The 237,223-nt window shown below is 45.9% G+C and overlaps 7 protein-coding genes and 1 non-coding gene across 19 annotated transcripts; 2 read left to right on the forward strand and 6 right to left on the reverse strand.

The window, feature by feature from the left end:
• Positions 1-20,102: 20,102 nt before the first annotated feature.
• On the reverse strand, positions 20,103-53,058 carry OTOA (otoancorin). Its single transcript, XM_029577221.1, has 26 exons — positions 52,977-53,058; positions 52,389-52,558; positions 51,849-51,879; positions 51,625-51,652; positions 49,674-49,761; positions 46,904-47,035; positions 45,901-46,136; positions 45,341-45,444; positions 43,871-43,977; positions 41,220-41,359; positions 39,969-40,092; positions 38,215-38,430; positions 37,262-37,429; positions 36,843-36,983; positions 36,190-36,245; positions 35,084-35,201; positions 33,878-33,951; positions 33,231-33,366; positions 31,806-31,996; positions 30,759-30,852; positions 30,388-30,520; positions 27,561-27,748; positions 26,898-27,053; positions 23,077-23,219; positions 21,436-21,572; positions 20,103-20,771 (listed from the first exon to the last, which is right to left on the reverse strand). The coding sequence occupies exons 1-26, from the start codon at positions 53,056-53,058 to the stop codon at positions 20,671-20,673; spliced, it is 3,294 nt and encodes a 1,097-aa protein (XP_029433081.1). The 3' UTR covers positions 20,103-20,670.
• A 9,979-nt stretch (positions 53,059-63,037) lies between these two features.
• METTL9 (methyltransferase like 9) lies at positions 63,038-106,698 on the reverse strand. The gene is made up of 5 exons (XM_029577698.1): positions 106,315-106,698; positions 95,399-95,589; positions 88,298-88,507; positions 86,768-86,952; positions 63,038-63,741 (listed from the first exon to the last, which is right to left on the reverse strand). The coding sequence occupies exons 1-5, from the start codon at positions 106,474-106,476 to the stop codon at positions 63,539-63,541; spliced, it is 951 nt and encodes a 316-aa protein (XP_029433558.1). The 5' UTR covers positions 106,477-106,698; the 3' UTR covers positions 63,038-63,538.
• IGSF6 (immunoglobulin superfamily member 6) lies at positions 68,892-86,378 on the forward strand. Its single transcript, XM_029577699.1, has 6 exons — positions 68,892-69,125; positions 72,505-72,852; positions 78,996-79,102; positions 80,783-80,839; positions 81,829-81,912; positions 85,746-86,378. The coding sequence occupies exons 1-6, from the start codon at positions 69,059-69,061 to the stop codon at positions 85,785-85,787; spliced, it is 705 nt and encodes a 234-aa protein (XP_029433559.1). The 5' UTR covers positions 68,892-69,058; the 3' UTR covers positions 85,788-86,378.
• Positions 106,699-111,029: 4,331 nt separating the features above from the next.
• On the reverse strand, positions 111,030-130,912 carry LOC115076353 (transmembrane protein 180-like). 3 transcript variants are annotated; one of them, XM_029577692.1, is made up of 7 exons: positions 130,782-130,912; positions 127,754-127,934; positions 125,813-126,544; positions 122,680-122,834; positions 120,483-120,566; positions 117,903-118,046; positions 111,030-116,236 (listed from the first exon to the last, which is right to left on the reverse strand). In XM_029577692.1, exons 2-7 carry the CDS (start codon positions 127,901-127,903, stop codon positions 116,107-116,109), a joined length of 1,395 nt encoding a protein of 464 aa, XP_029433552.1. In that variant the 5' UTR covers positions 127,904-127,934; positions 130,782-130,912; the 3' UTR covers positions 111,030-116,106. The 3 variants fall into 3 exon arrangements, with proteins under 3 accessions (XP_029433552.1, XP_029433553.1, XP_029433554.1); XM_029577693.1 differs by having other exon boundaries at positions 130,769-130,869; XM_029577694.1 differs by lacking the exon at positions 130,782-130,912 and adding an exon at positions 130,672-130,767.
• A 134-nt stretch (positions 130,913-131,046) lies between these two features.
• CDR2 (cerebellar degeneration related protein 2) lies at positions 131,047-151,957 on the forward strand. The gene is made up of 5 exons (XM_029577695.1): positions 131,047-131,338; positions 139,962-140,074; positions 147,729-147,877; positions 148,830-148,994; positions 150,522-151,957. Exons 1-5 carry the CDS (start codon positions 131,260-131,262, stop codon positions 151,396-151,398), a joined length of 1,383 nt encoding a protein of 460 aa, XP_029433555.1. The 5' UTR covers positions 131,047-131,259; the 3' UTR covers positions 151,399-151,957.
• Positions 151,958-157,582: 5,625 nt separating this feature from the next.
• Positions 157,583-191,121, reverse strand: POLR3E (RNA polymerase III subunit E). 3 transcript variants are annotated; one of them, XM_029577688.1, is made up of 22 exons: positions 190,995-191,070; positions 190,081-190,674; positions 188,818-188,909; positions 187,486-187,536; positions 186,244-186,321; positions 185,644-185,759; positions 184,990-185,072; positions 183,814-183,921; positions 182,889-182,938; positions 181,913-182,032; positions 175,426-175,511; positions 174,903-174,947; positions 174,651-174,742; positions 173,723-173,843; positions 172,034-172,115; positions 171,573-171,632; positions 170,528-170,685; positions 169,831-169,895; positions 168,105-168,604; positions 162,844-162,921; positions 161,025-161,150; positions 157,583-160,142 (listed from the first exon to the last, which is right to left on the reverse strand). In XM_029577688.1, exons 3-22 carry the CDS (start codon positions 188,851-188,853, stop codon positions 160,086-160,088), a joined length of 2,112 nt encoding a protein of 703 aa, XP_029433548.1. In that variant the 5' UTR covers positions 188,854-188,909; positions 190,081-190,674; positions 190,995-191,070; the 3' UTR covers positions 157,583-160,085. The 3 variants fall into 3 exon arrangements, with proteins under 3 accessions (XP_029433548.1, XP_029433547.1, XP_029433549.1); XM_029577687.1 differs by lacking the exon at positions 190,081-190,674 and having other exon boundaries at positions 190,995-191,121; XM_029577689.1 differs by lacking the exon at positions 190,081-190,674 and having other exon boundaries at positions 188,818-188,905; positions 190,995-191,069.
• Positions 191,122-191,208: 87 nt separating this feature from the next.
• Positions 191,209-191,290, reverse strand: TRNAL-AAG. Its single transcript has one exon. It is a non-coding gene; the product is annotated as a tRNA-Leu (tRNA).
• A 5,368-nt stretch (positions 191,291-196,658) lies between these two features.
• EEF2K (eukaryotic elongation factor 2 kinase) lies at positions 196,659-232,228 on the reverse strand. 8 transcript variants are annotated; one of them, XM_029577680.1, is made up of 20 exons: positions 232,032-232,228; positions 226,212-226,542; positions 224,147-224,194; positions 222,997-223,097; positions 222,299-222,359; positions 220,440-220,477; positions 218,983-219,154; positions 214,990-215,139; positions 213,058-213,190; positions 212,080-212,207; positions 211,193-211,394; positions 210,712-210,779; positions 207,928-208,005; positions 206,422-206,478; positions 206,190-206,249; positions 204,606-204,740; positions 203,810-203,998; positions 202,747-202,871; positions 201,701-201,879; positions 196,659-199,952 (listed from the first exon to the last, which is right to left on the reverse strand). In XM_029577680.1, exons 2-20 carry the CDS (start codon positions 226,464-226,466, stop codon positions 199,843-199,845), a joined length of 2,289 nt encoding a protein of 762 aa, XP_029433540.1. In that variant the 5' UTR covers positions 226,467-226,542; positions 232,032-232,228; the 3' UTR covers positions 196,659-199,842. The 8 variants fall into 8 exon arrangements, with proteins under 8 accessions (XP_029433540.1, XP_029433539.1, XP_029433541.1 ...); XM_029577679.1 differs by having other exon boundaries at positions 210,703-210,779; XM_029577681.1 differs by lacking the exon at positions 224,147-224,194 and having other exon boundaries at positions 210,703-210,779.
• Positions 232,229-237,223: the final 4,995 nt, after the last annotated feature.

Raw genomic sequence — 237,223 nt, forward strand, 5'->3', positions numbered from 1 at the left:
GTTATAAATATTTGAGTCAGCAAGCACGCAAATGTCTAGTAAATATTAACCCAGGGAGTAACCTTGGTCCAATCTGAAAGGAAATGCTCTCATGGTCTCTCTCATTTTCACTCTGCAGAGTCCTCCTTTGTCATTTTTTACAAATGTTATTATCACCTATGTCACTAGAAGCCATTATCAACACTTTCTAATAATGAATAGTGTAACACGACTAACAATACTAATATGCTGATAATTATACATTGTGCAATATTTTGAGAGATACCAGAAACAGGTCATGGCTCAGATGTTTTATAGAGGAGAAGCTAGTTGCAAAACCTGCATGAAGTGACCATGGTTAAAACTCAAATATAAATGAGGAGGTGGAGGTGCAATGGTTTGGACAAATAAAGTTGGTGGCTGTGAGGATTTTTACAAAACAAACAGGAAAATGACAAGGCCTAACGTGGCTGGGGCCACCACTGGCTGTTTTTGGACATGCTTAGGATATACAGTTGGCATTGGTGGGAGGTGGGAATTGGTGTTGGTTTGCATATGGTAATAAGCAGAGTGCTAGAAATTTTAATTTAATTTATATTCCACCTTTTATGACTGGGAGTTAATTCCCTATCCCCAGAGGGCTTACAATTTAAGGACTTAATTTACTAATATATTTTTTTCCCATAGACACAGAATTGAACAAAAGCCTTAGTAAATCAGGCCCTGAGTTTGCCCCTGAGGCAATGAAGGGAGGATTGACAGTAGGTTTGGATCCCTGACTCCCCTGGTTGTAGCCTGCTGCTCTAAGGAAGAACTGCAGCTGAGCAGCCTGGATGGGTGATTTACTATTCATAGTAACACATTGGGGCTAATGCAATAAAGTGTGCATAGCCTAGCACGCAGGTTTACACACAGTTGGATGCACATTTTGGATGCGTTAGACTAGCACCAATGCAATAAGGAGGATTAGCATGTCCAAAACATAATGTGTAGCCGATAGCGCCCATCACATGTAAATTCCATGAAAATCACTGGGCGCCCAATGTACACTTTATAACCGGGCAAATTTAACTCGAGCCCCAGAGATGATGTAAAGTCAGTGTGTGAGTCAAGGGTGCATGAGAAATTAAAAAATAAGGTCCTCTGTGGTTCCTCCTACTTAGTATGGTTGTGACACTTACATTTACTGCTTGTGGTGTTGAAAAATAATATATATTGACTCGATTAAAAAAAAAAAATCTTCACTTGTACAGTTTAGATGCCCATAGCAAGGGGAACTTAGCCATGGGCGTCTTCAGCAACCTTAGCAAAATCGACCAGAAGCAGCAGGATAAAAACGGCCGCTCGTATTGAGTGTCCATTGCAGTTGTGGGCATCTGATGCATTTGAGTGCTAGGGATACACAATTCCCCCCTAGCGCGTCCTTTTTTTTATGGAGCCCCTCATCTAAATGCTGCATCGGGCGCCCAGGGGATGTGGCTGCGAGCGCATTAGGAAAATGGGCGTTCAATATGAGCGCCGTTTTTAACGCGCATCTTATTTCATCGGCCCCAGTAAATGGAAGAGATGGAAGGAACAGAAGATAAAGGGACTTTGCTGGACTAGGGGTATGTGTATGATGCAGTGGCACAAGGCACGCCTTTGAGAGGGGTATAAATTGAGACTGTATTTAAGGATAGTCTTTTCAATTACAAATTAGGTCAGTCTTTTTAGACTTCAAGCTGACCTCCTTATGCGTGCATAAGTAAAGAATAAAAAGGCTTTATTCAAGAGAAATATACTGTCTGTCTTGCCTGTTGCCTTGTGTTAAACTTTTTTATCGCAAGGGGTATAAATTGAGCTCTCAGAAATGGTACACTGTGGCAAAATGGCTATTGCCACCCAGTTACTGAAAGGATTGCAGGGGTCAGGGTGTTTTGTGCTATTTCACCACAGGGTGCCACATTTTCTAAGTATGGCACTGAGAGGACAGAATTAAGTGTTGACTCTGTCTCATGCTGGGGCAGATTGGGGATCAGGCCGGTGATGGGCAAACCGGTGCCCTGGGCAGTCCCGGGAGAGTTCCAATTTGCAAGCAATAGGGGTGGAGAAGTCCCCCTCTGATGATGCAGCAGGCAGGCACAGATCCATACGCTAGCAGCTGTGTATGTGGTCCTGCTACTGCTGTAATGGCGGCATGGGCAGTGGCGCATCAGCACAACTGATCCTGCTGGGAAGCACTGACCCTCTTTCTTTTCATAAAGATATCATGTCACCAAAAAAGAAATAAATAATTGGCTTTCTACCAGAGAAGCAAAAACACCATATTAATAACAAGAGACAGAAATCCTCACAAACATGGCTCTTGGATAAACTTTATTGTAAGATGATTGGGTAAAACGTTGTTAAAAAAAAAAAAAAAGACCATCGACGGTGCGTCAGTGCCTGGAAAGAAGTCACTTGAACAAAATAAGCTGTGATCTTTGTAAGGTGCACAGAGAAGGGTCTGCAGTCAGTGACAGGACTAGAGGGGACGTGGCCAGGGCCTAAGCCTAGAGGGGACCTATACGAGGTCAAGAGTACCACCCTTAAATCCATTCCTGCCATTGCAGATAAACTTACTGCGTTCCCCCTCCCCCCAGAGAAAGCTGAAGGATTTCACAGGACAAAAAAAAAAAGTGTATCCAACAGAATAGCACAGCAAGGAGTTGGGGGAAGGGCCTGCTGTAAGCCAACCTTCAACAGGTGCGGAGTCCACAAGTTTGAGAACCCCTGACCTGGGCAGAAAGGACCTGTTTCCTGAAACGTCAAGACTCCCCATCCTTAAACATTATGGGGGCCGATGCAACACCATGCGCTGCCTCTAGCAGACGGCTTGACACGCGATTGGGCGTGCGTGTATAACCCCCCCAATGCAATACAGGGATTAGTGCATCAAAATGCGCGTCCAAACCACCGCCTAGCTAATAGTGCTCATCGCGTGTAAATTCCATGTAGATGAGGTTATTGGCTAATACCTGCGATGCAAAACATTTCCCGCACGGCCAATGCGCCCATCGCAATGCAGAAAATTTTACGCTAGCCCAGGGCTGGTATATAGGTATGCTGTGCTCAAGAGCTCGTTGATAAAAACAAAAAAATCCTGCTTTCCGTGGTTCCTCCTATTAATATCGTAGCAATACTAAGTAGGAGGAACCAGGGAAAACAGATTCCAGTGGGGAAAAAAATAGTTACAGATAAAAAATAAAAAAATTCTGGGTGCCCAATATAAACGCACAAGATACACGGACCAGGCCATGTATCTTGTGCGTGTATATTGTGCCAGTAGCGGGAGAAAACGGATTCTCATATTGAGTATCCGTTTTTCAAACTTGCACTGTGACAGCCGCCTCTCCTGTGCTCCTGATGCCAAGTAGGGGCTAGGGACGCACAATTTTCCCTAGCGCCTCCTTTTTAGCACAACCCCTCGTTTAAATATTGCATTGTGCGCCCAGGAGAGGTGGCTGGACGCGCATTCGAACGGGCGCTCAACATTGAGCACCTATTTTCTATGCACAAATATTGCATCAGCTGGGTTTAAAAAAGGATTGGATAAGTTCTTGGAGGAGAAGTCCATTACCTGCTATTAATTGAGTTGACTTAGAAAATAGCCACTGCTATTACTAGCAACAGTAACATGGGATAGACTTGGATTTTGGGTACTTGCCAGGTTCTTATGGCCTGGATTGGCCACTGTTGGAAACAGGATGCTGGGCTTGATGGACCCTTGGTCTGATCCAGTATGGAAACTTCTTATCTTCTTATGTCCCCCATGTTGATGTTTACAGTGTCAGGACATTAATGGACAGTTTAAACAGAGACCATTACAAACCAAATACATTGAGTTATTCATTTTATTTACAAAATCTTAATATTCTGCGCTCTTAGCAAAGAAGTTGTTCGAGGTGGATTACAACATTAGAAACATACAATATAAACTAAAACAATAATAAAAACATTTCCTTACATCAAAAGCATAATATTAAAAAAAAAAAAGCATTGCTAAAATACAATTCATCACTTAAAAGCTTCCCTAAACAAATACATTTTTAATACTTTTCTAAAATTTTTATAATCATTTAAATGCATTTCCTACAAGATATTATTCCATTGTGTTGGCGCTATACAAGAGAAGGCTTGTTTCAAGCTTTGGGGCAAGTGTACCTCATTAACATTTAGAGTCGTCAACAACTGTTGAGATTCAGAACACAGAGACCTTCAAGCTGATATATGCCTCTAATTGCTTGAAATAAACAAGACTCTTACCATAAATCACCTGACGAGATCTTAAAACGCTCCAGAAACTCAACTGGAAGCCAGCATAAATCCTGCAAGATTGATGAATTATGAGCAGAACGAAGACAACCCGAGACCACTCGAGCTGCAGCATTTCTTAACATTTGCAATGCCTCCACGTGGCATTTAGGCAACCCTAAATCCAGGGCATGGCAGCACCACCAACCTGACCAAGGAGAGGGGAAACTAACTCCATTTTTCGAGTAATCGGTAATATCTGAGTGTTTCTTTACATTCACCAATAAACCATTCCATTTCATCCATGAAATTATCCCTTCTGTACTCTGATTTACAAGAGAGATTGTCTCCTGTATATATATTATTAATCACTGGTTATAACAACTGAAAAGCATCAGCATATAAAGACGAAAATCCACGTTCCTCTCATCTAACAAGTTAAACAAAGGCAATGAAAAAAAATATTAAACAACGTGGCAGACAGAGTTACACTTCACTTACCAAGAAAAGGTTAACCTGGCCGCAGAACTCCCCACCACACCCTTGAAACAAACAATAGTAAAAGATTTTTATCTATAGACGTGTAGAAAATCTACTGGCCACATTTAGTTAACCTTTTCTTTTCCATCTCAAAGAATGAGCAAGCTTGCTAGTCCTATGAAAAGCAGGTAAGACGAGACTGATTTTGTCTATGAGTAATCAAAATAAAAAAAAGGTAGATTAAGCCTGAGGGCAGAAAACAGAATTCTGGGTATCTGGCATAATCTAGACTCTTCCAAAATGCATTTTATTTATTTATTATTTTGTTATACCGACTTTCATGATAAGAATCACATCAATTTTACTTAAAGATTCTCTTCCACTTGTTGCAGTATTTTTACGCCTCGCCTCTGCATCACTGGATTTGAATCCTTTGAGGCCTGATACTTTCTTTCTATATCTAATGCAGATGGGGAAATTCCTAATCCGGCATTAGGAAGCAGCATGGCCAGGCCTGCATTTCCCAATAGGCACATTAGGCCTGTGCCTAAGGGGAGAGGACAGCAGGCTGGCTGGCTGATGGTTGGTGCTGAATCTGGCTCAGCAGAGGACAGCCTTCTGCCTTCTGCTCCAGTCCCTCCCCTCCTGGTGCTGAGAACAGGAGGAGAGGGTGAGGTTGGAAGGCACAGAACAAAGACAAAACTTCTATTCCGGCCCCTCCCCTGCTGTCCTGGTGTTTTCTGTGGGCTGCAGACAGGTTTATTTCATTTTAAAACCATCATAGTATTTCCTAAATGCAGCGAGTCTTTTTTTTAAATCTGCACACATTAGGATGATGTTATGTGCTTTTTTTTATGAGCATATAACACGATTTGTGCACAAAGCATGTTCTCCGAGCATGCACGCTAAGTATATTTTTGTACAGGACACCAACACCACAAACGCCAAGTTCAAGCCCATAGACTTACACCAGCCCCAGAAACTTTCCCCCACCTCTGAGCAAGAGTTACATTTCTGGCATTAAGAAAAGCTGAGTTAATGCCCGACACCCCTCTGCACTGGGAGTGATAGGTAATGCCTGGATTCGTTTGGGATTTGCATTAGACCGTCCCGTATTCTCTTCTTCAGCATTCCATAGCCAGCTCAGCAAAGGATCTGAGCATCTGTCATACAAATTCTAGAAAGGCCGGATTTCCATTCACAGTAATCAGAGATGAAATGGGACCAGAGAGTATGAGAGCTGCTGAGCAGTATTAAGGAACGACGAGCTATAGCAAGCTCTACATCTACAGGTTACCCGCCTACACAGAAATCTGTTGCTCAAAGTACTTTTGTTCTTGTATAATCCATGGCATACTTCAAAAGGGTTGGGGTTTTTTTGGTTTATTTTTTTTTAGCAATTTTGTTACTGAAAAAACTATTGGACATAGTCTAACAGCTGAAAATTCTGACTTTCCTCAGCTTTCTCTCTACCCCCCCTCCCCGCCAACCATGCACACACGACCACGCACACACACTCTCTCCCCTCCACATCCCTTCCCCTCTACTACACAACAGGTCCCAGCTTAGAAAACAAACTCCGCTGGAGCAGTCCAACCTACAAGAGCCTTAAATATTGGCCCATTCTGCGCTGATCTGCTGAGGGCGAGCAGGTCACGGGTGGGCAATAATGTCTCGCCTACAGCTCATTCATTGAGCCTCGTTTCTTTATATCTAGGCAGACTAACGTGGCAAAAACTATTGTGACTCATAAATAAAGCACACTGCAAACAGAAATGTTAGGGAGAAGAAAGGGTTTCTTTCTGTATATTATCTTTTGAAATTATAGGATTTCCTAAGTGCTGCAGTCTTTTTTTTTATTGTAATCTCTGCACACATTAGGGTGATTTTATGTGCGTTAAACCACTCCGTTTCTGATGAGGCATGTCCTTGCATTAATACCTGCTTTAGGCTTTACTTTCTTGCCTGAACTTGTGTACGGACTCTGCGATCAAGGCTGGCATCTCAGGCTCTCTGTCAGGACGCCATCCTCACCCTCATGTCCAGGATCATCGCTGAGGGGAGAAGGGTGGGAATCGGGGGTGACTGCCCGGTGACCCACACGGCCCCCCCTATGATGCTAGTTTCCATGCCCCTCTCGACAGGCGGTTGATAGGCCCTGGCACTTGGATCTGTGTTTAACCCCTTACTGCAGGACAGCAACCTTGCTGGACTTAAGGCTGATGAAACTGGAAGGATGCATTGTTAAAACAGCTCCTCGTACCCAATTTTACTCTCATCACCTCCAGCTTAGATTACTGCAGTCCCTCACAGGTCTGTCACTGAACCATCTCTTCATTGCAGTCTATTCAAAATTCAGCTGCATAACTTTTCTTCCTCCAATGTCGTTCCAACCTTTTAATCTCTCTTCTGAAATCACTACATTGGCTTCCCTTCAACTTCTGGCTACAGTTCAAGCTTTTCTACTCATCTACAGGAACATTCACTCCAGAGCTCCTCAAAACTTCTCTTTTCTTATGACTCCTGCACCCCACCTCATGATATCAGGCAAGCTGCTCTTACCTCTGCCCTTTCCCCAGGCCTCAGGGAAGTGGACTAGACAGCCACCGAGAGCAACGGAGTTACGGGGGTGGCTGGAAGAGGACTGGACCAGGCCAGCATGGACTGGTCCCTAGGCTTTGTCATAGCAGGAGGAGCTTGCCCATACGTTCCCTTCCCTCTGCTGGGGGGTCTCCTGTGGTGGCAACTTCCCCTCCAGGTTCGCTGAAAATGCGGGCTGTGCTCCCAGGACCTCATCTGTAGCAACGGGCGCTGGCAAAAACGCTTTCCGTTGCTTTCTCACCCCAGATTCTGCAGCAGAAGAGGAATGCTCCTGAGGCTAAGAGAGGGCACGTGGTTGGATGTCTAATACCTTTGCACCAGCCCTGCCCTTCTCTGACTCTGCATTCTCCATCTTGCTGCACTGCATTCCTGGAAGTCTTTATAAGTTAGTGCATCATGCTCCCCTCGCTGGCCTTACTTACTTATTTTTTTATTTCCAACATTTAATATTCCGCTTTTATCCAGATCGGTCTCAAAGTGGATTGCAATAAATTAAAATGGCTTAAGGAGTCAGTAGCAGAGCAAATTGTGACAGACAGTACCAATTTAACTTAACACACACAGTATAGAGGTCAAACTTTGGCAAGCAGTACCGGAACTAATTTAATTTAACATACTGTTCTTATACGGTCAGTGCCAGAACCAGAATCATAAACAATAGCTCTATTGTCCTCCAAGGCAAGTGCCCCAGGGTGGTGGAACTTAGTTAATTTATTCAGCTAAAAGCCCACCTTTTGGAGGTTGCTTTTAAATCTGGCCCTTCCACGGCTGACCTCCTGCACACGGCCTGGGATCAATTCTCAGGTCAGGTCATCCATTCCCTGCATCAACCAAAGCTGGGGATGCCGCAAAAGGTGACATTCAGAGCCCTGGGGGAAGGGAGTCATCGTCAAACACTGTCACCTAGTGGCCAAACTTGGGATCCAGGCTTGCAAGGTTCCAGAGGCAGCCCTGAGGCATGGCCTCCAGCCGAGGATGAGAAGGGAGCTGGGGAGAGGGGGAGAATTCCTGGAAGTCAGTTCTAACTGAGTTGGAAATCCAAAGCCACAAAAAAAGGAAGAATCCTGCTGTTTCCTTGGCAGTGATCTTCCTGGCCATAGCCTTGTTTGATTTTACTGCCATGTGCACTTTTCCTGAAACTTGCTAACTACCTGTGTGTCCGGAGCGGACTGTAAGCACCACAGAGCAGGGACTATGGCTTATGTGATTCTGTGTACATCTAGCAGTGCTATAGCATTGATAACCAATCGTAGGAATATTTTTGTACGTTGGCCAAGAGAAGAAGTTCAATTCCTAAAATAAACCTACCAGTGTTTGATTCTCATCAAGAAGATATGGAAAAGAGAACTTGTGATTAACCTCAGATACTGGGAATTTGAGGGTGGGGGTAGCAGATGAAAACACCCCTGACATGTAGAATAATCATTGTTTTTATTTGGCTATAACTTTTGTTTTTAATTTGGTAACTTCACTGACTTTCTATGATATTTAAATATGACAAATTAAAAGCATTATAAACATTAATGCTGCTTAATGCTAAAAAAAAAAAAAATTCACTTAGGAGAACTGTAAGGGCTACAAAGCTTTGGTGAAATTGTGTTAATATGCGATAACAGTCAGAAAACACCGAGTTTCACGCCCAGGGTTAAACCTGGTGTTTTGCAGCATGGAATGCCAATGCATTACCGTTATCCTGCCAGTAATGAAAGGCCCCATTTGGGCTCATTGTCCCCCTAACTCCAAAGCAGAATGAAGGCCCCCATCTAGCCAATGTACCCCACCAACTACAAAAGCAGCAGAACATCCAGGCTGATCCTCCCCACCCTTACCTGACTGCAGCAGTGGCCACCATGGAGAAGAGCAGGCTGAGGGGAGATAAGACAGAGGACTATAAAATGAGTCCAGCGGAAGGAGTAAACTTGAATCGATTATTCACTCTTTCAAAAATACATAGACTAGGCGACATTGAATAAACTTACTAAGTGATACATTTTAAGACAAGGTAATTATTATTATTATTTTTTTAATCAACACATAATTAAACTCTGGAATTCGTTGCCAGAGGATGTGGTGAAAGCTGTTAGTGTAACTGGATTTAAAAAAAAAAAAGGGTTGGACAAGCTCCTGGAAGAAAAGTCCATAAATCATTATTGTTAAGGTGGACTTGGGGAGATCCACTGCTTGTCCTTGGTTTATGCAGCATGGAATCTGTCAATGTTTTGGGATCCTGTCAGGACCTTGTGACCTACATTGGCTACAGTTGGAGACAGGATACTGGGCTTGATGGACTTTTGGTCTGACCCAGCATGGCTGTTCTTATGTTTCTCCAGCTTATCCCCTTGGAGGTACAGTGGAAAAAGGAGAGAGAGAACTGCTCTGTCCTGCCCTGCTGGCGCTGGCTGCCAAAATGTCGTCTGATGACCTCATGCATGTTATTTATTTCCTGAGATTTATATGTCGCTACACTCATATGAAACACTCAAAGTGGTTTTCAGCCAGCAAGAAAAAGACGAGGTCACTGGATATCATTGCATCAGCCAGTGGCAGTGGGGATCCTGGACCATCCAGGGAGTGGAATCAACCCTACAGAGGCCACCGCTGCTGAAGTTTCATAGAGATGGGGGTGGGGGGGGGGGATCTGTTGTACAGACTGGGGGTGAGCACTGCTGCTGTCAGGGAATCAGCCTGCAGAGGCCACTGCTGCATTTGCTGTGAGGGATTGTTCTGGGCAGGGGGCCTTCATTTGCCTTGGGGGAAGGAGGGCAGGGCTGTCCACTCTGAGCTTTGGGTTAGCCCCATGCCCCTCTCCCCCCCCCCCCCCACCACCATGGCTAATGCAAAAAGTTAACTAGACTTCAAGGAGGTGTCGTTACATTTTTGCATTTCTGGATGCTTAATGCAAATTGCATTCTTTAATACAATTTTGTGTAAACCAGTTTGAATATTAATTGACTGCTTTGCATGTATTTGCATACAACACAACAGCTTATGCAGTGAGAATGTAAACATATGGTTAACGTGTTAATGCTGTTAGCTTTAACACGCTTGTGTGTTAATCTGCATTAATGATACACAGTTTATTAGTCCATATTAACTGTGTGTTAGTCTGAATTAATGACACACAGTTTATTAGTCCATATTAACTGTGTGTTAGTCTGAATTAATGACACACAGTTTATTAGTCCATATTAACTGTGTGTTAGTCTGCATTAAGACAGAATTAAAACCGTAACCACGTGTCTAACATCCATTCACTCTGCTTTAGTATATTGGCTCCTAAATGTTTATATACACAGATATAGGCACTTACTTAGGACCAAATGTACTAAAGCAGTGTTGTTTAAGGCAAGGCTTGTAGGCTAGTGGCAACTCCTGCGGATTCCTAGTGCAGCCCCGATGTAGCTCCCACGTCTCATTTTTTCCCCTTTCATCCTGGGGCAAAAATAAGAGACTTCTGGTGCAAGGCAATAATGCGAAGTAGGCAAGTCAGTGGGCCCACAGCGGGGAGGGACGGAAGAAGGCTGCAGTGGCCAACAGGGGAGAAGAGGCAGCCAAGGAAGGAGCATCGGTCTTGCGAGCCTCCCCTGCCCCCGATCCTTTGCCATGGCCTGGCCTCCTCTACTCTCTCCTGCAGAAGACCACATGTGCTCCAGGCTGCCTCTTAAAGGGGCAAGTCCTCGGGATCCAGCCCACAGCAGGAGAGCCCGCTATAGTGTGGGAAGGTGCGTGGATGTCGTGGGCGAGGGGCGGTGGCTGAAAGGCTAAGGCTGCTGCTGCTGCTACTCTTGTGAGTGGAGTGGGGGGGGGGGGGGGTTAGAGAGGAGGGTTGATAGATTGCTGCTGTGGGGGTTTGGAAGGTTAGGAGGGTCAGGGTTTGGGCAGCAGCTGCTGCTGCTGCTGTGGAGAGTCTGAGGGCTTGGCTGTGTATGGGATGAAAGCTGAGAGAAAGGGAGGCTCCTGGGGCAGGGGCAGTGCAAGAATATTTGGTGCCCCGGGCAATCCTTCAGTGGTGCACCCACCCCCCCTCCTACGGGTGGCGGGCTCCAGCACAGCGCTCCCTTTGGGGCTCTCCCCATCTGGGCCTCCTGCTGGTGGCATTTTGCCCCCCCCCCCCCCCCCAAATTTTGGTACGCTAGGCAACCACCTCGTTTGCCTAATGGAAGTATTTGGCCCTGGCTGAGGGGATCGAGAGAGAGAGAGGGAAAGTGGTAGGGACGCGGCCCTGGTACGTGCTGTAGTGTTGCTAGCTGGCAGCTCTGCGCATGAATGTGTCAGCCCTTCCCCTCTTGGATCCAAAGTGGCCCCCACTTAAAAATTAGTGAAGGTCACGGTCCATTGTGTGCCTATGGGAAGAATGTTTACCATATAGGCCCCGAGTGGCCCCCACAATTCTACTGTTTTCAATCTATCTAGATTTGTAAGGCATTCCCCCCAGCATTCAGACAACATCCCCAAACCTTCGAGTGCCCAGTCCTTAAGCTCCCAGTAAGCCACAGTTGGTCTGATGTGTTTCACTCACAACCACCTTTGCTCAGCTCTGGAAAAATGCAAGTTCCTCAGGAGCGACTTTCTGCAGCTAGGACCCTCCACGCCACAGGCATGGTTTGCCCCCCTCGGGGTCCGGGCCTTCCCCCGACTGGCCTCACTCGTAGCCCTTACGTGTCATGATCTTGGCATTCACTTTTCTAAACAGCTGCTCATGAAATAATTGTCTAATTAAGCGGCAGACAGTACATGTTAACAGTGATTAAATTCCAGTAAAAATGTCAAAGTGAATAGGAGAAAAAAAACAACTTCCAACTAATTATAGGTTAGCACAACTGGTTGCTATGGTAACAAAGAGTTAGTTGAAAAAGTGACTAACTAGACTGTTCCAGTATCCCCGCTTTTTAACATGATTTTATGGTAAATATATAGCAAAAGAAAGTCTTGGTTTCGGCTAACATTGGGTAGCACAGGTCAGGCTGGAAGAAAGCTGCCGGAAATCCACTTTACGCAGTCACGGGATCAGCAGCATTGGCCACACCTGGAGGCAAGTTTCGGATAAAAGGGTCGCATCAGCAGCAAACCTGGGCTCAAACTATTTCCAGGGCAGACGTGAAGAGAAGACAGGTGAAGAAGGAGAGGTGAACAGAAAACGGAGCACCTGTAAAAGGTACAAGAAGAAAGGTGGAGGCCTGTTAGCCAGCGCCAGCAAGAAGGAAAGCCAGCCCAGCAACATGGCATCAAATATACAAGAAGTGCATAAAACATAGTTAAGAACATAAGAACATGCCAGGCTGGGTCAGACCAAGGGTTCATCAAGCCCAGCATCCTGTTTCCAACCGTGGCCAATCCAGGTCGTAAGAACCATAATTTTTAAAATATTTTATTTATATTGATCATTAAGTAGATTGTTTTTTTATTCTAACTTTGTTTTATTATTTTTATCTTATTTTAATTTTTATGTTACTACCCTTGTAAACTGCTTTGGTCAATCTTGTATTGGTAAAACGGTATATAAATATTTTAAATAAATAAATAAAATAAATAAACCTGGCAAGTACCCAAAAACTAAGTCTATCCCATGTTAGCACTTGCTTCCAAGCAGCCCATTGTGTTAGTAATATCTCTTTCATTGCTATTTATTGGTTCTTTTATAATCCCCCCTTTTTACCTTTTATTGTAATTTCCATTCTATAGTTGCACTGTAAACCGATATGTCACCACTATTATCGATATAGAAAAATTCTTAAATAAAATAAAATAATAGCAGTGGCTATTTTCTAAGTCAACTTAATTAATAGCAGGTAATGGACTTCTCCTCCAAGAACGTATCCAATCCTTTTTTAAACACAGCTATACTAACTGCACTAACCACATCCTCTGGCAACAAATTCCAGAGTTTAATAGTGCGTTGAGTAAAAAAGAATTTTCTCCGATTAGTTTTAAATGTGCCCCATGCTAACTTCATGGAGTGCCCCCTAGTCTTTCTATTATCTGAAAGAGTAAATAACCGATTCACATCTACCCGTTCTAGACCTCTCATGATTTTAAACACCTCTATCATATCCCCCCTCAGCCGTCTCTTCTCCAAGCTGAAAAGTCCTAACCTCTTTAGTCTTTCCTCATAGGGGAGCTGTTCCATCCCCCTTATCATTTTGGTAGCCCTTCTCTGTACCTTCTCCATCGCAATTATATCCTTTTTGAGATGCGGCGACCAGAAATGTACACAGTATTTAAGGTGTGGTCTCACCATGGAGCGATACAGAGGCATTATGACATTTTCCGTTTTATTCACCAATTCCTTCCTAATAATTCCCAACATTCTGTTTGCTTTTTTGACTGCCACAGCACACTGAGCCGACCATTTCAATGTGTTATCCACTATGATCCTAGATCTCTTTCTTGGGTTGTAGCTCCTAATATGGAACCCAACATTGTGTAACTATAGCATGGGTTATTTTTCCCTATATGCATCACCTTGCACTTATCCACATTAAATTTCATCTGCCATTTGGATGCCCAATTTTCCAGTCTCACAAGGTCTTCCTGCAATTTATCACAATCTGCTTGTGATTTAACTACTCTGAACAATTTTGTGTCATCTGCAAATTTGATTATCTCACTCGTCGTATTTCTTTCCAGATCATTTATAAATATATTGAAAAGTAAGGGTCCCAATACAGATCCCTGAGGCACTCCACTGCCCACTCCCTTCCACTGAGAAAATTGTCCATTTAATCCTACTCTCTGTTTCCTGTCTTAGCAGTTTGTAATCTACGAAAGGACATCACCACCTATCCCAAGACTTTTTACTTTTCCTAGAAGCCTCTCATGAGGAACTTTGTCAAACGCCTTCTGAAAATCCAAGTACACTACATCTACCGGTTCACCTTTATCCACATGTTTATTAACTCCTTCAAAAAAGTGAAGCAGATTTGTGAGGCAAGACTTGCCCTGGGTAAAGCCATGCTGACTTTGTTCCATTAAACCATGTCTTTCTATATGTTCTGTGATTTTGATGTTTAGAACACTTTCCACTATTTTTCCTGGCACTGAAGTCAGGCTAACCGGTCTGTAGTTTCCCAGATCACCCCTGGAGCCCTTTTTAAATATTGGGGTTACATTAGCTATCCTTCAGTCTTCAGGTACAATGGATGATTTTAATGATAGGTTACAAATTTTTACTAATAGGTCTGAAATGTAATTTTTGAATTCTTTCAGAACCCTGGGGTGTATACCATCCGGTCCAGGTGCTTTACTACTCTTCAGTTTGTCAATCAGGCCTATTCGCAGTAATAGCTGCTTGCTTTCAATCCAGCAAGAATAGGCTCTGCTATATTGGCTGGTGCAGAGTGGTGCTGGGCTGAGTGCGACCAGGCTATACACACACCTAGAAATGCTCTGATGCAAGTCAGGACATAGCTTAGCTACTTTTATCTCTCTTTTTTTTTTTTATAATTGGCTTGGGTTTTTTTTAGATGATCCCTAGCACATGGCGATACAATTCTTTCCTCATTGTCTTCCAGTCCCAGGAGGGCTGTCATCTACACCGAAGCAGGGGCCGCCAGTCAACCCTCCCTGATTTCACCATCTCAGCGTATAGGTAAAACACTTTCCTAAACAGTGCTCTCTGTACTTAGGAATATAAAAATGGAAAATATGCTGACATTTTAAAGTCATTTTATTTGTATTTCTATTTTATATATACCCATAACCTGCTTATTATCAGATGCTACATGCAGTTTTGAGTCACTTTTATCTGCCCACACCTGTGCGTTTTTTCAGCTTTTACAGCCACCTATTAGGACATTCTAATTTACTTGATTTGCCAGTATCCTTTGATGATACCTCCCTACGAACTATGAGCTCCTGATTGCTGGCTTCCCCATGTTCTAGTTTAAAAGCTGCTCTATCTCCTTTTTAAAAGTTAGTGCCAGCAGCCTGGTTCCACTCTGGTTAAGGTGGAATATATTCCCCCTTCCCCAGATCGTTCCCCAGATCATTCCTCAGTTTCGCACAAACCTAAAAGCCTCTTCCCTGAACCATCGTCTCATCCATGCTTTGAGATTCTGGAGCTCAGCCTGACTCTGGGCTCCAAAGAGCGGTGTTCATTTGTCTGCTGGTGCTCACAGTGTGCAAATGCATGAGCCCACCCATATTAGTCTGAGGGGCATGTGGGCTACAAGGAGGACCGGCATGGTGGAAGAAGAGTAGGCTGCAGGGGCTGACAGGAGGTCCGGCACAGTCAAGGAAATTTTCACTGGGCAACAGCTAGTTGAAAACCAAGTCCATTTAAGATTTTCAGGGGTAGTGGGCTCTCGTTCACTTGTCACTTTAGGCTGTCTTTTTCTCAGTCCAGCAGTTTCCTTCTGCTCCGCAGGGCTTCCAGCTCAATCAGGACCAGCCTTTGTTGGGGCTCTAGTGCCAAGAGCTGTCATTTGCCAGTATCTTGGTCTTATCTCTACCACTAGTGCAGTCATAACAAGAAGAACCTTTGCTCTCCAGAACACACTTTTTATTAGCAGGCACTTCCACACCAAAAGCATCAGAAACATTAGACTGCAAGACATTAGCAGCCCAGAGATAATAGATAAATTGCTGTAAGATCTCCGGCAGGACCTTTGGGAACTTACAGGTGGAGGTTGGGGCATCCGTCCAGTCACTTGTGCTTGGGTCAATTTCTGCGGCTTGGATGGAGGTTCTGGCGCCATCTAGTGCCCGCTGGAGGCTCTGCAACTGCCAGATGTTGAGCTGCAGCAGCTGCGAGTTGGTCACCATGGCAGAATTCTCCGGGCCCAGATTCTCTATCTGCTCGGGAGACAGCTCCTGCAATAATAAAAAGCAAGCGGTTTATTTCCATGTTTCCTTTTGCAGTGCACAAGCTCTGGAGGAATCCGAGGATGGCACTGCTTATTACAACCAGCTTTGGGTTCCTTGGCTGGTGGGCATCCACCAGGCGCCCACCTCGGAGAACTCTTTCTTGTGCTGGATCTGACCAGTTACTAGTATGTTTGGGCATGAGGCTCACCAAGCTCTCTGCTGCTTTTTCTCCTCTCCCCTCCCCCAATTGTGCATCGGCTTTCAAACGTGTACCATCGTTCCTGTCTTTTAATGCATCCTAATCCTTTGTGTTCAGAAGTGAATGACAGGGACCGTGCTGAGATCAGGCAGGATTGCCACCAACACGGCTTTCCTTCCAGGGCAGAACCCTTCCTGCAGGGCAGCAGTACAAGTATGAAACCCTGCGTGTTAATGCATTTTATTTACTTACATCTTACATTTATAAAACCTGCCCTTCCAGCCAGGGCTCTCAGTAAATACAGAACATGCAAATACAAAGCATACAAACATAACTGCACAAAAACACACAACATACACTAATATCCCACAGAGAGCCTAATAATTATTCAAGAGAAGGGCGGCAATTTATGAACATTAGCATATACTGAATCCTCATAAGGTTTTCCAGAAGCTTCCACGTATTGTGTTCAGGAGAGGAGAGAGCCGACTTGATTCTCGGCTCATGGATCAGCTTTTGTAGGACCCTGTTTTGTTGATGAGTTTGTGACTGTGGGTTGTTTTTTTTTTTCCCAGCTTCTGATTAGGATGCTATTAATTAAATTCTCTCATCTTCATTACCATCTCCCACTTATGCATTTTGGTTTTAGCAAGTCCTCTAATTAAAACTAAACAGGAATGCCTAGGGATTACCCTGGCTTCTCGTCAGTCTAAAGATTGATAAAGGTTTCTTTGAATTACAATATATTGAATTGTAGAATTCCACTGAATAAATCAGTTCTGTGAATGCAAAAAGCCTGATATGAAGTGAATTATTTTCCTGAGCGGGTTTTCATTTTGGTGCTAATCGTCAGCAGGCCCTCCCTATGCCAGTGACGTGCGAACTGGGAGTTAAGATTGGGAAAAACCTTCAATTCTTTTTAAGTAAAGACAAACTGCAGCCTGCACTTCCTTAGATAAGGCTCATTGTTTCATTTAATAAGAAAAGGGCTCATTTGTATCTACTGAAAGGAAGGCAGAAACAGAAGGCCCAGCTGGCTCAAGCTGCAGCACTACATGCTGTGCTACAGAGGATACAGGTTCAAGGTCGCTTGGGTCTGGGAGTGCCGCAGAGGTGATATGCTCCTACTGCTTAATGAGTGGCTCTGAAGGCAGTATTCCCTCCAGCCCTCCGATAGGAGAGGGTCCAGAGAACCGCCCGGGCGTACTGTCCAGGGTCTGGGGGGGCAGAGACTGCTTAAGCTAGAACCTGGGGGAAGACCGGTCTGTCTTGGAAAAATGGGTGGGGGAAAAGGTCCTTTCCTATCCACCACCTCAGTCTCCCACTACTAGCAAATGTAATTTAATTCTCTCCTTGGCCAGGGTCCGATCTCACAGGTGGCAAAGTTATAACCCTTTTTTTTTTTTTTATCTTTCATGTTCTTAATCTCAGCCAAGAAGGGATTGTTCTCAGCTCAGGGTTCAAATCTTACACTAAAAAAAAAAAAAAAAAAAAGGCCAAGAAGTGGTTAGTCAGCTGTATCTGATTTTCTCATTCCTTGACCAGAAGAGACTGCTGCTTTCCACGCAGCTGCATGAAAAAAAAACAACAACCCCCAATCAATAAATTCAGAGTGGGTCTAGGAACAGCTTCGCAACAAGGGACATTTTTGCTAAGCTATGTGTCCCAAGGGTGTCTTTCTTTACAGGGCCACTACAAGGTACCGGAGTGGATGAATGTTCCAGGCTGAACTAGAACAGTCCTGTCCAGGAACTATGAATCCTGCTGGATATGGAGGGGGGGGCCGGAATCCCTTCTGACAATGACAGTGGGGGTAAGAGCTTGACACACATGCACCTTCCTACTTCCTGCACAAGCTGAAAACAAAAAGTAACAAAAACACTGCAATTCTTATCAGGTGCTTTTTTTTTTTTTCCTTCACAACAGTGCGATTTCATGGGAACTCGTGTCACCCATGTGTGACTCGGACTGCAGCTCTCACAGCAGCCACAAAGCGTCAGTATCAGCCATAATAACAGGAGACTGCCACCTCTTGGCAAGAATTGGTACTGCAGGTGAAAAGTGATTTTTCTCCGCTCTCCCCCAGTTTTTTTGACCAGATCCCCAAGTTTTCTTGGTTTTATATTGTTCTACTCATCCTGAAAATGTGGTTGCTGTAGGTTGCATAGCTTGGGAGCTAATGAGCACATAGACAGATAGAAAAAGCTATATTTTTTTCAGAAATATAAATGCACATGTTCCTGATGCTGCCAATTTCCCTGTTACACTCCCGATCAGTTTGTTCTATCCAGCTGTGGTAATGGCCCCAGGGCTTTTCTTGGCACGCTAAGAATGTTCAGATTCTGTCTGTGGCTACTTTCTTTATCCTTATAACGCAGCACTGGAAACATTTCTAGTCAATGCACCACATGAACAGCCACCTTTGCTAACTGCCCAACTAGAGTCACAGAGGTAATGGGGGGGCAGTACAGAGGCAAACTTGGACCAGGCCTAAATCCCCACTGAAAAGCAGATGAAATCTGCCTGAGTGCCAGAACTGAAAGTGATCCATTTTTGTCATTCAGCCTTTCTCCATGCCTGTGAGAGAATAGCCTAGGCCAGCTATGGCAAAATATACTGATTGGGGAGGGTGGGGGGGGGGGTCACAAAGAAAACTGCAATATTAGAGGGAGGCCTCCCCTGAAGACCTCTGCTGTGAGTGACCCCAGCAATGTCCTCAACTCAAGAGGGAATGAGGTGACAACAAGGTAAAGATCTAGCACTGTTAGCCTGCTCTTGGACGCGCGTTTTCCCTTACCCCTTATTCAGTAAGGGGCGGAAAACGCGCGTCCAACCCGCGGCACCTAATAGCGCCCTCAACATGCAAATGCATGTTGATGGCCCTATTAGGTATGCGCACGGGATACAGAAAGTAAAATGTGCAGCCAAGCCGCACATTTTACTTTCAGAAATTAGCGCCGACCCAAAAGGTAGGCACTAATTTCTTCCAGCACCTGGAAAGTGCACAGAAAAGCAGTAAAAACTGCTTTTCTGTGCACCCTCCGACTTAATATCATGGCGATATTAAGTTGGAGGTCCCGAAGAGTAAAAAAAGTTAAAAAAAAAATTTTGAATTCGGCACGCAGCTGTCAGGTCGAAAACTGGACGATCAATTTTGCTGGCAACCGATTTCCGAGCCCGTGGCTGTCAGCGGGCTCGAGAACCAACGCCAACAAAATTGAGCGTCGGCTGTCAAACCCACTGACAGCCGCCGCTCCAGGGTAAAAGATGCTAGAGACGCACTAGTGTCCCTAGCGCCTCCTTTTGCCCGATTCTACCGCACCACCTTATTTGCATACTGTATTGCGCGCACCGGCGAGTGGCCGGTGTGTGTGCCGGGAGAGCGGGCATTCGTCCACTCTCCCGCGTTTTTACTGAATCGGCCTGTTTGTTTTAATACTTTTGGATGGATGATCTTGATGAAGTGACTGATTAACTTGAGGACGTGCCTTGGGGAGATCAGCGTCTCCCGACCCTGGCTTTCATTCACAAGGGTTCAAATGTTTCTTGGACCTGCCAAGTGCTGCTGTTTTCCCATTTGTGCACCAAGAATTAAATGCCACCCCCAAGTGATCACCATCCTTACTAAGGGCCCTAGAGGCACCGAAATAGAATATAAAAATACTCAGCAGAGATGTCTCTCCGAGTCCATCACCTCCAGAAACCGAGAAGCTGATACCTGTTGCCGTTCCCTAGCATCGGAATAGTTGAAGCTAGACAAGCCGCACCCAGCCCTGCTTGGTGTGTGATCTTTAGGAGAGAATGGGAGACCAATCAAGTAATGACTTCAATGCATTCCAGAGGTGCAACTAAGGTAGAAAAGACAGAGGCTCATGCACGCCTAAGATCTCTTTTGACATTTGAGTGCCAAATACATTAAAATATTCTCTGTTCCTGGCTCCTCTCATTAGTCTACGACATTGAGCTGTACTTGTGAGTCCTAAAAAACAGCACCTGGTGCAGAGGGACATGGAACCGACCACGCAACACCATTCTGGATTTTATACGCACCGATTAAGAAAGCTTGGATTTGAATTGAAAACCTGGCAGGTTGGCCTTTTGACTGGTGAGAAAACTGGAGAAGCAGAAAAGCCAAACTGAATGAATTCGCTACTATGCACGCCAGGAAGGCCATTCATACAAAACCAAGAGAACAGCCAAGGGAAGATCCTTCCCTTGTCAAACACTACAGGCAGAGGAAGGCAGGACTGAGTCAAAAGAAATGCTTTAAACTTTCCAGTGGGCAGAAAAGTCAACTCTTTTTTTTTTATTTTTTGTTTTAAGAAACTCAATACTTACTTAAAAATGTGAGCAGGAATGTGTGTTATGGCTGCCGGCTGGAAGTAGGGCAGGAGATCCTTGTTGAGAGCTTTTACGTCCTCTTTGGTTAAACCAGCTAGAGATACACAGTGAGCTACCGATTAAGATGATACTCGGAGGTTCAAGAGCAGCTGCACATTGTGCACTAAACACATTCTGCTCCTGATGGAAAAAATTAATGCATCCCACAAGCATCCTGGGAAACTTTAACAAGAATAAGAACATTAAAATTACAGCACTGGGCGCCTTCATCCTCATTTTATAACCTCTCCCAGCTCATCTAGAACGCTCAGTGCAGTGAGGAGCCTTAGTCAGGGGCTGTGCACCAGGACTCCCTCCAGAACCCCGAAATCAGGAGCACCTAAATCCAGCCACCAAAGGTCGTTGCTGTCTGAGCAGCATGCCCCATCCTCGGCCCTGAGCATAAGAACGGACCCAAGAATCAAACCCAGGCCGGGCACTGCCCCGGTTCTGAGGAGACGACACTTTTAACGCTGCTCTCCACCCTTCCCCTCTTCACAATACTACTATCGCCCCCTTCCAGAACGTTTGCTAATCGATACTAATTCACTCCCCATGTGAAGCTCTACCGTTCTCCTTCTTCCCTTCAATCTTGCAGTCGCATTTGAATTAGGGAACCCATGTGGTCCTGAAAGCTCTTGTACATCATCATCATCATCGGATGATTGTTATCTTGCTGTAAGACTTTTAAATATTAATTAAGTAAAGATACCACTTACCTGCAATAACCCCGACTTCCTGGAAGACAGAACGCGTCCACGTTTTAGATTTCCCAAACACGCTTTCTGCTTTCCTTTTAAACGCCTGCAGGACAGGGATGGGGCACAGAAGTGACCCAATCCTTGCAGCACCAGCGCTGAAAAACAAGGGGCCCTGACAGGGTCAAATCCTGCATCTTTCACTGGGCTTTCAATAACCTGCAAACCCACATTTTCTGAAATGGCTAGAAAAGAGCCTCGTGCGATCTCAGTCCCGCTCCTTACATTTGGATGTTCATTTTTTTTTTCCCCGTTCCTAATACATATCTAGGAATCCTGGGGTTTTATTTGACGTCGTTTTGTCTTTTAAACCCCCAACTTCATCAGCTTTTGTATGTGGGATATTACAAGTTACGCCTACTGAGATCCACCTGGTTTTTGGACAGTTTTACAGGCCTTTATCCTAACGTGTGGATTACTATAATTCACTCTGGTATGGACTACTTAAGTTGAGTTTCAAAGCTCTTCAGGTTTTACAGAATCCGAGCACATGACCCCAGTTTTGAAAGAATTACCTTCAAGGTTATAGTTATGTCATTTCAAATCGTGAAGCACACTGGGCCCGAATACCTTACATCCCAGAAGGAGAGTCACTCCCCAGAGTGAAGGCTCATCTGGTCAGCACCCGAAATCGTGCGTTTGTGATCTATGGACCGGCATGCTGGAATGTGTTACCTTACTAAATGAGGGTAATGATGACGTTATCGTATTTAGGAAGCAGCTTAAAGCCATCCTTTATAGCAGGGGTGGCCAACTCCAGGATATCCACAAGGAGTATGACTGAGAGGCATCTGCATATGATGGAGGCAGGGCATGCAAATCTATCTCATGCATATTCATGGTGGATATCCTAAAAACCTGGCTTGCCTGTGGCTACTCTCCTGCTTTATAGGGAAGCTTTTAAATCAACAATTGCATTCATACTGCAGCTAGGATTGATTTTCTGTCTTTGATTTTATTGCAATGTCCTATATCACGGTACTTTGTTTTAATTCACTGTTTTATCTTTGTACTTCGCCTAGCACGACTTAGATATAAGCGGATGATAAATGCTTACGTTAATAGATAATTATCAAACACAATTCGACCACGTTTCCACCCGTCCCTTTTTCTGGCTTTCGCCAGTGTTTGGCTGAAGCGGTCTTGGACGCCCCAGCAGATGTGGAATCGGTAGGCATTACTCTCAGTTTCGTCCCGGTGCACTGCTACGTTCAAGCAATTAGGCTCGAGGATGCAGAATCAGATGAAATTCATTGAAGAGCAAGCAAGAACCCCCCCGCACTCGCTGCAGCTTGAGCGAACAGAACTGAAATCAGCTCTCACTCAGCTGCGTTCGGAGCGCAGCTAGAGTTAGCTGGATAACCCCTTGTGACCTTGGGGACGTCGCTTTACCCTTCACTGCCTCAGCTACAATGAGAGTCCTCCGGGGACAGGGAAACACCTACAGTACTGGAATGCAATCCACTTTGAAGTGCTCGAAAAGTGGAATATATAAATAACCTGCTGGAAATATAGGAGGCACTGGGGGAAAATAAAAACAAATATAAGAATGATTAGATATTTCTAAAAATTAATTTTGGTACCAAAACTGATTTGCCGTACCTGAATTCTGTGGCTTTGATTTTAGGGATCTGCTTGGGGTCCATAGCACAGAGAATGGTCCCTAATCCCACTAAATCATAGCTCTTCAGTTCCTCGATGGACCGAGCAGAATCTTCTAGAAAGCCTTGCAGAATGGCTCTAGCCTGCAAACATGACACAACTTTAGGTTATGAATACATTAGGATCATGTAACATGGATTTTAGCCCGGCATAGCTGCCACCTCACCCAGGTCAGCCCAAAGGGGCTAATCCAGTCGTGGCTTTGCTCCATTACTGCAAGATTTGTGGACCTTTGTTGCTGTGGGGAGGTTGGCTCAACCTACAGGGAAGGTCCTGTAGGTCCTCCCCCCGACAGCTAGTGGGACTAAGCTGAAGACTGGTCTGGTGCTTCAACTATATCAGCCCCTTTTCCCCTTAGGTCGAGCCCTCATGTTCCGGGGGCCAGCAAGACTCAGGCATGAGTCTTACGAGAGTTGGTAAAGACGCAAGTCCAAGCCAGGGCTAGGGTCAGAGGCAGGTGGCAGGCGAGAGTGGTCGAGGTCCACGCTCAGGTCAGAGGCAGGTGTCAAACAAGAATAGTCAGAGTTCAGGCTATGGTTAAATCTGATAGTCAGTCCGAGGGCAGACGTGGCAGACACTGGAAGAATGAAGACAACAGGGCAGGGAGGACGAGGCAGGCAGTGATGGAACTCAGGATGCAGCAATTCACCACTGCTAGGACGCGGGTGATCCCTCGTTGAGGTAGGGAGTGAATATCAGGGAAAGCCCTTTATAGGGCTCGGCGGCTGATGTTATCATTAGACACTGCTGGCATTTTCCCGTTGCAGGCCCTTTAAATAAGGCTGAGTCTGGCGCGCATGGGCCTAGCGGGCGCGCGTCGAAAGGCACAGAGAGATGGAGGAGCAGCGGCATCCTGCCGCATGGCCTGGGTGAGTGCACTGGCTAGCGGGGATTGTCCTGTAAGCTGGCAAACATAACAGTTACATGTAAGGAAAATGCAGAACTACTATTCAATGCAAGCAATGGGGCAAAAACCAGGACAGGAGAAGTCTCCGTGGGTCGAATTAGGTGGGTTGGCAGCCCTGCACACCAGCGTGAAAATGCCCAACATGTTCTGAAGCCTGAGGTTTCAGAACTCTACGCGCAGAGCAAATTCCCTGCAAAAGAGACCGTGAAACGTCGAGTGCTGGAATCTCCTGCCCCAGGAGCCTGTTCAGCGTGCCACTGGAAGAGCCAGCATTTTCCAAGCAGGGCCAGATTTTGGGATGCGTGACTTGTGCGGCCGCACAGGGCGCCACGGTCAAGGGAGCGCTGCTGCCCGCTCCCACCCACCTCCTTCATGTGATGTCTGCAAGCAGGAACGCTGTGCAAGAGGAAAAGAGGCTTCTATCTGGGGTGGCAGGTGAGGGATCAGCCTGCAGGGAGGAGGGGAGAGCAAAAGAGGGGAATGCAAGTACTGAGAGAGCAGGAGGGATACTGGTGCTGGGCAGAGGACAGGAAAGTATATGTGGTGGGAGAGAGATGGGCCACTACCACTGCTGAAGAAGGGATTGTTGGGCCAGAGTTGCCACCAAGGGGTGGCGGAGTGCCAGTTTCAGTTTTTGCCCAGGGCACAAGTTAGCCTAGAGCCAGTCCTGTTACCAGCCCTATGCTCTGCCCATTGCTGGGAGCTCCACTGTTCTCTGGGCCTATCTTCGTGCTCAGCACTACAATCCCCAGCATTCTCTGGGCCTATGTTCTGCACATTAGCGTCACTGTCTCCTTGAAATGTTATAGAAAATCATGCGAGATCTGCCACTCTCATGTTATTCAACCCAGAGTCAGCGTCTATAGGAGCACCCTGCTGGCCAGCTGGGCTAGGGAGAGGGAGAAGGTGTGGTGAGACAGAGGAAGGGTGATAATTGCTGAGCTACATACAGGAAGCCAGAAGGGTGAGAGACAGGGGAAGAGGGCAGGAGACTGTAAATGACTGCAAAATGAGGGAGAGAAATTCTACTTTTTTTTTTTCCATCTCAGCCACTGTGGAACATGTGGAATTCTTGCAGTGTTTGCTGAAGCCCCACAGGCACATGGGCAGGGATGGGACAGGTCTTCCTCGGGCCAGGGATGGGGCAGGTCTTCCTCGGGCCAGGGATGGGGCAGGTCTTCCTCGGGCCGGGGATGGGGCAGGTCTTCCTCGGGCCAGGGATGGGGCAGGTCTTCCTTGGGCCGGGGATGGGGCAGGTCTTCCTTGGGCCGGGGATGGGGCAGGTCTTCCTTGGGCCAGGGAAGGGGCAGGTCTTCCTCGGGCAGGGATGGGGCAGGTCTTCCTTGGGCCGGGGATGGGGCAGGTCTTCCTCGGGCCAGGGATGGGACAGGTCTTCCTCGGGCCGGGGATGGGGCAGGTCTTCCTCGGGCCGGGGATGGGGCAGGTCTTCCTTGGGCCAGGGATGGGGCAGGTCTTCCTTGGGCCAGGGATGGGGCAGGTCTTCCTTGGGCAGGGATGGGACAGGTCTTCCTTGGGCAGGGATGGGACAGGTCTTCCTCGGGCCAGGGATGGGGCAGGTCTTCCTCGGGCCGGGGATGGGGCAGGTCTTCCTCGGGCCGGGGATGGGGCAGGTCTTCCTCGGGCCGGGGATGGGGCAGGTCTTCCTTGGCCAGGGATGGGGCAGGTCTTCCTTGGGCCAGGGATGGGGCAGGTCTTCCTCGGGCCAGGGATGGGGCAGGTCTTCCTCGGGCCAGGGATGGGGCAGGTCTTCCTCGGGCTGGGATGGGGCAGGTCTTCCTTGGGCCAGGGATGGGGCAGGTCTTCCTTGGGCCAGGGATGGGGCAGGTCTTCCTCGGGCAGGGATGGGACAGGTCTTCCTTGGGCCAGGGATGGGGCAGGTCTTCCTCGGGCCAGGGATGGGGCAGGTCTTCCTCGGGCCAGGGATGGGGCAGGTCTTCCTCGGGCAGGGATGGGGCAGGTCTTCCTTGGGCCAGGGATGGGACAGGTCTTCCTTGGGCCAGGGATGGGACAGGTCTTCCTCGGGCAGGGATGGGACAGGTCTTCCTTGGGCCAGGGATGGGGCAGGTCTTCCTTGGGCCAGGGATGGGGCAGGTCTTCCTTGGGCAGGGATGGGACAGGTCTTCCTCGGGCAGGGATGGGACAGGTCTTCCTTGGGCCAGGGATGGGACAGGTCTTCCTTGGGCCAGGGATGGGGCAGGTCTTCCTCGGGCAGGGATGGGACAGGTCTTCCTCGGGCAGGGATGGGACAGGTCTTCCTCGGGCAGAGATGGGGCAGGTCTTCCTCGGGCAGGGATGGGACAGGTCTTCCTTGGGCCAGGGATGGGACAGGTCTTCCTTGGGCCAGGGATGGGGCAGGTCTTCCTCGGGCAGGGATGGGGCAGGTCTTCCTCGGGCCGGGGATGGGGCAGGTCTTCCTCGGGGCAGGGATGGGACAGGTCTTCCTCGGGCCGGGGATGGGACAGGTCTTCCTCGGGCAGGGATGGGACAGGTCTTCCTCGGGCAGTTCTGCTAAGGAATGAGCTTCCACTTGATGTGAAGGGACAGCTCAATCATTCAAAGTTATGTGAAGGGGTCAAAGTTTGGTTTTTCAGACAGGCCTTCAGTTTCTTTCTTCGTTTTGTTTTCGTGGTGTAGTTTAAGTGACTGTTTTAGATTTTTCTAAAGTATTATGTTCTTCTTGGCTTGTTGATGTATGATATTTTGGTTTTAGATGTGAACTGCTTTTGATATTGGTTTGAAAGGGGATAAACCAAGTCAATAAACTAAAGCCTCAATGTAGTTTCTGCGTAATACGGGGTTTGTGAACCTCAGGAAGCTCCCAGTTTATAGTTACCTGGACATGTGTCCATTCTTCTTGCTGACTGAGGGCAGCCACGGTGTCTATGGAACTTAAATCCAGCTCCTCAATTTCGGTGTCGTTCAGAGCCACGGCAATACTCCCGAGAGCAACAATGTGGTACGTTTTCCAGGCCGGCAATGCACCCCAAACCTTTTTAAGTAATGAAGAGTCAGCAAACATTTTGCAGATTCTTTAAGCCACACGTTAAACGTCTAAACGCAGTTAGGTCTTAAAACTTAGGCATCGAAAAAAACGTGAGTAGCTTTGATAGGACAAACTTTCAGTGGTCAGCAGTACTGAAGCATCTACTTAGGTGCCCTACTTAGGCATCCAAAATGATATATAAGAATTGATTTTAGATGTCTAAGATTAATTCAAGCTCTGTCCTGTTTTTGTTTTTTTTTTCTTTTTTTATTTATAGCCTTCTGGGCATGCACATGATTAGACCCACAGGGCTAGTACTCTGAAAATGTATCCCAGGATGGAAAAGCGAGACGTTCACTACATTCTTATAGTGCAAGCCCACAGTTTGCATATACCCACTAAAGAACAATCACGATATGTTAGCATCGAGGCCTAATGATTTCATGCCGACCTCTTTCTAATGGTACAGGGGGGTGCAAGGCTCAGCTCCCTCATTAAACATTAAATCTGCACCTGTCTGGCTTTTTCTTTCAGGGCAATAAGCTGGGATGTGCCGAAACGCCTCACGGCTCCGAGCAGCTCCACCGTCTTGGTAAACGTCTCGGCGTCCAGGCACCGCAGCTCTTCGATGGACCAAAAGCAGTTTGCTTCTGCCAACTTCAGAATGTCGTCAGAGGAGGGAGCGCTGAGCCCCGGGCAGTCTGTGGAGGAGAAACAGAGTCACTTTACTGCAAGGGCCTTTAGTCCTGCGGTGGGTGCCGGGGCTGGGGGAGGAAGCAGTGACATCATCAGACAGAAAGGCGGGCGCCGAAACAGGACCCACCCCGTGGCCCAGCACCACAACGTGGCCCAGCGTCCCATAATCTGTTCCACTTCCCCTCTGCGCCTGGCGCATTGCAGACCGCCACCAAGCCGGCGTGCTTCAGCCCACAACCAGCATCCGTACTCAGACATTATCAGCCTCGGCTCGTTCTGAAGGGGGAAAGAGTTCTCCAAATCGCGTCTAAACCACTGAGAGAGTATCACCTACAACTTGTGCACTGATTTTTATTTCTAGGTATCGTCACCAAGTAAAACTTATAGAACTGGGGGATGGAAAACAAAGCAGCGTGAACCTGTTGATAAAGCCCCTAATGAGCCTCGTTGCCCTGGCAGACCTGTGCTCCCTTTGTTAGGACGGATTTCGCACGTTGCAGCCTTCCCCCTCTTTCCCTTGTGACAGCTCAGTTCATCTTAATTAAAATCCTATTCATGCAGATACCGACGCATCACTTATCCACCCAAGAGAGACGATCTTTGCCTCTGTCTGGATTCGTGCTGTGAACACTCCTGCACGCTTTGTGCCCTCACGGGGGCGACTGAAAAGCCTCTGTCCAAGCAGCCGCCATGAAATCTGACAGGAGGCTGCTTCAAAAGTCTTGCCCGCCACACACGAGCTCGGCAGCTTTTTGCTAGTACCATGGCTCGCTCACAGCACAGACAAGCCCTCATTTAAGTTTTTAGTCTGTGGGGGATGAGAGGGCTTTGGGCACATTAAAGAGAGGATATAACTGGTCATCGGGGAGGAGGATGACTACCACGGCTGGGGAAAACCCTGCTGGCTTCGGAGCCAGCGATAGCACAGACTGCAACGGAGCTGGCGGTGCGCCTTGGAGACGGGGGAGGGGATGGAAGAAAAACCATACAGCATCCCTTAACTTTACAGGGTGCACGGGTCTGCTGGTAGGTGTGGCTCCCCCCTCCCCCAAATACCGCTGTTAGGATCCTCTTGGTCCACACCCCTGACATCTCCTAAAACTTTGGGGTGAACAGGGCACCACACAGGCAGCGATCTCATAAGCCTCCTTCCCTGTGGCAAGCAGGTATGGGCAGGAATATGGGATTCAGGACTTTTCAGGAAGGATGTGCAGTGGGGTTTCTTTTACCACTTCTCCCGCTCTGCAAACCCTCAGGATTCTCTCTGTATATTTTATCTTGCAATGCAAAAAAAACAAAAATTAGCCACAATTTTTTTTTTTTTAATATCTTCTTCATTTAGCTGGTTGTATATGTTCTGGATGGTTTTGTACTGTGTTTATTTTTGTACTTTTAGCTCAAAGACGGCCAGATCTGGGATAATCCAGAACTGCTTGCTAATAACAGACAAAATCAAGCAAGGTGATAAGTGTCTCAATGCAGATTTAACAGTTGATTGCTTTTGTGAGAGATTCTATTTCTGATTTATTTTTGAAGTGTAACATTTAAGGAGTGAACTGGGAAGGGTGGTAAAAATGGTGCAGATTGTGCGGCTTGGCTGCTAGGTCCACATCTTCCCAACGCAAGGTCAACTTTCTTGTAAATTATATTTCAGAGAGAGAGAGGACACAGACATACAAACTGTCACACTCACACTCTCTTTAATGCTTTTATTACCATTTTTAGGATTAAACGTTATTTCTCCTCCTAGGAAGGCACAACGCTATATATTTAGTGCAGGGAGCAATGTGCGCCTGACTGATTTCTTTGGGCTACCCCTTGAAGAAGAGAAATGCAAAAAAAAGCTTTGCCATTCCTGCAAGCTTGCAGAATGCTTGGAATGGGAGAGGCGCTTTGCTTGCCGGGAGATTCTGGCACAACGTTCCTTTCGGGGTACAACTTCCAGGTATGAAGGTTCTAGTGCTGTACGCTGACAACTCCAGCGGCTGCAAACTGAGGAGCAGGCGCTGCCTGGGATGGGTCTGTAATGTGTAAACAATCCTGTCTTGGGTGGGCAGCAGTGCCCTCCGCCCACTCCTCTGAGCGCTCACACTGGTACGTGGAACCCGTCAGTACTGTGACAGGTTTAACTTTGACCACACAGGATAAGTCTCTCTGAAGAGCCTCTTTAAGGTTAAAACGTGACAAGGGCTCTGCTTTACCATGCAGAAGACTTGGGTTCAATTCCCAGGCCATCGGGAACGCCACAGAGGCAGCGTTCATATCCCCTTCAGGTTAGAGGGTGGTCAGCATACAGTGGCGGCACCTGGTGGCCAGACTTGGGGTTCTCGTTGCCCGGGACCTGGAAGGAGTCTCTTTGTGGCCACTGGCTTGAGGACTGTTGCTGTGATGGCGGGGCTGAGTTGGATGGGAAATATAAAAATGAGGGGAGAGGGAAATCCCCCTCCCCCAGATAGTTGTGAATGAAAACTCCTGCTTTTGTTACCCAGTAGGTTTTAATTGAGCTGGAAGCCAAAAGCAACAGGAGAAATCTGCTGCGTCAGGGCAGAACAAAGAAACCTTTCAGTGCGTACCTGAGCAACTGAGAGTGTGAAAATACGTTAGGACCGACCCTGTGCCAGCACCCAACAGAAAAGCCACTCACCAGCTGCCCGACCGGATGCTCCGACGCTGGCACTGGAGTTACGAACCGCATTAAATAAAGCAAATAAGATCTCGTCTGTAGGAGCAACAACGTCCATCGCCTTTGCTGCCATCTGTAGCACCGTATCCGGAAACTGTTTTGGTTTATGGGGAAAGAAAAGAGGAACATTAAGGGGGGGGGGGGGGCAATCTGAACACCGCCCACATTGGGATAAACACCACATGCACCTTTTACCCGGGGCCTCTCTGCCTGCGATCTCACTTTGAATCTTGACGTTAGACCTTTTGAAGCTGTGTTTGAAAGAAAGCTCCCTACGTCCAACGCCACCCTCATCCTCAGCAACGGCGTTCCCCGGAGAAGGAACAGCTCACCTTCTCGGCAACAGTCACGAATTCCTCTTTAGGCAGAAGGACAAGAAATGGACCGGCGTCCTGAGCAGCCTCCGCTGTCCAGTCCTCGGGGTTCCTGGGAGAAATGTGTTGGATGGAAGGAATTTGTCAGGCAAAGGCAAAAGCTGATGAGAGACGGTCAAGGAACATAACCACCTTTTCTGTCTCGCTTCACCCACCGTACAGAGATCCCCTCTTTATAACAACAATGCTGGGAGCCAAAGTGTTTCCTGCTATAGTCAAATGGGACAGCTCAAACGATTACCGTCCGAGATTTACGTGGGTTTCTTACACATCAGCTACTTTCTAAAGGGATTTCTAATAAGCCCCTCCGATAAGCGGGTGAACTCATGTGCACCTAAGTTTACCCGGCCTGGGCTGAGGTGGGCAGGGGCTTGCATTCGTGTGCACCCTTTGCATTTTGAAAAGCATGCAAGTGAATTTCCCTCCGACTCTTTTTCTGCACACAAATTAGCGGGCGGGGAGATAGATGCAGGCAGTTTCGGTGGGCTAATTTTCAAAGGGAAAATATGCACCTAATTTGCCTTTGAAAATTGGTGTAACAACCTCTGCACGTATTTGATGGAAAATGTATATGGGTAGTTACAAAATTACCCCCTAAAGTGTGGTGTCACAAAGTTCTTACCGCCTATGAATTTACATCAAAAAGAATTTTAAAATACCCTAAAACATGTAACTTGTGCAAAGGTGAAACAAAAGCAACAAGCTTTTCTCTTCTTTCTTTTTCTGTTTTAATTATCCTTTGCATTATACTGACCCTGACCCTTGAATGGATCCCAGAAGCAGATGCACTGAGACCTCTTCCATTTGTGCCTATGGGAAATAGGTTTAGTCCATCGAGTCCATAAATCCACAGATAACGTAGCAAGCAGGCCGCACCACACAATACCCTGCTATTTACAACAAAATAGTGTGCAACATGCAGTAGTTTTGCCAAGGTATGGGGTATGAACTGCCTCTGCTGTCTTTTTGCTGATTTCTTACATGGTTTTTTTTTTATATATATACCCATATAGCTCTAGGAGCTTTGCTTTAATTTCAGCCTTTTGCTCCTCGCTGAGCTTCTTGCAGGCCCTGAAGCTCTGGATCACAGCTTCCGCAGCTCGTCGGGTCACCACGCCCTGGACAAGCCTAGGAGGGAGGTGGCAGATCAGCTTCCCCAGCAGGTCGACGTCGTATTCGTCGGCGAGGGAACCATTCTGAAGACAAGAGGGTGACACTGTTAGGAACCTGGACCCACAACCAGCAGGATCGTCTCTAACCTCCATGTTCCAACAGGTGAAGAGAGCGCTTTAGTGTGTTTCAAACACTTGAAAAACCCTATTAATGTTGATGCGGCCATCTGTTCATCACAGGAGCTGCCCTGAAGATAAGTAAACCCCCAGCTTTACTGCTCATTCTTCATTTTTCTTGTTGGGAAGGAGGTTAGCCATAAGAAACTTCAGCAAAGATTCTTTGTTTTTTTTTCATGAGATTTTGTTCTCGGCTGTTTTTTTCCTCTTTCAAATATCAGTTTAAGCTTAGAAATACAGTCAAAGCTGATTTTAGACTGAGAAGAAAATAAACTTGAAAACTTAGATTTTGTTAAGATTTGTAATATTGTTTTGGCCCTCCTATGGTCTTCCACTTGTTGGAAGCCTTGGAGCCTTCATTCACAGGTACCCGGGGTGTGGTTAGCTTGTTTGCATCCCCTTCTAGCTTACTTGGCCGGGTCATTGCTGCTCTCTGCATTAATGGTGGGGGTGAAAGGGAAATAGAACCAAGGGTTGCTAAGAGCCAAGAGAAACAGATAAGTATGAAAGGAAAGAAGTGTGAAGCTTGCTGGGCAGACTGGATGGGCCGATTGGTCTTCTTCTGCCGTCATTTCTATGTTTCTATGAGTCCTTGGCTAGAGCAGGCCACAAACCACGGCTCCCTCCAAAGCATGACAACGTGATCCTGAGTCTGGCCACTAGATGTCACCGTTGTGCAATGACTGGGACTCCCTCCCCATCAGGACTGTGAACGCTGCCTCCGCAGCCCAGGGAGCAGAGTCCTGGCCCATGAATCAAACCCAAGTCCTCTACATAGCAGTGCACAGCACTTGTCACCCAGCCACATCAAAGGTTTGTAAAGTTTTACAAGGTGTTTTTTTTTTTTCTCAAGAAGCTCTCATAGGAGCCAGTGGTTCCACTCCACTGCCCCGCTCGGTGTAAAAATAGCAATACAAAATGCATTTCCCTTCACAAAGGCCAGTTCTGGGTGCCGTGCTCCTGCCCGTCAGATGTGCCGCAGGTCCTGGACTATTTATTACTCAGAACTGGATCTCTGCTTCCTGCAGGATGCACCTTCATCACTTGCAGGAGGCAGAGAAATACCACTGCTGTTTCTTAATGGAGACAAATCTCTTTAATTAGAATATAAACCTTATTTAAAAAGAAAGACTATGCTCACCAGACACTGCTGTACCTTCTCCATGACGGCCTTCTTTTTGTGGGAATTTAAAATCAGAGAGTCAAGCTCAGCCTTCCCAAGCTTTATCAGGAAAGGCACGCAGAGCTGGGTGGACAGTGACCCCAGATACTCTGTGCTGTGAAAATATTGTTAAAAATAAATAAATAAATACAATTTTTGCTTCATCTTTGAGACCCACGGGATCACTGCAGTGTTTTCAACGAGAAGATGAAAGCCAGATGTTTCTCAGCAACTGAAGTCTACAAGAAACCGAGGCCAAGACTTGCTGAGCTGTGACTGCTGGAGCCATCGCGCACCCCCTCCTGCATCCCTCCCTCGCGGATCCTGTCTCCTACAATCGCACTGAACCTGCACTGTGAGCCCTGTGAGGACCTGCAAGTCGGTTGCTTTTCGTGCTCTTAGTAAGTGGCCGCTTTGCCTCCCTTTCCCCACTAATGGGAAACAGGCTCCAGATAACGCAAAGTGCGAGAGCGCTGTAAAATAACCCCGGGCGCCCACTGTTGGATGTGTGCGAGACCCTGTAGACGTGATCTCTGCAATAAGAAAGCACAGGTAGTCCAGGGAGCCCTAAGCATATACAGTGCAAAACAGCGGGGCGGTGTGCGAGGGCGGGCCTGGTGACTTACGGAAGCACAGACAAGAGAAAGGGAGGAACGGATGTGTTGGCGACGTTCCAGAATTTCCAAGCCAAGCAATTCACCTGAAAATTTAAAAAAAAACCCCAAATTTATTTTATTACATTTTTGTTTTCATTGTACAAAAATTGAGAAAGCTCGAGGGATTCAGAGTTAGTCTTATGGCGGTCAGAAGTTGAAATCCAACCCCACCAGCAGGCACGTACTTGGATTAGAGGCGGGGCTCTGAATAGACCCCACCCATGGCTTAGAGGAGGGGTTTATGATAATGACCCAACAAACCCGGCCTTTGGCTGGACACCTCCTGTAGAGCATAAATTTATGATAACAACCCAACAAAGTGCACACCCATGGGAGGATGCCTGGTTTAGAGGAGGGGTTTATGTTAATGATTCAGGAAATCGTACTTTTGGGGGATTCCGATTATTTCGGCGTTACCCCCAGCTCCAAGGAGCAAGAGCTGGATAAGGAAATGAAACCTGTGCAGCGCAGGGCACTGCCTCTGGACTATGGGACTGACCCACGTGCCCGTTTACATTCTCAGTTTTACTTCATTCCCAAGGAGGCATTTCGCGGTTTTGAGCGCTCAGTCACGCTCACCATTCTGAATCCAAGCAAATCAGGTCACTGCCGTGCTGTTCCTTATCGGAGCCCCACGCAGCCGTCACCCTGATACGAGTAAAACGTGAATGCACCTACCGCTGACAGGCGGGTCACAGAGAAGCAGAGGATGCAACCAAACTAAAAGGTGCACGGTTTTTAATTCCATAAAAGCCAGAATGTGGGAGAAACATACGATATAAACATGGACACTGGAAATCAAATACAATGAGTGCAAGGAATAAGGCCAACAGAGGAGACAATAGAAATAAAAAATGAGCTATTAACATTTTGGAGAATCTGCTTAGTATTTGCTGCTCACTAATTGGTTGGCCAGGCCACTTACACCTGTCAAGAAAAAGCCCATCAGACCTGTTGAGAACTTACACCTGTTGAGAACTTACACCTGTCAAGAAAAAGCCCATCAGACCTGTTGAGAACAGGGCGGTAACGTGGTGACGTTACTGCCCTGTTCTCAACAGCGATAACTCAGCAAAGAATTGCGACAGCGCAGTCGCCAAGCATTGCCTGGCCAGCACAGCCCCAGGAGGAGGGCTGGAGACCCTCAGCTACCGAAGAAAAGTCAAGGAGTCACACCTGAAAGGGAGACAGCAGTGGCAAATTCTTTTCAAATGCTTTATAAGTGGTTACGAATGAGGGGAGCTTCATGGCCTGAATCTGCTCACACGTCATGCCTTTCACAAGCTGCCCTGTACTAATAGATAAGAAAAGGGAGGTCATGAAAAGAAAAACCATCTACAAAAAAAAAAAAAAAGAACAGACTTTTTTTGTATTCACAAGGAGATGCAGTCTGCCAGCTGCAGCGAGACGATGCCTCAGTTCTGCCCTACGAGAGCCTTCATAGCGTCCTCACCAGTTTAGCTCTGCGGAGCAGACATGACCTCATCAGCCAACATGCGGACAGTTTGTGAGGCTCTAGGGCGGCGTTTCCCCCCTCTTCTGGAGGCGTACCTAACCAATTGGGGTTTCAGGATATCCATAATGAATATGCATGAGATGGATTTGCATACATTGGAGAGCCGGGGTATGCAAAGTCCACCTCATGCACATTTTTCGTTGTGGCAATCCTGAAAAGCTGACTGGCAAGGAGAGGAAACACTGTTCTAGGGACTCACTTCAAACTCATTTCACTAGGAAAGGCGCATCCTCCCTGCTGATCAGGCATGGACCCCACTTAGCTTCCAAGATCAGAGGAGGTTGCACCTCACAGTCGGACTTTATGGATGCAGGCACAATGTCACTCACTTATATAATATTAATATTACATTAAATAATGCTCTAAGCCAGGGGTGACCAATTCTGGTCCTTGAAAGCTAGAAACGGGCCCGGTTTTTAGGATATCCAGAGTGAATATGTATGAGATAGATTTGGATGCCCTCCCTCCACTGTATGAACGTTCATCGTGGATATCTTGAAAAGCAGGTTTGTTTGTGGCTCTCAAGGATCAGAGCTGGCCACCCCCTATTCTGAGCTTTCACTGTATTGCAATCAAAGCTAACAACAGGCTGATATCCACATGCCCTACACCTTACGGGTCTTCACAGGATAATAAATCCAACAGCATCTTGAAGATGGCCGGAGGTAAATATAAAAAGTGCATGCAGTGGAGGTACCCAAAGCCTGTCCCCTGTGTACCCTCAAAACTACAGAGCATGTGTAAAAGTGGCAGTGTCTTACTGTACCTCAAGAGGTCAGCTGGAGATGTTTTCTTAGACAAGGACTCAAACAGAAATAAGGCCTGTGAATAAAACAGAAAACACTGCTTTTTGACAAAGTAGTTAATGCCGAAAGACAAGAACCTTTCTGACTAGCTGGGCAGACCAAGGGAGTCTTTTCCTGCCAACATTTGCTACGTTGCTCTGTTTCTTTGTCATTGTGGATTGTTTTAAACCATCGCACTTACGAATTAAAACTCCTAGAATTCCTTACCCTAATTTGTGTTCTCCTCGTTCTACCGAGGTTGAAACAGCACAACGGGGCTGAGATGAGCTTAGGCCTCAATCGTTTGACCAAATATTGCAGTCAGCAGTGAGAACAAAAAAACCCCCCGTATTAACACCAGGGCTGTCAACCAGCAGTATCCATATCTCAGCTGCCAGCCACAGAAGCCTGGCCCCCTGCCGGATTATTGCTGCCTATCCAAGCCAGATTGTGTTGCCTTCCTCTTTCAGCCTCCACCATTCCATGCGAAGGCGAGCAAGCACAGTCAACCCCAAGCCTTACCCCGATGATTACAAGAGCAGAAAAATGTCCCAAATCAAGTGAAAGCCCTGATCCCAACAGGGACCGCTTCCCGGGCACGGGAAAAGAAACCGAGGGAGGCGTCCTCCCTTACCTGACTCCTCCGCAGCTCTCTCTCTTTCAGCGTGGAAGCATCAAAGCCTTTTGACTTTAGCAGGTTGGCGAGAGAGACCTCTTTAAAGAAGGCTCCTTGCACGTCTGTGACTGCGGAGGTAAAATCACCGGCAGCAAGCATCTAACCAGGGGGGGAAAAAAAAGCCACAGGAAGCCAAACGTGCGGTAAAGAAAGAACACAATTTTTCCTCCAGACACTTCTGTGTAGTCGCGCGAGCCGAGGCCCGGAAACACGCCAGAGGTTGGTCTCCCGGAGGAAATTGAGGCCCGAGGGCCACTCCTCATCCTTCCTACGGTTTAAAGCTATAACCAGGCGTGCATCCCTCCTCCCCGGAAGAAAGGGAGAGGCTGTCTCCTCACTGAGCGGGCTCTCCGACATGAGAGAGGGTTCATGGTTACCTTACTAAGGATGCCTTCCTTCTGGGCGGGCGATAAATCCGCTGCTCCCTGGGCCAAGGCGCCTTTCACAACCTGGGACAGTTCTTTGGGGCTCATGCCGTGGAACGACGGAGTGCCGATTCCCGAGACGAGCTCACCCATTTGACTTATATTGTGAGATGAAACGACCTGTGGGGGGAAGCAGAGAAGGAGGCGGTGAAGTGAAGCCAGGAGTGCAATGTTTATCCCCACTGGAAGGAGCGATTTTCGCGTTTCCGGCGTGATGTTCCGGCCAGAGCTCTCTCAGACTTATTTAGTGCTTCTCCGCCAGTGCGAGCTGCATAAAGGCAAGGAGGAGATGATAACGGGAAACAGTAATAATGGAGGAAACACAAAAGAAAGGGTGGGAAAGGTGGCAGGGCAGAGAAGAAGAGACAATTGTTAAAGATAGAGGGCAGTGCTAAACAGAGCAGGAGAGTGGAGGGCGGTGAGAAAAGCATAAAGGAAAGGGAATTCTCTGCAGGCTGTGATACCTTTCCTAGGTCTCGCCATGAGGGTTCTCCAAAGAAGAACGTTACCTGGACCTTCAAGGTCACAAGGGTCCTTCGTATAGGGTATACGAAGAAGGCACTGACTTGGTGTCAAAAAACATGCACACAATAATCTATGGACAAACCGAATATGTCAGTCCAATAAAGTCAATGACAACCTGCACAGAATTCAGATTTCTCCGAGGCCAAGTCAGCTACTTGGACTCTTTAAAAGGATAAAAAGAAGTGACACAAAGAAAAGGTAAACAGGAAAGAAGGGAGATGATTGGTAACTGAAGGGTGAAAGTGTGAGGGCTAGGTAAGAGGAACTGGTTCCACAGTGACATTTCCTCTCTGCACAATGGTTTTCTCCCTTTTTCATCTGCCCAGGGCACCTCTGTCTTGAACAGACTTGAGACTTTAGATCAGAGCGCCTACGCTGACCTTTTCCGAGCTGAGGTATTTCCCTGCTAGGATCATTGCTTGGCTCTTTGTCCATCCTGAGACTTGCTGTAATGTGGCAATCGCGCTCTGCACTGCTTCCGGGGCCAGGGATTCCAGCTGGCAGGGGCTCAGCCCGACAACCGCATCCGAGAGGGAGCCCAGGGTCTCGTTCAGGGTCTGGTTTAACATGGCGATGGCCAGAAGTTGAGTCTTGAGCTGTATCGAGAAAGCACAAAAACTTAGAAAACCACTGCATTACAGAGGGCCTTCCTGGGTGCCACGCTTGTGAAAAGCTCTCTGTCATGGGAAATAAAGACCTGGATATCATTATGAATCCACATGGCTTTGGAGATGGATATTGTCCTGAACTTCCAGTGATGCTGAAACATCCTCTTACCAGCTCAGTCGCATTGGAGGATTCTCGAGGAAGAGAGCTGTCTGGGGGGGGGGGGGGGGGGGGAGGTCAGGGGTGTGATGAGAATTAAGTGCTCCAGTCCTGTTAGCCATTAAGACAATTTTCAAAGCCATTTGTACAGATAAGCAGAGATGGCTTTTCACCAGAGTCTACTCAGATGCTCTCAACCATCAACACCAACAGTCTCCCACCCAATACAACATCAAGGAAACAGAGATACCATCGTGTCCACCCATGGAGTCTCATCAGAACCGCTAAACCCACTGTACACCGCTCAAGAACCTTTTTCAATATGTAATAACCAACATTTCCTGATGCTTTTATTTTTTACCCAACTTTCTCACCTATTATACTCACGGTAGAAACCCTGATGTAACTCTGTCTGCCTATTATGATTACTGTTAACCGTTATGATGGCGAAACCGAATGACGGTATACAAAACATGTTAAATAAATAAATATAGAAAAATGTGTGCAGGTAAATTGGCTTGTCTGAAAATTGCCCTGCCTCAATAGGTCCGAAAAAATGCGCAGGTTATTCTACAACGCACGCTTAGCCATGTTAAAAGGTGGCGTTCCCGGGGGGGGGGGGGTGTTTAGGGCAGAGGAGGGACGTGACGCACGTGCATTTAGCCGCATCAGCAGGAGGTGTTCCCGGGGGCACATTTACTTTGCCGTAGGGATGTATTGCACATGCGTTTTGCATGGTCACACACCTTCTTTTCCTTGGAAAAATTACCCACGCAAGAAACAGGTGCGAGGCTACCGTGTCCCCATGGCAAGTTTCGAAGGGAAAACGTGCGCGGTTCTTTTGCTGTGAAACTTGGCACAAAGTGCACAGGTAAAAGGTATCGGCAGACTCTGACTCGATGCTGTTTTCATGGGACTGACCCACGGAGGATTTGTCCCATGAGCGCCGGCTAAAGACGAGGACCTGCGCGCAGGTCTGTTTCAAGGTGGTGTGGGGAGCAGAGGGCAAACCGGGCCCCAGCAGCGCAAACAGCCTCTCTGACGAAGCCCAGACAGAGCTCCAGGGCGCCTGGCACTGACGGCAGGACCCCTGCCTTACTTCCCGCCCTGGGCCCTAGCGAGTCTGACGCTGGCACTGCACGGGGGTCTCACTCCCTCAAAGACAGCGAGCAGCATCGCCCTGGACAGTTCGGATGCTGGTCTCATCAGGTGCAGCGTTCATCTCATTCCTTAGCCTGTTTTCCAGGCACTTTCTCTTTTAATTACATCTGACGAGCTCTTGCAAATATTGCTTCTCTCTCTCTCTCTTTTTTTTTTTTACTGCATTTGCCTCTTCCTCTCATTTAACAGACGAGTTGCAGGTACGCACCTTCCGAAACGCGGCATGGAAGCCTCGCAGCTGGTTGCATTTGATCATCTGGTGGAGTAAGGCTCGTGCTAGGCTTGCATCCATCTGCTCCAAGTCCTCGTAAAAGCAGACCAGCAGCCCCAACCTGTGCAGGACACCAAACCACAGGTCCTGTAAACCTTCTGCACCAAATATTCAACATAACCTGCAACGTGTCACTGTATCCGGGAAGCGTGCTCCCCTCGCTCACGTTCCCTATGCCGCGGAGTCTCACCGGCGCACACAGTGACAGCCCACACTGATGCATCAGGGCAAACTGATCTGGTTTCCCCATGATACTGGGGAGAAATTGCTTTCCAATGCCCCGAGATGGACGAACGCGGGGCGTCCTCAGCATCAGGCTGGCTCATTGGCAGTGCCGGTACTGCGATTCAGGAGACCTGGGCTCACTTCCTGGGCCAGGACTCTGCTTCCCGAGCCTGGCCAGAGATGGGGGATGCTGTAGAAGGCAGCATTCACAGCCCTTGGAATGAGGAAGCCTCAGCCACTGCACAACAGCGACATCTAGTGGCCGGATTCAGGGTCCATGCTAGATGTGGTTTGTGACACACCCCCCCCCCCCTGCCCGAGGACTGTCACAGCAATAGATGGGATGAGTTGGGAGGGGATGTAAAATGGGGGAGGGGCAGGGGGAATCCCCGGGTGGTTGTGATTGAACACTTGGGGCACTGCTTCCCAACAGAGGAAAGCCTAAAAATAAAGGAAACTCCTCAGCACTGCTGTATTATTCCGAGTAAAACCGATTATCAGAGAGGAGTCCATGTGGGGCAGGCTCCAGCAGAACCTTCTCTCAGTCATAGCATCTTTTGCATTACCCAGCTAACGGTCTCGTCAGCTAACTCTGCTGCAGGCCCGGGCTTTACTCCACTGCATGCGTGAAGCCATGGAACCGTGCTTCCCATTTCCCTAAGGGAACCAAGGCTACCGAGCCCATTCATCCAATGAGACAAAGCCAGGCCTGTCCTGAAAAAAACCCCCAAACTGGGGACCAATGGATAACCCCCCTCCCCCATTCAACCTCATTATGAAGACTCAAGGGTTTCAGAACGCTGCAGAGCCTGTGGCCTGGGAAAACCAGGAAACTCCACACTCTGCTGCTGATGAACAAAACTCCCCTTGTTCCAGGTGTTTAAGGCTCTCAGTTCCCATGGCCCCCAGGTATTTCCCCCGAGAACTAATGACCTCCCTCCTCCCCCGTCCGCTTGCCCTTGCCTGTGGATGGTTGAGATGTTTCTCATGTCAAATCCAGATGACTCGATCCTTTCGAGAAAGGCTTTTGCTAGCTGCGGTGTGATATCGTACACGGTATCCAGCTGCTTCGTCGCATTATCGTAGCTAATGAACAGTCGTATCTATTTAATGCAGACAGAAACTTGCATCAGGCCCCCTCAAACACAAGAAGAAAAAAAACCAAACTACAGTGCTAGATGTTTCCTGATATTTTCCTCTATTCAGTTCCTATCGAATAAGTCTTAGAAGTCCAGGGCACTATCTTGATATGTCACACCCTGCCCATTCAGGAGATCAAATGATCTAAGACATGTAAACTTAGAAAATGTAATAGAGAAGGCAGTGCAAGAGGATCTGGCTGGTGCTACCGTTTCAATAAGGCTCAAACAACTGTGAAGCCACAAAGCCCAAGCAGCACTGCAAGCAAGGAGCTGTCCAGACTGTCAAGCGTGCAGCATAAGAACATAAGAAAATGCCATACTGAGTCAGACCAAGTGTCCATCAAGCCCAGCATCCTGTTTCCAACAGTGGCCAATCCAGGCCATAAGAACCTGGCAAGTACCCAAAAACTAAGTCTATTCCATGTTACCATTGCTAATGGCAGTGGCTATTCTCTAAGTGAACTTAATAGCAGGTAAACTTAGCCAATCCTTTTTAAACACAGCTATACTAACTGCACTAACCACATCCTCTGGCAACAAATTCCAGAGTTTAATTGTGCGCTGAGTGAAAAAGAACTTTCTCCGATTAGTTTTAAATGTGCCCCATGCTAACTTCATGGAGTGCCCCCTAGTCTTTCTATTATCTGAAAGAGTAAATAACCGATTCACATCTACCCGTTCTAGACCTCTGCACCTGCAGAGAAAAAGGATAAAGAATCCCTTTGTAGATGCTTCTCTACTCAACAACTGTACCTAACTACAAGTGGAGAATTATAATTTCATATCGAAACCCCGTTGAATTTTTATATTTCAATAAAGTGAAAACCACCAGTTCATTAATTATTAATCAATAGCTGAGCCCATAACAAATTTCACAGGTAGAATCTGTGACTCTTTTCCCATTCCACCAGTTATGCTGACATCCTCTGACCTCTATTTGTATTGCAGCCTCTGATTAATATGTTATACTGCTGCCATCTGGCTGCTGCTGGTACTGCAACCTCTCACCAGACAGACTGACATCTCTCTTTTTCTAGAATTTACTACAATGGCAGGTTAGTCATTCTGTCAATCATACTCCAAAAACCATATTTGTGCTGACTTTTAGGAAGTTTTATGGACTGATTGCTTCCTTAGGGTCTACGCTCAGTATTCCACCAAATATTGTCCCTTTATTTTAATTTTTTTGGTTTCCGTTAAACACTGGCGTACCCCAAGGGTTGTCTCTGTCTGCAGCATTGTTCAATGTATCTCTCTCTCCGATATGTCAATTACTCTCCACTTTAGGAGTTTCTTATCGAATATACACAGTTGATATTCAGTTTTTCTTTCCTACATGGCAGGATTGGAACTCCACCTAAAATTAATTACGCTCTATTTATCCTCAGTTAAATCATGGTTATTGCACAATAAACTGAGTTTAAGTTTAACTTAAACTGAAATAATGATTTTGGGTAACCCTCCTTTTGACAGTATTCCAAATCATATCTCATTAGATAACATTAACATCTCTAATACTGTACATAATCTAGGAGTCTACTGTGATTCTAAATTAAACACGCTCTCTCACATTCAGTCTGTAGTTAAAACATTATTCTACAAACTATGTCTTTTAAAACATGTCAAGCCACTCTCATATCATACCACTTTCCGTACAGTTCTTTAGTCTTTAATATTAAACAGGTTTAGACGATTGCAATTCTCTTTATTCTGGTTTGTCTCAATCCGCACTCCGGCTGCATCAGCTGGCGCAAAATGCAGCTGCCCATTTACTTTCTGGGACCAGGCAGCATGAACGCATCTCTCCAGTTCTTTATAGTTTGCATCGGTTACCAATAAAATGGCGCATCCAATATAAAATGTTGATTATTATACATCATCTCATGTATAATAAAAATTCTTGGCTTTCCTCCACATTACGTTTATATAATCCTTCATGCAATCTCAGGTCACAAAATCAATTACTCCTTCAAATTTCATCTCCGAGATCCACCAGACGAGCAGTCACTGGAGAATGTGCAGGACCTACCATCTGGAATAATATTCCACACCCACTAAGACTTCTTTCCAATCCCAAAGAATTTAAGAAAGCTTTGAAACATCATGTCTTCAGACAAGCCTTTAGCGACTTATGCGAATCCCAGTCTTAGAATTTTATGTATTTTTCTTTTCTTTTAATTTTGTCTTTTATTTTATATTTATATTTTTATTATCTTAGTAAATATATTTTATGTACTTTATACTTTCTCTTATAGTATTCTTTTATTTTGCTGACATTTATGACATAGGCTAGTAGACTAATAATATAGAGAAAATACAGCATTTTTAACATTGCCTCTCCCTGTTGGAAGCTGGCATGCAATCCAAAAGCCAGCAATGCTAGGCAATCCACCCCAGAGGTAGCTGCCAGCAAATTTAAATTAAGAATAAAATACCATTGGTTAAATCTAGACGTATTTCCTGGTTTCTTACCTCACTGAGATTGATTGTTTGTATTTCTTCCAGTGGGAGATGAACCATATACCGTCCCAGAAGCCAGAGGTTCTCTGCAGTGACCCAAGAGGTGGACTCATTGAGCTCTGAGTCACAATGAAAATAAATGTTAATTCACGAGACTGATAGGTCCTGTAATATCAAAGGAGATATACTTAACATTGTTCAGATATATAGGTGGCCCATCAGGTCTTTGTGAGCACTTTAGAGACTAAAGCAGCAATATTTAGAAAAGCATTAAATAGCTGTCAGAGAAAACAAACTCAGTTACAAGATCCTTTGTTTGTTCTGATTTTCATTTCACTTCTGAGGTAATATCAGTGTTTAAAGTTTTTGAAACTTCCTTCAGGTTACTCAGTAAACTGGGGGTGCTATTGTGCTGACGGTCATCAGAGCCCATGCAGGAACTGCACTTTTACTAGTAAATCAGGAACACAGCACAGACAGCTGAAAAACAAATCATCTTCATCAGAGCTCCATGCAGGTATCACACTGACACATGTAAAGCAGGAACACAGCACAGACAGCTGAAAAACAAATCATCTTCATCAGAGCTCCATGCAGGTATCACACTGACACATGTAAAGCAGGAACACAGCACAGACAGCTGAAAAGCAGATCTTCATCAGAACTCCATTCAGTAGGAATTTCAGAGGTAGATCAGGGCATCACACTGATACTTGATAAATAAGTATGAACAGTCAGGCTGGCATCACACTGCTGAAGGTAAAAGCAGGCATACAGAACGGACAGCTGAACAGCAGATCATCATCACAGCCCCATAACAACTAGTTCACATCTTTTATTCCTCAAGAGTGACAAGATAAGAAATAAAGTATATTACAACAACAAAAAGAAAAGAGACCTAGGTATTACATGAAAGAAGGAAGCAAGGGAGCCAAGAAACAGCACAGCTGATGTTCTGCCGTGGCTTTCTGTGTCGAGCTTTTTGAACGCACTTCCACTGCTCCCCCTGTGCAGCATAAGCAAATCCCTGAGCGTTGTAACCTGACAGCAGTGGAAGTATAATATATATTCTACCCCGGATGCCGGGGGAGGGGAAGACCGTGTAACCCCCTCCCCCAATACAAACTTGATCCCTATATCAGTTCAGAAGTTGTACTGGGTCCCTCCCCCTTTCCTATGCTAAGAATTTTGGTCTGAATGACAACCCTAGTGTCGTGTAAACAGTCAAACAGATGCTACCAGATGTGAGGGCTCAGTGTTCATAAAAGAAATATGCTACTAGCTTCGAATATTTTAACCAGCATATACGGTGATAATTGTGCCTGGACAATCAAGGAGTGGCTTTCTTGCCTGCAGAGCTGCTTCTACGTGGGATGGGGGGAGGGGGGGGGGCAAGCAGGGCAATTGCAAAGATGAGTGATTTCACCGTGGCAGAGCTTCAGGATGCTTCAGTTCCTGTCTGCTTGCCTGTATTGTGCTTACCGCTGAAGTTGCAGGATCTTTGGAGGATCAGGGTCATCCAGTCATACACCGCTTTCTGAGTGCTAGCCGAGATCTTCTCATAGAGGTCTTTGAACACTACTGACCTGCGTGATAAGAACATAAGAGGAGGCCCAACTTCTTGTGCTCTCAATGATGCCTAAAAATGCTTTGTAATCCACAGTGCATGCAAAACAGACAGAAAACACCTTAGCCCTCGTTTCATAAAGCCAGGCACATAATGGGGCAGATTTTCAAAGGGGTGCGGGCGTACTTTTATAAAATCTACCCCTAAGGGTTTCATTTCCCTTGATCAAACCCTCTCATCAGATTTCTGTATTTTGCAGAAGAATCATGCTGGGAGGCTCATGGCCTTCTTCTGCTTTTTCACATTTTGTTATTAATCTAAAACCTCCCTTCCACGTCAGTTCCCGCCAGGCACCTTTTCGGCGTATTGATGAAAGATAAAATATATCTGCAGCTGACCCCCCTAAGCACGTGAGACGTACTCTAGGCCTGACTCTTAGTGGGCAGTGTTGAGAGAACGTGGAGCAGTGTCTTACAGGTTCCTGAAGGGCTCATCCTGCAGCTCTGTCGGCAGCTTGCTCACGGTGTCCGGCTGCAGGTAGCTCCCCGAGGACATGCGGAGGACCTGGCCCAGTAGCTGCACGCAGTCTGTGCAGTTCAGGGCTGGCAGGCACTTCTCCAGACTGACCTGGAACAGCGTTCGGTTCCCCACCGGGCTCTGCCAAATCCTCGCTCTCAGTGTTTCGAAGTCCAGCATAAACTCCTGTAAGTCCTGCAGAAGCCAAGGCATTTTAATCACAGCCATGGGTTTGCTTACATTGCTTATTTCATCCATTCCTCCTTCTGTCAGAGTGATACAGTAATAAAGATGCTCTGTTATTATCTGGAATAGCTGGGGCATAGCGATGGATGGTGTTTTCTAAAGCAATGCATGTGAAAGGTCCATCATAACATTGGTAACCGTGACTTGCACTCATGTGTTGTATGTTTTAAATCTGATACAGTCCTTCTCAATATTAGACCCAAAGCAGTTCACAGCACATAAAAGTACAATAAAATATGTGTAACATATAAAACATGACTGCTTGTTTCTTTGTCATGCTCCCCAATCTCCAAATTAAAGTGTAACGAAAAAAGATAGATGAGCACCCCCAGGGTGGGGACAAGGCACCCAGAAGCTATTTTTCAATGCGTGTCATTCTATAGATCAGAGGGTCTCAACCCAGTCCTCGGGACCCACCTAGCCAGGCAGGTTTTCATATTACCCACCATGAATGATGCAGGAGAGGCAGTGCATGCAAATCGGCCTCCCGCATATTCGTTGTGGATATCCATTTGCTAGAACCCTGCCCTGCGCAAAGTGAGGAAGCAATGACAAACGCTGATACTCCGGCACTGTCGTGTCACATCTGGAGACTACGTTCTGCATCACCGCAGACCCCCAACTCTCAGCTAGAGGACCACCGACAGCTGGAAGCAACGTCGGCAGGGTGGCGGAAGGCGTTCCCCAGCATGGGTTTAGAAAGCCAGGTTACTCACGAGCTTCTCCTTTCTGCCTCGGAAGAGATAGTTCATGGCAAGCAGGAACTGCTGGGTGTCCGTCTGTTGGAGCTCTGACAGCAGGAGTCGAGGTTGAGAAAAGAGACTCTCCAGGTAGTTCCTTATCAATGTCTAGCATAAAAAAAAGAAAAAAGCAAGGCAGCAGACGGTAAAGTATGGACTTGCAGTGCAATAGAAAACAAACCTTTTGTAAAAGGAGGGATCTCTCCAGCTTCTTCTCATTGCACCAATGAAGAAAGGAGGTGAGGGGTCTACCCCACTCCCATCATAAAGGAACTTGCAGAACTCATACAGCTCAGCCTGGAGGAAAGGACACGCCAGGCTTTGTTTCACCCCCAGCCTCTCGATGCTTTAACGTACGGAACAGACAACAATAACTCAGCACAAGATAGGCAGCTTTTGGCCCATTTTACTGCCGAGAGTTTTGACTCAGCTTTGCTCCATTTAAGCGAAATACTGCACTTATTCTCTTTCCTAGCAAACACATGGCAGAAGCTTGCTTCAGCTGCTGCTCTGTAAAGCAAACTGCGTCCTGACACTGTGCATGGTTTAATAAAGAGAATGAGAAATGACAACCAAACTGTACATCAGGAGGGGGCAACAGAGAGCCTGGACTTGCCTAAAGTCTTCCTACAGAAGCTAAGTCACCTGGCAGCAACGCAGACCACCCAGATCCATACCCTTGTGCAGCTGATGCACACCCTTCAGAGTCACCATCATGAGTGCCTGACGCACACCATGCAGTCACCATCATGTAAGCCTGAGGCTCACCCTTCAGAGTCACCATCATGAGTGCCCGACGCACACCCTTCAAAGTCACCATCATGAGTGCCCGACGCACACCATGCAGAGTCACCATCATGAGTGCCTGACGCACACCATGCAGAGTCACCATCATGAGTGCCTGACGCACACCATGCAGAGTCACCATCATGAGTGCCTGACGCACACCATTCAGTGTCACCATCAGGAGTGCCTGATGCACACCATGCAGAGTCACCATCATGAGTGCCTGACGCACACCATTCAGTGTCACCATCATGAGTGTCTGACGCACACCATGCAGAGTCACCATCATGAGTGCCTGACGCACACTATGCAGAGTCACCATCATGAGTGCCTGACGCACACCCTTCAGAGACACCATCATGAATGCTTGTCGCACACCCTTCAGAGTCACCTCCATGAGTGCCTGATGCACACCATGCACAGTCACCATCATGAGTGCCTGACGCACACCCTTCAGAGTCACCATCATGTACGCCTGATGCACACCCTTCAGAGTCACCATCATGAGTGCCTGACGCACACCATGCAGAGTCACCATCATGTACGCCTGACGCACACCCTTCAGAGTCACCATCATGAGTGCCTGACGCACCCTTCAGAGTCACCATCATGTGTGCCTGACGCACACCATTCAGTGTCACCATCATGAGTGCCTGACGCACACCATGCAGAGACACCATCATGTACGCCTGACGCACACCATGCAGAGTCACCATCATGTACGCCTGATGCACACCCTTCAGTCACCATCATGTACGCCTGACGCACACCCTTCAGTCACCATCATGTACGCCTGACGCACACCCTTCAGAGTCACCATCATGAGTGCATGACGCACACCCTTCAGAGTCACCATCATGTACGCCTGATGCACACTATTCAGAGTCACATTCACTTAACCCTTACACTCACCATTCAGAGTCACCCTCACATACACCTGATGGACATAATTTAGAATTGCTTTCACATGCTCTTGATGAACACCAGTCACTCTCACATGCACCTGAGTCGCCCTCACAAGCTTCTGAGGTGCACCATTCAGAATCACGCTCACATGTGTTTGATACACACAACTCACGTGCTACTAACACTCACCATTTAGATTCATCATCATATGCACCTGATGCACATGACTCAGAGTCACCCCCACATGTGCCTGGCGCATACCACTTAGTCATCATCACATGCGGCCTGATGGATGCTATTCAGAGCCCTCCCCTCATGTGCTCTGCACACACACGACTCAGAAATCACCATCACATGTGCCTGATGCACACCACTTGGAGCCTCTCTCACATGTGTCTGATGCACACCATTTACAACCACTATCATATGTGTCTGATGGAGGCTATTCAGAGCCACCCCATGTGCACTGATGGATATCACTTAGAATCCCTCTCACACAACATGTACACCCGACGCTCTCTGTTCATTCCGTCCTTCGCACATGCCTAACTTTCACTGGGTTTTAGGTTGCCTTTTGAATAACTTTTCCTGGGTACATAATGCCTGCACTGAGGCTTATTGTCCCGTTAGAAGAGAAGTTAAAGACAACACAAATAAAAAAAAAACAACTTAGGGAGGTGGGGTTTTTGGAAATGAATACAAAATACAGCCACCATCCACCTGCCTCTGTTATACAAACTTCCTTTTTGTCATTTTTGAAATGGAGATCTCCTTTAGATGCTCAAAGGCAGCAGTGGAGAGTAATCTCCTTTATTTTAGAATGGTCTCTGGTCTGTCCCTGTCACTCGATACCAGAGCCCCAGGTGTGAGCATGAGAAGAGTCAAACCCCTGAGAAACATGTGAGATGGAGGGCAGAATCTCCTCCTCCCCAAGTTAAAAAAAAAAAAATAGCTTTTCTGGGTAGCACAGACACCGAACATCAGTAATTATTAGGTTTGCCTTTTCTCTTTGATGGTCATGCGTGTAATGCATTGTAATGTTCAGGCCACTAACCTGTAAGCCACTGACAGCGATGGAAGAATCCTGAGTCGATAAGAAAGCCATGACTCTTACGAACAGCTCTGACGTCCATGAGTTCGTGCTGGGGCAGGAAACAATCACGAAGAGAAGCTGCCAATTATTAGTCAACTACCTCTCCGTGCCTAGATTCTAGACCCAGGAAGGAATCCCCACGCAGCACCCAGGGCCGGTGCAAGAGAGTTCGGCGTCCTAGGCGAATCTTCGGTCATGCACCCCGTACCCCCAGCTTACCTACTGGCAGTAGCTCCAGGGCAATGCGCTCTTTTTTGACAGTACAGGATCTCCCCCTTTGGGCTTCATGCTGGAGGGATTCTGGCGCTCTAGGTGACTGCTTAATTTATCTAATGGAAGCACCGGCCCTGGCAGCGCCGTGAGGGAACCTTTGTGTTCTTTCAGTAGCAAGGCTGCTTGCAGGCCATTGGATAAAGCATGGAGCTATAAACTTGGGACACCCTAGTCAAACGCTTCCAATTTCACCATCTATTGTGTGACCTTCAGCAGATCCCTTGGAAATAGTTGGGTTTGGCCAACTTGCACATCCACAAAAAGTCTATGAGCCTTCCTATACCCATCCAACAACTGAGAAGGTAAAATGTTATTCATCATGATCAACACGTTTTTCATTTTAATGCATCTCCATTTTCTGTCCTGCCCTTTTCTAAAAAAAGGACCCACAGCAGTTCACATCATTCTATAAAACCTAACAAAAATAGTGGCATCTTCCAGTAACCAGGGCCAGATTTAGGCATAGGCTGCACAGGCAAGTGCCTAGAGTGCCAAGTTCTGCAGGAAGCCAAAAACTGGGACTACCCTGTGGTTTTCATTTCTAGGGGCAAAATTCCCTCTCCCCAGTAACAGCCTCCAAGAAAGCCCGAGATCCTCAGTCATGGGAAGCCACAGATTTTCTCAAGGGCAATGCATTGGGCAGCCTCTCGATAGGTCCTTATGATCCACATCTGCCATCAGATTCTGCTTCTTGTAACTCCGATCCCACCTGTTCTCTCTGTGCTCGGCTGGCCATGTTTATAACTTTATTTCTTAAGAAAACAGACAGAGGAAATGGAAAGAGCAGATGTTGCATCACTACAGACTGAACTGTTTTCCTCCGTCTCTTTTGGTCTCCATCATGCCTTCCTGTACTTGATTAGCTAATTTGCCACCAGTTTAATTATACAACTGGTTGGGATTTAATGTAGCTCTTTCTACCTTTCTAACTTCTTCCTTCCCCATTGCTCCTCCTCAGGTAGCTGTAAAATTAAATTAGCAAACTGCAGCACCAAAAGCCACCTTCCTCTAAACAACAGAAGCTGAATCAGGCAAAGGCACTCACCGTTTCTCCCAGCCAGGAGAACCAGGCAATGATAGCAGGGGTTATGCCACAGTTGCCTCTTCTGACATTAAAATCATCATCCTGCTAACCATCCTACCCCCAGGAAAAGGCAAATGCGGGAAAGTGCAGAAACTGGTATGTTTCTCCCTGCTGCATTATTCAAAAAAAACCAAAACACTTTCCTTTGCATTAAGCCAATGATTTTTGCTTTAGTTTCTTATAGAAACTGCCTTGCTTTCATGGAAATCTTCCACTTTTGTAGCTTTTCACTTTAAATTCCACAGTGGATGTTTCTTGCAAAATTATTTGCAAAAATACAGAACTGTCCTCTTCATACAGCCTTACTCTAGAAAGCAGACTATGATACCATCATGCAGGGGGTTGAAGGTCCCACCATCCTACAAATATGGAACAGCTTGTCACACGGCTGGTTTTTTTCTGCCTTGATTTTCTTACATGCAGACTATTCTGGCATTTGTATGTATGTATTGTGTATACATCATTTGTCACATTTATGTCCTACTCTGCCAAACAAGTGCTCTAGCGGGGTATCTGCATAATTTAAGACATGGGCAATGTCACCTTGATAAGTACCTTTGAAACTGCAGGATATCCAGAAGAGCTGAAAGACCAAGACACAGACAAGTGATTACATAGTGGTATCATGTGTGAACCAGGAATAAATAAATGTTTTCTGTAAAGCCTGTTGCTGCATTACTTTTACTGTAAACCGATAAGATGTTCCAAACGATTGTCGGTATACATTTTTTTTTCAAATAAATAAATAAATAAGCATAGAAGTGTTCTTCTGATACTACCATTCAGGTATTTTCCAGCCACGACTTCTTCCTAAAGAGAAATAAATAAAAACCTATGTCAGTCCAATCACAAAAAGAACATAACACCGTGGACATCAGTGTTGATGGATGAAAAATGCAACGTGATTGGTTGAAGATATGTTGTGATGTCATTTTTTTTTTGATGTAATGACCAGCAAGATGGCAAAAGACATTTGTGACATCACAAATCTTTAACATGTTGTATTTTTTTTTTTATCTATTATAAACAGCTTGGGGGATCTAATTTTTTGGCAAAAAGTTAATATAGAAGTCTAAAATTAAATGAAAAAAAAAATGCACACACGATTCCTGTTAGAATAACGTTTTGCTACAAAATGGTGTGTTGTGACAACCAGATCCTATCATATATCAATGAAATAATTATTAATAAAATCAATGTCCTTTTACAGTATTTAATGCAGCTTCATTAGAGACTATTTAACAGTAAATTGCATAGGTCACACATGATTGTTTCAGACTAGTACAGAATACATCAATAGAAATAATGACAGTACTAACCAATCCTTTTTTTAATAAGGGAGGCAAATCTGTAAAAGAAATGAGGAAAATGATCAGAGACACAGAACAGTTTTCAGATCTTAGATTGTTCAATATTTGACCATGGGATAATGCTCTTTGACTGCCTTGAAATGCTACCAATCCCAACACACTCAAGTGGGCTCTCACTCCTGGGAAAGGAAGTTATTGGGCGTTCTGCACTCGTGGTTCCTGATGTCTCTCCCTGACCTGTTCTATCCCCTCTTCTTGTCCTGTCGTGTTCTCTTCTCCCCGCCCTGCACTTTTCTGCTAGTGGCTGGGCCTGGGTACAAACGCACACCCCCACCCTCAGCTTCTGGAGGGAGCCATGGTCTGTGGCCCCTGCTGATGACTGATGTAGACTGGAATGTGGAGGGAGGAAAGGGTTAAAATGGGTAGCTGCCAATGGAAACTCACGGTGCGCTGGACCATTTCCGATTGGAGCTGGTAAGCTGAAAGGAGGAGGAGGTGGTGGCAAACCGCCAGGCCAAGCCAAGCCCTGCCCCCCCCCCAACAAAAATAAAAGCAGAACCCCCCCCCCCTCATCAGCTAATTTAGATTTGTTCTCACCTTCATCTAAAAGCTGCTCGACAGTGATCTCTGCATAACTCAGTAAGAGCAGAAAGAGGCATGGTCGCAGTCCCTGGATCATTCTTCCTTGGGTTTATTTATTCTCGTGAAAGATGGCTGAATTATATAAAGAAAAAGCAACCTACAATGCAAAGAAAACATTTCTCTTAGGTTTCTCTTCCTTGTTAGGCTGCATGGGGAGGAAAAGGAAGGCTGATCCCATCTAGATCAACGACTCCATTCTTTGTAACCCAGTCTTCCTGGAGGAGTTTTAGCTTCAGTCTGGCATAGGCGCCTTGACAGGGTTTGGCAAGCTTGATCTAATTAATCGTATTTCTCCTGCTGGAATTTCCCATCTCTCTCTGCCCTGATACTTGTGTCCCTCCTAGGCTTGGGTTAGAAATTGTTGCAAATTCTGGAGAGATTCAGGCTTTGTTCAAAGTTGTCATAGACTCTTCTCCCTCTGGCTGGGAAAAATATTGCACAAATGGACTTTGCGGACATAAGATACAGTCTGAAGAACCTGCTGCATGTGTTGCTTCTGATCAGTCCAATCTCGGAAGATTATTGCGTTCACACTGGAGACCCCATGGATACCTACAAGGGCTGAGAACGTTCCTTGACTAGTAGGGTAGGCAATGTGAGGAACTGACAAGATTACAGACTTGGAAAGGCAGTGTAAAGCTTCTCAAAATTGTGAAATATCCTAAATTAAGGACAAAGAGGCAATAACATCAAAGAATAGAAATAGCTGAAAATTATTCTAGAGATTTAATTTCCGTATATTGAATTTTCACATCTTTACTGTTATTGCTATTAGAGATGTTGAAAGCATTCTATACTGATGTATTGAAGGTTCCTTTGGAATCAGTTTCTAAGGTTTTTTAGGTACCAGCTAGAGGGAATGGGAAACCTTCTAGTAGTGCACCTATTCAGTCAAACGTAGTAGCCGTTAATCCTGAATTCTCAGAACCACCTCATTACTTACTTTTGTTCTTGGACCTGATAAGAGTTGGATAATGAAAATGTTCTTCCAAGCTAAAAATAAACCATTTCTTGGTCACCAGTTGGACTGTTTTCTGATGTTCGAGCAACTCAAATGAGGCGAAAAGCTTTTTTTGTTTAAAAAGCTTCGTTTTTATTATAGTTTCCTTGTAAATTAGGTAACAATAAGTTTCTTTTCTCCGATCTAGATCAATTAGAAAGTTTTCTTCAGAAATACCAGCAGTTTTATCATCCTAGATCTTCCCAACAGCTTTCCAGATTATTGAGTATTTATTTTATTTTACTTGTAATTTATAACCTGCTGATCTGAAAAAAAATCAGCAGGCTATAATAAAAAGAAACGCTACAAATGATAAATGAACACCACAAATTATAAGCAAGCCAAACAGCCAGATTCAAAACAGCAGCATAAGCAACAGCAAAACTGTGACCAGTCTAGTGCCTACCTGGGGAGTTTGCAATCCTTGCCAAAGGCCCGTAGATGATCAGCTCTTAACCTCAAGTGGCAAGTCGAATGCCTTGGAGAACAAATGCGTCTCCGTAGACTTTCCTAAGCCCAAGAAATCCTCCTCTAGTTTTAGTGAATCTGAAAGCTCCTTCCAAAGGGTGGGCCCAGCAACCTGAAGCATCCGTTCTGGAGCATCTTCTAATCTAAGGGAACTGATTTCGTGAGGGGGAATGATAAGGAGGTGTCTAGAGGAGGATCTTAAGGGAGGAGAGGGACAATAACTTGGCAACTCAGGAAAACGATGCGGCAATAAGCCATGAACGGATTTGAGAAATCAGAGTGTGAGAACCTTGCATTTAATATGCCGGCAGATGGGGAGCTCTGGTATTACTTCCGCCTTTTCATCTGCACACAATCAAGCGCTGCCGCACTACCCCCCCTGCCTCATTCTGACCCTGAAAACCCTTTTGGCAGCGACAGTGGCCACTCTGTCTGAGGTTGGCTTCCCTGCTTCAGAAGTATCCTCTTTCCAAAACAAGGAAGCCCCTTGTAGTTTGCACTGGGCGTTTTGTACTTTCTTCTAGGACACAGCTCCGGGCCGAGGTCCCTGTGGGTCTTTGGCTGTAAATGGCTCTCACCGCACCACGGTTTGCTGTTCGTTTCTGGGCCACATTTGGAAATAAATACATTTGAAGATGGACGCTTGCCCAGGTTGAAATGGTGCTTGTTTTTTGCAGTAACCCTAAACTATCCTGCTACACATTCCCCCTCCCCTGCAAGGAAAATATAACTTTCTGCTGAACTGTGTAAAAGAAATATCGCTCTCTGGAGTTTGGGGCTCTCTTTTGGGAGTGGAATTAAAAGCCAGGGCTAGAACGCTGCCGGTTTATTCCAGGAGGGGGATTTCCTGTTCACGGCTCACGAGTCCCACCAGATTCTTCAAAATATCAACTTCCTTAGGTGTCTGTATCACTTTCAGTTTTCGTCTTATTCTGGAGTCTCATTTTTTTTTATTTTCAGATGTATCTTCTTGGGGGAGTCAACAAATAAGATTAATTTAAGCTGTTTTGATGCTAAACAAATTCACCCTATTTACTGATTCTCCCCCCCCCCCCCCCCCCGGGTGCCTTTTACATCCTCATTGTGATGCCTGCCAGGGGTCCTAAGGGCCAGCTCAGCAGCAGCACTGATTTACCAGCTTTCAAAGAATCTAAACACCAATCTCTCCTCAGGAACGAAACCTAAAACATGTAGCAAAAAGGGGGATGTGAAAAACTGGAATGACAATTGCATTTGCAGAGAGTAAGTACAAGACAATGAGTCTCCGTGTTTCAGCTTCTTCAAAATTAAGAGACGGGCCAAGAGCAGGGGAGCAAAACCGAGGTTGCGTCCTTTTATTAAACTTTAAATAATTTATTCCTGCAGGCAGATCCGAGAACGGCTGCATGGACGTGGGACAGCGGCAAATCTGCAACTCATGTTCCCTTCGGTTTGATATTAGCCCTGGTACCCCCCAAAGTCAGTGGTCCCCCAACTTTTTAAGCAATGGGTCGCATGCAGCATCAGAACAGCAAGGGCTGGGGTGGGAAGGGGAATTCTCCCCCCGGGGTTGTGCCCTTTCAGTGATTTGAAATGCTGGGGGGAAGGGGGAAGAGGGGAGGCAGGGGGCAGGATTCCCACAGAGGTAGGGCAGATAGGGCACCGGTACAAATATTTCTGCCCCTCTGCTGGGGGTGGTTGTGGCGCATTGTCTTCCACTCCGATCTCCATAACCTCTTGCTGTCTTGCCACTTCTCTCTCACCCCCTCCACCTTTCACTCCTTCCTTCTCTCCCACACTGCCTTCCCCTCACTCACACCCCTTCCCTCCCTTTTACTCCCTCCCATCATTGCACCTACCTCCCTACTCTTTCATCCCCTCCACTCTTGACCCACACTCCCCTTCTCTTCCCATCCTTTTCATCTCCTCTTTTTCTCCTCCTTTTATCTTTTATCACCCTCCTCCCCCACTCCCCTTTCACCTCCCACAGGACTTCCCCTTCTGCTGACAGGGGCTGGGAACCCCATCAGCACTGAAGCATTCACCACTGCCACCCTTAGGCATAGCAAATAAGTAAACCTTGTTTTGGAGGTTGGTTTGGCTGCTGGCAGGTAAAGTTTAACATAAGAACCTGCCATACTGGGTCAGACCAAGGGTCCATCAAGCCCAGCATCCTGTTTCCAACAGTGGCCAATCCAGGATACAAGTACCTGGCAAGTACCCAAAAACTAAGTCTATTTCATGTAACCATTGCTAGTAATAGCAGTGGCTATTTTCTAAGTCAACTTAAGTAATAGCTGTTAATGGACTTCTCCAAGAACTTAGCCAATCCTTTTTTAAACACAGCTACACTAACTGCACTAACCACATCCTCTGGCAACAAATTCCAGAGTTTAATTGTGCGTTGAGTGAAAAAGAACTTTTTCCAATTAGTTTTAAATGTGCCCCATGCTAACTTCATGGAGTGCCCCCTAGACCTTCTATTATCCAAAAGAGTAAATAACCGATTCACATTTACCCGTTCTAGACCTCTCATGATCTTAAAGACCTCTATCATATCCCCCCTCAGCCGTCTCTTCTCCAAGCTGAACAGCCCTAACCTCTTTAGCCTTTCCTCATAGGGGAGTTGTTCCATCCCCTTTATCATTTTGGTCGCCCTTTTCTGTACCTTCTCCATCGCAACTATATCTTTTTTGAGATGCGGCAACCAGAATTGTACGCAGTATTCAAAGTGGGTCAAAAAGTTGCTCTATGAGCCTAAAGCAGCCCATAGGCCATAGTCTGGGGACCCCCGCCCAAAGTGCTACCAAAAAGGCCCCAACGGACTTCACAGATGCGGTTACCTTACATAGTTTTAGCCCGAATATCATATTTGATGACAATCTATCAAAGTCCTCTACTGAACCACACTTCCTCTTGTTTTACATTTTGGGTCATGTTCATTTGCCTTCACTAGAGGAGTAGGCACTGTCCAGTATGTGTCTCTGTAAAGCGCTGCATGCATCTTGCATGCACTGTGCAAAGCACAGTAGTAATAATAATAATTATTTACCTGTAGGTGGATGCTGGTGGAGTTTGGCAGAGGCGTAGCAGACAGGTGCAGCCTCTCTCCTGCAGGGCACTGCTGAAGCAGCTCTGGCCGCAGGCACTGCTCAGCTTCTAACTAATCAGATCAGTGATGTCAGCAGCAGATCGGATGAAACAGTCCTTCCCACATAGGGAGAGAGATGGGGACTGGACTTCGGGCAAAGGAAGAGCTGCTTGTCTTGTGCATATATTACCCAGTGTCTAAAGGCCTTGTCTTGTGGCCAGCTGTCTCCCATGCAGAAGTGAAGTAGAGTTTAAGTGAATGCTGCCAGAGCTGAGAAAAATTAGGATGAAGCTGTAGCCAGCTCCAGGGATGGAGAGGAAGGACAAATCCACTTTTAGGAAATACAAGGTACAATGAAGAGGAGAGGCTTATGGATTTGGCATCAAATATACAAGATGTAGACGTGAGATATACCTGGTACTAAGCAATAACTTTTTCCATAAGGTTAATGTTAGTCAATCTAGTGTCAATTGGCTTAGCATCCCTACAAACTCTGCTTTCTGGAATTTTAAAGAAGTTTTAGGTCTGCATCAAAATTATCTCCCTTCTTTCTCCTTTTATTCACTTCCACCTTTAATTCCTTGGTTTACCAAGGAATTAGACGCCAACTCGACATCATAGATATGGAGGTTACTCACCCAGAATGGTAGATGGGCAGGTAACAAATATTTTAAATAATTATCCCACAATCTCCATCTAAGCCCCAGATGTGCACAAGAGTAGGGCAGCTCCTAGGAGCAGCACTGAAGCATTATTTACTGGGTGTGGGTTACTTACGCCTCAGGAGCTGGCTCAGTATCTGTAATTGTACCCTCACCTTAAGACCCTTTTTACTTAATTGGTATTTAATGTCAATATTTATAGAAAAAAAACAGACCAATAAATTAGGATCTTTTCTATCAGATAGCACACAATGAAACCTGAGCATGAGATTAGACATTTAGTATAGGCCAGACAATAAGGATACATGCCAGTAATTCACAAGATATAGGGAGCTAAGAACCCATCTAACTGTAAATAGAGCAGTACAGTGCTAGCATAAGGAACTCTTACAACCCTCACCCTCCATTTCTCAGCAGCCCGATAGGGCCATAGGGGGCAACCACTAGCTCCAGCGTCAGGAAAGAGCAAAATCTCACCTCCCACTCTTAAGAGATTTGGTTTAGTTGTCAATAGATAATGCTGAGTAGCAGTGACTTCAGGATCTGGCTTCTAGGCAAGGTTTCCCCCAGAGGGTTTGAGTTTTTCACAGCAAAGAAAAGTTCCATTAGAAAGAGCAAACCACGAGAGTTTGGAAACCTTTCATTGTGGCTGAGCTTCTAACAAGCGAGGTTTCTCTGACATTCTATGAAAATGAAGGGGCCATTCTGCTAATTAAAGGACATGGCTGGAGCTAAATTGATACAATCAAGGTGGACTATCTGCTGCTAAGGGTATTGCTTCCATATTACAGATGTGTTTATGAGTAGTGCCAAGGAAAAAAAAAAAAAAAAGAGGACTTTAATATGTACTTGTTTCTTATGTTAAATAAAATTACTGCTTGCTTCCCATCATAAGAATATGAGCCTATATGGAGAGGTTCTCTCCTACCTTGTAGTATTTGCATCCTCAAACACAGCTACAGATAAGCCAGAACAGAACTTTTCTGACTATAATTAGTACTGGATCTCAACTTTTTTTTTTTTTTTTTTACAGTTTAATGCATCGGAAACGTGTGATCCCCCTGCAGAGCATTCAAGGGCTTTCAGAGCTCTGCTGGAAATGCTTCATGATTGTTTTTTGTTTGTTTTTTTACTGGAGACTTTGTCTATTAAATAAAGTCTCAATCGTTTAAAAAGCTGGTAACTCGAGCCAAAAGCAGAGGCAACAATAGAGGAGTTTACAGCCAGAAGCTCAGTGATTTGGCAGTTTCTCATCAATGGGGCCTCTTGCCAGGTCTGTTCAGCTCGCTGAAGACAGTGTCAGTAAGTGATTGCTCCCGCTTACCCACCCAGGATGGCAGAGGGCGAGTGCCTAGAACAGGATGTCTGGCACAGAGCAGGCGATTCAGCTTTGCACTCTCTTGGAGCCTCAGGTGCCAGCCTGACTCATAGCTCACGGCGCCAACCCCCAACCAGACCAGGCCTCCCCACAAATCATTCCTTTCCCTTAATTCCCCTTCCTTAAACAGGGCTCATGGCCTTTTTAGCCTCGGTTGAAACCCAAGAAGCTTGGGCGATTGTAGCTAAAATTTGGGGGGGGGGGGGGGTTTAAGAGGGATTTAGACAGGGATGGACCCTTGTTGTAAAACCTAATGTAAACAGGGATGGAACCATTCTAGTTCAGATGGATGGGACAGTGGGTGGGGATCATCACATGGCCAGCTCGAGCAAGGCCTAGAACCGCATTTGAAATTAAATGGCAGAGGACAGTATATGGCCATTACACAGTATCCATAGGCCCAAGCCCTGCCTTTTCAAGGGTGGGGAGGAGGGAGAGAACTCCTCTTACTTGGTTAGAAATTTCACCATTTTCATCTCTTTTCAATTTTTTTGGATCCCTTAGTTTCCCACCTGCTCCTTTAAACTTCCAGCTCAGTCAGGAGCAGAGCTGGGATCCCACCCCGAGCCTGCATCTGCCATCGCCCAGGGTTATTTTTCCCTAGTTATAGCTATTCCTAACCAGTGCCTGCAGCTCTAAGTCCTTGCACAGGGGCCATGTACTGACACCTTGCACAACCCTTAATCCAGGCACTAGATGTCACCCTTGCACAAGGACTTGGACTTCCTCCACAGCTTCCCCAGCAGACGTGGGGAGCTGGAACTCAAATCCAGATTCCTTTACAAGACAAGGCCACTACAGCAGCCCTCACTGCTGCCTTTGTAAAAGGGCACTGATGCTAGTGAACGACAGTGTAAGACAACTCACCAACTTCTCTTGCTAAATCTCTACCTTTAAAGGTAGGGAAGAAGTAATGTTAGACGGCCAGAGGGCTTACAAAAAGGGTCAAGTGATGAGGGTTGCATTATTATAATCTGTTAACACACACAGGGTGCAATCTAACCAATTTACTTGTAGATACATTCAGGCATCTGTTCCTGCTGGTTGATGATATTTTAATATCCTGTTTAGGGTATGATTTTTTTTTTTATTTTTATGGATGTGGTTTGTAACCAACCTAGAATGACAGATAGGTGGGATACAAATATTTCTAAACAAACACGATGAAGGGGGTAATTGTAAAGCTAGACACAAAGGTTAGTCCAATCAAAAGATGGCACAGAAGTTGCAGGTCATCTATTTCCAGGTACCGAAGTGGACGAACAGGGTGAAGCTTCAACTCTTATCAAGCTTTAGTTCAGGAAATTCTGCAATCAAAGCTTCTGGCTTTGCAGAGCGTGGAAGAAGTGAAACTGTTCCTTAGCTGAGAAATATCGAATTTGGAAACCACGCTTCCCCTTTGTGATTTCTTGGAACTTACTTTTTTTGAGAGATAGGACTGAAGGCCGTTCCAGCTAGATAAAATACATAACCTTGGAAATGGATCCTGATAAAAGAGGTGGCAATGCCGCTGTTCAGATCACAGGCAGAAAGAGCTGGAGTATTGAGGCAACTAAGAGAACATTTAGTATAATGATGGAGAATGTACACCATAAGCCCAATAAGGTAAGATTTAAGCACACAAAATATGTACACGCTACAGCAGTGGTTCCCAAATGTGGGTCAGAAGACTCAACCAAAATAAATGTCCAAAATAAAGACTCAACCAAAATGAGTCCAAAATAAAGCACACCTGCTTCTTAAAAGCTCACCCTTCAAATCTCATGAAAATCAGTGGAGGGTTTCAAGGAAATTTTGAGAAATGCCCTTGTGGGTAGAATGCATGGCAAAGAGAGGCAGTGACGAAAGAGTCAAATACCTCAAAAGGTCAAACCATGCACAAGTCAAACACCATTCCAGCACAAAGGAAGTTCTGTAAGAAGGGGTCCTGCTTGGAACGGAGGACATTCGAGTCCCCCAAGGAAATATTCCTGCACGGAGTTGAAGAAAGCATTCCACCAGAATAGAGAGAGTCCTTCCCTTACCTGCAGCAAAGCGAGGGTCAGCTCGTAGGATCCGCGGTACTGGAGCAGGAAGAGGAAATGTTAAGGGTTCGCAGCCTAACATTTGGGTGCTCTCAATGGGCTTTTTATTATTCATCAGTGCAGTAATAGAGGGATTAAGAGCATCAGAGACATATTTACTCTACCATGTGTGCCAGGAAGTTTACTTGAAAAAAAAAAAAACAACCCACCACTGAACACATTGGCGCAAGGGTACAAACCGCAAGGCAAGACCGGGTTCCCTTGGAAAGATCCGTGGTAGAGCAGAATCCTCTTCTCCAGTACCAGCACTGCTACTGTGGATTCTGAAGCACGGCCTGCCCCGAGGAAGGGAGAAGCCTTCCTGAACATCACCTATGGAAAGCCACCAGGTACACTGAGCGTTTCCCTCCCCACTTTTCAACAGTCATGGATGGATTGGATGCTTACTGATGGTGTTCAGTTTGGCTACAGTCATTACAGCAACAAACACGAATTGACCTTGCCTAGACAATCCCTTGAAGACTGAAAAAATAAACAAACAAACAGGAAAAAATAAAGAAAAATCACTATGGAGGTAGTGCATGCAAATTTTATCTCATGCCTGTTGATTGTGGAGATCCTGAAAACCTGACTAGCTGGGGATCCTCCAGGACAGGTTTCAGAACCACTGCTCTAGGCCTATCGGCCCTTTTAAATCACTGCACCAGGAGCACGGGGACCCATGTTAGTGTCCCAGCGCTCCTGGGAAAAGTTAACTAACTCCTGAGCTGTAGCTAATTTTCATGGAAATTAAAGCAGCTTATGATTTTTCTGGCAAGACATTATTTGACTTACATAAAATTAGCTAGTAATAAGCTGCTTTGCGTGTATTAGTATGCAAAGCAGCTCATTATTTTAGCACTATGCACAGCATTTAGAATATTGCCAAATGCAGCTTAATAAATGAGGCCCTTGGGTTGTAAACCCTCTGGGGCAGGCATCTATCAATTGTACCCGAGGTTGCAACTCACCTTGAACAATTAAATCTAAAATAAAAACGGGGCATACGTTGCCATTATAATTGTGAGGTGCAACTGTAGAAGGTGACTTTTTTTCCCTCTTATTGCTTCAGCGTTTCAGGAAAGGGCAGGCCAGGGATTTATTAGGAATTGGCACACCTTCATCAGGCAATAAACCAGATTATTATTGGTCAACGTCCTGCCATTAATAGATCTGGGGGGAGTTAAAAAGAAAAAATGTTGTAGCACCGAAAGGATGAGCGTTCCACCGTTTCTCGGCACATAACTAGTCCCCAACATGCAAGTTTGTCTTTTCATGCCATCTATAATCTGCACGCAAAAGAATCCCAGGACATCTCTGGCTTTGTCTGTAAAACACAGCAAGGATTCTAAAATGAAGACAATAATGCTAGAAGTCCTCTTCTCCAAACCGTTTTATTGGCATGATTGAAACTCCTTTCCCAGCTTGTTTCCAAAAGGATAAAAGTCTAACATGGAAGAACATTTTTTGCTTAAACACTTTTCATTCAAGAATGTTTTGATGTGTTTGGAAATGACAGTCTTCACTTATTAAAAAAAAAAAAAAAATGTCCTGCCCCCTACTGTATCATTCACTCACTGTACCAGCTAGGTTCCGATTTGTAGTGTAGTCAAGTATAAAAAAATAGTTCCACAATTGTTGGACTGATGCCTGCCCTTGATGGGCTGCAAGCTAGTAAAATGTCTCCAGATGAATGTTCTGTATAGAAAAGACAAGGTCCACAAGCATTAACATTTAAAATCCACACGTGATATTTGCTTTGAAGAATCATTTAAGCTCCCTCCCCTTAAGCACCCATGAATCCGGCGTGTCGCTGTCAGACTGCGTCTTGGGTTCCATGCTTTGGGAAAAACAAAACAAAACAAAAAAAAAACATTTACACCGGCCTGAGAACAAAGACGGCATCATCTAATACGTAGTAGTCGTTGTACATGTCGCCTTCGCACAGATAGGGCAGCCTGGTGACCGCCTCGACGGCAAAGCCGGCTGCCTGGAACACTTCCGTCAGGCTGTTCACCTGCTCCTCCCAAACCTTCCCATTCACTTCCAGAACTTCAGAGGGGTTTTCCCACTTGCCACCTGTTGGGAAGCACAGGTTAGATGGTCATTTACACACGACGAACCTTTACTGTACGACGGAAGCCGAGCCAACGGGACCTTTCTTTTTTCCTGGGCCTGCGCAGGAGGAGAAGGTTAATATGAATTAACTGGCAGCTGAGGACATGAGCAAACGGTTCGCTTTTCCATGCTAGTGGCCATCAGAGAAGCGTTTTAAAGGAGCAGCTCTTCCTACTCAAAGGAAAGGAAAGGAAGCACTATGGCTCTTAGTTTCTAGATTTATTGCAAAAACTATGCACAAATGTGAAAGTTAGGAAGACAAAAACCTTATCCTCCACGGTTTAAAAAAGTAACGAAAACAGAAAAATGCCCCAAGTTTATACTGATCATTTAAGAAAATAAACCAATATTTATTTTTTGTTTAGTCCTGTGCACAATAAACTCAGATTTAAAAATAACTCTTCAGGTTCAGATTTAAAATAACCATAATTAATAGAGAATTCATAAGACAACGAAGTTTGCAATAGCTTGCACCTACCTGCGCACCCTGATCCACTTCAGAAACCGTGTAGCAATTGTAACAACTGCTTAAACGAATCCATGTTATTACATTCTGTTACAGCAAAAATTGAGAATTAAACCTCAGTGAGAGCGACCTCACTCCATGCGCCTGGTCTGCCAGCTGAGGTCAGAGCTAAGCAGTGGGATCACTGGTTTAAGGAGCAGTGGGATCACTGTGGTTTAAGGAGCAGTGGGATCACTGTGGTTTAAGGAGCACTTGTAATTGATGCCTTAGACAATTTGCAAGGCTGTCTTCTAGGAAGATGCACGCACAAACTCAGACACACCAGAAATTAATTTACTCTATAAAGTAACTCAAAGATGGACTTGATTCAAATGTCGTGCATCTCCACTAAGATGTTTATATAGTGTAGGAACCGAAATGATGGTTTATGAGTTAATCATTTGATTTGTGGTGTCCTGGACAATCATGCTTTACACACAGTACGGAGAAAGCAGGTTACCAGGTTCAATTTTGGCATGACCTATATACAATAACAAAATCACAGTTGTAACAGGTTAATAATTTTTCAATGTATCTGTGAAGTGCTTTGGATAAAAATTCTACATGGAAATAACATAGTTTAGTTCGAGAAGGCCAATTATGATATATCTGAAAATACACTGTGTTCTGTATGGCTGCAATTTTTCTTTAATTTAGAAAATAATACCCAATTCCAGCTCACGTCTTCCTTAAAAGCTACCCCCCGCCCCGGCTCATATACGGATAGTATCTCAGAACATACATTTTTTTTTTTTTATTTTATTTTTTTTTTTTTTTAGAGTGAAGATATTGTTCTACTAAGATCAGGCTCTGATTCGATCCTATATATACCAATAATTTTACTGGACAAGGAATGCAGGAAAAGTAAACTAGTCCAGGCCATCATCAGCTGTGCACCCTTCCAGAGACAGGTGTCTGTTCACCATCCTGCAGTAATTCAGACTGCGTTTCCTCTACACCTTCTACCAACAGCTATAAATCCAGGAGAAGAAAACTCTCGCCTGCTGTGACAGGTGCAGCAGTTCGCCAACATCCCATAGTCCTACAAAATGTTTTGAATTATTGAGCCAGGCTACCTCTAAGCAAGCCAACATAACTGATAGATAGATGTTCTCTCCCCTCTCCGCTAAGCAGGGTTATCAAACTGGCTACAAGTCCCAGCCTATTTCAGATGTGTTTTCTCCTACTTTCTCCAGGATGAGGGCTGCAATGGCTCCTTTGTGTAGCAAAAACCAAGAGCATAGCCTTACTGCAATAAGGCAGGAGAATGATGCCACCTACTTCTAAATAAACCAGCGTTTCTAGGTGTTAACGGTGCATACCTCATTAAGAAACTGAACAAAACAACTGCATCTCCTTTTGCAAACAGCACAGATTCCAGTTGGCCTCTGGTTTTCCCTTCACTTTTTCAAAAGTGAGAATCCTCTCTGCTCAGCTCATGCCTTTCTAATTGTTAATACTGGTTTTCCCCCTCCACCACGTTTCCCAGGGAGGCTGCTCGATGTATCCACCACCTGTTCCGTGAAGAAACAAACGCTCTCTAAATGTCACCGAGTCAGCTTCTCATCATAACCTCTTATTCTACATCTTCCCTGCCACTGAAAAATGCTTGCTTCTCGTACCGTCTTTATACTTTTAGGTATCTGAAAGCATGCTCTCCTCTTTGCTAGGGTAGTGTTTCCCCAACCCTCTCCTGGAGGCGAATTTGCAGGATTGCCACAATAAATAAGCATGAGACACATTTGCATACATTGGACACCCAGGATATGCAAATCTCTCTCAATCATTATGGATATCCTGAAAACCTGACCGTTAGGAGTGCCTCCAGGAGAGAACTGGGAAACACTGCTCTAGGGTACATATATCTAGGTCTTTAAGCCTCATCTCATCTTATTTATTTGTTGGTTTTCTATACTGTCAATCTGTAAATATATACATTCAGAGCCTTTGGTGCAGAACCTGAAGCATCGAGGTAGCCTTTAGCAGCAAAGGAGAAATTACTACTTACCTGACTATTTCCTTTCCTCTAGTAAGGGCAGGTCAATCCCAACAAGTGGGTTATGCACTTCTGCAGCAGATGAAGACGGAGCAAATTTAGATGTTGGGACAGGACTACAGAGCCGTGACATCAGCCCACCAGTATTCTCTGGAAAAAGCCAGACTGTGGGCAAAACTGATTATACTTGAACAGTATCATCAAGAGTCAACCATTCATGTTTCTCAACAGACGGGAACACTGAGTTCAGCCAAAAGAAAGAACGTACCTAGCAAACTAAGGGCTAGAGAAGCCACTTACCAATTTTCAACAAAGAGCTGGAATCATACTCTGCCTAGCTCACCCGAAGAAAGGCTAAACCACAGATTCAAACATCGGCAGCTGAGGGCAGGTCTGGCATGGACCTGTTCTTATTAGAGGAAAGGAAATAGTCAGGTAAGTAGTAATTTCTCCTTCCTCAGCGTTTGGGCAGGTCAATCCCAATGAGTGGGATGTACCAAAGCTAAGCTCGAAAAGGGCTGGAGGCTATCAGCAGTGCAGTCAATACTGACTGCGCGAATGCCATGTCCTCCCTAGCCCCAATATGCAAGCGGTAATGCTTGGAGAAGGCGTGCCAAGTTGACATTGCTGCTCGGCAAATTTCAGCAGGCGACAAACAAAGTTTCACCCATGACGCTGCCTGAGCCCTCTTGGAGTGCAGTCTAATCTGTTTTGGTAAGGCAACCTCAGCAGCCACATAGGCTACCGTAATGACCTCCTTGACCCAGTGGGCTATTGTTTCCCGTGTCGCTGGTGCTCCTGCTTACCTCCAACCATGGAGCACAAACAGGTGATCAGTCTTCTGAACAGCCTTATTCATCTTCAAGTACCACACTAAATGATGCTTGATGAAAAAGGAACACAAAAGGCAGTACTTAGCTTTACCTCTGTTCTTGTCCAAGCAGGCAGAGAAATGAACTGATTCAAATAAAACTCAGAAATCACTTTGGGCAAAAAGGAAGGCACAATCTGAAGTTCAACCGTACCCGGAGTCATATGGAGAAAAGGCTCACGGCATGAAGACTCTGCAGCTCAGAGTCCCGATGTGCCGAACAGATTGCTATTAGAAAAACTGTCTTCAAAAGTAAGCAGCTGCAAGGAGAGAGAGTACTCGGCAGTCAAAAGGTTGGAGCTACCAAAAACATGAGGACGACGTTAAGGTCCCACAGAGGCACTATAAAATTGCCTAGATTACCCACGCATATAAGCTGCACCCAAAATAGATGCACAAAAAAGAGTGCGTCCAAGCACATGTGACTAGGCCGCTCGTCCAACTGGACGCCCAACCTGGATGCCTGGTACAGGCACCTAAGCTGGCCGCACAAGATGTGCGTCCAGAAAGAATGCCCAAACGAGAACAGATGCACACATGGACACGCAAGCGCGCGCCGAAGGCCTGCAGCAAAATGCACGCAAAACTACCTTGCGGCCTACCATGTGCCAAAATGAGAGTGGGGCCCAGCCAAACAGCTGCTCAACTTGCCATGCCTGCAATATCCCCTCACCTTACAGAACTCCCAGCAGTCGTGAGCAGGAAAGCCGAATGCCAAGGAAACAAACCATTCTCCTGCTTTCTCTCGCTTGGGTGTTTTTTTTTTTGAAGTAAAGAAACTTTTACCTGAGCTCAGCCATGGGTCCCGGCTATGGGCATGAGGGCTAAAACTGCAACTGCTAATTCAAATTTAGGTTCATGCCAGTCAAAGCTACTAGACTGAAGGCAGTCTACCGAGGGAGGGACCGCACGGTATCACCTCAAGAGGCAAGGGGTGCTACATAGACATATTTCTAACTTTTGTTGTTTCTTTATATACTCGCAGGCAATCCCCCGAAGGGAGATGCATGTCCACCATCTGCTGGAGACTGAGAATACTGGCAGGCTGATGTCAGGGTGGGACGATATAGCAGCAAGTCAGCTTTTGCTCCGTCTCCATGTGCTGGCAGAGGTGCATAATCCACTCATTGGGAATGACCTGCCCAAACGCTGAGGATTTACTTTCACATACCCCTAACCTCAAGTTATCTAAAATTACCACCCTATACATTAAAAAAGGGTTCCTTTTAGTAAAAGGAATATAATTAACCCAGTTGTGCTATAGGTCTCCTGGTTCTGCCAGTTCTATGTAGCTGAAGCAGTGCCTCTAGTAATATTTGAGGGGGAAGAACCATTTGAATTCTGACATTATCATGTTCTCCCTTAACCTAAGCTGTTTTCTAACGTCCACTCCCCTTTAGAAGCTTCATTGCTCTTTCTTGAACTCTCTTGCTCCCTTTACTGAGGCGACTGCACGCAGTCCTGCAGAAGGATTATCCTTTCCCCCCTCTCATACATGGCGAGGGCCTGCTGCCTTCTCAAATCACTGCTCGATTTTTACGCAGTTTTTATTTTTTTTGTTTATCATCAGACATTCTTGCATTATGTCCTCTTCTGAATCACATGATCCTGCAGCTTCCCCTTCCAGCATAAGTTGGGCTGCTGCTGTTCCCCATCTTTATGTGCAGAGGTCCGAATACTCCAGTCCTGATCATGAGAATTTTTTTTTTTTTTTGGAGGTCCTGGTCTCCACAGAGAGACATAGGATTATTGGGCGAGATTAAGTACAACTGATCATTACACAAAGAGAACTGCTGTGCACATCCAGACATGTAACTAGGAAGTATTTAACGCTGACAACATCAGAAAGCTCTGTGTAGCTTCCTGACAGAGTTCCTCCTTTCAAACAAAAAAACGACACAAAAGAATGGCCCCTCTGAGCCATCTGAACTGCCTTTGGAGAACGATTCTTATCCTTGTTCTTTGTGGTGCAGGTAAGGCATTTTCCTTTGCTGGGGGGAGTTTTTCCAAACTTTATTTGCAAAAAAAAAAAAAAAAAAAAAAAGCAAACAAGCACCAAAACCTCTAGCAAATAAATCACTGTGAAGACAAGCAAGACTGCATGGTGATATGCGTATATTCTGTAACGTTTCAATTCAGGCTTGGAACAGCACTTTTTCTGTTTAATAACTATTCTAAACTTTATTTGGATACAAAATATATTCTTTAGTATTTTTAAGACTACTAAATTATACATGAAAGATGAGCAAACAGTAGCTAAATTGAAGCTTTGATGACAGGAGCTACTGCTCACAAGTTTCAAACTTCTGCTAATTCTTATTAACCTACCAGGTAAAAAGACAGTTCCTGCTCCTTGAAGCTTAAAACCTAATTAAGACAGACAAAAGCACAACACATTTACAAGAGGTTTTGAGATAAAAGTAGCAAAGCTACGATTAGGGGGAACTAAACCAGGTGGGATTAATTCTGCCTCGTTCTGTGTTTTACCATGTGTCCAATATATGTGCACATAGTTTTTACTATAGGGTGTAGGTCCCATTAAGAACTGCCACGCTGGCTCAGAAAAAGTTCTATTCAGCCCAGCATCCTTTCCTTAAAGTAGAGCTAATTTCTGTTCCTCACTCCCAGGATAGCAATGGTTTTCTTTAGTCTTCCTGGCTAATAATGTATTATGGACTTTTCTTCCAGGAACTTGCCCAAAGCTCTTTTAAAAACGCCACAATGTTAGTTGCTTTGATCAAGTTTTCTGGCAACAGACTTTGCAATTTGATAATGTGCCGAATGAAATAAAAGCACGTTCTACAATTTGTTTTATATCAACTGGCGGTTAGTTTCATGGAGTGCCCCCTAGTTTTAGTATTATTTGAAAGAGTAAATAAGCGTCCTTTATTCACTCGTTCCACCCCACTCATTTTATAAATAGCCTCTCATCATAGGAGAGATGCTGCATCCTCTTTAAATCATTTAGGCCACCCTCGTCTGCAAATTGATGTGCCCCTTTTTAAAACAATGCGCTTTAATAGTACTAGGTTATTACTGGACAGTCAGATGACACCAAGTAATAAGTAATGACACCAAGTAATAAGTAATAAGAAAAAGTTAATACAAATATTTAAAAAAAACATTGTCTACATAGTGTCTTCTGGAAATTGCAAACACTGTATAAAGTGTGCTTTCAATTCATACCCAGGAGCAAACAGCTACAGTAGGACTCTCCCAGAAATATCCAAACTCTGTCTGCACTCCTAAACCAATCACATTCTCGGCTTTCTTCCCCTGCACGTTCGCTTTCGTTTAAGCCTCAACCTGGCATCACTATCCATGGGCCATAGCGATGAGATGGAATTAGAACCTGTCGCCATCTTTGGCACACAACGAGAAGATCCGACCGGAGTCTCCGGGGGGCGGGGCAGGCCTTTTCCCTGCTCTTTCCTCTCAGGCTGTCTAGGGTTGGCGACAACTTAACCTGCTGCAGCTCCTTCTCCTCCCCGTCCACAATCATACTATGCACCTCCTCCCTTTGCACATATAAAAATATAAAAACAATTTGTTGGTTATTTCAGATTCTTATTTATTTCTGCCTTTCAAGTTTACTTAACTGTACCAAACAAATGATGGCCCTGAAAGCAAGAGAGAGAGAGACACAAAGGAGAGGACAGACTGCTCATTAATTGAGGCTGTCAGAAGCCAATAATGCCCACGTCACTTGCACTTTTTTGTGGCACAGCGTGATACGTAACAGTGGTACACGCTCAACATGGCAGTATTTCAAGATAACGGACTTCAGACTGGAATATGCTGGCCCCGCACAGGAGTGAAAACCAGGCTTACACACAGACTTTCTAGCACTTTTTACTCTGACCCTACGAAAAATGATCTCAACCTTATCAGATCGGGTCATTTTCAACAGGGAAGGTGGCTGTAACTTCTTTCTAAGTTGGGATCTGATCGGTGAATCGGTTATCGCGCCCCCAATGCACCAACTGGCTGAATCACTGCTAGGACGCTTTCAGGCCTGGTTGGAAAGCACCATCAAGCTGGGCGGCCATTGAAAACGAATGGTGTTTTAACACCTAGTTTACGCCAAATTTGCCCCTTTGCCACAGCAAAATTACGTGCATGGTCTGCAACACAATTTTATTTCAATTAAAAATGAATTAACTGCTGCAATGAAATATAATGCAGAGCAGCTCATTAGATAATGGCAGAAAAAGACCTTACAGCCTATGCAGTCTGCGCATTCACACCAACTATTCAACACAATGCCTACCACTGCCTCCCTCAGAGATTCTCCATTTATCCCAGGCTTTCTTGGATTCAGATACTGTTCTGGTCTCCACCACCTCCACCGGGAGACCATTCCATGCATCCACCACACCCCTCTCTGTAAACAATATTTCCTCAGAGTACTCCTGAGCCAACCCCCTTTCACCCTCATCCCATGACACCCTTGCCCTACAGCCTTCTTTTCTTTGAAAGAGGACTACCTCCTCTGCAGGAAAAACTTGGAGATATTTAAATGTCTCTATCAGATCTCCCCATCCCACCTTTTCTCTAGGGTGTACATGTTTAGATCTTTTAAGTCTCTCCCCATATGCTTTAGAACAAAAGACCACTGATCATTTTAGTAGCCCACCTTCTGGACCGACTCCATTCTGTTTATATCCTTTTGAAGTTGCGTTCTGCAGAACGGTACATGGTATTCCAAATGAGGTCTCACCAGGGACCTGTACAGGAGCAATAATCACCTCTTTTCTATTGCCATTCCTCTCCCAATGCAGCCAAGCATCTGTTTTTTGCTGTCATCTTATCCACTTGTTTAGAAACCAAAAAGGTCATTAGATATGATCACCCCCACATCCTGCTCCTCTTATGTGCTTAGAAGAATTTCACCCCTTTACTGTACCTCTCCCTTGAGTTTTTACAGCCTAAATGCATAACTACCATTTTTTTTTTAACCATTTTCTGAATTTGTAGAAAACCAGCCCAAGAAAAAGGTTTGGTGCAAGAAAAGAAACTATACCCCACTGAGATCTAACCATTTTTGGGGCCAGGATGCTAGCAAAATCTTAGCAAAAGTTTGCTATGGAGCTCATTTGCATTCATAGCAAAACTTTCATGCAAGCAGGTCACTAACTCGTGGGAAATCCTGTAAGTTAGTGCATTGGTCTCAATGTTTGCTCAGCAGCAGAAAAATGTATTACTAAAACATGTCTACATCCCTTTATTCAGGCTGGGATAAGCAGAGAAAGGAGGAGAGGATCAGTAGGAGAAAAACTGGGAGACGACTTAAGATGCAACAGAAAATTTAAAAAAAATCTACTAATATAAGCGTGCATTTACTTTCCACAGGCAGCGTCACACCATCCTGCAAGGTTTCTGTGAAGCAAGATCCACTGCTCCGAGTGAATTCCACTTCGCCTACTGCTACTATATTATGCAATTTCTCAGCTATTGAGTGTCCTCCATCTTTTCAGGTTTTTTGGTTTCGCTACCTTGCTATTCAACCTGAAGGTCTTTGCGTGCCCAACTGCGATGCCTCTGGCAAGTTTATATCGAAGTTGGAGCCACAAGGCTCTTCCCTCGAGATCCGTGGCCTGCACTCAAAAGATAGCGGGCTCTACATCTGTGGCGTGGCCTTCCGAGATTCCAGCTCAACATCCAAGCGAACAGGGCAAGGAACCACTCTAGTGGTAGGAGGTGAGGCGTGGCTTTCAGATCCTCAGCCATTCAAAACAATACAGCTGAAAACTCTTAACTACATCATCTGATTTACTGGGAATTCATATCGTGTTCTAGAATAAAATAAATCTTTGTAAGGCTGTGATACCTTTTAAAGGACTAACCAAAAAAGATGATAGTACATGAGCTTTTGAGATCAAAAGTTTTCTTCTCTTCTTTCTGAAGAAACTTTGAGGTCTCAAAAGTTTAAGTACTAATTTTATTTTGTCCTTTAAAAACATTATCACTCCCTATGAAGACTTCTAGGAATTTATAGAATTAAACTTGGTAGGAAGAGAGTCATCTAATTCTAGGCTGAATTTTACATTAAATGAAACAGTTTTCATTAATCACTTTTCCCAAAAAATGGTTGACACTTCTTGGTTCCGCATACACATATCGCAAAGTGTGTCTTCTCCTCTGGTGTCTGATCTAAAAATTGTCAGCCTACAAAGCTCGGGTACTTCTTTTCACCTACTGCAGCTTTACTATAGTCTCTCTCATTTCCCTGTCGTTCCCTCCTGTAAGCTGCTCTTACCTGTGCCAGTCTCCTCCACTACTAACTCCAGACTCTCGGGACACCGGGCCTGGAATGGGCTTCCTGAGCTGCTGTGCCTTGCTCTATCTCCGGCTACGTTCAAGTCCTGCTGAAAAGAGCCACCTCTGAGATTGACCCTTAATTCAAAATTTAAAAGCAAACATGTTGTAGACACCTTTTTATTGGCCAACTTTATACTTCTGTGTCTAGTTTTGACATTTCTCTTCAATTCATCAGGTCAGAGCTGTATGAAGTTAGTCCAATAAAAAGGTATCACCACACCTACAGCTTGTTTGTTGACCTTTAATTTTACATACTCAAGTAGACTAACAGCAACCACAATTCCTTGCTCTGAAATTCAAAACCCCTGACTCTTTCCTGACTTCGGCCCTTTCACTTTAAGCATGTTTTACTGAAATATGCACGTGATTACTAAGATTATTTGTCTTGTCTGCATGCCTCAACTAGATTGTAAACTCCATAGAGCAGGGTCTACTTTGTGTATCTTTATAGTATCTTATAGGTCTAAGAGCTATAGAAATGTGTAGCAGCAGTCATTACAGAAAGCTCACAGCAGATAAATTGAAAGGAATCCATTTTTCCTCTGTATTGAAGTGACTGAGAAAAGCTCACAATATACTGCATTACAATGCATCCTTGTCTACAGCTGTCCCAGGTAGTGAGTAGGTCAAAGCACAGCATTCTGGACTGGATGCAGCAGGAAATATTCTTTCCAGCAAGTAACAAAAACAGACAAATCTTATTTTACAAGCAACAGCAGAGTTCACATGAGAAATGGCAGTAGATAAGGGAAAGTATGCTTGTAGTTAAAGCTCATGAGGAAAAATACCCATGGGCTTTGCACTAAAACGTAAGTTATGAAAATTGCCCCACACTTATAAATACTAAACTTTCTTTCATATCATTTATATTTTATATACACACAGAGCTTTGTAAAGGTCTTTACATCATTGTAAATTTTTCACATTCTGCAGTCTATAAAATAGACATCATAATGCATAAGAAGTAGGAGTTTGTTTCATTGATCTACACTTTCATCATGAAAATAAAAATGATGAGATATTCCAAAAGTACATTACGGGTAAAGGACTGAACCCAACCCCGCAAAAAAAAAAAAAGATTTCAGGGTGTCTGAACATCCCTTGCAGCACAGTCAGGGCCATCATTGTAAAACGGAAACAGTTTGGCACCACAATCTCGCTGCCATGAGCAGGAGATCACGGTGAGGCCCAGGATTACTTTAAAAGAACTACAATGGGTTAAATGTTGACCGTTCCACAAGGTTATTGCTCAAACACGGCCTCAATGGGAGGGAGGCAAGAAGGAAGCCATGTGTGAAAGCACAGGCCGATCCTGGAAGAAAACCTATTCCAGTCTGCCACAGACCTGGGAATGGGGGTGGGAATTCCCCTTTCAGCAGGACAGCAAATCCTAAGCCCAAAGCAAAAGTGACAATGGAATGGGCTCGGTCAAAGCCCAGACAAATCTGGGGCAAGACTTGAAGACTGCAGGCCACAACCATCGTGAATGAGCTTGAGCTATTCTCCCCAGAGTAGGCAAACACTGCACCCATCACTCTGCAAAGTTAGTAGATGCCTCATGGCAAAAGGGGCTTCCACCACTGGGTGTGAAGACTTATGCAAGTATTGCTATTTTTTGGAATTGTTCTTTCAAGAAGAAAGTGTAGAGAGTATGTTGTGTAAATCACAAACGAATGTCTGCTTTAATGCATTTTTTAAGACAGGAGAATGTGAAAAATGTACAAAGGTGTGAGTGTACATAATACAAATGTTTCAGAAATCATGTCTCAGTGTCTGATGAATCTGTCATCTGTGATTTTTGGGGACAGATGATAAAATCAAACAATTTAATCAAGAAACGTGTAGAATTCATAAAATTAAAAGATATCCATACCACATTGGCTGAAAGTAGGGCCTGAAATGATTGGTTGGCCTGAACTAGGATGTTTCCCTTTACAACTCATCATACACAAAAAACTGATCACAGCAAAGGAGCGAGAGCAACAAGCAATGAAGAGACGCACGACCTGTTATGTAAGATGTCCCATACCTTATCCTACCATTCAAACCCACAACTAACAATCAAGTGTCACGTTACCCTGATCACCCAAATATCTCAAGCCACCCACTTACAATAAGGCTCCCAAACCTTGTGTGACCCCTTGAGGGATTTATGCCTAATCGTCAATTTCCCCAGAATAAACACCCTATCCAGTCTCATCTTGATGGCAGAGAGAGTCGGGATATCAGCCTCCTTCCATTTAATGGCCAGTTCACATTTTGCAGCCAACACCAATTGAGTGAAAAGCTTGAGCTCAGTATCAGAAAGGTTCCCATCATTAATCCCTAAAAGGAACAATTTTGGATCTCTGTTCACCCCAGTGCCTGTCAAAGTAAAAAAAAAAAAAAAAAAAGTGAGCAACCGCATCCCTCATGTTCATTGCCACCATAAGATTCCCCCTCCCGCCCCAACGTGGAAGTAGGACCCAGTAACTTCACAATCTCTCCAACAGTGAGCATCGAACTTGGGGTACATCCAATGCAATTTCTCGGGGGGGGGGGGGGGGGGGGGGGCGGCAAGTGCCATTGGTAGAATACTGTATAACTGGCCTCCATGATTTTGGTAGAAACTGAGCATTTTTTGATAGCTAAAATGCATAGATCCCAGACGTCTTCCCCCTTGTTTCCTCCCAAATCCTTCTTCCCAGGCTCTATTATGACCCGGCCGTGTTTTAAGGTTCCATTCAGATATCTAAACTGTCTGCCTAATCACAAAAACCTTCCAACAAAGTTTTCCCCTTTCTGACAAAACCTGCTTTTGATATATGAAATGAAATAATTACAGCATAATACTTATCCTCCTCTCTCAGCAAATAATCTTTCAAGATATCCCAAGGTAACATATTCTGACACCGCCCCCCCAGACCTGTTCCAACTTAGTGATGCCCTGCTCCCTCCAGCACCGAAGGACCCCCAATGATTCACCTGGAGCGAAATCCTTCCACAACAGAAAAGGAGGATCTGTATAAGAAATTCCGATCCCCCATCAATGCCCTCCTCCACTGCAACCATACATCCAAAGGGACCCGAGAACCGGGCGACAACCCAACTGTATTCAACTTCTCCACCTGGCAAATTGTGGAACCCTGCCCAATCCCGCTCAAACCGAACCCAAGATTTCACATTTCGTACCCTATGCTAATTTATAAGAGCTCTCAAATGAGAAGCCGCATAGTACCAAACCTTCCCTAGCTACTCTCAGTGGGCGTCTTCTCCAAATGAAACTGAAAATCTTCTGCCACTGCTTCGAGATCCGTGACCGTACTCTAATCGGGAGAGTCTGGAAAAAATAGCATAGCCTGGGCAAAACATTTGTTTTCACCGTAGAAATCTGCCCCAACCAGAAAGGTTTAAACACTCCCATTTACCTAACTCGCCAAGCCACTTATTAATCAGCACACCACAGTTTAAGGCAAACAACTGGTCCGCAGCAGGTCCTAAATGCACACCCATCCCTTGGCAATTTTAAATGGCAGCAAGGATCTCAACCTAACTAGCCCTTTATTAGAGACTGCGATATTTAAGATCTCATTCACTTTGAAGCCAGATGTGGCATTTCACCCAACAACCTCTGCAAGGAAAGCTCCGGATCAGTTAGAGTTAATGGATCATCCACAAAGAGTTTAGGAACGTTTGTAAGTGTGACCCCCTGTTACTCCTCTCATCTCCTCCACTCTATGAACCCGCTCTGCAAAAGGCTCCAGTGGTAAAGCAAATAATAATGGGGGATAAAGAGCACCCTAGCCTGGTTCCCCTCCGAAGCTTGAAGGGATCAGCATAACCACCACTTATTTTTTACACAGGCACGAGGACCCGCATAACGTTTACAAATCCAAGTGGTAAAAGGAGCCCCGATCCACATCCTCTCTAGAGCCTGCAAAAGAAACGCTCAATGGACCCGACCAAAAGCTCTCTTGGCATCAACTGCCAGAATGCGCTGCTGTTTGACTCAGCTCAGATTAAAACCCTCTCCTTACATTGTCCGAGGCCAGTCTCCCAGGTACAAACCTGGACTGGTCTCCATGTATCAACCTCTGAGCCACTAATCCCAATACCTTTGCAAGAAGCTTCAGGTAGATAATTTATCAAAGAAATTGGGCGATAAGATCTGCAGAGTGGCTTCCCTCCCTTCTTTAGCCAAAATAGTTATCCCTGCTGTATTAGCAGCAACCGACAGTCCTCCCCCCGCCCCCTGCTAGGGAATTAAAACATAACCACGAGGGGGGGCCCACCAAAACCGATTGAAATGTCTTGTAAAAATTAGCTGTGAACCCGATCCTCATGCCGGGTCTCAGCCTCCTCCACTCTATGCCTCAACTCAGTCTTCAATTCAGCGATGGTACTCAATTTCTCACTTCAGTGAGAGCATAAATCGTCTCTCGGCTCAGCAAACCATTGCTGAAACTCCAAATCGAGGAGGAGATCCCCTCCCCCGCGACTCCTTCCACCGGCCTGACTGATTCTCCAGGCACCGGACACGCCGGAAGACGCGCCACGCTGCAGGCCCTCTGTTCCGGCAGCCGCAGCTCCCGCGTGGGAAAACTGCTGCAAATCCGGCTCTTTCTTTAGTGTAGCCATCGCACAGAACGGGGCGGGGGGAGCTCCCACCCGATGTCAACGGCGAACCGCTCGGGGAAAAATCGATGTACAGGGACGCGGCAGATTAGGTTGGGAACCCAGAAATCAAGCCGCCATTGCAAACGATGACATCGCTTCCCCCGGGCCTGAATTCTAAAAATGCTGTAAAGGCACCTCGCTCATTTGGAAAGACAGGCTGAAAATCCAAATTTTGTTAGCATCAGTACAACTCCTTTTGGGGAAAACAGAACAAGATGAAGTTTACAGAACTAAACATTAGCAGAATTCCACATGATCTCACACAGGAAACAAAAGTCCCTCACCAAATACAGAATAAAGTGACCACAAATTATAAACAGAAATATACAGACAAAAACTGAACTTTTGTCCACTCCAGCCTCACCCATTTCCCCTCTTATTCCCTGCAGGGAGAAGGGGAGGAGCTGGATTAGGGAGCAGAGCAGCTCTTCCTTGCTCTGCTCTGCCCTTTGTCTGCTCCAGAGAAGGAAATGGAGGGCTGGTTCTCTTGTTGCCTGAGATTTGGGGCACTGTCTAGAAGTGGGACTCATGTACAGGGAAGCGCCTAGTGCAGCTCTCAAAACCGCTGTGCTCTTGTCTATGCCAGAGTCTGCCTAATGGAAGGGCCAGCTTTGGGGAGGGGAGAGAAAGCTTTGAGAAGACCCAGGCAGTGAGAGTAAGAGGGGGAGAACCAGGTATTTGTTTTGGTCTGGCAAGCAAACATTTTACAATAGATGCTGCAGGGCTTTGATACTTTGCTGAATAGTGTTGCTGACCCTATTCTAGTCGATTCAATGCTTTATTTTCTTATTCCTAGTTACTAAAGAACAAATGTAATTGTGTCCATCCTCTCTGTAATCTCACCCATTCTTCTTTGTATTCTGAAGAACCTCAAGCCTACCTCGGTACAGAAAACATCCTTCTGATTGTGCTCACCCTGCTGCTGTTTGTGTACTGCACTGCTACACTTTCAGTTTTTTTATACCTTTACCGGGTGAGTTTCATGTTTTTTTTTTACTCATAGTAGGACATGCTCAGGATTTAACAAAAAAAAAAAAATACTCATCGTGCGCTATGAATTATCAAACATGGTTTACATAGATAGGCCAAACAGAAAACTCTACATTTTGCAAGTGTGTAAAATTTAAAATTATTTTTCAGTTCTATCTGGTGTGCTTGACAAGGGCTACTTTGCATTTATTCCTGATCACTTCTCTCAAGTGGTAAAAGCAGCAACTTAGCTGCAATAAAACCTGCTTTAGATGGATACCAATGAATTTGTTTAACCCAGAGGGCCCCACTGTCACCTTCTCTGCCCTGCATGATTTCTGTTCAGAGGATGAGAGGGAACAATTCTGCCACTACCGTGGGCTCACAGTGACGCGAGACATTGCGCACATCAGCAAGGACATCAATATTTAACAGAGTAACTGATCTAAATGTCAGGTATGCAGGAGACAAAAATCCAATATACAATTCTGAGAATGGCTGCAATTTAATTCTCAGTGCATTGACATTTTAAGCACATGACTGCAACTGCAGTAGATATAGCAGTTCTCCGGGGTGGAGGGAGACTAGACAGGTATCAGCAGCCTGCTGGAAGTCTGATTTCTATCCCCCTCCCCACGTGCTTATCTACCGACAGAAGGAAAACCAGCTAAGCATGAAAATCCAAAGCCTGTTTGTATTCTTAAGCCCGGCTTATTTTCATGCTCAGATTTAGCAACGCAGACCTGTTTTATAGGAAGCATTTGGCTTAAGTCTAAACCTGCAACAACTAGCGATGGGCCAATGTGATGAGGGGGGGACTGAAGTGTTTCTCACCTAACCAGTCTGCTTTTCAGAATCCCCACAATGAAGATGCACGAGAGAGGTTTGCACAAACTGGGTCTCCAATGGTTGCTATAGGTGTGCCTCCAGGATTGGGTTGGGATCCATTGTTCATTTTAGCATAAAGAAAGGATCTTCTGGGCCAGCCAGATGACTCTGTGGCAGTACTATGAATGCCTGGGTTTGATTGCCAAATCCAGCTGCGTCTCCTCAGGGCCAGCTGGAAAGCAGGATATGAAGCTCTTGTGTTGGTAGGGTTAGAAGGGGGAAGGTAGAGGACCAAATAATGGGAGAAAAGGTCCAGGCAGTTGCAAAATATAGGTTTCTGGTAGCACAGCCCAGTAGAAGCTGCTCACCCAGATCAGGAGATGGGGAGAGAGAGAGAGAGAGCGCGAGATCTGTCTCTATATACACATATATACATATACCAGCTGGGGTTTTCTGGGATAGTCTACAGATTCCAGGGCAAGGCACCCATATTATAGAGCATAGCTAAACTGAATGCAGAAGAGAAAAATTGATTTAAAAATAAAAGCTGCCTAGAGAAGATCTCTGCCGTAAAAGCCATCTGCAAATGAGTTTCCATTTTAGATCTAAGAAAAAGCCAAAACTGCAGTTAAACAGGGTACATAGCGACACTCTCAGCAACAATTAACTTAAAAATAAAAAGTTTGCTCAGAATTACAAAGATTTGTTTTAGTATCAGATTTTCAGATCTTTTAGTTCAGTTTTACTAAACACAAGAACATTAATTTTTATTTTCCTTTATAATGCCATTAGATGTACTGTAATAATGACTAAGCAATTTGGATTTGTGATTTAAAAAATTTTGTATTTCCTCTAGTCAAAATCCAAGGAATTAAAACACCGAGAAGGAAGACAAACACCCGAGGAGCCCGAGGTACACCCAAGACTTAGTAAATGACAGCAGATGAAGACCAATGGACTCATCCACCGCTGGGTCTCTAGCACTTTGGGAACATAAGCATTTCATTTACAGGAGTTAGACCCCAGCCCCCTGGCTCTGGATATTTTTACCCAACTTCTCAACCCTGTTCCTCCCATTGCCCCCAACATGTCTGAATTCTGTTGCAGCACAGGCCTCAGTCAACACTGCTTGTAAGCTCTTCCTTACCAGTCTCATTCTATATCAAATATATACATTGCTTAGTCTGATAGCAATATACGCCATTCGAAGGTAGCAAGGGTTTTCTCCCCAATGCTGCTCTAGTGAGGCCCCTGCTAGGCCTGGCAGAGCACTGCTCTGGCACGTGCCCCCACTGTTAGGAGGCCAGAGTGTCACCATCCAGGGAATGGAGTTTCTGCTCTATGCTAATCCCCAAATTGGAGGTAAATAACACAAAAATAAAAAAAAAAGTTATCTCCTCTAGTGTAACGCTATAAAAATACAGCAATACAATACTGCCGACTACGAAATCACCTCAGACAGCTGCTTTAACAAGTTCAAAGTGCAGCCCCCATGGCATGCCAGGCGGGGAAACCTGGGGTCAGTTACCAGGTCAGGCCCTCTGCTCTCTGGGTTGTCCGGGGTTGGGGGATACTGCAAAGGCAGCGTTCACAGCCCCTGAGGGGAAGGGGAGTCCCACTCATTGTGCAATAGCAATACCCAGTGGCCGGGTTTAGAGCTGCTGACTGCAAGGCTCCTCCCTGGCTGAGGGCCTGTCAGCTCCAATGACCGGGCTGGGCAAGTTAGGAGGGGGAAATCCCCAGTAATTGTGAATGAAGGCTCACGGTGCTGCATCCCGGCTGAGCTGGAGAGCCGAAGGAGCAGGAACTGCAGAGCCCAAAGTTAAACAAAAAAATTAAAAAGGTCAATATAATTTTTCTTGGAAATGTGCTGAACAAAACCGTCATTTTTTCCCCTCTCAGAAAAACAGAAGAGGACGTACCATTTTTCGAGCCATTGCACAGGAATTATACATTCGAAGACATGACCATATACGTCACCAGTCCGTAAGTGCAACAATTCATTCTGCCACTTACATAAATTACACATTTAATCCAAAGTGCATGATAACTAAACACACAAGAAATATGCAGCTACCTCTAGGGTAGAATTTCCATTATATATTTTGGGGTTCAGTTTGCATGGGCGCCTTCCAAAAAGGAGAGAAGGAACTATTGAGAATTGGATTAAACTAGAACAGATAGATAAAAGTAAACTATGCTCAAGGTCAGAAAAAAGTCAATGGGCGAGTGTATTTCACATTTTGAACTGCTCGCCACTTGTGTATTGCAAAGGAGGGGTGCCACAGGGGCCATGGTCCCCCGTCCCCCCCCAAAAGATTCGGGCCACCACTGGCAATGATTGCTCCCTCCTCCCCTAAATATCCATTAGGCTCCCTATTTACCAAGCATATCTAGAAGCTGAAAAATGCAAGTGAGACCTCCTCTGGCTAGAGTGCTGCAGGATAGTACGTGAGACCGAGACCTCCTCTGGCTAGAGTGCTGCAGGAGAGTGCGAGCGAGTGAGACCTCCTCTGGCTAGAGTGCTGCAGGAGCGTACGTGAGACAAGAGACCTCCTCTGGCTAGAGTGCTGCAAGAGAGTACGTGAGACTGAGACCTCCTCTGGCTAGAGTGCTGCAGGAGAGTACGTGAGACAAGAGACCTCCTCTGGCTAGAGTGCAGAGATTGAGACCTCTGGCTAGAGTGCCGTGCTTGCTAATCCTGCTTCCTCCCTCTCTCCTGAGAACAGGCTCGGCTGGTTTACACTCTCTCACCTGGATAATCTGACATCTTAGAAAAGCTCTCTCTGCTGGAAAAACAAATCACAACCAGCAAAAAAAATCAAAAGCAGGAGCTGCAGCTTTATTTTCACCCTGTGACAGGCTGATGTCAGCAGAAGAACAGAAGACAAGGCGAGGGTTATGCTTTGTCATAAGTAATTTTTTTTTTTTTTTTTGCTGCTGTGCAGCTAGGAGTCAGGGGAAGTTCGCTGCCCCGAAAGTCAGGCCTCTGTGTGAGCTGATCTCAGGGAAGGGCAGTGCTGTTGGCCATTGACAGAGCAAGTAGAGTCAGTGGGTGCCTGAGGAGGGAGCATAAAGGTGGCTGCTGCAGGCTGGCAACAAGGGCAGGAGCTTTGCATGATGATGCTGTAGTGCCCTTAACCATGCATCACCCCACGCGTATTATAAAATATGATACCCGTGCACACATGCGCACCTGATTTTAATAACAGTGCACACATGTGCAGATGGGTCACGACTCGCACACGCAGGGAGGAATTTTTATTTAAAGTACGTGCAGCGATGCGATCGGGCCTCTGCCTGGTTCCCTCCCAGTCCACTCCAATTAAGGAGCTTTCCTATTCCGCTACCTACTCTTCCCTCCCTTTTCCCCCTCTCCGACCCCTAAAACTACCCTGCCTACCCTCATTTTTCTTGTTTAGGAACTTACCCGCTCCTCCGAGCAGGAGTAAGTTCCATGTGCCCCTCCCCGGGTCAGGGTCTAATGGCTGCTGTCCTGGCCGGCTCCCGCCTCTTTTCACAACCTCGGCACGTCCAGCGAACCGGGAGATGCGCGTTTGGCCCGGGCCACGCGTGTATCTCCCCCCCCCCCCCCCGTTTTGGCGCACCCAGGTTTTTGAAAATTTGGCTTCAGTGAGCACACGGAGCGTGTGCCAGTACCCGAGAGTATGTCAGAAAGCGTGCGTGACAGAACGAGAGTATGCGTGTGTCGCTGAGACAGCAGGAGTGTGAGGCTCGCCAGCTATGCTGGTGCCACCGAGCCACATGGTTTTACCCAATCTAGAGACATTTCACAGTGGAAAAAGTGTGACTTTCTTCAAGTAGCAGAGGCGTTTCTCTCACCATACACAGTACAGGAAGTCACTGAATGCTGACACTTCTATTAGCAATGCTGTTTTTCTCAGGGGCAGGTCATGCCTGCCCATAGGCAGGAAGACGACCCTAGCAGTTTTCTAGCATCAAGTATTTTATTGGTAGGTCTGGGAATTAATTTTAAGCTATGATTTATGCAAAGAATGTATGCAAGAAAGAAAGACATTAATTGTAAACAAATAAACTGGGCCGAGCTTGGTTGCCCCCCCACCAAAAAAAGGCGTTCCACTGCCCCTGCCAGTAATCAAATCAAAATTTCCTCAATATATGGCAGATTACAAAAAAAAAACAAAACAAACTGATCAAATTCAAGCTCGCTGCTAGTTAAGCAAATTCAATAGCGTACTCCAATGTAATATTCTCAAGAGTGGATAGGTGCACTCCAAGGAGTATACAATTTCTAAAATGTGAGTATGCTGAGGCTGTTGTGTGTCTGTGGGGGTCTTTGTGCGCGAGAGTGTGCGTGTGTGTGTGTGAAACAGAGGCCTTCTGTGTGTATTTGAGAGCCTTGAATGCATGCATGTGTCCGAGAGGAGGTGCAGGCAGTGTGTGTTTGAGAAATGGAGCACATAGGTGCGGTGTGTGTATGTCCCCTGGGCAACTTCCGCTCATCTTTTTTTCCCCCAACTCAGGTGCGTAACAGTCTGTTGCTGGCCAATTTACGTGCGCAGGTTCCGGTGCATTGGAACAATTGGCACTTACGTGGACTAAAAGGCAGGAACAGACACCACCTTGCAGAATCCAGTACAGTCCAATACACGCAGTTATTTCTCCCGGGCTCACAGAGCTTAGGCTCACAATTTTATGCTCAGAAGTTGAAAAAGCCCAAGGATGACAGACAGCATTGACGGAAGCTATTCTCCAACACTTCCTGTACAGAACGCCTAAAAATGGAGGCATTTTAAAAGAAAAACTTGCTTTATAGAGACAATGCCACATGCCAAATTTTTAAAAGGAAATATTTAGGGGGAAAAAAACCCCTCCATACTTTATTTGCAAATTATTTGTAGTTGCCTATTACCTGCACTGAGGCGGCTTTTATCATCATCAACGTAACACTTTACCTCTCCCTAGCAAAGCAGCAATGAATTCTCTCTCTAACAAGCAGAGGGGAATGTGGTTTAAAATTGGCAAAATCTCTTAACAAGGCTTTCTGAACAAAATTATTCCCAGAACGTGTACAATTGTTGCTGAAAATGAATATTTTATTACTTTACAAAGACATTTGGCTTATTAATATTATACTGTTGTCCTTATTGTCTGACCTGGTGTATAAGAGGATGGTCTAAGTCCAGCGATGGCGAACTCCGGTCTTCAAGTGCCACAAACAGGCCAGGTTTTCAGGATAGCCACACTGAATATGCATGAGAAAGATTTGCATACATTGGAGGCTGTGCATACAAATCTCTCATATACATATTCAGTGTGGCTATACTGAAAACCTGGCCTGTTTGTGACACCTGAGGACCAGAGTTTGCCATCGCTATCCTAGTCTATTGAAAAACACTGGATTTTCAGCATTTTACAATGCCAAGCTCGCTGGCATTGCTCTACCTAATTTTCCAGCTTTGCCCAACTGCAGCAGAAAGACTGGAGAGACTAAAATGAATAGAATAAAAGCCACTGGCTGAATATAAACAGACTAGGACCAAGGTGGCTTTCTGCAGCTGAGAACGGTTAGATGAACCAGATGAACCGAATGATCAAATCTGAGGAGAGAGAGCGAGAGATGACCTTTAGAAGCAAGGCTTTTGTCCCTTAGTAAGAGAAAGAAAAACTGAATTACCAACATTGTAAGGGCTACTTTGCTAGCCTGAAGACGTCAAAACCTCATTACTTTAAAGGAAGAACAGTTATTTAAAACCAAACATTTCCCTTTTGTGGTTTAACATTAATGCAGTGTTTTTCAGATTATCTAACTGTGTGTTTTGGGTTTTTTTTGGCAGGGTAATCCAATAGTAGATGACAACATTTATCAAAACAGCTGAGCAGCAGCTGCTGAAGTCAGAACCATCCCTCCTACTTCCTGCCATTTCAAATAAGCCCAAAAACTTTCTTCTGCACAAGAGGGGGACAGTCAGCCAAAATGTCACACATAGGAAAAGCCTGCGGTCTGAAACCACAAGCTGGTGATGCTAAGTGATCGGTGTTTTACAAAATATTCTTGGAAAAAACAAATTAAAAATCATTGGGAATGATACAGCTTGAATCTACTAAAGAGATTCAGTACAGCAGGGGGAAAAAAATATCCGAATTTACGAGGACTTTTCATGTTGGAGACAATAACCTTTACAATCTGGTGCCATTGCTACTGTACATTTTTTGAACAGTTAATTTCTTAAACTATTTATGTAATAATGTACATCTGAACACAAGACTTTCTTTAAAACAAAAAAAAAACAAAAAAAAACTACACATGCTTCATAAATCCATGAATGACTATGTTGCAACTCAGAGGCTACAGAAAGAAAATTATTTCATGAACTAATCGTATGACATTTTTGTTCACTTTTGCACAGTAATCTTTTTATAGCTTCATTCAGGAGGGGGGAAAAAATAAAAAGTTATTGTAATTGCTAGTGCCAGGGTTTAAACTTTCATTTCAGACTGGTGAATTCTAGGCTGGAGGGCTTCTCAGATACATAGCACTAACTCAAAGTTCTGTAGAACTGGAGGAGGAAACCCATTTAGCGTTCTGTCTCCAGTCTACTCTGAGGTGTGCATCGGCAGCAGAACGGTGCTTCGATTCCTGGCTAATATCCCAATCCCTTCCCTAAACGCAAGGCAGGGAAACCTAGGGGAAGAGAGCTGGCGTTCATCTGCCCATTCCCAGGAGCGTATCCCGGTTAACGCAGCGCAGGGCACTGCAGAGAGGGAGAGAAACCCATGTGCCGTGACGTCACAAACAGCATTACGGTGAGCGGCAGAGTCGTGTTTCCGGACATGCCGCGCCCTGCTCGATACGTACCATTCTCCACGTAGGGATGGAAGGGCAGGACTAGCGCAAGGATGACCCTGCCTCGAGTGGGCTCCACTACAGTTCTCATTTCCTTCAGTAAAGTTACAGGCCTGTCGCACCGATCAAGCAGATTCAAGCAGCTGATAACATCGTACTGGAATCCGGTTTTCTGCCACTGATCTACCTCGAGCACCCTGGAAGAGCAAGGAAAGAAGTTGCCAATTATCAAAGCTCACAGACGTGAATCCTTAGGTATAAAGCTGGCAGAGTGCTCTACAAACAGCCATGCTCAGGTTACTAGTTAAAACCGCCTTTTCAAAAGGTCAGTTGGTACTGCTCAGTGAAAGTAGAATAGAAAGGGCCGGGCCTGGATAGATTACACAGTATTTGGCCTATTGTCTGATATTAGTTGCAGAAACGCACATCCTAAGCTTTATATTCTTCCTCCACTGTGAAGCAACAGGGCATGCAGTTACATTTCAGCTACTAAAACTGAGCCAACATGATATCAAGTCACCAAGTGGCCAGACAAAGGAACACTTCAGTCTGTGGCTGGGCAGACAAACCGCTTTGTCACGCAAACTCTGCCCAATTGTGTAATAAAAAAAACCAACTTCTGACCTAAAGTCAGAAGCAGAGAGCAGACTGGACCTTGCCGACGCAGCTCTGCAACTCGGAAGGAGTCATTTGTAACCAGCAGCACAGAGCGACACAAAGGAAGCAGGAGGCACCACGTCCCTCCTGTTCCCCCTTGTGGTGTACACTAGCAGCTCGCTGTAAACTCATGCAATTAACAAGGAAAAACCACCACCCACTGCACTTCTTGCTTATTTAATAGAGTAACTGACAGCAAATAAGGTCCATTTGGCCCACTCTGGATTATTTATTTTCCTGTATTCGGCAATCAAAGACTTCCACTTAACACAATGGGTTTTCATTGCATTTTTTTTTTTTTATGTATTTTGGCTAAATTATCAAAATAAAGATTTTTCAAAATTCTGTGCAAACAGCATTTGAAGAGCTAAGATTTAAGTCCAAAATGCATCAGTCCTCTGATCACCTGCTTAAAAATAAAAAAAATTCTAAAATTTGCAAGATGAAACATCCAAGGATTATGAAGAGATGTCAGCCATTGTACATACATTTTTTTTTTTTTTTTTACAAGAAAAATTGAAAAGGGGGGAAATTACATGCATTTTGTTAAAGAATAAGCATTCTTCATATATAAAAGAGAAAAATGCCAAAAGTGATTCTTGGTCCAAGAAAACAAACCGGTAGAGGGGGCAGAGTACATCACTGGCATGTCTCCCTTATTCAAATCTTCCTGGTAAACTAACCCATCGTATGGGGCTCTGTATCAGCCACAGAGAAGAAGTGCAAGAAGCTTAAACGTAGAGCGAGGACAACGAATAAATGAGAGACAGGCACTTCTGGGTGCCATTCAGGCAGCGGGAGAGAGGGAAACCTATCTCAGATGGACCTGTAGGAGGAGAGAGGTTTCAAGCAATGGCTGAGAAGCTCAGCCGTTTAAAGTCGCACCTGTACTTCTTTTTCTGAAGCTGCCAGATCATGGTCTGGGATATCTCGGTGACGTAGATTTCCTCAAAGTGGGGGCTCATGATTTTGGTGACTTCTCCGTCTCCCGCGCCCAAATCGAGGAGCCTGAGAGACTTCCAGTCGGGGTTTATTCTAAGAAGCCGCTGAAACTGCTCCGGGGAAAACACAAACATCGAGCCTCTTCCCAGCAGCCTGAAACAGAGCAGAAGAGAGGGGGGAAGAGGAGAAAGGCTCTTACTTTGGAATTAAATCAGAGCTGTTTAAAACAAGCAAAAAAAAAAAAAAAAGCCCAGCCCCGGTGAAGATTAGGAAAATAAAATCAGGAGCACCTAAAACCAGAACACACAAGTTCTAAGCATTAGTAACAGAGCCAAACTGAATCGCCTCTACAGGTGAACGGTGGTCAGATCCCAGATAAAATCGTTCATTTGAACTAAACCCTGAATTGTACTTTATAACTGGTATTGTAAGAGGGAAGTCAAACTGGTGATAAAGGTTGGAAAATCACGCTGCCAGATGTGTGTAATTAGAGCGTCATAAAAATAAGAAAAATATAAACACACACAGATGTAAGCAGAAAAGTTAAATGCAACTGAAACCCCTACAAGGGCCTATACACAAGCCAATTCTCCTACAAACTGTTCGATTTCTGTTCCCTCTAAACTGATGGACCACACACAGAAAAGAATAAGAGAGACTCTCCCTGCTTGGCTGCATTTTCAGGCCAGGCCTGTCCCCTGGATGTTGGCGCGAGTGTGCATTACACAGGCTTGTCTGCAAAAACTCAAAGCAAGGCGGTCACTGCGTGCAACACGGAAGTTTCTTCTTCTACCGCACCTACACCCATACTTGACTGTTGCACAAGATGACTGGACGGCATCAAATTCCAATAAAACACTGGATGACTCACCCCTGCTTTCAACTTACCTTCTTATCCCGATACTCTCCTCCTCCCTGCTTGAAGCTCTGTTCCATTTTTTTACCCTTCTCCTGACTGGCCCTCTGCTCCCAGAGAGTCACTTTCCCCAATCTGAGCATATCTGCTGAAGGCAGCCTCTTCCTCCTGTCCCACCTGATTCCTGTATCCTCACAGGTTTACAGATTACAACTCTCATCTGTACAGCTTTCCATTTGCCTTTTTTTTGTACCACACCCTTCCTTCTGTGTATACTTTGAACCAGAATGCATTTAATAACTGATCGCTAATATCTTTCATCAGCCCGAGATGATCAAACACTAAATATACTTGTAATTGTAGGACTGTTTCCATTTCTCTTGGGAAGCGCTTCGTAATCTAATGCATGAGATTTTCAATTCAGCCTTAAAAACTGTCCAACTCCTGGCCAAATGCAGTGTTAAAATTCAATTTGGAAGAGAGGCAGGGAGGAAGGAGGAGAGTAGTCTGACCACTAGGTGTCACCGATGCACAACAGCTGGATTGGTGCTCTTCAATGGTTCTCCCAGAGCTTCCACCTGCTGCAGAGAGACTTAACTAACTAAATACAGAAGAATGAGGATGTTCAGGAGATACCGGTTCCGGAAATTGTTTTCAAGGGTGATGAGTCAGATGAACTGAACAAAATTACGGTGAACTTGGAAGATGTACTTTTATATTTTTTAAATCTTATATACTAGCATCCTGTCTAGTTATTGTCTATTTTTATGTAAAGTTTTTTAAAAAATTCCATTTTATTTTGATTATTTTGTTTTAAATCTGTGAACCGTTTTTGATAAAATTCCTTTTTTAAAAAACGGTATACAAATACTTTTTAAATAAATAAAATAAAATGTAGTAGGCCAGATTGACAAACTAAAGAGTAGTAAAAGTCACATGGACCAGATGGTATTCACCCCAGAGTTTTGAAGGAACTGAAAAATGAAATTTCAGATCCATTAGTTAAAATTTGTAACCTATCATTAAAATCATCCATTGTACCTGAAGACTTGAGGGTGGCCAACGTAACCCCAATATTTAAATAGGGCTCCAGGAGCCTGACTTCAGTGCTGGGAAAAATAGTGGAAACTATTCTAGAGATCAAAATCACAGAGCATATGGAAAGACATGGTTTAATGGAACAAAGTCAGCATGGCTTTACCCAAGGGAAATTTTGCCTCACAGATCTGCTTCATTTTTTTTTTTTGAAGGGGTTAATGAACATGTGGATAAAGGTGAGCCAGTAGATTGGAGAAATTACTTACCTGATAATTTAGTTTTCCTTAGTGTAGACAGATGACTCAGGACCAATGGGTTATGCTCCCCTGCCAGCAGATGAAGATGGAGTCAGGTTGCAAAGCTGACATCACCATACATATACCCCTGCAGTGACCTCTTCAAAAGCCACTGTGGACATACTATTGAAAGGACTTAATTGAAAATATGACTAAAAAACAGATAACCGTAATTGTACTCAACCAACCATAAACACTGAAGTCCAGTAAGAATATAGGTACCTTAATCTAGGGACTGGATGAACACTTACCTGTGATCTCTTGGATTCGAGGCCCACTCCACGGGAGGACCCATGGTGCAGATCTTGGGCAGTCGAAGGCAGGATGCCGAGTCCATCTGTTTACACTAAGGAAAATGAAATTATCAGGTAAGTAATTTCTCCATTTCCTAGCATGTAGCCAGATGGACTCATGACTAATGGGATGTACAAAAGCTACTCCTAATCAGGGGCGGAAGGCTGCCCGCGGTTCGGTTAACACTACCCGTGCAAAGGCTGCATCCTCTCGGGCCTGTATGTCCAGGCGATAAAACCTGGAGAAAGTGTGCAAGGACGACCACGTCGCCATTCGGCAGATATCAATGGGAGACAGCAGTCTGACCTCCACCCATGAGGCTGCCCAAGCCCTAGTGGAATAAGTTCTAATCTGAGAAGGTAATGGCTTTCCAGCCTCCACATAGGTTCCCGTGATCACCTCCTTAATCCAGAGAGCTACAGTAACCCGCAAATCTCGTTCACCCTGCTTCCTTCTGCCGTGAAGGACAAACAGGTGGTCCGTCTTTTGGACCAATTCTGAGAACTTCCAGATAATGCACTAAAAGTCTCTAGACATCCAAATGACAGAGGAGCCAATATTCCCTCCGTGTTCTTGAGTTTATCTAGGGATGGCAACGAAATGGACTGATTCAAATGAAACTCCGAGACTACTTTGGGCAAGAAGGATGGAACAGTTCATAGCTGCAACACCCCTACAGTCGTCCGGCTTGACAATGCCTGCAGTTCAGAGATGCAACGTGACGAGCATATAGCTACCAGGAACACTGTTTTCAAAGTCAATAAATGCAAGGAGAAACTGCGCAGTGGCCGAAAGGAAGGATCTGCCAAAATTTCCACCACTAAATTAAGATTCCACAAGGGAACCGGCAACCGGCAAGGGAGGCCGAAGGTGCTTCACTCCCTTCAGAAAACGAGCCACGTCTGGATGAGCAGACAGGGAGACTCCATTTACCTCACCCTTGTAACAGGAGAGAGCCACTACCTGCAGCCGGAGACCGTCTCTGTACTCAGCAGGTAAGCGCTGAGCCCAGGTAAGTTAAAAAAAAAAAAAAAAAAGATTGGCCTCCCGGTTCAGAGATGATTAGGGGGATAAGGCTTTGGCCGTCACTGCCGCGCTCTGCTTCCTGCGCCTGCTGCCTTTCAGCTGCTTAATTAGCAAAGTCTACACCGGGAACCGGCTACTGGACCAAGGCACACCTCTGAGGAATCTCGGAAATCGCCTCAGGAATTCTCAACTCGGCGTGTGACCTTTAAGTATCACCGCAGGAGAGCGGGGCTCAATTTCCTTTAATTTAAGATGTAGAATTTCTCCTTCCAAAAAGTACAGCAATCCCCATAGGGAGAAGCATGTCCACCATCTGCTAGAGACTGAGAATACTGGAGAGCTGAGGTCACTGCAGAGGTATATGTACAGTGACATCAGCTTTGCAACCTAACTCAGTGTCCTTCTGCTGGCAGGGGAGCATAACCTATTGGTCCTGAGTCCATCTGGCTACACACTAGGAAAGTAGTGTATTTGGATTTTCAGAAGGCATTTGACAAAGTCCCTTATGAAAGGCTTCTAAGAAAACTAGAAAGTCATGGGATAGGAGGTGATAGCCTTTCGTTGATTACAAACTGGTTAAAAGACAGGAAACAGAGAGTAGGATTAAATGGTCAATTTTCTCAGTGGAAAAGGGTAAACACTGGAGTGCCTCAGGGATTTGGACTTGGACCAGTGCTTTTCAATATAATTATAAATGATCTGGAAAGAAAAAAGATGAGTGAGGTGATCAAATCTGCAGATACAAAATTATTCAGAGTAATTAAATCACAAGCGGACTGTGATAAATTGCAGGAGGACCTTGCAAGACTGGAAGATTGGGCATCCAAATGGCAGATGAAATTTAATGTGGACAAGTGCAAGGTGTTGCATATAGGGAAAGATAACCTATGTTGTAGTTACACGATGTTAGGTTCCATATTAGGAGCTACCACCCAGGAAAAAGATCTAGGCGTCATATTGGATAATACATTGAAATAGATGGCTCAGTGTGCTGTGACAGTCAAAAAAGCAAACAGGAATTATTAGGAAGGGAATGGTGAATAAAAACGGAAAGTGTCATAATGCCTCTGTATTGCTCCATGGTTAGACCACATCTTGAGTACTGTGTGCAATTCTGGTTGCTACATTTCAAAAAAGATATAGTTGCACTGAAGAAGGTACAGAGAAAAGCAATCAAAATGATAACGGGGATGGAATGGCTCCCCTATGAGGAACAGCTAGAGAGGTTAGGGCTGTTCAACTTGGAGAAGAGACTGCTATAAAATCATGAGAAGTCTAGAACAGGTAAATGTGAATCAATTATTTATGCTGGGCAGACTAGATGGACCATTTGGTCTTTTTCTGCCGACAATACTATGTTACTATATATTTACTCCTTCGGATAACAGGTGGACTAGGGGGCACTCCATGAAGTTAGCAAATAGCACATTTAAAACAAATCTGAGAAAAAAAAATGTTTTCACTCAATGCAAAATTAAGCTCTGGAATTTGTTGCCAGAGGATGTGGTTAGTGCAGTTAATGTAGCTGGTTTCAAAAAAGGTTTGGATATGTTCTTGGAGGAGAAGTCCATTAAATGCTATTATTCAAATTGACTCAGGGAACTGCTATTCTTGTGCCCTGCCAGTCTGAATATGGGGTAGGTCCCAGTGGTCAAGTGCCCAAATCATACTAGCCAACATCACTTGCTGTCTCAAAAGGATGGCCAAGAGTCAAACAGTCATGAAAGCAGAAAGCACCTCGCCCCACCACTAGACGTGGTCCCTGTACAGGAGGGTTGAAATGCATTAAAAGGGGTAACAGGGAAAGCTTACACAACTATTACATACCTCGGGATAGTTTCCTAACTACCAATGCATTACTTTTCAGAAAGTTTGTTCGATGCACTTATGACTCTGGACTACGATCAAAATACCCATCCTACAATCCAGGGATCTTCTCACAGGTGGGGGGTTTATCAAATCGTAATAAAATCCTTTGAAGTCAGGGGGTTCTCCACTTCAAAGGTCCCCAGTATGAAACCTCCAATCTCAGGAGCTTTCTTAGATAATGGACAAAGTTTACAATTAGATCATTCATTTTTTTTCAGCTCATTCTAACTTGCCACCAGTGCTAAAATTGCAATTACAGGAGACTGTATCTGGATTCTGGCACTGCCATGAGTAACCCACCGGCCCCTGGACAGCATTTGCTTAAGCTACCTAACCTGTAAAGCTGCGAAATGGAAGATGTTCTGCCTCGCAGAATCTCAAAAAACAAATAGAGGCAGCAAGAACTGCAGGTAGAACAGGTAGGTTAGGCCTGGGATTTTTCCAGCATGGTGTAACAGAGAAGCTATACAAATTAGTTCCTTCTCACTGTTTACTAAGTGCAGTGGATTTCATTGAGTAAATAAAGGTTATGCATGTCACACCCCCTTCTCCAGACAAAATCAAATGCCCAGTGGGCATGTGTCTGACTAGAGCAATTCTCCAATATTTTATTGTCAGGAATATGTCAGATAGTTGTTACAGGATAAACAGCCTCATACTAACTGAAAAACGGATGTAAGGGGGGGGGGGGGGAGGAAGTATAGCCACTGCACACCAAAGAGGATGGCCAGGCTCGGGCTGCGAGATTGCTGGGCTCCAGAGAAGGCCGTCTTGTGATCTCGGACAAAAGATCATCATTGCAATGGCTGGGACAGAGTGGGGGTTCAATATATAAAACAACAAGGGAAAAGCCCCAGGTAACTGCACATGAAGTCCCATGAATCACGATAGCAAAGCCTCTACAGAGCCCTGGTTCTGAAATAAGCTAAACCCAAAAGGCGCAGGCAGAAGCCAAAACTAAAAAAACCCAAAACTGTTCACTCTAAAAGCGTAAGCTTTTCATTTCTGGGCAGGTAACTGTGACACGGATTAACCCGAGCTCTCGGACGGGGAGCGGAGCTCCTCTGCTGCAGAGAAGAGCGGAAATTAAAAACGTAGCTGTCTGTGCTGTGACGCTCGAAGCTGGACTCACCACGGCAAGCGCACGAGGAATGCAGGTTGCTGGAACTCTGCAGCAAAAAAACGCCCAAGCCTAAGCAGCTCTTGCAAATGGATTTCCCTCAGTTTGGGGGGGGGGGGGGGAGACAATGTGAATTATTTAAAAATAGGACACTTCCCTTTTTCTCAAAATACCAAGGCAGAACTACCACCCCCCTCTCCTACCTAGCTAAATAGCAAAACAACCCCCCCCCCCCCCAAATAAAAATCCCTTCATGCTACTAACTTGGAGCTCCGAATTTGGCTTTACCAGGCCTGATTTTAAAGGGCAGACCCAGAAATGATGAGACGACAGAGCAAAGCCAGCCCAGCATTAAATCCTGCCTATATTCTGGATATTTCCTCAGGCAAGGAGCTTGCTGGATCAAATCTAAACACTTACTCCATTCCCTTCTTCACGCCGCCTGGAGAATAAGATACCACAGCATTCCAGTGTTAGTTATTACACCCCCCCCCCCCCCCCCCTGGTAATAAACAACCCCAAAAAGAAGAAGAAGTGCCACGTACCCATTAATTGATGTCCTGGACATAAACATACTGAAGAGGGAGGACATTAAAGAGTGGTACAGCTGGATGGAGAGCCAGCCAGACTTCTCAATGCTTCGGTGAAGGAAGACCCGGGTTCCGTCATCCAGGTAGCTCTGCACAAAGACGGGCTGGAGGGAGGCGCACAGCTTCTCCGGGTCACACACGTACCACTACGGGGCAAGAAGGAAGGCAGGACACAGCAGTCAGAAAGGGAAGCACTGAGACAGAACCCATAAGGGCGGCAAGGCCCTCTCTCCCCCCCCCCCCCCCCCCCCCCCCCCGACACTCTATTGCTTTTCAAAACAGATACAATTATTTGAAGATTAGAATAAATCAAAACAGGCTTAAATTTACCCCCCTCCCCCAACACACACAATCATTGATCATGGTGCATGTTAAGGAAGCGTCGTTTCTGAAATTTATATTTAAAGCAACAGTACTAGAAAAAAAATCTGTAAGTAATTCAGTTGGCAGTTAGGAGCCTACTTTTTCATTCCATTTTACTTCCTGGAGGAGACAGCGTTTAAAGTTTGTTTTCTGAATGCTACTCGTGCTTAGCTCTGGAGGCCATCAGAACCCAATGCAAGCACAGCCCATTGGCCTCTAAAGAGAGGTCCCGCAGCCCATTCGCATTCGTCCTTGTGTCCTCTTCGCAGGACACCAGTGCCACCAGTTTTAGATTTTCCAGCCGGGGGGGGGGGGGGCGTCAAATGGCTGTAGGATTTTGCAGGCTGTGGTGCTGGTAAGAGTCCCAGCCATCGCGGAAATGACGCCTAACGATCGGGCTCAGGATGCGCGTGTAAGACATTCTGGAGGAAGCAGTGTCCTTCGGCCCGGGGGGGGGAGAACTGCCCCCAGACGACTGGGAACGAAGACTCGTGGTAGCGCTGCCCCCACCAGGGGCTAGTTCTGATTGAGCAGGAGGAAACCGGCGGCAGGCCAAAGGAAAGAGAAGGAAACGGCCAATAGTTTAAACGTATCTAACAGGGTTCTCAACCCTGTCCTGGGGACCCCCCCAGCCAGTCGGGTTTTCAGGATATCCACAATGAATATGCATGAGAGAATTTGCATACACTGCCTCCATAACATGCAAATTTTCTCTCATGCATATTCATTGTGGATTTCCTGAAAACCCGACTGGCTGGGGGGGTCCCCAGGACAGGGTTGAGAACCATGTCCTCCTGGTGCCCGCACATCACACGGGAGTTTCCGCACAGTCAGCTCTTTGGTCAGCCTGAATGAAGAAATGACCTTTCTACACTACTACTTTGGCTTACAAATTTGGTTTTTTTGTGTTTGGGTCAGAGGCTACAGTTTGTTTTTAATCATACATTACAAGCAAGTTTCTTTACTAACTGATGTGAATCCTCTGGACAACGAAACCCACTTTTTCAGAACAGATTCATTTAAAAGGTGGTTTGTTCAAATATTCCAATGTTAATTCTGTTGCACCACCACTTCAGAAGAAAATAAAATGCAGTATTTGGCTTTTCGTCTCCTTGAGAATAATCAGGTTTCTGTACGATACTTTTACAGAGGTGCTAGAATCTATTCCGCTGCATGTTTTTCCCCAACGTGTTTTCCCTTTTATTTAACACACCTGTAAGCCTCTCCCCCTCACACCTCTTCAAGTGATCAATCACATCTGGATGGCAGACCAGCCCTACATACAGCTTGATCTGTAGCAGCCATGGTCAATATGGAATTTATCCATAGGTGTAAGATACACAACTCTCAGTTTTTTCACTCTCTGCTGCAATTTCAAACATACTCTAACATGGACTTGTGGTCATTCCTAGGTACGCACCTCCCAGAACACCACTGCATTTATTTAATGTTCTTGTATTCCGCAACATCCAAATATATTTGATCAATACAAACAACAAAATAACAGAGCATAATCACATAAAATCACAAATACCCTCAATAAATGTTTAAATAAGTCAGAGGCAAGTGGCATGCATCTGACGAAGTGGACTCTATCTTCGAAAACTCATGCCTCAATAAATTGGTTAGTCTATACGGTTAATCATAAATCAAGGGCCACACGTATATATTTTGAAGTGAACTTATAAGTAACTCGATGAGGTAATCACTAACTTTAAATACAAACCATTAGATCAAAGTTAAAATAAGCACTTTATCTTTAGATTACATGCATATTGTACATATTGCACCAATATACACTGACTATACAAAACACTTAAACAAACACATGAAGCATTTAACAATATATTAGAAAGTCCCTCAGCTAATCGGTTACAAAACAATCTAAAAAATGCTACATTATCTCTAGCTAAACACTTGAAGAGGCTCAAATTTACACTGTACTATTTAAAATACAATTATGTTATGTTTACCTGACTACTTTTCCAATGAACTTTTTCAAGTATCCACTCAATTTACATTCTCTGACTAAACACTGTAGCAGCTCAAGTTTGCAAAATACTGTTGGACATGCAATTTCTGTTGCGTAACCATGAACCTTTTTTCCCCAACAACCTTGTCCAGTTCCCTACATAGGGCCCATGTTTTGCTATAAAAACTACGGCTTCTTCAGGGGATTCTTTTTATAATGTTGGTTAGCAGAAGGTAAAATTTCAACAGAGGGTTCAAAGAAACAAAGCTGCAATGAATTATTGAGCTTATTAATGTCACCGTTTCTGATTTCTTCAATCACATATCAGGCCATTATAAAACTCCCATTCCTTCAATCTTTAATAGAAATCAAAACAGATTTTTACTAACTTACTAAATTAAACCTATATATTACTATAATATATGGTTGGAGGATGCTTACCCCTCATAACGATTATAATATACCTCCAACACTGTCTACATTGGTACATCCAATCCACCTAAGTATGTTGTCTCACTCATCTGTCTGCATGGCGTAAATTCCCTCTGCACAAAAGACCATGAATTACCTCACCTACTACAAAAATCTTTAACTTTACAAGGCAGTTTCTCAAAAAATGACCCACTTAGCTGCAAATTTTATTTATTTATTTATTTATTTTTAATTTTTATATACCGAGGTTCTTATAGAGACTACAAATCACTCCGGTTTACATATAACAATAAACTGCCCAACAGAGATAAGGGGCTTTACATAGAACAGTGGCACATATGTAACAATATAACTGGATGACAATATAACAATGATAATAAATATTATAGATTAACATTGTAATTAATAAAATTATGTAATATAATCTGTATAATTTAACTATTTAACTTGGATATAGTGACATAGTAACCATGCCAGATGTAAATAATAAGATAAAATGAGTTTTTGAATTTTTGAACTTAGATATTATAGTCCAGTTGCAGAGGAAAATATAAATAAAAAATAAGACGAATTTTTAGAACTCAAAGATTGTAGTCCAGTTGCAGAGACCTGAAGGTAGGACTTGGTACGTTGACCTAAATTAGGGGGATACTTCTTATTTGGGAAGGCTTTCCGTCTTGGTAGGATTGTATCAAATGTATCAAAAGTGTATACATACCCAAGAACTCACTCATGAAAACATCACCTTTTTTTTTTTTTTGACTCGAAAAACGCCAAGCATGTGTAACTCAACCAATACATTTGATTTAAGAGGCCACTATTAACCCCTCCCCTTTGGTCATTCACCAACCACTGAATACCATTAACTCAGAAACTAAATGCTAACCACTCCCCTGTTCACATGTTGTACAAAAAAGGAAATGACAATCAACTCCATATCTTTAAAAAAAAAATTTCAAAGTTCCCAAAAACGCGCTCCATTCAATGTCATGATTTAATCCTGACAGGTGGGATGTAGACCATGAAAAAATATATCTATGTTCTTTGTGTGTCAAAAGAAGAGCTCTCTCATACCCCCACGGGTTATCGATCCGACAGAGTACACAAAAGCGTTAAGTCCTGCACAGTACGTTGTCTTAAGTAATGCTCTACCAAAGGAGCATGTTCCTTACTTGTACAGATACAGCTCTTATGTTCCAATATGCGTGTACGACTTGCCCTCTTAGTCTGACCTATATATACCATATTACAAGGACAAATGATTGAATGTATAAAACTTGTGACACAGAGCAATCAAATCTACCTCTTAGTACATGAGGATATTTTAAATTAGTATGATGAAATTCTTTAACTGTTAATATATATGCACGTATGTTATCTCCAAGCTAGGGGCAATTCCTCCCTACGTGGCATCTCTGCCGACATGAATAAATCTTTGTGGGAATCAATTAACTTTCAGAGCAAAAATATAACATTCAGCAAAATTGGAATCCTCCTCCAACAGAGGCCAATATTTTCAAACTATATCTTTAATGGCCCCTGAAAATCGGGAATATGGTATAGTGCATACAAAATGGGTCAATGGCTCCCGGTGACCTGTAATCAATAAATTATCTCTATTGGCATATAGGGCGCATTTACATGCTCACCTAATTAGATGTTTATAGCCTCTTGCCTTGATTTATGATTAATTGATGATAAATTGGGCCCTGGTGGATGTTTATGAGCCTTCACTTTTGGTGATTGGTCTATACGGTGTCACCCGCCTCTTGACATTTTTGCTACATCAGACTAATATGGCTACCCCTCTGCAAGTTTGAATAAACTGTGTCAAAGCACAAAGTTCTCAGGAAAACAGTCAACTCTTTGGTTCCTATCCAGCATACTACTTTATAAATTTGGATTTTTTTTTTTATTTGATTTCAGAAATTTTATAGACATTGAAATACCATGGGGTGAATTTTCAAAACATTACGCATGTAAAAATTAGCATATATGCACTTAAACAGCCTCTACTTGCATAATTGGTATTTTATAAAAAAGACAAACATACACACACACTTTCACGCGCACATAAAAACGGGGAACTCCAGAGTAGGGCCAACAGTTGCACACTTAAGTTGCTATTTTAAAAAAAGACACTTATAAGTGTAGATTTGCCAACCTACTTACATAATTTTACACCTGTGTGATATTAAACATATTTACAGTGTATTTATTGGTTGGGTGGGAGGTCTGGGTGAACTTAGAGTAGTTCAGGCTGAAGACCAGGAAATTCTCGATGACCTGCAGGAGGACTGGGCAAAATGGTGGCGTAACCGGTAAACTGGTTAAGTTCCTGTTGCACGCACGTTTTACAATTGGCCGACTTACGTGCCTAAGTCCTACTTTACTTTTGGGCGCATATTTTTAAAACAAGATAAGAAACGCACACACGTTCAATGCATTGCATGTATTTGCACGCAAGTATACAGGCATGCATATGTTGCGGGGGTAAAGATACGCGCAGGTTATAAAATACTATGGTAAAACTACACATGACCACATATATGCCATCGCACACAGGGATTTGAAAGTTATCCTCCCTGTCTGACTTGCTTTAGGGGGCTCTCTCTTTACAAGGAAGAAAACCAAGTCTTTGAAAATATCTGGATGTGTTAATTCAACGCCACTCATTCTGGGTCTGTGACCCACTCTTCAGGTCTCTGTCTCAATTTATTCATTTTTTTTTTTCGTTATACAAAAGCTCAGTATAAAAAAAAAAAAAAAAAAAAAAAGAAAGAGAGTAGATACAAATTTTATGATTGAAAACAAAAACTGCAGCCCCATCAGATGAATCCATTGCTGTTAATAGAGCTCACCAAGTGAAAACAGCTGAAGATCACTGCTGTAAACACTGACCCAAAAAATCCCCCCATTTTAAAAAGCAAGTAAGAATTTAGATCAGAATTAAATGTGAAAAACTAATTTGTCCATTTGGGCCACTGACGTGTATCATTTGGAGTGTATTTACTTATTCTGGATGCATTACCTGACGTTGTTCCACATGGAGTGCCCGACAGTGCCACATGATCATTAAATGTTTATCTACCAGTTATTCCAAAATATTCATATGTACCCCCTCAGGCAGAAGTAAAAACAAAAGCTAGTCTGTCACTCCAACTTAACATAGGATTTTTATCTCCTTTTAAAACTCCCAAGCCATCAAACCTGTCTCTAGGGGCCTCCTATTGGAAGGAAGCAAGCAGAGGAGCTATTTGCTGGATCCCTACCAAGAACAGCAACCTGCCAGATATGTGACCTGATCAATGCTACCCATTTCATATTATTTATTACTGTCATCTCTGGACCCTTGGGCACTCTAGATGGCCTGTCATGACCGCTGACTAGATCAAAGACGGCAGAGACCACGGTTTCCATGCCATTTCAACCAACCAAAAAGATGCAGGCAAGAACTAGACAGACATCGCCAGCCCAAACTGTACACAATACTGCTTTACAAGTTATTTTGTTCCACTGAATACTCTTCAACCAATCTTGGTGGGTGAATTGAGTGGGTACAGTGACCATCTCCAGTGATATTTCTCTCAAATCTGTCTCCTGTTGCATTTGATGGACAGAGGAATGTTCAGAGAGACACCCACCTTCAGATAAATATGCACACAGTGCGGACAGTTAGAATTCCTGGTTGACATGAGCTACCACAAATACAATTTTTGGAGTCTACCAAGTGTAACAAAGTTTATCATATACTCATGCACCAACTGCTGTCACATCCAGCCATTGTTTCACAGATTGTAACCATGCACCATATCAAAAAGGGATCCTTATTCTGAACTTGTTATAAACCTTTTGTCACTATTAGGTGCACAAACCTCCACCATGTGGAACTTCATTACCTAACCAAGTGAAAAAAGTTTCAGCTAAGTGTTAATTTTTTTTTTTTAATTTTAAATACAATCACCACATCTCCAACATGGAGAAATGCACTTAGCTGATTAAGATCTCAGGTGGATCACCAACAGTCTTCAAATGTTACAGCCACTGTGACCAGCAGGAAGTGTGTGTGAGATACGGGACAGACTAAGCAGCGGTCCCATAACATTTATTATAACCCTGAGATATAAGAAGTCACTATATTAGAACCTAAGGTAAGCCAGCATCACATAGAAACATTGTACCATGCCTGGCTACCTAAATGAATGGGAGCTCTCTCTCACCCAAGCCAGTCTGACTAGAAGCACAGGAAGCAGGATGCCAGTGTCCGGTCGGTTGCTGTTTGGCGCTGCTGCACACACATTATATAGCTCTTTGTTTCATAGGCTATGCTGTGCTGAGGTTGGAGTTTTCCTCTTATCCTTCCAATTTGCAGCAGAGATTCTTTGATTCACTCCTTGACCGAGCGGTTTCAGTAGCTGATTACCTCCTCCTTGAAACAGAGGAGAAATGTCTTTGCAGGCATACGTGGAAGAGACCATCTCTCTTGCTCAAAAATACACCGTACTTGAGTTAGTCATGGAGCTCCTTAGCATGCTGGTGGAGGTATCTTTTTGCGGGCAGCTATTAAATCTCTCTATTCTATGACAAATGTCCTTGAAACTGCTGGACATAATGTCTTTCTTCCGCAGGAAAGTAGAACTGTTCATGTCAGCGAGAAGCCTTTTCTGCAAACTGGCTCAAAGCAGGGAACAGGTCAACAATCCTTAACCTAACTAAGCCTCAAGCTAATGCTCGTCTACACCAGCTCTGTGCTAGTACAATCCCCAAGGCAGGTGTGAATCACTAAACAATGGTGTTGGGTTTATGCCTCAATTAAACCACAGGTTATGCCACATCTAAAGATTGTTTTCTTTAAATAAATAAATAAAAGGGAAAAGATTAATGCTTGACTGCAACTTTTTTTTCACTTGGGCAGGTAATAAAGTTCCCACATTGTGAAGGTTTGTGCACCTAATAATGACAAATGGTTTTTAGCAAGTGCAGAATAAAGTCATTTGTATGGTATGGTGCATGATTACAATCTGTGAAGCAATGCTGAATATGACAGCGATTAGTGCACAAGTATATGATACCAGCTCAGTTCAGCAGAAGACTGCAGATAATATAGATTTTGTTATAATTTTTGGAGCTGAGCAAGTAATAAAAAACAGATAGGAAAAAAAGGATGAAATAAGAGTACCATTTTTGTCGTTATCTGCCATCAATTACCAGGTTACAAAACAACAATGCCATAAAAGAAAAGGGAGATGGAACAAAGCTTATAAATGTTTTATTGAAAATTAATGTGTTGCATTGCAATGTCAGTTTCTGGAAGCCCTGCACAAAATAGCAATTTCGTCCCCCAGTTTAGTATCTCACTAGCGGATACTGTTTAAGAGGTGGTCCCTCCAGAACAAGGCAGTAAATAAATTCAGTTTACTATCCTGACAATCTGACAAGTTTTACAAGCGTTAAAATTTACTGCAGTAGGGCAAAAGCAAAATAAAACATGAAAAACCATAAGAGAAGAGAAGTCTAATCTGATAAATTGATCAGTTCTGTTTTGATATTGCCGCTTATTGTATGGTGATAACTGGAACTTGGGCCATTATATCTGTAGATATCTCATGTCTAAATACAAAATATGTAAGAAGCATTCAAAGGCCCACATGCACAATTACAAAATTATTCATACCTTTCCTAGTCTTATTTTTTCCATAATTCTACTCAAACTGGCACCTTTTTATTGTTACCTTAGATTTTTGCTTGTACTTTTATCTCATATTCAATATTTTGTCCCATAAATCATTTTCTTTTCACAAGTCATCCATTTCCATCGCATTTTTGGCCCAGCAGTTTCCCCTTCTGCTCCTTTGGGCTTCCAGTTGAATCACAAATGGCCTCTATAGGGGCTACAGCACCATGAGTCTTCATTTGCAACACCTGATGTTTTCTCCCTATTTGTATAAACCACCCCCCCCCCCCCCCCCCCACCACAACCTCACTGCAGTGAAGATACTTGGTCAGACGCCACAGACCACAAGTCCCTCCAGAACCTGGTAGAGGTGTAGCCTAATTCAGGCCAGTAGGTGCAATTGAGCAACGTCTGTGCCTCCCTTCCCCTCAAGAGTTGTGAGGCTGCCTCTGCAACAGGCCCACTAAATAAAGACCTGGAAAACCTAACCCTGAAAGCGAGATGGCGAAGACAAAAACAATCAAAGAATTCAAAGGGGCATGGGATAAACACTCTGGATCCCTAAAGGCTAGAGGAGGGAAATAAAGAAAAGAGTGCATGGGGTAACCTGCTTGATGCGGCGGTTACTACCCTTAACAGAAGGTATGGGGATTACAGTGCTTAATCAATAAGCCTCAATGCTTTTGAGGCAACTGCAATATTGCTCTCTGCTTCAACAGAAGGAGGAGCAAGGGGAAGATAAATTGGATTCAGCTGACAACCAATGAGGGCCCAGACTTTTACAGTCTGGGGTACTGATAAACCTGGGGGTAACCTGCATGGAGCAGCAATCACTACCCTTAACAGAAGGAATGGGGATTACTACCCTTAACCAATAAATCCTGATGATTTTGACACAACTAGAACATTGCTCTCTGCTTCAACGGGGAAGGGGGGAGAAAAAGGGGAATTGTATTCAAAAGAGAACAGACATGGGCCCTGACTTTTACAGTCCAGAGTACTGATACACAGACATAAGGGAAAAGGCACAGGACTGCTTCTATAGCAAGACCCAAAGCAAAACAAGTCAAGCTGCATTGGCTGAGTTTTCAAGGCTCCTCACCAGTAAAAATGTTGCTAGCAGTAATTTTTTTTTATGGGTTTGACAGTTACTTGGTTTTGAGAAAAAAAAGGGGGAATCGGATTCAGACAGCAACCAAAAAGGACAATAAATGTTAAGATCTGGGAAAACTAATAAGATTGGGGGCAACTTGTTGATGCGGCTGTTACTACCCTTAACCATTAAGCCTGATGCCTTTGATGCTACCATAAGCTTGCTGGACAGACTGGATGGACCGTTTGGTCCTTTTCTGCTGTTATTTCTATGTTTCTTATATATATTAAAGGGCTTGGGGGTTAACTACACGGACTACTCTTAAGAGAGCCCAGGTTCTATACATGGCAGGATACAGCACTTGCCATTAAGCAATGGGACTGGCACCAGGTGTTTACCTAAAATCAAAACAGAATTGAATTAACTGGACAGCATCTCCTACTCTCTCAAAGTCTCAATCACCAAGGCTGAGCAGCATAATGGTGCTGCTTCATAAGCTTCCAACTACTATTTTGGACTAGGAGATCATAAAAGGAGGATCAGTAGTTGTGGGGGCATGGAAGATGCAGTAATCTACAACCCAGCATTCAAACATTTTCAAAAACACTTTAACCTCACAATTTTATTGCAGTAGCTGTACTTCTATCAAAACGGGAAAATGTGCAGTGTCACAGCCAAGGACAAATTAAGACATGCTAAGGCCCTAAACTAGGTCAAGTTTAAGAGATACTACAACATAATAATAATAATAATAAAAAAATCTAACATGAAACTTTTTATCTACATATATATTTAGAGGTCCCTCATAGCCTGAGGGCCTAAACTGTAGCTTGTGATTAAATCACAGCTGACAGAATATAATGACAATTTGGGTAGGTTCTGCCAAAACTGGGTCTTAATGTAAAATTGCACAGGCAACACGCTGATGAAGAACCAACGTACGATAGATTAGAAAATTTTGGTTAATTTAGCTCTGTATAGGAAATGAAGAATTTAACGCACCAATGGTGCAAATGTCTGGGCACCTCGTGATGGGGCTGAACTCTGATCCATTTCATTGGTCCAGTACAAGAATTACCCGAGACAATAGACACGGCCAGAGCAGGTCCAAGGCTGCGGCGCCCCGCTCGGCTTTGGGGCACACAGGGCATCCACCATGAGCGTGGGCACCAGGGGCCTTTAACGCATCCCTCGAGGCTAGGCCCGTGTGCGGACCCCGAGCCGCCGCCACGCCCGGCGACGGGAAAGAACCGGACCCTCCCGTTAAAACGCGGTTCCCGAGAACGGCCGGCCCTACACCGGAGCCTGGCCGTCTCGGGCGAGACGAGCCGCCCTACCTCCTGGTTGTCTTTCCAATAGGCGGCTTCGCTCTGGCTCATCATGCTGGCATACAGGGACCTGGTCACCGGGCTCCGGAGGTAGCGGCCGCTCCACATCATCTTCCTGAGGCTGCAGAGGGAGAGCACGTAGCACGAGAGCCAGCACAGAAACAGCTTCATCTGTGCGAGCCGGAGCGCGGCCGCCCCCGTGCTGCGAGCCCGCAGCCGCTCGCCATGGCTGGCAGCTCGCGCGCCGGCTTGTTAAGGGCAGGCACGGGGTAAAGGGGGGGGGGGGAGGGGGTAGGAAGAAACCAGCGGGCAGCAACCGGAACTTTCGTGGCGGGGGGACAGATTCTCGCACGGACCTCTTTCCGGAGACGGAGGTAGAACGCTACTAATAATTAGGCAACGCGGCGCCCGAGACGGAGCGTTTTCGAGGCGCCTCCTTTCGTCCCGCCAATCAGAGAGCGCCGCGGGAAGGGGCGGGGCGGAGGAAGGCGGTGCCTGAGATGCACGAGCGCTCGGACGTGGAAGTCCTGCAGCTCGTAGCGCCCCGCCCAGGCGCGCGCTGTCGCCTTGGTAACAGTGGTGCAGTCGCTGTTGCAAGACAATGGAGCCTGTGGACGTGCTAGCCCGCTGTGCGCGCTCCTTATACAAAAAGGGGGCTGCTTGGCTCGTGCCGGGGTGGACGGCAGAACAGTTTGACAGGGTTATTGCCTATCATCACCTTCTTAATTAATGGCAAAACTGCACTAAACGGTTCTAGATTCAGTAGCGTAGCCAGAACTGAGTTTTTGGGGGGCAGTAAGCATACACGTCTGAACCATACTAGTTGTATTCTTATCGATAAATAATGCCTTAGCATATATCTTATAATGGTTCCTAAGTAGTTTACAACAGCCCAGTGAAAGGTTTTAGAATATTTAACTTCTATACTATTCAGAGACCCCAGACTGAATAGTAGATCAGCAAAGACAGAATATTCCAATTGCTAAAATCAGACAATTTTTTTTAAATCTTTGTTGTATAATCTTTATATTTTTCTAATCAGTTGGTCCAGGTCTCTTTTTTTGCACTTTCCCCTTGTCAGTCTTTTCCTAATTCTTTCTCCAGGATCTCTCTTCTCCTATTTCTTTTCTCTCCTATCTTCTTCCCTTCCTCTCTTACTCACACACACAAAGACTCATGCTTTCTCTCACATGTTCTACCACTTACATAAGTTCTCACTCAACCACCCAAGCTCCCATTCTCACACACAAACACCAAGACTCCCATTCTTACCCACATACAGGCTCCCAATTTCACATACAAACACCCATGCTCCCTTCTCACACACATACACACACACACACATACAAAACAGCCAGGCTCCCATTCTTACACACCCACAATGAGGCTCCCATTCTTTTACACACAAACACCCAGGCTCCCATTCTTACACACATACATACATACACCCAACTTCCATTCTCATACACACAAACACCCATACTCAGTCTCCAATTCTTTCACACACACATACATACACCCAGCTTCCATTCTCATATGCACACCCAGGCTCCCATTCTTACACACAAACACCCACACTGAGGCTCCCATTCTTATATGCATTTTTTATTTTTTTATTTCTTTCTTTTATATACCGACATTCGATCGAGATATCACATCGGTTTCCAGGTAACTAAACGAATAGGGCGAGATCGGCCCTATTTTACATTATAACATTTACTGCCAAACCCCTTCCACTGTCACAGGGATGGGATCCTGTGGCGGCCTTGCTTCATCAGGACGACTTCGCCGCCGTGGGGGATGGGCTCCCATGGTGGCCTTGCTTCAGCGGGCTCTCTGCTTTTTCTGCCACTGCGATGAGTCAGCGATGGCCATTCTTCATGCCTCGTTTGGTGTCGGGCAGCCCTGATTGCGTGGGCCTGAGCCCAAAGTGGGTGGACCATGGGCCATCTGTGGCTATGCCACTGCTAGGATTCCTACAGGTTTCAGGGATCTTTTTTTGTGTTACACATTGTACGTAAGGTTAGGTGGCTATGTTATTACTAATTTGGACTTAACAAGGGAGTAAATGGCTTAAGGGCTTGTACTCTACATATTTCTCGTCATTTTTAGCAAAAGAAAAGAAAATATTACCTAGAATTTCCCGCTGGACCTGGTAAGAAGGAATTCTAGTTGATACAGATGTTCTCTGATGTTCCTATCATTTTTCTAATATACCCTGAGAAATACTTCTGTGCATGTTGGATACATGCAAACAAGCCACACAAAAAACTTGTTTTAGTTGAACCTCCTTGTGTCTCAGATCCGGAAATGACTGAATTAATTTTGATCCTCTCCAATTGTTACTTCTCCAATGATTGGTTTTTACCATTGTCATGGCTATGGTATTTGATGCAATTATTTCTATATACAATATACAATACAAAAAAAAAAAAAGGATCAAAAATACAATTTTCTATTACACTTCATTACATTTCCAGTTCGTTTCTGAGATAGAAAGGAATGGGTGACTATGTGTAATCCAAATAATAATTGCTTAGCCTCCATTATTTTTGTCTGGGGCGTGTGTGTGTGTTGTGTTGGGGAAAGTATAGCGGATGTTGGATTAAGCATGAGAATTTGTATGCTTGAATAAGGAGCTATATTCTATATGCAGTCAAAACTCCACCACCCATACCTGGGATATGTCCTTTGCAGTATGGCCTGGAATAGTTGGATGGGCCAATTGTTTATTTGAGCCAGATATACTAAAAGATTTTTCATAGGTTGTGTCTATGGAGAAAATGCTTAGCACATAGGCCCCTATGTGTCAACTGTTGACAACCTGAGTGTGGCACAGGCGTCACAATCTCCAATGGAGTATTAGGGGGAAGTCCATGGTTCTAGAAATACCTCCTCCTTCTTAATAATCAATAAGAATACATCTTCAGGCTAGTAGACACCATTGAGTCTAAAGATTGAATTATCTGTATTTCATATAAACATTATAAGACTACTGTAAGCACAAATAGTTATTAATGCTAACAGTTTAGCTGTTCTGACTATAACATGTACAAGTTTTGTTCTTGTAATTTATTATTATATGAAATCCTGAAAATGTGAATTAAAATGAGACTGATGTAATGTCTCATTCTTTTCAAGTCAATTATTTTTCAGTCAACCAAATGCAAAATTTGGGCATATATGGCATGCCTTACATGCACAGAAGATCTCTGCTCTTCAGAGTCTACGGTGCTACCCCTTTTTGCTAGTTTTGTCCACTGCAGAAGTAACTCAGCTGAGGAAACTCAAGCTGTGTTCTTACTCCCGCACCCATCACCAACAAGGAATCAAAATGTTGTTGTCTTCTGGTTGATGACGAAGGAAACGTAAAAGAACACAACAGAGGTTTGTCAGTCAGGAGCCAGCCTGGCTGCTGTACCGGAGGTTGGCAAAGCAGCTTGTGACCAACAGACGGAAGTGCAGAAGAAATCAAACTGCAAGGCAATTTTACCAGCCCCTACACTTTAATGCAGTGTTTCCCAACTCTCTCCTGGAGACACACCTAAACAGGTTTGCAGGATATCCAAAATTAATATGCATACATTGGAATCCCAGGGCATGCAAATTTATCTCATGCATATTCATTGTGGCAATCCTGAGAACCAGAGTGCTTAGGTGTGCCTCCAGGACAGGGTTGGGGAAACATTGCTTTAATGCACTCAGCCAGATACTGGATAATTATAGAACAGTAGGTGTTGTTATTGACAGAGCCAACAGGGCTTCTGGTTTCTGAAGCAGGTGCCTAAACCTTTAATTCTTGTCCTTTGCTCTCTCACAAATGACTGTGCTCCAGACTTGTGTTCTCCGTCTGTTTGTTGTCTCTTCTTTTACTTGCCCATATGGTTTTTGCACTGGCCTTGTTCTTAGCTGCCTTTCTGCCAGGCCCACCTGATGCTTTTTTGGGGATTCATTTTTGGCAGGTAGACTTATAACTATGGAATTTGTCACTGGAGGAAGTGGTCAAGGTATTTGGCTCAGCTGAATTTAAAAAGGGCTTGGACAAGGTCCTGGAAGAAAAGTCCATAAATAATTACTACCCAGGTAGACTTGGGAATAGCCATCGCTTACACATGGGCGTGGGCTCTTTGGGCTCTGCTGGGTACACTGAAGACAGGATGCTTGGCTCAACGGACCCCTGCTTGATTTGCATTGCCAGTGCCCATCTGCAGCAAATTCAGCGTCAGGCCTGAAGCGAATGCTCCAGGCCCTGCCTCTTGCATGGATTTCGATAGTAATAGGAAGCCTGTGCGGGAGAAGCAGACAGGACCTTGAGCGTGTGGTGGGTAGCTGCAGGGCCTGCATTGAATTTTGGGGTTTTTTTTAAGTTGACGCCGCTGCTTTAGCTAAGTGGCTGAGAGGCAGGCCCTTATAAAAGCTTAGCAGCAGTGGCAACGCTCTGGTGCCTATCACTATTTGGCACTGGAAGCAGTTGCTTATGCCTTGATCTGGACCTGACTCTTGGTCTGATCCAGCATGACACCTCTTACGTTTTCAGAATAGAAATCCTCCTGCAAACACGCTCATCTCAAAACAACTTCCTGCACGTTGAAAGACCGTGCCGAGACATGATTCACAAACAAAGAACATGGATCGAACAAGGATCATGGGGGAACAGATAAATGAGTGCTTCTGGCTGAAGGAAGATCTCTTTATCAGAAAGAACACTGGAAGACTCATACAAAGAATACTAAAAATAAGGTATTTATTACCCCACAGAAACCAAAACAGATGACCCCTCCAGACAAAATGGAACGTTTACAAAAGTAAATCATTGCCCAGCATCAAAGGAGCTTCAAGTTTTTGCAGCCAATCACTGAGTTATTGTTTAGTGCATCTCACAGAATAGAGTAACGAGGCCAGACCGGCAGAGGATGACATGGTTATACTTTGTTACATAAGACATCACCATGAAAGGATCACAAACATTTTTACAAAGATGAGTTCTGAGCACACACTTTTTACTGTACAGACCTGAATCGGTTCCAGGTACATCCCTGGGGGTCTGTTTACCACTGGTCTGCACTGACAGATTAGGTGCAGGGTTATCTGTACCAGTGAAAACCAGTGCACCCATTTCATCCCCCTGTTTTGAGCCAGCTCTCCCGCTGGTGCACTAACAGGCTGATGCAATATTTATGCGGGAAAGACGGGCGCTCAGGATTCAGCGCCCGCTTTCCTAACGCGCGCCCATCCGCCTCTCCCGGGCCTGCGATGCAGTAGGCAAATGAGCCACTGCGTTAAATAAAGGAGGCGCTAGGGGAAACTGTGCGACCTTAGTGCCTCCTCGGCATCGGGTGCCCAGGAGAAATGGCTGCGCGCGGGTTAGGAATATGGATGCCCAAGAATTGAGCGACCAATTTCCTATCCTGACCGCCGTCAAGACATTTTTGTGTTTTGTTTTTTTTTTAAGTCGCTGCTTTCTGTGGTTCCTTCGACTTAATAGCGCCATGACATTAAGTCGGAGGAACCAAGAAAAGGAGCATTTTCCTCCAAACAAAGCCAGCTCCAGGGCTGGCATTAATTTTTGAGGGTGAAAACGTGCGCGTCAGGCGGACAGTTATTTTTTTACATGGGGGAGGGGGGGAATAGCTAATAGCCTCATTAACATGGCATTTACATGTGAAAAGCGCTATTAGCAATGCCCTGGTTTGGATATGCGTTTTGGACGCGTTGATCCCCCTTATTGCATCAGGGTTTATGGACGTGCGCTAACCTGTGCACCAGCCTGAGCGCAGGGTACTGCATCGGCCTGTAACTGAGGCAGGGAAACAGAAGCGCACTGAGCAGGCGGAGAGGCCACACATCTGTGGAATACGCTCCTTGCTCCATGGGAAAGTTTATGCTTTGCCTCTTGTGCTGCAAACGCACCTCGTTCACATCTTTTGTTTTTGACAAAAAAAATGAACCGCGAGTCAGAGTAGTTGGGAAATAGCTTTAGCGTGTGGATGCGGAGAACCATTTTTGACCCAAGATGGCAGCCTGCACCCAGGTATATTGCGTTTTCCTTTCATTTTTCTGCAAGTACCCAAAAAGTAATGCTTGCTTCCATGTGGGCTCCAGAAAATGAAAGGGCAGCACTCCCACGGACTGAAAAAGAGGCCCCACCTAGAGCCAGTCAAAACAAAAAATGCTGACGATGTAAACATGAATGCGCAACACAACCTACAAACGTTCCTTCATTTTCATGTCTTTCTACTTAAAATCAGTTTACTGTAGTAAACAATGACCTTGTACTTTTTAACTGTCCCAAATTTGGGGGGGGGGGGAGGGGATGTTTGCTCCACTGTCATCCCTCTTGCACCTGGCTGCAGCACCCGAGGCCTCTGCTATGGTCAGCCAGTGCTGGCTGGTATAAGCGAGGAGGAGGAGGAGGAGGACCTGCATCTTATGTGGATTCAACTGCCATGCCCAGGATTGTGGTGTCACACGGGCTGAGCAGCAGGAACTGGAGGACAGCGACTCCTCCAGCTCACCGACGGCGGGGTCATAGAGTGCCCCTACAATGCCAGACAGAGAGTCCATCGCAAATCCTGCTGCCCAGTGATGGCAAGGGACATAGCCCCATCACAGGATGGAGGCTGCTCATGCAGGCCACCATCCTATCACAAGGGAGATCAAGGCTCAAGAGCGACAGTGTCCTGTCTGTAGCACAGAGCGAGCATGAGCAACGCTGCAAGTGGCGCCGGTGGTGGCTGTCACCGGCTACAGGAGTCACTGGGGCACACGGACGAGGCAGCTCTTAAGCCCCGCGGTTTCTCCCACCCTTACAGAGTTAGGGGGTTCTCTCGTTTTATCCCCAGTCTGGTGCTTAGCAGCCTGAGACAAGAGAAAATGCTCATTCCTGGGCTGCATTTCTGCTACTTCTTGCCTCTCTGTGAGATTGCAGAACAGAAACAAAAATGTTTTAATCTCAGCAAGAAAGCAAAAATTGTCAGTTCTTGAATACAAAAAAAGTATATTGTTTCATTCCCCTCCTTTTCTCACCCTCACTATATAGTGAGAAAAGTTTAACCTGGATTTAAAAAAAAACTTTTGCAGACCTCGTTAGGTTTTTTTTTATTGTTTTTCCTTGGCTGCACGGTTTCTTCAGAGCCAGCCTGTACTGTGCTGCAGATACCCATTCTATATCCCCTCCCCTCTTCCAGTCCTGCCATCAGGGTGACAATCCTTGGCGGTTCCCTTCTCAGTCTGGCACACGTGTGCCCAGAGTCTGACCACTAGGCGGCGCCCTTGGGTTACGGCCAGGACCCTCTTTCCCCCCAGGAGCCGTGAAGGCTGTCTCAAGAGCATCCCCTGCCTCAGCCAGCCTAAGGAGCAGAAGACAAGCCTGGATGGGTAGCAAGCCCATGGGCCACAGAGCCTTGATGTGCTACGCTACTATTATATATTTGCTGAAAGCAGTAACAGACTACAGTGGCCATCGCCAGAGTAAAACTATAAAGTTATAAAGTTCCTGGCAAACTGGCACCCGTTAGGCTTCAATCTCCTGGATCTCTGTAGGCATTTTGTCCTGATTTTCAAAGCAGACGCAAATGCAGAGGTCCACTTTGAACATTTCTGGCTCACGCCAGTACTTGCGTGGACTTGTGGGCAGGAAGTTACACCAGCTCCCGAGCAGCTGCCGCTCTCTGCTTGTGCATTTACGTGCACATTCTCAGAACCAAAAGCGTGCACCTAAATGCCTCCCTACCCCCCTCCCAAACACCAGGAGTGCAGGGAAAAGCACACATGTAATCGAGTTAGGCACAGTCACCCTGGGTGCTTTTCCAAAGCCGATTGAAGGGCGGAAATTCTTTTGAAAATTGCCCCCTAAATGAGAGCCCAGATAAAGTCCTTTAACAACAAAATACTGTTGCATGTGGTTTTGGTTTTTTTTTTTTAAAACAAATTTTATGTTATATGTTCACAGGTTTATTATATTACAAGTAAAAATCGTGTAAAATATACATTCTGTACAGCCACTGATCCCCATTCATTTCGTGTCTTACAATACTAAGGAAAAACCAGAACATCAAAGGATGGGGCTGGCTCAGATCTTCTGCTCCCCAGGCAGGCTGGTGCCGGGGAGGCAGTGGTCATAGCCCCTGGGAGGAGGCTATCATCGCACAACGGCGACACCTAGTGGCTGGAGTTAGGACCTACGGTTGAAGGGTTCTGAATGAAGCTCTGGGGTGGGACCTCTGGCCGAGTACTGAAATAAGCTGAGAGTTGATGTAAAATTGAGGAAGAATCCCTGAGGGATTATAAAGGAAGGGCCCCGTCCAGACCCCTGCCTTGGTTCTGTCTGAGCTGCAAGCCCAAAGGAGGAGGAGGAGGAGGACAAAAGGTCATCCCTTACTAAATATAACAGGGGTTGTAGTAACACCTCGATAAAGCAGGACAATTGTTTTGTAAAGGCCTTTGTAAATCTAAGTTGGCTGGTTTACATTTTTGACACCAGCTGCTGAAACAATGCAGTGCATAAACCTGCACATTAAACACAGATCCTAGGTTGCGTGCTTTGATATCACAGACGACATCATTGCTACCCACAGCCATCGCGCTTTATCTGTGAACAGAGAGCTGCAGGAACAAATATAACAAGGTAAACATGTTAACGTAACAGGTAAGAGCCAGCTGCTCGCCCAGTCTGCCCAGCTGTTTCTGTCTATATTGCTCTAGCCAAGGATATGCCCCAGCTTCATAAGCGTTTAGTGCAATCAAACAAACAGGACAGAATCTTAAATCGATGTTGCAATTGCAAAGCAGAAAAAAACAAGAATGAACCCAGAACCGTATCCTGCATTATTTTCACATTTTCAAAGAAGACTTAAAAAAACAAAAACCACAACATTTGCTGGAATAGAAGTGTTACAGGAGGCCGACACACACCTTTAGCAAAGTAACAACCTCTTCATGTGACCCACAGGAGTCAGGAGCCCAAGGAGCACCGCTGAATGGCTAAGGCAGGCTCATTGGAATCTCCTCTTCAAAACACAACAATACACAGCCATGCGGCCTGCCGAAGGTCAGAAAGCCTTCAATAAACGTTGGTAAGGTAAGCAAGCAGAAGGGTGCACCTACGAAAGACGCGTTGCATCCCCGACTGAGGCTCTGGTTTCCATGCTCCTGAGAAAAGACAGATAGCCCCGCGCTCCTGACACAGCGGGGGACGGGGGACTTCCCACCGGATAGATTTGGCTGGAACTCGGTTGCAGCGCTGGGACCTCGGTGCCACACCCTTCTCCCAAATTCCAGCCCAGTCCATCCACCAAGAAGGCCCCTGAAACAGGCGCGCACACGGGCCAATGGATGGGCTGAGTGCTGACAACAGGGCACTCTCGTTTAGTGAAAAGCACCCAAAAAAAAGGCTAAACAATGGCTCCTTACTGAGACATTTTGAAATAGGAATCGAAGGGGTTTGCTTCTTTGCGCTGCAGTATGAGTCTATGCCTTTTGAGTTTTTTGGTAAAAGAAAGCCAAAATAGCCATTCCTGTGGCGGCGCAGCTACACATTGATCAGTGAACAATGCAAGAAACCTGCTCATTCTTTGGTGCACCATTCACTTATCAGTATTGCAGCAAAAAGGAACCCAAAGAGGAACTCAAACGGAGCACCCAGAGAGCAGGCTTACGAATACTTACCCCATACATCCTATGCGCTTACTGTAGAAAAATGCAAGAAAAATCTAGGCACAGGAGACCTCGCTCAGGGAGGGAGTTTCCACCTGCTGTGTACCTGGGGAAATCCCTCGACTAAGGCCCCCGAGTCTTTAAGATTTAATAGGCTGCAGTCACATGGCTGTTCCGAATGGAGTATGGAGTCCAGACAACAATCTGGATAATTGCAATGAGCAGAGGAATGAGGCAGATCAAAGAGAACATGGCATCATGGAGACCTAAAAACAAACTGGGGAGGGGGAGGATAACAAAAAAAAAACAAAACCAAAGTCAACTCATCAGTAGAGCAAGCTTATAAAGCAATTTTACATTCAGTCAATACAGATCAGATCTGGGGGCCAGACTGAATATCGCTATCTGCCTCCCGCTTCCTTCCTCTCCAATCCCATGACAGTTTAGCTGGCCCAGGGCTCGCCAGGGCAGATCCTTTGAGGCTGAAGCTCCTGCACTGCATGGCCATCCCCCCTCCTCCGTGCGCACAAACCGTGCATCTCCTGGGGAGTAACTCCTACGCCCGTTATTTCGCAGGATAATTTTGATCTTTCTACTCTTAAGTCTGCCAATAGAAATATGGGAATTAAAGGAGAACACTGGGGGGTGCTATCATACCGTTTCCTGCTTTAATAATTGCATATATTGTAACAGTTACGGTAGGACTGCACGGGTCTTTCCTCACCCGCCAGGATTCGGATTATTCCCGGCAGTGTCTGCTTTCTCAGGTTTCTGGTTTCCAAAAAGCTCGTGGGCCCAGGCATCCTTCCCTAGAAATATCCTGGCCACAGAGCCATCAGAAACCTGAGGCTTGAGGGGAACAAAGCTTGCTAGTGGGAAAAAAGTCAGAATCATGACAGGTTAAGGAAAACGGCAAGTTATATAAGAAACTTCCTCATTTTGGCGTGCACCATCTACTTCTCGATTTACAGCGCAACGTCATAAATATGACACCCAAAACAAAATGAAATGGTGCAGGCAGAAGCTGGTCTAACAGAATATCTACCTCGTCTGCTCTGTGCCCTTGTTATAGAATACCATTATAAAATACTAGCACATGAAGAATAAATACGAAAGGCTCCTGGAAGTCTCCTTATTTATTTGTTCACTAAAAGCACTCCTCTGATGAAGAAAGCATCAGATCTAATTGCCTAGACTTTGGTAACATGGCTGTTGCCACACAGTGGGCCTGATTTATCAAAGCTTTTTTTTTTAACCATGCTTCACCAACGGGAGAAAAGCTGCGCAAACGAAACCCAGCCTTAGGTGAAAGCCAACGAGTGCAGTTACATGAGACTGCCATGGGAGGGCGTTTATCAACCATCTATATAGCACTGAATCCAAGAATCACTGGATCCTTCATCCCCTGTCTCATTTCACCCTGGTCTGTCTGCTAAAACATCTTTTTTTTTTTTTTAATGCAAATTAAAAATCCTAAATTGGGCTCTAAATACCGTAAGCTTTTGAACAGTTTTCATACTTGCAAATCTGTGGAACCAGCTGACAGCGTCTTTTGCTCGTACCTTTAACCCTACAGGATACTGCTCATACTGGTCTCTAATCTTGGATGCTCTGCAGGGTCTGATACCTTTTATTGGGACTCTCCTATCATATAGATCTTTATTTTAAAAACAAGTATGAGGAGTTTTTTTTTTAATTACAGGAGGACGATGGTTGTACCATCTTTTTGGCCTGTTTATCACACTGACAGATATGAGTTTTGGGATATCCTTCATTGATGCTACACATGAACCTGAAAGTCACCACATCGGAAGACAGAGAGACGTCTTCAGAGCTCAAATATTACAGAATCTTGGGACAATTCTTATGTTGCATCTCCAGGTCCAACAAGCTCAGCCCTGTTCCACCTTTTTGTTCCCCGAAGCGTTTACTTTTAAGCCCACCTTGGATCCGGCTGGACGCTCTTGTTATTCAGGTTCTCGTATCCAAATTGATTCAATATTGTGACAACAAGCATCGGAGCCAAAGACTGAGCAGGTTTGGTAAACAAAGCATTGGTTCCAAAAACCATGGAGGAAAGCGGGGACCTGGAAGATTCAAAACAACGCCATCATTGTCAGGTCACAGAGAAAGTCTACACCGTGCGTGAACAAAGGAAAGGAAACTATGTCATAAGTGTAAGTGTGCATGAAGTGCAAGCAAACAGGCCGACAAGCTCATCCACGCCACGCCGGCCTTCAATGTCTGAGCCTCACAGGACAGTGCAGATCAACGCTTTCTTTATTTGGGGGGGGGGGGGGAATGACTTAGGGGGGCCGCCTCCAAGCATTAAACAAAAGGAATACTTTTTCCAGAATCTTTGTTACACGGAACTAGTCACGCAGCAGTGGAAAACCCGCCGGTTACGGAAAACTGGCATTCTGCAGCCAGCTTGGCTGTCACCTGTCTCCATGTCAGATTTCCATCACAAAACAGGAAATCTTCAAATCCGGTTAGCAATTAAGGGACGGATAGTGCACACGGAAAGGAAGTCAGGGTCACGCTACGGCAGCGATGGAGAACTCCAGTCTTTGAGTGCCACAAAACAGGCCGGGTTTTCTGGATATCCACGGTGAATGTGCATGCGATAGATCTGCATCCAATGGAGGCAGCGCGTGCAAATCTTTCTCATGCATATTCATTGTGGCTATCCTGAAAACCCAGCCTGTTTTGTGGCACTCGAGAACTGGAGTTCGCCATCCCTGCACTACGGGCATTTTGGATTGCTGCATGGGCCATTGCACTGCCTGCTCCCTTTACCAAAGGTTGTTCACCAAAACGAGTTACAATACGTGAAGGACTCAGTTCTGCAGGGAAGGAAAAGCCATAACTATGCCATAACATTTAGCACGCGTCTCTCGGGGACAACCTACTGCTTCTCAAGCTTGGGTGGGCGCACACAAAGCATTTGTTGTGCACTATACAGCACAGCAATCGGTTTGTACTTTGATACAAGTTGATAAGTTAGGGAAACATATAGCATATTGAACCAAGGGTTATCTATTTTTATTTTTAATAAAAGATAAGAATACAAAGTACGTGAACTTTGAAGCAACCCCCAGTTCACCTGACTTCAAAGTGGACCAGGCTGAACTATTCCCTCTTGGGTACTTAATACCATTTGGGCTAAGTTCCAAGCTTAGGATCTGAGCTCCAAGCTACAGACAGTCCCTTCTTGGCATTTGGACTGAGACTGCAAACCTAGATAATATGAACAGTTAATGCCCTGCCACCCAACCGCAGAACAGGATCACATTTTGACCATGACCAGACGGACTAAACTTCCTGTTAAAAAAAAAAATAAAAAATTACCCAGAAACATAGAACCCAACAGCCAGGGCCTGCGTTTCCCAATAGGCGAGGAGACAAAGAGCAGCCACGGGGGGGGGGCTGCGAGCGGAGCCCATCCCACTCATGGTGGAGAGGAATAGAGGCTCGGCAGGCCGCGAGCGGTACCCATCCTGCTCGCGGGCTGCGAGAGGCGCCCGAGCTGCTTGCGGCCAAGAGAAGCATAGACTCGGAGGGCCACGAGCGACGCCTCTGTTTGTGGATGAGAGTGAGAGGGATTGTGTGTGTACGATGAGAGGAAGGGAGACTGTGTAAGGGCGCGTGTGCGAATGAGACAAGGAGCCTAGGAGTAAGAGAGGGGGCCTGTCTGAGTGAATGAAACTGGGGCCGGGGCCTAGACCCGGCGGAGGGAGGTGGCTGCAAGGCAGAAGGCTCGCCTAGAGCGCCTAATACCCTTGCACCGGCCCTGCCAACGGCACATAAGGACCTCAAGTCCTATCTAGTCGTACCATAGATCCTGGCTGATCTTTGGCTTTCTCCTCACATCTCCATAACCAGGAATCCTCTGCGCTTATCCCGGGCTTCTCTGAATTCTACCGCTGCTTCTGTCTCCAACACCCTCCCTGGGAGGACATTCCATGCATGCACCACTTTGAGTGAATAAATACATCCTGACGTTGCTCCTGAATCTACCCTCTTGGAGTCCTGTACCATGAGATTTTGCTCTAGGGCATTCTTTCCTTTGAGAAACGTTTTGCTCCTTGTACATTGATAGCTTGCAAGTACATTCATTTCTCTATCATAACCCCCGTCTCTCTTCTCTTCCTTGGTCTGACCCAGTAGGTATACATAGTTTGGTCCATAAGTCTAATTTCATAAGACATTTTGGTGTAGACCCTGTATGGACTTCCTCTATATTCATTTGGAGGTCTGACCTCCAGAACTGGGCACAATATTCTAGGCGAGGGCTCACCAATGCCCCCCCCGGGGAGACAATCCTTTTCTTACAAACATTTTAGCTTTCTCCAGATTCACTGCTCAGTGCCACGGCGAGTGAGGATTCTCTGACTCCCTCGCATCAGTTTCCCCGCCTCTAGGCGGCAATGACCGTTCACCCAGGGGCCTCGAGCACACCATGGAATTAAGTCTGCCTGCTGGAATAGCACAGGCTGCGGCCGGTTTGAAATCCCACCTACCTGCGTTTGTACTTTTCCAAATCTGCATCGACGATGTCGGCCAAAGGCAAATTAAACAAACTGAACGAAGCATGAACGACCACCCTAAAGGAGAGAAACCCCCCCCGCAAAACACAACAAGATGATTAGCAACAAAGTACAATATAACTTTAAAAAAAAAGCTGGGGGGGTGAGAGGGTGGGGGAGTGCAAGCTGGCGGCTTTGTACAAATCAGATGCCTTTCAGGTCATCCTGGCTGCAGCCCAGTCCCCCAGGGCCACATCACTGGTATTTGTCCATCTGTATGCATGCCTGTCGAAAACATGCGACAGACGGACAGACAGACGGACACAACACAGCCCATCAGCACGGTTCCCTCATCCCGACGCGCGCTTAAAGAGAGAATTCTATTTGCCACTTAGCACAAGGGTAAAGCACTCCTCTGATCCCTGGTAATACTGCAGCACGGTCGTCGTACCAATGAAAACCTCTTTCATGGATCTGTGGCTTTCTGAGAAACTATTAGACCATTTCTTTTCATGTCTAATCAGGAGCTAAAGTATGTTCTTCAGCCCTCGGGCGACGCTGGCGGGCCACTCATGGAACTATCCCATTGAAAACCTTTGTTAGGTTTCAACAATACAAAAAAAAAAGAGTTAAGCATCCCGAAAAACGATACGACTTCTTCTTCTGATCCCAAGAGGAAAATCTGAAACGAAAGCCTCGGAACAAAGAGGCTGTTATATATATATTTAAAAATGCATGGGGAAATCAGAGAGAAGCCCACAAACGGGAGAGCAAAACGGATGGAAGAAACGAGGCACTTAATCTGGCAGAAAGAAAACGAGATGCCAAGGAAGTGCTGACAGGAGAGCTCTCCGGGCACCTTCCCAGGACTAAAAGCTGCATTCTCCATCTTCTGAGGGGGGCAGAGCAGCTCCTGAAACTGCGACCTAGCACTGAATTGTGGGTGTCCCCCCCCCTGTCAACCTGCAGAACTCTCCACGGCCACTGCCCGCGAGGGGTGATGCTCCTCTCTTTTGTAATAATAATGCTGCTTCGATCGTTAATGCGCCGACTGGGGCGGATTTCCCATGTGGCAGAGCAGGCCCCCCCTGCTAGGGGCTTCCCTGTGTCCTTCAGGGGGGGTGGGGTAGCCCAAAGCGAGAAAGGGTTGGCCTAAGTGGTTGGGGGAGGGGGCTGCACCTATTAATCAGGGCGCATCTCTGGAGGGGGACCCTCCTCTTCCAACGGGACCCCCCCCCCCACATCCCGTACCTGCAGCTTCAGAGGGGAGCCCCCGCTCCGCTCCATTGCCTGGGGGTGTCCCGCCCTGACTGAAACTGTTTCCATGGCTGGGATACAACTATTTATTTATTTATTTATTTATTTATTTATTTAGATTCTTTTTTTTATACCGAAGTATAGCAGAATGCCTTCACTCCGGTTTACAGTGAAAAACAACTTCATACATAAAACGTATTCACAACGCACAAAAAATGTAGATAACAAGTAACATTTCGGCAAAGCAGAAATAGAACAGATATAAAAGAGAGCGACTTACAAATCGGTCTTGCTGAGATTTAACATGTGATGTTAGTCAATTAGGGAAACAATTTAAGAGTAATATCGCAGGGGTGTGTTAGAGCAATTTATTCAAAGGTGAGCTGGTAAGGTATAAAAAGGAAAGGTTCAAGAGAAATAGGGGAGTAAAAAATAAATAAATACAAGACAAAATTAGAAGAGAGATGGAATAAGAGGTAAGTCAGGGTGAGAAGGATTTAAAAAGCATGGTTGTTACAGGGAGTGAGTCTTAATGTAAGGGATTAGATTATCCAATTCCGTCTGTGAATGTTTGTCTAAATAACCATGTTTTAAGTTCTTTTTTGAAAGATTTGGAGTCCCTGATTGAACTTAGGTAGATTGGTAGAGAGTTCCATTCTTTTGGTCCAGCAATAGAGAAGGCTCTATTCCTGATGTTACATTATTATTATTATTATTACTTACATGTTTATTATATTATTATATTATATTATGTTTATTATATTATATTATTATTATTATTATTATCTATTCTTGGTGTTACATTATTATTATTATTATTACTTACATGTTTATTATATTATTATATTATATTATGTTTATTATATTATTATATTATGTTTATTATATTATTATTATTATCTATTCCTTGTGTTACATTATTATTATTACTTACATGTTTGTGATGAGAAACAAAGCCAGCAGGTAGTAGTGCTCTGGCCCTAGAAAATACATGATGGTCGCCGCTACTCCTTCCAGGTAAAAGGTGAACAGGATGACTCTGTAATAGCCGGCTTTCTTCAACAGAGCATGGCTGATGAGCACCAGAAACTGCAAAACAATGACAAAGAAAACCGACAGCAAGCCGTGTAAACAACCCATTGAAACAAAAACAGAAAGGAGGATTCGCTTCCATTACAAATGCCCAAAAACTGCGCCGGAAGAAAAGATCCCTCTTCCTGCCCCCCGTTGACTGTGGCCTCTTCAAATCCAAAAAAAGATGTCAGTGGGACCGGAAGAGAAGGACCCTTTCAGTGCTGTTGTGGCTGGGAAAGCAAGCTGTAGCGGCAGTATTCCCAGAACAGACTGAAAAAACCAAAACATTTCAAGAAGGACAGATACAAAGTGAAGTATATTTATGTGAGCACCTGCATGGCTAACAAAGGCGGGTGGCATGCCGTAGTAATTAGGAGCAGAGAACCTGCTTGGCCCATCCAGTCTGCCCAATTGCCCTTACTTGCTGGATTCTCCAGCCACTTCCCTGCCCTGTCCTTACTGCTGCCTTCCTTATCTGCCCCACAGCTGCTTAAATTCGGCAGCTGGTTTGGCTACTGCCGGCATCCATCGCCCTCTTCAGAGACCTGGCAGCTCGCTGGGTCGTTTCCCCACCACGTCTGACGACGCTGCACACGGTCGTTCGTCTTTCCGGACCTCTGAAGTGCCGGATTTCGGGTCTGGGGTCAGTCTTGCTACTTTACCTGTGGTGCTTCGGCGTCACCAGTCGCCCGCCACGTCAGCACCAGAGCTCTACCTTAAGCTCCGTGTCGTTGTGCTCCCTAAAAACCTCCAGTCTGACAAACTCAACCGTTTCTAAAATGCTACTCTTCATCAACTTAAAAAATCTGAAAAAACAAAAGTTAGCAATTTTAACACAAAAAAAAAAAAAAGACATCGAGGTCAATATTCAACAGCGTCTGTCCAGCTTGCGGGACTTAACCGGACAGACCCGGGGCTGTAAATGTCACCCTCCTCCCCCAGCCGCTGTCTGGAGAGGTTTTACTCGGGCAAAGTCATCTCCCGACTAAAACTTATCCGGATGGGACAGAGATGCAATGAGAGCGGGGCTTAAGCTTAGCTGGGTAGCGCTGAATATGAGTGCCGGGCGTGATGAGAGCAGCTCTAAAGTTATCCGGGGTCCAGGCTAAAGACAAAACACAGCCAGTTAAGTGGGGGGAAAATGTAAATTAAACCCACATCCTCGTGGGCATACAGGCCTGATCCCTCGCCCCCACGGCGCTAAAATAAGTCAAACTTATCTCAGGCACGGCCCAGCAAAAGATTGTGCAAAGCTTGCAGACCTTCCGGCCCAAGAAGCCTCACCCCCCATCCCCCCCGAAACCCCAAATTCTGAAATTGTATTTAGCACCCGGGCCCCCCTCCTAATCCCCACCCTGTCCTCTCCTATCGGCAGCTCCAACTGGAACCCGTCCCCTCACCCCCAGCAGGCCCGGACCACGACAGGGCCAGACGCCTCCTGCGACAGCGTGGCGGCGAGGGGAGGGGAGGGGGCAGGAAGTTTCAGTCCCCGGAGGCTCAGAACGTGAGGGTTGTGAAGTTCGGGAGGCTGTAGCTTTTCAAAAGGTTGCACAGGTGCTGGGGAGTTTCAGATACTCTGTCTGCTGTAAGTCTGAATATATTTTTGCACAGTCAGGCCTGCAAACCCTCAAGGAATTTTTTTCCCCTCCACGTAATCGGCTACGTTTTTCCATATCGCCAGTTAAGGCGAGTTATCCCGGATGACTTTTCCGATGGAGTAGGGTGGGGAGTGGGGATGGGAGGGGGGGGGATGGTAGGTGGGTGGGGCATTTGAACGTGTGCACGTCTATACCGCCCCGTTGGACTGGCACTGGTTTTGATTGGGTTTCCTGTACGCTATGTTGCAGGGGCTTGGACGCTGCTCTGCGCTTGGTACGTTTCCTCCTAATAAAAGAGAATTTTGATAAAATTTGATATCCCGCTGAGCGTCTGGACAAGCTATCCGGCCAAATTTAGTCGGATAACTTCTCTGCTCACTGCTTTCCCAAATATTGACCTCATTATGCTTGGCAACAGCAATAATCCCCTGTGCCAGATCTGGTCCTGGAGACCCCACTGTGGATCTCTGGATTTCAGGCTATCCGCAATGGATATTCGTGAGAAAATTATTTGCAAACATTTAGTGCAAGAAGCAGATTCATTTGAATATTTTTAATTAGCCTGAAAAACCAGCCATGAGCGGAGGCTGGACTTAGAAACCTCTGCTCCATGTGAGGAAATTCCCTGCACGTGTCGGATTATTTTATTGGCGAAATACAACGGTTACTGCAGAAGAAAGGGACAGAAGCCTATGGCGCCAGAGATCCGTCCAGGAAAAGTGCTCTCCAACTCAGATTTCATCATCTGGGTGACTCTTTATGAGTCATCCTACTTTTGAGAATGATTCTAGTGCCATTTTCAAAAGGAAAATCCCAGCAGTTTTCTTTTGAAAATCCCACTGCCACCAGTGCAAGGCATGCGGGCTAGAAAATGCACAGGGATTTCATATTAAAATCCCGGCGCGCAGTCCAGCAGGCCTGGCCTGGTCCCACCCCACCCCTTTTCCCTGCGGAAGGGAAATGTTTAAATGGGGTTTTCCCCCACAAGTAAATGCCCGTTTGCCCACAGAAACCCCTTTGAAAATATTTTAAATTTCAAGTCATCCTGTTGCTGGAATTACACAATCCCTTGTGATCCTTTGGGCAACTCTGCACGTGGATGGTTGGATGAGCACTGAACCTTCACAGAAACGAAACGGGAAGCCAAAATGACGTTTTCAGAACCAAACTTTGGAAGCTCCGTTGGATTATTAAAGAGCCTTCCCAAAATCTGAAACCGATTCTGAAAGGTCTGAAGGCTTAAAAGGACGGGACTGCAGCTGGATGGTACTCGGCCTCTGAAAGACCCTAATGCCGTTTCTTATCAGGATCAATGAATGCTTCAACCAATACAAAGCAAGCCAAAGCCTCCAGGCTCATCTCTCCAGAGGCATTTAAAAAGGTCTTACTACGTACCTGAGGACAAATAAAGCCAGCCCCGTACATGATGCTTCTGACGAAGGAGGGCAGCGCTTGCTTAGGGATGAGATTGTCTGCGAAAATCATCATAAAGTTACTGTAAAACGTCAGATGGAAGACTTGAAAGAAGTTCATGGTCACAAAGAGCAGGAAGTTTTTCTGCGTCAGGATCTGCTTGGTCAGGGAGAACACGGAGGACCAGGAGGGAGCGGCCTCGTTTTCCAAGCCCCCAACCTCCGCCAGCTTTTCCCGCTGGTCGTACTGGCTGGTGCTGTACACCCCCGTGTACGACATGCAAGCCGTCGCCAGCATGGCCACCAGCACCGTGAAGGTCTGGAAGGCCGTAAAGTTCTCCATGTTGTTCGAGATCAGGCCACAGAAGAGGATGCTGGTGGAGCCAATCAGCGACGCGACTTGGTTGTACTTGATGAGCTGCAGCCGACTGTCGTGCTTGGTGGAGATCTCCGCGAACAGGGCGCACTGGGCGAGCAGCACGAACGTGAGCATGCCGTCAAAGGCACACAGCGCCACGATCAGATGGAGGCCGCTCAGCCAGTCGCCGTCCTGGTAGGGCTTCCAGGGGAACCAGGGAAGCAGAAAAGCCAACGCATAGAAGGGAGCTCCGTACAGGATGGAATACCGTCGTCTGGCACAACACTGCACGCGGGAGTTGTCCTGAATGTATCCGAAGAGAGGGTCGTTGATGGCATTCCAGACCATGTAGACTATCTGAGAAAAGACCAGAATGTTCCATTATTTATTTATTTATTTATTTATTTATTTAACATTTTTATATACCGGAAAAGGGGCCTTTCTGAAATCAGCCCACCCTCTAGGCAGCTAAAAGTGCGCGCGTTCGTCCACAACGTGCATACGCGTACCCACACAGGGGCGAGTTTAGGTCGGAGCAGGAAAATAACTAGCGCAGATCGCATTTTTTAATCTATGCGTGGAATTTTCTATGGGAAGAAGCAGGTGCAAGCATCAGCGGGTTTCAAAGGGAGGGCGATGAATGGGCAAAGCCCATGGGTACACATTTGAAAACCGCCCCCAATAAGTACAGTTCTGCGTTCCCTTCAGGAATAGTGTCATTTCAGCTAGAAACACCAATAAACTGAAACATGTTACCCAGGGGAAAAAAAAACCCCACCACACCCACAAAACTCAAAGCATCATTACTACAAAACGAATGCAGAGAGATTCGGTTCAGCCACGGACATGCATTCTGATTTTCAATCTGCACCACAGCTCGAAAGTCAAACTCACTCTGCCTTAACATGGTGAGTCACCGGCAGCGTGGTACAGTTTTAAAAGCACAAAAAAAAATAAAAATCACCTTTTAGCATGACTCCCTAAAAGAGTAGAGAAAACGGGCTGGGCTTCATTTTAAGGATTGTTTTTTTTTTAACTATTCCCATGATTTTGGTTTGGTATATCCTTTTTTTTTTTTTTTTTTTTTAATACCTCTCCACCGTCCCCCATGCCTTTTAGATAACCTGTCAAATTACCTTACCTCAACCGATATTTTAGTGGTCAAAATCTGTTTCCCTTATGGGTGTCCAAATGCAATCCAAAAGGTCTGGTTTTCAGGCCAGCCCTAACGAATAAGGTATGGGATGACATTTGCATGCCCCCTGCATCAATTGCATGCAGATGTTATGCATGCATATTCATAGGGGTATCCTGGTTGGCAGCCCTTGAGGACACCCCTAAACCAATCACAAAGCATCTCCCAGAGGCGGTTTTCTGACCTGTTTTATGAATATGTGCATGTGTCCATTTGTGGATGGCAGAGCAGTTTATTAAAGTCCTCAATAAGTACAACAAATTGCTGTTTTAACTACAACTACTTAACTATTATTTACAACAATGTGTGCGTACAATGGAGGAGGAATAAAAGAGGTGACAATGCAGGATAATCATTTTAAAAACTCTCACCTGTGCTTGATGAAATGCTCCTTCTGAAATTTTGTATCGAGTTAGGAAAAGTTTCACATAATAGAAGTTAAAAATACTGTTCATCATTCCGGCACCTAGGGTGGTGGTGCAGTACGCCAGGGCGTTCTGATGTACACCTGAGAGCTTCATTCTCCAAGTTCACACACTCCACCTCCTCTTCCTAGTTAAAAGCAAAGAATTAAAGTATTTACAAAAAAAGCAAGTAAGACTTTCTCCAGGCTATGCAGCTGGAAGAGTACAGGTCAGCTTGGGAATTCTGCATGTTCCACATGTAGGCACTTTATCATGCTGCAGGAATGACTCGTTATGCAGTGATCATGGAGGCATGTCCTTCCTGAGATCAGCTGCTTTTCAAGATGAGCTACTTTTCCCCCTCCTTGAGCTCTCTAAAAGCCATGTACAGTATTTTGGAAGCCAAATTACTTACAAAAGTCAACGTCCACCTTTGCAGTGAATGGCAATGAGTGAAGACAAGAGAGAAAGGATCTTTTCATTTCTGGGCCATCAGTTTAAATGCAGTTCAAATCAAGTGTGACCACAAGGCTTCTTCACGTGACAGCTGCTAGTGCACGGTGCACCTTTTGCTGTACGGGTATGCATACCACCACACCTACTCGGCACTAACCAATGGATACAGCAGGCTGGCCAAGCACGGCCCCCAACCTGTGTCCTCTAGGGTCCCGTCAGCAGAACGCATGCAAGCCTGCACTGCTGCTGCTGGCCATCTATTCTCTGGAGAAAATTCATCTCTATTTCCCACCCAACTTAACCCAGTCATCACAGTGACAGCCCTTGGGTGGGGGCCACAACCCGTGGCTCCTTCCAGAACTCTTGTGAGACTCCCAGCCCTGGCCGGCTCTGAAAGCAGACAACCTGACACGGGGACTGAACCCTGGTTCTCCACAGGACAGTGCCCAACTCTGCCTCTGAGCCTCCACGCCAACCATTTCCAGCCTTTTTTTTTTTTTTTCTAATTTGAGATCTCCTTATGTATTTTCTTTCCTGCAAATTAAACACTGAAAATCCAGATTAGCAGAACTGGGAAGAGAAATGCTCCAAGAGTCGGAAATGAAGGCTCATGGCTCCATAGCCCAACAGAGGCTGGTGCTGACTGAACTGGAAGAAATCGCCAGGCCAAAACCAAGAGCTGGGCACTTGCAGATATACATGGAATTATTACTTCCAAATACTGATACTTGTATCCACTATCCAGAGTTGAGGGTACCCTCATACAGTTCTATGGCCATTGCCTCATCCAGCGGTTTAAGTCTCATAAATAAAATGGGGAACCCTCTGGGGCTTTCACATTTTACCACAGCTTCAAGCAATATGCACTTCTTTTCCCTCACAGTGCCATTTTATCACAATCAGAATCAAAGACTATATTGTTCATGCAGTGCTCTCCCTTGCCTGTAATGTACCCAACGCAGGACACTATGCCAGCCTGCTCGGCTTATCCTGCAGATCGTAGTTTTATTGGGATTGTTGTACTATTATTTACCGATGTCAGTAACTGTATTATATGGTGAAACTGCAGCTAGCACACAGATTCCTGGCATATCCTATATAAATGGTTACACATGCTCTTGGGCACAAAATATCAGATATAGCAGCAATGATACCTTTTAAATAGCACAGTTAGAACACATGTAATTCCAGTTTCCAATTGGTTATTTATGTAAGCATCAACTCCCTGTACCTGCCCATATCTATAAATAAACTCACAAAACCAACTTGTTTCATCAGGGCTCCATAAATATTTAACAGCACTGTTGAAAACAACATTCAAGAACTATTTAATCCATTAATTACACAATATTTTTCTTTCAGGAAGAGCTTGAGAATGAAAAGTTGAATCCCTGTTGGACTACTGGAATTAATTAGCTCTGAAATTAGGATATTCCCTGTCCTAGTAGGGGAAAATTTGGGATTTTGAAGGCAGCTCTCCTCTAGATGGAGATTATATTCCATATGATTAGTCTGTTCCATGTATCCTCTAATAAACAAATTACTACTCCAGGGTTCCATTACTTAAATAGTGACTGCAACAGAAGACATTTTTGTCAGTACATTGCCTATGTCAAGAGTTAAATGTGCCATAAAACCTGCTGCCCATAGCCATTGGAAAACAGAATTACACAAAATCATCACATCATTGTTCATTCAGCAGGCGTCTACTGTCCATTAATACCTAATGAATCTGGGCAGTAACTGGCTGGTGGAAGTGTTACATTTTTCTTTCACTGAAATTCTAATACAACATAAAATTGTTAATACATTAGTATATTGCCTTCAGACTAATCCATTCCGCCCAATGCCACTGCAAAAACTAGGGGGGTTGTCATTGATGAATGTGAGAAGGATCATCACATGAAGGTTTGTGCAGTTTTGAAAATGCACTTTCATCACTGAGGTTTGTAACTTCAAAACAATAATAGGTCTGCTTCAAGGCAATCAAGAAATAGAAAGCAATATATAGTCCGAGAGAAGCACTGGAAGACAATAGAGCTGCAGACGTATTATTTCAAATTCTCTTTGGCTAAACTCATATAAATTATTATAAATCTTCCTCTAAAACATATTGGGGTGGGCCTCAAAGGATATACAATTGCTGCTTTTGTCTCAAGATAACATCGTCCCTTTCTTTGACTTGATTTTGTTTTGACCTGATAAGAGTGTAGGTACCGAAAGCTAGCCCAATATAAAGGCATTCGCCTTGTATTTTTGTTGACTTTTCTTTCACGATCTTGCCCCAAAACTCATTTAAAAAAAAAAAAAAGGCCGAGACAAAAAAAGGCAGACCCACTTAACATAGACCCCCTTGAACCGAACCTCTAAAAATAAACATATATAACTCATCATCTATAACTGGCGTAAGAGCATAACAGACGGCAAACCTCAATATGACAACAGCATAAATCAGAAAACATTTAACATTCCAGCAATACACCAAGCAGCTATTTCACAGATCGATAAGATGCACAGTGGGTATACCGCCGGATTCTACCAGGAAACGCTGACGCTCTCCTTTAATCGAAATTCCCAGCTCCCTCCACCGGCATCTCCCACCGCCTTCCCGTCGCACACCAGGAAGCAACAGACACCTGCCGCTGACGCATCACCTGGGCGCTCCACCCCCTAGGGGGGCGGGGCCGAGCCATGACCCCGTTCCCACTGTCCAATGGAGACCCGCCGGGCGGGTTCAGCTGCCCCGCCCATGACAAAAAAAAACCATCCCTCCTCGGGGATTGGCTAGCGCGCGCCCGGCCAACCAGACGGGTTTGTCGTGACGTCAGAGCATCGCGTTCGAACGGCGGCTCCAAGCCTCTTTTAAGAGTAAGCGAGTGCCACGTTGCGGCTCCTTCGGCTCCGCTGGAGGGGTTCGGAGGCCTTCGGAAGCGTTCGGGCCCCCGGTGGGCGGAGTGGGCTCGGCGGCCGTCTGCGACTTCCCGGGCAGCGCCTTGCCGTCTCCTGCCGGCGCAAGCATGCTGACCGACAGCCTCGTGGAGGAGTTCGACATCAAGGACGATGAGCCCTGGTACGATCACCGGGACCTGCAGCAGGGTGAGTCGGTGGGGCGGCGTGGGCTCGCCCTTCCTGGGCGAGTGGCTCGGGGAGACGAGAGAAGCAGCCGCGGGTGGGGCTGCTGGGCAGGTGAAGCCGCTGTCCGAGTACAGTGAGCGCACGGAGGCGTCGACGTTTTGTCTCTTCTTTGTTTTCGCTGCAGGGGATGCGGTGTGCGAAGGTCCTCACTCATTTCTCTTCCAACTACGAAGTATCTGTTTTGATTCCGTTTTTTAGTTTAACTTCCCTGCCTTCCCCTCCCGAGTTCTATCATTTGTAAGAATATCGGTTTCTTTTGATCTGCTTAAAAATAGCCGATTATTTCTCCGCCGCAGTGCATCTGTCAAACGAAGATACAGACATCCTTTTACGCATCATGGGAGACTTAATAAAACTATGATCTGAAGGAAAGCTTCTAGGGCGACACTGGAAAGGTTAACGTAACCTATGAAGTTTCTGTTCCATTTTGCATACAGTGTAACTACAAACTCTTAATGTACCATCTTATTGCATTCCTGCAGGCATTATCGGACACTGTTTTCTGTATTTCTTCTTTTTAAAGACCAGAAGCTCTTTGGTTTGAATAAAGTGACTTGCCTTGCGCTTAAAGCAGTCCTTACTAGGAGAAAGTAACAGAGGGAAAGTATTTTTTTCGTTTGTTAGCTAAAATCTTTCTCTGTTACATCCAATTCTGTGTGTACAATTCTGGTCGCCGCATCTCAAAAAAGATAATTGCGATGGAGAAGGTACAGAGAAGGGCGACCAAAATGGTAAGGGGAATGGAACAACTCCCCTATGAGGAAAGGCTGAAGAGGTTAGGGCTGTTCAGCTTGGAGAAGAGACGGCTGGGGGTATGATAGAGGTCTTTAAGATCATGAGAGGTCTTGAACGAGTAGATGTGACTCGGTTATTTACATTTTTCAAATAATAGGACTAGGGAGCATTCCATGAAGTTAGCAAGTAGCACATTTAAGACTAATCAGAGAAAATTCTCTTTCACTCCATACACAATAAAACTCTGGAATTTGTTGCCAGAGGATGTGGTTAGTGCAGTTAGTGTAGCTGGGTTCAAAAAAGGTTTGGATAAGTTCTTGGAGGAGAAGTCCATTAATGGCTATTAATCAAGTTTACTTAGGGAATAGCCACTGCTGTTAATTGCATCAGTAGCATGGGATCTTCTTAGTATTTGGGTAATTGCCAGGTTCTTGTGGCCTGGTTTGGCCTCAGTTGGAAACAGGATGCTGGGCTTGATGGACCCTTGGTCTGACCCAGCATGGCAATTTCTTAAGTTCTTAATTAAAAGAAGATGGAGTCGTTTCTGACAGAATTGGAGAATATAGTCCCAAGATCTGAATTTCTTTCCTATTCCTTCTCGTGATTTTGCTAATTCCAAACAAATGTAATTCTGATATAAAGATTCAAAGTTAAAATTCCCTTGGCGTTCCCCCCCCAGTGTTCTGGAAATCCAGTCCCTGTGAGAGCCCTCAGGTAGTGATGCACTGAGGCTGTCACTGGGTGTGTCCTGCTTAAGGAACAGACTTTTTCTGAAACGCTTGTTGGGATGTTTACAGCTAAACCTTAAAGTAAGCTGAATTGTTTGGCCTCTGAGTGGTAATTGTTCATGTCCCTTCCAGCACTTTTTGGTTACCTGAGACATTTCTAGCCATGTAATCATGTTAATGAGAGGCTTCACAAAAGCTGGTATTTGCAGGCGTGCAGAGAAGGTGCTGAGACACTGCACTCTCTCAGCAAATTGAGAAAATGGCTCCATGCCAGGAATATTCTGTGACATAATTGCATCTCCCACTACACTGCTGGTCCATCATCTCTCCAAATGCAGGGATTTAAGTTTTAAGTTTCAGGATTGGGGGGGGAGGAGAAAACATGAGCTTGGATAATTGCATTCCAATGCGTCTTATCCGTTTTCTTTTAATATGAGCTATTCTGGTATGTTTGTTCCTTCTCTACCAATGTGTGTGACCTTCAGCAAGGTCTCTCCTGTGCTCAGAACTTTGACTTGTAAGCTCATTGGGGCAGTGACCTAGTAACTTGTCACTTGTGCTGCTTTTATGATTTTATTCTTTCTTTAATTAGCTTGGAATCTGAGAGAGGGTGGGGAATAGATGAGAAGCTGAGGCAACAGGTGGATTCACAAAGAGTGGTGCAGGAGTAACCTATAGTTTCCATTTATATGGAAATGAACTCTTGTAGTTCAGATGAGATGGCATGAGGTTAAGAGAAATTAATCACCTGCTGCAGTTTAGGATCTCTTATCAAAAAGACTTTTTCTCAATGTAATGCAATCTGATTTTTAGCATACTTGCCAGGTGTGAAGAAAGGCACTCTGAATCCATTTCACACATGGGGATGTGTGGTGAAGTCTGTTCTCCTCCAACTCAGTAGCAGTTTAGTGGCCATGTTGTCCATTTCACCTTTTTTTTTTTTTTTTTTTTTTCTGGTAAAACAGACTTAAGAGCTTTACCCTTCTGCATGCAAAATACTTCTTTCTTGGGCTTGCAGTGTGTTTCCTGACTCAGCTAGGAAACTAACAGAAGAGAGGTTTCGCAGCTGAAAGATAATGTTCCCCTACTGGACCTGCATTGCAGCCAGGGCACCAGTTTAAGAACCAGACAAGTTAGAAGGTTCATGCCAGAAATATAACCGGAAAGTGCATTAGGATCCTATTGAGCCAGAATGCAATCTACAGATACCATTAGGCAGCTCATTAAAATTAAACTTTGTTACCCCCATGATTGCTTTCTGTAATTACTCACTGTATGCTGTGCACAAGAAAATAGGTACATATGCTAACTACAATGGACACAATCTGCTTCGTACCCAGTTATGCTGGTTTAAATTGATAAACTGGATAGTAGTGAAATGACCAAGGACACAAGAACCAGTGGGAGAACAGGTTTTCACGTTGTCCAAGGACATATGAGCCGGGGGAGAACAGGCTTTCGAGCTGTGAATATAGGAACTATCTGAGGTCACTGGTACAACTTCTGAATTGCCTAGTAGTATTAGCGATGTATGTATTCATGTTATACAGGGAACAGGCACAGCAGCTGAATAAAAAGTTGGTAATTCCTAGACAGGAGGCTGAGCATTAGCTATGGTGGCATTCAGTGTCTTTTTTACTGTTTTGCCTTACTCATGAGCTACTTGCATCCAGGTTTTGGGTACTGAACTTTATAAATGACCTCTCAATTACTTTCCATTTGTAATGGAACAGGATGGGTAAATAAAGATGGATGAAAAAAATGTACAACTTCTGTGGTAATTCTAGGGATAGTGAAGCATCTAATCTGATCTTTTGTATGGCAGAGATCTGGATGAAAATGTAACACTAAAGTTCATAGTCTTTCAACCTGGCAATCAGAATGAGGAGAACTCAGAGCTGTGGAGCTCAGAATGAGCAGAAATGACTTTTTTTTTTTTTTTTTTTTTTTTTTAATGTTGCCCAAATATTCCTTTCTGTCTCTGCCCTTTTTTTAAATATGAGACTATTTTGGATCATTTCTTCCTATTTATTTATTTATTTTTAATTTTTATATACCTATTATGACCTCAGTCATGCATGTAATAACCCCAACATGCTTTTTGTTTATGGCAAAGTCCGACATTGGCTAGTGATGCCACATAAAAGTTAACAAACTAAAGTTATTCCAATAAAATGGTATTGCCTTAATATATATTTTTGATCTTTCCTCTGGTCTGAACAGTGGAGGCATATTTTTCAGAAAGAAGTGTAGCAAGCCCAGTAAAGGTACTACTTTTTTTTTTTTTAAATATCTATGGGGAAAAAGATCACTGGTGCTCGCCTATTGGCCACTCAGACAGTAGCAGCCTGGAACACCATACGTGATCTGCCCTGATGGCAAAGAAGTTGAGTTCTCCATGTCCCAGAAGTTAAAAAATCATCCTCTTCGTTGATCCTATTTTTAGCTGGATACTAAAAGGACAAAATCCAATCCACAGCTCCCATCTCTTGCCATAGGGTCAGAAACTTCGTCCTCTCATCTGAAAAACCTACCAGGTCGAAGCATTATCCTGATAATTAAAAAGGTAGTGTCTAAGTATCGCCGGGATGGCTTTCCTACTAAACCTCCATCTCCTTCCAGAACTAAAGGAGATTAGAAAAGTAAGTCTTTAAATCCTAAATTTAATGAATCGCTCTGTGAGATCATGAGCTGAGCCTTAATTCTGGAGCAGTGAAAGGGTCTCCACAACCCTACAACATTGACGCGTATATTTCTTTAACAACTATATCAGGTTAACACTTTTTTAATGTGGGAAAACTTCACAGCTCTTGGATACTTCAGGGAATTTTCCGTTACCATCAGATTCACAAACAGTGCCTTGTTAAGGAAGGGAGATCCCTTAAATGTTTTATAAATGGAATCTTCCACTTTTTCTCGACAGCAGAGCCTGCTTGCCCACTTTACATAGTTGATCGCTATTAGTTTTGCTTTGAAGCGAATACAGAACTGGCCTAAGCTTTAATATCCACCACAGCATGTCATAAAACATCCAAGGCGACTTTTTGTTGCTATTTCTGTTACTCTGAGAGTCAGCAATTTCCAGATCTGCAGTTGAGTTAAAATTTAGATTAAAAAAAAATTGTATTCTGACTTACACTGACATCTTAAGTTGTCTTATCCAGCTTCTGCCATGTCCGCAAATCTTCTTGGGGGCTATAGACCCCAAAAACTGCTAATGCAAGACCCCATTTGGGAGAACAATTTGGTTTGGGTGCACCACTTTCCGCGGGGGAGACACTGAGAAACGCAGCACAACCTCTCCCCTTACCGGTGCCTACCAATGACTTTACTGATGCTGCCGAAGAGCGTCTTGTAGAAGAGATGAATGAGTCTACAGGTCCCGTGGCTGCTGGGCCCAGAGTTGTTTTGCAGGAGGAAATACAGGGCTGCTTGTGCTTTGGCTATACTCAAAATTTAAACACCAACAAAAGCAGCAAGCGTGCTTACTGACCAAGCATGTATGCTGAGAAGTTGTTTCTGAGTTATAGTAACAAAATCTCTGAGAACGAAGCCACCATGGCTCAGAGCTTACATTTTGTTCCTAACTTCTGTTGATAAGATCAGATTTATTTTTTGAGACATTCTGCATTTGAGATGATATGAACTGGACTTTACCTTGGTGTAGGTCAAGAGTTTAAATGACTTGCCCCCATTTTTGTTCTGTGGTTTTTAAAGTATGAAAAGCTTGCTGTCTTGGAATATTGTAGGCTAAAAGGACTTGATGTGAGGCAAACTTCGGAGTTTTTTTTTCTGTGGGGATATACTTTCTTAGGTGCTATTAGCTGGCAGGACTTGGATAGGACTAACTAGATACACTTAACACATGTAGAACTCAAACCTGGAGACACAAAGGTGACCACTGGGGGAGACTGGATACACAAAGCAAACTAGGAGCAAACATACATAGGACTGAATCCAAGGCCAAGTGCAGACTGTGAGCCTGAAATATCACCGTCCACACAGGAACAAGATGGCTGCCAGCAGGAAGTGTGGGCCACAGACCTGGGAGAACTAACCAGAATGCCCAAGACCACCACTGAGGCCCTCTGCTGGTAGGTGGCAAGAACCGCCCAACAGCTTCAGTTTGTCTTAGTTAGAACTGGGAAAATCTTGTTACCTGATGGTAATAAGTGAGTAAAAATTGTGCTGAACTTTAGTGTATGTTTTAGTACACAAGTAATGAAAAAAACTCCTGATGCAATAAGGTAACATGAAAATGCATCAGGAGTGTATAAACATACCAATACAAAAATGTGCAAACAAAACGTGATTTATGCACACAAAACACACTTTGTGAACATTGTGTGCAGAAAACACAAGTTGCGCTCCAAACTCATGATATGCACACAAGTCCCCTGCTCTATGCATAATCACATCCACTAAGCAGAAAACAATTTGTGCACATATATGCAGAGTATGGGACCCCCATACCACGAACTCAGGTGTCTAGGGCTGAACCTAACTCCTGGTCATAGGTGGAGTAACTTCCAGCATTAAGAAACCAAAGCATTATTACAGCAAAACTAACAAATTATTGAAGGTTGAATTGCAGCAGGACACGACTGACTGTTCTGTAATTGTAGGTTATTCATTCTTTTGTGCACCTAGCAGCAGTTTTAAGTAAACTAGTAAAGCTTCGGCTCCAGTGAGAAAATGATCCAGACTTTGATAAAGGTGGCGCTTGTATCCTGTTCCATATGTACAAATCCTAGTGAAATCGACTTGGCTTCCTCTTGCCTCTCTCCAGGCTGTTGCCAGATTTCTGTCTTGAATTTACTTCTCAAAAGCAGCAGCACGGCATCTGAATAATAGAACAGTGGCTGGAGCTCTGACTGGTCCTGGACCTGCGGTGTTAGAGCAGGGATTATCCAACCACCGAATGTTAAGTGATGAAAAGTAGGCTTCATTTTCCACTGAAGGGGTTAATCTTCTGCTGCCTCTCTCTCTCTCTCTCTCTCTCTCTCCTGGCAATAAAGTCTCTAAAATGACCTTGCTTTGTTCTTCCCTCAGCTCTAATAGTACTTTTTCTTCTTATGCCGATCAATGATGCTTTCTCTAATGAAGCCCTCTCTGCAGTAATTCACACAGAGTGATGTATACACCAGATATTACATTATAATAGTGGGAAAAGGGGTTTTTCAGCTGAGCACATTCTCTAGCACAGTTTTATCAATTGGCAGGTTATTAGTGAGGAAGTTCCTTTTTTTTATTTGCCTTTATTGGAGTAAAGATTGCAAAGGGTCCTTTATTTTCAATTTTTTTTTCCTGGGATTTTTCAAGTTGTAACAATTTCACTTATTGTAGCAATCAGTTTCCACTTTTTTTTTTTTAATTGAAATTCCTCAAAACTGGAAGAAAAAAAAAGGTCTCCAGACATGCTGTACCTGCTGTGGTGTGTTCAGCTCATCCAACAGGGGTCAGGGGCTTTCATGCCCCTTAATTTGCATAAGAGGTTCCAATCTTATGAACAAACTGGAATCAGCAGGATACAAATATTTGAGTAAAAAAAAACAAAATCAAAAACCCCTCCTCAATCTGCCGAAATGTTGGAAATCTGATCCAAATCGCTGGCTTCCTGCTTGATACCGATTTTAAAAACTTGCATTATTGGGACCGCAGTTAACTTTCCAGTGTTCGAGCTGGCAATTGCTAGGTGTTCTGTACTTGGAATGGAATTCATTTAGGACTCTGGGTGAATTCCTGACAAAAACACATCCCTGTGGCCTTCCCTCACTTTAGGAAGCTGTCTTCTCAGTTCAGCAGTTTTTAGCCAGTGGATCCATTTTAGTATTTACCAAGCAGAGGATCAGACTGTACCTTGGCAGGACAAACTAAAACAAAAAAAAAAATTATATCGATATAAACACATACCTATAAGCTTGTTGAAACTCCCATTGAAATTTCAAGAGAGCGTTTTGCTCAAGTTCCTTGGGATCAGTGTGTGTTTGGGGGGGGGGGGGGGTTTGGCAAGGAATCCCTGGTCCACACTGCATGGTGCCCGAGCCCCCTGCCCTCTCACCTCCAGCATTCTCCCTCTTTCTTCTCAGGCTGCCTTGTAGCAAAGGTGTCCCGAGGAAACATGAGGCTGCAGTAGCAGTCATGGCCACAAGGTGGCAACATCATTAGAACATGATGGACACACATTAAAATTGGGTTTTATTTATATAATGTATTGGAATCCTTGTTTCTTGGGTGTACTCCCCTAGCCATTCAGGTTTTCAGGATTCCCATGATAAATATGTATCTAATATTTGCATGCCTTAATGCTAATTTATTGTGGATAATGTGAAAACCAGACTAGGGTGTATGCTGGGCCTGGCTTAGTGTGCGCACACACACTTACTTTTTTCTTCAACCAGTCTTGGAGTACTCCCTAGCTAGTCTGGTTTTCAGATTATTCACTGTGTGCATATGAATGAATTTGACTCAGAAAAGACATTTATTGGGTTAGCAGTCTTTATAAACATTTGGAGGTAGATATTCAGTAACTTAACCAGATAACTTATCTGGCTAAACCACAAGGATATTCAGTGGCATAGCTATACAAATTCAGTGCTAGCCATCAAGAGGTATACATATGTCACAGCCAACAATCTATTACATTAAATTCATTTTCTGCAAAGATCAACTCATTTCTCCAACTTTAATTCCCCATCAGTCTCTTTATAACTCTTAATGAATTGATTTTTTTTGTTTAAAATGCGTTTTCTCCTCTGTTTGTATTTGCATATGAGAATTACTTTCAGTTTTACATATCCCCGCTTTTCTTTTAATAGGGTCATTCATCAAAATCATTATGGCATTAATGCACGCGATAATGCATTAATGCATGGCACGAATGCAAATTTTTGGGAGGGGTGGGATCAGGGAGGAGTTTGGGTGGAATTTAGGAAAATGAGGGGCAGTATTGCACCATGCGATAGCATAACACATGCTATTGCATGGTTTTAATGCCGGTAATAACTACACCTCTTTTCTTGGCATTAGGCTGTGCGATATGCCGAAACGGCCATAATGTAATTCGCGATAAATTTTTTGAATTGCATACTAAGTGTGACTCCCCTTCTTTCTTTCTAAAGATCTGTACCTTGCGGCCGAGCTGGGGAAGACCTTGCTAGACCGGAATACGGAGCTGGAGGAGTCCCTGCAGCAGATGTACACAACCAACCAGGAGCAGCTGCAGGAAATCGAGGTAGCACCCGGGCCTGCAGGACCACGGCACTAAATTAGCACAAAAATCCAGGCGGGGCCTCTGTCTCAAAAGCTCACGTCTGTGTCCCGCAAAACGTAGCTGCCTTTAGTGTCTTGGGTTTCATTTTTTTTTATCTAAGTCCGTTACTAGAATTCTTTTATTGGAATGCCCAATTTGTCTGAGCATTTAATGAATTACCTGCTGAAAACGAAGTAGAATTCCACAGATGTCTGCTTGTATTCCTGCCCCTAGGCTGATTGTATGTTCATTTCCTCTTGATTCTTGGGGATTTGCTGTTAGGGCTGCAGCAGAGAGGTGGCTTTGGTTCACAGATTTCTATCCTACTAGTGTGAAATACCATAAAATTTCAATACGGTGAACACAAAAGCCATATCTATGCTACATAATCACAAAACTAAAATTACACCATGCCATACATTGTAAAACATTAAATACAAAATAGCATGAATCGCAGGCAAAAACCAGAAACTTCTGTTTTTAAACTGGCTCTAGGGTTTGACTATCAAACCAAAAGCTTGTGTGGAAAAATAAGTTGAGGGTTTTTTTTTTTTTTAATATAAACTGAGGTAGTCCACCTCCTGACAAGGAGCCAGCAGAAGAAAACTCCCTAATACTGGCCCTGCAGTGGAAGGATCTTTCACTGCTTTCTGTACAGAGGATATGCAGGGCTTGTCGACCCTTCTTTGAGTGCCCTGCTTAGCTGGACTTGTACTTTCAAGGTTGATCTGGAGTACTTGGGCTATTCCCTCGCAGAGCCCTTACAAGCATGATGGCGACGACCTCAACCTTTGCTTTTTGTCCAAGGGGAGAGCTCATGTAGTTCTCCCAGTTAACGGGAGTAGCGTCCTCGCATGCAGCCACGTTCTGTGCAAGTTTGAAGCATGAGGGTTGCTGGAGATGGAAACCCAGAATGACAGTAATCCACGGTCACGACTGAGGCTCGAGCCACAGTGTGCAAGTCACTCAGGAACAGAGGTTTTCGTGCCTAACCATCTTTAATATAACAGGCCATATGTATTCGTTGAAAGTTTACTATCAAATAGTGGAGGGGAGTGATAGCTGTACAGTTTGATCCCTTCTTGTATTCCTGTTTGGATCAGGAGATTCATCACAGCAAACAACTGGAGCTGGATGGAGTTCTATGAAAGGCCTTTTCCACTGCTCTCTCCAGGTGGTAGCAGAGCTTTTGTGTGACTGAGCTGCAGAGGGGGGTGTGGTGTGCAGGGTTTTTTTTTTAATGACCATCAGACCAGTGAAGAGGTGATCTAACTGGGATTGGTGAGAAAACAAACGGCCTATGCTCTTTAATGTAAAGCACCTCCAAATTTTATATTTAAGTGTTTGAATAGAATTTTTTTTCCCTTTTAAAAAGTGTTAGGCGCACTAACATGGTCGTGAGATGAGGGCTCATCCCAGACTTTTGAAGCCTTTTGAATAAAGGCGCGTGAGGCCCCCTACCCACACTCTGTGCTCATTATAGTGGAATTCCTGAATCTTGTGGAAACTAGAAAGGGTAAGAGAATCGCTCCAAGGGCTAAGGGTCACAATTTTTATTTCTTTATTTTTAAGATTTTATTACATTTGAATAAAGAAGAAAGTGTACATACAGATGCATATGGCCCCTCGAAACAAGAAGAGGCACGGTATCAAGTTACCATGTGTACAACTGATGCTCAATGAGTGCATTACAGTACTTCCTCTTATGTAAACTGTTAACTCCCAAACACAATTTTTATTTTTAATTTTAAAATAATGGGCTGAATTTCAGTAACTTAATCCTGGATTACTGCCCTTGCAGCAGAGTAGGTGGTGCAGCTCCACAATTCACTTGCCCCTTGATCTTCCTCAAACAGTGGAGGGGTGAGGGTTCAATGAAGCATCAAAGATAAAAGGTTTTTATGGTGTTGGGGGTGCGGCTCCACAATAGGAAATGGCCCTAATAAGCTGATCTGAACTGTGTATGCACACGTGTGCTGGTCATTAGAACGTGAAACGTTGGGCTTTGCCTTGCATCACCGCTTGGACAAGCGAGGGCTCTGTTCAGCAAGGTCTTCATCTTGCAAACTTGGTTTTATTTTTGATACACGAACAGGATTGTCCTCCCCTAATAACGCTGAAGTGCACTGGATGTGCTTTTTTTTTTTCTTGAAGAGGTCTGAGATGGGGTGTGTTGAATACCTTTTATCAATGTGGCTGACCGTCATTGAGCAGATGTGAATCTGTTGTTCACTCCTTCGGGTAGTACAAGGACTAGAGGGCATGCCACAAAGTTAGCAAGTGCACATTTTAAAACAAATCTGAGTTCTTTTTCATTCAATGCATAGTTAAGCTCTGAAATTCATTGCCAGCAGATGTGGTTAAGGCAGTTAGTCTAGCTGGGTTTGAAAAAAGGTTTGGGTAAGTTCCTGGAGAAGACCATAAACTGATGAAAGGGAATAGCCACTGCTTATTGCTGGCATTAGTAGCATGGGATCTATTTAATGTTTGGGTACTTGTTGGGTATTTGTGACTTGGATTGGCGGCTGTTGGAAACAGGATACTGGGCTTGGTGGACCCTTGATCTGACCCAGTATGGCAATGTCTTGTGTTCTTATGGCTGACTGCTGTAAAGTAACCAGTGCAAAATAGTGAGTGTGGAGCTTTGTTCAGGCTCCTCCTTGTTGGAGTTCCTTTCCTTTTTAGGATTGGAAGGGTCCTGTGCTGCCTTCTCTCAGCTGGGGGTCTTGGTGTCTCCTGATTTCAGGGGGGGGGATAGTAGAGGGCCTGGGAACCTGAGCGATACTCAGCAGACCATACGAAGCGACTGCTCTGTGATCCTCAAAGCTGAAGATGGTTGGAGCCATGTCAGAGAGGGACATAGCAGGAAGAAACAATCTTCCTTTAACTCTTTTGTTCCTGTAAAACCACAGATCAGTCCAGAGAATTGTATGTTCAGGAAAAAGGGGTTGTCCAAATAACTGCACAACAAAAATGTGTGAGAGACGAGGCTGCCCTTGTACTGCTCCTGCACTCATTCTGTGTTGCTGCAAAGTGCGTGGCATGTCCTGAAGAGGCGGTGGCAGGATCGTGGGATCGGAGCGCTTCTGAAAGGCGAGCGCGGGGCCATTGAAGCCTTGAGACAATGTGACGGTGGCCATGCTGGCGTGGCTGCCTGCTTGATTTACAGTGTCTCGCGTTTTCTGTCTTCAGGGTTGCTGCTGACATTGAGACCCTTCCATCACTGTCTAAGCTCTTAATCTTTCAGCATCTGGGAGGAGAAATGGAGAAGTATAACTGTTGGGGATTTCCCCCCTCCCCCTTTTCAGTGGAGCTCCTTCTGTGCCAGAAGGGAGAAAACATCTCCTCCATAGATTGTATTGAGAATATTTTTTCTACTAATCCAGCAGTACAACTGAGCCTTTTTTTTTTTTTCCTTGTGTTGATCTATAGATTAGACAAGAGCTGGGAAGAACAGGATATATAGTAACTGTGGCAGAGAGAGACCAAATGGTCCATCCAGTCTGCCCAGCAAGCTTCTTATGGTAGCATCTGCTACGCAGTGCAGGCTACCCCCATGTTTCTCTTAAGGGTAGCAACTGCCACTCTGTGCAGTTATCCCCAAGCCTTACGATAACCCATAAAAATGTACTGCTAGCAACATTTTTTCTGGGTGAGGAGCTTTCTTGAATTCAGACAGTGGTACCATGTTTTGCTTATGGGCTTGTGCTTTTTTTTCACCTATGTCTGTGCGTCAGTCCCCCAGACTGTAAGTCAGGCCTGTGTTGGTGGTTGTCTGAATCCAATTCCTCTTCCACCACCCTCACCATCAAAGCAGAGAGCGATGTTGCAGTTGTGTCAAGCATCAAGGCTTGTTGGTTAAGGGTAGTAATCCCATGCCTTCGGTTAAGGGTAGTAACTGTTGCTCCGTGCAAGTTACCCCCCATGCTTATCAGGTGCCATTAGTTGTCTGACTCCCTTTTCCCTCTATCATTGAAGTGGAGAGCAATGTTGCATTGCATCAAAAGCATCCAGGTTTATTGGCTAATTGTAGTAATAGCTGCACCAGGCAGTTACTCCCAGGCACCCTCTTCAGTTCCATCCTTTAGGGATCCACAGTGTTTATCTCATGCTCCAGAAGGGCATTCCCGACATCCACCACCTTCTTCATGAAGAAGAAATATTTCCTGGTGTTGGTTCGGGTCCATCACCCACTGGAATCTTTCCCCCCCCCACCCCCCCCCAGTTCTACTGATTTCTTTCCAATGGAAGAGGTTTGAAGTTCGTGCATAATTAAAACCTTTCCGGTATCTGAAGGTCCGTATCATCTCTTCTGCAGGGTATACAGATTAAGGTCCTTCAGCCTCCATCCAGTTAATGTGTGCATAGGTTTGATGTAGCTGTCCAGTGCCGGATTTAATTTGGAATCTTACTTTTTAAACTACCTGAATACCTATTGTGGTGGGAAATATCTTATTGAAAAAGGGAGCACCTAGTGTGTTGCATTCTGCAACTGCCTCCTATTCCTTTGGGCTTCAAGTGAAATTGCTATATTCTGTATGAGCCTCAATTTACAGCTAACAGGGGGTCTTCTCCCCACCTCTCTCCCACTTCCTCTGACAGCCCTGGGAAAGGGGTGGAAGCCTGCTTCATCAGAGCTTCCCTGCTGTAAGAGGGCAGGGGAAATAAACCCAGATCCCATGCATGGTAGCGTTGCAGCACTGCCACTCCGCCATCGGATAGTAAGGTCTGAGTGCGACAGAACTGTCCATGGCTTTCCCCCCCATATTCTAGTTTAGGTTACAAATGAAACCTGGGTGTTCCTTACAGCTGAGACCCTCTTTCCTGCTGCAGCTTCCTCTGATACTTAAAGGATTACTTTAATGAAACTACAGACAACAGAAGTGCTTAATCGGGAAAGGAGGGCACCAAATGTGTAATTAGATGGCTTCAAGGTCAGGAATTGCAGTTTTGAGGCTTTCATCCTGTCTGAAACACTTTTCAAGAAATATTAAAAAAAAAAACAAAAACCTGCCTTTTCTTTCCCTCTCCTGTGTGTTTGCAGTTTAAATTCTGTCATCTGTCCCTCTTATAATCTATAGAAATTGTTTTCTGCTGCCGGGTATCTTGACTAGAGACGTAGCCATGCATGGGGTTTGATTTTTATGTACAAAGACCTGACTAATTTTTCTGCCCGCCCTTTTGTTTTTGCTGAGTGGCTACAGCAGCTTGGAATTAAAGTGCAGCTTAAAATCCTCTTTGGCTTCCAGCGTTGCTGGCTGGTTTCATCATGCAGGAAGTGACTTGTGCATAGCAGCGGCCAGAAACCGATGCAGCGCTGCGCAGCTTACACTGGGTTCTTGGAGGAAATTCCACAGTTACTGACATGGCTTGGGCAGCTCTTGTTCTGCTCAACCTCACTAAAGCCATATTTTTTTTTCTCTCTCTCCTCACACGCCCTTCCTTATTGGAGCTAGAATTGCTTTTTCCAGCTGCTTGGAGGTCTCTGTCCCTAGTTGTGTTCAAATCTGTCCCTGGGAAGTTTTAAGCTGTGGAAAAGTGATTGGGAACAAAATCCAGAATCTGATTTTTGAAGCCTTTACCTCTATTTCCTTAAGATCACACATTGCTATTTTTAGTTTTAAAAAAAAAATTACATTTCCTTTCCTTCTAAGTTCCGGTGCAGTTCTGCACACTTTGAAGGAATCCTTCTAAAGCCACACATTTCGTTTGCATCGTACTGTTGTGCAATACCTAAATTCTATTTGACTCAAAATTTATTTTTTTTTTAATTTTATTTTCAAGGCTTGCTAAAACTTTTCTGATTTGCAATACCTTTTCTGTAATAGATAAAATTCTTCAGTAAACCATGTGTGTATGTGGAGTGGTGTTGCTGTCGTGACCTTTACCCATTCTGTCACCCTTCCTCCTTATATTTTATTTTTTAAAAAAAAACAAAACCTTGCCACACTGAGTCATACCAAAGGCTCATCAAGCCCAGTATCCTGTTTCCAACAGTGGCCAATCCAAATCACAAGTATTTGACAGGATCCCAGGTTGCTTATCTTTCAGCATGGACATTTTTGAAAATTATCAAAATGCTTTAGTGGCACTGGTTATTAAAGTATTTGCAAACTTCTGGCAAACAGCTCTCTGTTTAAGAGCCTCGGCATTGCAGGCTTGTGCTCGTTTAGAACACTTTAACATCCCTGAAGGATGGCAGATTTGGGGGAGGGAGTTAAAAGCTCAACTACCAACTTACTTCCAGATAGGCCCCATTTTTGAAACCACCTCCTGTAATCACTTGTAGCTAACCCATCCCCACCCCTGCCTAATAAAACATCCAGAAATTGCAGAACTCTTAGGGAAACTCTGAACACGTAGGACTGGTCCAGTCTCCCTTCCGGCTGTGAGTTCATCATTTAGCTCTCTGGGCTGGGGTTTGCTTCTGTGGCTCTGAATGCCAGAGCTGGGTCTCTGTGTAATGCATGAGCTTGGAGGTCCAGAAAAGGGTGCTAATTTGTGGCAATAAAAAAAAAAAGAGCAAATGTTCTTCTTTGCAATACACTAAACATTTAATGAATGGCACAAGTATCTTCCCGCCCCAAATTAGCAAACCAATAATACCATGAAAAACAGGAGTATCCATATGCCTTCCCAAGGACAAATAAAATCGAAATACTTTGAAAATAGCCATGTTTTTACAAATCTCAAGTAATCTGCAACTCTTGCAGTTCCAAATCGGAGCGCTTTGACAAATTGCTGCCAGGTGACCTATTGTGGGGACTTCCAACAAACCCTCTCCTTGAGAGCAAAGTGAATGCTTCGGAATGTATAAATAGTTACTCTGGAGTTAACAGGCCTAAAATCCCTCAATGCTCTTAAATATTAGGCAACAAACCTTAACATACCATGACAATTTTCTGAAAGCCAGTGCAAATTCAACATGGGGGATCATATAGTACCAGTTGCAAGCCATACAACCGCAATACATGGCATTGCAGTAATCTGATCGTATTCTGCTAATGCTTGAATCAAAAGCCTGACTGGAGTATCAAACCACTTTGAGATTCTGTAAATTCTGCAGCTGAAAAACCCTGATTTTGAAACTTTTTTTTTTTTTTAAGCAACTTGTGAATTGGAAGACAGGTCTTTAACACACCCCAATTACTTACATACGTTTTAAACTGAAGACCTGCTCAGCCAAGTACCTATGTAGAATACCCAACTAATGTCTGTTCCAGCCAGTTAAAAGGGCTTCAGACTTAGAAGAGTTCAAACATAACAGATTTTGCTGCCAGGATGAATGTGGCCCCAGTCTCCCTGATACTGGTGACCAGAGGGGCATAAACATGACAAGCCATGTAAACCCAACCAAGAAAAGCTGTCAAAGACCAAATGAGAAGGGAGCCTTGTGGACCTGCACAAGACTGTGGAAATTCAGATGACCAATGCTCATCCCGTCTCATTCACTAAAGAACAGGTCTGTGGAAGAAATCTGGCTTTCTGCTGTGTTTACTTAGCAGTAGCTGAGGATGGTAGCAAGGTTCAGAGTTATGTGCGGACACATCTGTACGGAGCTGAAGCAGGTTTTTATTTAATTTTTACAGGGTACAGCTGATGGCTTGTAACATTCTGTGCTTTTTACTTTGCTTAGTACCTGACGAAGCAGGTGGAACTTCTGCGACAGATGAACGAACAGCATGCCAAAGTCTACGAGCAGCTGGATGCAACGGCACGGGATCTGGAGGAAGCCAACCAGAAGATGGCCGCAGACAGCAGGGTGTCGCAGCAGAAGATAATGAGGTGGGTCATCTTGGGCTCTGGGATGTCTGGATTAGGCTCCGAGCAGCTCAGTCCCGTGGCCATTCAGTTCCTGATGTGAGAAAGCAGACAGCAAGTCTCCCAACTGGCTCGTGCTCTGGTGGCCATGGGGGGAGTTCTTAATGGACTATAGATAGGGAACTCTGTTTTCAGCTTTTTAACTGTATTTTCCTTGGGAATTTATCAACTATTATTGTAACAATCAGAAATGGGAGAGAAATAAACGAAAACAAAAGGTCCCTAACTATAGATGAGAATGTAAATCCTGTGCAACTGATGGTACAGGATATATTTTACATTAAATGGTAGAGCTGAATTTCACACTTTGCTACTCTTTAAATGTGTTTTTCCCCATGATTTTCAGTTTGACTAGCAGTTTCCCTTGATATAACCCCTTTAAGTATGTTCGTGTTCTGTCAGTGATGTATTTCACTTTATAAACTCTAGTACTATCTGTTCCCAAAAGACATTAGATCTGTTATTTTGTAATTCAGCTCAGTCAATACTTGTGTGCATTACTGTCATCCTTTTTAAAAAGAGGCAGCTTTGTATTATGCCCTCTGTCCATAGGACCTGTTTCTTATATCTTTGCTAGTGGAGGGAGGTGCCTTTACTTGTACAGTAACTTTAAACTGAGGAACAAATCAGTCTGTGTCAAGTGCTGGGTGTTCCACTGAAAAATGTGGGAAACTTAATAGGGTGGGATTTATTTTTAAAAGAAAAACTGGTCAAAAACGTGCCAGAACATATCAGAAACCTATTTAGGGCAGGAGGAAAACACTGCTTGGTAACTTTGTTTGTGAGGTGTTATGCACCTGAGAGGTGCCAAGGGACACCCCCTGGTTGAACAGCGGATGCTTTGCTGGCACAGGCTGTCGTGCCACTGGTGTAGCAGGCTGGACTGTAATTGTGCTGTTGCATCTGCCCCTTGCAGTCTGACGGAGACGATCGAAGGCCTGCAGGCGCAGGTGGAGGAACTCCAGCAAGAAGTGGAGGATTTGAAGAGGCCAGGCCCAGCCTGCCAGCGTCGGGAGAGGCTGGAGCAGTCCAAATCCATGCACAGCGTCTCCTGCCTAAAGGAGCTGTATGACCTTCGCCAGTAAGTCGCATGCACGTTCACCGGGTCCATGCAAACTGCTCACTCTCGGTAGATCACATGGGGAAGCTTTTCAACAGGGCTGCAGTAAAATTCTCCACAAACGCAGCTTATCTAGGGATTCCCAGATCGTGAAGTAATTCTAAGTACTCTGTTTTGAGCTAATGCATTAGTGAACCTCTGATCCAATCAAGATGCCAATTTTTTTTTTTTTAACCAAGGCCACAGTTTACCAGGGAATCTCAGTAAACTGATGCTTGCACATCCTGCCAGTTGCTCCCAGCTGCTGTGGTTCTTGCCGTATTTGGGGTTTTTTGTTTTTGGTTTTGTTTTTTTTTTTCCTCTTCCCACTTTTTTGCTGCTGCAGCTTTGGGGCAGAAACTGCTCTCAATTTAATATGTAAGAAAAGAAAAAAATCTGAAATGTTCAATAAACTTCTGTGCTTTTTAAATTTAGAAAATTATGCAAATATACTGCAGAATTAGCTCTTGCTACAGCATTTACTGGGGCCTTCAGACACAACCATTTGCAAAACCTAAGTGCGGCCATCTCCGGGGTGTGTAATAGGGCAGTAGGGTTTTGACATCTGGTTTGTAGAGCTGCTTCTGAAGAAAAGGAAGACTGCAATTGCCCACTTATAGTGGAGCAAAATGAGGCATAGGAAGCTTGGTTGAAATTGCCAAAAGTGGCATCAATGCAGCTCCTGCCCTTTCTGAATGCTTGGGGTTTGGGGGGGGGAGATCCTTATCTGGACATACTGATCATGTCTTACCCAGATGTGTTGGTCCAAAACAAATCACGCAGCATTCAGTCTGTGCATCCAGGAAACCAAATAATGTCAGTGACTTGAGGCAGCTGCAGCTATGCATATACACGCTCGCCCATGTGAAATGCATAGAAAAGTACTCCGTCCCATATGAACCATTTGCATTGTATTTCTTCAGTTGAAACTAAAGGACAATTTTTGGTGGTCCACTAAGAAAATATTGATCACAAAGTGGATCCATATTCAGTGGCATTTAGCCAAATAACTTATGACTTGAATATTTCTGTATAATATGGGGTGGAGTTAAACTAGCTGGATAAGTTATCCGGCTGACTCTGGTTGTCCTGAAGAGTTGTCCTAAAGTGATCCAGTTAACTTTAAGATAATTGGGTATTTTCACTGGTGTAGCTGTGCTGCAGAGTATCCTGGCAAAGCCAGATATGTTTATCCAGATAAATTTGCAGGCTAGCTAGTGGCTGAATATTGCCCCCTAAAGAAGTGCAATTAAGTATGTGCATTCATTTTTAATGTGTACTAATTAGTTTAGTGCACAAGAAAACAAAAAAAAAATTGAACCGAATAATAAACTTTTTTTTTTCCCACTGCACATCCCTAGCAAACTTACAGCTATAGCGATCAGTTTTTAACATGTACTGATTTATTACTGTTTGGAGTCGGTGTAGCGTGAAATGCAGTGATTTAGTACATAAGTACTACCTACTTGCAAAGCCATACATGTCGTTTTTTTTTTTCTCCTTCCTCAGGAATTTTGTGTACGATCATGTCTTTGCGGAAAGAATTGTGTCCCTGCAGTCTGAACAGAGTCCCCTGGACGAAGAGAACGTCGTTTTACGGAAGACCCTGTCGGCGCTGCAGGTCCAGCTGAACCTGGAAAGGAAGAAGCGAGAGAGGATGGAGCAGGAGTACAGCCTGGTCCTGAAGGAGAACACCCACCTGGAGCAGAGGCTCGCGGACTCGGACGCCTGCAAAGCCCGGGCGCAGGAGCTGGAAGCGCAGGTGGCAGAGATGCGGCAGGCGTGCCGCTCGGAGAACGCCTTCGTCAGCAACGTGGAGAAACTGGCCGCCGAAAGGTTTTTTCTGTCCCTGAAGGACTCGCTCGGGAGAGAGTTGGACCCCTGCCTTCTGCTGGAGGTCGCCGCCGCCGTGCCAGAGAGCGGCCGGCAGTCCCGGAGGTGGAGCGGCGGTCAGGCGCTTCTCGGCGCCGCCGCCACGGCCGAAGACATCCTCCACGGCCACGAAGAAACCTGTATCAGGAGGACCGAGGCCGTGAAGCAGAGGGGAATCTCTCTGCTCAACGAGGTGGACGCGCAGTACAACGCACTGAAGGTTAAGTACGAGGAGCTGCTTCAGAAGTGCCACACGGACAACGACTCATTGAGCCAGAAGGCTGTGCAGACCCTCAAGGACTCCCTGCGGAGTTCAAGAGACGATGACCTTTCACCTCCCAGCAGCCCAGCGTCCGTCCCGAGAGCACGGGTAGAGCTGCCCCAGACTGCACAGCCAGAATACAAAGCACTTTTCCGAGAGATCTTTAATAGTATTAAGAAAACCAAGGAAGAAATAAGCGAACAAAGAATGAAACACAAATATTTTTCTACTCTGCCTTTAGCAGATGTGTGAAAAGCTGAGGCTGCAGCAGCCTTTAGTGCAGACAAATATTAACTATAAAAGTTAAAATCCTTTTAGGACAAAATCTCGTGGCTGGGATTAGCTCTCGGGATTGCTGGTTCTGATTGGGTTTATTGGGGAAGGAAGTGGCGATTAGCCTATCCAAAGCTGTATTTATTATTTTTCTCTCAAATACCACCCTGTGATAACAGAAAAAAAGCTTTATTCCTTAGAATGCAATGGAAAGTCCCTGCATGTTTGTACCTAAATTGTCATTTAAATATTGGAAATGAATGACACACAACTATAGAGGGGTTATGTGTGTCCTGTCTGGGGTTTTTGTTTTTTTTTGTATTAAGTGATCTTTGAAGGGTAGACCCTGTCTGTTAAAGATTGACACATAATGGGTTGTGGTCTGCATCGGTCACTGTGTGTACAGATAGGCATTAGCCTGCATGGAGCTGTGTATTAGAACTATTGGTTTGGGGTTTAGTGGTATAAGAATAACCAAAAAACCTGCATTAAGACTAAACAGTTTGTGTATTAAAAAAAAAAGTCTAAACTCTGCATACAAGAGAATTCAGGGTCCTGTTTCTGCTGTTGGATTTGCACTATATATGTATTTTAACTTCAGAAAACCGGCTTTGGGGTTGGCTTGGCTTGCCCCCCCCCCCCCTTCAGAGCAATGGCTTCCAAATGGAAGGTTGTGAGAAGGCTGCAGGTTTGGGAGTTGTAGGATGAAGAGGCAGTAGTACCCATTGTGGAGACTTCCATGAACCGCTGGCCTAGTCCAGACAACCCATAGGCAGTGGCCCTGCTGGCTAGCAGTGCATTGACTTTTTTTTTTTTTTTTTTTTTGCTCAGTAGGACTGCATCTACTTCCTGTTTTTACAGAGGTGGCAGCAGCAGCAGCAGTGTCTGCCCTGCAGGCTCACTCTGGCCATGGGCTGATGCCTTCAGGCAGAGCAGAGGCTGGGAGGAAGTAGGCACATGGTAAGGGGGGGGGAGGACTGAGACTTTACATGCTCTGTGCTGCTGTAGGATGTTTCTGTCTAGGTTCTACTTGTTAAAGGGAGGAAGTATTTGGCTGCAGTTTGAGAGTTGGCTTTAAATGCAATGAAAGCACAGCCTTTCCGGCCAGGAGCTTGGTGCTGGACATAGAATGGGGCAAGAAGCAGGTCCTGGCATTCCGCCGGTGGCAACTTTTGAGGTTTTAGGTCACTTTAAAAATGCCACCGTGAGTCTCTTGTGGTTATCGGTTTTTCCTGTAAGGCAGTGACAAGGAGAGTGAGCTTTAACCAATCCTCTGCTTTGTGAGGGGCAGATGCAGTAGTGGCTGTAACTCTAACATGGTCTGTACTCTGCACTGCTATCTGAGTGCAGCAGGCAGCCTGCAAGAGAGGGCTTGTACGTGCTGTTGCACTGATGGGTATTGGGGCCAGGCCTTTAAGCTCAGCAGTTCTTTAATGAAGAGGGGTAACTGGCTCCAGCCTCTCTATTACTCCCTTTGCTCCAGGGGGAGCTATTTTTACCATACCTGTCTTTTTTTTTTTTTTTTTTTTTCTCCCCCCCCCCCCCCCCCCCCCCCCCCTGTACTTACTGTCCAACACAGATGGGGCCTGCTTTGTATTAAACACTTTGGGGAAAAAGTGCTGCCATGGCTAGAGCTGTATGTGTGTCTGAACAAGCCAACCCACCTGCATTACCTCCTAAGCTAGTGCTGCTGTACCTCTTCCTCTATCTTAAGCCTCATTTGGGCAAGTGGCAGCCATAAACCTCCTACCATCATTCAACCAACTTAAAAAACAAAACTGAAAATGTCTCCTACCCCCTGTTCTGTGTTAGAAACAGAATTGCAAAGCAAGCCAGTGTAGGGGCATTAATGACAGGGCTTGCTGGGGGGGGGGGGGGGGGAGACAAGACTAGTCCCTAGTGATGAGAAGTAAACATCCTTATTTATAAAAAAAAAAATAAAAAATCATTACCTCTCCCAGGGCTGTGATCTTTAAAGCAAGAAAGGGAGCAGAGTGTTCTTGGTATGATTTGGAACAAGTTACATTTAAAAACCCCAGCTTGCTATAAGGGGGGGAGAGACACCCCTGCTTGTTAGATAATTTAGTACTAAAGTAACAGCAAGTGTAAAGGATTTCTAGTATTATAGGAAGGGACTGTTGTGCCACTGTAGCACGTGTGCTGTTCCTCGTGCAGCACCAGTATCTCACAGCCACGAGGCAGTGGGGTCCAGGTACAAATGCTGGACATAGTTTATAAGTAATTCCTATACTAATGCTTACAAATTAAAAAAAAGGGGGAGATGCATGTGATCTACCCTCTTTCCTGTGCCTCTCAACACCAGCTTGTGTCTGCTCTAAGAGTTGTTTCATTGGCTTTTGTGATGTCCTGAGGCCTTTTCTACTACTCATACTTCTCATTGCCTATTGCAGCAGGGCCTGCGCAAGCAGCTGTTAACCCTGCCTGGTTGCCGTGTGCTTGTACAAGTGTTAAAGTGCCGGTGCTGTTTCTAGCAGCTACGACTAAGGTGCTGGGCTTAGGCTGGCACCCAGGCTCTCTGCCAGCAGCACTAGGCTTAAGACTACTTCAGTAAATATGACTCCTTCCACTGTTGCTTGCACCACTGCCAGACAAATACTGTACCCAGTAATGGAACATCTGCTGGAGGGTTGGCCTAAACATTACTCAGGGCTGCCAGCTTACGGCTGGGGAAGTACTTTGCTAATACACTTATTGGGTCCTAGAAAGTACCAGCTAAGACCTTCCATGTAATTTAAGGGTCACACTGTACCTAGAAATAGACCTATAGGCCTAATAAAAATAAATAAAGTTATAGCATGCCCCGGTCACAGGATAGAGCTAATACCCTAAATCCTTTACTAATAACCTGCATAGTGAACAACAAAGATTTAATTTGTCAACAGCCACAGGTACAATAAAGATTCATGTTAATTAGCCATCTTGCACTGTATTTAATGAGGGTCAAGGCAGGCCTTCTGTTGGAGCTGGGCTAGGGTCTCAGCACAGAGCAAACGCTTGTGTCCTCCCAGGCAAGACTGGTGGTGCCTTTCAGTAAGGTAAGTGCTAGTTCTTTACTCCTTCAGCTGACAGGCATAGCTTTCTGGCCAGTGGTACTGCAGGATGTTATCTTACAATAATCCCTAAAAATCCATGCCCACTGACCAGGCAAATGCACTTGCTGTAGATAAGGAATTAATTATGATTAATTTTTAAATGCCTAGTATCTGTAAAAAGTGGTACTTAGGCAGAGGCTGGGCCTCACTGTATACATTTTCAAAAGGGTGCAGCCTGTGCACAAGGATCAGGCCCTGAAAAAAGGGGTGCGCTGGGTGGGGAGCGGCAGGCCAGCAGCCATTAGCCTCTGTGCCAGGGACGTGTGGGCTGGCACCCCCTGTGAATATTACTGCTACTGTCATGGAGCAGCAATAATAAAATAAAAAAATAGGTTTAGGGGCTTAGGGAACTGGGGAAGGCCTGCTTGCATTGCCATGTGGACCCTGCAAAAGTAGCCCCCCCCCCCATGCCAATGTGCATACAGCCCCCTGATTTTTATAACATGTGCACGTGTGTGTTAAAATCACATCCCTAGAGGCATGCTGGGATGCGTGCACACAGAGGTGCATGCTTGCTATAAAATCTATGCCTAAGTTTGTATGAAAGCAGAGCAAACGGTAGGGATTTGTTATTGGTATATTGCCCTTAATAATGTTGATGATAGCCTGACATAACGCGGTGACTGTGAGGGGACAAATAAGCCTATTCTTCTTGGCTGATTTTTCTTTGGGCTGCAGTAGCTCAGAACATTGGTATGAATACAGGGTGGTATCCCTCCCAGCGCAGCCTTTGGGTGAAACACAGGATGGACTGGGGAAGGGTCCATTTTACCTTGAACATTTTGAAAGAGTGGTGTTGTCATGAGGAAATGCTCAATTATTTATTTTTCACGATCCTGCTGATACTGGGAACGATGCTAAGGCACAGTTTGTGCGCCACGATTACAAAAGGCAGAGCAGCACCTGCAGGCTAGCTCAAAGGAAAATGAGCTCCCTGTGGAGAAGCGAACACAAAACAATGCCCATAAAAAAATCCGTGTTGCTGCATAGACTTTAGCACAAGCAATTTCTTTCACCTCCATAACAAAAGAATTGTGCAAGGCCCAGGGCAAGCTTCAATATTAGGGTCGTCATGATATCTACAACGCATGAGATGATTTGCATATACAATCTCATGCATACACATTATCATCATGAAAACCCACCCAGCTGTGGGACATCCTGCAGTAGGTAGCCTAGGTGAATGCCTAGAGAGGATCACAAAACCTCCTGTGTGAAAGGGCAGTCCTAACTCCTTTCCTTTCTTAAAAAAAAAAAGAGATTACTTACCTGCTAATTTCATTTTCTTTAGTGGAGACAGATGGACTCAGGACCAATGGGTATTAGTGTGCTGTTTCAAATATGTGCTTGATCTAGCCCTAGGCAATTATACTAGAAAAAACCCTGGATTGTTTGGTTTTTTCCTCCTTCCAGACCACAGGTTCTGTCACCTTCATCTGCTGGAGAGAGAGAAATACTGAAGGGATGCAGGTGGCACACTGCTAAGAGGGGGTGCCCTCTAAGTTTTTCTCTGTCTCCATCTGCTGGCAAGGAGGCATAACCCAGCAGTCTGGACTGATGCATGTACATACAGGGAACTGTCCTAGTTTTCAGGATATCCACCATGCCTATGCCTGATAAATTTGCATGCACTGTCTCCATTTTATGCATATTCATGGTGGATACCCTGCAAACCAGTGCAGGTTGGTGACTCTCAGGGCGTGGAGTCAGGGTGAGGATTTCCAGCTGGATTCCAGCTTTTCAAGAGAGGCTGTTCCAGGCCTCGTGTTACCTTCTTGCTTGCATGACCTGACACTCTTGCTGTTTTAGGCATGCAGGGAACCCAGCACTAGATTGCTACATGGAATGGGGTAAATGTAGGACTTGATTAACTTGTCCTGAAAAGCTGGGCACCCTAGTCACAGCAAAATAATAGGTACTGCTATCCACCCAATCATGGGTACATTTACTTACTTTGTGCAAACTAAAGCTGTGAAGAAACATGAGGTATTCCAGCATGGAAAGGCTCTGTAGCACACCACCTTCTTCCACTTTCCAAATAGCAGGTGTGCTACCCATGTAATATGGATGTTATTTCACAAAGTGCATCGGATAGATGCAGTTTATGTGAAGATAAGAGGCCCTATTACCTCACCTTTGACATCTCAAATGTTTTCTTGTCAGTCTCCTCCTCTGCTGATTTAGCTTGTCTACCATGGCTAGTTTGTAATCTTTTTGGAACAGGTCCTGTCTCTTGTCCATACAGCACTACATCCATTGTGTAGCACTATCTACCTTAATAGTAGTGCTCAGGGTCCTAGGGTCTGCTGCAATGTCTGCATGGTTACTTCTTCATGCTTCTGTTCTAGCAGTGTGGGCTGTTGTGGGAGGGTAAGTCCAAGTGACTTTGATGGTAGAGGACTGCATTCCTTGCACAGACCTGGAAGGAATGTGTTAGTGTTGCTGTTAATGAAGGGAGAATGGCATTTGAAATGTATTTTTATGGTGAGTAGTAAAGGGAAGCAGCCTGCAGTAACCCAGCCTGACATTTCAGAGTAGCTTCAGCTAATGCTGTATGACTTTCTGTAAATATGTATTTTTTTTTTTTTTGCAATCTATCCTCAACTCATAGATGACACATTCATCAGCACTGCCAACATGATTTCTAGAATACATGCATAAAACAAGGTCTAATACTTATAAAGTTTGATGTCCACTTACAGTTTCGTTTTTTTTTTACTAGATGGTTTGGGAAGGGGCATTGGTGAGAGTGATCATGATTGTGGAGTTAATCAGGCCAGACTTAAGGTTTTGCTTAGCCAATTGGATAGGGGTTTGACAGGATGTATGAGAAATGCACTGACTGGGCCAAGGCCCCACCCAGCCCCCTGCAATGTTATCTATGAAAGATGTTTTACAACGAAAGTTTGGAGCATATGTTTCTCCAAACTAATCCAGGCAGCACCAAAGTTAGGATTAAAAGGCATAGGCACCTTCTCATCAGCCACAGCCAGAAATCAAACCACAGCGACGAAATGTATCAATACCTGAAGAAACTGTGACAAACCAGACAATGGGCAGAATCTATTTTATTTTACAATATGAGGAAAATGCATGTCAACCTAATCATGGAGGAGTCAGTTTTAAGGGCAAGTAAGAGAAAATTAAAATTTTTATCTAAGCACAAGATAACACAATATAATCACTCTTTCAAACTAAACAAGTTTCTGTGCCAAGAGATGTTTTTTTTTTCCCCCACTTCAGTTACTGTCAGGAGTGCATTCTTAGGGCTGGTGATGGGCATTAGTCCTGCTCACACCCAGACTGATCTGGAAGTCAAACTGGCAAAGCAAAAAAAAAAATAAACCCCACCTCAGGCCCCCATCCTAATGCAGCCACACCCCAGAGCCAAGCAGCAGCCACTGACATCGCACTGCACTGCTCACCCCTCTGCTTTAATTCTATTGCCACCCACGTCAATGAGACATAGTATTGGGGGGGGGGGTGGCATTAGGAGTAGTGCCCTTCCTGTGTCAGATCTGCTGGGGTGGGGGGGGGTCCTGGGCATTATACAACAGTGACACATAGTAGCCAAAGGTCTTGGCCCATGATTATAAGATGCTTACCTAGCGGAAGCCATGCTGTGCAGCCTCCAGCTACAATGGCTAAGTAAGTTGAGAGAGGGATTATATAAACAGGGAACAGTCTGAGTAGTTACCAATGAAGTCAAGACAAGTCAGTGTCTGGCACTGCTAAATGTTTTCACCTAAAACAGATTGTTCGGTCACACAACCGCTGCTTAAAAATTACTGTAACTCCTCTTAAGGGCCCGGCCTAAACAGGAGCTGAAGAAGGTACTCCGTAAAGATGGCTGCAGCCAGCAGATGAATCACCACCCTTATCCTGCCTTCTGTGCACAGTAACCTGCACAGCTACAAGCTGACTGGGGATCTCTGTAAACAGCACTGATGTGACCTGAGCTGCACACTTTTCCTGCACCCTAAAGCCAGATCTAGGGTCAGAGGAGACACATAGCAATGCAAACAACGAGGGACAGCCTCCACCTCATCCCTTGTGGACTCCCATCATCAAGTGAAGCTTGGCTCTGGTAACCCTGCACATGGCCAGGCCTTCAGCTCCCCAGGCTGTTCAGGGGCCAAATCTCAGTGATCCTACAATGGCCTCACGTGACTTCTGGAAGGAGCTGTGGCTTGTGGTGCCCGGGAGAGGGGTAGGGGAATCCCTGGCTAGTAACAAACCTAGGCTCATGGCACCATAGCCCAGCACAATGAGTCCAAGAAGCTAGAAGCCGGCCCCCCTCCCAAAAAAAACAAAAAAAACCAACCACCTACTAGAGAAATGCAAGAAATAGTAAGAAGAAAAGGAGAAAGCAGACAGATGCATGCAATAAAATATTAAGAAACTAATTTATTTTTGAAAGGAAATGATTAAAAAAATATTTAAGATAATACAGTTGACAACAAGAATCAGACTATTGTCCCTGCATCTGATCTGTTTCCTTTTTAAATACTCAGTGAGGTGCACACCGGGCAAAACTGAAGCTAGAAGGTGCCCCACAGGCAGGAGGGGCTCTTAATGGTAGCATCTTACACCTGTGCCCCCTCCCCCGCCGCAGCTTTCTCCCTTCCTCAGAACGGGGACCTGTCTGGATATCCTCACGAGCAACAGCACAGCCACGACCGTTTTCAAATCTCTGCATTAATGCTACACAAACACCCAGCAGTCGCGTCTGGGGGGGGGTGGGGGGGTGCAGAGAATGATCTGCGGCAGGTTAAACGGGGAGGAAGAAAGTGCGAGCGTCTGCAAGGGAGGGGGCTGCCTCCGCCCCCACCCCGTGCTGTACACCTAAGCTCAAGCCTGGGGCTACCCGCTGGCAAAGCGAAGGGATGGTAATGTCACCTTCCACCCAGCAGGGGGCGTGCTGATTCCAACACACAACACGACTGCTGCCTTGGCTCTATGCTAGAGCTCTGTGCTCCTTGATTCTACCTCGTAAGGCTGGTCGCAGCTCGTCCAGCGGAAAAAAAAACACGGTATAGCAATACAACACGTCTTTCACGAGCATTGCTTTACGATGGACACTGGCCGAGGTCTCAGACACGTCAAAAAAAAAAAATATATCAATAATGCCAGCTAATCAGCTTCCAGAGAGACTACCAATCTTTCTGGCCAACTTCTCATCCATTGGCAGAGATTACAAATTGAAAATTAAACTAGGTCATTTGGTTTTTTTTTTCCATCATGTCTGGTGTCAGTTTGCACTATTTTATTATCAGAATACCAGAGAATGAGAATTAAAATAAAAATGTTTTGAGATCCCGCATTAATGAGCCAGCCAGCAGAATGGACCCGCATGCTTTCTTACGTGAAATCTGCCTGCAGAAGGCCGGAATGATTTAGTGGGGATTGGGCTGGAAACCCCCCATGGCCATCCTGTGCATTTCACAGTCCGCCCGTGCTCTCGGAGCAAAAGGCCTTGCTCTGGTAATGCTGCTCTGGTATTTCTGCCATGCTCTGGAGATGACCCGCAGAGGACGCAGGGAAGGGCTACTGTCAGGACTGGACAGTGCCTTTAAGATACCACATTCCTCCATAGCTCACACAGCAGTCCTGAAAACAGCCAAAAAAAAAAGCAAACTTTTCAGTAAAAGAGCAGAAGGTTAGTTCTGTCATTTTCAGCAGATTTCAGCGAGGTTTTTGCATTCGTGTAAAACAACAGAGATGAAATGATTCCCTGGGGGTGTTGCACAGGCACAGCCACAATGCTGGACAACCTATGGATGAATGCACTGGTCGGGTTGGAGGCAGTGCATCCCCAGGGTTTATATAGACCAAGTGTTTTCTCCCATTTTGTGTCTATGGGAAAAATACTTTGTAAATAGGGCCTTCGGATAGTAAACTTTCAGGTTACAGGGAAACACCCACAGTACCTGAATGGAAGGCAGAATATGAATAAATAAATAGTCGCCTCTCCTTGCATGCTACATGAAAGGCTTCTTTTGGCACCCCTGAAAGCTCATAGTCAGGCGAGCAAGTTCCAGAGTTTACGGGACCTACCTAGGCCTCATGATATACAGTTTCTCATAAAGAGCCTACTAGCACAGGCTGCAAGCAAGCTGTAGGTTTAATTCAAGCGCCAGGCACTAGCTGCAAGCACTGTTAACAATGGGGACAAATAACAAAAGATAGCATATGATGTACTTGTCAGATTGAACAAAGGGATGTTCTGCTATCAGATTCAAACGTGGCAGATTTTAAGACTAAAGCACATTTTACTACTAGACTTTGCCCCAAGTGGACACAGAAAGCAGATTGCTTACTTTGTTGCTAAATAAAAACAAACAATTACTTTATAATTGGAGTACGTTAACGTAAGACTCTTTGCAAACAGCCCAGGCAGGGCTTGGATTAGATCTCGGGTGTTTAAGAAGAGCCAGAGTCTCAGGGCCACGTTCCAGGCAGCTGTTTCCCCCAGGCACCCCACAAGCCTACCTTTAACACTTTATCCACCAATTGCTTGCTCAGCTCCTTCCTGCTCTCCTCGATCAGCCGGGTCTGAATCACGCTCCTTCGCACGCGGTAATTTTTGGAAAAGATTTCAAGCAAAACCTGTCGATGCTTAACAAGACAAAATATTACATTTTAACAACATCTGGCTTGTTTTATGAACCGGATTATTATTACTATTATTTATTTATTTTTTATTTTTTAAAGCGTGCCGCAACGAGACGGATCTGATCTGCTAAACCCAGCACCCCAAAACGCCCAGTAAAAAGGAACAAAGGCTGTTCCCAGACACTGCGTGTCCTACCCTCGAACATCTTTGCCACCACTGCATTTTCTCAGCAATAACACTTTATATGCGTGGGCCATGCACGGAGCCCGTGTGCCCCTAGACCCCGTGGGTAGAGGGGCAGTCGCTTTTCAAGGATGAAGGAAAAAAAAGCAAATAGAGCGTGAGGAATTACTTGGAAAGGATCAGAGAAAACCAGCAAACCCCCGCAGTGCCGCTGCATCAATGCATGGCGCAGCCACACACAAAAAAAAAAAATATGCAACAAAATTAGAAAAAGGGCAACCAAAATGATTACAGAGATGGACTGTCTCCCTAAACAATGTGGGAGACAAGATGAGAGGGGATGCAATAGGAACTTAGAAAATTATGCATGGTATGGAACAGGTCAATAGGAAACGTTTATTTACACTAAGGGGTCGATTCCCTGAAAGTAACCGCAGATTTAAAATAAAAAATTTAACAATTCAACGCACTGCCAGAAAACGTGGTTAAGAATAGCACAGTAGAATAACAGAGTTTAAAAAAAAAAACAAAAAACAGGTTGGACAAGGTTCTGGAGGAGAAGACCCAAAATTCTTATTAGCCAGACGGACTTTGGGTTCGTTTTTTTTTCCATCTCTTCGGCGACAGGAGGCTGGACGCGATGCATCGCTGGCCTGACGCAGCAAGGCTATTCCTACGGCAATGATGAATAACCATGACCAGGTGGGGGGTAGGGAGGGGTCAGGAGGGAAGGGGATTGCTCTCTTTTAAAACCACCCCCCCTGTGGTGAAAGGGACCCGTCCTCTCGGGCACTGCTCGGCCCGAGCGGCTGCATCCCAACAGACCCCACCGCCTCAGAGGGGGAGGGGCCAGCAGCTCCAAATGCCGCTGGCCCAATCCTGTGCCTTTAAAAGGGGGGGGGGGGGGGTTTCACGGGATGTTGCCGCTCACGAGGCGAGCCGCGCTTATGAGAGAGTGCTGCTGGGACTTGCCGCCTGCTCCTCCTAATGGAAAATCCAGGCCTGGACGTGCGGTATAAGAGTTCCTTCCTCTGCTCTCACTCTTACTAATTTCTTTTTTTTTTTCTTGCTGTCTCTGGTGGTCCGAGTCCTGTGCATACTGATTTTGTAACACTAAAGATCTCTCTGGAGCTCAGACGCAAAAGGTCCTTCCACAGTCTGGAGACTTCCTGTTACACACAGAGCGCAGCAGCTTTGTCTGCAGGCGCTCTGAACAATAAACAAAACGTTTAAAAGTGCAGTAACCCTCAAGGTTCCCGGTGCACGGGAGTTAGAACCATTTCGGCTTTTATGGTAAAGCCTTACTGGTCGCACCCAGAGAGCCAAAAAAGCCCTTGAACTGCACCCTCTGCAGGAGGTGAAACTCGGATGCTCCCGACAAGGCCGACGACAAAAGCTGGAACGGCCCAACCCGTCATCCAGTCGGAGGCTTAAACCATTCCCTGCTAATCCCGAGAACTTCTCACTTTTTTTTTTTTTTTAAATCTGGTTCATTCAAAGCCCCACTTTTACCTGATCGTACGTGTCCCCACATTCCCACAGGGCAAAGACCTTCTGTTCGTCGGGTGCAGCAGTACTCTGAGGAGAAAACTGAAAAAGAAAGAGCACAGATGTGTTTTCGTGGACACAACCTGGACGTGGATACAGTTCTGAGAGGCAATAATACACAACAGACAGGGGGATTTACATGCCACGGCTCGTTCAAAACCCGGCCTCATTTCCAAACTGCCTTCGAGCTGCCACGTTACAAACAGTGCCACTAAAATCGCCTCATCTGGAAGGGGGATCTGACTGGGCCACGCCGTGCGATGTCACCGGTTCCGCCCGCCCATCATGTGCAATATGCACATGAAGGGATCCGGGTCTGAACACGGCTCCAGTCGGAGAACACGAAAGACCCGCTTGCAGGAACAGCATGGGAAAGCGGTCACGTGCTGTCATGCACTGTAAATGTTTTTTTTTTAATGATATGGGAAAAAAAAAAAAAAAGTGAAGCCAGTCCACGCATTTTAAGGTTAAACAATCATATCTGCATTTGGCTCACTGCTGAAGCTGGTGCCCTCCATTGGGAACTGCTCTAATACTCTTGGGCCATGCCAGCTTCCCCCCCCCCCCCCGTCTCTTCCCCCTCCCCAGATGTCACACCTGGGCTGGGTACTGGAGGGTGCCATTCTAAGGTCCCCCCCCCCTCAGCACCACGCGTAGGAACCGCCACTGTGGCCGCAGCCACCCCCCCTAATTTGGGTCTCAGTGCACAGAGATCTGACCGACCTCAGGCGGGGGAGATCTGAACCCGGATCCCCTGCTGCAGCCTGAGCCAATGAAAAAGCCCATGCTTCTGAGGGCACAAACAAGGATTTTTTTTTTTTAAACAATGTTCTAGGATAACGGCTGAGAGTCAGAGGGGCTGCCCAGAGGTGCAACTGGACCGTCAAGAGTTTAGACTGACAGCAGTCATCGTCCCTTTCTGCCGTACACACCTCCCCTCCCAATGCTTCACAGAGCATTAAAAATGTGCCCCTCCCTCAGCAGACATGCAATGCTGGACCTTACTGCACAGGGCTCTGGCCTGCCTCTTCCCCCATTAACTCTGTGATTTAATTGCTCAGAAATGCTTTAAAAAAGGAGGATGCTGTGCTTGCGACGTGAGCTCCGCTTCCATGGCCGGCAGACAGACTAGGCCTAGAGTGCCGACCATTAGGGGATGCAAGCCATGTGCGACTGCGAGTGGCAGCAAAGAGGAGTGGAGAGGAGATCTGGTGGGCTGCACGCAGCGCCCAACCTGCTCGTGGCCCAGAAAACCACACGCTCGGTAGGAGCTGGGGCCGTGACGGGGGTGGGCATGAGGCAGCAGGTGCCTACGGTGCCTTATCCCTTTGCACCGGCCCTGTCTGTCTCCACCTCTGTCTGGCTGAATAAGGAATAAAACAAGTTTATTCCCCGTGACTCAGCGGGAGCTTGTTAAATTTTCAAGAAAAACCGAAGGGACTGGAGATCAGACCTTGCAGAGAGGGAGAGGGTGAGTCACCACCGCTGTAATCCTGGTGTACACATTCAGCCCTTTCTGACAGACCGAACAAATAGTTTTTATGGTATATATAAAGCAGACCCTCCGAAGCTCTGGTGAGTTTTCAATTCAGACTTTCATTACTAGTGGGCCTCAGACTTCTGCTGTGGCATAAAATTCTTTTGTGGCTCGTCGGTTTCCTGTTGTTCCTTTGTGTTGGAGTGGAGGAGTCACCTAATGGTCAGAGCAGCGGGCTGCGAATCAGGGAAGCCAAGGTACAAATCCCACCGCCAGTTCTTGTGACCTTGGGCAAATCACTTCACCTCAGGCACAAATTTAGATTTGCAAGTCCTCCGAGGACAGAGTGGTCAAAGACGGCAGCTGGGATTCGATGCCAAGACGTGCAGGGTCAGGCATCTGGGATGCATTAATCCAAAAAGAGCTGTGCAGGATGGGGGTGAAAGACTGATGTGCACGGACCGAGAGAGGGATCTTGGGGTGACTGTGTCTGGCGACCTGAAGATGGCGAAGCAATTTGACAAAGCGATAGCTGAAGCCAGAAGAATGCTGGGCTGCATTGAGAAAGTAATAAGAAACAGGACGTAAATCATCCTCTTGTACAGGTCCTTGGTGAGGCCTCACCTGGAGTACTGGGTTCAGTTCTGGAGACCTTATCTCAAAAGGGACAGAGACAGGATGGAGGCGGTCCAGAGAAGAGCGACCAAAATGGTGTGGGGGAGTCTCCATCAAAAGACTTATGAGGAGAGGCTGAAGGTCCTAAATATGTATACCCTGGAGGAGAGGAGGCGCAGGGGAGATACGTTACGGACCTTCAGATACCGGAAAGGTTTTAATGATGCACAATCAACGGCAAACCTTTTCCGTTGGAAAGGAAACAGCAGAACTAAGGGTCACAAAATCCGGGGAGGATGACTTAGAACCAACACCAGAAAATATTTCTTCACGGAGAGGATGGTTGGATGCCTGAAACGTCTTTCTGGAGGAGATGGTGTGAATGACAACAAAATTCAAAAGGGCATGGGATAAACATTGTGGATCCCTAAAGACCAGCGGTTGGAAAGGGTGCAAGGGGGTAACCTGCATGGAGTGGCAGTTACTGCCCTTTACAGAAGGCACGGGGATTACTACTACCCCTAACCAATAACCCTTGATGCTTGTGGCACAACTGCAACATCACTCTCTGCTTTGACGACAGGGGAATTGGATTCAGATGTTAAGCCAAATTGCTGGGCCTCGACTTTTATGATCCGGAGCACAGATACAGCACAGGGCGGCTTCTGCAGCCAAGTCACACATTCAAGCAGCACTGTCTGAGTTATCAAGACGACGGCTCACCCTGTAAAACTGTTGCTAGCAGTAATTTTGTTATGGGTTTGACAGTTGCTTGGTTTTGATTGTAAATATTACTCCCCTCAATATAAGGCTTGCGGGGTAACCTGCACAGAGCGGCAGTTACTACCCTTAACAGAAACATGGGGGCCATCTGTACGGCGCGGCACTTACTACCATAAGAAGCTTGCTGGGCAGACTGGATAGACCATTTGGTCTTTTTTTTGCTGCTGTTTTGCTATGTTACTATCATCCACCAGATTTCTCTCACATAACTCTTGAATATTGATTTTGACATTAATTTTCAGTTAAAATATTCAAGAGCTTTAAAAAAAAAAAAAAAGTGATTGCACCTGATATGTTATTCCCATGTAAAAACAAAATTATATGAGGAGAATAGAAAAAGGTCTCTCACGCGCACTCCTCAGGACAGGCCGGTCTGCTATAGACTCCCACTCGCTAGCAGAACACAGAATAAAGTGACTATAAAAAAGTATAAACAGAATCGTGCAGACACAAACTGAACTGGAAACTGCAACAAGCCAAACTCTGTACGTAGTGCAACAATGGGAGAAGCGAAACATTACCATGCCTCAAGCAAAATTAAGAAATATGAAACATAATAGTAAAACTAGGACAATAAAAAAAATAAATAAATATTTCAACATAGCTGATTAATAATTAAAAATGCACACACATTTTTGAAAATTTTCCAAACAATAAAACATTTCAAAACAGCAGACAGATCAAACACCACCCAATAATTAAAACTTGTAAGGTTTAAAAAAACCAGCTCGCCATACATGAACACTTGAATTCCAGTCACCCAGAGAGTTGGGGTGAGGAGGATGCACGCATGTTCTCCTCTCTCACACACTCTCGCTCTCTCCCCCACATGCAACCACATACACACACTCTCTCTGTCTCATATGCAATCACACACACAAACACGCATGCACTCACAGAGCCTGGGCCTCTCCCTTCAGCTGCTAGCGAGATAGGACCATCCATCTTTAGCTGCCTTGGGAAGGGCTCTGGAGCAGCCTGCCAGCCCCCTCAGTCTTCAGCTCCCAGCCAGGTGAGGTCCGTTGTTGGCCTCCAGGTCCTCTCTTGTCTCAATTTGGCCGGCCGCAGGACGGGTTCCGCGGATGCCTGCCGGATCACGGGATGGGCAGCAGCAGGAGTCGCGTTACAAAATGTCATCTGCTGCTGCTGCTGCGGGATGAGTCTCGCAAGAGGAGCTGAGAGATGGCGTTTTTGTAACGCGACTCCTGCTGCCAGACCGAGCAGGACGGGCTGAGGACGTACAGCAGTCCTGTAAGAAACGGGATGCAGCAGCAGCAACCGGAGTTTCTGCTCGGCTCTATTCTAAAAAAAAATGGCATGCGTGCCATAGGGTGCTGACCCCTGCTCCTCGGGTAGTACCCCCCACCCCCACCCCGTGTACAGACCACACCATTACACCCAAATGCAGTGCTCTGGTAGTACCCCTCCCCCCCTTCTATCCCGAGACGGCTCCTCGGCCTCTAAACTAGGGATGCCCGACCACTTTCAAACCAAAATGCCAACGATGGCGTTTCTGCTCTGGTGAATCTATTTGCACGATGGCTTTTTTTTTTTTTTCACTTTTTGCATTAACTTTCCTCTTGTTTTTCCCCACTTGAATTCACCATGGATTACACAAGAATCTGTCCCTGCTCGTGTGAAAAACAAGCAGTCAAACCCTGTGGGGTGCAAGCTTTCCAGTGAAGTGGCGATTACTTGTGCAATACTTTTTTTGCACATTCATTTCTAGGGTGGCTAGATGGGAGTCCAAGAGCCCCTTCTCCAGCTCAGGGGTGGGAGGCTCTGGCAAGTGATACGGCAGAGCTTAAGAACCTTTGTGCTAATCAATAATCAGAAAAATGTTTAAAGGCCTCCATTAACAAATACTGTAGGCCTCTCGCCTCCCCTGTCCCCAAACAGGGGAGGCGAGAGGCTATAGAGAGGGTTTCTCGTCAAAGCAGAAGCTCACTTCCCTGTACCTTATATTGTACCTGCTTTACTCTGAGGGAGAGATACGAGCAGCCTTTGCAAAGCTGGGAGTGGACATAAAACATAGCGAGAAAGCCACAGGGTAGTCTCCATCTGCTGGAAGGGAGGCAAAACCCAGCAGTCTGGACCGATCCGGGTACGCAATGGGACTGAAGGGTCAAGGTGCCTTGACCCAACCTAGCTCTGACTGAACTGCACTTGAATAAGAGAGGAAACTGTGGGGGCCCCCTCTCTAAAACTGCACCAGCACACGCAGCACACACACACTCACTCGCACACACACTCGCACACACTCACTCACACACTCACTCACACACTCACTCACACACTCACACACACTCACACACACTCACACACACTCACACACACAGCACATACTCACAGGCACCAAGATCTGCTTGCAGCCCACGTCCAGAACGGTTTCCTGCAGCGCCTTGTCCGAGATGCCGCTGAAGAGCTTGTGCCCCGGGGGCAGGCTGGCCAGGTGCAGGTTGAAGAAGCGTTTTAGCTCGCTCAGCGTCAGCACGTAATGTTTCCTAAACGTGGCCGTCACAAAGGCTTTCAGTTCCTGAGCCACGCTGGCCTCCAGGGCGCCCCGGGGCAGGTGGCCATTCAGGGAGTCCAGGGAGCTCTCGCTCGAGTGGATCCCGTTCACAATGCCGTTGTTCAGAGCGTCGCACGGGGACGTGTCCATGGCCTCCTCGTCGCTCACGGGCTCCTCCTTAATGCGCACGTTGGCGAGCTCGGCTCTTGGCGAAGCAAGGCCGGGCTGGTTCTGGGCTTTCTGCTTCTGCAGCTCTCTCGCCAACGACGGGCAGTTCTCCTTTGCTTTTGCTCTGGCCATGTTGACCCTCTGTTCCCCGGACACAAACGAAGGTTGAACTGTGAAGACAAAAAAAAAAAAACAGAAGGTCACTGGGACGTCATCCTCTTACTGTGAGGCACAGGCGAGGGAAGGGCTAGATTTAAGTTTCATGCAAAGAAAAGTGCAAACGCTCGCAAGTCCGTCCAGCTGCAGAGTTTGGAAATGTTAGTGTCCGACAGAAGTGGCCAATAGCCCATGGCACTTCTTGCACAATTGTTTTTGTCAATTCTCCCCTCCCCCCCCCTACAAGTTGCATGAAAATTAAATATTTGGGCAAAAGCTAAAAGGTATTTCAAAGGTGCACGAGTCCCTGTGAGTAAGGGCCTAGAGGCAGTGCAATCTGTAATGGGGACGGCCAGAGCCTTCCACACTGGTGGATCATGGGTTCAAATAAAAAATAATAAATAAATAAAGGTGGTGGTTTCAGCACAATCCTCGGGACCACGGATATCGTGCCAGGGCCTCTGTCTATTCCCTGCAAATCTGAATTATACCCGGAAGCAGGTATTTTAGAGGCCTGCATTCCATTCATGAAAACGTGTGCGCGCATACTTGGTATCTCTCGAGTTCACCGACACCTCCACCAGGTCAACCAGGCCCTCCGGCACTTCACCCCCCCCCCCCCCACCATTTAACCCAGGCCTCCCACACGAAAAGTACAGGCCAAAGACAAGTGCCCGTACTTGTCTTTGGCAGACGTAAAAGCGCGCGCACAAGTTTGCTAATGCACGCACGTACGCCGCTTTCAAAATGGCAACTCCTGCGCAAACCTCCAAACCCCACCCTGGACTGCCCTTAAAAGCTGTGGACCCCAGGAGCTGGGAGCGACGTTCAGGCCCTTCGGCCTCACCCGCACCGCGGGGAGCGCTGGATAATTTCATGAGCCGCAATGCAGCCGTTCCCCCGCGCTCCGAAGTCATGGATAAGCTCGTTCGCTGCAAAAAAAAAATCAAATCACTTTCCTCAACCCTTCCTCGGGTTTCTCCATTCCTACCTCGACGTGGTGCACGAGCCTGTGCACGCTTCACACCTGAAGCCTCTCCTCGGCCCAGTGACCCACACCCAGCACTCAAAGGGCGAATCTTCAGAACACGCAGGCTCTCATGCACACGAGCGAATGCTGACTTTAGGGAGATGCACCGTCAACTGCTGCTAGGGGGCACGTCTATCCCAAAAAAATAATTCTGGAAGACTAGCCAACACTTTCATTCAGTAAAAAAAAAAAAAAGGTCTCTTGATTTACCAGATTGTGCTTCTGGTTTCTTTGGCATCGTATCTTCCTTGGAAAGATTAAAGACTTTCTCCAACCTGAAATAAGAAAAACTTCTGTTAAACACATGTTGATTCGATTTAACTTTTCAAGCACTTTCATAACAGGCGCACGGGAGGGGAGGAAGACGCTGATGGGTGGACATCATCTGTCTCTCCAGATCCCACGAGGGAGGACAAACCGCACACGCGCCTGGATGTGGATGCGATGTCGAGGGTCGACCACCCAACTCCTCTCCCAATCAGGCCCATTCACTGGCAAGTTATCCTGCCTCTGGATGGATGAGCCTTCCCCAGCCTGGGGATAATGGCTAAAAAGCTCGTTCTGACAGATCATCGCTTAATGGGCTGCAATCCGGATCCCCCCTCCCCCCCATTAAAGCTAAACTCAACCACGATTACAATGATTACACAGTTGCACAGCTGATGACATCGGCTTCCAGTACTGTTTTGCATGGCAAAAAAAACCAGACAGCGATATCATCTGTAGGACAATTCCTTCCCGACTGAGAAATTAAGATGTGTGCCTGGCAAATATTTTTATTGTTTTTGAAACTGTAAAAAAAAAAAAAAAAAAAAGGATTTTAAACTCATCTGGAGGGGTTACGCCGCCCAGAAATCTACCCTGGAGGGGAGCAAGCGCACGGCCTAGTGCCAGGAGGAGCCCGTACTTGGCCTGAATCCCCATCCAGAGCATGTGCTGCCTCTGAACCACGTCCGGGTGCTTCTTCACGAACTCCTCGTCGAACGGAAGCAGGAACTCCCAGCCCCGGTTTATTCTGGCCATGGACACGTGCTCCAGGAACTCCTTCACATCTTCCGGGCAGAGCTGAGGGCCAGAGAGAGCAGGTCAGAGAAAGCTCAGCAACTTAACCCCATAAACCACGAGCCTGCGGTCTGCCATCCTGGTGCCAAGCGGATGCTGGATTTTTCGGAGGACTGAATTTGTGTGCTTTTCACCCTTTCCATCCCTTTGGTTCTGCCGGCACCTCCCAGCCTGCGTCAACAACAGAACTCATCTTTACAGAAGACCAGCAGGATGCACTTTTAATGGGCCATCCTGCGCGTAAGGTGTCCTTACATGCTCACAGACTCTGGAGGCTGCCAAGATGCACGTGTGCGTCCACCCATAATTTAGTTCTCCCAGCACCTCTTCTGTCAAGGGAATAGCCAAACAGTCTGCAGGCAGCCAGCGCAGGAAAAAAAACAAACAATGCATGGGAGGTTCACAGCATGTGCCTTGTACTTATATTGTAAAACCAAAATAAATGCAGGAATGGCACTGGAGAACTGCAGGTTTCGCACCATCTGCTGGAGACAGAGAAATACTGAGGAACTGCTGGTGGCAGTGGGGTTTATGAAGCAGTGGCAGTAAAACTCTGTCTCCATCTGCTGGCAGGGATGCAAAAACCCAGGCGTCTGGACCGATCCGGGTACGTACAGGGAATGGCATTCACAAGACAAACCTATGCGAGTCTTAATCTTCCCTGAACTTACAGCGCCTTACGAAGCTTCAATCCTGGATATGAAAGCCTGCCTTGGCCACACGGCCTCATCTGCAAGGGCAGGGAAAGCTGGAAAAGCTCATCACCAGTACCAAAACAGTTAAAGGGGAGGTTGGGGCATAGATCTCATCCCTTTATTACAGCAAAGGGATTGCCTTTAAAAGAACCTGGCCAGCCCCTAATGAGAGCAGCGGGCTCTGCCTTCCCTTACCTTGGTGACAGTGGCGATCTCCTTCCTCACCACCCAGCGACTGCGTGTGAACTTCCACATCTTAAGGACGGAAGGAAAAAAAAAGTTTCTATTAGTGCCGCAGGATGACGGGAGCCAAGAAACACACGCATGCTTTGGCTACGGTCTGATCTTTGCTTCTGGTAGCCAGTCCCCCGATCCTGGACCATCAAATCCCACTCCTGGCTCTCTGCCGCCACTCCCCGCACACAGGGGCAACTCCTCTCCCCTCCGCTATTCCCTTTGCAAGCACCGCTAGCATCGTGGCAACAACGCTGCGCTCTGGATCCAATGTGAAAAAGTCTTCCATCAAAACCCCTCCAAGAGGTCAACGACAGTTTCTCAAAACTTGTATTTGATTAAAAAGTACACGGCATAGTTTAAACGTGCGGACATGCAGGAAATCTGTCAGGAGCGCGCACCCAAAGCCCTTTGCTACTTACTACGAAATCTCGCCCCCTGCACAGCACCTCTGCGGGAACTCCACTGTGGGGACTAGATGTATCTTTTGGATATAAGATGTCACTGTGTAAGGAAAGCACAAGTCAGATCATGGTTTCTCTTTTGCAGAGTTATTCACAGTAAAAAAAAAATAATTAATACATAGATAAAGCTGAGAATCCGTGTGCATCCTTCCTCCCTAAGACTCCCGGTTTTTGGCTTTGCTTTAGGCTGGCCAGGCTTGTGTCGGGGGGGGGGGGGGGGGGGGGGGGGGGGGACTAGAAGCCTGCTGCTGTTGGCTACTAGCTCAATGTTTACCGAGAGCATCCCTTGAGGGCTGATGCAGACAAAAGACGTGCATTTAGGAGCTGCAGCACGACGCAGTTTCAGCTCGGAGCATGCGGGCTTTCACTCTGTACATCTTCAGCAATAAATATTTTAAAACGCATCACAATTTCTTTCCTGCTGAAGTCTGGGGCAATATGAGATAACAGCTCAAGCATCTCAAAAAGCTTTAGGTGGCTTGAATTAGGAAAGGAAAAAAAAAAAAATTCAGTAAATAAACTTTTCTTTGTTCCTTTCAAATTATCACGGAATCTGTGACCTCTGGCAAATTCTATGGGTGCTTTCTAGTTTCTTCTTTTTTATGTAATTTTGTGGGAACCTGCTCCAACAAAAGTAGGCACCCATCGGGAAAGGTTTTTGTTGGGTTTTTTTTTTAAGGGGCATCAGGACCCTTTATTTGCAGCCACCCAGAGTTTCTCTCTCTTGCCCCCAGCTCTGCTCAGTCACGTCCTCCAGGGACCCCCAAACCACAGCTCCTTCCAGAAACCGACTGACGTGGCCCAGACGTCTGACAGAGGCAGGCAGCGCCTGCTCAGTCGGACCAGTAGGTGCCACAGCTGAGCAAGGGCTGAGTCCCTCTCCCTCCCCCCAGCCCAGGAAGCAGAGTCCTGGACCAGAACTCAAAGCCGGGTCTTCAGTATGGCAGCGCATAACACTGGCCACAAGCCAGCCGGGAGGTTCTTAATGACAGCACAATGCTGCGGGTTTTATTGAAAAACCACAGTTCCTTTCCAGTGATCTCGTTCAGATTGACAACAAAAAATAAAAATGCAGGGAAGTTACAGATTTTTCAGTATTAACTCATGACCATTCCTAAAATGTACCCTGAAACATTACACCTTTTCCTGGTCCTGAATATTTCTGAAATTAAATTTGATGATGGTCGGACTCTGGGTGGTTCAGTGCAAAAAGTTCAAGCGCCTTCCGTTTCTGGGTCTGATCACACCAGCAGTGGCTCGGGCCTTTACCGTGCAAGCATTTCTATAGGTGGTCAATGGGGCAGGAACCGGAAGTCTCCGAGCAGAGCTGAACGAGCAGGTGACGAGTTAACAGCAATCAAAGCACACTCTGGCAGAGACAGGCAGCCAAAATCAATCCTAAACACACTCAAAATCTAACCCCACCTTTCACGTTTCCATTTCAGTCCTAAATAAAATAACTGTATCTATGGCCAGTTCTGCGCCTTCCAGCACAGAGAGGATTACGTATTCCCTAAAGATCTCGCTGGTGCATTTCCTTCAGGATGGACTGACGCATTTCCAGCAATTCACAGGGCCATCGGTTTCATGGCCACACGCGCGCGCGGCCGGCTGCCCTCTCACTCTGCAGGGCTACGGCTTTCCTACCTTTTCACCACCCAGTTTCCCTGAACCAACAGCGACACCTGCTGTATACAGCGCAAAACGGCGGTCGAATCTGTTCCAGCAGCCACCAGGCCCATGAGGTTGGAAAAGGGCATGACCTTTACTGAAGGGAAAAAAAAAAAGGAGAGAGGAAGAGGCAAAAATCAGTCTTGGTTTCAAGCAAGCTTTCGGAGTATCCCCAAATGTTAGGACCCCGGTCTTTAAAGGTTATTCAGCAGAATGGAGGCAAAGGTGAATGCACCAGTCACCATCTGCTGGAGACTGAGAAATACTGGGGGAACTGCAGGTGGCACCGGGGCTTATCAAGCAGTGTCAGTGAAACTCTCTCTGTCTCCATCTGCTGGCAGGAAGGCATAAACCCAGGAGTCTGGAATGATCCAGGTACATACCGGGAACACAGTTTTACCCACCCCCCCCCCCCCGAAATGGAAGTGATGAAATACATCTGGGAGACTTCTGCTGCCGTGGTCTTGGACCTTTTGTAAGTTCTGATGTCTTCTATCAGACCCAGAATTAAAAAAAAAAAAAAAAAGAGGAGAGCTCAGGCACTACCACAGCTTTCTGTGCTGATCCAGAAAAGTGGTTCCTAGAACTGCCCTCCCACTCTAACCCAACCATCCTCCCCCACCCTTGCTCCTTCTCAAAAAGCAAGCCAAGCGGGCAGAGATCCCAGACGTGAACAGAAAGCGTTTAAGGGTTTTTTCAGGTCTCGGAGAGCTGCCGCTGCTCTGGCAGAGAACGAGCAGAGCAGGGACAGATAAAGCAGATGGGAGAAGCTGTTCTAACCCTCAGCATTCGCACTGCGGCACATGACCCGGCTCCTCTCCGGGCGACGTCCGCTCCGAGCTCACCCAGCTTCCCGCTGCAGCCCTCTCTGATGCCCCCCCCGGTTTGGTGGAGGTGCGCTTACCATTCCTCATCAGGATCCGGATTTGATCAGCCAGGGGCAGGGTTCTCAGCTGGGCCATAGACAGCACATTGCTGGGGGCCACGGGCTTTTCCCTTCAAAAGCGAAACAAGAACAAAAAAAAAAAAAAAAAACCCAAACTACTGAAAAATGATAAAACGACTTGCAGCAAATGAAAAATTGTTTAAAAAAAAAACAAACAAACAAACCACAACGTTCTACTTTTCGAGATTCAGATTCAGCAAGGACACTCACTTTTCTTCCTCTACGCTAGGAGGCATCAGCATCGTCAGGTACTCGCTGTACAAGAGGGGAAAAAAAAAAAAAAAGCAAGCGCTGAAAACATTCGGATATAAGCAATCAAGACTTTCCACAGCACATTCAGACTAAGCTGGCACCAGGTGTCACAATAAAACTTCTAAACAATGCCCTGCTCATACTTACCAGCAAGTCCCCTTCACTTTACTCCTTCCTCTCTGGCTCTCTTCGGAGTCCCATCATGCACAGCCTTCAGTATTTCCCTCCCCACTTTCTCCAGTATAGGCCAAACATTGCTGAGACTGCAGTATGCCCCTCGCTCTAGAGCCACTGCCACTGCTACCCTCTGAGCAACCACTAGGGCCTTTAGCAGCACCAGCAGCCTGGCTAAGCCGAGGACCAGGAGCCCGAGCTGAGAATCAGTTCCCAGGTTTCCCCTGGGCAAAGCCTTACCCACAAGATCCCATATGTCCCTCTCGCTCCAGATCACAGGAAATGGCCAGGTACCAAACTCTCTCACCTGGGAGATTTCACTAGCTCTGTGCTCTCCGCCATTCCTGAAGACTGACAAAACAAATACTGCCGTTCATGCTCCGAGCGGCTGTCCTGAAACAAAGGAGAGAGATTTAGCTGAACACAGATACACATCAGTTCCCGGAGTTTCAATATTTCTTCTGCTTGGAGGGCTGGCAGCGATCTTCCTGTACATCTCTGCAAGGTCCTTACTGAAATTATGGCAACTCCAGGGATTTTCTCATGCAGTGCACTAAGCAAATCTCCCTTGCCCCAGTAAGTGTCATGGCTGAGAAAAGGGAAGCTCCTAACCAGAGCGGAAGCATGGTAAGAAGCAAAACGTTCACTAAATAGAAAACTGTAAACACCTGCCCCCGCCCAGAATCGTGCATATCTAAAACGAACAAAAAAAAGCAAAATGTTACTGATTGCACCCTTGCCATGTGTGATGAGGACCGAAACCAGTAAAAGACACAACTGGGATCCCTCTAACAGGAGCCTCCTGTCCCTGCCTTCCCAGAGATGGAGGCGCTGTGACTGGTCAGAAAGAGCCTGCTTCCTCCCCCCACCCCAGAGAAGCCCGTAACCAGCACTCTGCATCGGGGGTGGGGTGGAGGGGGTAATCCAAGAAAGGAAGGGAAGTGGGTGCTGGGCAAGCGTCTTCTGAAAGGGGAGAGCTCGGCGTGGTAGGGACGTTGGAACTTCAGGCTAAGCCATCTGTCCCACACAGCTGCAAGACGAGGAGCCAGAAAAAGAAAATTATTACTTACCTGCTAATTTTCGTTCCTGTAGTACCATGGATCAGTCCAGACAGTGGGTTATGTCCCCAATCCAGCAGATGGAGTCAGCACAAGCTTTGAGGGGGCGTATCCATATATACTACTACCCCCTCTGCAGGAGTTCAGTATCGAGTATATCAAAGCCCGAGTAGAAACCCCCGAAGGATCAAGTTTGTGGAAACAGATAATGAAAACAATTGTAACTGCAACAAGTAACTGCAAACATCCTACCAACTTGTAGGGAGCTGTGAAAAACAGCGAAAAGAAACAACTGTGAAGACACAGAACACTGCGAGCAAGAAGCAGCGCAGAGCTGAGCAGGATCAAGAACCCAAACGCGGTGGGCGTCTGGACTGATCCATGGTACTACAGGAACGAAAATTAGCAGGTAAGTAATAATTTTCTTTTCCCTGTACGTACCTGGATCAGTCCAGACAGTGGGATGTACCCAAGCTTCCCTAAATTGGGTGGGGTCCTGCGAGGCCTGCTCGGAGAACCTGCTCGCCAAAGTGTCCAGAGACTGAAGAGGCGAGGTGCAGACGATAGTGCCTCGAGAACGTGTGTAACGATTTCCAGGTGGCTGCCCTACAAATTTCCTGCGAGGATACCGAGCGAACCTCCGCCCAGGAAGCCGCCTGAGAACGTGTAGAATGCGCTACGATTCCGGGTGGGGGAGTCCGACCCGCCCCAATGTAAGAAGCAGCAATGGTAGTCTTCGAGGCCTGAGACCCCTTCTTAGGACCGGCCCAGAGTACAAAGAGATGGTCAGAGGTTCGGAACTCATTTGTAGCCTCCAGATAGAGGCGCAGAGTGCGCTTGACATTCAAGAGACGGAGAGACTTCGGCTCTGAGGAAGAGAAGGACAGCAACTCCACCGTCTGGTTCACATGGAATGCAGAAACCACCTTCGGAAGGAAGGAGGGAACAGTGCGAAGCGAAACTCCAGAGTCGGAGAAACGGAGATAGGGCTCTCTACACAACAGAGCCTGCATCTCCGAGATGCGTCGAGCGGAACAGATGGTCACAAGAAATACAGTCTTGAGAGTGAGATCCTTTATCGTTGCGCTGCGCAGCGGCTCGAACGGTGGTCCCGACAGGGAGCAAAGCACAAGGTTAAGACTCCAGGAGGGACAAGGGTCCCGCAACGGAGGACGCATATGCTTGACACCCTTGAGAAAACGAGCAATGTCAGGATGCTGTAGAAGAGAGCCCCCATCGCTCAACAGCGAACCAAGGGCGGCCACCTGAACCCGTAGTGAATTATAGGTGAGCCCTTTTTCCACCCCCGCCTGTAGAAACTGAAGGATCTGAGGTACAGAAGCCTTAGCGGGTCTCGTGGCCTGGCTGGTACACCACAGCTCGAACACCTTCCAGACTCGAACATAGGCCGATGTCTTTCGTGCCCGCAATAGCGTGGATACTACCGCCTCCAGGTAGCCCCGACGCCGGAGGCGGCGCCTCTCAAAAGCCAGGCTGCAAGACAGAAGAATTCTGCCTGCTCGAAAAATACCGGGCCCTGATGTAGGAGCTGGGGGAGGTGCCCCAGCCTGATTGGCCTGTCGATCACCAGCTGTAGCAGGTCCGCAAACCAGGGTCGCCTGGGCCATTCTGGGGTGACGAAAACCACGGTCCCCTGATGGCTTTCTATTCTGCGGAGCATCCTGCCCACCAGGGGCCATGGTGGAAAAGAAAGATATGGTGGCCACGGGAGGACCAGGGCATCCACTCCCTCCGCGCTCTCTCCGGCGACTGAAGAAGCGTGGAGCCTTGGCGTTGAGAGCGGACGCCATCAGATCCAAGTGGGGGGCCCCCCACCGATGGACGAGAAGTTGCATTGCTTTGTCGGAGAGAGACCACTCTCCGGGTCCAGCAGTTGACGACTGAGGAAGTCCGCCTGGACGTTGTCCACACCGGCGACGTGCGAGGCCGCTAGCCGGACGAGATGACGCTCCGCCCATTGCATCAGCAGCGCCGCCTCGAGCGCGACCTGCGGGCTGCGCGTGCCTCCTTGTCGGTTGATGTAGACCACGGTGGTAGCGTTGTCCGATAGGATTCTGACTTCTCGGTTCCGAAGAAGCGGGAGGAAATGTCGCAGAGCTAGCCAGACCGCTCTGGTTTCCAGACGGTTGATTGACCACTTCGCCTCCACCGTGGACCACGTCCCCTGCGTGGCGCTTCGATCGCAGACTGCACCCCAGCCTGCTAGACTGGCATAGGTGGTCACCACCACCCAATTTGGCAGATCGAGGGACATGCCACGGGCCAGGTTCGGCGGATCCAACCACCAGCCCAGACTGTCCCTGGCATTCTGTGGGAGCGGGAGAATCATCTGATAGTCCTGCAATACTGGTTTCCAACGGGAGAAGAGCGCCCACTGTAAGGTCCTGAGGTGCGCGAAAGCCCAAGGTACAAGGTCGATGGTGGACCCCATCACTCCCAGGAGTTGCAGGTAGTCCCAGGAGGTGGGCTCTGGTAACGCAGAGAACCGTCGTGTGTGATCCCGCAAGGATTGAGCTTTGTCCTGGCGCAGAAAAACTTTGCCCAGTAGGGTGTCGAAGGTCGCCCCCAAAAAAAACCCAAGCGTTGCGAGGGCATGAGGGAGCTCTTGGAGAAGTTCACTACCCATCCCAGGGAATGTAGAAACCGTACTACTCGAGTCACCGCTGAGCGTCCATGATCGAATGACTTCACCCGGAGGAGCCAATCGTCCAGATAAGGATGAACCAGGATGCCCTCCTTCCGGAGAGCTGCCGCCACAACTACCATGATCTTGGTGAAGGTGTGCAGCGCCGGCGCCAATCCAAACGCAAGAGCCGTGAACTGAAAATGCTGGTCCAGAATTTTGAAACGAAGGAAACTGTGGTGGTCCGGGCGGATGGGAATGTGCAGGTAGGCCTCCGTTAAGTCCAGGGAGGCGAGGAACTCCCCCCGATGCACCGCCGCAATCACTGACCGGAGCGTTTCCATGCGGAACCGAACGACTCGAAGGGATTTGTTGACTTCCTTGAGGACTAGGATAGGCCGGAAGGAACCGTCCTTCTTTGGTACGACGAAATAGATGGAATAGTGGCCCGAGCCCACCTCTCCGAAGGGCACGGGCGCAGTAGCGCCTGTCTCCCGGAGTCTGTCCAGAGTCAGCTGCACCACTCCTCTCTTGAGGTCCGAGCCACAGGGGGAAAAGATGAACCTTCCCTGCGGGGGGCGGACAAATTCCAATGCGTAGCCGTGTTTTATGGTATCCAGGACCCACTGGTCCGAGGTGATCCGTGCCCACTCCGCTTAGAAATACGTTAGTCGGTCCCCAATCCTGGGGACAGGGGAGTGGGCGAGACTGGCATCATTGTGAAGACTTGGTATAGGGGTTCCCGGTTCCGGGAGTAGTGTGTGCGGGCCGATGCCCGCGGAAGGCGCGCAACCAGGGCTGAGACCTGGGGGCGGATGGCCGGGAGCCCGTCTGTCTGTAGCCCCTGTAGCGCCGTTGCGCTCTGGCTCTGGTCCGAGAAGAAGAAAACGCTCTGGATGGTCGAAACCTATCCTCCGGCAGCCGATGAACAGCGTTCTCCCCCAGGGACTTGATGATCTGGTCCAAATCCTCCCCGAAGAGGAACTTGCCCCTGAAGGGAAGAGAGCCCAGACTGGACTTAGAGGACGTATCAGACGCCCAATTGCGTAGCCACAGTAGTCGTCATGCTGCCACTACCGAAACCATGGATCTTGTGAGGACCCGAAAAAGGTCGTACGAGGCGTCCGCCCCATACGCCACTGCGGCTTCTAGCCGATCTGCCTGGGCAGCCTCATCGGACGGCAGGTTCTGAGACGTGAGGAGTTGTTGCACCCAAAGGAGACTAGCCCGCTGGGCAAGCGAACTGCACATCACCGCCCGCATACCCAGAGCGGAGACCTCGAAAACCCGCTTAAGGAAAACTTCCAACTTACGATCCTGTGTGTCCCGCAACGCCGCACCTCCCGTCACTGGGATAGTCGTCCTCTTCGTGACCGCCGACACTGCGGAGTCCACCTTTGGGACCTTGATGAGGTCCAGAAAATCTTCGGGGAGCGGGTACAGCTTTTCCATAGCCCGGCTGCTCTTCAGGGAGGCCTCCGGGGTGTCCCATTCCCTGGTGAGAAGTTGTAAAAACGAGTCATGAATGGGAAAAGCCCGAGCCCTCGGCCGGAGTGCCGCCAGGACAGGATCTCCCTTCCTTGAAGAAGTGATGACAGCGGGAGCTACTGGGGCAGGCGGGTCTGGTGGCGGATCCAAATCTAATTCTTGGATGATCTGCGGGATGAGGTCGTCCAGCTCTTTCCTCTGGAAGAGGCGTAGGGTACGCGGATCATCCCCCTCCTGTGTGCCGTCCCCTTGTCCCCCGTCCGGGAGGTCAAGTCCATGTCCCGCTGGGTCTGGCACCGCCCCCACTGCCGCGGGCGTGGATCGGACCCGGGTAGGAAGGCGGGAGGCCCCCACTCCCGGAGGGTTGGGGGGGGCCGGCGTCGAGGGCAACATCCGAGGGATCTTAGGAGGGGGGGGGGGTCCCACAGGTGCTTCCAGCCCCTGCAGATAAGCGGTATGCATGAGCAGGATAAACTCCGGAGAGAACCCCGGCCTGCTCGGGTGTGCTTCGGGGGCGGCGTGGTTCCTGCTCCCTGGCTCTGGGTGCTTGGTTCCTGCACCAAAATCGGGGGAACACCCCCGCTGGTAGAGTCCTCCAGGGATCCGTTCTCCCTCGTGGCCTCCAGGGATCCGTTCCCCCTCGTGGCCTGCGCCTCAGGGCGCTCAGAATGTAAAATGGCCGCCGTTCCCGCCAAAAATGGCGGAGTGGCCGGCCCGCACCGCCCGGGCAAAAAAGAGAAATCAGTCAGGGACTGTGAGGTACCTTCCCCCCCGGGAAGGCATCGTGCACAGATGCCCTCCCGGGAAATCCGGGACCCCGGGTCTCCGCAGGCCGCACAGCGGGACGGCCGCGGCATCGGGATCGCTGCAGGAGAAAAGAAAAAGCCACGGGGGGGGCCACGCGCACAAAGGCGCCGCTGCGGGGGGGCCCGGTCGGCCCGCACTGCCCGCTGTCTGAAAATAGAGGAGGGTGCCGCGGGGGGGCCTTCCTGGCCACACGACCCGCCCCAGACATCTTTCCCTAAATGGCTCAGCAGCCCATGAGGAGCTGTAAAATGGCCGCGGGTGAGGGAGTAAAGAGCGAAGAGGCCGGCTCCACCGGCTTTCGCGGGCACCGGGGGCTGAGCTGTAAAGGAAAAAAACTACAAAGGAAAAACAAACTTACCCCTGGCTGCAACGAGAAATAAACAGCAAGGCCGCAGAGAAGAGACAAGGAAGATAAGCCACTTCCCAGAAGTTGAAAGAACTCTGCTTTTTTTTTTTTTTTTTTAAACTTAATACAAACTTGATACAAACTTGATCCACAGAAAAAGACAACAACAAGCCATAATCAAGCAAGAAAGTGAAGGAAAAGGAGGGGAAGCCTGATTCCCCTACTCGCATCTGCTGGAGTCAGAAGATACTGAACTCCTGCAGAGGGGGTAGTAGTATATATGGATACGCCCCCTCAAAGCTTGTGCTGACTCCATCTGCTGGATTGGGGACATAACCCACTGTCTGGACTGATCCAGGTACGTACAGGGAATGGGAAATTCCCTAAAGCTTTGAACGACTTCTTCCCAGCCTCTGCTTACGGCACTGTCTCCATGTCCCGGCTCCCTCACCTTCATACTGTAGTAATGCAGGTGAACCCAGGGCTCCTCCGCCTGCTTCTTCTGCAGGAACTCATAGGACTGCACGCGCCGCTGACGCGCCTGTTCCGACTCAGGGCGAGAGAACCGCACCTGCAAAAAAAATAAAATAAAAAAATTATACATATTGAAGTGCAGAGAGAGGGAAGGCATTTCATTCTAAGAGCCTACCTTCCATATTCCTCAATAAAGGAAGGACATTAAGGTCATAGAGATCCCAAGGAATCTCTATGCCAAAATATCTTAGAGAGTCTCCAGCCCGCTTAAGTGGAATATCAGATCCCCAGCATTCCTGCGGCTCAGGAGGCTGCACCTAAGTCTCTGACTTCTGGAGATTAAGTTCAAAACTCATAAACAATGGGGTATCGCAAGCTTTAAAGACAACCTAAGGGAGTCTCAGCTGTCAGACCAAGCACGTGATTCGCTTCAGCTCGTATTTCTGTCTGTGCTGTCAGACGTGTGTGCCTCTGCCACACTAGTTAAAATGAGGCTCTGCAAGAAATGTTTACCCTTGCCCACGTGGTAATGCGCCAAGCTTTTGAAATCTCATTTTAAACGAGTGCCGGAGCAGTGCTTGATAGAGATATATATATATATATATATATTCATTGTCATTGCCTGGCAGCCCACGTCCCACTTTGATTCTCCTCTGTACAGTCATTCTGGGAACCTCAGCAACTCACTGTGCTCAAACTTTGCCTCAGGTTCTTTGGTAAAGGGACATGGTAACCCTATGAATTATGCTATGCACTCCCACACTGTGGTTTTACGCCATCTACTGGAGACAGAGAAATACTGGGGGCACTCTGGGTTATGTACAGGGTCAGTGAAACTTTCTCTGTCTCCATCTGCTGGCAGGGAGGCAAAACCCAGGAGTCTGGACTGATCTGGGTACATACAGGGAAATTTATTGCTGAACAGTATTTACAAGATAAGACTTCAGACTTACAGTAATCTGCTTAACATCCTCCTCTGCCTCATCTTGGGAAGAATCACCAGCTACAAAAAAAAAAAATAAATTATATATATATACACACAAGGAAGTAGATAAAAAGAATCACACACTATATTTATGCCCCTTTTTTTAGCTTTTAAGAAAGGCTCCTTCCCAAGACACCCTCTCACATACTCTCAACACACATTAGTAGGGATGAAGCTTACAGACCAGCCCTGGCAGAACAGGTTTTGGTCAAACTCTTCCAGAAGGAGCCAAGAATAACCCTGCACACATTCTACTCTGAAAACGGAGACTCCTGACCCCGATGAGGCTGCACATTACAACTACAAACCACAAACTACAAACTGCAGTTTTCCTAGCTCTAAAATTTGATCTTTCATAAAGTGAGATGGTTATACTTCCTACGGCTCTCAGCCAGTGCCTGGCTAAGGGGCTTCGAAACTGGATCCTAAACCTTTCACATACTTCACTCTTTTTTTTATTCCAATAGCCGTACCTGGCCGCAGCCATGGAGAGAGAGTCCACACACACGAATGCCATACCTTGCTCAGCTCAGCGCACGTGGCAGTCGCCGAGATTCTCAGCCAAGCCGTACGGTTTGACCATTCAATTACTAAAGGATGAAGTTCGCATTGCTACAGAATTGTTCCTCCGAGGAAACTTTAAACAAGTCATTCCCATCTGCAAGCCTTTCCCCTTGTTTTAAGAAGGAAAAGCAGCACAGCTGCTGTATCAGCCTATGGTGACTTCATGCGCTGGCTCTCATCTTGTAGGACGGCAATGGTATTTCATCACGGATTAAACTAGCTTCCTGCTTGTACAATCTCATTACGAAAATAGGAAAAATACCTCAGAGTCGAGGGGGGGTCATTAAAGGTTCTAGCCATCAAATAAAACCCTGCCATGCAAAACTTGCCTTCGTTCGCGGCTTCTCTCTCTCTGTGTTTGGCGTCAGCTTTGTCCAGGTAGGAAAAACTGGGCCGCAGCTGTAGAATTCCATGCAATGGGGTTAAGTGCAGTTCGCCTGCCAAAACAAAAACATATGAAACCATGACCTGCCCAGGACGACTCCTGAAAGTGACGAATAAAAACCGATGGATGTTCTCTCATTGCATTCTGTCAGACTTTCTCCACGGAATGAAGCTCTGGACTGTTGGGGGGGGGGGGAATCCACCCTGCAATGGCAATGTTTTAATGGAGGGCTGCCACGAAAGTATACAGGCAGCGACTTTGCAACTCCCTCTCTTCTCACAGGCTGGGTTCTGCCTTCAGGAGAGAGAGGATGGAAGCTGGGCAGCCTGCTTCGAGTGCCTCACGGTAGCCAATGGACGGAAGGGGGCCTGCACTTCAGCAGCTATCATGTCTCCCTCAGCCAGCACAAGACAGCCTCCAATATAGGTGGCTGACGGCAAGTGAGAAGGTGGACACGGCCACCAAACAAATGCCCAACTTCCACATCCTGCAATCCCACCTTTCTGAACCACCATGAGATTTTCCATTCTTGAATGACATCCGTACTTTTTTTTTTAGTTCAAATGAAAAATAATCTCAGCTGAGTTTCGCATGGAAATCTCACTTCCCCCATCCATATGGCTAACAAGGCCTGACAACCCCACACTGCAAGTTTTACACCTCTGCTGGAGACAGAGAAATACTGAGACTCTACATGTGGCAGGCCAGGTCGCAGGGCAGCATCAGCGAAATTTGTTTTCTCTGTCTCCATCTGCTGGCAGGGAGGCAAAACCCAGGAGTCTGGACTGATCTGGAATATGAACAGGATCACCAGTGCTTTTTTTTTTTTTTTTTTAATTCAAATGACAAATCTCAGATGAAGTTCATATGGAAATCTCACTGTCCCATCCATATGGCTAACACATTTATTATCATCGTGGACAAGATTCTATTCCTACAACCATGAAATTGGAAAAAAAACAGTAAGTTTCCTGCCAAATGACAGTCTCCAGGATGGAATGCACAAAACAACTTGTTTCAAAGAGAATGGAGCTAGGTTGCAGGTCAGAAAAGGATCTAACTTTACATCTTTATCTGTACAATGACCTTCATCCCCTACAGGAAGAAGACTAGAGCACACCTTTTCTATAGATGGCAGCTGCATAGCGGGAGGTGTTACTTGCAGCCTGTATGGATGAGAACGTCTGCTTGTCCATAAGCTTCCTGCACAGAAAACAAGGCGCAAGTTACAGATTAATATACATCGCGAAAGCAAAATGAATGCAGGTTCCCTTCCACATTACAGAACAACCTGGCTTACAAACAGATTACAAATCTTTCTAGGTCAATTTTTTTTAAAAATCCCAAAGCAGCCTAGAAAAGCTATTAGGATACGGGCTGGGAATTATTTTTGTTCTACTCTTAAAGTCCTATTTAGTAATGGCTTTATCACATTTTGCTTCATGGAAGTACAGCCATAGTTTAAGTGAGCGTTATATCCGATTGCTTCGGCTACTGAACTCCACTCTGGAAACTCCTGGTGGATTGGAAAAGTTGATTAGAGAGATTTATAAATTAAAATTCAGAAGTAATCCACCTACTAATTCAGGGCCTATGTATGCAGGCCCTACGGCTGTGGCTCGGCTCTATCGGATCCTCCTTGACTTCTCTAAGCAAGCGATTCTGCGGCTGATTAATGTCACGTATAAAGCTAAATTTGCAAGAATCACTGAACAATTTTATTTCCACCCTGCCTACAGGGAGAACACAAAGAAAGGCGCGGGCGCTTGCTTACGATGAGTAGGTGCTGCTTTCGTCGGTGCAAGTGCCGTCCACGTTGAGCGCGATTTGTTCCCCTTTGCTGCGACAATAGTTGGGGCTCACGGTATCAATGGCCATTTCAAGCTCCACCTGAACATTAAGAACACAGATTATAGCCCCTGCGGGACCAAGAAAAAACCAACAGTACAAAGGAATTTATGAATTAGAAGAAGCACTAAAAAAAAACCAAGGGTGGACATCTTGGCTATGTAAACCAGACACGTACGAGCACCGTGACCGCTCCAAACACGCATGAACTCGGAGCTACAGAAATATTTGATTCCTACCACCCAAGTTCTCTTAGGCTTCTAAGCAACAAAATTTGGCAGCATGAGGAAATTCATGCACAGGAACAGAGCTCCACAGAATACAGACGAATATCTCTCGAGCCAGTCCAAGTATCTTTTATGCAACATGAGAAGACTCTGTGGCCAAAACTCTACACCTACTGCATGCACCCTGTCCGTGGTTCTAAAATGTGTCAGAAAGCCGCCGAGAAGCTTCTCTGTAACAGAGGTCCATCCTTTGTGGACAGAGCACCCTTTCTCAGACAAGACTTAAATGCTGCCCCAACCTTTTGCTGCTTTGGTTTAATTTTAGCCGACAGATGCATCACGTCATCGTAGGTCATGGAGGCAGGCCGGATGGGATACTGAAAGAAAGAGCATACATGGACAGGTTAGTCTTATGCAGACAGCAATCGGCAGAGAGCAATTCTTAACTTACGACTGCATGGCAAATAATGCTCGAATGATGGCGGCACTTCAGATCTACGCATTACACCTAAGCTGGGGAAGAGGGCATCTGGGTTTTATTATTACTACACTTCAGTTTCACAGGAAGCCATTCTCCAAATAATGCTCTGAAGTTTTGAGGTACTGTGGCACAGCCAATTCAAAAAGAGAGGTTGAAATATTTCCAGGAGGTGCCAACCGACTGCTGCTGATAAATTAAAAACTGTCGCCTGACTAAACCAATGTCTGGATATTCTCCCCTCTTTCCTTACAGGGCCGAGTGGCACTTATTAAAAACGGTCTTATTGCCTAAATTACTTCATCTGATGGAACTCCGCCCATTTCAATAGCTGTGCAATTATTTTAAGCCATTGGATACATCCTGTGGTAAATTTTTATGGCGACAAAAGGAGGCTAGATTGCCTTTATCAGGCTTGAGAGTACCTAAAGAAGAAGGGGAGTTGGGATTTCCAAATTTTCAGTATTATAACTTAGCTAGCAACATGAGACTTCTGGATGAATGGCTACTGGGGTAGCAGAGATTATGTGGCTCTCTGGATGGAAACGGACTGCTATGTCCCTCATGACTTAAGGTTATTACGTACTCAGAGAGAGGCGCTCCCACGTGATCTGGTAGGATGGAACCTTACTAAGCACCTTGCAGGGTACTTGGAAAATGCTGTGAAGTAGACTGGGCTTGTCTGCTACCATTTCACTATCATCAGCTTAGTTTTTCTCCAGGCATGGGGGGACAGTTTTTTTCTCAAGGGGGTGGAGGAATCTGGTGCTCTCCTAGGAAGTTTCTTCGATATATACTTTCACACATATTCAATAGCCAGTGAATTTGTTTTCTTTACAAATTCACAATGATATTACATCTAAAATGCACGGTAGGAAACATCTTCTGGTTCTTCCTGCTTTCAATACCTATGTGAGAACGTGTCACAAACACAGGCATTCGCTAAGTGCTTTATATATCGTTTAAATAAAAAAATCTCTGAAAAGCATTTTACAACAGTGTGCGCTTACATTTTCATAGAATGCATAAAGAAATGTAATAGAAACAGAAAATGTTTCAGTACCTGAAACAAGTATAGCTTCTCTGCCAGGCTTTTAGCCAAATACACGTCAATCTGAAATGGAAAAAGAAACCCCCCCCCACCACATAATTTATTTTGATAACATAAAACCTGAGAAAACAATTCCTGACTTTTCAGAAAGCTGTCACCAGAGCTGCTCATTAAAACTCAGCAGCCATTTTACTAAATCTATGTAACTTGGTCACAGACCTTTCACCTCAGCTTTGACCTTTACAGACCATGTGAATTCATAGCAGAACAGGTGCCACACATAGCATTATCCCTGCCAAAAGGAGCCATTGTGTGCGCGCTGCTCCTGTGTCTCTGGGCCACTACCATCGAATCAGTAACAGGCCCGTCCCAACTCGCTGACGCAACAGCATAAAGTCTTATAATTAGAGAGGTCGAACCAGAAAAGCTAAGAGGGTGGAGGTGGAAATTAGGTAATGGGCTTCCTATATTATATAATGAGCCGGTGTTCCTCCAATTATTTTCTTGTCTCAGTTTCTGCCTGGATTCAGACACTTAGAGAACGATTTCTAGCTGTTGCTGAATACCTAAGACAGCAAACTTAACTAGCTAGATTGCAGACTGAAATACCCTAAATTTAGCCAGCTAAGTCTTTCCCTGTCCCTGGGAATAGCTCCAAGGCTGTCCACTTTTTGAGAGATACCTTTGATAACGCACTCTTTAGCATTTCAGTATTGGAACTGCAGATCCTCATTTGCATGTATAAAATTAACCAGCAGTCAATCACATCACTTGCTAGCAAAATTCTACTCTGCAATTTATGACGTCCATCACGGTGGCCATATTTAAAACACACTAGAAACTAAGATATTTCTCTGTTATAAGGAGGACAGCTCTAGCAATCAACCCTGGTGGAATTCCAACTTGCCTCCAGACATTTCTCTTGTCAACGAAAGGGGAATGGAAATAAATTATTTTCTGTATATATTGTTGAATTTCACTGTGTTTTTTGGTGATTCTGATTTAAGACAATACTCTGAGCTGTTGGTGGCATCTGTTGGGGACATGCTATCACAGCTCTGACCATGAGGGGGTGCTATCAAAACCACTAGAGTCTAGGGAGGCAGACACTGCTGGGCTGCAGGTACCTGCTCTTGCAAAGCTATGCAAGGCTGGAAGGAGGCAGAAGTACAGAAGCTTAATAGGTAAAAGGGGGAAAAATGGGAAGAGCCCTTGGACTGAACTGACGAGGGGAGGGAAATCTTATTCCACTGAATGCTCAATGAGTGACAGCTACCGTAGTACATTTATATTATTCAAATAGCAAATGAAGCATGTACACACACCCTAAAAAAATGTGTTTACCTCTTGTATAATTGGGTCATCTTCCTCATTTGCCATACTAGAAGGGGTGGAAAAAACAGTCTCAGTTTGGATCTCTCTTCACCCAGAGCTACCTGGAAGAAAAAAGGCACTCCCTTAAGAGCTCCCCCGCATTTATCCCATGCTTTCCTGAAACAAAATTTACTAACTGTAAATGCTGATTTATGAAAATGTACCCAGTATGTAAAATTTGCCTAATATTCAGAGCCATTTTAAAAAGTTTCCAGGGCTGGATTTAGGAATAAGCAACAGGTACTTGTCTAGGGCATCAAACTCTGAAGATACCCAAACACTGAGACTCCCCCTGTCATTGGTCCTCTGCCTATGGGTGCCATTATAGTCTTAAATCCAACTCCAATGTGTTATATTTATAGTAAAAGTATTTATTCTATTCACTTGCAGCATATTTTACCATTAAGATTGAATTATTTAAATCAAATTGTAGGTGCATCAAGGTATCTGCATCCCTACAGTAAGAACATAAGAAATAAGAACATAAAATAAAATAAATAAATAAATAAATTGCCATGCTGGGTCAGATCAAGGGTCCATCAAGCCCAGCATCCTGTTTCCAACAGAGGCCAAAACCAGGCCACAAGAACCTGGCAATTACCCAAACACTAAGAAGATCTCATGCTACTGATGCAATTAATAGCAGTGGCTGCTTTGAAATGCCAAAAAGTGGAATATAAATCAAATAATTTTCTGATAATCAACCAACCTACAATTCAGTACCCCGATTTAAAGACTTACTGTCAATAGCTAAATATCTGAAAAGGAAAATAATACATTGCACATATTTACTACAATAAATATGACCATTTATTTTCTAGCCATGCTTCCCAGAAAAATGTAAAGATGCTAAATGACAGGTAGACACAGAATATGGAGGCAGATAAGGTGCAAAAGAATTATGTAGTGTGCCCATCATTTTTTCACAATTAAGGATCCTTTGAATCATAAACAGGTAGACAAAGGTCTTTGCGATGTTAAGATGTCAGAGATCAGGAGAAGCCTTTAGCAAGAACCTCAGGCTGCAGCATTAAGCCTGGAGTGCTTACTGAAGGGCACTTTCTTGGTTTTACTGGAAACGTGTATCCAAGTCCTGCTCTAAGGAATATGGGATTGGATTTGTCCACTCAACTGCTTTTGCTCTATTTCTCTAGTTTCTAACCTCTGGCATCTCAAAGACCTAAATCTGCCTACTTTCCCAAAAGCTATTAAACAAAAACGGTTTGCATTTACCTGTTTCTTATAAAGTGCCATTCTGCATTGTCCAAGGGAATTATTAAGCACTAGGAATTCCTGCCATAATAGCACAGCTCAGGATTCTAGAAGCAGAGTTCTGGCATCTATTTTGCTTCAACGCTGGTTCTGAAGAGGCTCTTGGTAGAAAGGTAACACTTTACTATTTACCGAACGATGTGTCACTGGGTTTACATTGTTTCTCGAGTATACGAAAACGCCTTACTCGGCAACTTATTCATAAAATCCCTACTAATGTAAGCCCCCCGGTTCTCCTACCACTATTACTTACTGCAGCAAAGGCGTCTCATTAGCAGTCCAATTTTTCCCAGGAACAGGGGAAAGTCACCAGAAAACAGAAATCAGGAAAAGGGAGAAAGGCAGCTCAAAGGGCGGATCCAAACCCATATTCCTTAAAGCAGAACTGGATACACGTTTCCAGCTAAACCCAATGCCTTCCCATAGAAATTCCAGGCGGACGGCAGCAGCGCTGCCCCTAACACGTTATGCTCTTGATTTTTATTTCACTTCCGCTTTTTTGCTGTCTGTAATCATGCCAGCTTATTCCTGGATACAGGGAGATTCGGCATCAGTCTGCAAAAGATGATGCAACCACTCAGCAACTGAGGCGTCAGGAAGCCCCTTCACAACATCGGCACGTGGAAGCTGAAAATGCAGTCCTGCCTGCCCTTGCTGCATATAACAGCAGAGCGGCAACATCGGGGGCTGGCTACTACTTTCACAGCCTCCCGTCCGCTCGCCCCGGTTTAAACGTGGACGGAGATTCTGAATTAAATACCATAGGCCTCCTTCCACTCCCGGAGGCCAAGACCTAGCGTATACGAAAACCCCGTTCGAAGAGAACAGAGGCACCGGAGGAGACAAACACATAACCCGATCAGCTGGCTACCTACCTGACCCGGTGACAGGCGCTCAGCTCCGGGCGTCTCCGAACTCCGAGACGCCTATCAGGCGGCGGCCATGTTGTTCGGCGCAGTGACACGTGGGGAGCGGCTCCTCTTACCCACAACCCTTAGCGGGACGCTCAGCAGCGCTCCGACACTAGGTGGCGCTGTGCTGACGTTTAGCGGGGAAGGTCGGCAAAAGTAAAATTTAAAAAAGGTTTTCTGGCAGCGGTGGGATTCGAACCCACGCCCCCGAAGAGACTGGAGCCTTAATCCAGCGCCTTAGACCGCTCGGCCACGCTACCTCGGTAGAAAAAGCTCTCTTAGTGCTCTATACTACATTCTCTAATCGAAAAGCTCTTCACTACGTTTTATTTAATCATAGTATGGTGCCCTAATCCATAAGGAAACCCACACGCATGCATTATTTTTTGTGATCTCTGAAAATCTACAGAGGAACAAAATAGATGATACCTCAATTTACATTTTGTAAAGTTAATGTGCAAAATCAAGACAAATAAAGTGGTTTATTTTCTCTTGGGTACTGTTGAGAAAAGTATAAGCAAAGAGGTGGAGTAGTATAGGGACACAGTTGACCTAAAAGTCAGGAAAAAATTAATTTTAACATGTTCCACAAATTAACAAGGTTTTTTGACCACGACTTTTTTTTTTTTTTTTGCATAACTTGTAAAATTTCCCATAGCTTTTTCTCCATGTCGGCTTTTAGTTGATATTCTGTAATATTTGAGCAGTAGCTAGTTGTTGACTTTCAGATCATGCCTTGCTTTCAGATTCCTTTTTCTCAGGGCAGGTTCTGTTGATATTTCCCAGTACATTTTTTTTCCCTAGAAGCAAAGGTGCCAGTACTCAGAGGACGTCCCTTGGATGGGGGGGAAAGGGGCAGCTCCCCAAGTTAGCCCCATCCCCCCCCCCCCATTCTCTACAATCGGCTGTAGGGTTCACTCCTCCTGCCCATCTTGAAGCATGAGAACAGCGCTTTTACCTGCTTTACCTCCTCTGCCACCCTCATGACATAGGAAAAGCTCCCCTGGGGAAAGGAGGTTGAAAGAGGCATCGTTGGTGCTTGCCTCAGATTTAGATTCAGGAAATATTATCGTGTCATGATTTGTGCATATATTGTCAAAGTAATACAAAAAGTGCTTAAAAAGAAAAAAAATACATAGGGACCTTCATTTTTATTTTATTTTCCCTGGGAATTTCAATCTTTCAAAATAAAATCACTGGAAAATGACTTTGTTATAAGAAACAGGAGAAAAATCAGTGGAAAAGTCATTTTTCCCCACTGATTTTTTTGTTATAATATTGAAATTCCCAGGGAAAATAAGACAAAAACTGAAAACAAAGATCCCTAAAAATACATAATCTTGCTAATAGGATAATAAAAAAATGCAGGGTACAGAACAATTAATAGTATTGGCAATTACCAGGTTCTGGTGCTCTTCTACAGGGCGGGTGCCCCATCTCTATTGGCCATTGCCCTGCAGAGAACAGCCCTCTGCCTCCTGCTCTGACCAGTCCCTCCCCTCCCAGGCATCATCCAGCACACATCAGGTGGTGAGAACAGAGCAGAGAAGAGTCACTCCCCTCCTATCATCGACTAGGGGCTGATGCAGAGGGAAAATGAAGGTACCAGTACTGGCAGGAAAAAAAAGCCCTGTTCTTTTCAAATATCTACTTTTCAATTATTGTCAAATGAAAGTGATTTTTAGGTGAGCTTTGCTGGATCAACCCAAATAAGAACATAAGAAGTTCCTTGCCCAGTATCCAGTCTCCGACCTTAGCCAATCCAGGTCATGGAAGTACCAGGAAAATTCCAAACAGTAGATCCAATTCCTTGTCACTCCTCCAAGAACTTGTCCAAATGCCTTTTAAACCCCCACAGTTCTAGATGCCTTGACCACATCCTCCAGCAACAGATTACACAGCTTCATTGTGCGCTGAATGAAAAAATGTTTTCTCCAATGTGTTTTAAATCTGCTACTAAAAGTATTGAACAAATTTAAAAAATATATCTGCTATCTGGTAGTTTCACAGCATCCCCTCATCCCAGTATTTATTTAAATATTGTGCATTGCACTGGGCCAACTGCGTTGGCCCAGTGCAATGCACAATATTAACATACAAAAAAGTAATACAGACAAACAAAATAACATACAAAAAAGTAATACAGACAAACAAAATAATCAGCTACAATCTGCAGTAACTATCACATTTCTCCCTCATCTCTGCACTTCCTTCAATTTAAAAAGCTAAACAACCTTTCCCTATTTACCTGTTACCTCCTATTCATGATTTTACCAGCGTGATGTTCCCTCGAATGTCGGTATAAAAAAAGTTAATAAATAAATAAATACATTTTATTGGATGTGAGAGAATAAAATTCAGAAACTAGTGAAGGCGTACCTATTTGTGAAAGCATTTGGTAGCCATAGGGCTGTGGTAGCAGTGTAGGGTCTTCCTGATTCTGGTCCACAGTGACGCCTAGATCCTTTTTTTTTTGGGTGGGGACTCCCAATGTAGAAGCTTGCATTGTGTAGCTATAATTTGCCTTGCTCTTCCCTACGTGTATCACCTTGCACTTGTCCACATTACATACCATCTGCTATTTACATGCCCAGTTTCTCACAATCCTCCTGTGATTTAACAACTGTGAATGATTTTGTATCATCAGGAAATCTGATCACCTCATTCATTGTTCCTATCTCAAGCTCATTTATTAATATATTAAAAAGGAGCAGTCCCAGTACAGATCCCCGGGGCCCTCCACTATTCACCTTTTTCCACTGAGAAAAATGACCATTTAGCTCTATTCTCTGTTTTCTATCTTTAAACTAGTTCTCAGTCCGCAACAGAACATTGCTTCCTATTTCATGACTTTTTAATTTCCTCAAAAGTATTGCATGAGGTACTTTGTCAACTGCTTTCTGAAAATGCACATACACTATATCAACTGGCTCATCTTTATCCACGTTTACCCATGCCTTCAAAAAAAAAAAATGTAGCAGATTGGTGAGGCAAGACTTTCTTTGGAGGACTGTTGCTGGTTGACAAAAGCATGGATGACAGTAGGATAGATGCAATCTTGTTTTCAGAAGAGAATTGGATAGGAGGTGCTAGGAAAACAAAGTAGACAAGGTCATGGGGCCAGATGGGGGACATCCCAGGATACTAAGGGAAACGGGAGTGGTGCCACAAGATTGGAGAAGAGTGGTGGTGGTCCCGCTTCACAAGTGTGGTAGCAGAGGGGAGGCTGGAAACTACAGGCAGCTAAAGGTGTCTGTGAGGGGAGGGAGGGTGGTGTTATTCTGCAGCCATATTCAGCCTGATTTTCCAGATATGCTGTGTGCAGAAATATTTGAGCTGTGGCAGGGGGAGTGGCTGACATGGTGCACGTAGAGGCCCGACTGCACCCTCTTTCCAGGAAATCCAAGGCAATACTTAATTCCCAGGAGGGTTCTGGGCTCCTGGCCTGAGACAGCAGCAGCCACACTGCTAGATTTTGCTGCCTGTGTTTTTCTCTCCTTTCCTTTTCCCCTCTAACACCCCTTACTACCTTTATATTTTTTCCTTTCCCTTTGACAAATAAGTCGCCCGGAAAAGGGTCTCTCTCCCACAATACCCTTTGGATATCTCTTTTCACCAGTCCCAAAGTCACCCAATTGTGTGTCCCCCCCCCCCCCCCCTTTTCATGATTTCATCCCCTGACTTTTGGAAAGCCATCATCCAGATGGGGCAGACGCCATCTGGCCCCCCCCCCCCTCTTCCCTCATATAAAGTTTAACATCCCCTCCCCTCTTCTGGCCAACGTTAACCTTTCTAACCCTAGGTACTCGGACACACTCTATTAGTTAAAACTCCTGTATTGGTAATATTTTTAGTAACCAAGACCATGCCCAATGTATTCTTAAATACCTTGTACACATCACAGTGCTCACTCTAATGTTGTTACTTTTATTCTACTGAGCATCTCCCAAGATTGTTAGCTGGAACCTATGCCCCAAGGCTTGGCCCGAATAGTGAAATATTCCTGGACTAGCTTTACCTTGACCCTTTATATGCACAGCATACACCGAGGGCAAAGTCAGAGCAAGTCACCACTCTAAATATAAAAAAAAAAAGTTCTTTTACCCTGCAGTTCAGATTTATTTCCCAGAAAAGGGCAAGTCAAGCAAGCCCTCTTCCCCAAGGTTGCCGTCTATGATCAGCAAAGCTGAGATGGGCAGCAGCATCTAGGCTGGCACAGAGGCTAAATCAATAGGGTCAAAGTTATTGGAACATCAGGGCTGTAAAAATGGGAAGACACCCAATTACATTCCTCCACTCCTCCTTTCACAAGGCATTTCATCTTACCTCAAGCCAAGGCTAAACACCGCTTGGGGTAGAGACACTATAAGAGGGTAAGACATGCGCGCAGATCTACCCCAGTATTGTATAGCACGCAGGTTATAAAATGCAAGTCATTTTTCCCTGCACTATTCACGCGTATGTAAAAAAATAAGTGTGAAGAGATGTTCAAGCTAGCCATATAATTTGCGACTTATCCAGCTAAGTGGGAGCTGCCAGATCTACAAGCAAGTTTCTTATAAAATAACAACTTACCTGCACCCCCCACCTCTAGATTTTATTTTTTACACGCGTGTATATTTGAGGTTTATAACAAACACGTGTATGGTAATTTTACAACATGCGACCTTTTACACAGTCAAAGATGAATTTTCAAATTACCATATACGTATATAATGATTTTATAAGCAATGGCTTATTACTCTATAGCACCATCAGCACATACTGCGCTGTATAAGGTACAGTATAAGTTAGCATCTACGGCCCAGAAAGCGCTAGTCTGTTTGAGGGAAGGTTACATGCCTTGTTCAGGGTCACACAACAAATATATATATATATGTATATGTTGGGGGGGAATGTGTATGTATGTACAGTGTATATTAAATATCATATTAACCAGTATGAGCAAAACAATTCAATGTTTTAAATAGAAATAGGGTGAATATTCAGCTATGGAAATGTTTATCTGAGAGAGAGACAGACAGACAGACAGACTCTGGGGTGGCACACATATTAGTCGATTATTTATACCACTGTAGGAGGGTCAACTAGTAATTCGGGGTGAGGTTTTGGTGGTGGTCTAGGGTTTGGGGGACAGTTTTACATGCACAGTCGGACGTACGAACAGCACAGTACACATCAGTGAAGCTTTGATGTGATTTGGAGTGAGGAAAGGTTCACAAAGCTGAGATATGTACAAGACAATGCCTGTCTGGGCACTTCTCAGATTGCAAAGTAAAAATATCATGGGTGCGATAAATTTAATGCATGTTGCAGTAAAATATCTATGCAAAGTGCAAAAATAGCATGCGTTGCTTTTTTTTTTTTTTTTTAAATCGCTGGCGCTATTCATGCAAAATTTATAGCAAAATGATGAATCTAGGCCTAAGCTAGCTGGATAACTTTGCTCCAGCCTAGAATGCCCCCCAGCCCACCCCTGACTTATCCAGCTCAGTTTTTACCCGGTTAACTACGCAGTTGGGTAAGTCAGGGGTGGTGGCAGGAATTTCAAAACCCACAATTTGTCCAAATAAGCCTGGAATTTACCTGGGCACACCATTTAAACAAATAAACAGAGGCGCTCAGTGAAACCTGAGAGAAGGAACAGCTTTATTTGGCAAAGCAAAATAAACTAAAACGGCAGAGTGAATTCCAATGGCATAAAAAGGTAATGCAAAGACAGTTTCAAGGTATGTGCATTTCCTACATGCAAATTCAGTTTCGCTGCAGGTTTTTCACATTTAAAATATTTTACTTATTGATCTTCTATAGAATATAGTGTATGCAACAATACAGAGATAAGATCATTCCAATGCTTTTTCACCAAATACATAGATTTTCTTCTCATAGGAATTTTATGAGAAACTGTGCATTTTTCTGTAAACATAGAAATTTAATTAAAAAAAATTCTAGACTGAGATAATTCTTGTGCAACTTTTTATCTGTACCTAAATATTTTTGTACCTAAAAAAAAGCTTACATCATGAATTGCAAACATAACATTGATGACCAATAGAATAGCAATGAAGTTAAACTCTGCATCCGACGTTTGGATAGCTGTAGAACCAGACGGTGTTCGCCGTAGCTCTCAGTCCTCCCTGATTAACCTGTGTGCCTCAGTACCCCATGAGACCGGAGGCCACTCTCCATGACATATCTCTCCTTCCATGGGATGGGTATGTCGCAAAAGGTGATGGTCCGGGAGCTGGGTAGAGCCTTTTCCTCTGCTCAGCACCTTGGAGCAAGCTTGGAGATGAATCTGTCCTGTATGGCCACTGGCAGCCATGTAGAAGAAGGGAGAAAAGCAGACGCAGTGTAGGCAATCATGCACTGGCTTCAAACAAGCGCAGAATGCACAGCATCTACCGACCACTTGTTTCAATTTTCTCTAGCCAAGGCTGCAAGTTCACAAGAAGCTTATGACTTTGGGTCAGTCACCATCTCTCTCTTCTGCTACCTTAGGTACCAACTTAAACTGTATGCCCGTGGGGGAAGGGACTTATTGTACCTGAATAATGCTGAAAGTGGCCTTGAGCATCCTTTGGAAAGGCAGGCCAAAAAAATGAATGAATGTCTAAGAAGCAATGGGATAAAACCTGGAATGGCACATCCTGCTCTTTTGACATACACCATGTTACATGGGGCATACACCCAACAGAAACCCAAGCACCTGTGCAAAGCAGAAGAGACCTCTTAACAGGTGAGGATGGCCCAAAACACTCTAAAATAAAATCTTTTCTTTGTTAGCAATTTAAATAAAAAAAAAAATCACATTAAAAATCTGTTCTGTTCAACGAGACACGCACTTAAAAAAAAAAAAAAGTCTCCAGCACCCATACCCCTGTGCACGTAACATTTCAAATGCTCATCTCTCTAAGCAGAATACATAAAAAAATAGCTAACTGTAGAAAAATTAGCCAAAAAAAAAAAAAAGGAGCTTCCTAGGCTGGCTGCAAGTTTTTAGATAAGGGATCTTCTTTGAAAATGTCATCCCAACAATAAATCCACACTTTTCCCCCTATCTACAAGAGCACTTTAGATGGTACCTATACCCCCAGCTCAGGTTTTAGCCCACTAGAAACACAGTACAGGAGTCCCAGGTCCTTTTCACAAAAAAGAAAAACTGTTTAGAAATGGTCCATATACACCCTGCGAGACTTCAGAACTCAGGCAGGCACCGTCTGCCCTTGGGATCCATTAATACGGCAGGTTACGTCTGTGTTTAATATCCGTATTATGCAAATGCATTTCAGAACTAGTGAACTTCGTTGTCAAAGAAAAAAAAACAAAACTGTTTTAGCTCTTATAACCTTTTACAGCGTAAACGATCCGAACAGCAAATATTCCTTTGCGGCTGGTTCAGCAGAGTTCCTGGAACGGTAGCAGCAGGTCCCACGCGGCAGGCGAACGAGGTCGAAAAGGACGAAGAGTCGACAGCGCGACGTGATGAACCGCTGCGCCATACAACGCGAGCCACGCCAAGCCAGACCAGAGCAGCGCAGCGCTGCCGAGGGCATTCGCGATTCACCCCGGGCTTGGTGGCTCCTGCCGCGTCCCAGACCAGCCGTACAAGAGACGCGGCTCTAAAATGCTCCATTCCGGGGGGGGCAAGGGATGCTGGGAAGGCTCCGATTTCGGGCACAGGAAGGACGACCAAACTGCATGGACATTTATTTTTCAAAGAAAGAGAGCCAAGGTAGCACGGCTGCGGTGCTCACTCACCTTGAATGCAGCTTGGACAAGCAGCGGGCGAGACCTTTTCATTGGACTGACCGCGTCCGCGCTTAAGCTCTCCACAGCTCTGCTCCCCTTCCTCGGGTTAGTGCAGAGCCCTCAGAAGCTCGTCACGAACTTATTAAAGTGAGTTTAATGGAAAGGTCTCTCCTGCAACGCTTGTGGAGCTTTTAAATCCTCGCGTAAGGAGAGAAACTCTACAGCATCAACACACCGACAGCGAGACAGCGAGACGCCGTTGACAGGCCTCCTGCTCCCACTGGGTTACCTCAGGGGCGCAAGGTCGCCGTTTCTGTGGCCCCTTCCTCGTTGCCGCACGAGCCATCGATTTTGGGGCCAGACTGGTACCAGGCCGCACCCTCTTCCGCATCACTGGATAAATGCCCACTTTTACATAGTGTTGGTATAGAAACGCTCTCTTCTTCGCGCTGTGTTTCACCGAACGTCCCTCCCAAGTCACAGAGCACCAGAGGACAGCAAACGTTTCTCCATTTGCAAGCAAAAAAAAGTTTCATTTCACCCGCCTTTACCGCGAGGGGGGTCTACATGGTCCAGATGAAGTACGCCCTCGCGCAATGAAGGCTTCCCATGTTAAAAAAAAAATCATCTTATTTGTTAAATAAATGTTCAAAGATGTAGGTAAAACCTAGTTTAAAAAAAAAAACAACACAGAAACTTGCTATTGTGTAAAACAAAGGAAAAAAAAAAGTGTTTTAACTTCGCTCACGTAATTTTTTTAAGTAACGCAGGGCCCTCATATCTAAAAGTTAAAAAATATATATATCAAAAGTCAAGTTATTAGGTATTGCAGCGTTGAAATGCATTGCCCCATGCATGTAAAAATATATTGCCCCCTCCCCCCCACCCCCGGTTTATACTTTAATTCATTTGCTCTCAAAGCAAACCAGAATTAGAAAATTCAGACAATACAAAACAAAGAAACACAAATTGAAAAACACAACACATAAAAAATAAATTCCCTCCCCCCATCAAAATAAGTCTTTTTTTTTTTTTGCCATATGCGAGGCAGGAGCTGCTGCTACTCCTCCATCATCGCCCAGGCTTCCTCCGCTTTCTGGTAATACTGATTGGCCAGTCTGCCCTTCATGGCTTCCGTGGCAGCTTCTGCGGCTTCGGTGTAGAGGTCGCCTGCGGAGGGTCAGAGGTCAGAAACGTTTCCTTAATGGGCAACCAATCCCCCCGCCCCCCCCCCCCACTAAAATGAAAAACAATAAAAGGATGGGGAAGGGGAATTAGAAGCCCCATGTCTTCCTAACACGAGAAGCTTCTACGAGCACTCTACGGTCACCGGGCTCGGCAGCTTGATGGACAATTCCCAAAGCGATCTGGGTAGGCAGAAAAGCAATCGGCCGTCTGAAAAATAAAAAGATCCTCTCTAACGTGACTTTGATTGAGAGGTGCTCTCGGGGAGAGGGTTTTGGTTTGGAAGGGAAGTCAGCATTTGGCATTGCTAAATCTTCACGTATACCTTTCCAGGAAAAAAAAATATCTACCCACAGAAAAAACGGGTACAAGTGATAGCAAGTTTCAGAGAGAAAATAGTTCTGCACTTCTACTTTGAAAAACTGGGTTAAAAAAAAAAAAATAAAAATGCATGCACAATCTTAGTCTGGTGCAGACAGTTTGACAATTGATTCCATAATCTCCAAGGCCAAGGCTCCGATTATTCACTTTTTATCCAGCTAAAATGTGGCTAGATAAGTCAAGGGCACTCCTGGGGGTATGACTGGGAGGAGGTGGCCAGTCAGATAAGTTATCTGTCTAACTTCAATATTTAGAGTTAGTCGGATACCTTATCCAGCTAAACTTTAAAATAGCCAGATATATTCCACAATGCAGCTGTGCCGCTGAATACATAGGCTACGTTAACTGGACAAGTTTATCTAACTAGCTGAGAAGCACAGCGGCTGGATACAGACCTCCTTGTACCTTCAGAGACTGACACCCCCCCCCCAAGCCCATTCAAGAGAAACGCGGAGGTTAACTGGGCAGGACTGGCGGCTTAGCTCTTGATATCATTCAGAACTTTGGTTCAGAACTTTGGCTCATTCAGCCAGTCCCAGAATCCTCAGCTGGCTGATTCACACTGACACTGTTGAAATACAGTGACCTTTTGACCATCTCAGACTCAAGAATGTAGAAGATCTGGGAAACTTGTATGCTCTGCAAAGCCTATAATTAAAGGCCAGGTGGGCATCAATGGCAATATTTAAATCATAATACAAGGAAGCTTGGTTCTCATGAAACCAAAATACAAGCTTGTGTCTCACAGATGCCTATCTCTACTGACAGGAGCCAGGTGAACGAAGATTCCCTAAGGTTACAGCTTTAATTAAAGTACTGGCACCAACAAGGGAGGCCTATTCAATGGGTCACACAGAAGAAACCAACGGCGGGAGCTTCAGGCACTATTCTGTTGAAACCTCACTGGACAAGATCATTTACAGGACAAAAGGAGTATCTGGAGGGTGATGGCAAATGAGCTACACCGGGGAAAAACTTGTCAGGGCAGCTCAGAGGATAGGTTGTCATGACCACAGCATGATGTGTCTCTGTAAATGAGTCTTTGGGCAGTCACGTAATTCTAGAAGTTTCGGCAATACTGTATGTTTAACTATAAAAGAAGGGTCACTTCCTGTATTCAATGAGATGCTGGTTGTTTTGAAAGACAAAGGGCACCCAGTATCCAGCATCTCCCAAGAACACTTCTAATGCCAAATAAAATTCACTTTATACCGTTTACTGAGTCTAAGTGTTCTTGTGTGCCTGGCCCTAAGTACTGAAAATTATGTACACTCTGTGTACATAATTTGGGACCGCGAGGCACAGGATAATAAAAAAGACGTCCAGTAAAGTTCTGTGAGCAACACCCGTACCTGATCTCTGCGGATCCTTTTCCAAATCGAACCCTCCGGTCATCAGCATCTCAGCTTCCCGCGCCAGGAGGAGGTACTTGGGCTCATCCTGGGTTCCGTCGTACTCGCCGCCCTCGTCGTAATCCGTCATGTTCAGGGCAGAGTTGTACCAGTACAGGGCCTCCTGCCAATCTTTCATTCTGTGTTGTTATTAGTGAGATAGAACTGAGATGAATCCCTACTGAAATCCAGTAACAGAACGCGGATTTATTTCGGGGTTAGAATGAATACAGTCACTTTCATTTTATCCGGCTTTCAGCCATCGTCGTCTGCATTCCTTATCCCCCATTAAAAAAATAAATACATAAATAAATAGTGGGTTAAAAGGTTTTTTTAATTTTTCCATTCATTTTGGTTTTAGCCGCCAGGGCTGTGCCAAGTTCATGGTCTGCCAACTTGTCGGGCAGAATCTCAGGAAAGGGAGGGCATGCAGGTTACGTACTGAAGGCAATAAAACAGGAAGGGTGATTGATACATTAAAGCCAACGGAAAAAAAGTGGTGATCCTTTGCCACAGAAGGGCGGGACAGACTGCATCTTGCATTACTTTTACTGAACAACTCTAACAACCGGACCATAAAAATCAAGTGAAAATACTGAACTTATTTTGCTACACTGGCTGGTGCTGAATGTCGGGACCCTGAGAACAAGAGGACTATGGTGCAACCTGTGGTGTTGGAGAAGAGTCAAGAGAGGAGATGATCTCGGTATGCAACACCCCCCCCCCCCCACACACACACCTGCCAACATGTAGAAAGTTTACTCTCTTTTGTAGGAAAAGTCAATTTATACCCAAAAGGGACCCAAATGCTACACAGTAACACTGCATGCACTCAGCGCTACCTGATGGACTTATGCCAAAATACTGCTCCTCACCAGCTCGCTGCACACGGTAGCTACAGCGTCACCTTCCTTCCCGTGGTGATGCAACAGCAGCTTGGCAAAAAAAAAACAAAAAACAAGCGGCAGCAACCTGTTCCCAGAATTTAATCATTACAGCTGTGGTACCTGTCTGAACCCAGGTGAACACCGGTGTCGTAGGCTCTGGCTACATGGATCATAGAGGGCCGGTCCCCAGCTTCTGCGGCCATCAGCAAATAGTTGAATCCTTTTGTCCTATTTTCCTTGGTTTCCTAAGAACGCAAGATCAGAAACCGATGAAGCAACGCAACTTGGCGTCATTGATAGATACCTTCAGCTGCTACATGCCAAACCTAACCGGCGTGGCCTCCTGTACTGAAGCAGTACTGCCAGCTGAACGACAGTAATATTTCTCCTGCAACACGCGTAAGGTAGTTTTAGCCTGGGATATCGCCTGTGATAAACGTCAGGTGCACTTTTATTAATTTAGGGTAGGTCTAGGCCTTCGGAGACAGCTACACACAGTCCCGATATGATCGGATCTGTCCCACTGCATTGTGGGAACTACAGGTCTGAACGACAGGACTAGAAACCTGCAAAGGATATTAATGAAAAGTGAAAACCAGCTCCGCCTTAACACAGAACCAGAAAAGTGAACGTAGATTCAAAATAAATTTGGAATAAAGATCCTACCACGTAAAAACAAATATATATTGCAACCCATTCATGAAATTCCTTCTAATTTTGAAAAGAAATTATAAATGTGAATTGGCTTGTCTGCGATGACCTAACTGTCATTTTTATGGCTGGGCAAGACTGGAGATGGGAGAGAGAAATCAGAAAAAAGAAAAATCATTGGGGGGGGACGACTCCGGGTAGTTGCCAATGAAAGCTCATGGTGCGTTATTTCTTTTCTCCATGTTGTTAAAATGATGGTGACTCTTTGTTATAGTTAGCACAACATGCAGAACTCTTTTGTACTGTAGACACTTGGACTTGGTTGTGTGTCTCCTAACTGTTCCTGTTATACATGTTGTATATACTCTGCTTGGTTACCAATAAAAATTGTTTAAACGAAAAAAAAAAAAAAAAAACCGCAACTGGGGCAGGTTCCCTTCGAGCTGGAAATCCCAGAGGAGGAGGAGAAAGCAGCTGGAAGGGGAAAAGCAAGACAAGGCGGGGGTATCTAGGAGGAGCATTTCAACGTTACCTCAACGTTGACATCCGTGAGGATGTGATGCGGGAGCTGGGAGTACATGAGCCCTAACCCGACGATGGCTTCCAGTTCACCGCAATGGGCCGCGTGCTCCAGGTGGAAGATGGCAGACTCTTGGTCCCACTCTTTGTCCTTGTCGCAGAAGCGCCCACCTTCGTGGTAGCGAACCATGGCCAAGTGAACCTGAGGACGCAACTCATGTCATTAACTCATGGGGGGGGGAGAACCCCAGATGAGATAAAACAGTTTCAATGCCGCTGATGTGACTCAGCTACAGTCACATAAAATAACAGCTTTTTAATGAAGGTAAAGCTGTAATTTTTTTCCTGACTGCCCCTCTATGCTCCTGGCTGGGAGGGATCAGACAACACAGCTCTCCGACGGGGGTCGCAGCAATGCACAGCAGCTAACAAGGGGATCGGAGGAAGGGCAAAATGGTGCTGGGTGTGCGCCACCAGGGAATTCCCCAAAAAGTGCATTTTTTTTTTTTTCACATGAAAACTCTTTTTAACTGAAAGGGTCTGAGACGCACTGAAGCCCATCAGCTTCCTCCAACCCTCAGCCCATAGCTGACCCTCTGCCTGTCTTCAAATGCAGCTTCAGAAACAGGAGCAGAGCCGAGTTAGAACTAAAGAACCCCAGGCACTGGGATAAAAAACACAGCAGTCCAGTCCCCGGTGCACCGGCTGCAGGGATGTTACACTCCCGTGGTCCGCGCGGATCATTTTCTTAGCTAGGAAGCGGCCCCTCCCCCCCCCACCATTAACAAAGAGCAGAGAGGCTCAATCACCTTTCCCAGGATCGACTTCCCGATTTTCTTTTCCAGCTCCAGCGCGTTGAGCCTCTGCACCTCCACCGCGACGCAGGAGGGTCGATGGATGTGGGCTCTCGAGGAGTTATAGAGATTCCACTTCTCCACGCTGACCTAAGAGAGAGAGAAGCGTTTGGTCCCAGGCACAGTCCATCGCAGCGAGAGTCGGACGGGCCAGCTAAGACGGCCCAACTGCTTGCAAATTAGTTCTCGGGGGGGAGGGGGCTTTCGTTCACAACCGGTACTGTTAGTGTTCAAATAAAAAAACAAAAGAATCCAAATTTAAAAACACAAAAATATATATAGAACCGGTCATTCCACTGCAGCTGCGCTCTTCCAACCCAATACGGCAATAAGCTGTCAAAAGACACGACAGGGCAGGTTGAAAAACTGAGAGAGACCCCCCCCCACGGAGCCCGGCAAGGCAGTTTGTTTGCATAATTTGGAAACGGCTCCGTCACCCGCCCGAGGATTTAAAACTTGTTGCAACTTTTGGAAGAGACACAACGCCAGGACAAACTTGCAAGCAAAAAAAAGCTCCGTGGGGGTCTCTTTGTTTCCCCTCCACCCAACGCGTAAACGTGCTGCCTGCACAATTTTTCCACCCGTGGCAAGAAATGAAAGCCTGTAAAGAGAGGCGCGGCTTGAAAACGATGCAAGAAAAATCTTCCTGGCGGGATTTTGGAGCTTTCCTACAGCCCTAGATGTGCTCCGATGGAAAAGGAGCCAGCCCTGTCCGAACAGCCCCCTTGGCTTGGCACTTTCATCGGTACACACACAGCGCCCAGCGGAAACGGATTCAAGCGGGCACTCGCTACTCTCCCATCTCCTCCTGCTCCTTTCCCACACCAGCTCCACCCCCAGACCAGTGCCTCTCCCCCTTTCCTGCTCCAAATCCAGCTGGTCTCCCTCCTCCTCCCCCCAGCCCACCCTGTTCCTCACCCTTCAAACCCCAGCCTCTCTCTTCCTGCTCCCCAAACCAGCTTCTCTCTCTCTCTCACCACCTCCAGCCCCAGGCTTAGCCTCTTCCCTCCTCCAATCGAGTCTCTTCTTCCTCCCAGACGCCATGCTGGTCCCACTGGGGGCCTTGAGTGCAGGGTGGGAGACTGGGGGGCAGGAATAAGAAATGGTGGAGGTCCACAGGGAGATTAGTAATAAAAAGCAAGTCTAGGTAACCCCCTCCCCCCTTGTTGTTCGGGGGGGTCTTCTGCGATTGTTTTAAGTCTGCTCGTGCCTAGCGCCTGCTCTGCCTCCTCCTCCCATCCTCAGCTCAGCCCGAGGCTCTCCCTTCCTCCTCCTTTCCTCCTCCCGTACAAAAACGCTGAACTTTTAACACCAAAAGCACAAGGGCGACAGCGTCAGAAATGCTTTGGCAGCGCACGGGAAACACAGCCACGTATTCAGAAACCGTCATCTCAAAAAAGGAGGGGACATTTTTAAGCAGCCGCGGCGAGAGCATGCCGAGAGAGCGGCCACGGGTCAGACGCGGCGCTGCGACAGGAACGGGAGGCGGAAGGACAGACAGCCGTGCAGGCGGGAGGTCAGACACCCATGCAGATTCACCAGTTTACGCCGGGGACTGTTTTTAGGGATCACAGGGGGTTTATCTACGTCAGCTTTTCTCTAGTTAGAAGAAAAAAAAAAAAAGGAAAAGGAACACAGGCAATGGTTAGGAAATGGAAATGAATTCAGGAGACGAGGAAAGAAAACCCGAAAAGGTTTTACTGTGGCACGAGATGGCATAAGAAGTGAGGAAGAGGCTAGAGCGAGCGCAAACGTGTTCTGTCCTCGTTACCTTTCCGAAGCTGTCATCGTCGGATTCGCAGTGCCGCCTGCCGTAGTGCAAATGACCCTGCGTGGATGTGACAAGGGGGGAGATGTGAGCCTGTCCCATGCAGTACTGACGGCGCAACAAACGCAACTCATTACTTTTGTAAACAGCTAAACACAAGCGACTAAATCTGAAACCGGAAAGCAGGTTTGGTGCGAGGGAGCTGCGGCGTCGGTGCAGTGCTGTGTGGAATGTGTCGGCAGAGGGCAGCCCATGGTGGTACGGCGTCCAGTAAAGCACATCTAACGACGGCCACCAGGGCGCACTGTGGCAGCAGGAGGGTAACAGGGCGTTTCCGCTTACAAAAAAAAAAAAACTAAACATTTTTCTGGCTTAGGCGCACCAGCCGTGCAAGCTGCAGCTCCTGGGCTCAAGGTCTTATTAAACCCAATGACTATTGGCTTGGACACATTTTGAGAACCAGGGAGACACCAAGGCCAGAGACTCATCTTCACCGTAATAAGAACTCAGCTGTATTCAGAAGCACTGAATAAGTTATAAAAGCGCTGCATCATTGAATATGTACAAAGAAAAGAAGCTGCTGAGCAGTACCTGAAAATCCCAAAATTACCCTCTAGGTGAATTGGGATTTAAAAAAAAAACCCCAAAAAACCCAAACGCCCAGGGTGAACACGTTTTCAGTCGCGAGAACCTGCTTCTCAGACGAATATAGCTGAAAAGCGTTCTGCGATGCATGATGGATCTCGCTTGCCCTCACTGAGGCAGCCGATCTATCCAGTTCACAAACTTGTGCTATAAATGCTGGATGGGACCACGGAAAACAATAAACTCCAACAGGACCTTCTTCCACTCTCTGCTCAGCTCAGTTACTTCTCTTACTTCCATTTTTATTGTCTGGGGTGGGGGGGGGGGGTCTATTAGTATTAAATCATCTTCCGGAAGAAACCTCTCTCTCCTCTAACCTTTTCTATTAATCTAAAACTGTGTTAATTAGGAAGTGAAACTGTGTTACATTTTAACCCGGCCGGCTCCGAGTTGGGGGGAGGCTGAAATCTCACACATACTACAGGGTCAATTTTCAAGAGCTCAGTCAGGCCCTCCATGTGTAAAATGCAGAGTCAACGCCTGCTGTTTCATTCTACACGCGACTCTGCCGGTGTTCGGGGGGGGGGGGGGGGGGGGGAGAGGGCACGCTCGCAGCTCACAACCACCACAGAAATGTAAAAAAAAAAAAAAAAAGTCACTCGTGCGCGTGACCTACATGTTGCGCATGGAACTTTGCACCGTGTACTCCAACGGGCAGAGCAACACGCAGCTAGCCCGGTCGCCCTATCCACCAAAACTGTCTCAGGTGTGTGCACCTGACGTTCAGAGGTCAAGGGGTTAGGGTAAATGCGGGAGCTACGTGCAGAATCAAAAATATTATACCACTCGGGGTACTCTGCTGTTTCAGAGACATCGTCTAAAAACAAAAGGAACTCAAGGTGCGAGATATAATTTCATCCCTACTTTGTCTCTTGGGTCCATGTCTTCCAATTCACTTCTCCGTTCACTCGGGCAGCCACTGTCACCACCGTTTTCAGAGTCCTGCGGAAAGAGCGCGAGTCATTATTACCCCACACAAACGAAAACCAGAATCCAGCAGTCAGAAGCCGTATCCACAGGCAATGCAATATGGCACTTATACTACATTACGTTAAGACAGCACCCGTCCTTTGCAGCGGCAGGCTTGGATCCTTGCAGGGACAAGACCTGGACCTGCTTCGACTTACCATCCATCGCTGGGGCTGGGGGGGGGGGGGGGGGGTGTTATAAAAAGAGCCGAGCTGAATTAAAAAAAAAAAAAAAAATCTGATCATAGACGCATGGCTCTGGCTGCGAGCTGAAATGACCCAGCGGCAAGTGATCCTGCAAACTACAGGGCATAACGTTTCCCCCTCAACCTTCCTCTGCCCTCTAGTGCTTACAGCAACAGGCTGAGAGCTAATCATTTTCTCTCTCATTGCCTCAGGTACACAATGTGGTGGGGGCAGGGACTCCAGAGGACTCCCTTGTCATATCCTTCCCCTCAGAGTCATTTCCTCTCCTTCCACAAAGTCATTCAGCATCTCAGGAAGGATTTTCCCCTCCAAGGTGTTGCTTTAATGCTTTAGCAGCTGAAGACCAAACCTTGTCTTGTCCCAGTTTGGTGTGTGAGGCGTGGCAGTGTCCCTTTAAGGACACTTAAAGGGGTTTTTGTTTGCCCAACAGTTTTCTTCTGTTCCATTGGACTTCCAGTTCAATCAGAACCAGCAATGACTTTTTATTCAAAACACTCTGGGGTTCCCCTCCAATCCCATTTTTATATCCCCACGTGGCGCCCTATGGAACCCACTCAACGAGGACCCTAATTCTGGCCACTAGGTGTCGCCACTGAGCAACGGGCCGCCTCTCCCTCCTCCCCCACGCAGCTTCCCCCGGGAATCGAACCCAAGGCCTTAAACACGACAGTGCACGGCGCTTGCCCACTGAAACACCAGGCTGGCCCCCTAAGGGTTTTTGTTTTTTAAATTAATGACACGAACTACACAGCTACACCGAGGCAGTTGGGGAGATGAAATTTTATCCCTTCAAAAAAAGAAATTATTAGTTCACCTTTTGCACACCGCACGTAATACCATGGCCTACTTTTGTTAAGTCTAAACCTTCCCTTACTCTTTGGAAATCAGTATTAGCCGTCATAATGGTGGTCTAAGGACTTACTTGCTAATGAAAATTTGGCAGTTGTGCTGGCAATGGAGACATTCCAAGATTACCAACTAAATGGACGTTTGTTAGCCGTGGTGCGAATTTTTGTTGTAGGCATATGCTTAACCAACTTTGTAACGACGCAGTGTTCCTGACACTATATTTATGTCCTTTCCACATTTATTGTCTCGTAATGCTGAAATGTCATCGTTGTACCCACTGTGTTTTCTAAATAAGAAGTTATTTAGAAAGCCCCGAAACACTGTGAATACTGATTCTTGCCTGGAAACCGGCTCGGTGGGGGTGGGATCGGTGGTTTGAACAGAAAGAGTGCTAACTACATCAGGCTACGCTGCTAACCCGAGGGGACCAGATCACATCAGGAACAGGACTGGAATGGATCTCTGGGACACTTCCCGTGTTTCTATTTTCAGTTTGCTCTTTTCACATGAATTTTTTTAAGTTTATTCTTTTGGTTAGATTTCAGCCATCTTTCCTGAGTCATCAGATCAAATCTCGGGACTCGCTGACATTTTAAAAGGGTACACGCCCTTCTTCCTTTCAACACACACCTGAGGCTCTTTAAGAGTTACTGCCTTCTTTGCACAGAACGCTGCACAACAACAACAACACACAAGGCCTCACGCAGCAAACTACTTTATGAGGTGAGCCTGTTCAATAGGCTCCACAGGGCCAGGTCAGCTGTGACTTAAAGCATCCCATCTTCTCTTTGTGTACCATATGGTCCCTATGGTGCCAGAGGGAGACGGGAAGATGATGCATAACGTTTTAAGGCAGGGTTGGCTCATGCTTGCGACTGACAGCTGGCCTAGCCTCTTTCAGCATTTAGCTACCATATGCCAAGCTTTTACTACACTGGGGGCCAGTGTTCAATAAAAAGCTGAGCTCCTAAATTTAGGCACCTGCCTATTTTCAGCCAAACTTAAGAGCCCTAAGTGTTCACATGGAAATTCACATAAACCTAGGCCTGCTATTCACTTGCCTGGATTTAAGGTCCTAAGTTAGGTGGCCAGTTCTGAAACTCTGTGCTAAGCTCCTAACTTGGGCTCATTCATTCCCCCCGGGAAAAAATACTGCAGGAGTCCCAGAGGTTGTGACTCCATGGGGAAATACCATGAGAGCAAAAGCCCTCCAAATGCACAATGGCGGCCCCGGAATGTGGGAGTTGCCAGCACTTAAAGGGGCTGATGGCCCCTCCCCAATAAATGGCAGAACGCGGCATAGTGAATGAGCCCCTTTTGTTTCCTTGTCCTAACTCCGCCCCGGTAGCCTCCCAGCTTTTAGGCTCTTAAATTTAGGTGTCTAGTGAAACTATGAGCCTAAAAGGTAGACACTCAGTCCCGGTACATTTTCAAAGGGCTAATTTAGGAGCTTAATTCTTTGAAAATTAACTCTATTGTTTATAGCTAAATTTATAAGTTATTACTGTGCAGCACCCATCTGCACAGTACTAACATAGGTGTCCTCAATCCATTATATTTGCTATAGGAGCAGAGATAAAAAGCTTTGAAGCAGTTGCTACACAGTATCACTTACTATACTTGCCCTCTGATTGTCCAGTTTATCACTATCTTCATGAACCAAGTTATCAACATCATTGAAGACAGACCAGCCTAAGGGAACAGAAAAAAACAAAACAAAATACTATGAGATGTTTTATGCAACAAACTTCTAACAGAGGTAAGCAAACTATGGCCTGCTGATTCTGCCACTTCCGGCCCACACTGCCAAGAGCAGGAGGTACACAGCCAGAGGAGAGAGCATGAGCAGGAAGCACGGAGAGCTGCCGGGCGAGGGGAGGCGGACAGAATCACTTCGGGCTCTCTTGGAGGGAACACAAAGCCCCAGACTCATAGAAAAAAAACATTTTCAAATAAGGTCGTTTCAAATAAAGGTCTGAGGTGATAGTGCAAAGTTTGGCGCCGGCACAGCCGAACCGTCCCTGGAAACGCTCCCGGAAGTCTTCATCGGTGAACATTAAAATAAAAACCGGTAATAGCTGGGGGGGGGGGGGGGGCTGGCTTACCGAGCAGGTCGAGCTTATGGCCCTGTGGCGTGGCAGAGGAGGGGGAGCAGGGCAGGGAGTCGAAGGCCACGTCGCTCATGGTCTCGTCCCCGGAGTTCTCGGAGAGGCGCGAGAGCAGCGGCGGGCGGCTCCCGGACACGGTCCTCACCCGGCTGCTGCCGCACATCTCCTCCGTGCCCCGCAGGACTGTCTGGGCGGATTGCTTTAAGCAGAGGAAGAGGAGAATTCCATTACTGGTGCACCGTGGCTTGTACTAACCAGACACCAAAGAGGGCAGTTTCAAAGCTGTCAGGTGCAAATTTTCTTCACTGCCTGGAACATCAGGACTTGCAGAAAGCCGGTGCCACTTGCACCGCACTGCCAGGGGTCCTCATTTCACAACTGGTACAGTCAAGACTGTTCATGATGCAAGTCCTGGGTTACTGATTTTTATTTATTTACTTTTACCCAGCGGCTCGCGCCTGCTCCTTTGGGGGGAGATTTCATCTCAGTGGAAAACCGGCGCAGGGATCTGGAGGCGACCGCCTGGTTATTTCCCCCCCCCCCCCCCCCCAACCACCTTACTTTAATTCAGACATCACGGCGACAGTCCTTGGACGGGGGGCCGGGTACCTTTCGGAGTCCTGTGATCGTGGGCGCCCCAATCTAGCCACTAGATGTCGCCGTTGCGCAGTGACCATGACTCCCTTTCCCCTCCCGGGGGGGGATGACTGTGAACCCTGCCGCCCCGCACCATCCCCAGCCCTGGCTGAGGCGGAGCGTGGAAGAACCCGACCCCACCAGGAGCAGCCTCTCGTTTCCCTGTTCCTTACGAGGTCGGGCAGCCGGGGGCCTCCGCAGGCCAAAACTCCTAACCAGCAAAAAAATAAGCTGAAAGGAAAACTTACCAGCATCTTATTAGAATGGTCTAAGGCAGCTTTCTCCTTGGTGGAAATGTCAAAGGGCGTGAGTTTCATGCTTGTGCAAATCCTGTTGCAGGCGTGAGAATGAAAAAATAAGGCCATGCCTCGCACACCTGGAGACGCCAAAACAAAGGGACTGCGCATTATTTCAGTGGATCGGAATTTTAGATGATAAAGAGAATACACAGCGTACACAAGACCAGATCGCGCTCAGCCCAGAGGCACCCGCCGTACCCAAACTGTAAGATGGCAAAATGACCTGTACAATAAGCAGGTGGAGGTGATGAAACTACGCATGCAACTTCTTTGAATGCTGCTGCAGAGTCCGCAGGGAAAAAGTCGACTTTGCCCAGGCATGGGCGTTTGATAACTGCTCCCTTGTTTAGCAGAATGAGGTGGGGGGGGGGTGCTCAGATATTTTTTAAAATTCTGCATGGAGCACAGGAAATTGCGTTCGGTTAGAACGGAGAGTACAGATTTAATGCCACAATGATCTCACGTATAGGAGTCCCTCCTCCCACCCCCTGAGTCGGACACTCCCAGCTTCACTTCCAATTTTGAGGAGAGGGCGCTACCGCCAGTGCAATGCGTCTCTCCAGCGCAGCATAAAAAAAAAAAAATCAGCAGCTTGCACAACGCCAAGTCACGAGTTCAACTCTTTGATAATAAATCAGTGTCTAAACAAAGGAGTGAGAGGCGCGCTGTGACAAGTACCCAGACAGGGACTTAGCAGCCAAAACGACCAAACCAAGCAAGCAGTGAACTGTTGTTTGCAGGTCTTACATAAAAGACCCCAAAAACCAGACTCCATGTAAAATCATGCTGCCTTTCAGTATTTTAGGAAACATTTTAAGTCGCTGTACCCAGCGACAGTCCTGGGGCCCTCGAACAGCCGCTCAACCAGTCAAGGCCCATCTGGAGTCTAAAACGAGCGCCGTGCTGCGCCGCGCCACCAATGTTTACCTAGGTTGCCGTCTCCAAAGTCTGTGCCGCTGTCCGTGTGGATCTGTGGATCCGTGTAGAGATCGCCAACTCCCTGAATATCGACGACGATCAGCTGATGCCCTGAGCGCTCGAAGGTAAAGTGACTGAAGGCCTGTTAAAACGGTCAAAACTCAAAATCAGAGGCAAGCAGGACACCAGGGCGAGCCGAGCAACGGCGCTGGGCAACCTTCTGCCCGGAAGAAAGATCAGCTGGCAGGCTGCAGCCCCCTCTGCTTCCCTCCAAGGCATTTTCACGAAACTCTGCCAGCTCGATATTCAGCGGGTAGGTGAGCGGCAAGGTTACCCAGACAGTCAGCGGACTTTAGGACAGGTATTTTTCTTGCTAGGTTTGCCCTGGCTGACTTCAGCCAGGAAAAGTGTTGCATTATCTGCGCTCGCCTGCTGAAAATTAAATCACAACCTCCAGAACACCTCCGGCACTCCCTCCTTTTTATCCGGTTTAAATTTTTTTTGGGCGCAGTGAATTATCCGGACAAGTTTAGCCTGGGAGCGGGGAGGAACTCGGCATAACCCAGCAGTCTGGGACTGATCCTGGTACGTACAGGGAACCTGTTTTTGTCTGGGTAACTCCCCAAAAACACCCAAAGCCCCTGTGTATACTAACGGGACCTCACCGTGGGATCACAGAAACAAAAATGCAAATTCCTAACAGGGCCTTTGGCACAAGCTATTAAGGCCTTAATTTATTCTAGAATAATGCTAAACCAGAAAAGTCAGCTGACATCTCCACTTTCCAAGGAGGGATTTCTTGGGCAAACACACCTACGTGATTGCACTTAGACAGGAACATGCAGAAGCAAGTTGGTGTTTAAAGAAAAAAAAAAAAAAGAAAGATACGGGGCTGGATGGGAATGTAAACACTTGAAAGCCTTAAGGAATCCAAAGAAAAGAGCACGTGACTAACGGCGGAGCAGCCTTTTTTCAAAACCCAAGTTATAAAATATGTCAGAGAAATAAAATCGTAGAGTGGAAGTGCAATGCAATGGTTAGAAAATTTTTTTGGGGGGGGGGGGGAATCTAAGGATGCAAATTCAAATCCCGCCCCCAGTTCTACCATGAGAGATTATGGACCGCTTCCATTCTTCAGGCCTCAGTTTATCCAGTGGTGTTAAAAAAAACAAAACAAAAAACCACAAGATATTCTTTTCCCTTTTGGATGTTTCCATTACCAGAGGAGGTGGCGCATATTTCTAAGGCATTGTGATGGTAATTTTACAGCCGCATAATTTATGCATTTCAAAAACATCTAAGTTGTGCCATTTTTTCCAAAACGACGGGCAAAATGTGCACAAATCCAAACACCTCCCCCTTTGGGACGCCTCCTTTATGCACCTAAAACACCGAGGGCGGACAGACAATGGAGACAGTGCATGCAAATCCTTCTCATGCATATTTATTGCAGATCTCCTGAAAAACCTGGCCTGTCTGTGGCACTTGAGGACTGGAGTTCACAATCACGGATCGGAAATAATATGTGAAACCGGACTACACGCACACTTTTATGCACACAAACCCCCGGCAATGTATAACATGCCAATTACTTGCATATACCCCGTGTTTTAGGTGCATCGGAGGCTTTGAATATTGACCCCTCCCCCCCTTTACATGCAGAGTCTATCGGGATCTTCGACCGTACAAAACGTGCTATCCCGCGAAAGCGGTCCTGAAATATTCCAGGATGCCCGTCGCTTCTTACGTCTGTTGACCCATTTCTGTATAAAAACTAAAAGGTAGGCCCCTCGACACTTCACATGCTGTACAATTAGGGAAATTAAGAAATACTTAGCTGCCAGGGCCAACGAGCCATTCCAGCCCTGCACACAACATGAAGAACAATAACTCCGGCGGAACAGCCCTAAAAACGGCACGCGCAAGCCATCAAGCTCTCACCTGTGGCGTGAGGCGGATGTTGTCATCCCGCACGAATCCAGAGTTTGAGTTGTATTTGATGTATTTGCCCTCTATGTAATGCTCCAGATGAAACAAGGGTTTACCGGGTCTGTCTTTCATTTCAATAATGCACATCTGTACAATATCAACCTAGTTAAAAACAAAAGAATTATAAATGTATAATACAGCAGCCATAAATGGCAAACAGTGCCCTCCGCATTAAAGATTATTTTTTTGTATAACACATAGATCAACTGTAGGGCTGTCCCACCCATTTAAACTAAAAACAAGGGGGAAAGCTGGCAGATGCTCAGCAGTGCATGGTTCGGAGGGCATCCAGACAGAGAGGTTCATATAAAAGCAAAAGTAGTCCATGTGCCTGTCAGTATAGAGCTACCTGCGCTAAAAGATTCCAAATTATCCCTGTCAAGTGATAAGCAGGTTGTTAATACAAACAAAAAACACACTTTGAAATGTCTGTATGCCAATGCCAGAAGTCTAAGAAGTAAGATGGGAGAGTTAGAGTGCATAGCAGCGAATGATGAGATTGACATAACTGGCATCTCAGAGACCTGGTGGAAGGAGGATAACCAATGGGACAGTGCTATACCAGGGTACAAATTATACTGCAATGACAGAGAAGAGCAACTTGGTGGTGGGGTGACACTTTATGTTCGGGACAGCATAGAGTTCAACAGGATAAAGATCCCGCAAGAGACTAAATGCTTGGTAGAATCTATATGGGTAGAAATGCCATGTGTGTTGGGGGTACACTACCGTCTACCTGGCCAAAATCCTAAGACGGTCAGTGAATGCCAAGAGAAATTACAGAAGCTAACAAATTTGGCAGAACCACAATAGTAGACTGTCACAAAAAATGGGAACCGCAACTTATATTCATAAATGAAAGCCTAAGTGAAGGTGTAAGCAAGCCTGACGTTGTATGTTTCAAAAAGAAACCAACCGGTCTTTCGTTTACCCCAATATTGACTGGGTAAGTGAAACATCAGGACATGCTAGAGACATAAAGGTCCTGGATGGAATAAAAGACTGCTTCATGGAGCAACTGGTTCAGGAACAGACAAGAGAGGGGGCAATGTTAGATATGATTTTTAGTAGAATACAGGATTTGGGGCGAGAGGTAACAGTGATCATAATATGATCAAATTGGACTTAATGTCTGGAACGGGGATAATAAGTAAATCCGCGGCACTAAACTTTCAAAAGGGAGATTCTGATAAAATGAGGAAAATAGAAGAAAACTGAAAGAGCTAAAGAGGTTAGGGCTGTTCAGCTTGAAGAAGAGGCGGCTGAGGGGAGATATGCTAGAGGTCTATAAAATCATGAGAGGACTAGAATGGATAAATATGAATCAGTTATTTACACTTTCAGGTAATAGAAGGACTAGGGGGCACTCCATGAAGTTAGCAAGTAGCACATTTAAAACAAATCAGAGAAATTTCTTTTTCACTCAACTCACAATTAAGTTCTGGAATTTGTTGTCAGAAGATGTGGTAAAGGCAGTTAGCATAGCTGGGTTTAAAAACGTTTTGGATAAGTTCTTGGAGAAGTCCATAAACTGCTATTAATCAAGCTGTTTTAGGGAATAGCCACTGCTATTACTGGCATCAGTAGCATGGGATCTACTTAGTGTATGGGTGCTTGCCAGGTACTTGTGACCTGGATTGACCACTGTTGGAAACAGTTTCAAATAGCTAATAATTTCTTTATATTTTTGAAAAGAAAGAAAGTGTTAGCTATTTGAAACAGAAATACGAAACAAAAGAGTATTTGAACTTTGTTAAAAACAATTTTTTTTATTTGCACTATAAAAAAAATATAAGCAGAGACCAATGATGACAGCGTTTCCCCGCAGCATTTCGCCTACTGTGGTACAATTTTTGAGGTCTCTGTTTAACAACAAAAAAAATGTTGCTTTGATCTTTGGTACCGGGTTGTTTTTTCAATTGGATATATATTTACACCCTACATTTGTGATTTCAGTGTTACTTAAGTTGGGGGCGTGCCAGGGGGCATAACTGGGAGGAGCTGAACTAGCCGGCTAAGTCTGATTGGGCCAAAACAGCTGTCCTAAAGTTAGCCGGCTACATTCAATAGTGCGGCTGCGCTACTGAATGCACCTCCAGAGATAGCCAGTTAAGTTTATCCGGCCGACTTTGCTATCCGGACTGCGTCTGAATACGGTCCTCTCAGGAAACAGAACACAGAAAATCCACCAAATAGCACCTGGGCCACGCTCGATACCTGTGCTTATCTACCGAGCACCCGGAATAAATTCTAACACATCAACATGCGAATCAATGGTCTTCCTTCTCCGCTTCCAGGCACGCTATCCACGAATAACTCAAACCTGCCAGGTTACTAAGGCTACAGGGAAGAGGGCTGTAAATAGCCCAGCGGCAGAGAGAGGGGATCAGCTGGCAGCGACACTCAACACTGGCTGCCCATGTAGGGGAGTTCCCCAGACCTTTCAGCCGCTCCCTGCACGACACGGGGAACTCACGCAAACAAAGCCCTTTTTTTATGAATTTAGCCACAAAAGTCGGGGGACGGGGACGGAGTTAGCCGCTTAACCTATGCGGCTGACACGGCGCTGTCCTAAAGTTAGACGTGACTGGCTAACTTTAGGACAGCCGGGTATGGTCAGTGGTGCCCTGCTAGGTAGATACGTTTAAGAGAAAATGCCGCGTGCCTGAATAGGTGGTTTATAAAAATACGAAACAGCCGACTATTTATTTTCGTCGGTGCCTTATAAAGGAGGCAGCATTCATGTGCCTCAAACCCACCTCCTCCAAAAGATGACCGCTCTTAGTGTCGTTAACGCTCATCGCGGTGGCCCCTTTTATTAGCCTGGGAGCGTTAAGAGTGTGCAGTCCAGTGATGGCACGGGTGGGAAGGCGCAAACGCTGTGGTGAGCACACCCAGACCCGTGCAGCACGTTTGTGGGGCAGAGGTCCTGCACGCCCTGCTGTGATCGTACCCGAGACCCAGGGACCGGCCCTGTGAGTTGGTCGTGGTGGGGGGGAACCTGAATCACAGAGGCGATGCATTCAAACGTTAAGGGTGGGAAGGGGAAGAAGAAGAAGTGACTTTGTCTGCTATGGTGGACCCCCTCCCCCCTCCTTGGTACAGAAGCAGCCCTCCCCTCTTATACCCCCCCCTCCCCACCCATCCTCCCCACCCCCACTCGGCAGAGAGCTAGGGCTCTCCGAACATGGCATCCGCTTATAAAGTTAGAAAAGATGTGGTAAAAACAGGACCCCCCTTCCTCAGAGGTTAGGAGGTTCTATGCATCCCTGAAATGTAGGCAGATTTAAAGTATAACCAGCTTAGTCCTGTACCATATGCACAGTGTGCACGTGCAATGTATATCTTGCAGGGATTCAGAGGAGCATGCAGGGTGGCGGGGCAGACACTGCCCTCCTCTCTGCTAACGCTCCCAATATCCCTGGCACCCGGAGGCCACGTCCAGACCTGGAATCAGGCTCCTCCTGCCACCGCGTGCCAGCTGCAAAAAAAAAAAAAGCCACACTTTCTAATGAAGCAACCTTTTGTTTTCCTTACATCTACTGAGAAGGGAAGAGCGCGGCAACCAGTCAGCTGGTTACAGCACCTAAAAATAGATTCCCTTACAGAGACTTCATCTAAAAATCGAATAAAGGGAAATCGAGCAAGTGCCCGAACTTCTCTTGCTGATGGGTTTTTTTCGTAAAAATGTTTGCTTGGATAAATCAGCCGGAGTAACCGAAGGCTGCCAGTAAGGATGCCTTTTTATTTTCAATGCTAAGTCACGTATTTTGATTCTCATTTTTATTTTTAGTGCTAAGTCACGTATTTTCAGTGCTAAGCACGTATTTTCAGTGCTAAGTCACGTATTTTGATTCTCGACCAAGGGACTGGCCTGCCACCTCCTCCGGACTCTTTGAACGAGCTGCCAGAAAATAACCGCGGACCAAGGCCAGTCGCTGTTACCTGCTTCGGCGGCTTGTGCCTGTTGAACTCCTCGCCCCACAGCTTCGCCTCCATCTGAAGTCGGACGTCCTCGAAGTACACGTCCCTGTCCACCGTCTCGATGTAACGCTTCGCTACGTAGTTGGAGGCTCCCTTCCACTGTTGCTTGTGTGAGAAATTTGAGAGTTTTTTCCTGGAAGAAAAAAAAAAAAAAAGAAACCCCAAACCCAGCTTTCTAACGAGGAAAACTCCTGACGTCAATTCCCATTAGGGCCTCTCTTGCAGTTTATGCTTCCTGCAGGCATCTCACTGATAGCTAAGAAAGCGCATCCGTTTATTTCTGCTGCTAAAATACCGCTGTTACTTTAGATGCCCTGACGTACGCACACTATTGAAAATTACCTTCGTAAGATACACTAGGTAATTAAAAATGTTTAAAAAAAAACAAAAAAACTAGCGGCAATATCACTAGAAATCACTGGACACCAGTGGAGCTGTCCTAAAGTCAGGATAATGCATATTTTATTTAGTTCAGTAATTCTTCTATCCCACTATCATCCAACACATGCTCGACCCCAGGACTATTTCCGAAGCAGTATTTTGGATAGGCTGCAGCCTATTTAGTTGAATCCTTCATGAAGCCCAGTGTCCCCTGAACTGCAGATGGACAGTGTACAATGATCTAATCTGGTAGAAATCAACGGGCCAGGTCACAGTGACCAGATACTGGGGGAAGGGAGGCACTTTCTCCTTTCAAAATCAGAACCAGGAAGGGGAGAGGAGGGGGGGAGGTCACGGATCGCCCATGAGGTAGGCTCTTCTTTTTAACCTCGGAACTGGCAAGGGGGCAGGAGGGAGCGACCAGGAAGACGCCGAAGGGCTCCGCGTGGGCTTTAAAGCGTACTGAGCTGGTTACAGAGGCGTCTCGTCGCGGCCGACTCTTTTGACCCAGCAGCTTCCTTCTTGCTCCTCCGGGCTTCCAGCTCAGTCAAAACCAGAGGAAACCACCACCCCCCCATACCTAGTGCGGTCACTGCAGTGCAAACCTATCGTGTAAAAGAATATATATATATATGTATATGTATATATATATATATATATATATATATATATATATATATATATATATATATATATATATAACAGCTGCATGGAACCAAACCCCCACCCACCATCAACCAGCCCATGTTCATGTATTCCTCAAGGTGTACTGTGCGCCAATGCACCCATCCCCCCCCCCTACAGGGCGCCTCCGTGGGAAATGCCAGCGGGTGTCCCGCTAAGGAAAGTCAAAGTCTCATGCACCTTTCCACTCGAAACTACGGAAAATGCCGCACTGCCTGCATACAGCAGGCCCCTCTTTAAAACCAGCGGGGGGGGGGGGTGTCGTCCCCCCCCCCAGAGAACCACTAGACGGCTGCCGGAGCAATGACCGCCCAAGATTTGCTCTGGCAGCTTATTACACAGATGTTACTCACGTTCTGTAGCATTCCCTCATGGCCCCGCGACCGAACGCCTGGGAAACGTAAACAGAAAGCATTAACTCTTTGCTGTTAATTCAAGCGTCACAGCTGTTTAGGGCTTCATCACCGACTCCCATGGAAATACATTTTTAGCAATTCTCACGCACACACACAAAAACGCTACGTGTGGAGGCGATGGCAGGCTGAAATACATCCGGATTTTGTGCGTGGATTCAGTTCTGGCCCTAAGGAACAACACATAGGCCCCAATTTTTAAGGTCCTGGGACATAAGGGAAAAAGCACAGGACGGCTTCTACGGCCGAGTCCGAATGCAAAGCAAGTCAAGCAGCACCGTCTGACGTTTCAAGACGGCCCTCGCCCAGTAAAAAGGTTGCTAGTAGTAATTTTGTATGGGTTTGACTGTGGCTTGGTTTGAAATTGTTAATATTACTACCCTTAACGTAAGGTTTGGGGGTAACCTGCACGGAGCGGCAGTTACTACCCTTAAATAAAGCTTGGGTGTAACCTGCACGGAGCGGCAGTTACTACCCTTAAATAAAGCTTGGGGGTAACCTGCACGGAGCGGCAGTTACTACCCTTAAATAAAGCTTGGGGGTAACCTGCATGGAGCGGCAGTTACTACCCTTAACGTAAAGCTTGGAGGTAACCTGCACGGAGCGGCAGTTACTACCCTTAACGTAAAGCTTGGGGGTAACCTGCACGGAGCGGCAGTTACTACCCTTAAATAAAGCTTGGGGGTAACCTGCATGGAGCGGCAGTTACTACCCTTAACGTAAAGCTTGGAGGTAACCTGCACGGAGCGGCAGTTACTACCCTTAACAGACACATGGGGGTAACCTGCATGGAGCGGCAGTTACTACCCTTAACAGACACATGGGGGTAACCTGCATGGAGCGGCAGTTACTACCCTTAACAGACACATGGGGGTAACCTGCATGGAGCAGCAGTTACTACCCTTAAATAAAGCTTGGGGGTAACCTGCATGGAGCGGCAGTTACAACCCTTAACAGACACATGGGGGTAACCTGCATGGAGCAGCAGTTACTACCCTTAAATAAAGCTTGGGGGTAACCTGCATGGAGCGGCAGTTACAACCCTTAACAGACACATGGGGGTAACCTGCATGGAGCGGCAGTTACTACCCTTAACAGACACATGGGGGTAACCTGCATGGAGCAGCAGTTACTACCCTTAAATAAAGCTTGGGGGTAACCTGCACGGAGCGGCAGTTGCTACCCTTAACAGACACATGGGGGTAACCTGCACCGCGCGGCAGATACTACTACGGGAAGCTTGCTAGGCAGCCTGGATGGACCATTTGGTTCTTTTCTGCCGTCATTACTATGTTATTAGGTAACAGCCAGCTGGAGCAGGGCTAGAAAGGGCAGACATGACCTTGCTTCTGTGAGAGGCCAAAATACCAAACCAGGCTACACAACGCTCCTTCCTGCTGTGTGCAAGGAAAAAGATTCAAGGGGGGGAGGGGAAAATAAACAAATTTATATCCAAGCACAGACGGGAGGGAAAAGCAAACAAGTTCGGGACCCGTGCACTAAGCATTTCCTCCCGTTTGGTTTCTATGGGGAAAATGCTTTAAGTACGTAGGGGGCTCGTGGTTTCCACTGCAAAGGCAGGCAAAGAGGAAACGCACAGAACGAGGACCCCCCCCCCAACCCCCTGACGTAGAAGAGGCTTCTCTGCAATAACCCAACGCGGACACAGCAACAGGACGCCCGCCGTCGCCCCCAGAGCCAGGAGGTCTCCCCGCCCTGCGCAGAGAGCAATGCCAGGACTCTCAGAGAGCCGTCCCCTGCCCTGCGCGCCCCCCCTCCCCCGAGCGCGCTCCTCTCACCTGCGATGCCATTTTAATAAGAACGCCATCTTCTACCCACTCCCCAGTCACGGCGTTGTACCTGCAAAATTCAGAAACAAGCCAGTTATCCCGGGAAATGTGCCACGCAGCGCGGGCATAAAAAGTCCAGCGGTCTCTAAACCGGACGCCGCAGAAAAATCAAACAGCGAGCAAGAACACCAGAGCGTTTCATTCCACCAAACCAACATTTATCACAAACTTTTTTTTTTTTTTAAACCAGTGAACTGCTTTCCAAAAAAAATCTTAACCCCCCCCCCCTAAAAAAATAAATAAATAAATAAATAAACAAACAGGGGAGAGCAATCATTCTCGGTTAATGGTCCTGCTGGGGTTTACTCCCTCCCAGTTAAGATTTAAAATCACCAGTAAATGCCAGTAAATCCCCCGCAGCATCCTGCAAGCTCTCCCTCACTTTCCTATTATCCCTGCTCAATTGAGAAATCAGGAGTCCGGATACCTCGTGATTTGGATTAATTAAAATGAATAAATTTAAATGTTTTTGGGTTTTTTTTTAATTAAATTGAGCAAAAGACATAATTTAAACCAAACATGCCTACAACGGCTGCAACATGTGAAAAGAGCTATGTGGATGCATGGGGGCCAGAGCTGTGGATAAAACTCTATCCGTCCTGGTTGGGTCCGTTCACGACAGCAGAAACCAGGGAGAGGTTACAGACCTGTGGCGCGTGGCGTGTTCCGTGGCAATGTCTTCCAGATGGAATTCTGCCCAGGGGTCGGGCATCTGCTTGGCTTTTTGAATAGCGTGTTTCCAGGCCTCCTGTGGAAAGCAATGTTTTAACTACGTCACCAGCATTTCATTAAAAATTCATTTAAGAAGTCAAAAAGAAAAAAGGACAATGAAATTCTCTATTGCTCATTTGGCCATAAATTCTGTTGTTTTACAGATTCAACTATCTCACTCAACAAAAGCATTACACAAAGTCATTTAAATATTACTTGTGTAGGGATTCATTTGACTTTAGCAAAAAAAAAAAATCCCCTCTGAATTCATTATATGACAATTTTACTGTTCTCTCCCAAATCTTATGCCTGTTGCATGCTGGGGACCTAGCACTGTGTGCATTGCACGTCTTCCCTCCTCTGTTATTTATGAAAACAAAGATTGTCGGGGACAGTAAATAAGAGCACTGCTTCACAAGGGAACATCGGTCAAGAGTCTGCCACCAACTGTGTGCCAAAGCTTAGCAAGGCAATCGTGCAACCTGCCACCCGCTTAACAACTGCCCCAGACAAGCAGCTATTTAAATCTCCATCAAGCCACAATAGAAGAATCTCTGAAAGTGGATATTTGGGGGCGGGGGTCATTAATTGTGTCTTACCTGGCCTAATGGATGCTTTTCTTATGCTAACCTCCCAGGATGCTTTTATTTGTAAATTTCAGTGCTGAAAACCTGAGATCTGCTATTTCTTGTTTGTATTTATTTATTTTTTTTAGCTAGGGGAAATAAAGTCAAAAAGAAACCTAAGATGGCTAAAATGTTAACAATTATCTTCCCTGAAACCTTTAGTATCAATTTTCAGCCCTGGTCTCGTCATTCTCTGGCCAGGTCGCCAAAAGCATCAATCGCCAACTAAGGACTGACCCAAAAAAAATGCAGAGAGAGAGAGAGAGCTGGGAGCTGCTATTAGGACAATGCGAAACAGCAAAGCATCTTCTATTCCCCTCGCCTTGAAGACAAAGGATGAATCTAAAACGTTAGGCGTGGGAGGGGATGGTTTAAGCCCTGGCCAACCAGACTAGAAATAAGAGAAAGACTTAAAAAGCATGGATTATGGAAAATGATTATTCAGTTGTGTTTGACGTACCCGACCTCGTTCAACCAAAGAGCCCAACCTAGGCGGCTGTTTGTCAGTCTGGAGAACACACGAGAAACATTAGAAGGCAGCGCATTTAATGTGAAAAATGCAAGTTAAAAACGATAAAAAAAACAAGTTATAGGTATTTTCTTCCGTTCGCTGTACAACTCGTAAAACTGCTGCCCGTTCAGTAAAACAGAAAAGTGCTGGAATCAAATTAAAAGTCGGATCCCCCGCAGACATTTTGCAAGCATGAGATGCAGAAAGTGCATTTACAGAAACCCTCTGGCAGCCTGCGCAAACGTCTGTGCCTCACTCCACCCTCTGTCGCTAGGGTCATGGGTTTCACGGAGGGCGAGAGTTTACAAAACAGCTGTAAACTGCAGTGCAATACCTGCTCTACAAGATCAACTCTTTCTTTTTTTTTTTTTGCTTCTCAACTGCAGTTCAGTTTTAACAGATCCCAGGTGCAGGCGCAGAGTGAATCTGACTGCCCCGTGTCCCTGCTCCCACACCCGGGCTAATTTATTCTTTTACAAGGGACGGTGCCTTCTGAGAAAACTGGAGGATGGTCCTTTCTGCTGAGGGAGGGGGGGGGGAGGCCAAGGGAGAATGCAATTTAAACAACTGGCGGAGGAGAAGCCGTCTGGGCCTGCAATTCCTCTCCTCTTCCTGCTTCACAAAGCACCAAGCTGGCAGGAGGAGGGGAGGTGGACCGTTTCCCTCCCCCCCGCCCCCCCCTTGGCTATTCCTCAGCTCCTGCCTCACTCAACCTGAATTTGTTTTGTTTTTTTTTAATGTATAATTATGATAAATGCCCCCCCCCCCCTGCAATTCTCCTGCCTTGCTGTAGAGGGGGCTGCTTTCCTACTCGGGCAATTGTTAACAAATCTTATATACAGCCTTCAGGGTCCAGTCCTAGCTTTCATTCTGTGCTAGCACTGACACCTTGAAAGCACAGGCTGCCCTAGTCATTTACAATATTAAATGTATTTCAGCGAATACTATTTAATTAATGCAGGTGTAAATCCGACGCTTAAATGTTATTTTAATGACAAACTTAAAATGTGGATCCTTCTATTTTTTTTCTCTATTTCTCTCTGTACTTGAAAGTCAGCGTAAAGCCCCGGGATCCATTTCAGCCAAACAGTGAGCAAAGCAGTGCAAGCAGGACCTGGGGAAGGGAGATTAAGAGAGCAAATGTTTCTTAGACACACAAGGAAACAACAGGTCAAACAAGCACGTGGTGGATGATGCCTTCCCTACCAGGCAAGCATGACACATCTATGGCTGCTTCTCCCCAGCTCATTTTGCACAAACTTAACAAACCAAAGGAAATGTAACTGTCAGCCAACGACAAAGGTAGTGAGTTAGGATGACAAAATAAAGGCACTGCCTGCGACTTGTTTGCTGACCTCTATTTCTGGGCACACTAAGTGGACTAACGCAGCCACCCGCCCTGCTTTATTGGCGCACAGCACAGGTATTCAGAAGTGGTCAGGCGGGTGCCAGGCCACACACCCTGCTGATGCATCCCCATGCAAAACATAAATAAATAAATAAATAAAAGTCACAAGAGGGCTCGGGAGAAGACGCAGCCATAGGTTTAACTGGAAAATCCTTCACCTTTTGCAGCTGGATTGCAAAACAATTTTACTGACTTCCCCGCAGAAAACATTTTTTAAAGACGAGAAAGGCTTGCGGCTTCCTCCTTTGCCCTCGTCTTCTCTCGTACCTCTCCACTGTTCCTTTTACCGTGCGCACCTTTTCTTTTTGGCCAATATCTGTACCCGGCCTACTTCCCAACCTATGGCGAAAGCCTGATCTTTAAATCTGCCTCGGTATACAGCAGTGGGGAGGGTGATCTATTCCAAACGCAGGACCCCGCGCGGCGCCCTGGTGCTAAGAGAAATTAATTACCCGCGGGGGGGGGGGGGGTGTGCTGGGAAAGCGCCTGCCCCCAACTCAAAGCCTGTTAGTACTACGTGCAGGAAAAAACCTTTTCTCCCTTGCTCGCTTCTCATGCTGGCCAAGCAGAAAGGTTTTTTTTGGTTTTTTTTAATAAAAAGCTTACCCTTATATTAAAAGAATTCCTGGGAGAGGAGCTGCTCCCGTACTGCTCGCTCTTGACCAAGTTGTTGATGTAGTTGGAGACTTTGCCGTCGACAGCCTTGCTGGCCACTGGGTCATCCGTGATGGGGCAGATGTAGTAACTGTCCTCCTCCTCCTCTTCCTCGCTATCAGAGTGGCCGTAATCCCCGGAGCCTCCTCTGGCTGACCGGGCGCTCTCGATGCCCTCCATGCTGAAGATGAGGTCTTCTTCGGCCATGGTTACCTTTTATTCGCTTGGTGCCGAGAGCAGCCAGAATTACGGTGCACGACCAGGGAGGGAGGAGGAAGGAGGCCTGGCAAAGAGAGAGAGAGAGAGACAGCGCTGCCGTCAGGAGCCAGCCAGCATCGAAAACTTTAAAAATGGCCCCCTAGTCAGAAGAAAACTATGAACAGCGCTTACAAATGGTTCCCGGCGAGTCCATCCCCGTTCTGTAGCTACCTCGCCTCAGCGGAGTAGCCGAGTGGCTGGAGCAGCGGGTTGCGAACCAGGGAAGCCAGGGTTCAATTCCTTGTGACCTTGGGCAAGTCACTTCGCCGACCATTGCCTCAGCTGCAAACTAAGGGGCCGATGCAATACAGTGCGCTCAGGGATTAGCGCCTATTTACTAACCTGCGTCGGACGCGGAGTGAATGCAATAGCGCTCATCACATGCAAATGCTCATCACATGCAAATGCATGTGAATGCGGCTATTACTCATTCACTCCGCATGCACAAAAAAAAAAATTATGTATCTCAAACGCACATTTTGCGCTCATCCATTAGCGCCTCCTTGCTAGCGCAACCCCCTAATTTGGTTATAGCCTGGTGGCCCCTTGCAGGCGCCATGCGTGCGTTAGCAAAGCGGGCGCTGACTTTTCAGCGTCCGCTTTCCTCGCTTTTTATTGCATCGGCCCCCTAACTGATTCATTAGGGCTTTTCTCCCCTTCTGTGTCTATGAGGGAGCAAGCCCTCTGGGGATAGGGAAATATCTGCAGTACCTGGCGTGTAATCTGCATTGAAGTGCGGAAAGAGCGGAATATAAACCAAACAAATAAGCAGTGCACTATGCAAAACGACCCCAAGAAGGGAATGGACAAGGCACCCACAGCAGGTGACCTTTTTTAGCTTCTCCTTTTCCGTACATGGGCGGGAGGGACCGGGCCTCTCGTTTACGGCCTCAGCCGCCTTACTGAGGCTTCAAGTCCACATCCGAGATAACGGAGAGGCCGCGTGCACGTTTGGTCTCCGTAGAACCGCCCGCAAAGTTCAGTTCCTAAAATGCACCATTCACGCTGCTCCTTATCTGTTTGTTTGTTGCATTTCTGAAACCAGCAAAGGAGCTGCAAAAGCACCGCGGAAGTAAAGGACGGGGGAAGCCGCCGCACGTTCAGTTTCTCAGTCAGTGGGCGGGGACTGACTTTATCTCCGCTTCCTAACACCAGAGGTTCAGCTTTGCTGGGGGACGGGTTTGACAAAGGGAAGCCCCGCAGCCACGCCGCAGAAGGCGACGAAACGAAATGAAACGAAACCACCCCGGGCGGCATTTCAACACGGCCTGGGGTTAGGGCGCACCGGGGCCCCCGCTTTTTCTGCCGCTTCGGCAGCCGCCTGGCACGCTCGGTCGCTGGCTGGCATCGGAGCCTGGCTTCCCGCGTGCCTAATTCTGCAACTCCATTACAGCGCCGAGGAGAAAAAGAAATGAACCTCAGCCGGAGCTCTCATTAACGAAAAAAAAGCATGTTTCCTAGGGATGTGCATGTATTTTTCCTGAAAATTACATAATTCAGTATGGTTCGGGGAGGGGACGGACCAGAAAACGAATGATTTTTCCGAAATTTCAGGGGAAAAAAAAATATAAATCGTTTTTCCGGTTAGTGCGCACTAACCCGAAAATCGGGGCCCACGAAAAAAAAAACAAACCCCCGAACTGCAGGAAAAACGAAATTCCTGCGGGGGGGGGGGTGGTCCCGAAACAAAGCCCGACACGCAGGGGAGGATTCTGGGTAAAGATCTGCCCGGGGATTTTCCACCCAGGCTGGCCCAGGAGATACCCCCGTGGTCTGCCGAGCGTGGCTCTGTGGCGGCTGTGCTCGGCAGAACACATGACCGGAGCGATCGGCTCTCCGGGGGATGCCCGATCCCCCCGATAGGCCAATCCGCCCCTGCCGACACGATAGCAAAACCCGAAGCGCATCTCTAATGTTTCTCGCCTCCTGGGTAGGTGCCAGAGAGAACAGCTCTTGGAGGAATCTTCCTCTCTAGCGGTCCAGCCAGCGACACAAATTAACTGAGCACCCACCGGGAAAATAATTAAAAAAAAATAAAAATTAAAAAAAAAATGTCCAAAGAAAGCCGGTGCTGGTGTTTCAGCAAGTATTAGTTCAAAAACACTTGACAGGCTCCAAAGAGGCGACTTTACAAAAGAAGAGCTGAAGGTTGGGACCGCACTGCATTGGTTAAAACTGAAAAGCCTTCTGTAATATGAACTGGTAAAAGTTAAAAGCTGGGCCTCACTTTTCCTCCCTCTTTTATACAAAAGCCCCTGACTCTGCAGCATCAGACTTTTATGGAAAACATACACTTTCCTGTGGGTCATGGAGTGCTCCCCCCCCCCCCCCCGCATTACGGTTTCTGTTACCAGGAACCCATCGCCCCGCTCTCGAGCTCTCTTGAGGCAGGCGCCCGTCCCCGAGCCTGCAGGAACCAGCACCCTCCTCTAGTTCATGGGCCGGGGCTTCTGCTGGGAACAGCCGGGGCGGCAGTAAAGCAAAGCAGGGGTGAATTTCAAGCATTGCTCGGGATGGGACGGAGAACCAGGGAGGACGGCCACAGGCCAGGCAGGGTCCGCGGTGGCCCATCGCGCTGTCCCTTTAAGAACTCAAGTTTCGGGAGTCCTGTGGGCTCGAGGCAGAGTAAGGAAGGGGCCAGGGTGCACTGGGTAGGAGGATCTGGGACCTCCTTGCGGATTTGTAGAAAAGAGAAACTATTTCCCCATATCGGATGCGAGTGAGACGCTGGGGCCCCTGGTTCGGCTGTGGTGACGCTCCTGGCCAATTCTCGAGAAGCTCGGCTTCCAAGTGACAACGATCCAAGACCTGGCACGTCTAGGTGTTTTGCACTTTAATGCACCTGACTTGCCCAAAAAAAAATAAAAAAAACCCAACAACTCTTGACAAGTGCCTTTGATGTTTCTCCAGCACTCAGAGCCACTCTGTTCTTATGTACTCTTCACCTCCCAAACTGTACATTTTGCACTTTTTCAAAAGTTTTTTTTTTTATTTTTGTAACTTTTATTTCCTGCGTGTCTTTCCCTCTTCTCTCTCTAAGCGGTCAGCGCCGCTGCCCTCGCCCCTTGCGGCTCAGGGGACCAGAGCCGGTCCGAGGCGCGTCAGAGACGTGGTCTCGGTGCTTACAGGCCAACAGGGGCCGCCAAAGCTGCAGCAACGGTCCTTCCCTTGTTCCCCCCGGGATCAGGGCACGTCATCCCTGCGCTGTGCCCCCAGGCCCGAGTGGTCTTCATGGATGGGGGATCGGAACCTGAATCCATGAGCTCAGCCCACTCCCCTTATTGCACTCCATTTCCTACCCCAACGGCTCAGTTGCCCCTATCTGTGGTGTCCCCGCCAGGCCCGGATTTAGGCACAGGGCGACTGCCAAAGGCACCAGATTCCGAGGGACTCTACCCAGGCCAAAAGGGAGCCTCATTCTGCCTGCTTTAAGGCCATGTGCAAGGAGAGCTCCACACCTAGCGCACCTCCTCCCCTTGTCCATACTTGGGGCAGGCTGCAAAAATGTCCTCTTTTTTTTTTTTTAACTCACGGTTTGAGTGGTGTTATCTGGGAAGCCAGGAGACCTCACCACCCGGCTGCCCTGGAGAGGGAAGATCAGACCTACGGAGGCTGTCGCCCCGAGGGGCATCGCTCCTAGGGAAAGCGACCTTAGGGAAGGCCGTTGCCCTAGGGCCACTCCTCAAACTGCTGGCCCGGCGACACCTTTGCTCCTCATCATCTGCCCGGAGGCAGAGACTACTGACTCCCCCTCTGCTGGGCCAGCCTTTATGGTGGTGACGTTAGGAAGGAAGCTTTCGCATTCTGCCCCCATCTGCTGGGGGGAGGGAGAATCCCACAGGTTCACTGGTCTGGCAGGACAGAAGAGGAACAGAAGATGATCACAAGACCCATCTTGTCTGCCCACTCCCGCTTCCTGCTGAAACGCGGCAGGCCCTGCTGCGTGTCTGTTCGGCCTTCACTTCCCCATGGCCTAGGATCCTCTGTCCTTATCTCATGTTTGTTTGTAGAATTCCAATACTGGTTTTGCCTCCAGTACCTTCAGTCGGGGAGACTGTTTCATGCTTCTGCCATCGCCTTCTGAAGCACAATCCCCGCTTCAGGAATTTCCTTTCTCCCTACTAAAGGCCATCAAACAGCAGACCTGAGCTGCTCTTGTTTTTGTTTTTTTTTTTATGTGCACATAAATGTGCACATAATGTGCACATAAATGTGCACATAATGTGCAATCATTAAACAAATCAACGTGACTAGCTTAATGGGTTACTTCTCCTCCTCCTCCACCCTTCCAGCACATTTAATCTGAGGATTATTATACTATGTGCCATGGCTGCAGTTCACTGCAAACATTTTATTATTATAATCTATGTTTGCACAATGGTTTATTACAACAACCCTTCTGTAATTTCTGAGTTGATTTAATATTTTATTTAGCACAAATATACCTGAATTCCAAATATTGGGAGGTAGGGGGAGAGAAATAGCTGTATGCAAAGTTTTAAAGAATAAGTCACTGAAAGGAACACTTTAAAACCTACTAAAACATATAAGTAACACTCTATTAGGACATGGAGTTTATCCCAGGAATCAGAAGTTCTGTTACGCACAATCATTACATTTCTATGTATCATTAAGCACATTACTATTACACAAACTTCAACGTTATTTTTGTTGTTAAAGGATAGATAGGGACGTGCTGTTTTGCATATATTAAAAAAACGCCCTTTGCTCAGTGCATCAGACTGCAGTTTATTTTAAAAAGCATGATTTAGTCACCTCATATTATAAACAAATAGCTTTTCCTGCTGTGCTGGAATGCCTGCATCTGCAGAACAATCCTATAAATAATGTACAAAACGACCCTGGGCTGTAAACTAATGCGCCTCCTCTGTTCTATCTCCTAAGCTCTGTGCAGCTTTTGCTATTTTGACAGCAATGGCTGTCTGGTGCCAATCGCTCCTGTAGACTGCTGCAATGTTGACATCTCTAAAGCGACAATCTGCAGTCAAGCAAAGATCAGAAGCAGATTATTTCAACTGACAAATGTGCATAAAACAATCAGAAGGGGATCCTGAACAAAACGCGCATTTTCTCAAATGAAAGTCGGAAAAATAGAAGCCTAGCAAAGGGTCTATGCTGTACGGTAGGCAAACGCGCACATGCTATACAAAAAAAGGGAAACAGAAAATAGCACACGATTACTTTTTATATGATCCTCCATCCTTTACAAACATTTAGCTTTCATTCAACGTGTGCTAATAATTGATATAAAACTGCACACATTACAGAGTAAGCCATCTGGGGCAAGGAAATGCCTATTGTAGCTAAATGTAACTGCCCCCTGAGTTACCAATGAAAAGGCGTGAGATAAATATGAATAAAAAAAAAAGAAAAGAGGCTGCACGATGACAGCTCCTCCTGCAAGAGGAAAAGAGGCCGACGCACGGACCCGGTACATGCAGCAGAGCCGCAGCGGGCCCCTGTGAGGAAGCAGAGAGCGGCCTAGCCACCTACCTTCAGAGGGAGCGGCACTGCCACTCTCCGTCCGGGCACAGTGACGGCGGTGGGCTGGGAGCGGAAATAAGCGCCTGGGCCACACTCCCTGCGCCTCACTGGCGCGCTGTGAGTCTCGGGGGATGTCCAGCAGCAGCAGCAGCAACAGCAACAGCGCGCGCACTTACCCTCCGAACGTTCCCCAGGGCCGAGACAGACCGCCCCCCAAACTCAGACCCGCCCCCTCTGCTCTGACGTCACGGCCGCGTGTCCCAGTCCAAGCCCTAGCTGAAGGGGGCGGCGGCGGGGCGAACGTGCGCGCGCGCGCTCCTGCCCTCGTCCACCGCAAGCCTCAGACGAGCAGGAGCAGCGAGAAACGCGAGGCTCCGCTTTACTTTTCGTTTTATTTGGGCAGAGTTGGGGGGGTTACGTTAAATATCTTCAGCCAAAGAAAATAGAAGTAAATGGCCTCTGTATTTGTTGTTATTCAAGTGTAATTTTGACCCCTGAATCTAACTTGTCTTGAGCTAGCAATGAAGAGGCACGAGCTAAATGTAATATCTGAAAAACAAGTTTGTGATAAAATGCAATGCTCATGAAGAAACGAGACAGAAATTGGATGGTTAGGTAAAACAACTAATCGGAGAAAGTTCTTTTTTACTCAACGCACAATTAAACTCTGGAATTTGTTGCCAGAGGATGTGGTTCGTGCAGTTAGTATAGCTGTGTTTAAAAAAGGATTGGATACGTTCTTGGAGGAGAAGTCCATTACCTGCTATTAAGTTCACTTACAGAATAGCCACTGCCATTAGCAATGGTTACATGGAATAGACTTAGTTTTTGGGTACTTGCCAGGTTCTTATGGCCTGGATTGGCCACTGTTGGAAACAGGATGCTGGGCTTGATGGACCCTTGGTCTGACCCAGTATGGCATTTTCTTATGTTCTTATTTGCTACGTATGCACGCTATAGCACCCGCCCGTTACCGCTGAAATGGCTCTCATTTCGGCTTGCCTGGTGATATGTGGGTGTCTGGGCCTCCTCAGTACGATCAGCACAAGGGGAGGGTCTGCCCAGATTGGCGCAGCCTAGGGATGGAGCAAAGATAAGGAGACCAAGGACCAAATGCCTGTCTGGTGTTTGTCCCATTTTGGGCGCATGGGGGACATTCTTAGCATCCCTGATGCCGAATATTACAAACAACCTGCTCAGGCTGCCTGAGACCCATGTTATAAAAGGAGTGTGTTTTTCTTTAAATATACTGCAAGGACGCGTTGCTATATCAGGCTCTTATTTAAAGAAGGCAGCGTATGTTATGTGATACTTGTTATTTCATCTCTGCTACATGAGCTTCCTCGCCTCCATTAAGGACCTCCCTCAAATGCAGACTTGGGGAGCTGTTTCTAGTATCTGGGGAAAGCAAAACGTAGGCAAAACTGCACGGTGGATATCCCTGGTGAAAATAAAAGCTCTGCAAACCCTCTCCACCCAACACTGACTGCATAAGATGGCATGCAGTAATGGAGAGCTGTGATTACAGGAGCCCCGGTCTGATGAAGGGAGTGTAACCCTCACAAGCTATTAAACTAGTTCAAATAAAAAAAGATATCGCCTGCAACTTGTTTGTTGACTTCTACTTCTGCTGACTTTTAAGAATTCAGTGCAGTGAGCAGTGCTGGGAAGGTATTTATAACAAATCATGAACAAGCAATAAGGATTAAGAATGACAACAAATAACGTCTAGATTTGTTAATCCCCAACCTGGCACAAATATGAATGTTGGTAGCGACACTCTGTTCCAGTCCCCGAACCCCCTTCAAGGGACTTTCCAGCCCCAGTCCCGGGTGACCCAAGGTACAGAATCTAAGCAGAGTCTTCTGCACAGCAGTGCTCAGCCACTGGACCAGCTCCAATATCTATAAAAAATGTAAGAGGTTTTCCTGGAAGATGGCTGTAAATCATGAGCACAGGGATGCCGAACACACTATTAGGCTCCTTTCTACAGTCACTGCCACAGCCCCAGCACTAGAGGAGTTTTTTTCAACGCAGAAAATAAAATAACTTCAAACAGAAGATCCTCAGTTCTTGGATTTGGGATTTACTGCAGGAGATTGCGTGTTCTGATTTGCATGCAAATTCTACGCTGACATTTTGGAAGTCATTTTCTATTGGCTCTCTTAAATTAGGCAGCAGAAATGTGTGTACAGTAACACCACGGTTTCAAAGCAGACATACGCGCATAACTCCGCTTTGGAAATGATCCCGCCAAATGTGGCAGCGCACAGTTACACCTGCTTTCGTGAGTGCATGCAAATTTGCATGCAAGCTTTTGAAAATCCAAAAGTATTTGCATAATCCCTTCCCCCAACACACCTCTGGGAACACCTCCACTCATTCTGGGAAAACTTATTTGCAATCAGGCTCTACACATGCACTTATCGGGCAGACGATTTTATAACGACCATTTCTGTGGATAAAACTGTGAAACTGCTTTTAAAAGTCACCCTTTTTGGAGTAAATTTTATATCAGGCGGCGTCCATTTGTATGCTGTATGTGCCCAAGTGCTCAAAGTAAACCTATGCATGTAAGTTTGCACTGAAAATTATGCCAGGAAAAACTGTAGGCACACAGTTATGTCTGCTATTTAGCGTGCACAGCTTTGCCGAGAGAATTGACACGAGCGCATTTTAATGGTGATTTTGCCTTAACGTCTAGTTAAATTATGTTGGTTATGATGCTAACAGCTGCCACCTACAGAGATTTTGCAGTTACATAGAAACATAGAAATGATGGCAGAAGGACCAAATAATCCACCCAGTCTGCCCAGCAAGCTTATGCCAGTATCTGCCGCACTGTGCAGGTTGCCCCCATGCTTATCAGTTTCCCAGACCGTGAAAGTCAGGTTAAGGGAATCCAATTTCCCTTAACCGTTGTGGAAGCAGAGAGCAATTTTGGAGAGTGGCATCAAAAGTATTAGGCTTAGGCCTGGATTTTCTAAGGTTGCAGACCTTAGAAAATCCGGCGGTAATGGGGGGGGGGGGGGCGGGCCTGCGAAAGCCGGCAGCCATCGCACCACTGGGGTGCGCTGGCTGCCGGCTTTTGCACCGAATAGCTACCATAAAAGGTGTAGTTATTCGGCGCGAAACTGGCGGCGATAAGGGTCTACCTTTTGCCTCGAGCAATGTATCCTCAGAGTCGGCCCCAGTTGGCCCCAACTCCTCCTCTTCCAGAGCCGACTCCGCCCCCATTTTGAAAATGATCCCCTTAGTGATTAAGGGTAGTAAGTGTCGCATCAGCAAGTTACCCCCATATTTATTTGTTCCCAAAACCGTGTCAGTAAATTTACTGGCAGTAAGTAAAAAGGTGGGTTTTTTTTTAAATGACGTGCCTGTAAAAGTAATTTCATGTCAGTAAAAAAGTCACAAGTGGCAGGACCCCATCTCCTTGGTACTCGGCTCAGAATCTGCGAGGTTGCACTGCTCAGGAGAGTCCAGTTTTGTGTCCCAACAAATAAAGAGTAGCAACCAAGAAGAGCTGATTGGTAAAATCAAGGATTCTTTATTATTACAATGTGGTTTGGGAAAAAGTGAAGCCTGACTCTGGCCGAGTTTCGCTCATTTGACCGAGCTGCTTCAGGGGCTGTAAAGATCAGACCAGTTTTCTCATCGATCATTTAAAATACCACATTCAGTTCTCCTTATATGAACAGACACATTGATGTGCTTAGATATTCAATTGTTGCTCCTCGCTGAAGGTCTGCGCGTTCCGCATCGTGGCGCCGCCAAACCGAACGTATACTTGATTTTACCGATCAACCCTTCTTGGTTGCTACTCTGCATATTGGATCGGCTTCCGGTTTGTTTCTTGGGACCAACAAATAAAGGACATATTAAATCCAGCTGTGCACGAAATGGTCACGGTAAATTTGTGTGTCAGTAAAAAAAAAGTGTCAATAAAAATCTGGATAAAAGTAAAAAAAAAAAAAAAGTAATACATGCATTTTTCATGAGTTGACACCCATGGTTCACGCATCTCCCTGTTTCTAATAGAAAACAACAGCTGTGATTTTCTGACAAGAAAAGTACCAAGCTGGGGCCAGTGGCTGCCTCCACCTCCCACTCCGGTTCCTGTGGGGGGAAAGGATGCACAACCAACTCCATTTTTTTTTTTTTTGGCTGCCAGTGCGGCATTTCAAAAGGAACGCACTCAGAGAAAGCCTTTTGCTGAGCCGCCGGTTCTGCCCCGTGACGCGCGTCACGTCGACTTGTGGACCTGCCAGAACTGGCTCAGCTGATGCCGGAGGGACTTGGATGTATGCATGACGCTGAGCTCACTGCCCTCAAAATACTGCGCGGGATGTTTTCCTGAGGGTGAAATTCCGAAATCAAAGAGCTCGAGAGTGGCTGAACCTCGTCCAGGCTGCGCCAGCCGAGGAGTCCCCCAGGCTCCCAGAGTGACATGGGGAGGGAAGACCCAGACCATCTGCAGGAATGACGGCTGGCTAAGACTGAAATTCCAGAAGACGCAGCTGTGAAACAGTTTCACGGATTCTGATTAGTTAGGAATGCCTAGAAGTGCATTCGCACCAACAAAGACCCCTGGTGTCTCACTCATTCTACCATCAGACAGGACTGGAGCCGTCAGGCCCTCTGGTGTCTCTCCCTTTGGTCATGGAGGTTTATAATGGGAGACACAGAAGTACAGCACTCATCCCACATTACTGTCAAGCGAAAACAGCGATTTGTGATTAACCGAAGTAACAATTTAATTTACAGTTGGCAAATCTTAGATTTATTTCACTTATTTATGTATTTATTTACTTATTTATTTATCGAGCTTTATATACCGCCGTTTGGTTTCACCATCACAACGGTTTGCGAAGGATCCGTTTCTACAATCATACAATTGTTAACTTGGAGGCTGAGGCACAGTGCTTGTACATAGAGGGAAGAGTGAATAAGTCTAAATGGCTTGTTAATGTCACCTTCCCAATACCACTCCCAGAGCTGGCGTTTCCCGCCTTATTCACTGGGGCATATGACAGAAACGAAGCTTTGAACAGTGCACAACAAGCGAAGGAAGGGCTGTAGGGCAAAAGTCCATGATACGAGGCCCAGAGAGGGCTGACAACGATACAAGTAGCATCAGAAACTATTTCTTACTTCTTTCTTTTGATTTGCATTGCACTTTATGACACTTCAAAGCAGATTAC

The sequence above is a fragment of the Rhinatrema bivittatum genome, chromosome 14 (assembly GCF_901001135.1).
Source record: "Rhinatrema bivittatum chromosome 14, aRhiBiv1.1, whole genome shotgun sequence".
In the NCBI taxonomy this organism is placed as follows: domain Eukaryota; kingdom Metazoa; phylum Chordata; class Amphibia; order Gymnophiona; family Rhinatrematidae; genus Rhinatrema; species Rhinatrema bivittatum.

Coding starts and splice junctions, on each gene's coding strand:
- LOC115076353 (XM_029577692.1), bottom strand. CDS start 127,903: ATGAAGCTCTCAGGTGTACATCAGAACGCCCTGGCGTACTGCACCACC. Junction 120,567..122,679: donor TTGTTTCTCATCACAAACAT/GTAAGTAATAAT, acceptor TCTCTCCTTTAG/GGTGGTCGTTCATGCTTCGT. Junction 116,237..117,902: donor AGCGTCCAGCCGGATCCAAG/GTGGGCTTAAAA, acceptor CCCCCTCCCCAG/TTTGTTTTTAGGTCTCCATG.
- OTOA (XM_029577221.1), bottom strand. CDS start 53,058: ATGATCCAGGGACTGCGACCATGCCTCTTTCTGCTCTTACTGAGTTAT. Junction 33,367..33,877: donor TTTCTCTTGTCTGTGCTTCC/GTAAGTCACCAG, acceptor ATATTTTCACAG/CACAGAGTATCTGGGGTCAC. Junction 20,772..21,435: donor GGAAGTCGGGGTTATTGCAG/GTAAGTGGTATC, acceptor GTGTATCTCTAG/CTGGTTTAACCAAAGAGGAC.
- EEF2K (XM_029577679.1), bottom strand. CDS start 226,466: ATGGCCGAAGAAGACCTCATCTTCAGCATGGAGGGCATCGAGAGCGCC. Junction 204,741..206,189: donor ACAGTCCCCGGCGTAAACTG/GTGAATCTGCAT, acceptor TCTCTCTCTTAG/GTCAGCGTGGAGAAGTGGAA. Junction 201,880..202,746: donor GTTCACCTGGGTTCAGACAG/GTACCACAGCTG, acceptor ATAACAACACAG/AATGAAAGATTGGCAGGAGG.
- CDR2 (XM_029577695.1), top strand. CDS start 131,260: ATGCTGACCGACAGCCTCGTGGAGGAGTTCGACATCAAGGACGATGAG. Junction 131,339..139,961: donor TCACCGGGACCTGCAGCAGG/GTGAGTCGGTGG, acceptor TTCTTTCTAAAG/ATCTGTACCTTGCGGCCGAG. Junction 148,995..150,521: donor GAGCTGTATGACCTTCGCCA/GTAAGTCGCATG, acceptor CTCCTTCCTCAG/GAATTTTGTGTACGATCATG.
- METTL9 (XM_029577698.1), bottom strand. CDS start 106,476: ATGAAGCTGTTTCTGTGCTGGCTCTCGTGCTACGTGCTCTCCCTCTGC. Junction 88,508..95,398: donor TCCAGGACATCAATTAATGG/GTACGTGGCACT, acceptor GCTCTGTTTCAG/GCTGCTGGGAAGAGGCTCGA. Junction 86,953..88,297: donor CTTCAGAAAAAGAAGTACAG/GTGCGACTTTAA, acceptor TTGCTCTTCCAG/GGTGCTCGAGGTAGATCAGT.
- POLR3E (XM_029577687.1), bottom strand. CDS start 188,853: ATGGCAAATGAGGAAGATGACCCAATTATACAAGAG. Junction 183,922..184,989: donor AGCTGCCATCTATAGAAAAG/GTGTGCTCTAGT, acceptor TTGTTTTGGCAG/GCGAACTGCACTTAACCCCA. Junction 175,512..181,912: donor TGCATTACTACAGTATGAAG/GTGAGGGAGCCG, acceptor CCTTTGTTTCAG/GACAGCCGCTCGGAGCATGA.
- IGSF6 (XM_029577699.1), top strand. CDS start 69,059: ATGGCCCCTCTGAGCCATCTGAACTGCCTTTGGAGAACGATTCTTATC. Junction 72,853..78,995: donor AACCACTCTAGTGGTAGGAG/GTGAGGCGTGGC, acceptor TGTATTCTGAAG/AACCTCAAGCCTACCTCGGT. Junction 79,103..80,782: donor TTTTTTTATACCTTTACCGG/GTGAGTTTCATG, acceptor TATTTCCTCTAG/TCAAAATCCAAGGAATTAAA.